At 38.5% G+C, this 286,741-nt stretch overlaps 4 protein-coding genes, 2 long non-coding RNA genes and 3 pseudogenes across 10 annotated transcripts; 5 read left to right on the forward strand and 4 right to left on the reverse strand.

The window, feature by feature from the left end:
- Positions 1–253: 253 nt before the first annotated feature.
- On the reverse strand, positions 254–24,844 carry GCSAM (germinal center associated signaling and motility). The gene is made up of 6 exons (XM_045185934.3): positions 24,758–24,844; positions 10,526–10,662; positions 6,731–6,784; positions 5,681–5,727; positions 4,021–4,049; positions 254–3,126 (listed from the first exon to the last, which is right to left on the reverse strand). The coding sequence occupies exons 1-6, from the start codon at positions 24,842–24,844 to the stop codon at positions 2,887–2,889; spliced, it is 594 nt and encodes a 197-aa protein (XP_045041869.2). The 3' UTR covers positions 254–2,886.
- Positions 24,845–27,386: 2,542 nt separating this feature from the next.
- On the reverse strand, positions 27,387–32,216 carry LOC123478441 (uncharacterized). Its single transcript, XR_006653642.2, has 3 exons — positions 32,160–32,216; positions 29,680–29,756; positions 27,387–27,611 (listed from the first exon to the last, which is right to left on the reverse strand). It is a non-coding gene; the product is annotated as an uncharacterized lncRNA (long non-coding RNA).
- A 451-nt stretch (positions 32,217–32,667) lies between these two features.
- Positions 32,668–133,569, reverse strand: SLC9C1 (solute carrier family 9 member C1). Its single transcript, XM_045185789.2, has 28 exons — positions 133,499–133,569; positions 133,062–133,186; positions 128,873–129,081; positions 127,636–127,736; positions 119,183–119,311; positions 116,035–116,200; positions 113,126–113,251; positions 108,828–108,992; positions 105,247–105,346; positions 103,056–103,199; positions 101,683–101,857; positions 86,718–86,799; positions 84,322–84,488; positions 83,540–83,665; positions 80,606–80,700; positions 75,310–75,429; positions 70,235–70,430; positions 66,876–67,061; positions 57,613–57,762; positions 56,205–56,256; positions 54,889–55,037; positions 47,486–47,611; positions 46,266–46,364; positions 45,563–45,736; positions 41,234–41,365; positions 40,916–41,101; positions 34,278–34,404; positions 32,668–32,738 (listed from the first exon to the last, which is right to left on the reverse strand). Exons 3-28 carry the CDS (start codon positions 129,021–129,023, stop codon positions 32,668–32,670), a joined length of 3,495 nt encoding a protein of 1,164 aa, XP_045041724.2. The 5' UTR covers positions 129,024–129,081; positions 133,062–133,186; positions 133,499–133,569.
- On the forward strand, positions 94,652–96,229 carry LOC112320550 (elongation factor 1-alpha 1 pseudogene; annotated as a pseudogene).
- Positions 124,276–125,862, forward strand: LOC139440669 (Y-box-binding protein 1 pseudogene; annotated as a pseudogene).
- Positions 133,570–153,214: 19,645 nt separating the features above from the next.
- Positions 153,215–153,677, reverse strand: LOC112320651 (sorting nexin-3-like). Its single transcript, XM_024578160.3, has 2 exons — positions 153,434–153,677; positions 153,215–153,308 (listed from the first exon to the last, which is right to left on the reverse strand). The coding sequence occupies exons 1-2, from the start codon at positions 153,675–153,677 to the stop codon at positions 153,277–153,279; spliced, it is 276 nt and encodes a 91-aa protein (XP_024433928.2). The 3' UTR covers positions 153,215–153,276.
- A 12,567-nt stretch (positions 153,678–166,244) lies between these two features.
- Positions 166,245–190,347, forward strand: CD200 (CD200 molecule). 4 transcript variants are annotated; one of them, XM_024578189.3, is made up of 6 exons: positions 166,245–166,394; positions 176,105–176,186; positions 179,060–179,380; positions 181,725–181,997; positions 183,133–183,240; positions 189,057–190,347. In XM_024578189.3, exons 1-6 carry the CDS (start codon positions 166,383–166,385, stop codon positions 189,062–189,064), a joined length of 804 nt encoding a protein of 267 aa, XP_024433957.1. In that variant the 5' UTR covers positions 166,245–166,382; the 3' UTR covers positions 189,065–190,347. The 4 variants fall into 4 exon arrangements, with proteins under 4 accessions (XP_024433957.1, XP_024433958.1, XP_024433959.1 ...); XM_024578190.3 differs by lacking the exon at positions 183,133–183,240; XM_024578191.4 differs by lacking the exon at positions 176,105–176,186.
- Positions 190,348–190,496: 149 nt separating this feature from the next.
- LOC128780228 (immunoglobulin lambda constant 6-like) lies at positions 190,497–192,940 on the forward strand (annotated as a pseudogene).
- Positions 192,941–200,298: 7,358 nt separating this feature from the next.
- Positions 200,299–211,633, forward strand: LOC123478448 (uncharacterized). 2 transcript variants are annotated; one of them, XR_006653648.2, is made up of 4 exons: positions 200,299–200,573; positions 201,726–201,841; positions 208,518–208,682; positions 209,773–211,633. It is a non-coding gene; the product is annotated as an uncharacterized lncRNA (long non-coding RNA). The 2 variants fall into 2 exon arrangements; XR_006653647.2 differs by having other exon boundaries at positions 208,518–211,633.
- Positions 211,634–286,741: the final 75,108 nt, after the last annotated feature.

Below are 286,741 nucleotides of genomic sequence, written 5' to 3' on the forward strand. Positions count from 1 at the left end.
GCAAATAACACTAATTAGGTTTCTGTTATCTAGCTCCCTGATTTACCTTCTGGCTGGGGAGGAGAAGGTCAAACCATTTACTCAAGTGTCCTTGGTTTAGGGAAGATAGAATTTACTAAATGGCTGCAAATTGCCTGTTTAACTACCTGTCTCAGTTTCGCTATTCCACTTGTCCTGGCTTACTGGCTTGTCTGGTGTGCCTTTTCTGTGAAGATGGTGCACCATTTTCATCAGAAACCCTGATATCTATAAAAAAGGATCCGTATTATAGACAGACATTGTAGATATTTGAGAGCACTCCCAAAGGACTTTTCTGCTCAAAAGTAATTCTCTTTCATAAATCTCTCAAATTTCACTTTAAGATCAACTATTTTTGGTTAAGCATTTATACTTAATATGTTCCTGATAAAAGGCAAATACTATTTCAGACGATAAGGCTTTCACAGGATAAGACTCAACCAAATATAACATATTGTACTAAGAATATTTGAACTCATCAGCTTCCACAAGAGCTCAATATCCAAGTGAAAAATTTCAGCACAAAACCCAGAATTCTGTGTTTCTGCCTTGCTGGAAGACTGCTGGGTGACCTGGATCACCAGGCACAAAAGCACTGGGGTTTTCTATACATCATAAAGTTTTTTGTTTCATTTTGCTCTTTGATATCATTTATTCAGGGTCTGTGATGAATGATTTACATACATTAGATGGAATTCTCCTGTTTGTGGGTGAAAAGGCCGAGCCTCCAAATTACATGCTCAAGGCTCGCAGAGGGAGGAAAAGAGAGAAGGATTTGAATTATTGATTGTCTAACTCTAGAGTTCACGCTCTGCCCCCTAAGCCATACTAACGTCTCATACAGTATTCGCTACCTCCCCCCATGCCTCAGTTTGAACTTGAGTGAATCTTGGCCAAAGGTCAAAGTTAGAGTTCAATGTAAAAGAATTCTGCTAAAAAGAGAAAGTTAGTAGAGTATAAGATATCAAGATTTGTTTGGCTTTTTGGCTGAAGACTATAAACTGGCTAAAGTCTCAGAGAACCTGTGTTGAAACATGAAACCTCAAGCCACTGGATTTATCTACAATGGGCACTTAGAACATTTTATTTTATTTTTATTTTTTTGCATTTTTATTTATTTACTTATTTTAATTTTTTTATTGCTGTTCAATGACAGTTGTCCCTGTTTTCTCCCCATCACTCTCCCCTGCCTTGGTCACTCCCCACCCCCATTCAGTCCTCTCTCCCACTGTCCTTGTAGAACATTTTAAATAACAAGATTATTTAACTTTGGTTTGTTTGGGGAACAAAATAGTAATTAAACATACATCTATTGTTTGTCTTAACAAATCTCTTACTATTTTAAAATCCTTAAAATTAAGACAGCAGCCAGGGGTTGAAACAGGAAGTTGAGAAAACAGGTGTGAATATAAAAATAATCTAATTTGTTCATTGTTATTGAACTTACTCATCTGATTTGTGGTTTAATATTTCCATACCATTTTATTGGTACCAGCTGTTACAAGTCAAATTAATACCCCAACACATTTCTGTTTAGTTTATCTTAGTTCTGATTATTTAGGACAAAGATCTCCAAACTGTTTTTTTGAAAATGGCCAAAAATAAATATTTTTGGCTTTCTTTGGAGGTCCTACAGTGTGTATCACAACTACTTAAGTCTGTAGTATCCCCAGACATTACCTAAGCATACGACTACAGCTATATTGTTCCAATTTTATTGACAAAACACATTTTATTGACAAAACAGTCAGTTGGCCAGATTTGTCCCAGGGGCCACAGTTTGAGGACCACTATTTTAGGTGCTATAATTCTAGGAACATTGCAGAACAGATGAGGGAAAATAATCAGAGCGTGTGAAGAAGTGCTCATTAGAGAAGGATTGTGTGTATGTGTTATTTTCTTCATGTGGATATTTTATTCATATTTTATATATGATGTATTATTTAATACACACGTATCCTATAGAGTAGAGGCTCTTTTATGTAGTACGTTGAAAGAGTGCTAAATTGGAAACCAGGAAATCAGGCTCCAGATAAAGTTCTGCCACCAACTTGCAATGTTACATTGGGCCAATGAGCCACACACACAAAAAAAAATAATAATAATAAAAATAGTGGGATTAGAGAATCTCCAAACATCTTTCTACACTATCATTCTTTGATGCTATGATTTCCTTATTAAGATTTAAATACAAAGTTAAAATATATATATGGACTATAATTACATAAAAATTATATAAAATTTTGGCCTGGGACTTACTGATTCAACCCATGTAACCAACCAAGCCACAGGGCCAGAAAGTCAGAGGACGCCACTTGGAGGCATGGAGTGACAGGAACATGCAGGTGCCCCCATAGAAAGCTGTGAGTGAGGAGTTGGGCCTATAAACACATGTGGAATGACTGCTCTCCTCCTTGGGTACAGATTCCTTGTGACTTCAGGGGACAAGCCTGGGGACATTTTATATGAAGACCCTGGACAGAGGAGCTGGACCCTTTGTGATACTCGTAGCTGTAGGAGACGAGAGAGTCCCTCCTGCCTCTGAGTACAGTAGCCCATTTCCAAAGTCACTTAGTACCAAATATGGTCACTCTCTTCTCAAAGACTGTTCAGGATAGTTGATTGATTTTTGGATGTTAAATATTAAGTTGGATCTAAGAGGCCCTGTGGTTTATAAACCGTGTTCTGCAGAGATGCCTGTACAAGGGGCTGTTGTGTATATGTAGGGGTGGGGGTGGGAGAGAGAAGCAGAACTTTTATTTGCTGGGCTGAAACAAATTTTGGTCCAATTGCTTCATTCTAAATGGGAAAGCTGAGCCTCGCATGTGGTATAAGTGGGTGTGGCTATTCAGGGTGTGAGAGGAGTTTCTAGTGGGTGAGAAATTCATATTCATCTCCTGGGGAAGGAGGATGCCTAGTGGTGGAAGGCACATGGAGAAGTGAGTAGTCAGTCTCGGTTCCTCTCCACACCTCTCTGGGCCTCTCGGCTTGGGGAAGGACGTTCTCATAGTACCCCTCAGCAGAGTTCCCCGATGGCCTTCTCCTGAGGACTGTGTGATTGATGAGGGCATAGCACAGCTCCTCTGAAGAGCTCTGGGCAACGTTGTCCTGCTGGGTGAAAGAGAGCTACCATCAAGATGTGGCCTCTTGTCACTTCTTTATACTTCAGTCTCAACATAGGCTCGACCCTGGGCAAAGTCTGTCTTCCACAAAGCACGTCCCCTCCATCTTGTGGATTTTTTTCCCCAAATGGCTGCCCCTACCCCAACACCTACCCCAGGCAGCCAGAGTGCTCATGCTGCCTGGGGTACTCAGCCTGCCCGGGATTCTCTCTGCCCCATGCTCCAGAGTAACCCCTGACCGCCCCGTGTAATTCCCAGTCTCAGGGCCCTGGAGCAGCCATTCTTATAAAAAAGAATGCCCTGATGACACCTAAATATAATTGATTGGCTTATGATATTTAACCACCCATTCTAGAGATGTTTGCATTAATATAAAGGGAAACAATGCAATGAGGAGGTCTCATTCCATGAAACTTTCAGATGATTAAAAGCAAGGCAGCAAAGTACACAGGAAAAAGCACAGATTTGGGAGGGAGGCTTGGTTCTGAATCCGGCGCCTGCCATCTTGAAAGCCATTTGGCTTTGGGGAATTTCACTTAATCTCTGTTTTTTCACCTGTAAAATGGCGGGAATGGTAGTGCCAATCTTAAAGGGCGGTGGTGACAGTTCTGTGGGACGATGCACGTGGAGTGCTGAACACACTGCCTGGCACAGACTAAGTGCTCAATAAATATTTGTTTCATTCAATGAACAGGGCAACAGAGGTGGCCGCTGCTCCTGCCACCAGGCCTGCGTACGCCCCTGGGCTTACAAACACGAGCATCTGAAGTCTTTCTTTCTTGTTAAGGTCAGAAGGGGTCTTGCAGGCCAACTTCTGCCATCTGGGGTGTCTACGTTTTTACTGTCAGCTTAGGAAAAGGCTTAGAGTTGTTCATAATACCTGGTTGGTAGCAGATGATGTTCTTTCACCTGGAGAAAGAAGACACTCAGTGAATTTCAGGTCATGGAGAGACTTGAGGAGGGGCATGGATATGAGAAACCAGAGAGCCTTACCAGACTGGCCGACCTATGGAACATCCCCGGGGAATGACAGGGCCATCTAAACAGGACACAGCCAGAGCTGTGCACAGGCTGAGGGACTGAGTGGAGGGATACCCATTCAGTGGGTGTTCGGTTAAGAAACCACACTTCCTTCTCATTCTCTCCCCTTTCCCCTTCTTTACACAAAACTCATTGCATGTGCCAGGCATTGAGGAGACAAAGACAGAAACACCCTGCATTTAAGGGGCTCACAGGCTAGCACAGGAGGCAGACAAGAGCCTAAGAGAGACCCACGATGCAGGGGAGGGTTGTAGTTTTTACTGTAGGTGTCAGGGGAGGGTGAGAGTGAGGGGGCAGGAGTTCCAGGAAAGCACTGCAGAGAAGGACACTCTGAGCACTCCCACTCCTGAACCTGCTGGCAGCCCAAATTTTCAAAAGCCGGTTTACTTAAAGGCAACTGGCTCTGGTCATTCAACAAAGAGGCAAACAGACACACCTGCTACCCCCTTGCAAACACACCAGATCAACAGCATGTGAAATCCATGCTTTCACATGGAAGCCTCACAATACCACCCTACCAGGAGGTGGGCGTGCCGTGATCCTGTGTGTACGGATTTACATTCCCTCAGCACGACACCTAGATGCTCGGATCTCCACGGAGTCCCACAGCCATCTAGGACTGCCCTGACCTTCGCTACAGGGAAAGGGCCAGTGAGTTCCTGCAGAAGAGGTCTTATTTTTACCAAGTTTTGCTCTGATGCAGATTGGGGTTTCCTAGGAACCACAGTTCCCCTGGGTGAACCGGCCAGGGGTGGCAGGCCTCTATTGTTCATTCACACACCTGACAGAGTTAGTTTCTGAGACTCTTGAGTAAATGAACTAGGCTCTTCTCTTTAAACCCAGGAAGGAAAAGGCAAACTTTGTTTTTCTTCTCTAGAAATGCAGTGACCTCTCCTCAGGCCTAAACTTTCTTAGTCTCTTCTTACATGCAATTTCATTCACTACCCTCTCCTTCTTGAATTCTTCTTTCTCCTTAACTTCAGCCCTGTTGTGTCTCCAGACACCGTTGCATGAGCTCCTACATGGTCTTCCAGCATCTGCTTGGCCAGTCCCTACCACAGTATGTTCTCTGCAGAGCAACCTGGGTGATGTCTTTTAATGCAAAGCCTTTCGGTACTTTCTGCAATTCTCAAGACATACAGCTCCGTCCCTAAACTTTATGACCAGGCCCTGCCCCTCCTTTGTGTTCTCTGTGCCCACGTTGGCCTCCTTGTTGCTCCTTCTGAGGGCCCCAGGACTCCACCTTTTGCATTTACTCTTCCCAGTTCGCTCCTTCAGCCTCCAAACCTCAGGCACTAACTGAAGAATACGGACACCAATAAGCCAGTCCCTCCTTAGTGAGCTCCCAGTCCAGTGGAGGAACAAACACACGCAATTAGACAAATTGCAGCAACATGTGTGAGTTTCATACAAATATGCCCGCGGAGCTTTGGAAACATAGAGAAGGGACAGTTTGGAAATAGGAGTCTATCGAAAGTGATGTGAAAGCCATAACTTACTTTCCTTTGGGAAATCTTGTCTGGCTTTAAAAATATGTAATTTTTTCCTGTAAAAGAAAAGAGGATTGGTTGTTTCATTGTCCAGAAGCTTTCAACAGAAATTATACTCCTTATAAAAGCTTATTTTTAACTCTTTTATTTGTTAAAGTTATAGGCCTTTATAATGTCTTCTTCAGCATAGGTAAATGAGGATAGAAAAAAGGAAAAATGAAAGGAGACCAAGTAGAATCACTTTTTTGTGTTTTTCTCTCTCTTCTCCCTTTTCTAAGGCTGATATGGAATTGATTTATAGATGGAGAATTATGGTGTTGCTGTAGGTAACATTTTTGGAGATATTTTTATGACAAAATATTGATTGCTTTCATATCATGTGAGTTAAGAAGCCATGGTTATTTCCAACCCCAGCCCTTACCCCAATCTATGATCTCCAAATAAACAAGCAAACACACAAACAGATATTTCCAATATGAGCACAGAGGTAACCACACTGTATAGACAACTCACTGAAAAAAACTCCATATAAATGTAATAGAAGCCCGTTGTCATCTCAATACCCCAGGACAACATCTGCTCTCAGGAGAATGACCATATGTCCTGGTTTGCTCTGACAGTCCAGTTAATGTCGGTGCCAATCACTTAGCGATCCTTAACTAGTTTAGCATCCCTTTCACTCTCCAAGGTTTCCCACGGTGGATAATTACCCTGGTTATAACTTCTCTGCGCAAGGGACAGAAATGTGCACTTCTGTGCATGGAGACTCTGGGATTTACAGTGTGACTAAGGGGTCTTTCTCCGAATTGGTAGCCAGTTTCATCCTTGCTTCTGAGGCTTTCCCGTTTGAGGAGCACGTACCACCCATGAGGCTATTGTTCCTGTTTCTCCGCAAGCTTGAAGCCTCGCTTCCCTGACTGACTCTCAGATGATTATCAGGGCTAGTGACAGGCTTCTGCTGTGGCCACAGACAGTGAGTAGTTAACAGGTAACTTACAGCAAATGACACACTGAAACCACACTTAAGGAAGTAACTCCAGAAAACAATACTCCACTCACCATGGAAGGCAGAAACACCCTTCTGTGATGTGGCAGTCCCAGCATCTAAAATACCTGAGAGGTGATACAAATCATATGGTTAGCTTCTGCAGCTTTGTTGGGGTGACTCTTTTCCCTTTGCCATTTCTGTGAAAAGTATTTCTTTTTTCTTTTTCTCCAAGAGAGTCACATCTCTCTTGGACACATCTATCTTGCTGGAATGCCCTTGTCCTTGCAGGACATTAACTAGCCCTTTGGGCCTATGAAGATGACACCGTCAGGGAAGAAACTGTCTGCCGTATTCTCTGAAGAGGAAAAGGGTTTCTCATGCTCAATTCCAGTGATTTACTTGGCTCCTCGTGTTGAAGGACGCACAAGAGTTACCTCCAGGAAAGCAAGGTAGAGTGTGTGGACATTGTAAGGGTTAGGCAATATTTACACAGGATTCCACTGCACTCTGAATTTCTCTTATACACACCATGTTATAATGGCCTCCTCACTTCCGTATATCCCGCACTGTGAGCTTCACAAGGTTGGGGACCATTTGTATCTGTTCATCATGGTGTACGTCACCAACATATGCCACAGTGTCTGGCATGCTGCAAATATACTTTTAATAAATATTCGATAAATGAATAAGTAGCTTAGAAAAGAACAACTCTAACTGGCTCAGAAGACCATCAGATCTGCCTCCCTGACCCCAGGGTATGACCGAACAACAGTCTTGTTATATTCTTTATGGCAGAAAGGCTCAGGCTCTCTCTGCAGTCAGACAGCTAGGCTGAAGTCTAAAGTTTCCTTCTGGGCATCTTTCTGAATATGAGACATAGTCAAATCCTACATGTTTGAATGTGAAATCCCTTTGTAAAGTACTATATGTTCCAGTAACGCTATGTAAAAACGTTTGGAAAACACCACCCCAGAATAACTTCCCCTGTGACCTTTCCCAGGACACTGCGTTAGAAAGGGCAGTGGAGGCAAGGCTGCTGCATGTGACCTTGGCTGTGGGCACCAGGATGCTCTGACAGCCTCTAGGGTCAATGTACCATCAGAGCCTTTGGGGCTGAGAGGCATAGCTGTAGTTCCTCCTGTCCAGTCTATATTCAGGACTCTTTAAGCCACTTGTTTACATCTCCTGTTTCTGTGGCTAAAGGAACACCAGAAGAAAACCATCCACTCACACGAATGCTAAGAAATAAGGTTCACTGAAGAGACATGGGGGTAAGATGAAAGAAGACAGTCGATTTTGAGTTACTGAATCATTATCTCTGGACTCCTTGAGCCACAGCTTCTTAATCTATAAAACGAGGTGACTTATACTGCTTACATCAGGGAGGTCAAATGAAGTTAAATGTGAGCTAAAGCTATTTTTAAACTGGTTATTTCCCCACTCAACTTTTCTGCAATATATTCTTGCATTTCAATTAGGATGTTTTGGTTTGGAGCGTGTTCAGATAACCTCTGTGAAGGAGGCCAGAATCTACAGCAATCCCAGGTTCCTGTCCCTTGCACTACTTACTGTACTCTTTACTCACACACATATATACACACACACACGTGCTACATATATACTCCTTATACCACAGATACTTGTTATATATAATGAAATATATATAATGCATGTAACATATACATTTTATGTTATATTACATTTAATCTTAGAATAAATCCATGATGTAGATGCTGTGGTTATATTTTTTACCAGTGAGGCAACTGTTGAAAAATATGACCATATTTTGTCCATGTTGTGGACAAAAAAATTAGACAATGTGTCTGAGGACCTCCAACCGGTAAGTGGAAAGAGTGGGTTTGCTTCTGGCGGATGTTTTCCTCTAAGGCTCCGAGATCCTCTCATGAAGGAACAGATGCCATTCTGCCCAACTGGAGTGAGGGGGTGGGGAAGTTTTCCTGGCTTTTGTAACAAAGTTGATCGGGAGAGACATGGTGGGGGTGTGCAGATTGCATGATAATCGGTAATAGGAGCAAAGTTGAAAATCAGATCTGAGTATATAAGACTTTTTAATATATTAAGGGAGACATTTTGAATGAACATGGAAATGAAGATGTTGGGCCAACTAATTAACCATTTGGAAAAAAATATTTACGAGGTATGTCTGATACCATATATTCAATGTATGAGGCTAAATGTAAAACAATATGGTCATAAAAATCATAGTGTGGATTTGCCTTATATTGGGGTGGGTAAAGAATTTTAAGCATAAATTGGTAGAAACCAAAACGTAGTCTAGATTTAATTCAAATGTGTTTAAAGTATAATAAGAAAAACATAAAAAAGTCTGGATGGCACAAGAAACACAGACTGGAAAACATTTTCTTGTAATGTTTATGAGCAGTGGTTAATTCCTTCAAAATACAAATACCTTTTCCTCTCAGTAAAACAAAGTAGACCAAAATCCAAAACAAAAATAGGCTAAAGACATTATTGACTCTCTCAGATGAAGGAATACAAATGGCTAGAAAATATAGATATCGACAAAGATAATGCATCTAACGTTATCAGCAGTTGTAACTGCGATTCACCAGTTTATTTTTTGTTTATACCTTACATATTTTCTAATGTTTTACAACAGTGTTCATGTCACAATCCTTTACCCCCACGTCACAGTTCTAAGAAACAAAATTACAGATGTGACATCAAGCATGATTTTCTCAGTCATGTCATATCTGTACTTTGTTTTATTTTTCTTCCCAACAGTATTTCTCTACGTCTCCAGTCATTCATCCAACACTTACTGAGTGGCTACTATACGTCAGAAACAATGCCAGGCGACGGGGATTCCAAGATGAATAGGAAACAAGCTCTATATTTGGGGATCTCATATCTACACATAAAAATGGGAATTTTTAATCCGATAAAAGAGCGCTAGAGTGGCAGACTGACCAAGGACTGTGAGGATTTGGGAGGAGAGGTCTCAGCCAGCGCTCACTGACTCTCCAGAGGAGGGTGGGAGACAATGCACAGGATCCACAAGCCTCCTTTTGACAGGTGGCATTTTGGATTTTGTTGTAGCTCCCGGTGGCATGAACTGATGAACCGAGACCTGGGACACCAAACATAATTCTGTAAAGACACCCTGCCCCTGACCTCGTTAGCTCATTTTCCCTAGGTCACCTGCTCTGTACCCTGGGCCTTCCTTGTTTTGGTGATACAATGGCTGCTTTGATGTCACTGAAGATGATGGCCCCAGAAAAAAAAATCTTCTAATTATTGAACCCGACTATGCGTCAGGCGCTATGTACTAGCATCACAGATACTACAACCCTCCAAAGTATGTATTATATTATTATTTCCAGTTGAAGTGAGGAAACTGAGGTCCAGAAAATTTAAGCCAATTTCTCTACCAATTTCAATGACCTCTGCTTACCTGTTGCAGGAAGTGTGCACCAGACATGACCTCATAATGGCAGGAAGTTTGTGATTTATTTTGAACTTAAACAGTGATTAAAAAGGCGGTGGTGTCTCTGAGCTCCTTGTGGGCATTAAGAGCTCAGGAGAGCATCCCTTCTGGGCCTCAGAAAGTTGTCCTACTTCCCAGGTGGTGGTCCGTGGCCTAGACCTCCATTGACAAGGTCCTCCCCCTTTCAGCTGTTCTCCACCAGCTGCTCACTGTTGTCTTGGGAGAAGGCCACACTTGTAAGGAATTGAACTTGGTGTCTGGCACAGTAGAACGCCCTTCATTCTCGTCAGTTCCTTACTCAATTCTTTTCCCTCCTAGGAGCAGACCTCTTTTTCTCTTTCTGACTACATTGCCCTGACCCATCTCCTCTGGTCCCTCTTAGGGAGCTTGGACTCACCTGTTTTCCCTCAGCAGAGAGTTCCCCATCCTCTCAGTCCTCCAGGTGCCTTCCCCTCTGCCGGCCTTGCGCTCCGTCAGGGCAGCTCCCGACTCAGAGATGGAGCTGCGCTCTTCTGGCCACCGGTGCAGAGAGAGCTAAAAGGAGAAGAGTATCTCTCTGCAGAGGGGAGGAGGAGCCCAGGGAGAAGAGTCAGAGGTACACATGTGCACAACTTCCTAAAATGTCAGCTTCCTGAAAGAACCAGGCTGTCGCTCTTCACCAGAGTCACTGGTCAGTGAAAGATTTGAGCCCCTGGGGAAGCCCCGTCTGCAATTACAGACAGACCATGAAGTTCTCCCCTCAGATACCTACATTTATTAAACCACTTTAAAGCATTTGAAAAGTGAGAGTGGTGAATTTGGTTTTAGAACAAGAGAAGTTTTAAACAAATTAAATGTCAAGCCAAAGAACAGTAGAAAATATTAGCAAAACTTACATCTGATAAAAAGATTTTTATTCAGAACATACAGAGAACTCTCAAAATTCACTAAGAAGAAAACAGACAACCAATACCAAAATAAGCAAAATATTTGACAGACACTTTACCAAAGAAAAATATACAATGACCCCCAGCTGGTGTGGCTCACTTGATTGGAGTGGCATCCTGTAAAGTGAGAAAGGTCATGGGTTTGGTTCCCAGTCAGGACCCACGCCTAGGCTGCAGGTTTGATTCCCAGTCAGGACATATATGAGAAACAACCAATCGATGTCTCTCTCTCTCCTTTCCTTCCCCCATCTCCAAAATCAATAATCATGTCCTTGGGGGAGGATAAAAAATACCCATAAACAGATGGCAAATAAACACTGGAAAAGTCATTAGGAAATGTAAATCAAAACTGTAATGCAATACCTTTACACATCTATCAGAATGGCTACCACTGAAAACAAAAACAAAATCTGATAATACCAAGTGTTGCAAAGGACGCAGAACACCTAGAATTCTCACGCACTGCTGATGGGAAAGCAGTGTGGCAGTTTTTCAGAGCCTTACCATGCAATTTAGCAATCCCACTCCTAGATGTTTATCCAAGTGAAATAAAAAATGAAGACCTTCAGGAAACCTGTAGGCAAACAATATAGAGCCGCTTTACTTATAATTGCCCCACAAAAAGTGATGAGTGGCTAAGGGGTTGCATCTACATAAGTAGAACACTGCCCAGAAATGAAAAGGAATGGACCACTGATGTGTGCAACCACACAGTGGGATCTTAAATTACACTAAGTGATGACAAGTACAAAAAGCCAGACTTCAAGTCTTCTTTTTATGATATTTGGCTGGGACAAGGCGAAACTGTAGGGACAGAAAACATATCAGTAGTGGCCAGGAAGAGGGGTGAGAGGGGTGAACTTTCAAAAGCAGGAAGGAATTTGTTTTGTTGTTCTTTGGTATCTCGTGGTGACAGCTACATTAATGTATGCATTTCTCATAATTCATAGAGCTGCGTACCAAAAAAGCTGCATTTTTACTGTATATGAATCTTATCTCAATAGAAAAATGAGGTTAAAAAATAAATGAACTTGAGGACAAGAATCATGAATTTTTTATATTATCTTTATATTTAATAGTTGGTTCCACTTTGGTCACTCATTTGCTCTCCCATCCCTTCAACAAGTCTGTGTTGAGAACCTACTATGCGAGGGGCAATGTGGGTTCAGTGGTGAGCAAAGCAGACATAAGCCTGCCCTCATGGAGGTCCTTGAAATAAAGTAAGAGAAAGTGCAAAATACTTAATTGCTTGCCCTGAGGTAATACAGAGATCATACCTGTGACAGTCAAGAGCAGCATCAGGAGGGGGCTCAGAAGAAAGAGTTTTAGAGAGACTGTGGTACCACTTGTTCCATACGAGACCTATCACACATCACTCTTGCCCCAGTAGCTGCTCTCTAGCCTGGAATCGGTCACTGGGGGATTTCCTCAATGGCCCCTGTACCTTTTGCACTACCTAGAGGTCAGCAGCAGGGAGCCAGACCATCTCAGCATTGTAGCGGAAAGACAAAATGGACAGGGGAGCTCAGCGATTGAGAAGGGCTGTTGTTGACTCCTAAGTGCCCTGGGTGGTGCAGCTGGAGCAAACAGACCGTATGTTGTCTCATGGGTGGCTTAATTAGTTCCAATGTTGAGCAAAGGCCTTTTTGGGACCAGCCAGTCAAGCCATAGGGGTAAAGGTTAGAAATCAGTCGCTATTTTAATTTAAGGATAGGCTGGGGATTGCTCAACTTTCAGACTTGTTATACTCAGGCCACTAGATGGAGAAGCTGAGCTATGGAAGTGTTAGCTACTAATCAGGAACTTTCATTTTATTTATTTTACTTTTTATTACTTTATTGATGTTCAGTTATAGTTGTTTGCATTTTCTCCCCACCACACCCCCCCAACCCTAGCCAAACCTGCTTCCCTCCCTTGCTTCCACCCTCCCCCTTGGTTTTGTCCATGTGTCCTTTATAGTAGTTCTGAAAACACTTCTCCCCACTGTATCCTCCCCCCTCCCCTCTGGCTATTATTAGATTGTTCTTAATTTCATGTCTCTGGTTATATTTTGTTTGCTTTTTTCTTTTGTTGAGTATGTTCCAGTTAAAGGTGAGATCATATGGTATTTGTCCCTCACTGCCTGGCTTATTTCACTTAGCATAATGCTCTCCAGTTCCATCCATGCTGTCACAAAGGGTAGGAGATCCTTCCTTCTTTCTGCTGCATAGAATTCTATTGTGTAATGTACCAGTTTTTTTTGATCCATTCATTTACTGATGGGCACTTAGGTTGCTTTCAGCACTTGGCTATTGTAAATTGTGCTGCTATAAACATTGGGGTGCATAGGTTCTTTTGGATGGGTGTTTCAGGGTTCTTAGGGTATAATCCCAGCAGTGGAATTGCTGGGTCAAAGGGCAGTTCCATTTTTAGTTTTCTGAGGAAATTCCATACTGTTTTCCACAGTGGCTGCTCCAGTCTGTAGAATCCCACCAACAGTGCACTAGTGTTCCCTTTTCTCCACATCCTCTTCAACATTTGTTTGTTCATTTGTTTATGATGGCCACTCTGACTGGTGTGAAATGGTACCTCATTGTGGTTTTAATTTGCATCTCTCTGATGGCTAGTGATGCTGAGCATCTTTTCATATGTCTCTGGGTCCTCTGTATGTCCTCCTTGGAGAACTGTCTGTTCAAGTCTTTTGCCCATTTTTTAACTGGGTTTTTTGTCTTCCTGGAGTGCAGTTGTGTGAGTTCTTTATATATTTTGGAGATCAAACCCTTGTCTGAGGTATCATTGGCAAATATGTTTTCCCATACTGTTGGTTCTCTTTTCATTTTAATGCTGTTTTCTTTAGCCATGCAGAAGCTTTTAATTTTGATGGGGTCCCATTTGTTTATTCTTTCCTTTATGTCCCTTGCTTTAGAGGACATATCAGTGAAGATGATGCTGTGTGGAATGTCTGAGATCTTCCTGCCAATGGTTTCCTCTAGGACTTTTATGATGCAATGACTTATATTTAAGTCTTTTATCCATCTTCAATTTACTTCTGCGTATGATGTAAGTTGGTGATCGAGTTTCGTTTTTTTGCACATAGCTGTCCAGATCTCCCAACACCATTTGTTGAAGAGGCTATTTTTGCTCCATTTTATTCTTCTTCCCCCTTTGTCAAATATGTTTTAATATTTTTATTGATTATGCCATTACAGTTGTTCCATTTCTCCCCCTTCACTCCACTCCATCCTGCCCACCCCCTCCCTCCCACATTCCCCCACTATAGTTCATGTCCATGGGTCATACATATAAGTTCTTTGGCTTCTACATTTCCTGTACTATTCTTACCCTCCCCCTGTCTATTTTCTACCTACCATTTATGCTACTTATTCTCTGTACCTTCCCCCCCTCCCCCTTATTGATAACCTTCCATGTGATTTCCATTTCTGTGGTTCTGTTCCTGTTCTAGTTGTTTGCTTAGTTTGCTTTTGTTTTTGTTTTGGGTGTGGTTGTTATTAACTGCGAATTTGCTGTCATTTTTACTGTTCATATTTTTTATCTTCTTTTTCTTAGATAAATCCCTTTAACATTTCATATAATAAGGGCTTGGTGATGATGAACTCCTTTAACTTGACCTTATCTGAGAAGCACTTTATCTTCCCTTCCATTCTAAATTATAGCTTTGCTGGATATAGTAATCTTGGATGCAGGTTCTTGCCTTTCATGAGTTGGAATACTTCTTGCCAGCCCCTTCTTTCCTGCAAGGTCTCTTTGGAGAAGTCAGCTGACAGTCTTATGGGAACTCCTTTGTAGGTAACTGTGTCCTTATCTCTTGCTGCTTCTAAGATTCTCTCCTTCTGCTTAATCTTAGGTAATGTGACTATGATGTGCCTTGGTGTGTTCCTCCTTGGGTCCAGCTTCTTTGGGACTCTCTGAGCTTCCTGGACTTCCTGGAAGTCTATTTCCTTTGCCAGATTAGAGAAGTTCTCCTTCATTATTTGTTCAAATAAGTTTTCAATTTTTTGTTCTTCCTCTTCTCCTTCTGGCACCCCTATAATTCGGATGTCGGAACATTTCAAGATGTCCTGGAGGTTCCTAAGCCTCTCCTCATTTTTTTGAATTCTTGTTTCTTCATTCTTTTCTGGTTGGATGTTTCTTTCTTCCTTCTGCTCCACACCATTGATTTGAGTCCCAGTTTCCTTCGCATCACTATTGGTTCCCTGTACATTTTCCTTTGTTTCTCTTAGCATAGCCTTCATTTTTTCATCTAATTTGCAATCAAATTCAACCAATTCTATGAGCATCCTGATTACCAGTGTTTTGAACTCTGCACCTGATAGGTTGGCTATCTCTTGGTTGCTTAGTTGAATTATTTCTGGAGCTTTGATCTGTTCTTTCATTTGGGCCATTTTTTTTTCTTGGCATGCCCTTTGTCAAATATTAATTGACCATAAACACTTGGGTTTATTTTTGGGCTCTCTGTTCTGTTCCATTGGTCTATGTGCCTATTTTGATGCCAGTACCAGGCTGTTTTGATTATAGTGGCCTTGTAATACAATTTGATATCAGGTATTGTGTTCCATCCTGTTTTGTTCTTTCTCAAAATTGCTGCAGCTATTCAGGGTTATTTATGTTTCCATATAAATTTCTGAAATGTTTGTTCTATATCTGTGAAATATGTCATGGGTACTTTACTAGGGATTGCATTGAATCTATAAATCGCTTTGGGTAGTATGGCCATTTTGATGATGTTAATTCTTCCAATCCATGAGCATGGTACATGCTTCCATTTGTTTGTGTCTTCCTTAATTTCTTTCTTCAGTGTTGTGTAGTTTTCTGAGTACAGGTCTTTTACCTCCTTGGTTAGGTTTATTCCTAGGTATTTTATTTTTCTTGTTGCTATATCAAATGGGATTTTTTTCCCGATTTCTGTTTCTGATATTTCATCATTGGTGTACACAAATGCCTTTGATTTCTGGATATTGACTTTGTATTCCTCTGTTTTGCCAAATTCATTTATTAGGTGATGTAGTTTTTTGGTGGAGTCTATAGGATTTTCTATGTACACTCTCATGTCATCTGCAAAGAATGACAATTTTGTTTCCTCTTTTCCAATTTGGAATACTTTTATTGCTTTTTCTTGTCTGATTGCTGTGGCTAGGACTGCAGTACTATGTTGAATAGGAGTGGTGAATGCAGGCATCCTTGTCTCATTCCTGATTTTAGTGGGAAAGCTCTAATTTTTTGTCCATTGAGTATGATGTTGGTTGTAGGTCTCTCATATATGGCCTTTATTATGTTGAGGAATGCTCTCTCTATTCCCACTTTGCTGAGTGTTTTGGGGTGCTGTACCTTATCAAATGCTTTTTCCACATGTATTGCTATAATCATGTGATTTTTTCCTTTCATTTTGTTTATGTGGTGTATTATGTTTATAGATTTGCAAATATTGTACCATCTTTGCATCCCTGGGATGAATCCCACTTGATCGTGGTGGGATTCATTTTAATGTATTGCTGGATGTGATTTGCCAATACTTTGTTAAGAATTTTAACATCTATGTTCATCAGTGATACTGGCCTGAAGTTTTCTTTCTTTGTTATGTCTTTATCTTGTTTTGGGATTAGGATGATGCTAGCTTCATAAAAAGAGTTTAGGAGTCTTCCATCTTCTTGAATTTTTTGGAATACTCTGTGGAGGGTGGGGGTTAGCTCTCCCTTAAATTCTTTGTAAAATTCTCCTGTAAAACTGTCTGGTCCAGGGCTTTTGTGTGTCAGAAGCGTTTTGATTACTATTTCAATTTCATCAGGTGTTATTGGTCTGTTCAGGCTTTCTGCTTCTTCTTCACTGAGTTTTGGAAGATTATATTTTACTAGAAATTTGTCCACTTCACCTAGGTTTTCAAAGTTCTTGGCATATAGTTCTTTGTAGTAATTTCTTACAATCCTTTGTATTTCTGTGGTATCAGTTGTAATCTCTCCTCCTTCATTTCTGATTGTGTTTATTTGGGTCCTTCCTCTTTTTTTCTTGATGAGCCTGCTTAAGAGCTTGTTGATTTTGTTTATCTTTTCAAAAAACCAACTGTTGGATTCATCGATCCTTAGAATTGTGCTTTTAGTCTCTATGTCATTTAGTTCTGCTCTGATCTTGGTTATTTCCTTCTTTCTACTTGCTCTGGGCTGTCTTTGTTGCTGTTCCTTGGGTTCTTGTAGATGTAGGGTTAGGTTGTTTATTTGAAATGTTTCAATTTTTTTTAGGTAGGCCTGTATCACTATGAACTTCCTTCTCAGGACTGCCTTCTCTGTGTTCCATAAGTTTTGGATTGTTGTGAGTTCCTTTTCATTAGTTTCCAGAAACTTTTTGATTTCATCCTTGATCTCATTCTTGACCCATTCATTGTTTAATAGCATGGTATTCAATCTCCATGAGCTTGAGTTTTTTCCTTGAGGTTGGTTTCTAGTTTCAGTCCCTTGTGGTCACAGAAAATGCTTGATATGATTTCAATTTTCTTGAATTTGTTGAGGCTTGTTTTGTGTCCTCTCATGTGGTCTATCTTTGAAAATGTGCATTTGAATGTGCATCTTGCTTCTTTGGGATGAAAGACTATATATATCAATTAAGTCCATTTCATCTAGGGCATTGTTCCATGCCACAATGTCTTTGTTGATATTTTGTTTGGAAGATCTGTCCATTTTTGACAGTGGGGTGTTAAAATCCCCTACTGTAATTGTGTTGCTGTCAATATCTTTGTTGAAGTCCTCCAAGATTTTCTTTATGTATTTGGGTGCTCCTATGTTGGGTGCATATATATTTACAATGTTTATGTCTTCTTGGTGGATTTTCCCTTGGGTATTGTGATGTGACCTTCTATGTCTCTTTTTATGACTCTTTTTTTGAAGTCTATTTTGTCCGATATGAGTATTGCTACCCCGGCTTTTTTTCCTTGTCCATTTGCTTGAAATATTTGTTTCCAGCCCTTGACTTTCAGTCTGTGTAGGTTTTTTGTTCTGAGGTGGGTCTCTTGTAGGCAGCATATGTGCGGGTCATGTTTTCTTATCCACTCAGCTTTTCTGTGTCTTTTGATTGGGGCATGTAATCAATTTACATTTAAGGTTATTATTCATAGGCACTTATTCATTGCCATTTTTTTCATACCTGTGTTCTTCTCTGTCTCGCTCTTTTCTTTCCTTTTCTTAAAGCTGTCCCTTTAGCATCTCTTGCAGAGCTGGTTTGGTGGAGGTGTATTCTTTGAGGCTTCTTTTTTCCAGGAAGCTCCTTATTTGGCATTTGATTTTCATTGAGAACCTTGCTGGATAAAGTAGTCTTGGTTGCAGGCCTCTGGTTGTCATTACTTGGAATATTTTTTGCCATTCCCTTCTGGCTTGGGGTGTTTCCACTGAGAAGTCAGCTGCTAGCCTTATTGGGACTTCCTTGTATGTTGTGTCCTGTTTTTCCCTTGCTGCCTCTACGATTCTCTCTTTGTCTTAGAATTTTAACATTTTAATTATGATGTGTCTTGAAGTGGGCCTCTTTGGGTTCCTCTTGCTTGGGACTCTCTGTGTTTCCTGGATATGTGTGACTTTTTCTCTCATCAAATTAGGGAAGTTTTCCATCATTACTTTTTTAAACAGGTTTTCTATCCCTTGCTCTTCCTCTTCTCCTTCTGGTATCCTTATTACACAGATATTATTTCATTTCATGTTGTCCTGTATTTCCCTTAATCCCTCTTCATTCTTTCTGAGCCTCTTTTCCTTTTCTTGCTCATTCTGGGTGTTTTTTTCTACTTTGTCCTCCAGCTCGCTGATCCGATCCTCTGCTTCATTGAGCCTGCTTTTGATTCCTTCTACTGTGTTCTTCAGTTTAGAAATTGTATTCTTCATTTCCTCTTGGCCCTTCTTGATAGTTTCTATTTCCTTTTTCATGTTGATATAGTTTTCAGTGAGTTCATTGTAGATTCTCTGTAGTTTTTGCTAATTCTCTGTGAGCTCATTGTGCTTCCTTATAACCACTGCTTTGAACTCATTATGTGATAGTTGACTTGCCTCAATCTCATTTAACATTCTTTCTGAGGCTTCCTCCTTTGTTTTCATTTGGGGATTGTTTCCCCTGGGTTTATGGTGTGAACTTCTGTGGTAGAATGCCTGTGAGATTCAGTGGTGCAATCTCCTTGATCTCCAGAGCTCGCTGGTCTTGGACTGTTGACCCTGTGTATGTCTTTGGGTTTTGATTGTTATTGGGTCTTTCTTTGGTGGGTCCTTCCTTCCAGCTAGTTAACTGAGGGTCACTCTGTCCACCACCTCTTGTGCAGGAGTGGGCAGGTTGTGCTGAAGCTGGTTCTCCTGTGTGTACAAGGTTTTGAGGATTCTCTCTTGCTCTTGTTCAGTTGTTTGTTCTGAGTAATTTCTCCACCATTTAGTTGTATTTCCAGATAGGTCCTGGATTGAGGTTAGTGTGGCTTCCACTCCCTCCTTCACCTTCTTCCGTTGTTATCTGTTTGTGGTTCCTTTGTTAGTGGCTTTCCTCTTCCAGCAGGTATCCTGGTGTTCACAGCTTCCACCCACTCTTTTTTGGTGAGTTGGAGGGGAAAGGCAAAATGGTTTAAGACAGCAGGAGTATATTCTATGGTATTTAAAGTACTAATCTCTAGAGAAGAGATAGGAGATCCTTTGGATATGTGTAGTGTTAATCGTGATATTTCAACCAACTAGTCACTTTTTAGAAAGGGTGGAAAGAAGATAAGACTCTTGTTGGGGGTGGGGGTAAGATTGTGAGTTGGATCTAGAAAGCTGTGAGCCTGTGGGAGGTCAGATTATAAGGTAAGTGAGAGTGAAGGATAGAAAATAGGTGTAATGTGTGAGAGAATAGAGTTAACCACACCAGTAGTAAAGTTCAGGAAATAGTGAAGTTAGCTAAGATCTGGATGGGGAGCTGTATAGTATTTACAATTGTATGGAACCACAATTGTTTACAACAATGATGGAGCAGCAATCATATGACAGAATCTATGTGATCTGGATAACCAGAATAGGGAGTATAGGGCCTAGAGTAGTGTGCTAATGGAACACAAGTGAGGTGAAAGACGGTAAGCTAAAAATACACTATGAAAGAGAGAACAAGGGAAACCAGTCAAACAATGCAATTTAACAAGCCAAGCAAAGAAGACTAAACAAAAAGAAGAGAAATACAAAGATACTAATAAAATAAAAGATGTAAGAATAATGAAAAAATAATAATACAAATATACAATAACTTGCAAGTTCTCTGGAGTAGCAAAGTGAAATTTGTCTCACTGTCTCAGCTGTTGGGATGACCCCTCTTTGGGTCCAACTCTGGTCTTTTCACAGCTTCAGGTTTTATTGTCTCATTTCTGGGAATTTAAATAAAAAAAGAAGAAGAAAGGAAGGAAGAAGAGATATAAAAGGAAAGAAAGGACAAAGGGAAGAATGAATAAAAAAAGAAAGAAGGAAAGAAAGGAAGAAGAAGTTAAAAGAAAAAACATTACTTAAAAAAACAAAAGCCTCCTGCTGGCTTCAAACTGGTCAAGCCAGTTCTGTTGGTCTTCCTGGCTGCAGCAGGTTGACAGGGAATTTGATTTTGCTTTTCTCCCTTCTTGAGCTGCACTCACCCAGCCCTCAGCCCAGTCCCTCAGTTCACTGCTGGGCCCCCAGTGCCCTTCAGTGCCTAGCTTAGGCCTTCAGTCCACCAGTTGCGCTGTCCTTGAAGTGCACCAAATTGGGGCAATTCACACACCTCCTTCTCACTCCTTGCTGTCCTCGATGCTAGGGACTCTCAGAGCCCCTTCAGGGTAGTTCAGGCCCCCCCATTGAGTTAAGTCTTTCTGGGAATTTCTGACTCCCTGACTCCCTCAGTTCTCCTCTTTGGGGTCGTCTCCACCTTCCTCTTAGAGAGCCAGTTGGCTCTGCAGGGCAGGGGTGCCAACGTGGTTGCCAGTGTGGATGCAGGTGCTCGCCTCCTCAACTGCTTCCCCCGGGGCACAGGGGTCGGGTGTGCAATGCCTCTGGGTGGTGGGGTCAAGCGAGCTTGTCCCGGGCCTGTGGGTGTGGTGGGATGGGCAGCTGGGCAGGGTTAGGGGAGCAGAGGCGGGGGCAGCTGCTGCAGGAGAATTCCCTGAACAGCTGCCGAGTACCTCTTTTTTCATTTTTTCTTTTTGAAAAATTCCTCCTGCTCAAGCATGACATTCCATACAAGGGCCTGGACTCTCACACAGTCCCACTCTCCAACCAGACCCCAGACTAACCCAGTCAAGGTTCTTCACAGCCCAACTCTCCCCAGGGGGTGCACACAATCCCTGTGTATTTACACTTCATTCTTATTGCCCACCCCTCCCCAGACATCAAGCAACCAGGTCTCCCCCAGTGCTGCTCAGACCTTGTTTGGCAGGGGAGGGAGCCGTTGACTGGCTCTCTTCCAAGAACCCTGCAGCAGACCTGGGGCTGCAGCCATCCTGGTCCCTGTGCTGGACCCAGGGACCTTATTGTCCTGAGGCACTCTCCTTACCACCTGATTTTTCAATGTCCTCTACAAGTTTTGGTCTCCAGTCTTCATATATGGTGGGATACTGTTGGCTTTTTGCTCTGTTCCTCAGAAGATTGGCTAGGTGTTTCACCCGTGTGCAGAGGGAAGTGGACTCCGCTCCCACCTATCTTGCTGACATCTTCCCAGCCTAAATCCACACTCTCCGTGGCTCCTTTCTCCCCAAGAATGTGGCTGCTTCCCTTCTGAGATCCCGTGCACTCACTAATCATGAACATTTCTTGTGATTGTGTAAGGTGGTGGGACAGAGCAGGACATTTATACTATATACATTTATCGCTATGAAACTGGCTCTGGACTAAACAATCTACCTCCATTCCACAGATAAAAGTATAGCAACACATAACCCCCACACAAAGAAGACTAACAAATCTTTGAATCTTACATTCTCTCTTTATTCTCCCCAGTGCCTAATAATTAGGAGAAAATTACATAAATTGAATTGGAAATAAAAACCTGGATGTTTGTAAGCAGATAATGGTGAAATTAGAGAAAATTTGAGCTGGAATTGTAAAATTTAGTTTCCTGTCCTTTGGTATTACTCTAAAGAATTAATGGCCAGTGCAAAGACTGTTTTGCTATACCTCCAAGATCACAGGATAACAAATACAATCAGAATAACCATTTGTTGAGAACTTTCTATAATCCATACAGTGTGTTAAATGCTTTAGATACAATTTCTCATTTGCTCATGCAAGAATTCTTTGGAATAAATTCTATCCAGGCTCATAGAAGTAAAGTGACTTACTCAAGGACACCCCGATAGTAAGCCAGAGAGCTAGAGGATAAGTTCAAACAGAGTGTGGACCTTATCTATCTATTCATTGTCCTGTTTAATAAATATCTTGGAAAAATAAGCTTGGCTTTGAACTCTGTTCTATATCACTCCGGTGTGTCTGGAAAGGCTGAAATGTTGTGTGTTTGGAGTGCGTTGTGGTTTCCCAGATTTTGAGTGGTTTTCAAACTTGCAGCTGGGCTCAGCTGCCAAAGCAGGTTAGATGCCTTTCAGTTAAGGGACTCTGAGCTCCTTCAGTCTCAAAGAACTGGATGGCATCAATCTAGCTCTAGCCTACTCCTTTTAAGCTTTTTGTGATTGGAGAAGTAATCTGGGAGAGCTATTCATGCATAAGGATAATGCTTTTGGTACATTTTATGACAGGACAAGGACTGGTTTATTTAAGAGTTTTTTTAGAGTCAGGAATCAAATAGCTAAGCTAAGACTTCCCTATCCTACTTCCCTCCAGAAAGTATACAGAGACAATGGAGACTGTGTGGAGGATAATGTTGAGAAGTCTTCCCAAATATATGAGTACCTTTTAACTGTTTAATCCAGATGCTAAATATGAGCTGATAGGAGTCTTGGTTAATTTCAGAGAGTAATGTATCTGAAAACTGTGACCATTAATTGCTGATATTCTCCATTAAGGAGCTTTTGGTTTTAAAGAGGAGGAAGCAGCAGAGTTCCAGCAGGACCTCTCTAAATGAATTTTGGGGCTGGGATTTTGTATCCTGGTGGAGGGATGTTAGCATATAGCTCCACTGACTTGCCAGAAGCAATAATGACACAGAGGGTTATTCTATGGTAAGGCGACTGTTTGAAAATATAATAGGAATTTGTTTAGCTCACTGAGAGGGCTTCTCAGGATGGAACTGACGGGAGGATGCTCCAGCACCTCCCTGTCATTGTTTGGACCATGAACAACCCTTGGAAAGAATGCCTCTTTTTGTAAAGTTTCCTGTTTTTCCTTAGTAAGATTAAATTAGAATATAGAACATTAACTCTCTGGAGGAAATGAAAACTAGGTTTGATCACTGTAAAAGTTAAAAGCTAAATTTAAAAAAAGAAAACATTCCAAAGATCAAAGGACTAAAGGAAATCTGTTATCTAAAACTTTTCAAAGCAGACAATCTTCTGGGCTCTGCGAATAAGTGGGATTCCTCAAAAGAGTCAAATGGACATGAGCTGAGTGCCCTCCTCAGGCCGAAGTCTGTGGATGACATTCTCTGGGATGAAGGAAGAGACCTGGGCACAACTGTCTCCTGTTTATGAGGGCTGGTATACACCATGCACGCTGCTGATTATTTCACATCTCAGTGCCTTGTTTAGGGTTCTTCCCCTGCAACACAATGTTTACACTCCAGGACACAAACCTAGTCAGACACTGACAATGACGACCATTCGTGGTGAGTATCCTCCTCTTCTCCAATGGCTTAGATATCCAAAACAGAATCGAGAGAACTTAAAAATCATCTTAAATAATATTGAATGTGTTTAGGAGATTTGAGTCCCAGCGTCATCACATTTAAGCTTTGAGTAATTGATCCGAATTCCTTAAACTCCATTACTTTCTCTGTGAAACGGGGCAATGATGGCACTCACCTCCTAAAGGTCACGGGATGATTGCCCAAGCTAATGCAGGCAAAACCCTCAGAAGAGTGTTTGGTGCCCACTGAGCCCCCTGTGAGTACAACTACTGTGGTGCAGAGAACTTCTCCCTCCTGGTGTCTTGTTCCAGATTCAGGGCTTTACACTCCATTGCCCTGTCACACCTAGCTGGACAGAACCTTCTCCTTTCTGTTGAGGTGTGGCTGACCAGGTTGATGAATTGGGAAGCAGAATCTGGATATTTTTTTCCAGCCACTTCTTCCTGATTTATTTTTGAAGAGTAATTGCACTTAGAAATTTGGTATTTTTTGTCTTACCAAGATGGAGGCATACATAGATACACTTTGCCTCCTCGCACACCCAAAGGAAGACAACAACAAATTTACAAACAAAAAAATAACCAGAACTGCCAGAATACCAAACAACGTTGATTGTATGGAACTCCGACAACCAAAGTTAAAGAAGAAACATTCATCCAGACCTGTAGGAGGGGTGGAGACGGGCAGCTGGGGTGGAGAGGATGTGTGGCAAGGCAGTGGCTGGAGGACAGGGGCGGGTCAGGTGGCAGCTGGTGGAGTGGACGGCCCCACATTTGCATGCAGATAAACCCAGAGGAGCAACTGGGGAGCAAGACAAACCACACAACCAAGGGTTCCAGTGCAGGGAAATAAAGCTTAAAAACCTCTGAAAAAATCTGTGTGGATTGCGAAAGTGGGAGAAACTCCCAGACTCACAGGAGAGTTCATTGGAGAGACCAACAGGGTCCTAGAATGTATACAAGCCCACCCACCTGGGAATCAGCACGAGAAGACCCCAGTTTGCTAGTGGGTAGCAGAGGAAGTGACTGAAAGCTGGCCAAGAGCTGATCAACAGACATTGTCTCCTCTCAGGCCCCTCCCCCACATACAGTGCCACAACTCAGTGACTAGGTTGCCCACCCTGGCAAATACCTAAGGTTCCACCCCTTACTAGGTAACAGGTGCTTGAGACAAAAAAAAAAAAAAGGCACAAATGAAAGAACAGATCAAAGCTCTTGAAAAAATACAACTAAATGATGAACAGACAGCCAACCTATCAGATGCAGAGTTCAAAACACTGGTAATCAGGATGCTCACATAAAAAAAATGGTTGAGTATGGCTGAAAAATAGAGGAAGAAGTAAAGTTTATGAAAAGTGAAATAAAGGAAAATGTACAGCGAGTTAACAGTGATGGGAAGGAAACTGGGACTCAAATGAACAGTTTGGAGCAGAAGGAAGAAATAAACATTCAACCAGAACAGAATGAAGACAAAAGAATTCCACAAAAATGAGGAGAGGCTTAGGAACCTCTGGGACAACTCTAAATGTTCCAACATCCAAACCATAAGGGTGCCAGAAGGAGAAGAGGAAGAGCAAGACATTGAAAACTTATTTGAAAAAATAATGAAGATTGTTCCCCAGTCTGGCAAAGGAAATAGACTTCCAGGAAGTCCAGGAAGCTCAGAGAGTCCCAAAGAAGTTGGACCCAAGGAAGCACACACCCAGGCACATCATAACTGCATTACAGAAGATTAAAGATAAGGAGAGAATCTTAAAAGCAGCAAGAGAAAAGGACACAGTTACCCACAAAGGAGTTCCCATAAGACTATCAGCTGGTTTCTCAAAAGAGGCCTTACAAGCAAGAATGGGCTGGAAAGAAGTATTCAAAGTCATGAAAGGCAAGGACCTACATCCAAGATTGCTCTATCCAACAAAGCTATCATTTAGAATGCAAGGCCAGATAAAATGCTTCCCAGATAAGGTCAAGTTCAAGGACTTCATCATCAACAAGACTTATTATGTGAAATGTTAAAGGGACTTATCTAAGAAAAAGATCAAAAATATAAACAGTAAAATGCCAACAAACTCACAACTATCAATACCAAACCTAAAAAACAAAAACAAAAACAAACTAAGCAAGAAACTAGAACAGGAACAGATTCACAGAAATAGAGATCACATGGAGGGTTATCAGTGGGGAGAGGGAGTAGGGAGAATGAAGGAAAAGGTACAGGGAATAAGAAGCATAAATGGTAGATACAAAGTCGGGGGAGGTTAAGAACAGCATGGGAAATGGAGAAGCCAAAGAAGTTATATGTATGACCCACGGGCATGAACTAAGGTGAAGGAATGATGGTGGGTGGAGGGTGCAGGGTGGAGGGGTATAAAGGGGAGAAAAATATGGAACAACTGTAATAGCATAATCAATAAAATATATTAAAATAAAAAAAGGAATTTTGTATTTTCTGCTGTTCTCAGCTGTGCAGTAAGCTTAATGATAAATGCTTACTGTGGTCAATCTGTCCAATTCTGGAGGTCAGAAGGCAACCACATTCTCTATGTCAGCTCAGTCGTTAATAAAGACGTGTGTGTGGTTGGGTGTGTGGGTGCGTGTTTTAGTGTCCAGCTGTCTTAACCCTTTGTTTTAATTTTCAGTTGGTTCAGAACTCTGGAAAGAAATGATACTCATTGACAGGATCCCTCAAACACTAAAAGAGCTACTGTGTAATTATCCCTGGGGGAAAAATGGTTGAGGTTAGTTTTGGAGCAAAGTTGTAGTAGTTTGATTTGGCTTTCCCAGTAAGAACAAACCAACCTGTCTACTCCACAGGGACATTTTGTGAATGGAGTCTCTACACTTGGCTTCTGAAAATGTGCTTACCATCAGTTGCAGCAAGAACAAAGCTGAGAATAGCATTCAGATTTCCTGACCTCTTGTGAAAGAATGATTCTGAAGACATATATTTAAATTTTTATGAATTCTTCAGATACTTATTTAGCACTTACTATGCTAGAAGGATATTTGATATAATAGCTAATTGCAGGCTTGTTATCAAATCTCTGCTCTGCCTCTTAGTAGCTGTGAAGTTTTCAGCAAATTACACTCATATATTTTTTTACTTTATTCTTTTGTTAATTGGGAATAATAGTACCTACCTTATGTGCTTGTTGTGAAGATTATGTAAGCTTGTAACTATAGCATTTAAGTGTATAGTGACTGCATAGAATCTAGCATACAGAAAGCACACAATAATTCTTAACTGTTAAGCCTATTTAAAAAAATATCTGCCAGGCATTGTGCTCATTGTGTAAATACCATGTTGAACACTGGAAGGTTCATTTAGGTCTGAGTCCTATGATTTGGTCTAAATCAGTTTCCATTCTTTATTATTTCAACTCACCAACCATGCCCAAGATAGGTGAAGTACAGTGAATGACAAAACTTAACACATGGTTCAAGAGCAAATATTTCAAGTATATTTTAATAAATAATTTTGTTTTTCATAAAGTGAGACCATTTTTTGCTCTAAGAGCAATAGGCAAACTATCCAGGTGGCAAAAATTTATGTTCTGGCTCTAAAACTAAAACTTACTCTAAAATTTTTGAGTTGTTTATTAATTTAAAGGAATAGATGCTTTAAATTAAGGAAAATTTGCAAAAAAAATATTTTGAAAGAAATGACTTCCGTGGTCCAAACTTTTTTCCATGTGGCACCAAAAACATCCACACAAGATCCATCTTCAAGTTGCTCCCTCTTGATGTAGGAACATACGTTTTAAAACAGGAGGCATCTCTTGACAGCAAATATGTGCTTCAGTCTTCAAAACAGTCTTGCCAACCATTCCTAACAGAAGTGGGAAGAAAAAACAAACAAACAAACGCAAAAGACCTTGGAATCTTTCAACATTGACCTATGTACAACCTCAAACAGGATGTTTTAGGGTGTCAGTTTCATTCCCACATGAACATTACACTGAAGTCAATGAAGGAAGTTGAGCAAGTGAGTGTATGTCAGTCATGACGTTCACGAACCAGAAGTAAGGCAGAGTGAATTAAACAGAGTCAGAGTCCGAGAAGCCAATGGGGCCTGTGGAGCTGACAGGGGAAGTGACGGATGATCAGGAGGAGGGTTTTCCACGTGGGAAAAATCGATTCAAGCCATTCTCACTCATTGAGTTTCTGCCCTGGCTATTCCCACTCCCATTCCTGGCACTGTGATTGTTGAATGTGAAGGAACATTCAACCTTCAGGTAATTAATATTTGAATAATACTTAATAATTTTACAGTCATGTTTTCATTATATGAGTAATATAACCATATAAATAAAAGAGGTGAACAAAACTATCTGTGTTCTTACCTTTCTGACACCCAATTGAGTCATTGAATCATTTGGATTTACCTTTTCTGATCTTTCTTATGTTAAAATTGTTGTGTGTATTGTTTTGCCTTCTTTTATATTTTACATCGGACTACACAACCCATCTTATTAATGGTTGTATGATATTTCCTTGTATGGATGATGTTCTGAATGAAATCATATACTTTCTTATTGTTGGACACTGGTCTCTTTTTACTTTGTTGCCATTAGAAATATCAGTACACTGGACATTTGGCACATACGCCTACTGTAAGACTTTGGAATAGTCTCTTTGGATTGATGACTAGATGCAAAATCACTGAGTCAAATGCGTGAGCATTTTTATGACTTTTGACAAAAATTCCTTCTTCTCATCTCCCAGAAAAGGTGAGAAAATAAGCATCACTCTATTTTCATCAATTTCAAAAGAAATAGATGTTATTATTGAATAAAAATTGTTAATTTAAAAAAGCAAATGTTCACAGAAACACCCCTCTGCCAATCTGCCCCTAAAAGGTATATTTGCATACTTTAAATGTTTAAAAAAAAAAGCAAATGTTAATGTTACTTTTATTTAAGTTTGCATTTCTAATTTTCTCCACATTTTGGGTATATTGTCTCTTCCCTAATTGGTTGTTCATAAGTTTTCCTATCAAAATCAGTATTTTCCTTATCATTTTGTTTACATTTTCCAAAGTAAATAAATAAATCTAATTGCAAATAATTCTTGCAAATATTTTTTCATAGCGTACTGTTAGTCTTTTTACATGTATTTTAAAATATGGTCTTTGTCATAGGAAGTGGCATTCAAAGGTTAACATTTTTTAAATAAAGATAAAACAATTTATCTGAAGGCCATTTTTAAACCCAGTGGTATGCTCTATGCAACATAGAGTCATACAAAGCACTCATATATACAGATATTTCCCCACAGATGCCACATTTGAGCAACCACCAGCCAGGCTGGCCTACTCATTGTTCCCCTCAAGTCTTGCTCTCTTGTGTCCTCTTTCTGAACACCCTTTGCCTTTCTCCACAAAGGCTTTGCTTATGCTCAATAGCCAGATGTTTCTTTTTTGAATTCCTATAACTTGGGTTGGCACTATCCACAGTGTATCTTGTATTGTTATGTAATTGTCTTCCAGTATGTTTTGCCTCCTTAACTAGAACATAAATTTGTCATAATTATTGCCTGTTGACATCTTCCACAGTACATGACGACCTGAAAAATGACCTGCCGAATTGGAAGCAGCCAATGGTGCATGTGAGATTTAGTAGAATATAGAGAGGAAGCCACAAGTCTATAAAGCTTTCAGAAATCTAGATTAAGAATCTTATTTAAGAGTTAATTTTCCAAACTAGAATTTAGAAATAATGTTTTAAAAAGAAGCAACTGGTTAGTGGACATGATCGTACTGGAAGTACTGACTAGTGGAAAGTGGTATATAATTCACACTGTCACACGAAGTGCAAATGAACGCCTGGGTCCAATCGGTATCAATCCCCAGGAACAGGCGTGCTCTTGATCATGCTGAGGAAGCCGTGACAGCTTACCAGGGTTTCATCTAGTCCATTCAGGTGTCCTCACTGGTGTTCATCTCCTCCTTCATGCTATTAAGTACTTCTTCAAGCTGTTCCGTATAGAAATTAAGATAGGAACAATAGTCAAATTTTCAAACTGTTAATAAGAGTCAGATACATAAAGCAGGGCTGGTCTCAAATCTGTTTGGTAGAGCAGAAGACTGAGAACTGGGACTTCTGGTGGTGGCAGCACTGTGTGCTCTATCTTGGGGACCAGAACATTTTGGGAGGAGCTGTTTGACATTGTAACAAGCCTTTTCATTATGGAAAGGCAAAGCCACATTCTGGGTGGTGGTGGTAGGGGAAGGGATTTGGGGGAACGTGGGGAGGAAGTGGTCCGGAAACAAGCTAGGACCCAATCAGGGAGAAAAAGGTCTATTAAGTTACGCAATTTTGAGAATCTTCTCTATATGTCTTATTAGTTGAGGGACTGTCTCTCACTTTCACACTACTTCCTCTCTATTAACAACCATTGTAAAATCAAATTTTTTTTAATTACGAAAAAGCAGCACTTTTGGGGCACATGTACACGGAGAGCATTAGCATCCCTGACTCTTCCTTCCATTCTACAAAATGTGCTATTAAACTAACCCTGCAAGCTTGGCAGCTGGACAGGACCAAGGAGAAAGGCCTAATCAGTGGGATCTAGAAACCATCTAATATTTTCTCTTAACTGTTCTCTACATTATTTTTTTAAATTGCAATTTCCCTCTGTTACTTCCTAGTCTTTAGTAGCAAATGTGTTGGGAGAATTAGAAGAGGTGACTGTATCCATATTTTTAAGAAAATTAATACAGAGAGAGCAAAACAAGTTAGGTGAAGTAGTTTACAAAGTTAAGAAGGGATAAACAAAAAATTATAGAAATTATGGATTGTTTGTTATGTGCCGCATACTTTCCACTTCTTTAATCTCCACAACAGCACTACGAGATAGGCATCATTATTAGCCCTTTTTTATAGACAGGGAAAGTGATACTTAGGTAGGTTAAAATTTTTTTCCAAGGTCACGTGGCTAATAAGTCATGGAACCAGGAGGCAAACACAGATTCCTCATGCTGGCACCCACACTCTTAGTCCCTGTGCTATTGGGTCAAGAGTTCCAGGTAACAAGCTACAACCAGGGAAGTTTCAAGAAAGTTTTCCCAGGCACACTCCAAAATACTTTAGGAGGGAGTGAACTTCCTTCTTTTATGCAGGATGGTAACTTGGGTATTAAAGAAGAGTCTTGGCCTCTTAAAGTCCAGGGAACTTGGATACATTTGAGTTAAAGATGGACTTGAGTAAAATACCTTCAACATCCCCCACAGAACCTATAACCACCTTTCATTCAACACACACTTGTGAGGAGGGGTTGGGGGAGAACAAACATGTGTTTTCAGAGTTTTATGCCTAGTGTAAGTAGAACAAATGGACTTGATGTAAACATATTTTAACAACCAAATATACAATTTTCTGGCTTGAGTATTTGTAGCAGACATTTCTCAGATTCCGGATGTTATAGTCAGCATCTCCTCGAGTAACACAACCGGCTTGGCAAAGGCTAGAATTAAAAATAAATTATCTACCTCATCTGGAACCCTCTCAGATCCAGTACACAGATAGGCTGGTACAGATATTGTGAGGGGCTTCCATTCTGTTTCTCTTTGCCCCAGTTTCATTTCCAAAGCCCTGTACTGCTTCAGAACTTGGGGTCTTCTTACAAAGTTGGTTTGGGATTTTGAAAATCCAATGATCCCCAGAGGACCTATTCAATTTCACTGTGAACCCTGAAATTAATTAACATTTGTGGGACTTTCTGGATAATTTCGGTTAATCTGGGGTAGATTAGATTAGGGCACTTGTTACGGAGCTCCGGCTTTGTGACAGGCATCATGAAAACAGGGGCACACTGCCTCCAGGTTGGAAGACCCCAAGTGCATAACTACGGTGGAGAAAAGTCTTCAGACACAGTTTCAGCACAAGGTGCAGAAGCGGGAGAGGGTCATGTGCACTACAACTGTTGCCTCTCCGGTAGTGCCTGGGTGCTGATGTGATTCAAGAAAAATAATCCCCTGGCATCCCCTGAACTTTGTTTTTAATGTTTCTCTAATACTTAAAATGTACCTACATACTGCTTTCCACAGTGGCTGCACCAGTCTCCAAGGAGTCAGAGAATATTATTACAAGAGTATTTAACTAACTATGAGGTCCCTGAAAACCCCAAACAAATATACAATGGAATAGATGGTTTAATCATGAAAGTAACTAAGGTATATAAATACAATTTTCACTGAAAAAAAATATACACATGATTTCCATTGTGCCTTGTGCTAAGGTAAAGTGTTCATGCCAAAGCTACAGAATGATTAGCAGGTGAAATCATTCAGAATAAAAGAAACATTGATAGTGTTAATAAATTCAAGATCTTTTTATGCTAAAAATAAAACTTTTAAAAAAGAATACTTTAAATTTACCTCAGTATGTGTTTGATATCGAAGGCCTTCTTCATGTGCTGTGTTTGGAGCTGGTTCAGGAAAGACTGTGTTAGTTCAAGTACTGAAACAAAGGACTGCTATAATTAGTCCAACTGCTATAATTAGTCCGACTATCAGATTAAACCAGGTTCAAATCTCTCACAGTCAGGGCCTGTCATCTGAAATTAGTGGTACTCTCACAGTGGGAAGAAGAGTCACTTTTTAAAAAGAGGATTAGAAGTCTTTTATTGTAAAGATTACACAAATGTGCAGGTAATTTGGAGAATAAAGAAACAAAATCATCTACTGTTCCACCATCCCCAAATACTTTTATATTAATATGTATCAAAAGCACCCAGTCCATTGGTAGGCAATGGGGATATAGAAGAAAGCAAATGTTATGATCCATGCTTTTTTTTTGTAGTTTATATTGTAATGAGTAGACAGACCATGAAATATACAAACAAAACAATACAACATGAAGAAATAGGACTGTATGCATAATGGGCTACAGGAGTACACAGGAGAATGCAGTTTTGTGAATTTGGGACCTATCAGTAATGACTATTTCAGAAGAAGCTGAAATTTAAAGGATGAGAAGAGGTTAGCTCCAGCAAATGGGGAGGTGTGAGGAGAGGGATATTTAGAGGGTTCCTGGCAGAAGGAACGGAAGGAATGTGCAAAGGTTCAGAAGTGAGAGACCACCAGCTCTCCCATCTTAGATGAACCATTATCACTTTGTTGTGGCTCAGTTTAGAGTGAAGAGGGGAGATGGCTGACAAATAAGCAGATGGTGAAGGTCACAATACCACGTCCTGTTCATGCTTAATCTGAAGGTCAGTGGGGACTCATGTGATGACGGTACTGTGTGCCCACATGGATTCAGTTATATAATTGTAACATAATAAAGATATAATTTATTTCAAATTAGTAACACAATGTTCTTTTTAATACATCATTGCTATTTTTAATTGACATATGTCATTGATCCTTTCAAAGTTACTATGTGGGAAATTAATTGTTGATTGATATGTTAATTTAATTAACCATTCATTTATCACTGGGCATTTTGAATACTTCTAATTTGTGTTTTTATAAATAATGCTCAATTACCATTTTTACATGCTTTGCTTTATTTTTTAGTATAAATGTCTAGATATTATAGTATTATTATTAATTTACCTTTCCATTGAAGTATAATGACATAAATAGAAATTATGTTACTTAAAAGATATAAACATTTTTATAGTTTTTAGAATCTTGTATTAAATTAAGTTTATTAATTTATACTGATACCAACAAAGTAAGAATTTATGTCAGATTCTCTACATTTTTTTTTGGTTAACAGACATTATAATTCTTTTTAAAAATCTCACTAAATACTTTCTATTTCTTTAAATATTAGCGGTGTTGAACATTTTTTCCACATTTTGTTTTCAATTTAAGCTTTCTTCTCTGATTGTCTCTTTTTGATCTCTTGATTAGTAATATATTATTGAGACTCAGAATTTTAAAATGAATTTCTATATTTCTAAACTTAGAATATTATTTTCCCTTCAGTGAAATGATAAAATTGCATTACTATCACTTTTTTCCACAATTTAATTTTTTATTATTCAATTTCTTAATCTATCTGAAACTTATTTTCCAACTTTTAATCAATGGCTTAATATAATATTAGTTATTAAATAATCATTCCTGTCATGGTTTAATTTTTATTATGAGAAATTTATATGACAGTTATACAAATTATAAGTAGACATCCTTTCACTTCCAATGATTCATATCTCTGTTGTTCAGAGAGTACAACACAATTTGCATTATTATTGCTATATAATGTATTTTAATTATGGGAAAGGGCTACAAATTCCTTCATTAATCATTCTTCCATATTACTTTTGATAATTACATGTTTATTCTTATAGATGAAATATAAAATAATTTCTGACTATACCTTAGATATTCTTAGTCTGATTTCATACACAAAAATGAAATATGGCAGTTAAAAGAATTCCTCAATATTCTAGTAAGGATGCATACAATTTCCAATTATATATATACATATCTGGTATTTTATAAATATGTAGGTTCTCAATTGCTCAAAGAAATCTAACTCACATAATGATGCTGCTGGACCAGACGTTTTACGTGAAGACACATACTTTCTAGTGTTCCATCTGAATATTTTTGCATCAATCGGAGTCTGAACAATCATTACCTTTGTGAAATCTTCAGTGCCTTGTATCTAAAAGTTGACAGAATATGTTAATTTCTGAGTAAATATAATTAAATATTTCTCTGGTAAGCTATTATTCCAGGCCCGTTCTAAATACCTGTGCCTGACCATACACAAAAATAAATTCAAGAAGGGTAAAAGACTTAAATATAAGTCGTAACATCATAAAAGTCCTTGAGGAAACCATTGGCAGGAAGATCTCAGACATTCCATGCAGCAACATCCTCAAAGACATGTCCCCTAAAGCAAGGGACATAAAGGAAAGAATAAACAAATGGGACCTCATCAAAATAAAAAGTTTCTGCAGGGCTAAGGAAAACAGCATTAAAATGAAAGGAGAACCAACAGTATGGGAAAACATATTTGCCAATGATACCTCAGACAAGGGTTTGATCTCCAAAATATATAAAGAACTCACACGACTGCACTCCAGGAAGACAAAAGACCCAGTTAAAAAATGGGCAAAAGACTTGAACAGACAGTTCTCCAAGGAGGACATACAGAGGACCCAGAGACATATGAAAAGATGCTCAGCATCACTAGCCATCAGAGAGATGCAAATTAAAACCACAATGAGGTACCATCTCACACCAGTCAGAGTGGCCATCATAAACAAATGAACAAACAAATGTTGAAGAGGATGTGGAGAAAAGGGAACACTAGTGCACTGTTGGTGGGATTCTACAGACTGGAGCAGCCACTGTGGAAAACAGTATGGAATTTCCTCAGAAAACTAAAAATGGAACTGCCCTTTGACCCAGCAATTCCACTGCTGGGATTATACCCTAAGAACCCTGAAACACCCATCCAAAAGAACCTATGCACCCCAATGTTTATAGCAGCACAATTTACAATAGCCAAGTACTGGAAGCAACCTAGGTGCCCATCAGCAAATGAGTGGATCCCAAAACTGTGGTACATTTACACAATGGAATTCTACGCAGCAGAGAGAAAGAAGGAGCTTATACCCTTTGCAATGGCATGGATGGAACTGGAGAGCATTATGCTAAGTGAAATAAGCCAGGCAGTGAGGGACAAATACCATATGATCTCACCTTTAACTGGAACATAATCAACAGAAGAAAAAAGCAAACAAAATATAACCAGAGACATTGAAATTAAGAACATTGTAACAATAGCCAAAGGGGAGTGGGGAGGGGATAGTGGGGAGAGGGGTCTATAGGAGCTATGATAAAGGACACAAGTACAAAATCAAGGGGGAGGATAGAGGTGGGGGAGGGAGGTGGGACTGGCTGGGGTGGGGTGGAGGGATGGGGAGATAATGCAGACAATTGTAACTGAAAAAAAAATTAATTAAAAAAGACTAATAAAATTGTGGATTTATTAAAATATTTAAAGGCAGTAATTTTTTAATATCAGTAAAATACTAATTTTCCAAATAATAAAAAATGAACCTCTGAAAATAAATAAATAAATAAATATCTGTGCCTGAAAATTGAAAACATCATGAGATACTAGAAGGTATCTTAAAATACCTGGACATGTTGTTTTTGTGAAAGTTAACATTCCCTACACTTTCATTGATTTCTAAATATTTTGTTCATCTCCCTTACAAGTGAGAAAAATGATCAAGAGTTAATTATCAGAGAGACTTTTTTTTAATGTATCAGAAAGTTTAAAAAGCAATGGATTGTTTGCTTTTTTTTTTTCCTTAATGGGCAAAGGACCTGAATAAACACTTCTCCAAAGAGGACCTACAGATGGCCCATGGACATATGAAAAAATGCTCAATGTCAATAATCATCAGAGAAATGCAAATTAAAACCACAATGAGATATCACCTCACACCTGTCAGAATGTCTATCACCAATAAATTAACAAACAACAAGTGCTGGTGAGGATGTGGAGAAAGGGGGACCCTTTTGTGCTGTTGGTGGGAATGCAGATTGGTGCAGCCAATGTGGAAAGTAGTATGGAGATACCTGAAAAAATTAAAAATGGATCTGCCTTATGACCCAGTGATTCCACTTCTGGAAATTTATCCAAAGAAATCTGAAACACTAATTTGAAAGGATATATGCACCCCTTAATTCATTGCAATGTTATTTACAATTGCTAAGATTTGAAAGCAGCCCAAATGTCCATCAGTAGATGAGTGGGTAAAAGAGCTATGGGACATTTACACAATGGAATACTACTCAGCCATAAGAAAGAAGAAAATTTTACCCTTTGCAACAGCATGGATGGACCTGGAGAACATTATGCTAAATGAAATATGCTAGTCAAAGAAAGACAAGTGCCATATGATTTCACTCATATGTGGAACCTAATGAACAAACTGAACTAACAAGCAAAAGAGAGACAGACTCATAGATAGAGAGCAGATAGCTGTGGAGGTGTTGAGGAGGGATTGAGCAAAAAAGAAAAAGAACTCATATACACGGACAACAGTGTAGCAATTGTGGGGGGTAGGGGGATCAGTGGAGGTGGAAGAGGGTGTAAGGGGAATGAATATAAATGGTAATGGAAAAATACAATAAAAAAGAACTATTAAAAAAGAAGAATAAAAAACAATGGTGTTCTGGGGATGTAAAGTTTAGCATAGGAAATATAGTCAGTAATATTGTACTATGTGTGGTGCCAGGTAAGTACTTGAATTATCAAAATGATCACTTGTAAATTATATAATTGTCTAAACTCCATGCTGTACACCTGAAGCTAACGTAAAATAATATTGAATGTCAACTGTAATAGAAAAGTTACAGAAGTTTAATCCTTCAACTTTGTGTTGGGTTTTCAGTGTGCTCCGAACCACATTGGTTTCCAAATCCCCAGTGAACAGAGCTTTGTGTCTAGGGTAGTGGACAGACTCAGGCAGGTTTGGGGCTGCATGGAGATTCTCTTAGTAGGCCACCTAATTCCCAACTAGCACTCACACCAAAGCTCTGTTACGTATTCGAGAATAGAGGACAGAAGCACCATAGTTAAGAATAGTGCTTTGCTTCCTTTCCCTAGGCATCCTATTGGTTCTGGTGGTGTTACACATAGAAAATGTTCTTGTGACTATTTTTCAATTCAGGATTTCTCTTATTCCCACCTCATATTTTCTGTGTGTCCCAAATATACCCAGCAAGTACTTCTATCACATCTGTAAATGTTTTACTGAATATATTTATATATGTATCTTTCCACTTGGTTGAGAGCCTCTTCAAGGCAAGTTGCAAATCTCATTTGTCTCGATCACTTTAACATCTAGCATTATTTTTGTCATATATTAGTTGCTTTAAAATATATGCTTAATTTAATTGGCTTGAGTTCTCTCTTTCCATTTATTTTCTTTTTCTATTATATTTTTATTGATAATGCTATTAGAGTTGTCCCAATTTTCCCCCTTTGTACTCTCCACTGAGTACCCCCCACTCTCAGGTAATCCCTGCACCATTGTTCATGTCCATGGGTCATGCATATATGTTCTTTGGCTGCTCCATTTCCTACACTGTACTTTACATCCCCGTGGCTATTCTGTAACTACCTATTTTTACTTCTTAATCCCCTCACCTCTTCACCCATTCTCTCACACCCCCTCCCATCTGGCAACCATCACGACACTCTCCATATCCATGATTCTGTCTCTATTCTTCTTGTTTGCTTAGTTTGTTTTTTAGATTCATTTGTTGAGAGATATGTATTTATTGCCATTTTATTGTTCATAGTTTTTATCTTTTTCTTAAATAAATCCCTTTAACATTTCACATAATCATGGTTTGGTGATGAACTTCTTTAGTTTTTTCTTGTCTGGGAAGCTCTTTTTCTGTCCTTTGATTCTAAATGATATCTCCGCTGGGTAGAGCAATCTTGGATGTAGGTCCCTGCTTTTCATGACTTTGAATATTTCTTGCAAGTCCCTTTTACCTGCAAAGTTTCTTTTGACACATCAGCTGACAGTCTTATGGGAATTCCTGGTAGCTAACTGCTTTTCCCTTGCTGCTTATAAGGGTCTCTCTTTATCTTTAACCTTTGGCATTTTAATTATGATGTGTATTGGAGTGGGCTTTTTTGCATCCATCGTAATTGGGACTCTCTTTGCTTCCTGGACTTGCACGTCCATCTCCTTTACCAAATTAGGGAAGTTTTCTTTCATTATTTTTTCAAATAGATTTCCAATTCTTGCTCTTTTTCTTCTCCTTCTGGCACCACTATGATGAGAATGTTGGAATGTTTGAAGTTGTCTCAGATGCTACTTCACTATCTTCATTTTTTGGATGCCTTTTTCTTCTTGTTATTCTGCTGGCTGTTTTTAGGTTCCTTTTGTTCTAAATCATTGATTTGATTTTGGGCTTCCTCCACTCTACTGTTGTTTTCCTGTAAATTGTTCTTTACTTCAATTAGTGTATCCCTTGTTTCTGACTGGATCTTTTTTATGCCATTGAGGCCCTCACTAAGTTTTTTTGAGCATCCTTATAATGAGCATTTTAAACTCTGCATCTGGAAGATTGTTTATCTCCATTTTATTTAGTTATTTTTCTAGAGTTTTGATCTGTTCTTTCATTGGGCCATGGTTCTTTGTCTCCTCATTTTGGCAGCCTCCCTGTGTTTGCTTCTATGTATTAAGTAGAACTGTTATGACTCCTTGTCTTAATAGTGTGGCCTAATGTAGTAGGTGTCCTGTAGAGGCCAGTGGCACAGCCTCTCCATCACCCAAACTAGGTACTCAAGGTGTGCCCTTTATGTGGGCTGAGTACCTCCCCTTCTTGTAGTTGAGCTTTGGTTGCTGTTGGCAGGCCATGGGAAGGATTTACTCAGGCCAGTCAGCTGCAAGGACTGTCTGTGACCACCAACCTATGCCCTCCATGGATGATCAGCTGTGCAGGAGCAAGGTGGTGGTACTTTGATGTGGCTGTAGCTGTCCACTGGGTGCAAAGGCTCTGAGACTTCCTGAGTGGTGCAGGCCAAGGTCAGCCACCACCTGTGTTTTGCCTGGGGCCACCCTACATGAGTTACAAAGCAATCTGAAGATGGCTGCTACCTGTGCTGGGCTGGAGATTCCCAGGCAAACCAAGCTGTGAATCTAGTCTGGCTGCTGCTATTACCAGGCCTAGGGTCACTTAGAAAGAGGTACAGGGGCAGGGAGCTCACTGAGGCCAGCTGTGTTTTGTTTGAGAGGATTTAAGAATTGTGGAGCATGAGCCAAGACCAGCCATTCATATAGAAAAGTTACTGCTAATAGCTTGGGTGGGCCCATAATTTTGGTGGGACAGAATTTCTGGGGATCTCCAGGGAGAGGCAAACGGTGTTAGTCAGATTGATGGAGTCTCAGATATGGCACCAGTCTGCCAGGTCTGTGGCTCTGTGGCTCTGTGGGAGAAGAGCTCAGAAAAGGGACAATGGCCTCTGCTCACCTTTCTGTCTGGGAGAAAGCTGTCTCACAGCTCTTGCCCTGATGCCAGACACTTCAGTTCCTCCCTGTATGCCACTGGTGCCTTTCAAGCTGTTACCTCGGTGCTGGCACTCAGAGGGAATGAATCTGAGGTAAGTCCATGTGTGGGTTATTTAAGGGGAACTGCTTGGGGCCCCAGAAGTTTCTTCTACCTACTCAATCCCTGCTAGTTTTTTTGCAGCCAGAAGTTATGGACACCTTATCTTCCTGACACTGGAACCCTGGGCTGGGAGGTCTGGTGTGAGGCTGGGACTCCTTGCTCCCAAGATACCCCTTCCAACTTTTTATTCACTACATGTGGATGTGGGACCAGCTCATTCCACATCTCCCCCCACACCTACCAGTGTGAATGGATGTGGTTTCTTTCAACCTGTGGTTGTCAGACTTCCATTTGATTCGAATTCTGATGGTTCTGAGGATGGTTGCTCTATAGCTCAGTTGTAATTTTGATGTGGTTGTATGAGGAGGCAAGCCATGGCTACCTATACCACCATCTTGATCTGAAGTCTGTCCATTTACTTTCTGTAGCTGCGTTTTATATGACTGCTTATTCCTCATAACATGTGCATCCTTTATTCTACTCCAACACACATTCACACATATGCAGAGTCTTCTTTCTCTCCTTCCCGCATGGTATAGCTTCTCACTTTGATTGGAAGAAGACTTGACAGCTTAAATGTGAGATGTTCTTCACTTTTACATTTATTTTCAGATTAGCTGGGGAAATACTACTGGTACTCTATTCAACATGGGACTGGTAGAACTCTTCTAGAGTACTATTGATACAGTTTAGAGAGTGCGACCCTTTTGCAATGTGTACATGAACTTATTAGGCCTCCTTTTGCTATTTACAACTGCAACAAAATTCAATTGTGGCCAAAATATACAGCTTGACCTGCCTCATTGACATTGAACGGGAATAGCTTGGTATTTGGGCTACCCAGTGCCAAAGCAATCAGTGAACTTGGGGTGCACACGTATGTGCACACATGTGTGTGTGTTTATGGAGTGGTATGGGAAAGGGAGAGCATAAAAAGGTGGAAAAGTGACAATTTTTTAACATTAATACATTGTTGGACATTTGACATGCTGACCTGAAGACATGAATCAGTATTTGTTTACCTGATGACACGTTATAGGAATTAAGAAAGGTGCCTTATAAGTTTTTCGTAAATGACAATCTTCTACAGTCCCATGTATGAGGATGACATAAATTACAGTTTCATCATAGATATCACTCTTGGTGCTCTTTGGTATGTCTCTTATATAAATATTACAGAGCTTTAATTGCATCTTGTAGGTCCAATCCTGTAAGAACAACACAATTTCGTAGTCCTCTGTTTGCTTATAAAGTTTAAAGCCCTAAATAGTTAATTTATAACATTAATTTAATGCAATCTCACTTAGAGAGAAGGACACATTTACATAAACACCTCTTACCTCATAGGATAAATGTTCTCTGATTTTTTTGGCAGTAATAGAAAGTCCAAGTTTTAGCCACATTTTATATTCAATGTGAGGACAGCATTGTTCAAAAGCTTCATACAAGTGATTTTTGGAAATAAAACATATCTGGAAAAAGGATTAAATTTAATATTTTATTCTGTGCACCTGTAGCTTAAGGAAGTAAGATTTACTCATTCATATATAATATTGAAGCTAAGAATTTAAATTATGTAAGATTCATTTAATTGCCTGGAAACCCAATAAAATGTTTATATAAGTAAATATTTGTGTGATTTTGTTAAATACTAAATATTAAAAGACTACATGATCCAATGAGAGGTTCTTTATTATTCTTTTTTTTAAAAAGATTTTATTTATTTATTTTCAAAGAGAGGGGAGGGGATGGAGAAAGAGAGGGATAGAAACATCAGTGTGCGAGAGAAACAGGAGTTAGTTGCCTCTCACCTGCCCCCATCCAGGGACCTGACCTGCAACCCAGGCATGTGCCCTGACTGGGACTGGAACCAATGACTTTTTTGGGTCACAGGTCAGCACTCAATCCACACCACACTAGCCAGGGTGATTCTTTATTATTCTTACAGACTGACAAAAATAGAAGACAAAGTATCAAAAATCATTTAACTTTTTAAACTAAAGATGTAAATATTTCTATAAATATATTAAGGGGAACAAACATTTTAGGAAATATAAAATACTGATGATTACACTAAAAATAGATTATTGACTATTAGGAATAAGATGCTATGAATGGATAAGACATTGTGTATGTTGGTTTTTATTTATCTTGTGTAAGTATCTATGAATGAGATTGCTGGGTAAGACGATGTGTGTTTAGCTTAACAAGAAACTGAAAAATTGTTTTTAGAAGGGGTTGTAACATTCTACACTCTTACCAGCCCTTTATGAGACTTTCAGTGTCTTTACATCCTTGCCAATACTTGGCATTCAGGCTTTTTATTTTTAGTCAGTAGAGTAAGTGTGTAGTGATAACCTCATCATACCTGAATTTGCATTTCTCCGAGAGCTAATGACATTGAGCATCTTCATGTGTTTATCGGCCACTTGTACATTCCTTTCTGAAATGTCTGTTCAAATCCTTTGTCCAATCTTAACTTGGTGACTTTTCTTCTTATTTCTGAATTGTAAAAATTCTTTAAAGGTTCCTTTGTCAAGTCCTTTTTTATGAGACTGACGCGCTGCCCACTGCGCTGAGGGCAGGCTGTCAAGTCCTTTTTTAGATAAAGATAGTGTGAAAAGCTACCCCTCCACCCCCAGTCAATGACCTGTCTTTTTCATATTCTTCATGGTGTCTTTTTAAAGAACGGAAGATTTTAATTTTAGTGATATCCAGTTTAGTGTGTCATTGCTTCCACAGAGGTATTTAGTGTTCTTACTCTCATTTGTTAGAAATATCGTTATTGTCAAAAATCAATGGACTATATGTATGTGGACTTACTTTCAAATTCTCTCCTGTGTTTCATTGATCTCTAATGTCTTTACCTTAAGCCAGTACCACACAGTCTTGATTATCATAGATTTATAATAAGTCTCCAAATCAGGTAGTTAGGTCACCTACTGTTATTCTTTATCAAATTCGTTTGACCTATTCTCCATCCTTTGCACTTCCATATAAATTTTACAAGCAGCTTGTACATTTCTGTAAGATTTCACTGAGATTGTATTAAATCTACAGATCAATTTGGGAAGAATGAACATCTTAATAAAATTATGGGTTGTCCAATCCATGCAGATGTTCTACCTCTTCATTTATTTAGAACTTCTGTAAGTTCTCTAGAAGATATTTTAGAGTCTTCATTTAGAGGGCTTGCACGTCTTTTGTTAACTTTATTACTATCCGCTTACCTAGTACAATAGGGCTAGAAAAATAAACTGACATAAAAATTATAGAGAAAGCACTAAAATTGTCTCTATGTAATATATATATATTCAAAAGTGCTAAAGAATCTACCAAAACTACTTAGAATGTATAGCAAATTTATTAATGTAGCAAGATACAACTACACATTCCAAAAGTTAATTGTCTTTTCTTATATTAGCAGCAAACGAAAACAACTTTCTTAATATTTTTTTCCCTAAGGAACTGAAAGGGATAAAATGGCCCAGCAAGCATTCCTTTCCCAAACATCTGCTTTGCCACCTCCAGAGAAACTGCCTTCCTCCTCTTTGAATTCTCAGACCACTATTCCCCTTCTCCTCAGCTCAGGCTGGCACATCAGCCTCCGTTGCCTCACTTGTTCTAGGAAAGCATATTCTTATGAAACTTTGTACGTACATATGTAATTAAACCTGGCTATCTCCTGTGAATCTGTCTTATGTCATTTTAAGCATTCAACCACCCAGAAGACCTCCAAGGGTAAAGGGACATTTTTCTAACATCCACATTGACAAAATGGAACTTTAAACGTCTCTAATCCCTGGCACTTCTTGACCTCTAATATCTCTGTTCCGCTCTGAACAATCTGGTAAATTTAGTTTGTCTCGTCCTGTGCCTGTGTGGCCCACTCCTCCACCAATGACTTGCAGAAAACCAACACACAGACTCCTCAGGCTCGCTCAGCGCAACGCTTTCTAGGCCTAGCTCTGCAGATTCCTGCCCATTTAGCTGCCACAACTTCTGAGCTTTCCCTTCTCAGCTCAGCAAGATCATTCCCTTCTGTCTGGATTATTGTTGCTTGGGGTTGGAAACTGTACTAGGCAGAGGGTCAAGGAGAATGTGGAACTTGTGAGTTTCCCTTCTCTCAAGGTTTACAGACTTGTAAAGCCTGTTTTCCAACGTCTGGGAACATTCGCCTCATGTGTTTTGTCAAGTTCTATGTTGTTTATAGGTGTGCTAGCAAACTGTATTATAGCCAGAAGTAGCAGGACGGTGTATTTTTATGCAATCCCAGATGTATAATTGCACTTGTAAATATTCTAATATTCACTGCTGGATGATAAAGACATTTTAAAGTTTTTCCTTGCTGTCTTCCTCCTCCCTAGTCCCTTTTCCATTGATGTGTTGGGGAAAAAATAGGTCATTTGACCTGAAGGTTCTCCCACACTTTAGATTTATCTAATTATTTTCTCCTGGTGTCAATTAACTTGTTTCTCTCCTTCCTGCCTTTTCCATAAACTGGTTAGATCTAGAACAGGGGTTTCAAACTCATTTTCACTGGGGCTACATCAGCCTCGTGGTTGCCTTCAAAAGGCCAAATATAATTTTAGGACTGTATAAATGTAACTACTCCCTAACAGTTAAGCGAGAGCTCGGCACTGCTGCTGGTAGAAACAAGGTGCTGGGCCGGATAAAACAAGGCGGAGGGCTGGATTTGGCCTGTGGGCCTTGTGTTTGCCTCCTGTGATCTAGAGGCTTCAGGTTTTCTCTTTTTTTGCATAAGAAGGCTTTGTGGATGATAGTATGAGTACCTCTGCTGCATCATGTCATGAGGTGTGTGATATTAAGTTGTCCCGCTTTTACTGATGCTAAGATTGCCTTTAGGTGGTGTCAGCCTGGTACTTTCATTATAGATGTTTCCATTAATACTCCACATCAATTGATGGTTGTAGCTTTAGATCCATTATTTTATTAGGGATGGCAAAATGAATATATTCTAATTCTCTCATTCTTTGCTTGTTAGCTGGAATTCTTTACAGAAAAAATTTTCCTCATCATATTTTTTCCCTTGGAAGAATTCATAGAGGAAAGGCAGGATAAATGTTTAATTCTCTTAAAACAATCCATTTTCAGGGTAAAAAGTTGATATCCCAGCAACCTTATTGGAAAAAAATTTTTAAATGGTATTATTATGACTTATGGATTTTTATATATTTATGGGATTCAATTGTTCGCTGTCACTGTTCTTTGAGTTCATATTAGGCCAGTGGAAGCCTCTGTTGCTTTGAGGATTTTGTCCTCAATCTCGTCTAGGGAAACTTCTATTCATTTTACTCAACTTTACTATCAACAGATCCTAGTTCTCTGACTTTCCCCTTTCTTTCCCTCCAAATCATTTACAGTTAACACATCCCGCCTAATTTCCCCACGAGAAACCTCATACGACCACTTTTTCTCATTAAAACCTTCTTTCAGTATGGTAGGTTAACTTCTGCAAGGCATTTTGTCAGGACATTATACTGGGTAAGTACAATTCTGTTAGCAAGTTCTGTTCCCTTACCATTCCTGTTTTTTAAAAATAACTTCCACTAGATGGTGAGCATGTACTAAGTACAAAGATAACCTTAAATTTGATCCTGGATGTTTAACAAGATACAATAGCAAGACATAAGGTGATGTTTTCTGACCTCCACTACAGTTTTGCAGGTGGCAGAATATTTCATGGGTTGATTAGTTAAGCAGTTTAGCTCTCCTATTATTTCTCCACTAATCACGTAGTCTGTGGAAGTTATCTGATGATCTTTTTCCTCCAACTCAGAGAGTATTTGATCAGTTACCAGGCCTGGTTTTGATCTTTGAAGCTGTTCAGAAACAAAGGAGAAAAAGAGAGAGAGAGGGAGAGAAGTATGTATGCTGGTTAATTTACCAAAACTATGTGATTTATGGCTCCCTTTTCTTTTGGTTTTAACATATGTACATATTATTTTGAGAACACTCATTATTCATATTTTAAGCATATCTATTAAATTAGTAATGGCTTAGAAACAAAGCACTTTGGTCTTTCTGATTCCTCCAACTCAGCCCACATATACCCGCCTTAAGTGATTAAATTCCTAAGTCAGACAAACACAAGCTGAATAACAATTCATATTATAATTTTCCATCTTAAAGATAATTCTTTTACTTTTTTTGGTATCTATTGGGAAGTAAGGCTTAAAGGCGATGGGTGGTATTATCCATAGTGTTTGAAAAAGGAAATTGCTGTTCAGATGGTAGTTGCTGACCTAAAACAGGAACAGTGCAGTTCTTAATGTAGAAAACTATCAGTTCTCAATTGTATACAGTTTTTAACTGAGCTCACAAGTGCATTTATAAATACCTCTGCCTTACCTTTATCATGCCTGAAATAATTACGTAAATTCCAGAGGGCTCATCACCTTCTTCAAATATATCATTTCCACAATCAAATGTTACAAATTTGGCTCTTTCCTAAAAAATAACCAAACATATGCTATAAACACTACTTTAGTAGTGCTTGGGGATGTTGAAATTTACATTTTAATAAAAATGTTTTCATATTTTTAAAGTAAATATCACTCATGGATAAGATCTGTGACATTGCATTAATAGTAAATTTGTAAGAGAAAATGGTAGAAATTATGGATAGCAAAAGGAAGAGGTGAACATTCATAAATATGTGCAATTCAGATGGGGTATTTGTACATGGGTTAAGAAAGAAATAATCTAGAAATAAGAATGTCATGGAAATATGAACATATTTTGCCTGGATGAGAAATAATAAGAACAGATGTAGGCTAATGGCATATATGTGTCTCAGTCATACTCATGCTCGTAAACATCTGATGAAGTAAATGCAAATGTATTCATTCACAATATTTTAATCAGGTAGACAATTATAATTGGTCTTTTGGCCCCGAATAGATACAGAAAAAGAATCTCATTAGAGCAAGGCCCATTTATTTGTTCACTCCACAAACACTTATTGAGTACCCACTATTCAATATGCAAAGTGCCAGGGTCTGAATATTCAAAAGATATAGTTCAGAAGGGAGATATAAAAATGATTGGAACATAATATACTTAATGTTGTAATAAAGATATGTAATGGATAAAATGGTGACACATAGGTCCTCCAAGCTCAGGATGGACCACAGGGTGATCTACTGATACGGTGTTGGACCCCAAAGCCTACTTTTCTGAGTACCTTCAGTGGGGATGTGTCCAGAGAAGCAATAATCAGGGAAAGTTTGAAAAAAAAAGTGAGAAAGAGGGCATTTCAAGAAAAATAAATAGCACCCACAGAGAAATAGAATTAGAAAATGGCATAAAGTACTTGGGGAACCATGAGTGGTTCAGCATAGAGTATAAGGTATATGATGAATGGGTAACAGAGATGAAGATCAAAAAGTAGGCAGGAGACAGTCTGCAGACTTTGCATGTCATTCAAAGAGATTTTGATTTTATCCTACAGGCAATACGAGACATTTAAAGAATTTTAACCTGGGGAATATCATGTTTAAGATCACTTCTCGGTACACTGAAGATGATATTTCATTAAAGATGATATTAGTAGGAAATAAAATTATTACCTGAATAAATCTTATATGGTCTTCGTTTTTATCTAGCCATGGAATATGGTATAGAGCTTCACCAATAGTAAGTGACTTGACAACAGGTTGAAAATCAAGTAAGTCTCTTTTTTTGGCCATTATTAACTAAAATCACAAAATTTAAGAAAGAAGATGAACAAAACTAGTGCTCATGGAATATTTAAAACAATTATAGCTTTGTCCTTTTTTTTTCTTGCTTTTCTGAGACTTTGGTTTTTCCAACCATTCCCCTTTTATAGCGTTTTTCTGCTATCATATTCCAAAGTCATACATTAAACTTTTAAAAGTAAACATCTTTACTGACATACAGCAGATAGGCAAAAAGTGCACAAATCATAAAACTTCACTGAAAGAAATTTTTAAAACTTTTTTTATTGTTCTTCAATTACAGTTGTCCCCATTTTTCTCCTATTGCTCTCTCCTGCCCTATCCACACAACTCTGCCACATTCAAGCCTCCCTCCACCCTGTTGTCCTTGTCTGTGGGTCCTTTATAAACGTTCCTTGACTTGACCCTTCCCTTTCTTTCCCCCTCTTATCCCTCTCCCCACTCCTCTATGGTCGCTGTCCAGTTGTTCTTTATTTCCATGTCTCTGGTTCTATTCTGATCACTTGTTTGTTTTATTGTTTAGGTTCTACTTATAGGTGAGATCATATGGTATTTGTCTTTTACCTCCTGGCTTATTTCACTTAGCACAGTACTCTGCAGATCCATCCATGCTGTTGCGAAGGGTAGGGGTTCCTCCTTTCTTTCTCCTGAGTAGTATTCCATTGTGTAAATGTACCCCAGTTTTTTTATCCACTCATTTACTGATGGACATTTAGGCTGTTTCTAGCATTGGCTATTGTAAATAACATTGGGATGCATGGGTTCTTTTGAATTGGTTTCAAGATTCTTAGGGTATGATCCCAGCAGTGAGATTGCTGGGTCAAAAAGCAGTTCCATTTTTAGTTTTCTGAGGAAATTCCATACTGTTTTCCACAGTGGCTGCACCAGTCTGCATTCCTACCGACAGTGCACCAGCATTCCCTTCTCTCCACATCCTTGTCAGCACTTGTTTGTTGATTTGTTTATGATGGCCATTCTGACTGGTGTGAAGTGGTATCCCATTGTGGTTTCAATTTGCATCTCTCTGATGGCTCACAATATTGAGCATCTTTTCATGGGCCTTCTGTATGTCCTCCTCGATGAAGTGTCTGTTCAGGTCCTTTGCTCATTTTTTTAATTGGGTTGTTTGTCTTCCTGGTGTGAAGTCGTGTGAATTCTTCATATATTTTGGAGATCAGGCCCTTGTCTGAGGTATCACTGACAAACATGTTTTCCCATATGGTTGGTTCCCTTTGAGTTTTGCTGATGTTTTCCTTAGCTGTGCAGAAGATTTTTAATTTGATGTAGTCCCATTTGTTTATTCTTTCCATTATTCCCCTTGCCCTAGGGTACATATCAGTGAAAATATTGCTGTGTGGCATATCTGAAATTTTACTGCCTATGTTTTCCTCTATGTCTTTTATGGCATCTCGTCTTACATTTAAGTCTTTTATCCATTTTGAGTTTATTCTGGTGTAGGGCGTAAGTTGGTAGTCTAGTTTCATTTTTTTGCATATACCATTCTAGTTCTCCCAACACCATTTGTTGAAGAGGCTATTTTTACTCCATTTTATGCTCCTGTCCCCTTTGTCAAATATTAATTGACCATTGAGGATTGGTTTTATTTATAGATTCTCTATTCTGTTCCATTGGTCTGTGTATCTGTTCTTATGCCACTATCAGATTGTTTTTTTTTACAGTGGCCTTGTAATATAGTTTGATATCAGGTATGGTGATCCCTCCTACTTTGTTCATCTTTCTCAAAATTGCTGAGACTATTTGGTCATTTATGGTTCCATATAAGTTTTTGAAAATTTCTTCTAATCTGTGAAATATGTCATTGGTATCTTGATAGGGATTGCATTTGGCTAGTATGGACATTTTAATGATGTTAATTCTTCCAATCCATGAATATGGTATAATGTTCCATTAATTTGTATCTTCCTTAATTTCTTTCTTCGGTGTTCTGTACTTTTCCCAGTATATGTCTTTTACCTCCTTGGTTAAGTTTATTCCTAGGTACTTTATTTTTCTTGTTGTATAGTAAATGGGATTTTTTTCCTAGTTTCTGTTTCTGATATTTCATTTTGGTATAGAAAAATGCCTTCAATTTCTGATAATTGACTTTGTATCTGTTATTTTGCTAAATTCACTTATTAGGTCAAGTAGCTTTTTAGTGGAGCTTATGTGGTTTTCTATGTACACTATCATGTCCTCTGCAAATAATGACAGCTTTACTTCTTCCTTTCCAATTTGGATGCCTTTATTTTTTTTTCTTGTCTGATCACTGTGGCTAGAACTTCCAATAGTATGTACAATAAAAGTGAAAGCAGACACCCTTGCCTTGTTTCTGATCTTAGGGGGAAAGCTTTTAGTTTTTGCCTGTTGAGTATACTGTTGGCTGTAGATTTCTCATATGTGGCCTTTATTATGTTGACGTATGCTACCTCTACTCCCATTTTGCTGAGTGTTCTTATCATAAATGGGTGCTATACCTTATCAAATGCTTTTTCTGCATCTATTGATATGATCATGTGAATTTTGTCTTTCCTTTTGTTTATGTGGTGTATATGTTTATTGACTTGCAAATATTGTACCATCCTTGCATTCCTGGGATGAATCCCACTTGATCATGGTATATGACCTTTTTAATGTATTTTGGATCTGGTTTGCTAATATTTTGTTGAGGATTTTAGCAACTATGTTCATCAGAGATACTGGCCTATAGGTTTCTTTCTTTGTTGTGTCTTTACCTGGTTTGGAATTATGATAATACTGGCCTCATAAAAAGAGTTTGGGAATCTTCCCTCTTCTTGAATTTTTTTTTTTTTGAATAGTTAGAGAAGGCTAGTAGTTAGCCATTCCCTAAATGTTTGGTAAAATTTGCCTGCAAAGCCACCCAGTCTTGAGCTTTTGTGTGCCAGGAGTTTTTTATTTCTGCTTCAATTTCATTAATTGTCAGTCTAATCTGGCTTTTTGCTTCTTTTTGATTCAGTTTTGGAAGATGATATGTTTCTAGAAATTTGTCCACTTCACCTTAGTTGTCAAATTTCTTGGCATATAACTGTTTGTAGTAATTTCTTATAATCCTTTGTATTTCTGTATATTGATTGTAATTTTGCTTCTTTCACTTCTGATTTTATTTTGTGGGGTCCTTTCTTTTTTTTTCTTGATGAGTCTAGTAATAGTCATGTCAATTTTGTTTATCTTTTCAAAGAAGCAGATTCTGGTTTTATTGATCCCTTGAATTGTTCTTTTAGTCTCTTTGTCATTTAATTCTGCTCTGGTCTTGATTATTGCCTTTCTTCTATTTGCTCTGGGCTTTGTTTGTTGTTCTTCCACTAGTTCTTGTAGATGTAAGGTTAGGTTGTTTATTTGAGATTCTTCTACTTTTTTAGGTAGGCCTGTATTGCTATGAACTTCCCTCTCAGGACTGCCTTCACTGTGGCCCATAGGTTTTGGGCTGCTGTGTATTAATTTTCATTTGTTTTCAGAATTTTTTTATTTCTTCCCTGATCTGGTTTTTAACCCATTCATTATTCAATAGTTATCAGTCCCCACAAATCTGAATGTTTTTGAGTTTTTTCCCTGAGGTTGGTTTCTTTTTTCCAACCATTGTGATCTAAGATGATGCTTGATGTGATTTCAATTTTCTTGAGTTTTCTGAGGCTTGTTTTGAGACCTATCATATGGTTTAGCTCTGAAAATGTTCCATGTGCATTTGAACGGATTATGTATTTTGCTTCTTTGGGGTGAACGGTTCTGTATATATCAATTAAATCCATTTGATCTAGAATGTTGTGCAATGCGACAATATTTTTGTTGATTCTTTGTTTGGAAGATCTATCTATTATTGACAGTGGGGTGTTAAAATCCCCTTCTATGACTGTGTTACTGTCGATATCTTTCTTGAAGCTTTCCAAAATTTTCCTTTTATATTTTGGCGCTCCTATTTTGGGTGCATATATACTTACTAAGTTTATAGCTTCTTCATGGATTATTGCCTTATGTAGTGTATCTTTTTATGGCTTTTGTTTTGAATTTTATTTTGTCTGCTATAAGTATTTCCACCCCAGCTTTTTTTTTTTAAAGTATCTCTTTGTTTGGCATATTTTTTCCTATTCCTTCACTTTCAATCTCTGTAGATCTTTTGCTCTGAGGTGTGTCTCTCATAGATAGTATATATGTGGGTCATGTTTTCTTATCCATTCAGCTACCCTATGTCTTTTGATTGTAGAATTTAATCCATTTACCTTTAAGGATATTATTAATAGGACTTATTTATTGACACTTTCCCCATGTATCTGTGTTCTTCTCTTTCTTTTTCTTCATCTTCTTAAAGTAGTTCTTTTAGCACCCCTTGAATGCTGGTTTGGTGGAGATGTATTCATTTTACCTTTTTTTTTTTCTTTGCCTGGGAATCTCCTTATTTTGCCTACTGTTTTAAATGAGAGCCTTGCTGGGTAGAGTAGTCTTTGTTGCTGGCCTTTGCTTTTCATTACTTGGAGTATTTCTTGCCATTCCCTTCTGGTGTGTAGTGTTTCTGTTGAGTAATCAGCTTATAGCCTTATTGTGGCTCCCATGTATGTTACTAGCCATTTTTCCTTTGATGCCTTTAGGATTCTCTGTTTTTCTTTAAATTTTGCCATTTTAATTATGATGTGTCTTGGAGTGGTCATATTTGGGTTCATCTTGATTGGGACTCTCTGTGCTTCCTGGACTTGTGTGACTTTCTCTCATCAAGTTAGGGAAGTTTTCTGTCATTACTTCTTCAAACAGGTTTCTATCCCTTGCTCCTCTTCTTCTCCTTCTGGTATCCCTATAATACAGATATTTTTATGTTTCATGTTGTTCTGCAGCTACCTTAAACCCACTTCCTTCTTTTTGAATCTTTTTTGTTTTGTTTTGTTGCTCTGTCTGGGAATTTTCTTCTACCTTGTCCTCTGGCTCAATGATTCGATCCTTTGTTTCATCTAACCTGCTTTTAATTCCTTCTACTGTGTTCTTCATTTCAGATATTGTATTCTTCATTTTCTCCTGGCTCTTATTGATAGTTACTCTGTCCGTTTTCATACTGGTGTGGTTCACAGTAAGTTCCTTATATCTTCCCTGGAGTTCTTTGTAGTTCTCACTGAGCTCATTGAGCATCATTATAACCATTATTTTGAAATCAATGTCTGATAGTTTGCTTGCCTCTATTTCATTTAGCACTCTTTCTGGGGATTCCTCCTTTCCTTTCTATTGGGGGTTATTTCTTTGTCTCCCCTTTTTAGGTGACTCTTCTTGTTTGTTTATGCTTCTTAGAATGATCTGTTTTGATGTCCTGTCTTCATGGTGTTACCTTCTGTGTTAGTATGCCCATGGGATTCAGTGATACAGTCTTTGTTCTCCTGAATCTGATGCTCTTATAGTGCCCTTTATGCCATTTATGTGAGCTCTCTGGGTGTAGTTGGGTTTTGGCTGTTTTTAGGTCATTCTTTGGTGTATCCTTTCCTCTTGTTGGCTGGCTGAGAGTCAGTCTACCCACCATGTCTTGTATGCTGTTGTACAGGTGCACTGTCTTCTCTTTCTGGATCTGCCACTGGTGTCAGATCAAGAAAGTAGATGTCAGATGGTGTCCTAGTCTGGTCCTAGGCAGCCTGTTTGAGACTACCAGTGATCCATAGTCTGTGACTGTCTCCTTCAGTTGTTCATCTAGTCAGTTTGTAATCAGTAGTCAAGCTTAAGCACCACAAGGTGGGGCAGAGTAATTTTTGTGGGTGTAGCTATTGCTTCCCCTCAGGCTGATGCCACTTGGAGGGGACTGCTCTGCCTGAGCAAGATGGTTCCTGCAGTATGGGAATGACTCAGCCCAGGGATCCTCATGGCTGCACCCTCAGTTCTCTCCCCAAAACCACCATCACCAGACTCTTCTCAAGCATCTCTAGTACACTCTGTCCTCCCCTTTGCTAGAGCGCAGGGTAAGTGGCTGTAAATGAAATTGTGTGTGTTGGCCCCTTAAGAGCTCTCTGTGTTTCCAACCATCTCTTCCCTGGAAGACAAAAACCCTGCCGCTTTTCACAACTGGACATTATCTGGGTTCTTTTCTGGCTCTGATGCTATAGGCTGGGGAGCCCAGCTTGGAGCTTAGGTCCCTCATTTCTCAAGGGAAACCACTGACCACTATAATTTCCCTCAGGCACTGCTGCTGCTGCCCATAGGAGCCCAGCCGGTCCTCTTGGGTCTCCTCTACACTCTGTACCAGTCACATACTTGTGATTAAAGAGAAATTACAATGTGAAAGCATCTGTATAGCCAGTGCTCAGATTAAGAAATAAAACATTTACTGTCCCTAGAATCCTCCCTTTTGTTTTCTCTTAGTCATTACTCCTATCCAAAGGTAATCATTTGTCTATCACCAGAGTCTAGCTTTGGCTGGGTTTGAGCTTTATCTGCATAAAATCAAAGAGTATATACCTGTTTGTGTTTGGTTTTATTTGCTCAAATTATGTTTCTGAGGTTCATCTACAATGTTGCAGGGAGGAAAATTCATTCATATCATTTTCATCATTTTATAGAATTATGTTGTATTATTACACCAAAACTTTATCTATTGTTGATTAGCATTTTGATTGCTCCAGTTTGGGGCTTTGTAATGCTGCTGTGAGTAGTTGTTTGCTGTACATATTTGTATGTATGAATTTCTGTTGAATATATGATTACATAATCTAATTTTTAAGATATATGGGAAAATTTAGTAGATTTTGCTAAGCAATTTTCTAAAGTGATTGTATCAGGTTACATTTCCACTCTAATGTTCCAGTTGTTCCATCATTTGCTTACACTTGGTATTGTCAGTTTAAAAAAAATAGCGAAGAATTCTGGTAGTTGTGGGTTGGTATTTCATTTTAGTTTTAATTTGTATTAAGCTTATGAAATGATATTTGGCACATTTTTTATGTTTCTTAGCTTTTGAATACCCTCTGTTATGAAAGACCTATTCAAATCTTTTGCCTGTTTAAAAAAATTTTTATGTCTTATTCTTTTCATTTATAAGAAGTTTTTACATATGGTGTTAGGGGAGGCTCCAAGCACAGAAAGGAATGATCCTTCATTATGGGAAGATGGGAAAGAAAAGTTGATCACTGGAGCTGCAGAAGGAAACTCTATGGTGTGTGCTTTGTTTAGGTAATTATTTTGTTAGATATTCATACCTCAGGGATGGCCTATATTGGAAAGAGCCAAAAGGAGTCTTGAAGATCACAAAGGACTATATATCAAATAAGTATAATTGGTTTGAAGATATTTTATCTCACCTTGTTAATTTCAGAAGCTTCAATTTTATGAAGAATTCCTTTTAACCTGAAAACCCTAACAATTTCTCTAGCCAAACTCAGCATGACATTAATCTCTTCCTTTGTTTTCATAGTGACAGCAATTTCTGGGTGATCATACTCTAAGTAGCCTGAAAATTAACAAAATATTTTCAGATATAATGACATTGTCTAAATATATCATTTAGACAATAAGCTAATATTTCTGTGCTAAATCCATGGAATACAACCCTCAATACAGGAAACATCTCTCTCCCTAATGAGGCCTCTGCAATCAGCAGTTGCAGAGTTCTGCCTGTCGCTTTCCTGTCTTCAGGTCATACTTGTGCCATGAAGAAGGACAAACAGCCTCAGTCTTCTGATTAATCATTCTACCAATCTCCTTGCACTGGACACTTGAGAGGCTCTTCTGGGTTCTAGGTCTAAAGTTCAGCACCTGCTTTCCTATTCTGTTTGAATCAGGATTTCTGACTACAGACTGGATTTAGATATGACTTTGATTAAGTCTTTTCAATCAGCCTGGGTCATTTCCCACTCACTCTATCTGTGCATCTGTGTGCCTCATCCATCTATGCTCTCTGTCTGCCTGGTCTGGATTCCTAGACGCAAATGTGAAGTTCATCCTCTTAGATCCTACATTTGGGTTTCCCTTGCTCATGACTTCTTGTATGGCTGACAACTATCTGCCATGCAAGCTCTCTCAAGCATGGCTCATTCCAAGGCTTGCTGTGTCCCTTTGTTGCCTATCAGTATCAAAATTCCTTCTCTTCACACACACTGTGCTATTAGGAGTGTGTCTGTCCTACTTCTGGGATGTGTCCTGCACTGGGAACATGACCTGGCATGATTCAGAGAATAGATTCTTGCCATGTTTGCCTCGCAGAAGCCATAACAATTCTTTCAAAGCCTAAATCTTCAGATGGCAGCTCTGTGGCAAGTGACAGAAAAAAAATAACTCCTTTCCTTTTGTTGCTCAGAAAGGTATGCACACTTCTGCTTAGAAGAAACAGAGTTTATAAGGTAGTAATAATGTGTCATCATGCCATGCAAATGTGTTTTCTTTAAACAGAAATTAAAAGACCTGCATTGTGGCATAAGGCAGAGAGAACAAATTCAGAGAGGTAATATTATACTATTCAGTCCAGCCAAAAGTGATCTATTGATTGTTGAAGTGATCCACTTTATTATTGGTAGTAAGAAGGTTCCCTCAAAGATCAGTTTAGTTCTCAAAACTTTGGCCCTCTGAAGTGGTAGTGATAAGAGATGACTGTGAAACTTTTAGGGTGAGAGGTACCTACCTAACTCTTTCATGGCATGTACCGTATTCCTTGTTATCCTCCTTAATAACATCTACAAAACAAAAGAAACAATATCCTCATTGGAAAACAAACTGTTACACCTTAACAGTGGCAACTGATGGATTTATTAACCCAAATTATCAGCTAAAGAAAAATATGAAGAGCTTTTCAGGGATTAGAATTGAATTTTGTGCAATGAATTTTATTTTGCTTCAGCAAGAGTGGTGGAAAGGATAAGAAGTGGCATCATCTAGGCTGATTTTAAGAAGCCTGAAAGCGAGTTATGTCTTCCCTTAAAGTAACTCGCTTTAGCATACTATTGATTCTCAAAAATGTGGGCATGGAAGATATTTTGCCATTCAACTTTATGACAGCCTTCATATTGGGGACACACAGGTGGCTTTCAACCTTAGGTGAGTTAGACAATCTGGCCAAGCTCTGTGAGAGCAAAAATGAGGGCTAAAAGTGGACAACATCTTTGAGATTTAAGACAGTTTATATTTTCTACTGTGTATCCAAACTGCAGAGCTAAATATGAGTGGTTAACAAAAGTAACAAAATTCAGGAAAATAATTTTAAAGTTATAGCATACTCACAACTGTAACCCAACTTTTGCCCCACCCTGTATTAAATGTTTAATTTTCTGAAGAACAAAGCTTGGACATATATCATATATCATTCAAGTGTTCTAAATTGCCCTGGAAAGTAAATATTTAATTTCTGACACAGCTGAAAAACTTGTGTGCCCAGATCAGTGTTAATCTGCCTCAAATGAGGAAATAAAATATAAAAGCTAGAACTTAGGACCTAGAATTCTCTTTGCCATTTACCAGTTATGTGTTTTGGGGCATAATCATTTAATCTCCCTTGGCTTCATTTTTCTCCTCTGCATATTGAGCAAATTAAAGAAGGTTTCCCTCTAGATGAGTTATTGTTCTTTTTTCCATTTGCCAGATCCCCATATTTTCCCTCTTTCATTATTTACTGTGGGAAATTCAGGGACGGAGAGAAATAGAAGGAATCTTTATGAATTCTAAGGGAGCTCTATTGGCTCAACACTGCCAGCACTTCTCATTCTCCAATACTTATTACTTAACATATCTGTATCCTGATATATCCTGGAACTCGTGCTGGGAGGGAACTAACCACTACACATGGCTCTCATGACTGCTCCTCTAAGGATGGAAAGGTATGTTCCAAGAGCATAACATTTTGTGATCATGTCACAAACATTTCAGTAAGGATCATTTCAGTAATTTAAATGTAGACTAGTTTAAGTTTTTACAGAAATTACCTAGCAAACCTAGGATCAAAGGCTACATCTACATATATAAACAGAACATGATGAGAGTCTGCAACTGAGGGATGGGGAAAATCAACCATTTTCTCAGTATTTAGTTTATCTCACCTGTTTAACCTGTTTAGAACTTGCAATCTGATCGATTATAGTCATTATGTCTGCTTCACCTTGGACATATCCTTTTAGTATAGCATACCTATAGGACAGCTGGTGACTCAACCTTTTGTCTAATAATTGCAGCAACTTTGGTGTTATGAGCTGAAAAAAGAGGACTACTATTTAATATTAATTGTACAAATTTTAGTTGATTATACATTAACTAAAATAGATAATATTTGAAACAACACGCTCTCAGCAGTAACTATAGTAATCTGTAAAGGTTCTTGTTATTGTATTCATGGTATTTTTATAACTTCATGATTAGAGCTATTTTCCTACAACTAATAATACTGGGCACCTATGTGATGTTATGGCTTTGTTATTTTATTTTATTTTATAGTTAATTTAAATTGTATTTTTCTTTTTTCTTTTTTCCATTACCATTTCTCCCCCACCCACACACCCCCATAATGGCTTTACTCTTCACTTACTTTCTTTATAGAGAATTGGATGATATTTTCAACTGGGTTAAGTTATTGAAAAACAAATCAATCTTTTCTGGACTTAGGTATAAAACTACTGTCTATAAAGTACTGCCAATTTTACCTGCTAAATCTCCTACTAAACGTTTTACTATATGGTTCATTTGGGTTAGGACCTAGCACAGCTATAGTCTCTTTTTGACCCTGCAATTAATTTTTCATTGTTTCATTGTTTCAATTTCCAGGTTACCTTGTTACCACAGTGCAGCCCTCTAACTTCAGCAGAGTTGGGTGTTCCTTGCTTTCCTGTCTAGGCGCCACAATTTTCACACTCTGCCTCCCAATCACCTGCTATTAATCCTCAAAGAGCTTATACTCATCCTTCAAGATTCACTTCAAGTATCAACTAGTGAAGGAAGTCTTCTATCTCACTAGTGTTCTGTGAATACTACTGTTTTGCACTTTTTCTACCACATAACATGGGAATGTCTAGACAGATTATTTGTTTCCCTTCAGTAAACAGTGTGGAAGCAGAAAATATATCTAATTTGTTTTCATATTTCAAGAACAATCATTTGAAATAAGGGTTAAGAGGTTCCTGAATATATAAACACATTTTCTTAGTTGGCTTACCAATTCCTTCATTTAAAATATTTGGTTTACTCCATATCCTCCTATCAGAAAGAATTAACTAGTCACTGGAATACACTAAACTTGCCTTCCTCGTGTCAGTGTACACGCTAGCATCACTTACAGTCTTGCAAAATATTAAAAAGGAAAAGGCTACTAGTTGCACACTTTTAGACCTGTTCAGTTTATGCCTCTCAACAGCAAAAATATTTTTAAATATATGTAAGAAGCCTCTAAATGTAAAGATTCTAATCTATTAACTTTAAATCTACATGAACTATATCTTATTTACCTTTCCATCCCCCACAGTGCTTATATGTGTATGTGTCTTGTTTTTGCATGAATAGAGAAAGAAGAGAGGGAGGGAGAGAAGGGAGAATATCTGTATCCATATATAATTAAGCATATATATTTTATATGCTTTGTGATAGAGTTTTATGTCACTGAAATAATCATATAGAAAATAACTACCCATCATATTTGTTGTAGAAAGATATATTAGACAATTAAAGGTAATTTTTGATGCTGTGATTCTATAGTACTATAAATTCATACTCCATAAAATGTGTATTTTTTGTTTCTTGTGTAAATGTACACTATTTGTTTTGTCACAATGAGTAATTTGCATGGTTATTTTTGTTGTTATTATCATTGATTTCTATCTTTTATTCCAGGCATCTATATTAATAAACATTACTTTGGGGTTAATTTGTAATTATATTAATATAGAATTTTTCATGTGCTCTCTATTCAAATAAAAAGCTATGATTAGAGTATTTCTATACTTTCATGTACTAAATGATTTCCTAATATAATTTGAATATCTATAATACAATATATCATAAAACTTAATTTGTCAAAAGAATCTAAAATTTAAAACATAAACATCAGTCCAACAGAGGAGGAAGCCATAAAATTAGTCAACTTATTTTAGTTTACATTTTTTAAAACTGTCAAAATAGACTTCTCTGGGAGGTCGGAAGATGGAAGCAAGGTAGGTGGGAGCGGAGCCCAGTTCTCCCTGTGCCCAGCTGGAACGCCTAGCCAGCCGATCTTCTGAGGAACAGAGTGAACAGCCAATGGAATCCCAGCTTATATGAAGTTTGGAGGCAAAAAATTGCAGAGGACATTGAAAAACAGCCGGTAAGGAGATTGTGCTGGGATGGTAAGGTCCCTGGGATCTGTGTAGGGACCAAGGCTGCTGCGACCCCAGCCTGGCACCTGCTGTAGGGTATGGGGAGCAGAGTTAGAACACCAGGTCCCTCCCCTACCAGAGCAGGGAGGGCAGCCTGGCACCAGGCGGGACCTGGATGCTGGAAGTCGCTGGGGGAATAGAGACAAAGTGGGAGATACACAGAGGCAGTACACATCTGCTGGGACTGTGGACGCTGGCACCAGAGAAAGTGGGGTGCCTGGTGACACCTGGAGAAGGGAGGAGTTGGACCATGTTGAACCCTGACTTGGATAGTCACTGGACTGGTTGGAAAGTTGGGCTGTGTGAAAAGTCCATGAGCTTGTTAAGAACTGTGGGCAGCAGCTTTATAAGGAAACCTCCAGCAACAGCTGGCTTGTCCTAGGGTTGATTTTAGCTGCACGCCCAGAGTGAGTGGCTAAGCAGAACCATGTGTACCACTTGTCTTGCACTGTGCACCCAGAGACAGTACCTGAGCAGAACCGTGTGCCCCACTTGTCTTGGGCTCAGTGCCCGAGATTGACTCACACTGTGAGCAGCTGAGTGGTTGATTTGAGCTTAGCAGCTCATGGAGGACCTGGGCTGGAGGCTGGGAAACTGTGAATATTGGACCTAGACATGGACCCCATCCTCTCAAAACCACAGGAAGGGAGAAAAGTGAAGCCCAGTCCACCTCTTCCTGTGGCATCTAGGAAGACCAGCAGAACTTGCTGAACAGGTTTAAAGTCATCAGGAGGCTTATTATTATCCTTTTTTACCTTCATTTTGGAACTTCTCTCTTTCTTCCCCCTTTTTTTTTCTTCCCCTCAGTTAGACAATAAGACGTGGAGTTACAAAGTGTCCAGAGACAGATTGAAAGGGGGAGCACAAGGCTAACCCCCAAAACCAAGAAACTGAGACAAATGTCACTTTGCTATCCTATTGAGCTGGCATTTTATTGTGTACATGTATTATTATTATCTTGTCATTACTTTTACCATTTTAATTTTATTAGTATTTTTAATTTTTTCTTCCTTATGTTTAGTTTTCCTTGTTTTATTTCCCTGTTTAATTGCATTGCTTGACTAGTTTTCCTTATTCTCTTTGTATTGTATTTTAATTTTCCTTCTTTCACTTCACCCATGTTCTAATAACATACAACTCTTGATTGGCTACTTTCTATTCTGGTTATCCAAATCATATATTTCTTGTCATATTACTGTTGTTGCAGTACTATTGTAAATAATTGTTGTTCCATACAATTGTACATACTACACAGTATCCCTCCCTGTTCTTATCCCACTTCACTTTAATCCTGAGCATTATTATTATTATGATTAACTCTATTCTTGGTCATACTACACATACTTTCTATCCTTTATTCTCACTATATCTCATCATCTAACCTTGCACAAGTGCTCTGTTTTCTGGATTCAGCTCACAATCCTCCTCCCCTCTAACAAGAATCTTACCTCTCTTTCACCTTTTATAAAAAGTGGCTGGTTGGGTGAAATATCACGGTCAATGCTATACTTATCCAAAGAATATCCTATCTCTTCTCTACTTGCTGGTACTTTAAATCCCATAAAATACTCTCCCACTGTCTTAATCCATTTTGCCTTCCCCCTGCCACTGATCATATACAAGAATAGGTGGGAGCTTGGAACATCAGTATACTTGCTGGAGGAGAAAAACCACCAACAAAGGAACCAACAAAAGGTAAAAACCCAAGTACAACAAGAGAGCCCACACAAGCAGAAGAAAGGGCAAACCTAGAGTGTCCAGACAAGGAGATCAAAGAGACCACACCACTGAACATCATAGAATTCCTATCATAGAAGTTCACCCTACAAAGACAGCTACCAATAAGTGCAGAAGGAAACAATCAGGAAGGGCAGAAAGAAACAAAAAGAGTCACTTAAAATGGGGAGACAAAAAAGAACATGCAATCAAAAGAAATGGAAGACTCGCCACTAAAAGAGCTAAACGAAATGGAGGTAACCAAACTATCAGATATAGAATCCAATTAATTGGTATAAAGATGCTCAAGGAATTCACAGACAACTATAAGGAACTGAGTGAGAACTACATCAGCATGAAAAAGGAAATAGAAACTATAAACAAAAACCAGGAAGAAATGAACAAAAAAATCTCAGAAATAAAAAACACATTAGAAGGAATTACAAGCAGGCTGGATGAAGGAGAGGATTGAATCAGCGAGCTGGAGGGCAAAGTAAAAAAAAACATCCAGATAGAGAAATAAAAGGAAAAATGATTCAGAAAGAATGATGATGTGGTAAGGGAGCTGCAAAACAACATGAAATGTAACAATATCCGTATAATAGGGATACTGGAAGTACAAGAAGAGCAAGGGATAGAAAACCTATTTTAAAAAGTAACGATGGAAAACTTCCCTAATTTGATGAGAGAAAAAGTCACACATATCCAGGAAACACAGACAGTCCCAAGCAAGAGGAACCCAAAGAGGCCCACTTCAAGACACATCATAATTAAAATGTTAAAATTCCAAGACAAAGAGAGAATCGTAGAGGCAGCAAGGGAAAAACAGGGCACAACGTACAAGAGAGCCCCAATAAGGCTAGCAGCTGACTTCTCAATGGAAACACCCCAAGCCAGAGGGGAATGGCAAGAAATATTCCAAGTAATGAAAATCAGAGGCCTGCAACCAAGACTACATTATCCATCAAGGTTCTCAATGAAAATGAAATGCCAAATAAGGAGCTTCCTGGATGAAAGAAGCCTCAAAGAATACACCTCCACCAAACCAGCTCTGCAAGAGATGCTAAAGGGACAGCTTTAAGAAAAGGAAAGAAAAGAGTGAGACAGAGAAGAACACAGGTATGAAAAAAATGGCAATGAATAAGTGCCTATGAATAATAACCTTAAATGTAAACAGATTAAATGCTCCAATCAAAAGACATATAATAGCTGAATGGATAAGAAAACATGACCCGCACATATGCTGCCTACAAGAGACCCACCTCAGAACAAAAAACCTACACAGACTGAAAGTCAAGGGCTGGAAACAAATATTTCTAGCAAATGGACAGGGAAAAAAAGCCGGGGTAGCAATACTCATATTGGACAAAATAGAATTCAATAAAGGGGCCATAAAAAGAGACCCAGAAGGTCACTTCATACTACCCAAGGGAAAATCCACCAAGAAGACATAAACATTGTAAATATATATGCACCCAACGTAGGAGCACCCAAATACATAAAGAAAATCTTGGAGGACTTCAACAAAGATATTGACAGCAACACAATTACAGTAGGGGATTTTAACACCCCACTGTCAAAAATGGACAGATCTTCCAAACAAAATATCAACAAAGATATTGTGGCATGGAACAATGCCCTAGATGAAATGGACTTAACTGATATATATAGTCTTTCATCCCAAAGAAGCAAGATACACATTCTTTTCAAATTCACATGGAATATTTTCAAAGATAGACCACATGAGAGGACACAAAACAAGCCTCAACAAATTCAAGAAAATTGAAATCATATCAAGCATTTTCTGTGACCACAAGGGACTGAAACTAGAAACCGACCTCAAGGAAAAAACTCAAAAACATTCAAACTCATGGAGATTGAATAGCATGTTATCAATGAATGGGTCAAGAATGAGATCAAGTATGAAATCAAAAAGTTTCTGGAAACTAATGAAAAGGAACTCACAACAATCCAAAACTTATGGGACACAGAGAAGGCAGTCCTGAGAAGGAAGTTCATAGTGATACAGGCCTACCTAAAAAAAATTGAAACATTTCAAATAAATAACCTAACCCTACATCTACAAGAACTCAAGGAACAACAACAAAGACAGCCCAGAGCAAGTAGAAGGAAGGAAATAACCAAGATCAGAGCAGAGTTAAATGACATAGAGACTAAAAGCACAATTCAAAAGATCAATGAATCCAGGAGCTGGTTCTTTGAAAAGATAAACAAAATCAAGAAGCCTTTAAACAGACTGATCAAGAAAAAAAGAGAGAGGACCCAAATAAGCACAATCAGAAATGAAGGAGGAGAGATTACAACTGATACCATAGAAATACAAAGGATTGTAAGAAATTACTACGAAGAACTACATGCCAAGAACTTTGAAAACCTAGGTGAAATGGACACATTTCTAGAAAAGTATAATCTTCCAAAACTCAATGAAGAAGAAGCAGAAAGCCTGAACAGACCAATAACACCTGATGAAATTGAAGCAGTAATCAAAAAACTCCCAACACACAAAAGCCCTGGACCAGATGGTTTCACAGGAGAATTCTACAAAGCATAAGGAAGAGCTAACCCCTTTCCTTCACAGACTATTCCAAAAAATCCAAGAGGATGGAAGACTCCCAAACTCTTTTTATGAAGCCAGCATCATCCTAATCCCCAAACCAGATAAAGACACAACAAAGAAAGAAAACTTCAGGCCAGTATCACTGATGAACATAGATGCTAAAATCCTTAACAAAATATTGGCAAATCACATCCAACAATACATTAAAAAGATCATACACCATGATCAAGTGGGGTTCATTCCAGGAATGCAAGGATGGTACAATATTTGCAAATCAATAAATGTAAGACATCACATAAACAAAAGCAAAGACATAAATCATGTGATCATATCAATACATGTGGAAAAAGCATTTGATAATATTCAGCACCCATTTATGATAAAAAACATTCATCAAAGTGGGAATAGAGGGAGTATTCCTCAACATAATAAGGGCCATATATGAGAGACATACAGCCAACATCATACTCAATGGGCAAAACCTAAAAACTTTCCCACTAAGATTAGGAATAAGACAAGGTTGTCCATGTTCACCACTCCTATTCAACATAGTATTGGAAGTCCTAGCCACAGCAATCAGAGAAGAAAAAGAAATAAAAAACATCCAAATTGGAAGAGAGGAAACAAAATTGTCATTGTTTGCAGATGACATGAGAGTGTACATAGAAAATCCTATAGACTCCAATAAAAAACTACTTGACCTAATAAATGAATTTGGTAAAACAGCTGGATACAAAGTCAATATCCAGAAACCAAAGGCATTTGTGTACACCAATGATGAAATATCAGAAATAAAAATCAGGAAAAAATCCCATTTGATATAGCAACAAGAAAAATAAAATACCTAGGAATAAACCTAACCAAGGAGGTAAAAGACCTGTATTCAGAAAACTACACAACACTGAAGAAAGAAACTAAGGAAAACACAAACAAATGGAAGCAGGTACCATGTTCATGGATCAGAAGAATTAACATCATCAAAATGTCCATACTACTGAAAACAATTTGTAGATTCAATGCAATACCTATTAAAGTACCAATGGCATATTTCACAGAGAACACTTAAAAATTTTATATGGGACCATAAATGACCCCGAATATCTGCTGCAATTTTGAGAAAGAAGAGCACAGTAGGAGGGATCACAATACCTGATATCAAACTGTATTACAAGGCCACTGTAATTAAAACAGCCTGGTACTGGCATAAGAACAGACACATGGACCAATGGAACAGAATAGAGAGCCCAGAAATAAACCCAAGTCTCTGGTCAATTACTACCAGAGACTGCGCATAAAGTGGAGCAAAAATAGCCTCTTCAAAAAATGGGGTTGGGAGAGATGGATAGCTACATGAAAAAAATGAAACTCAAACACCAATTTACACCATACACAAAAATAAATTCAAGGTGGATAAAAGATTTAAATATAAATGGTGACACCATTAAAGTCCTAGAGGAAAACATGGGCAAGAAAATCTCAAATATTCCATACAGCAATATTTTCACTAATATGTCCCCCAGAGCAAGGGAGATAAAGGAAAGAATATACAAATGGGATCTCATCAAAATAAAAAGCTTCTGCATGGCTAAAGAAAACAGCATTGAAATAAAAAGAGAAACAACCATATAGGAAAAAATATTTGCCAATGATACCTCCACTTTGGATTGGACAAGTGTTAGATCTCTAAAATATATAAAGAACTCACACAATTCTACTCTAAGAAGCTAAGCAACCCAATTAAAAAATGGGCAAAGGACTTGAACAGACATTTCTCCAATGAGGACATACAGAGGGTCCCGAGACATATGAAAAGATGCTCAGTATTGCTAGCCACCAGACAGATGCAAATTAAAACTACAATGAGATACTACTTCACACCTCTCAGAATGGCCATCAAAGACAATGCAACAAACAACAAGTGCTGGCCAGGTTGTGGAAAAAAGGGGACCCTAGTGCACTGTTGGTGGGATTGCAGACTGGTACAACCACTGTGAAAAACAGTATGGAATTTCCTCAGAAAACTAAAAATAGAACTGCCTTTTGATCTGGCAATTCCACTGCTAGGATTAGATCCTAAGAACCCTGAAACACCAATCCAAAAGAACCTATGCACCCCAATGTTCATAGCAGCAAATTTCCAATAGCCAAGTGCTGGAAGCAACCTAAGTGCCCATCAGTAAATGAATGGATCAAAAAACTATGGTACATTTACACAATGGAATTCTACACAGTAGAAAGAAAGAAGGATCTCCTTCCCTTTGTGACAGCATGGATGGAACTGGAGAGCATTATGCTAAGTGAAATAAGCCAGGTAGTGAGGGACAAATACCATATGATCTCACCTTTAACAGGAACCTAATCAACAAAATGAACAAGCAAGCAAAGTATAGCCAAAGACACTGAAATTGAGAACAGGCTAACAGTGACCAGAGGGAAGAGGGGAGGGGATAATGGGGGAAAAAGGTGAAGGGTTTATAAGAACAATTATAAAGGGCACATGGACAATATCAAGGGAGGGGAGTGGAAACAGGGGAGGGAGGAGGGGAGGGCTGGGGTGGGGTGGAGGGGAGTGGGGGGAAAAGGCAGAAAACTGTACTTGAACAATAAAAAAAGTTAAAAAAATAAAACTGTCAAAATAAATTTGAAATTACATAATTTAATAGTTCATTACCTTCAAAAGGCGTAGTATGCGAAGAAGTCGAATAGATTTAAAAAAGGCCACTGTTGGAACCAAATTAAATGTATTATCAATAAGATGTATCTCAAAAAATATAATCTCTATGATTCCAGCTACTGTAATTGCTAATTCAATTAGGTTCCAGGTCTGTGAATAGTATTCCTTCTTCATTGCTGCTATCTGTTGATTCAAAAAAAGAAATTATAGTATATTATTTGTTTGTGCTTTTACTATACCATTTTCCACAATAACTGAAACATCACTAGTTAGGTTTTTCTCTGATTACCTTAAGACTACTTCTCTGAAATAGTAGTAAGTGATCATATTTTAAACTAAATATGTTTTAAAAAATTGAAATGAAATGGTTAAAACACTGAAGTACCTATTCCAAAAATAGGAAAATATTCAAAATACCTACTATTTTATGATAGTTTATGAATCCATCCTTCTTTATTTCAAAATATGTTTATTAAAAACCTATTCTACCTAAGAAAGGGGGAGGCAGCAAAAATAGTGTGGACTTGAGACTGGAAAACTTGGTTTCCTGTGGAATTTTAAAGAAAGAGTAGGTTTAGAGAAAATATATTTATTTTGAATGTGTTGTTCGAGATGTCTGCACAGTATTTGGGTGGAGACATCCAATCAGCTATTGTCTACATGGACCGAGTCTCTAGATAAAATCTGAGCTGGAGACTGAGTATAGCGGTCATTAGACTATGAGTGGTAGTTGATGCCAGGGAGGTGAAGAGAGAGCATGGCCTCCGAGGCCCTTTCCTATTCACTTCATGGCTATGTCTCCTGTCTCATTTTCTTTATCTTCCACACAAATGTAACATATCTCCCAGATCCACCTTGACCGACCCATCCCTAAGCTTGAGGCATTGGGAATTATGTTCCTCGTGTGTGTCACAATGTTGTCTCTGCTGTCCCTTGTTCTTGTTGCCTATTATGCTAAGTACTCATGGTCCCACCTTCACTACTTTAACCCTTAGTCACTATTCAAAATTCAGCTCAAGCATCTACTACCCTTGAAAGCCTTTTTTTTCTGATCCTATTATTCTGTGTAAGAAACTCCTATTTCTTCCCCACAGAACCTGTGTAGTTCCTTATTATACTACTTAATATACTGATTTGTAATTTTGATTACTTTGTCTTCTTTTAACAGCCTGATCCCCCTACTCATCATGATTCAAAGAAAATGTAGGAGGCAGACATATTCATGTCCCGGGGAAAGCATATGCTCTATTATAAATTAAGAAACTGCTATGCATACTTATAAACAGACTCCTATGTGTTTAGTGGTGGATTCATTTTCAATGAGTCTGCTCACATTTAGCCAGGCTGAGGAAATTCATTGTTTGAATCTAGAAAGCACAAGACCAGATCCTGGTCTTGTGAAGTCCTGCCCATATCACCATTTAGCCTCTGTAGATGTCTACTTTCTTTCTTATTGAAACAGTATAGTTTGGGTAATTCTCTTAGGAACTTGGAAGGACTGGTGTAAAGAATAAGACTTTATCCAAACACTAAGTATTCAGAAGTATGAAGGAGTTGTCTTGAGGTTGTCATTAGAACACAGCTGCAAGAGAGGAAGAGCTTGCTTTGAAAGGATAGTGTGGACTTCAAAGAAATAGGGGTTTGCTGAATGTAAGTTTGTCAGAGAATGGAAGTTTAGGTAATGCCACCTCTGGCTCTCAGATGAAGAAAAGTGATTACCCTTCCTCTGAGAAAGTTTCAAAAGACCCATTCATCCAATAGGTTGAAGAGTGTGTGGGGAAATGTTGAAAATACAGGGAGGAAATTTTAAGGCAACATTGTTAGTTAGAAAGAACAATAACTTTGAGAGTTTGGATCCCAATTCTATCATTCATTAGCTATGCGACTTTAGACAAGTTGCATAACTTATCAGAGACTCAGGTCTCTCATCTGTGAAATGCAAGGCATGATATATAGATATCTTCAAGGGTTAATTTAAGGATTTGAAATGTTATATTCAAAATCACTGGCACTTTATAGGTGATTATTTATTATTATTGTTATTAATATAATGGATATTTTAAAAGGCACTGTACAAAGGAACAGAATTGAACTAAATAGAAAAGAGGGTGCATGAATTGGTAAGTAAAGGCAAGGTGGAAAATTGGCATTGAAGATGAATCTTGAGGTAAGTGGGAGGGAGACAAAAACAGGGCTGCCCAGTGGGGGGCACCCTGTCAGCTGCGAAGCACAACCGTGTCTGTCCAGTCGGGTGCTGCCATCGTGAGGGGCCTGACTGAAGGGAGCTGTGGCTTTGCGGGGCAATGACAGTAGCTTGAACATGGCAGAGTACAGAGAATAATAGAGCGAGAGGGGTTTTTATTGGTTAATTTGGCTAACTTTGACTTCTTATAGAAGAAAGAAACTGAAGTTGGGAGAAGTTCAGTGACCTCTTGAACAGTTTGTCAGAGAGAACCAAAGCCAGAGCCAAACTTACTGAATCCCACCTCTGTGCTCTTTCTACCGATCATGGTAAAGTACAAAATATTACATATTTCAGGGAACTCTTCACTTTCATCCTCACCCTGTAACTAACCCTAATTATTAAATTAATTGCTTTATTTTCTCTTAAACATATGAAATATCCTATGGTCATTCTAACTAACTTGGAATTTATTACACACAATATAACCAGTTGTGACTCCATCCCCACCCCAACATCATGCCTCTGCAATAGCATTTAAAGTTTCCACTAAAAATTTGAGACATTTATTTTGTCTAAATATCAGATATAATTCTTCTATTAAAATTTTCTGGCTAAAATACTTTAAAAAGGTGAAAGATTTGTGCATTTTGAAGAGAAACCAGAGTATGGCTAAAATACTTTATATTGACCAATACTGTTGTTAATTTGTGGGTGCATATTTCCACTATCTAATAACTCCCTTTATACTGGATTTAAAAATCAGATTATGGTATCTTTTTAGTATAAATGAGTATCTATCAATCTACTTGCCCATTTATTTATCTATTTGGTATAAAAGTACATAACAAAACCAACATCCAAGTGCTCACTACCCCGCTCAGTTTAAGAGTACTGCCGATACCTGTAAAACTGACCTGGGTCCCTTTGACACACACTGTTTTCAACTTTATTTTTACCAATAAAGAATCAGTTCTTAAATGTGGATATGTTCTATTGAGTTATCCCAAATATCACATTTGCAAACTAAAGTTTATTTGTTTGAGAAGTAGAAGAAAATCTCAGACACTCTTTTAGAAAACTGTCTGTAGCTGGTGTTGAAAAATGAAATTAGGAAATCTCTTTCTTGGATAACACACACACACACACACACACACACACACACTTTAGTCACCTTAGCTAGGGTCTCCAGGATGTACAATGCAAGAAAAAAGTAGTTACAATGTCTTATTTCATTATCATAGATATCTTCTATTGTGGGTATCCAAGAAATTATAATAAGGAACATATTCATTAGTATCACAATGTATCCAACATACTCAAATTCGTCAGTAAATACTATTTTATGGAACACACGAAGAAAATAATGTCTGTGAAGAAAAGAGAGTTTTATTTGATAAAAGAATTACACTGAATTATTTTCACTACATATTCAGTTCCGTTCCAATCATCAACAGCCACAGAGCCCTGCTTAGTTCTGGGAGGCAGCCATCACTACCCAACACTTCCTGGCAGCCTACTTCAGATGTTGTGCTTTTAATTCCCTCCCCTGCTACATGACTTGATGCCGGCTTTCCCTCTTTATTTCTCGTCTCCCTCACCTCTCCCTCATTTTTACTGTACTTTTAATAGAAACATTTTTGCTTATAAGACAGGGATAATTTAAAATGGAAACATTAAAAAATGAAGGAAATCCCTTCCACCTTCCAATAATTGCACTCTTCAGAGATAACTACTATTAATAGTTTGAATATTGTTTCAATCCTTTTGTTTATATAATCACTATCTATAAACACAGAAGGAAATATCATACACATTGTCTGTAACCAGCTTCCCCCTGCCCCTCTTAACAATGTGTTGTGAATACCTTTCCTTGTCAAGGCATAAAATCAAGAACAAATCCCAGGATGTGTGTGAAAGTTTAAAGTAATGTATGCGCTATGGAAAGTAGTTTCCATACCAAGTATGCTAGAAAATGCAATTGTGAATGAGGGTTCACTTTATATATTTTTAATTTTATTTTAAATTATTCTTGTAGTATAATAAGGTATTTTTATTGTTAAAACTCAAATAAAATGATTAATTAATTACTAATTGAAGATTGGTTAAAGTACTAGATTACTTCCCCATTATCAGAGGTCAGTCTGTGTTACACAGGACCTGAAACTTTAACAATTTGGAGTCCTATTTAAGAAGAGAACATAACATTGTGAACACATATATAATTCTGTCATTAAGTTGGTGGGACCCCCTAAGGCCTCAGGCAGTGGGACTGCTTTTCTTGCTTTCTTCCAGAAATAAAATCATATGTGGTACAGCATTGCACTTGAGGTTACCTTTTGCCCAAGTTTATAATCAACTATAATCTGGCTTGTTTATGCCACGTGGATGAATTGAAAAGTATATGATGGGGATAACTCACAATCCCTTTAAATCTTTAATGTTGATGTTAATTTCTTAATCCCCGAATGCGATACTGCATCTTATTCCTATTTTAGCCAGGGTTCCACTTGGCCACTTGGCCCTTCCTGCCACAATGAGTCTTGTTCTGTAGGTCAGTTAGACGATGTGAGTGCAGGGCTAGATACTAAGTATGTTCATCCCAGTTGTGTACCTCAGGACGCAGAGAAATAACCCCATAGTGGACCTGATGGGCTTCTACGAGACAGACAAGTCAGAAACTTTACATAGCACCTAGCCTAAAAGCTCCCGTTTTTACCTTGAGGACCGTGAGAGCACTTCAAGCTTTTGGTATCAATACTATTTTAAGTGCTGTATCCCAAAAGTGCTAAAGTCTGGGTATTCACTGTTTTTCCAAAGCACAGTAACTCTGGTAAAATGACTAATAACTCTATTAGAAAAAAAATTGAGAGAATATTTATCCTGTATACTTGTGGGACTGTTGCTATCCTTTCTCAAGGGCTCTGGACCTGAGACCTGACTTAGATATGAAGAAAAAATGAAGGATCATGATTTTTCTTTGCAGTAGGTGGTACCATCCCTTCGCCTACCAGCTCTCTCTCTCTCTCTCTCTAGTTAGGAAAGTCAAATAACACTGAATCAACTATTTGTCTATATTGCCCTCTGACATCACACAATATTTGCTAGCCATTCCCAGGTTTGCTGATCACAAAATAAAGCATGCCCACCTTTCCTCTGACATTTAAGTACTATTTGTCTTCTGTCATTCCCAAATCCTTTTGCTATGAGAGACTAATTTTGTTGTAGTTTCAGTTATTGTCACCCATGTCCAGCAGAAGACATCTGTCGTCAAGTTTATCACCATTGCCTTGGAGGAGGGAAACGTCCTTCAGGTTTTCCCAAAGAACAAGGTTGTGTGGTTGGTTCTGCATTCTCACATAATTAATCTAGTTAAATACTGTAATTTGTATCATTTGCACCTTATTTACTATAGGCTTTTGGCCTGGTCAAGCTTCACGAAAGGATTACCATCCCAGGAGGGTAATAGGACCAACTCCAAGTGTCCTTGACAGAATGTTGAGCCCTGAATCATCATGGATAAGAACATCATGCCAGTAAATTCTTCACAGTCAGGCCTTATGTTTCCATGTTCTCAAGATCCATTCCCTTCTATGTTCTACTAGTGTTCTCTGGTATTAGGTCCTGTAATTACTTTAGTTGGCAATTTGTAGCATCCTGAAGTAGGCACTATATTTCACCCTCTAGCTGTGTTGAGATCTGACCTGGGTAATACCTTGGAATCAATGAAAGATGGTAGAGACTAACTTTGAAACACTGACAAGCTTCTTTGCATCATCTTAAGGTTCTAGGAGGCAGCACCTTAAGGGTAGAGGCGCCTGCTTCTGCCAGGTCAGAGTGTTCATGCGAATGTGTGGTTCAAGATCATCAGGTGTGTCCACTCAAGTGTTACTACTTCAGATCTCAGGGTCCTGATATTTTTCTGTCAGGGGCATGACATTGATACGGGAGCTCTGCCAATGCTATGCATTTCTCTGACTTGCTCATCTCTAGCTGCATCTCCCAAAATGAGTTATACCACGTTGATTTTTTTATTGTTCTGAATAATTTAAGTTGAATTTTTAATTTTAAGAATTATAGGTATTTTTCCACTTTTCTATTCAGTTTCTTTTGGTGACTGATTTGTTCATATTTGTGAGTCCATCACCTATCAATTTCAACATTTCAGTAATACTTATGTACACATAGAATAATTCTAATAACTGGAATTTAAGGGGTAATAAATCTGCTCTTATTTCTTCTGTTGATTGTCTTTCATGGTTATTCATTTCTTTGTGTGTTTGTTGATCTTTGATAGTGGCAACTTTATCATTGGCTAGAGAACTCAGTTTTGAACAGAATGCTTTTCAGCACTTAGTAATAAGTGTTAACATTTATGAAGCGCTTACCCAGGGCTAGTCCCTAGACTAAGAGCTTCTACACACACTATGTAGACTTTACAACAATCCCATAAAGTACATAAAGGAGAACTAAACTTGCATATTTTAGTGTCCACTATATGTCAGTTACTTTCCCAGATGCTTTACATAAATCAGTTAGCCTTCAGAATATTAGATATTATTATATCCACTTGCAAATGCGCAAACTGAGACCTGAAATACCCATTCATCTAATAAGTGATGGAGATAGGAATTTTAAGACAAGCAAGAAACTCCAGAATCTGTATTATCCACTTTGAGGTGAATGGAATTTTAGAGATAGTTTAAAGGATACATTGACTATCAATTCTAGTTTTTCACATTTTCCTTTCTTTAGGTTATATCAACAGAAATAATTACTCAGAAAGTTGTATCTTAATTTAGTGTTAAAGTCTTTAAAATAACTATAGTATAAAATTGTCCTTTTGGTATTTATTGAATGTGGTAGATTAAAGATAGACAATCTTTGATACTCTTGTTAGAAGAGGGGTCTATATTCTTCCCCTTGAATAGCAGATAAGAAATAAAAGCCATCCAAATTGGAAAGAAAGAAGTAAAATTATCTGTATTCATGGGTGATATGATCTTATATACAGAAAATCCTAGAGAATTCCCCCAAAACTGAGCACTAGTAAATGAATTCAGCAAAGCTTCAGGATACAGGATGAATATATAAAAATCAGTTGTATTTCTATATACTAAGAATGAACAACCCAAAATTTAAATCAAGGAGAAGAAAAAAATAATTTATGATAACATCAAAAAGAAAAAAAATACTTAGATTAAATTTAACTGAGAACTTGTACACTAAAAATGATAAGGAATTCCTGGAAGAAATTAAAGATCTTAATAAATTAAAAGACATTCTATGTTTACAAACTGGAAAGCTTAATATTGTTAAGACGGCAATACTACCCAAAGGTATGCACAGAGTTCATGCAATCCCTATGAAAATATCAATGGAAATTTTTCCAGAAATAGACTAATTCAAAAATTGGTATACAATTGCAAGCAACCCTGAATAGCTGTGCCAATCTTGAAAAGGAAAAGGAAAAGTTAATGGACTTATATTTCCTGATTTCAAAATTGTCTAGAAGTGAAAAACAATTTGGTGGCTGCTCAAGAAATTAAACATAAAATCATCACATGATTCAGCAATTTTACTTCTTGCTGTATACCCCAAAGATGGAAAGCAGTTATTCAAACAAATACTTGTTTGCATAATATTCATAGAAGCACTGTCCACAACAGCCAAAAGGTAGAAATAACCCAAATGTTTATCAATTGATGGATGGGTAAACAAAATGGGTATATTCCTACAGTGGACTGTTATTCAGGGTAAAAAGAAATAAAGTATTTATACATATTATAATATGGATGAAAACACTTTGCTGAGTGGAAAAAATGCCAGAAACAAAAGACTACACATTGTATAATTCCATTTATATGAAACATTCAGAATAGGCAAATTCATAGAGGCAGAAGGAAAACTAATGCTATCTAGGTGCTGGGGAAAAGGGCACCTGAAGTGACAGCTTAGTGGCTACTGGGGTGACGAAAATGTGAAATTTATTAGAGGTAATGGTTATCCAACATCGTGTATTTATTAATAACATTAAATAGTCCACAAAAATGGTTAATAGTTAATCTTGTTATATAAAATTAACTCGAAAATAAAGTTATTATATCATCTCTTTATTTTAAGTAACTTTCTGTATGTACAATATATAAGTAATATTTTGGAATGTATTCAGAATATAAATTTAGCAGATAATAAGAAGAATTTCAAATGAATATAATAGCATTTCTAGTAAGGTTCGGTTGCACTTACCTTGATGGGGCTCCTTTTTCCTTTTTAGTATTGTACACCCAATTGATCAATATTTTTCTAACAAAGGTAATCATTTTTTTGCTTTCAGAATAATTCTTTATTGTTTCAGGACTCATATATCTAAAAAAAGAAAGAACTCTTTAAACATGTTTTTAAAATTTTGGGACAAGTTTAAATGCAGTATTATCAGAAAGCAAGAAGACTATTTTGCCCAGTGATGACTGGAAATGAAACATTTTCATGGGCATATGTGCAAGTCACAAAGTTGTAGATACAATTGTAGATACAGCAGACGTACAATTATGAAGTTATATTGTGAGGTTCTCTCATTAAACAGGGAGTATAAAAAACTGGAGATACATGGTTTAAAATTACAGACAGGTCAAGTTACAGTGATAGCAATATTCCATGATTCAAATATTTGGGTTTCAAATACATATGGATTTTCATGTTGGATCTCCATCGTCTGGTGTGACAATGAACAAATTACCTCACTATCTTGTTTGCTCTGTAAAATTGAGGTAAAAATACCTAAGCCAGCCTGGAATAATTAAATAAGAAAGTATGTATGAAACATCCAGCCCATCTTACATAAGCTCCCATCTCTTTTCTTTTGCCATCTGGGCAAGAAGTCGGGAATTTATGGGGGAAATACAAGTGGTAGATTAAGAGTTAAAATGGTTTCTTGGAGCAGTCAGTGGTAACAAACCCCCAGAGACATTCTGATGGCACTTGTCCCAAGTTGTACGTAGTTTTCTGCTGGCTTTTCTATTGGGACAGCTTACATCCGTGCACTATAATTTCGCCTTGCTTAGGCCATTCCCTTGGATTTTATGAGGAACTCACCTGCTGCTGACCAGATATTTTCATTGTCTTCATCAGAAGGAGGATAGAGTTCTGTCCTTGGATCTAAGGTTCTACCTCAAAAAGTGGCTTAATGGAAGGTCATTGGTGACTTAAGTTCAAAGGTGGACCTTGTCCTTTCTATTGATTATAATGTTCTCTGAAACTTGGGCAATTTGTCTGCTACAGGGAAACTGAGGTAATTGAAAAAAAATCATTCAATTCTCTGGGATTCACTATAATAATGTGGTAAGCACATGGAAAATCACAAATGTGTATGTGACTTGATTCATTCCTAATTTTTGGAATATTTATTGGTCACCTATTATGCTTGCTAAGTGCCTGGGATAAAGCCTATGCTTTAAACACTGGTTCCTGCCATCAAGGACTTAGCACACTAGTGGAGTAAAACATGTGAATAGCAATTGCAGTAAAGTGTAAGATAATAAAGATATCTTATGATATCTGTGGAGATAATAAAGAGGACATACTAGACCCACAGAAGGGGACATATATAATACAGTCTCTTTACAATTTAACATTTATTGTATTTTTTCCATTACCATTTAGTCTTGTTATAACCCCCTGCCCCCAGCAATCACCATACTGTTGTCCATGTCCATGAGGCCTTTTTCCTTTTTGCTCAGTCCCTCCACACCTAACCTCCCTCCCCTACTAGCTGTCATGTTCCTGTCCATCTATGGGTCTGTCCCCATTTTTTTTGTTAGTTCATTTTGTTCATTAGATTCTACATGAGTGAAATCATATGGTATTTGACTTTTTCTGACTGGCTTATTTTGCTTAGTGTAATGTTCTCCAGCTCTATACACAAAGGGTAAAATTTTATTCTTTTTTACAGCCCATTAGCATCCCATCATGTAAATGCCCTAGAGTTGTTTTATCCACTCATCTACTGATGGTCACTTGGGCTGCTTCCATATCTTGGCAATTGTAAATAATGCTGCAATGAACAGAGGGGTGCTTATGTTTTTTCAAATTAGTGTTTTGGATTCCTTCAGATATATTCCCAGAAGTGGGATTGCTAAATCAAAAAGCAAATCCATTTTTAATTCTGTGAAGTATCTTCATACTGCCTTGTACACTGGCTGCACCGATCTGCATTCCCATCAACAGTGCGAAAGTGTTCCCCTTTCTCCACATCCTCACCAGCACTTGTTTGTTGATTTATTGATGATAGCAATTCTGACAGGTGAGAGATGGCATCTCACTGTGGTTTTAATGACGTTGAACATCTTTTCATATGTCTATTGAACATCTGTATGTCCTCTTTAGAGAAGTGACTATTTAGGTCTTTTGCTCATTTTTAATTGGGTTGCTTTTTTGGGGGGTTGATTTTTGCAAGTACTTTATAAATTTTGGATATTAACCTCTTATCATATGTATCAACAAATATGTTCTCCCATTCTGTGGGTTGTCTTTTTATTTTGTTGATCTTCTCCTTTGCTTTGCAAAAGCTTTTTAGTTTGATGCAGTCCCATTTGTTTATTTTTTCTTTTGTTTCCCTTGCCTGGAGAGATATATCTGATAAAAAATTGCTACGAGCAACGTCTGAAATTTTTCATGCTGTTAAATTACTCTAAACTGTCTGAGAAATTGCTTCCCCTCATTTCATTTATTTCTTCTGGAGAATTCTCTAGTTCTTTCATTTGGGGTCTGTTTCTTTGTCTTCCCATTTTGGTTGTTTCTTTGTATTTGCCACTTTATTTGTTACACTAAATGGTTGTTATACTAATCTAGCTGTAATCAGCAGCCTGGTTTAGGGTCCACAGGATGGGGCAGAATAATTCCAGGCTGATGCCACTTGGAAAAGAGTGCTCTGCCTGAGAGAGATGGCTCCTGCAGTGTGGGGGATGACTCAGCACAGGGATCCTGGTGGCTGTTCCCTCAGTTCTCTACCCAGAGCCACCAACCCCAGACTCTTCTCAACCATCTCTAGTCCACTCTGTTCTCCCTCTGCTGGAGCCCAGGTTAATGAAATTTTGTGTCTTGACCCTTTAAGAGGCTCTCTGTGTCTCCAGCCTTCTGTCCCTGACAGACAGGAACCCTGCCACTTTTCACACCTGGATGTTATCTAGATCTAGGTTCTTTTCTGGCTCTGGTGCTGTAGGATGGGGAGCTCAGCTTGGGGTTTAGAACCCACACTTCTCAGGGGGAACCCCTCCGGCTGCTGAAGTACCCCTCCAGAGCTTCAGGTACTGTCTGTGGGAGCCCAGCAAGCCCTATTGTGCCTCCTCTGTACTCCCTACCAGTCTCGTTGTGGTGAAGGGGTTTCTTCAGTCTGCCCTTGGTTATCAAGCTTCTCTCCAGATACCATTCATTTGGTTATTCAGGACGATTTCTCTGCAATTTAGTTGGAATTCTGGATTGGCCCTGGGAGGAGGTTAGTGTAGTTTTCACTTACTCCTCTAACATCTTGGATCTCTGAATACCATCTTGAGCAATCAGGAAATCTCCCTGAAGGAGTTAATTTCTAAGATATGATCATTTCACAAGTTCCTATGAATCCTAAAGTTCTGTGATATCAGTAAGTGTGTGTTACAGCTCAAATTACTAAGTAATGCAGACTCTTGAATTCCTGTTTCGTATCAATATGTTCACTGTTTAGAACTGTATTAGGAAGAGTGTGATCTTTTTAACTGGATAGTAAGGCAGTTTAGCTTCTAACCCAAGCTCTGTAATTTATCAGACAAATGACCTTGGATAAATTATTTAATCTCTCTGTGCCTCACTTTCCTCATCTGCAAAATTAAAATAATAGAAGCACTTATCCAATAGGATTTTTAGACATAAAATTGATAACATATGTAAAATGTTTAAGACTGTATCTGACACAGTACTAAATAAATAAAACCTCTCTATTCAAAGTATGATTTCTTAGGTAAACACACAATCACTTAGCTAAGGTCCTGATACTACTCCTAATACTCCTTTTTAAACCCAACATTTTTTCCTTAGATGGTTTTTCTTACCGTGGGACTCCCCAATGCATGGGGCTACTAATCATTAGTAGCCCCAGCAAATCATTAACAAGTGGCAAAATTAATGCCAAGGTAGCCCAGCAAAGAGGCAAGTACTCAATAGAAGTGTAATTAATAGAAAGCTCCCTGGGGATTGGAACACCATTTCACTAATCTTGACATTCCTCACACTGCCTGGCATGCGCCTTTGTGCATATTAAAATTCAATATTTATCTCTTACATGTATGAATAAAATGTAATATATTCCAAAATTTGCCGTTCCTGTCCTCTATGAGTCCCTTCAACCCTTTAACCCCCTTATCCCACTGTTGACCTCTTCTTTGTGTCCATTATTCATTGGCATATGTTGTTTCTGCCTTCTCGGAGATTTAAAGAGGAAAAATCAAGGCAGCAGGCTTAACTGCTTTGTACTTTTTCTTTTTTGACATTAACTGCTCCTTAATGCAATGGTAATGCTTTTCAGCAAGTCATTTATTCATTCTTTGAAAAGTATACATTATATTGTCACTCAGGTCCCCTGATCATTTGAAGAGCTTGAAGCAAGAGGGCAAATGGAGACCCTTGTACTATATATGAAGTATTTAAACATTATTTGCCAAGAAACCACAATGTCAAGTAAGATATTTTATCTTCCTATCTTGACAAAGGTAATGTCTTCATGATTTGCATGGCTAGGCTTAAAATTAAAACTCATAGACTCTTCAAAAATCTGTACTTGAACTTTAATGAGAACATGCTCCAGTGGCTGGCTGGTTCTTGCCCCACTCATTGCTTTATCTCTCTCTGTAGCACAAGCCAGTGCATGTGAGTGGACACCAGGGTGACACACCTCTCAGGTTTTGGAGTGTGTACATTAAAGGCCCAGTTTACTTGTGAGATTATGCTCCATGGGAAAAGGACCAAGAAGAAACCACAAGTGAAATTGGATTCATTTGAGCAAGGAACTTTGGTATCCTTAGTACCAGGAGTATAGGTCTGAACAGTAAAGAATGTCCAGGCTTTTGTAGTCTCCATCTTTCCACAAGGGATAATCTGAGGGTAATCCCTAAAATTCTGACATTGAGGAATTCACTGCTTACTGTGGAGACCTACATAGAAACAAATCATTACAAGTACATGCCTAATATTCAGACAGGATGTGTTGTGGGAAGATGTGCCTGGAAGGATTAAGGAAGTCTTTGACTTAGTAAGGAATTTGAGTAGTCACCCCCGCCCCCACAGTTTACATTTGAAGGGAAAAGGGAGAAAGGGCAGACTGTTCATATGCACAGAGGTCTGAATGAAGACAGCAAGTTAGGAAAACTGAGTGTAGGTGACTTGGCCTGACTGTGGCTTGGGCACGTGCTACTGGATGATTCCAAATTACCAGCCAAAAGCAAGAAAAGTAACTTGCATGATTTCCTAAATGCAGTGGCTTACGTGGATGGAAATTTTCTCTCGATAATGTACTTACTCTCCCTTCTCACCAAAGCTTCCTGCTGCACCTACCAGCATCTGGACTGCACTCTGGGACAGAGTCTCATTTCTGTATTGTCTCTGGTAGCTTGCCTGAAAGAATGGTATGTCGAATCATTATACAGCATGAATAACAATGGCAATTTATTATTTCTTTTAAAGGAGAAACAATCTATGAGTAAGAAGTCAGAATCCCCAAATAATCAAGTATCTTAATAAAAAGAATCTCTCTGTGGAGTCCAGACCATGAGATCAGTGTAGAAGATAAGTCTGAACTGTGGGTGGAACCCAACTGGTTCTGCAAGAAACTAGGATCCTTCTTGATATTAATTACATTTTCCAAGATATGTGTAGTTCTACGGCCACATAAATATGGGAACTATGGAAAGCTGTATTTCCATCTTAAAAGTTCAGAATGGATATTAGATTATTAAAATCTTTGAGAAATTCTACAGTCAATGGCATTAAATGAACTGCTACTGTTGTGCAGAACACAGTCATCCACTCATGCTGTCCACGTATTGAGAGCCCAGTCCGCTTTAGGTTCACGCAGGGGCAACCACTCTCCGACGCTGCCTCTGGCCTTAGTGTGCTGAACACTCCTGAAAATCATTTTAAAGACCATCTTCCAAAATTGGAATGTATGCTATAAGTACAGATTCCTGGCTTCCATAGAAGACATCCTATCTGTACGATCACTTATGGATGTTAAAATATAGTTTTGATCTGGGTAGATAGATACTAAAAAGAGAAAGAACTGAGTTTAAAGATGAGGGAATTCAATAGTGTAGAATTTTTCTTCTCAAACTTAATTAAAATACTTATAAAATTATGTGAGAATTAAATATGTATCCTATTCTCAAAGATAAGCACTATATCTAATGGAGAAATAAAAAGCTGAAAATAATATGGAACCCATGAAAACAACACAAATGGTAAAGCAAGTAGTTACTAGAAAAATGTTAATTCTTAAGTCATCATTCACACCAAAATGTAAGAAGAATTTAGAGAATAGTTAATTCCCCCAAATAACTGTCATTTACCAAACTCTCTACTATATTATTTTTTAAAAAAAATTTTTAGATTCTCCACCTGAGGATACACATATTGATTTTAGAGAGAGAGGAAGGGGGAGAGAGAGAAAGAAACATCGATGTGAGAGAGAAGCATGGATCAGTTGCCTCCTGTACGTGTCCCAACTGAGTTTCAAACCTGCAACCCACATATGTGCCCTAGCCAGGAATCAAAACTGCAACCTTTTGGCATATGGGACTGTGCTCCAACCAGCTGAGCCACCCAGCCAGAGCTCTACTATATTATAGAATTAACTGATCTACGCGTGCTTTATATACTTATTTCATTCTTGCAACAAGTTTGTGAGGGAGGTATTTTAAACTTTATGTTATAGATGAGAAAGCTGAGGCTCAGAGAGTTAAGCGGTTTTAAGTAGTTTTAACTAAGTTGTTTTAAGTAGCTTTCCCACATTAGCAGCTCAGTTCTTTCTGAATATCAACCTGTCTCCTGTTTCCCCATTTGGTGTACTGCTTCTCCTATATCGTATCTTGCCATGGTGGAGAAGATATTGCCCCAGTTAACAAGGGATGGCTGAGATTCAAACAGACATTGCCAAAGCTTTAAGAACTGAGATAGACCAAAAAATATGGTTAAGATTAGTGAACATTAGGATTGAGACTGCAGGAACCAAATCAACAGACTGAGAAAAACATGAAAATATGTCTAGAAAGAAGAAGGACTAAAAAGATATGAAATAAGGTAAAAATCTAGAGCAGAGAGATTCGATCGACTTTGGAAAAATAGTATTTCCTGATTAAGAACCCCAAATAGCACAAAATCAACAAGACATAGTAACAGAAAACAAATATTTAAGGCAAGGAATCAAAAAGGTACCTGGAGTGTATATTGCAAAAAACATAAGACATCACAAGAGGAAAGAATGTAAGAGGTTATTCAGTTAACACAAGTTTCCTCTTTTACAGACAGGGAGAATAAAGGCTGAAAAAAAGAAGTCCTGAGTCATACATCATAATAACAATGAAAGCAAGACTCAAAATGGAGTCTCCTGCATGGTTTTAAGGGCTCTTGAATACTATATTTCCCTCAAATAAATTAAAAATCTTCAAGTGCCTCAAAGACATGATCTCCTAAAAAATGCTGGGGAAATAACATGCTGTATGGGCACAAGTTCATCCTTCATGCATTACCTCCATTGCTTAAAAAAATTATTTAGGTCCTTGGAAAAGCTGCCTTTGAGACTCAACTTGTCTGCGCCCTATAGATCTTTTATTTCCTCAGTTCCAGTAAGCAAGTAGAAGGGTAGGAGTCCTGTATGGCTGCGATAGCTGAGGAATGCTCGACAGCTCCATACACGCTGAGAAAGGCCCAACACAAACATTTTAAGAGGATGAGTCATGGCAACTAGTCAGTATTCTGGCCTGGACAGAAGATGGTGAATAGGCTCTTAGAAGTTTCCCTCCAAGTCCTGTATGCTGCTGTGTTACGGAATTTCTCTAATTTCTCCCCAAGATATTATATGAAAACATACCATCCTGTACTCACAGTTAATTATGAACTTGGTGAAAAACTGGCCTGGATCCAGAGATAGCAGTGCCGTGAAAGCGACGGCACAACGCATCTGGAGGGTGAGCTCAGCTCTATTTCCTGCTGCTGGGACCTGCGAACCCCCCAGTTCCTCATAATAAAACACCTTTTATTTAAGCTAATTTTAGTGGGTCCTTTATTGTATTTTATTTTTTGCAGTCAAGCAGATCTCTAAAACAATGGCAAACTTCCCTTTGCAACTGTAAACAATCTATTAAGCTAAACATAATCAAGATGCCTTCAAGCAATGAAGAGATTTTTCAGTATAATTTTAGGTCAAAAATCATTTTAAAGTGGACAATAAAGTACTAACTATTTGTGCAGACAAGAGACGCCTGTTGGCCAGCTCCATGGCTTCAATGTTAAGGGCCTCATTTATTTCCTTGTTACAGTTTGGACAGTTCACCTTTTGATGTTCTGTTGTTTCTCCTTGGCTCAGCTAAGTAAAACACAAATTAAAACCAAAAAGTAATACATGGATATTAATATATTGTTTAGCATAAACCTCAAGCAATTTATATACCAGTTTGTTTTGAAAATTATAGAAAATTTGCTAGATACAGCAAATCAGATGAGTTTCCTCACTACTTACTTGCACAGCTATTTAGAATGTAAAATGATTGCCAGTTTGAGGGAAAGGAGTTATAGTGTATCTTTATCTTTATCTTTAGTTGGCACTTTGAACAGTTTATAAAAATTCTTGCACATATAATCACACTTTAAACCAGTGGTTCGCAAAGTGTGTCAGCATCACCATCACCTGGGAATTGTTAGAAAGGCACATTCTCAGGTCCCTCCACAGAACTACTGTGTCAGAAACTCTGGAGAACGAGCAGAACACTGCTCCTCCTTCTGAATTCGCAATATGTATTTTGTGTCTGCTCCAAGATGGTGTCACTTCTACGGTGCCCCTCAGCGATCACAAAATTCCCTTAAATCCCCTCCTTACCGTTGTGGTAATAAGAAGTTACCAATACAATGTCTCTGTCAATTACAAGTATTAAAGATTATGAATGAATACTTATAATGTTTATACTTATTTAAGGGCAATTATACCTACTTTGAAGGGATACATTAAAGACATTACTTGCTTACTGCATATGGGTTTTGAAATAGAATTGCTTTCTCAACCATGCTCCAATCTGCATTTGCAAGATCTTTGTCAAATTTGAGTGCGGAGGCTGTGGATTTAGTTATCTCTTGAAAGTGTTGAAATGTATAATAAAGTGATTTATATTTTGTTGATGTGACATCACGAAGACCTTTGATACAAAGAGCACATTTTATAAGTAGTGGGAACATCACCATTTTGATCTGAATTATAAAGCTCCCTTTTGTTCTTACTATATGCACCAGGTATCTTTTTTAAGTTAAAGACTCAGTCAACATAAATTGTTTCATAGTGGGAACACTCACAATTTCACAATTTTCCACTGTCATACTCCTCACGATAGCTGAGGTACACGGTCATAATAGCTGATATTTACTGAGTGCTTACCAGGTGCTGAGAGGAACAGCTCAGCACTCTGCCTGTATTAAGGTTTTTGATCATCTTGACCACCTTTTGAGGTGAATCTCTTTTCTCAGTTTGATAGATGAGGAGACAGAGGGTTAAATTGGTAGACTGAGTAAAGCAGATTGCCTTTCTCAATGTGGGCGAGCCTCATCCAGTTTGTTGGAGGCCTGAATAGAGCAAAAGGCTGAGCAAAATAAAATTCACTCTCCCTGACTAATGGTCTTCTAAGGTGGGGTATTGATTCTCTCCTGCCTTCAGACTTGGGCTGGACTGTACACCATTGTCTTTCCTGGTTCTCAGGCCTTCAGGCTGCATGCATGCCATAGAGGTACAGGTGTAGATACAGATACACACATACATACATATGTATAATGTATACATATACAAACAGTATATATACACACATATCCTACTTACATGTAAGATCATATATATAAGTATGTGATACATACATCTATGTATATACACACACACATTTATATATACCCAGACTTCATTAAGGTTTGAAAGACTCTTACTATCAGTTACAAATTCCTTTTTTTTTTTGAGCCATAGAAGATTATTTGGAAAACCATAATATTTCATGAGCAAATGTTCACTGCTCTCAGTGCAAGTAAACAGATGCTCCACACTAAGAATTTTAGGTTTGCCCTGACCGGGGGCTCAGTTTGTTGGAGTGTTGTCCCACACACCAAACGGTGGTGGGTTCCATCGCCAGTCGGGGCACCTGCCTGGGCTGCAGGTTCTGTCTCTGGTTGGGGTGTGCACGGGAGGCCACTGGTCAATGTCTCTCTCTCACACTGATGTTTCTCTCTCTCTCTCTCTCTCTCTCTCTCCCCCTACCTCTCTCCCTAAAATCAATAAACATATCCTAGAGTGAGGGTTTAAAAAATTTAGATTTATTTAGCTCCTAAGTAGAACATCTAATACTCTCTGCAAAACTTTCTCTGTTTGTCCCATTTTACTATGCTAAGGCTCACAGAATTTAGAAGAAAAAAAGAAAAGGAAAAAGATTTTGTTGGAAATATGAGGAAGGAACGAAGATTGAGCAGTATAATATTTCCATAAAGATGAAATTTCAGATTCATAAACTATGCCCATTACAGTGAAAATTCTGCATGTAATTAAAAGAGTAATAGAGCAGTTGAGAATATAATGGATTAAAAGCATCAAGGCAGTATGTTTCTACTTCTTAACTACCATTACTTCATTGTGTCACCTTGGGCAATAACTGTTAACTCTCTAAATCTCAATTTATCAATCGCTGTGAAGTGGGGGTTAAACAGGCACATTGCATTACACAAACATCCTCCTAAAACTGCTTTTTTTGCTTCCACTCTCCTTATCCCCTGACTCCTAATCTGTTAGCCACAGAACTAGAGTGGTCTTTTGAGATCTTAATCATATACTAATTACACTATAGCTTCCTCAGTAATCTACCACCTGTTGTGTTTTCTAATTTATTTTTATGTGGTTGGTTATATTGATACACACATGACTCTAATATTCCCTTATTTGACTTCTTTCCTGACTGTTTACCCACCTTCAATGCAAGCTCTATCAACTCAGAAATCCCGTCTGTCTTCATAATACATCACCATCAGTTAAAACAGTGCCTGGCATATAGGCACTTTTAATGAAAGTTTGCCAAATAATTGAATACACTCATTGTACTATGTTTCTGAAGCTGGAAATGTAAGTAATCTTTTAAAATAAATAAGCTTATTGGGGACAGAGGACAAGAGGAAGAGGGTATGGGGGGTAAGTAATAGTGGAAAAATGCAAAAAAAAAAAAAAATGAGCAAAGAAGCTTACTATCCTAAACCTTTCATATAACTTTACATAGACATCCAATTTCCTCTCCACTTAGACATTGTTGATTTGCATTTATATAACTTTTTTCTTCATGTTTACCAATTTCTTATGTATTTACAATACTTCTGTCTTCACTCACAACAGTAATTAGTAGGCTTACCTAGTTTACTGACCACTATTGGCAAGATAATTTTATTGATAATCAGGGTAATCAAGCATACTGACACTCCATGAAATAATACCTAGAATTGAAAAAAAATACGAAGTATTGGTGACAATTTCATGTAATATCTTTTATATTTACCAATGTAAATTTAGCTAGGTTGTACTATGCCAATAGATGCTCATGGAGGGAAGAATCTGGATGCCAGACATGATGAAAGTACTCTGGGGACTCTATACCTTCCTGCACACATTTCGTCCATGCTTTTGGAACCAAACCAAACATCAGGACATGGCTTGCCAAGTAGACATATACAGACTGGGGAAAAAATACTAACACCTGTCTTTCAATCCCATTGCTGGATTTCTTGGGCCCTGGGAATATGCCTGTACTTTATCAATTCTTATCCACCATACACATTGCTGGGTGCATAGCCACACAGTTCTTTGCTCACCATTACCAGTACATTTGTATCAGACAATTCTCCTCACCCATGAAAAGAGAACGACTCAGAGGTGCTCCACCTGATACTGCGTCTCTTGGGCATCCCTTCAATGTCATCAAGGAGGAATGTTTTTGGTGTCCCTCATTTTCTGTCTTTTTTATTCCAAGTTGGTCTCCATGGACAAGTGGTGCAACACTTTTCAGTCTGAAACTGTTCACTTCCGTTGATTTATGCAATCTGACTTCCAGAACTTAAGTTAAACCCCTAGCCAGTTCTCTGTCCTTTGGCCATAGCTGGAGGTTAGGGACAGAGCATGAAACCACACCAGAGGCTCTCAAGGTTGCACATTATAATCACTTGGGAAAATTTAAAATATTGGTGCCCAGGATGCTCTCACTGAATATTCTGATGTAATTCTTGAAGGGTGCAGTGCAAGTGTTGGTAATTAGAAAAACAAAGGTATAACCTACCTACTTTAAAATGTACTTGGGTACCATTTGATAAGTTTTGACAGTGCATACACCCCTATAACCCTCAATCCTGTCACGATGTAGACTGTTCTCATATACCCCCAAATATCTCCAGTGCCCCTTTCCAGTCAATCCCCACCCCATAAGAGGGAACTACTGTTTTATTTTCTACATTTATAGGTTAAGAGCTGTCCACTTAAAAACCTTCACATAAATTGAATATTGGGTTTTTCATTGTAGTTTTAATTTGTATTTCCCTAGAGTAATGCTGTTGAACATTTTTAATGTGCTTAGTAATATACATTTTGGTTTTTGATGTGTCTGTTCAATTCTTTTTCCTAGTTTAAAGATTAAATTGTTTTCTTTTATTATAAAACTGTAGAAATTTTGAAAAATATATTTTAGATAGACATGCATTGTTATATATGTGTATTATAGGTATCTTCTCCCAGTTTGTGACTTGCCTGTCCATTTTTATGAAACTTTCCTTTGATGACCAATGTGTTTAATGTTGATGATGTCCAATTATTATTTTTTATGTTCTAAGTACCCTTTGGCTATTTCAAGGTCACAAAGTCATTTTCTTATGTTTTCTTTTAGAACTTTTAGAGCTTTTGATTCCATATTCAAGCCTATGATCCATCTCAAATCAGTGTAACATATTGGGTGAGGTAAATATAGATATTTCCTTTTCTTTTTTTCTGAATGAACACCCAGTTGTTTAGCGCCATTTGACAAAAAGACTATCCATGATCCCATAGAACTGCTCTGGCATCTTTGTCAAACATCAATTGAATGTATAAATGTGAGCCCTTTTTGCAGTCTTTATTATGTTCCATTTATTTAGTTTTATGTCCATATCTCACCAACTTAATTATTGTATCCTTATAGTAAGTCCTTATGTCAGGTAATATAAATCCTCCAACTTTGTTTTTCTTTTCCAAAATTGTTATGGCTATTCTAGCCCTTTTATATTTTTATATATTTTTAGAATTGGCCATTTGTTTTTAAAATAAAGCTGCTGGGATTGGATTGTGTTGAATATAGAGACATCCTAAAAATCTAAAGTTTTCCAGTCCATGAATATGCTATAGCTCTCTATTTATTTGGGTTTCTAAAATTTCTTTCAACAATGTCTTATAGTTTTCAGTGTAAAACTACAAATTGTGGAAAGAAGCCTCTAAGATATCTACTTCCTGATGTTTAGGTGTTATGTGTAATCACCTCCTCTGGAGTGTAGACTGAACTTATTGACTCATTTCTAATGTTTCTAATGAATATTAAATATGTCAGAAGTAATGGGAATTCCAAATTAGCGTATAAAAGGACTGTGGCTTCTGTCTTGGGTGTTTGTTCTTTCTCACCTGCTTGTTCATTCTTAGAGAAGTCAGCTACCATAGTGTGAGTGTTATATGCGAGAGCGAGATCTCTCGTTCCAGGAACTGACGGACTCAGACTCTTAAGAGATTTATAGATGGTTTATTGGCCAAACAAAGTTTTTACCTGCGCAGGGGCGAACTCTCCGATGAGAGCCGCGCCAAACGCTCACAGGCTAGCTCTTTTATAGGGTGAGAAGCAAGCAAGCAAGTTACAAAAGCGGGAGTTGCTGTTATCTCTGCATAGCTCTTGGCTCTGGAGGAACATTAACCAGATGTTAAAATTTTCTTTTGAAACCCTGTCTCCTGTCGATAAGAACCACGTGTCCCACTTAATTTGTACCCTCAGTTTAAAGATAAGGGTCCAGACCCGAGATGAGTCCGGCACCCAAAGTTTTATGGCCCTCTAACTAATTGGCTGTAACTCAGAATGAGCCCTCTGCAAATCACGTATTGTTTACCTTTACTTTGGCCGACAATGTTGTTTCTCTCCCCTATCTATTCTGGTGACCTTCAAGAGGTTTTCTGCTTAGCAATGCCTATAATTGCCTAGCTCTCTTGCCTAGCTCTCAACATGAGCTGACTAATGGAGATACCCGAGTGACAAGGGGCTGAAAGAGGCTTCTGGCCAAGAGCCAGCAAGAAATTGCCAACTGCCTGCAAGGAAGTGAATCCTGTCAACAATCATGCAACTGAGCTTAGAAGCAGATGCTCAAGCTTCAGTTGAGCTTTTTGATGGCTATACCCCCCGGTTTATGCTTCAATAAAAGTTTATGAGAACCCTGACCGACATGGCTCAATTGATTATTGTCCCGAAAAGCCAAAGGTTGCTGGTTTGATTCCTGGTCAGGGCACATGCCTCGGTTGCAGACCCAGTCCCGGGTTGGGGCATGTGTGAGTGCCAGCTGATTGAAGTGTCTCTCACACATCCATGTTTCTCTCTCTCTCTTCCTTCCTTCCTTCCCCTCTCTCTAAAGATAAATAAAAAATAAAATCTTTAAAAAAGCATATGAGAGAAACTGGATCAGAGGTACCAGGAAGTTACTGGTTCTGTTACTGATATTGGTGGTTTGTTTCCTATCTCTTGTTTCTTGGTCTCTCTCTCTCTCTCTCTCTCACTCTTTTACTCTTTTTTTTAAATTTAACATTTTGAGACAATTGTAGACTCATATTCAGGTTGAAGATATAACACAGAGAGATCCTCTGTAATGCTTACCCAGTTGTCCCTAATGGTAATATTTTCCAAAGCTACGGAAGCATATGAAAACCAGGAAATTGATATTGACATAGTCAAGACACAGAATAGTTCCATTATGTTAATAATAAATCATGTTGACTTTTATAGCTAATTCACTTCCTTCTTGCCCCCACCCCTCTTTATTACTGGCAACCACTAATCTGTTCACCAATTCTATAATTTTGTTGCTTAAAATGTCATATATTTGGAATGATATAATATGTGTGATTTTTTTTTTGAGAGTAGCTTTTTCACTTAGCATAGTCCTCTGGAGATTCATTAAGGTTGTTGCTTTCATCTATAGTTTGTTCCTTTTTATTGTTGAGTAGCATTCCACAGTGTAGTTGCATAACAAAGTATTTAAACATTTCCTGTTAAAGGACATCTGAGTTTTTTCTGGTTTTTAGTTATTATAAATAAAGTTACTATAGTGGCTGGCAAGATGATGGCAGAGTAGGAGAATATATCATGCACCACCTCCCAGAACCAGACTGGAAATAAAATTAAAAAGGAGAACAATCACCTGAGTTAAATCAAAGGATACCTGGAAAAGAAACTTTCAACCAAAAATGGCCAAAAAACCGCACCCTTAGACTAGTAGGAAGGGCAGGGACATCTTAAAGGGATCGGCCCCATACACATGGGCAGCAGGCTGAGGCTGGAGCATGGCTGTGGGAGCTTCCCCTTGAGAGGAGTGAAGCCAGGACCACAGACCAGGCTCCCAAGCAAAGAGAGCCAGTGCCCAGATGGCCCACCACATAGCATCCAGGGATGAAAGGCTGAGGGAGCTTTCTCTGCTGGGAAGAGATGAAAACTGCTGGAGACAAACCCACCACCTTTTTTTTCCCCTTAAAGGGGCAAAGCACAGGTTTTTTGTTTGTGGCTACTTACCTCGGGCCCCAGCAAGGGGAGGGCAGTGAGAACAGGAGTCACATGAGGGCATGCTAGAGTGGGAGGCACTGGGGAGAGTCTTGGGGGAGCAGCTGTGGGGTTTCACGGTCAGGATAGACCTGGGCTCCACAGCAGCCATCCTCCTTGAGAAGAGCTAGTCCCTCCCAGGGGAAAATCAATGACCTTATCCTATGGGATAGGGCTCCTCTCACCCTCTGGAAATCTGCTTGCTACACCATATGAAATCCTGTTCACTCCACCCTACAACTTTTTTGTTCTTTTTTCAGTTTTCTCTGTTTTGGTCTTTTGTTTTGTTTTTTATAACCCCCCCCCCTTTTTTTCCTCCCACCCTACATCTTAACCATTGCTGAGAAGTTAGCACATAGACAGACTGAGGGGTTGCCAGAAACTGGCTCTAGGGGGCAGCCAACCCATACACTTTCCTGGGAAACATACTGGTGCTTCCCCCTCATGGGAGAGCCACAGACACACCCTCCTTGCATCTGGCAGACCTAAAATCTGGGCTCTGGAGGCCTACCAGTGGCCCTGCACCCCTGAGTACAGGGTAATCCCAGATGGACTCAGACTAGTGGCTCTGGGTACAGGGAACACACCCTCCATCTTCCCTGAAGTGTGAAAGGCACTTGCCATGGGAGATCCAGGACTCACAGCCCCGTGTGCCCACCAGAAGCCCCCTCAGAAATAGTTGAATCTGTGATTAGTTTAAGATTGACATCAGGCCAGCAGGCAGAGACAGGCAGAGGCAGAATCTGTGGTGATTTGGGACATTTGCTGACACACCCTTGTACCCAGTGCTGACAAAAGCCAGCTTTGCAGAGCAGCTTGGCTCACCCTTGGAGCAGCCAAGCCTAGAGGAATCAGCCACAAATGGTGGATTGCCTATATCTTCAAAAAGGCTGCTGAGGGCCAGATGTGGACAGCACCTGACATTGGCTTACACAAGACTCAGACATCAGAGTGATATCCAAAGGGAGAAACTGGCAGGCAAGAACTAAACTCTGCTGAGACAAATCCACTTAGTTCTTTTTTTCATTATTTTCTCTATTTTTCTTTTTCATAGTCCTTTTATTACTTTAACCCATTTTTTCTTTTTTTGTGCTCTAATTTTTCTTTCACATCTCCTATTTTACTTTTATCTTTGATTACTCCATTGTTCCCTTCTCCCCTCCTTTTTCATTTGTTACTTTTCCTATGTGCCTTTTCCCCATTTTCTTCTTTCATTCATTACTAGTATTAGTTCCCTTCCAATTTTTTCCTCTCATAATCAGTTTTCCTTCCTTTGGTCTTCTCATATTCTTTTTCCTTTCCCCCTTCTCTATTATTCCATTTCTCTTTCTGCTTTTATTATTTTTTGATCTCTTGTCATTAATATTACTGTTGTGGTTTGGGGGTGGGTTCCTTGTTTTGGTGTTGTTTTTGTGTTGTTTTGCTTGATTCTACCAGCACCTATACAACAGCATACAAGTGTGGTACCTGTTTAGCCTATTAGTCAGTAAGCTGGAGGGGAGTTCCCAACCAATGAATGAGCCAATAACAAGCAGGGCCCAAATACAACAGGAGAATCAACATAACCCACAAAAGGACATTCCTACAGCATCCATATCAGGAGATCAAGGAGTCTGCACCACTCATTCCCACAGGACTCCTAACACATAACTCCACCCCACAAGACAGAGAGTCAAAGCAGATCAATCTAACACATAGAAACAAACACAAAGCAACAACTAAAATAGGGAGACAAAGAAACAACCTCCAAATGAAAGAAAAAAGATGAATCTCCAGAAAGAGATAAATGAAATTGTGGCAAGAAACTGATCAGACATGGAGTTCAAAGTAATGGTTATAAGGATGCTCTTAGTGAGAAATATAAGGACTTAGTCAGAAATACAAGGACTTAGTGGTAACTACCATCAGTATAAAAATGATATAGAAACTTGACTAAGAACCAGTTGGAAATAAAGAATGCAATATCTGAAGTGAAGAATACACTAGAAGGAACTAAAAACAGGCTAGACAAACAGAGTATAGAATCAGTGAGTTGGAAGACAAGATAGAAAATAATGCCCAGTTGGAGAAGCAAAATGAAAAATGACTCTAGGAGAATGAGGATAGTTTAAGGGAGCTTTGGGACAATATGAATGTAACAATATTTGTATCATATGGATACCAGGAAAAGAAGAAAGGGAGCAAGGGATAGAAAACCTATTTGAAAAAAATCATAACAGGAAAATTTCCCAACTTGGTGATGGAGAAATTCAGGCAGGTTCAGGAAGCACAGAGAGTCCCAATCAAGACGAACCTAAAGACGCCCATACCAGGACATATGACCATTAAAATTTAAAAACAAAGAATCGGAAAGGCAGCAAGAGAGAAATAGCTATTTACCTACAAAGGATCCCTGATAAGGCTATAAGCTAATTTCTCAACAGAAACACTATAGGCCAGAAGGGAATGCCATGAAATATTCCAAGTAATGAAAAGCAAAGACCTTTAACTGAGATTACTCTATCCAGCAAGGTTCTTATTTAAAATGGAAGGTGAAATAAAGACTTTCCCAGATTTAAGAAAGGGCTAAAGAAATACATTTCCATCAAACCAGCATTGTAAGAGATGCTAAAGGAACTGCTTTAAGATGAAGAAGAAATAGAGAGGGGGAAGAACATAGGTACAAAGGGGAAAAGTGGCAGTGAATAAGAACTTATCAATAAAAACTTTAAATGTTAATGGATTAAATGCTCCAATCAAAAGATATAGGGTAGCTGATTAGATAAGAAAATATGACCCACACATGTGCTGTCTACAAGAGACCCACACCATAACAAAAAGATTTACACAGGCTGAAAATTAAGGGATAGAAAAAATATCCCATGAAAATGGACATGAAAAGAAAGCTGGAATAGCAATACTTACATCAGACAAAATAGACTTCAAAACTAAGGCCTTAACAAGAAACAAAGAAGGTCTCTGCATAATATTCAAGGAAGTAGTCCAACACGAGGATATAACCCTTGTAAACATATGCACCCAATATAGGAATATATTGGGGACATGAAATATATAAAGAAAATCTTGGAGGACTGTCAGAAAGATAGCAACAGCAATATAGTCATAATAGGGGATTTTAATACTCCACTGTAAACAATGGACAGATCTTCCAGACCAAAAATCAACAAGGATATAGTGGCACCAAAAACTCACTAGATCAAATGTATTTAATTGCTATTTACAGAACATGTCACCCAAAGAAGCAAAATATACATTCTTCTCAAATGCACATGAATCATTTTCAAAGATAGACCAAATGGTAGGACACAAAATAAGCTATAACAAATTCAAGAAAATTAAAATCATATCAAGCATCTTCTCATATCACAATGGCCTTGAAACTAGAAATCAACCTCAAGACAAAAACTCAAAACACGTTTTTTTCCCCAATGGGTTTGCTGCCAGAACAAAGGTGTCAAGAAAACCACCATTAAATCAAAGCTAAAATGGGAGAGGAGAAGACTCACATCAACATTGTGGTTTTTGGACACATAGACTCCAGCAAGTCTACCACTACTGACCATCTGAGCTACAAATGTGGTGGGATGGACAAAAAAACATCAAAAAATTTGAGAAGGAGGCTGCTGAGATGGGGAAGGGCTCCTTCAAGTATGCCTGGGTCTTGGATGAACTGAAAGCTGAACATGAGCGTGGTATCACCATTGATATCTCCCTGTGGAAATTCGAAACCAGCAAGTATTATGTGACCACCATTGATGCCCCAGGACACAGAGACTTTATCAAGGACATGATTACAGGGGCATCTCAGGCTGACTGTGCTGTTCTGATTGTTGCTGCTGGTGTTGGAGAGTTTGAAGCAGGTATCTCCAAGAATGGGCAGACTATGCGCGTGCCCTTCTGGCTTACACACTGGGTGTAGAACAGCCAACTGTTGGTGTTAACAAAATGGATTCCACTGAGCTGCCCTACAGCCAGAAGAGATACGAGGAAACTGTTAAAGAAGTCAGCACCTACATTAAGAAAATTGGCTACAACCCTGACACAGCTTGTGCCAATTTCTGGTTGGAATGGTGACAACATGCTGGAGCCAAGTGCTAAGATGCTTTGATTCAAGAAATGGAAAGTCACCTGTGAAGATGACAGCACCAGTGGAACCACGCTGCTGGAAGCTCTGGATTGCATCCTGCCACCAACTCACGCGAATGACAAGCCCCTGCGTCTGCCTCTCCAGGATGTCTACAAAATTGGTGGCATTGGTACTGTCCCTGTGGGCCTGGTGTTCTCAAACCTGGCATGGTGGTCACCTTTGCTCCAGTCAATGTTACAACTGAAGTAAAGTCTGTTGAAATGCACCATGAAGCTTTGAGTGAAGCTCTTCCTGGGGACAATGTGGGCTTCAATGTCAAGAATGCATCTGTCAAAGAAAGATGTTCGTCATGGCAATGTGGCTGGTGACAGCAAAAATGACCCACCAGTGGAAGCTGCTGGCTTCACAGCTCAGGTGACTTTCCTCAACCATCCAGGCCAAATCAGTGCTGGGTATGCACATATTCTGAATTGTCACACAGCTCACATTGCTTGCAAATTTGCTGAGCTGAAGGAGAAGATTGATCATCGCTCTGGGAAAAAGCTGGAAGACGGCCCAAAGCTTTTGAAATCTGGTGATGCTGCCATTGTTGATATGGTTCCTGGCCAGCCCATGTGTGTTGAGAGCTTCTCTGACTATCCTCCTCTGGGCTGCTTTGCTGTTCATGACATGAGACAGACAGTTGCTGTTGGTGTCATCAAAGCAGTGGACAAGAAGGCAGATGGAGCTGGCAAAGTCACCACGTCTGCCCAGAAAGCTCAGAGGGCTAAATGAATATTATCCCCAACACCTGCCACCCCAGTCTCAATCAGTGGTGGAAGAATGGTCTCAGAACTGTTTGTCTCAATTGGCCACTTAAGTTTAATAGTAAAGGACTGGTTAATGATTGCAATGCATTCTAAAACCTTCAGAAGGAAAGGAGAATGTTTTGTGGACCATCTAGTTTTTTTGTGTGTGTGGCAGTGTGGCAGTTTTTAAGTCATTAGTTTTTAAAATCAGTACTTTTTAATGGAAACAACTTGACCAAAATCTGTCACAGAATTTAGACACCCATTAAAACAAAGTTTAATAAGAAAAAACCCCTCAAAACTCTTAAATACACGGAAGCTGAATAACATGATATTAAATAACAAATGGCTTAGCAATGAGATCAAAGAAAAAATCAAAAAGTACAAGGAAACAAGTGAAAATGAAAACACAACATCCCCAAAACCTATGAGACACAGCGAAAGTAGTCCTGAGAGGGGAGTTTGTAGCATTACAGGCCTACCTAAAGAAGACAGAAAGATCTCAAACAAGCAACTTAATTCTTTACCTAAGAGAAGGAGAAAAATAACAAATAAAGCACAGAAGGAAGGAAATAATCAAGATTAGAACAGAATTAAGTGACATAGAGAATAAAAAGACAATTCAAAGGAGCAATGAATCCAGAAGCTGGTTCTTTGAAAGATAAACAAAATTGACAAACCCTTAACCAGACTCATCAAGAAAAAAAAGAGTACCCAAATAAATAACATAAAAAATAAAGTAGTACTTCTGGCCAAGATGGAGGCCTAGGTAGATACACATTGCCTCCTTACACAACAAAAATAAGAACAACAACAAATTTAAAGACAAAAAACAACCAGAACAGCCAGAGAATTGAACTGTATGGAAGTATGACAACCAAGGAGTTAAAGAAGAAACATTCATCCATACTGCTAGGAGGGGCAAAGACAGGCAGCTGGGGTGGAGAGGACTCGTGGCAAGGCAGCATCTGGAGAACCAGGGCAGGTGAGGCAGTGACTGGCAGACTGAGCAGTGTCACATTTGCGTGCAGGTAAACCAGGAGGAACAGCTGGGGAGCAAGACAGACTGCACGACCCAGGGTTCCAGGGAGGGGAAATAAAGCCTCAAAACCTCTTACTGAAAAAACCTGTGGGGGTTGAGAAAGTGGAAGGAACTCCCAGCCTCACAGGAGTGTTCACTGGAGACACCCACAGGGTCTTAGAAAGTACACAAGACCACACACCTGGGAGTCAGCACCAGAAGGGCCCAATTTGTTTGTGGGTAGCAGAGGAAGTGACTGAAAGATGGCCGAGAGCTGAGCAGATGACATTGTTCCCTTTTGGACCCCTCCCCCACATACAGCACTACAACGCTGTGACATGGGTTGCCCCACCCTGGTGAATACATGTCTCAACCCCTAACTACATAACAGGCACATAGAGACGAAAAAAAATATGGCTCAAATGAAAGAATAGATCAAAGCTCCAGAAAAAATAAAACTAAGTGATGAAGAGATAGACAACATATCAGTTGCACAGTTCAAAACACTGGTAATCAGGATGCTCACAGAATTAGTTGAGTATGGTCATAAAACGAGGAAAAAGTGAAGGCTATGAAAAGTGAAATAAAGGAAAATGTATGGGGAACCAATGGTGATGGGAAGGAAACCAGGACTCAAATCAATGGTTTGGACCAGAAGGAAGAAATAAGCATTCAACCAGAACAGAATGAAGAAATAAGAACTCAAAAAAATGAGGAGAGGTTTAGGAACCTTTAGGAAAACTTTAAACATTCCAACATCTGAATCATAGGGGTGCCAGAAGGAGAAGAGGAAGAGCAAGAAATTGAAAACTTATTTGAAAAAATAATGAAGATTGTTCCCCAGTCTGGCAAAGGAAATAGACTTCCAGGAAGTCAGGAAACTCAGAAAGTCCCAAAGAAGTTGGACCCAAGGAAGCACACACCAGGCACATCATAATTACGTTACCTAAGATTAAAGATAAGGAGAGAATCTTAAAAACAGCAAGAGAAAAGGAGACAGTTACCTACAAAGGAGTTCCCATAAGACTGTCAGCTGATTTCTCAAAAGAGACCTTGCAGGCAAGAAGGGGCTGGAAAGAAGTATTCAAATTCATAAGGCAAGGACCTATATCCAAGATTACTCTATCCAGCAAAGCTCCCATTTAGAATGGGAGGGTAAATAAAGTGCTTCCCAGATAAGTTCAAGTTAAAGGAGTTCATCATCACAAAGCCCTTATTATATGAAATGTTAAAGGGACTTACCTAAGAAAAAGAAGATCAAAAATACAAACAGTTAAATGACAACAAACTCATAACTATCAACAACCAAACCTAAAAAAAACAGAAACAAAAATGAACTAGGCAAACAACTAGAACAGGAACAGATTCACAGAATTGGAGATCACATGGAGGGTTATCAGCAGGGAAGGTGAGTGAGGAGAATGGGGGAAAAGGTACAGGGAATAAGAAGCATAACTGGTAGGTACAATACAGACAGCAGGAGATTAAGAATAGTATGGGAAATGGAGAAGCCAAAGAACCTGTATGTATGACCCATGGATATGAACTAAGGTGTGGGAATGCTGGTGGGAGGGGAGGTACAGGGTGTAGGGGAATAAAGGGGAGAAAAATGGGACAACTGTAATAGCAAAATCAATAAAATATATGAAAAAATAAAATAAAATAAAAATATTCCTTACCCTAAAAATAGAAGAATGAAAGTAGAGAAGTAACAACTGATACCACAGGAATACTCAGGATTGTAAGAAATTACTATGAACTATTATTTGCTAAGTAATTTTACAACCTGGGCAAAATGGATACATTTCTAGAAACATGTAATCTTCCAAAGCTGAATCAGGATGAAGCAGAAAACCTGAATGGACAACTAGCAAAATCAAAGCAGTAACCAAAAAACTCCTAGAGCACAACAGCCCTGGTCCAGATGGCTTCCCAAGCAAATTTTGTCAAACATTCAATAAAAACTAACCCCTATCCTTCTCAAACTATTCCAAAAAATCCAAGAAGAGGGTATACTCCCAAACTCTTTTTCACAAGGGCAGTATTATCTGAATCCCAAAACCAGGTAAAGACTTAGAAAGAAAGAAAATTAGAAGCCAATATCTCTGATGAACACAGATGTTAAAATCCTCAATAAAATATTCACAATCTGGATCCAGAAATACATTAAAAAGGTCATATGTGGTGATCAAGTCAGATTTATTCCAGGGATGCAAAGATGGTACAATATAGGCAGATAAATAAGTGTAATACATTACATAAATAAAAGAAAACAATCACATGATCATATCAATGCAGATGCAGAAACGGCATTGATAAAATCCAGTACCTATTTATGATAATAAAACACTCAGCAGAATGGGAATAGAGGAAGCATATTTCAACATAGTAAAGGCCATATACATAAAACCTACTGCCAACTTCATACTCAATGAGCAAAAAACTAAAAGCATTTCCCTTAAGATCAGGAAGAAGACAACTGCGTCTGCTTTTCCACTCTCATTCAACATAGTACTGGAAGTTAGACACAGCAATAAGACAAGAAGAATAAATAAAACGCATACAAATTGGAAAGGAAGAAATAAAACTGTCATTATTCATAGATACTATGATAGTGAAGATAGAAAATCCTGTAGGCTCCACCAAAACACTACTCAACCTAATAAGTGAATTTGGCAAAGTGGTGTGATAAAATATTCAGAAATTGATGGCATTTTTGTACACCAACAATGAACTATTAGAAAGAGAAGCTCAGAAAAGATCCCATTTACTATAGCAACAAACAAAAAGCCAATAAAGTACCTAGAAATAAATTTAACCAAGGAGGTAAAAAATCTGTACTTGGAAAACTATAGAACACTGAAGAGACAAATTGAGGAAGATACAAATAAATGGAAGCATATACCATGTTCATGGGTTGGAGAAATTAACATCATTAAAATGTCCATGCTACCCAAAGCAGTTTATAGATTCAACACAATTCTGATTAAAATACCAATCACATATTTCACAGATCTAGAATAAATATTCCAAAAATGTATATAGAATCAAAAGACCCCAATTTGCCTCAGTAATCTTGTGAAAGAACAAAAAAGTTGGAGGAATCACACTTCCTTATATCAAAGTATACTAGAAGACCACTGTAGATAAAAGAATCTGTTACTGGCATAGGAACAGACACATAGATGAATAGAACAGAATAGAGAGCCCAGAAACAAACCCATGTCTTTATGGTCAATTAATATTTCACAGAGGGAGACACGAGCATACAATGGAATAAAGACAGTATCTTCAATAAATGGTGTTGAGAGAACTGGGCTGGTACATACAAAAAAAAAAAAAAAACGAAAGAAAGAAACTAGAACACCAACTTACACCATACGCCAGAACAAACTCAAAATGGATAAAAGACAAATGTAAGTTGTGATAACATAAATCTTAGCAGAAAACATAGGCAGTAAAATTTCAGATATCTCACACAGCAATATTTTGTCAATATATCTCCTAGGGCAAGGGAAATAAAGGGGAAAAAATAAACAAATGGGGCTACATCAAATTAAAAAGCTCCTCCATGGCTAAAGAAACCATCATCAAAATGAAAAAAGAAACAACTGTATGGGAGAACATATTTGCCATTGATACATCAGACAAGGGTTTAATCCCCCAAAAATGATAAGAACCCATACTACTTAACACCAGGAAGACAAACAATCCAATTTAAAAAATGGGTGAAGGACCTGAATAGACACCTCCTGAATAGCAGCTACCTGAATAGCAGCTAACTAAAAATTTCAGAATCTAGATTTGTGTGCAGTGCCCACCATTATACTGGTAAATATGGTAATGACACTGATTTTGACTGTTCAGGCCGGTTGAGATAGCTTAAAAAGAAGGGGGAGGCCGTGTAATACTAGATAATTTTGGTTTTAAAAGCAGTGTTTGAATATTTAGTTTTTTAATGTTTAGATTATTATTTAATTAGACACAAAATAATTACCTTGCTGTTATTCCCATTATTCTTGGAACTGATGCCAAAAACCACAGTAGATGAATTAGATGCGTTATGATGTCTGCATTAAAAAAAATTCCTTACACAGATCTTACCTTGAGATCAAGTACAGGGAGAGTCATGCTCACTGTGTTCTGTTAGGGAGAGTTTAGCGGTGCTATCTTGAATATAACTTCACTTGACAATCAAAATGGTTTGGTTCCTAGCATTACTGAATACAGACTCATAAAGTTACAAAAGGCAATAGAGCCAATCATAAGTAGGTTTCTGTTTTTTCTTGAGTGGGTGTTAGGAGTAAATGAAAATAAAAACATTTATGGAGTGCATACCCTATATCAAATACTATTTTAAGTGATTCATGTTTTAGTTCCTTCAACCTTCACAATAAACTATTTTTAGGTGTGTGAGGAAGGGATTTAGGGACTCCAAAGCTAGAACAGGGAAGAGGAAAGTTGCCAGTTTTTCTTCCTCTGCCCAATCTCGCCATCATAGCTAAGTCACTCCCATAGTCCCAGTGGGGCTGAGCTACTTCATTACCAAAGCATGTTTTGATGCAGCAACAGTTTTGATTAAATATCCAAATTAAACAAAGAAAAACTATGTTTCTTTACTTGCGATTTTTCCCTCTCAGTTCCAAGGGAAAGGTCAGAGTAGGCGAGCAGAAGGGCCATGTTTATATTAGGCAGCCCTCTCATTTCACTCCAGACCATTATGAATGCCCAGCGCCAGCTGAATCCATCACCAAGTCGAGACAAGAGAGGGCTCAAGAATAGAAAGACCAGAAGTCTAAAAGACAACACAAATTTTAAAAAGTTGTTCTTTTTATAGAAATTTCTTTCCATTTCATCCTATTCTATTCCTTCTAATCTATTCTTTGTGGTATTGCCAACTCTCAGGGAAGTGAGCCTTCTTTCACCCACTGTTGGCATAGCATCGGAGGAAGGCAGCGGCCATCCCATAGAGAGACACGCCAAGAGAGCCATTAAACCTTCTTTGCTTCTTCCTACTGGGTGAGTACTAGGAAAAGTCCATGTCACCTTTGTGTGATATGTCTTTAGGCAAAAAAGAAAATGTTAGAGATGTTTTATAGATATATATTCTATTCTTGGATCCCAAAAAGAAATTTTTAAAAACCTAATGAATAAGAAGTAAGGAAAAAAGTTCTCCCTTTCTTTTTCTTTGTAGACTTAAGTATTACTAAGTCTGTACAATATTGATCAACTTGTTTCCATTCTTCTTTCAGTTACATATCAGTTCTATATTTTATGCTAACTGTGTCTGATCATTTGGGACTAACTTTCATGTACGTGGCACTAGCTGACTTGATGTTGACTTCCGGCTGATCTTCCTAGAGGGGGGAAGTGTAAAAGGTTGACAGTTTGAGTGATGGGGATGAAAGAAATGTCAGACTCCAGTTTGGTGTTTTTTTCTCTCTATGTCATCTCCTTTTCACGTACATGGATAGGCTCTTTCCTGCTTCTTTACATTGGAAAAGGGATTACAGAAATTATTTGAGCAAAAAAGGCATGTACAAAGAGGACTTCCTTATGATTTTAAAAGCTATTTCCAACCATGACTAGTAGAAAATTATGTGTTACACAATATTAAGCAAACAAAGGAAGATATTTTAAAAGAATTATGATAGGTGTTTAACGTCATGAGCCTTCACAGATAAAGAAAAGCCACTGGATGAAATGCACCAAATGTTAATAGCAGTTCCCTCTAGGTAGTAACATTGTAAGAATTTTTTTCCTTTTTTCTAATTTTCAAAAATTTTATAAAGGTCTTACATTGCTTTGAAATGTTAACTAAAAGGGAATAAAACAAACAAATAAACACCTTAGCACTAATTTGCTGATGATTTCTTGGAAAGTTTAAGAATCAAATTTTCATTGTAAGGAATGAAACATTTTTATTATTTAAAAGAATATCTTCAGGTTTATTCAGCATCTTATAAATAAAAAACTTTAAATGACATTCTTACCTTAAAACAATAAGTGTGAAGTAGATATTTAATGAATAGTATATATCTGAAAATGATATGTATAAATATGTATGTGCAGGAATTAGAAGTCCAATGAAAGTAAACACCATAAGAAAAGCCACAAATGATAGACAATTCCAGAATCTGCATTTTCAGAAAAAATAATAAATATAGTTAATTATGGTTAATTGACATATTTATTGCAAGGCTCATGTATGAGTGAGGCATTGTGTTAGTCACTATCAAGAAAGTAAAGATGAATAACGTGTTTATCAACACTCAAGGGACTTATATAATTTCACTAGGGAGAAAGGAGCCCTAAGGCAAATAAACAAACAATTCCAAAGCAATTTTCGCACTGATTGTAAATCAGTGTCTTTCATTTTGGATTGCCTTTGAAAGACAGATTTAGGTTATAGTTCTGCTATTTTGTCGAGACTCCTTCAGGCATCACAATTCACAAAGCCCAAAAATACTGACTGTGAAATCTTTGTATCAATAGGAAGAACTAAAATCATTGATCTTGAAGAGGGATACTGAACTGCTAGTCTGATTTACATAGTGAGAGAATTAAGCCTTTGCCTAAAATTTAGAAAGCACTTAAAAGATATGAATGACTCTTTTATTCACATGAATGCCCCTTGTAGCTTCTCCGTTTGGGATTTGTGAGCGTGTGTTTATTCAAGTGCTCCAGAGCCCAGGAAAACTCTATATCATTCCCAAAGCTCATGTTCTCATCAGCTGCATGCAAAGCAGTTGAAAAAGCACACTCAAAGAAGGCAGCTGGACCTGCATTCAGTTACGAAGGAAGCCTTCAGAATCCCTTCCCATAGATACAGTTGAATATTAGTGTAACATTTTAAGTTATTTCTACAACAATGGCCCAGTTAGTTCTGCATAACTGCTAGCATAATGGGCTTCCATCGTATTTGATGTGAAACTTAGTGAAGTGCTCCAGAATCCTATAAGATCTATACTTTTAAGCTTCTGACTTCTGAATTTATTCTATCTTCTATAACGTTCTTCCAAACTCCAAAAATTATTGATTGTGTTCAAGGCCTCTGTTAACATATGTGTTGCCATTGTGTTATTTCGGCCAAGTCGGAGCATGACAGAAAACACCCTTATTTTAGGATGACATGGATTCTGTACATCCCTTAGTTTGGTGTCCTTGAGCACACTGATACATTTCTACTAAAGGTAAGTCTTGCTTTTAGTTTAGCAATACTTTCTTTTATAACACTGCTAATCCTCTTCAAACACCCTAGCTTGACCTTTCAATTGCTTTGCATGGTATCTCTTTATGGTCTTAAAATATTGGCCTTCTAATATTTTAGTATCAGTGCCATGCTGAGCCTTACTAGAGCCCGAGGCAAAAAGACTATTAGTAATATTGATCTCATGTTAAATTTTTTTATATTTTGAGCATGGATTTTTTTTGCATTACTTTCCCCCAAAATATTGCATTAAAACATTATTTATCTTGATTACTGAGTTTTTTGGCATCCTCTAAATTGCGTGCCTGAAGTGAGTGCCTCACTTGCGTTAGCTTAATCCTTGCCTTGTGTAGTGGATTTCACTGGAAATTACTGAGTATATGGTGAAGGAATTCGTGGGGGAATAGAGCCAACATGAACTCATGGTGAACTTACAATTTTGCTTAAAGTTAGAGAAATAGAAAACACAGGCAAGAGAGTTTTTAGGAAGTGGTTTTTTTTTTAATTTTAATTTTTTATTGTTATTCAATTACAGTTGTGTGCCTTTTCTCCCCATCCCTCCACCCCACCCCAGCCAAACCCCCCTCCCTCCCCCACCTCCACCCTCCCCCTTGATTTTGTCTGTGTGTCCTTTATAGTAGTTCCTGTAATCCCCTCTCCTCACTGTCCCCTCCCCACTCCCCCCTGTCCATTGTTAGATTCAGTATGGAATTTCCTCAGAAAACTAAAAATGGAACTGCCCTTTGACCCAGCAATTCCACTGCTGGCATTATACCCTAAGAACCCTGAAACACCAATCCAAAAGAACCTGTGCACCCCAATGTTCATAGCAGCACAATTTACAATAGGAAGTGGTTTTAGCTGGGTAGTCCAATCAGTATCTTACTTTGAACATGTAGATGTAGATGTAGTTACTATGACAATATTATGGCTTCTAATGTATGAAATAAAGTGAACATATGCTAGCAACTCACTCGAGAAGTAGTGCTTCAACTCCTGGTTTAAAACTTGTAGAATTTAAAAAAAGTCCCATAATAGCCAGCGTAAAGATTCCAGACATCCCTACTAGTTCACCTATTTTTAAAAAGAAATAAAGTTTTATTTTTACCAGGAATGTAAACATCTTGATAGTACAGAGAGGCCACCCAACTTGGTTTCAACTGGATAATATTGCAAATTACTACCACCACCCGTCATCCTTCTTCCTCCTCAGACACACCCACTCGTGTAGTAAAGTCTATGCAGGACATCCTTATATCGTTTTGGCTTCAGATCATTGACAACAATACTCTTCATGGGCTTCAGTGAGGCTAGAGCATCCTTTATAGGTCTAATTTTTTCAGAGGGGCTCTGGTTGAATGAAAAGGAAGTGAGCTGATAAGTTCTTTATAGACTAGCCTACTTCATACGCTTTCTCCTTGGCAGACAGTAGGAGATACAAATATTTGACTCCGTGACAGGTCTAAGGAAGTTGCGTCAGTAGAAACCCAATATGAATCTACTTCCCCAGGTTAATTTTGTTTTGATGCATGTACGATGGGGGACTGAAAAACCTAAAGTACTGTGGCATATTCCTATGTATCCACAGAGGTAGATAGAAAATCTCATAGAACGGTGACCTACATAATATAATTTGTCCTGTGAGCTCTCCTTGTGCCCATCTTCAGTAGAATTTACTAAGAACCAGAAGTTCTGGTATACTTAAGAGGAGGTTGAGGAGATCACAAAGAAGGGAACTCCAGAAATTTTTAGAAATCATAAGGAGATCTTTGGGGTTTTATAGGCTAAAATGGGGGATTTAATATAATTGGATCAAGACCTTTGAGGTGAATGGAGTGCCCAGTGAACACTCACGGCAGCATACATCCAACATACATATACTTAAATGAAGTAACGTAAAAAGTTACGATGGGATTATACAGTAACACCATTCTGTCATGGGCTTCTTCTTTTAACTTAATGTTTAGCAGCATTGTCCTAGTTAATAAAAATACCAATTTTTGTTTTAATGCTGAAGAATACTGTGGCTCTGTGATATTTATCACACGGCCACATTTATCAAATTGCCATATGTGTGCCTTCTGTTTCTTTGGTTTACTTTGTATTCCTTTGTTATAACAGTTGATTTTAATTACTGTAGCTTATTAATTGTTTAATTCTTATATAGCAGGGAAAGTTCTCCACTTAAAAAAATTGTTTTGCCTATTCTCACATTAATATTTCCAGGTAAACTTTTAAAATTGTTTTGTGAAATTTCAAAACCAAAACTGTTTTTGTTGTTGCTTGATTCAGATTCTGATGCATTTTAGTTTGATTAGAGCAGTATTGTCCTTAATTTTACAGGTGGAAAATTGTAAGTTTTATATTCTTTATTTTAGTCCTGACTAGAAATGGTACCTAACCCAGAAACTAACACAGTCATAAAAGCAGCAGGAATTGTGGACACAGGTTCTTTAAGTTAATTGAGTTAATGACTAATTACCTTAACTAGTCATTGTAACTTGATAGGTAATGGTAAGATTTGGAAAGTATTTATGATACCTACCTTGAAGATACTAGAAATGTAAATATTAAGCCAGGCCAGAGTGAAAGTCCTTTCACATTAGATTTATATTCACTCTGTATCTTGTTTTCATAAATTTTTGTTCCTTAAGTTTTCTTTCTAAAATGTTTTTTTGAGATATTTTGACTCAATGTTTATTGTTTCCTTGGGTATAACTCCTAATATTGAGGTTATGCTTGTTTACTAAATGATGTTAGAGGAAATTATATTTGCTGGAATATATTTTCATAGGAATTATACATACACAATCAGAGTAGTATATGATAAAGTACTTGTACTGACTGATCACTTCCTGTCTTTTCAATTATTAACTTGATCCTGTAACCTCAGTAGATTACAATTGTCTCTAACTCACTGATTAATTAGGAAACTTCAAGATCCTACATTCTGCATTTTTCCCCTCAGACTTGAAAATAATGAATTCTGTTATAATAGCACTTGTAAAAATAAGCTTTTTTTCTGTCACAACTTATGCAAATTTTATACCTCTCAGTAAAATTTTTAAATTTTCTATTTAGGTACAAACTTCTTGACAGGTTTATTCCATGATATTTTATAACTTTGTGCCAATGTAAAGAGAATCAAATTTTTATTATATTTTCTAAATAATTACTGCTGACTTATAAGGGATACCCCTGATTTTTAAAATATTAACTCTATATATCAAGCCATTAAAAAGCATCGCTGGCTGAGTTTATTAATTCTCTTGATATTTCTATGTAATCTAAAATGTGACTAATGTAACCATTTCTCTTTCAAAATATGTATAAATTTTGTTCTTCTTTTTTCTTACTGTATTAGCTAGAACTTCTGAACTACTTTAAATCTTGGATATGGGAATAAGCAACATTGTCTTATCTTAAATGTAATGAAAATACATAACATAAATTGTTAATGAGGTTTTATCACATATGCCAACTTCAAATCATTGGTAGAGCTATCTGAAGAGCTAGGTTGAATGCGATTCTGCGGCTGTATCAGGAAATGGTGATATGGCTAATTATTAATTATCTGCCGTACTTCCATGAAAAGGAAGTTGTGCTAAATGGACTAATAACAGATATTCTAGTATGTAGCCTTACTTGACCTGTTACTTCTATTTTCTTTTCTTTTTGATCTTAGAGTTACCAAGAAAAGTATATTTAATTTCAGGAAGTTAGAATGACTATTTTTTAAGACCTTCCTTCTCCAGTCAGTATTTACTTGCATTGTGGTTGAGCAATATTTAAAATTTTATTGAAATGTTCTTGAAGTATAGTTTATTTCTGTAAAAGGTCTACAGGTATTTGTGAAGGATATGCATTTTATTTTAGAAAGGAGAACTCTTTACATATCTTATAAACTACATGTTTAAGTTTTTGTTTGAATCTTTTCATAGCATAATAATTTTTGGATGATTAGTTTGAAATTATCTTGGAAAGTGATGCCAAAATATCTCATAATTATGATTTTGTCAAATTCTTTTGTCTTTAATAATGGTATTTGGCATATTGTTTTCTGCTATATAGATACAAATACTTTATCTCTTTTGATAGTTTATTCTAACCAAAAGGTTACTTTCATATGGGTTATTTTTTTAAACTACCATAGTTGCCATGTATAATAAGTACTTTTTTGCCCAAATTTTTGAGGGAAAAATAAGGATGTGCATTATACGTGGGTAGTACCTGAAATACCTTGTATCTGTCCTTGTGTTTTGTGATTATTTGTTACCTAAAATTTCTTGTACCATAATATGTTCAAAAATAAATGTTAAAATTCCTTTATAATACAAAAAAACCCCAAGTAGCTAAATATAAATAAATAAAAATTGAATTAAAAAATTAAAGTGAAAGATTTTTTTCCTGAAAGTTTGGGCCAAAAATGAGGGTGCACATTATATGTGGCAAGATACATACCTTTTGCCAGGTGTTTTATTTTCAATTTTTATCTTTGATATCTTTATTTTGAATTTTTCTGTCATTTAATTTTAAGAATAAACCTCTCACTTACAAATAAAAAAGATGAGGTACAGAATTGAAAAGCTGAGACTTATATGATTGATATCATCACCGAAAACAGTCGACATCCACAGCTGAATCAGTTTTGAACTAAGAATTCCAACCAAGAAACTTGCTCCATAATATGACAATATTTGATTTATGATGTCCTCATATGCTGCGAGAAAGGGGAGAAAATAAAAAATAGTTAATAAACTTAATTTTAAGTGATGCTCTGCGTCAACTTTTTGTCATATCTTTTAAAGAAATACCTAATTCATATCCTTTGGGGTAGATGTAGGGTATTTTCGTATTCTTAAAATAAAATGTTCTTTTCAAATTCTGAAAGCCACATTTAAGTTTATAAAATGCAGTCTGTTTAGTGTAAGAGCTTCTTACAGTCCCTATAGGGTAAATGGAGGCAGTCTGGCTCCCTCACCCAGGTGTCTGGGGAACTAAGGGAAGCAGTTTTCCTGCAACCTTGAATGGGCCCGATAAGTAATGTTCTCACAGCCTTGAGACTGGGTCTGATAAACGGTCCCCATGACACAAAATGGGCTCGCTTGCACAGAATCATGCTATTTTATATATTTTTTTGGCTTTTTGCTGGCTGTGTTTGTCTTTAGTACTTAACAGGTAGGGACTTCTCATTAGAGAGACACACAGCTTGCAGCATGGGTGGCTCCCCCAACCCTGAATAAAGGCACGTCAAGCATCCCCACGGCTCCATGCATTTTCTTCCATCTCCCCAAATCTAGAGTGGACTTGCCAGGCCTTGACCAGCTGCAACACAGTCCCCATTAAGGAACGTATATTCATTCAGTGCCAGATAGTATAATAAATTTTGGAGATAAAGTAATGAACAATAAGTAGAAAGTCTCTGAATTCATGTCACTTATATTCTAGATCTCACATAAGACATAGAGGATATACAGAAAAAGGGATACCTCTGGGCCTCAGCTGAGTGAATCTCCTGTATTTTCCTGGCCTGCCCACCAACTGGTTCCTTTTTGTTGAGCATTCCATGCTTTCCAATTTTTCCCCTGATAAATAATGCTGCAGTGCATATTTCTGTACATAGTTTTTATGATTACTTTCTTAGTTTCCAGAAGTACAGTTAATCACTAAGACAGTTGTTTGATATGGTTATATTTTGCCAAATTGCTTTCTATAGTCATTATGATGCCCTTTCCTGGAAAACAGGAAGCCTAAGTCTTTGATAGATTCTCTTGCGGGAATCAGGTGTGCCAGTGGGTGAGAACGTCATTCCTACCTTTATAGTATGAGGAACAGAGGGACAGAGTTTGAATCACAGATGAGAGTGGGTCCTGGGGTCAGGAAAACGTGAAGGGTCAACTCCAACAGAATAGGAGGAGAGCAAAAGCAAAACCAAAACAAAGAATGGCCAGCAGAAAACAGTAACAGCGACCATGACAAAAAAACAAGGCTAAAACTGGAGGTAAATCCTAGAACTGTGCTCGGAGCTGACAAAGTGAAGGAGAAAGAATCCTTTTATGAATCCTTATCTATAAACATCCACTACCGGGGAGGGCACTGTTAAAGAGTACAGAGGCGATGTAGAATCCTTCTTGCCTGTCATTCCACGGCTGGAAAGGAGCCCTGGTCTCTACACTTGCTGAGCAGAAAGATTTAACGTCTGTATGGACAGTGTGACCATGGGAGGAGAGTTTTGTGAATGGCCCTCTAGGTCACATCTATTCTAGGCACAAATTTAGCCATGTTGATAATTTTGGGAATCCGGCACCTCCTGTACCTGAAACACGGAAGGCTGACTCGTTTCCCAAGGATGCAGGGAACTGGAGTCAGAAGACCCAGTGTGAAAATTACTGTCTCCTTTAAGAAAGGAAAATAGCTTTTAATCAGTAAAATGTTTGCTGGACGGATTTATTGTATCAGGCCAGGAAAAGTCTCAAAGCATATTTATTATTTCTTACAATATCCTTGAACTTGTAACACTCAAGTTGCAAAAGGTAAGTATTCTGGGTGCAATAACTTTTCTTAATTTTTCCCTTTTATGAAATGTGCTAACTTTAAAAATAAAGCAACTGTTCAAATGAGTTGTAAAAATGATTATCATGAAAATCATTAATTCACAATTGTGGCAATAAATAACAATGAAATTTGAGTAAAGTTTAGCAAGTTTTTTTCTTTCTTAAGGGAAAATTTTCTTTCAAAATTATTAGAAGTTCAGAGAAAGTCCTAAAGGCTTAAATAAAGGCTAAGAAAATAAGTTCACTGGTCACTATAGCAGAGTTTTTATTATTATAGTTGTTCTATTATATTTTAACAGGGAGATTGCTTACAATTTTTACTTCTCTGAAACTTAAACACAAAATTGTGTTCCATTGATTATTATGAAAATTATGAGGCAAGCTCTATGAAAGCAAAAGCTATTATGTTTATGGCTAAATCATCAAGGTTTAAAATAGGAACCATCACACAGGCCATATCAATAAGTAATTGTTAGATAAAATTCATTTTTATTTTTTCCTTTGCAGTGAATATAATATCAAGAAATTTCTCTTGATTAGACTGTAAATGCCATCTGTGATATGGTTCCCTGAAATTCTATGGTCAATATTTACTATCTTAAATGAGGCCTGGTAGAATACTGAAGCAGGTTTACAGGCCGGGTATATATCCTTCTGACTATTACACAAGACTGTACTTCTTTGCATTTTCCAAGAGTAGTCCTTGAGCTTTTAAGATGCCTCTGAATTTAGATATCTCTTTGTTGCAGTTATATTCAGGAACGCATTATCTGCAGGAAGTTTTATGGTGAAAGCCCCTCCTGATTACTACATTTTTTTCACCTTCCTTTTCACTTTTGGAAGAGGTTGTATGTGTGTGGTGGTTTGGTTTTCTCACACATCACAGATAATATATATGGAACATTTAAAGAGTATGTACCCCCCTGAGCTAAATTGGGGTTCTAGGCTCACCACAGATGTTCCAAGTTGCCATGGCCTGGGTAAACTAATTGGATACAGGGCAAAGCTAAAGATGAATACTTCTTATGCTCTAGTAGGATAATTGTCCACCATCTGGACCACCTCCTTTGAGAGAGCATTGATTATGAATATGTAAGGCATGATGAGTCAAAATAGAGGTAACCAGGGTCCCTTGCTGCCCAACAATAAAGCACTTTTCAAGAACAGAGAAAACAATGATAGCTAAAACTTTTTCTTGAGTGTTTGGAAAAGTAATTCAGCTTATACTTGATTGCGGGGGATGGGGGTAGTAGAAAAATTTTACTTCAACATAATAGATTGGTTGGCACCATACAGGTGTCCTGAGGTACTAGAATGTGGTGTGGAAGCACCAACTAAACACTCTTTTTTCAGGGGTTAAGGAGGTAGAATGAGATGATGCAGAAGGCCATAGAGCACAGAAGTCATCCAGTGAGTGGAATGGCTATACTTCAGCAGTTTTCTCCAGAAGAATGTAATCATTGTTTTTCCAAAATCAGTGCAAATGGCAACACAGTAAACAAGGTAAATAACTTCTCAGTAGTATTATGAAAATATTTGACTTTATGTACACCCTTAAAGGGTCCTATGGATTCCCTCCCCCCAACCCAGACACTACACTCTAAAACCACCATTCAAGAAGAGTAGGGGGGTTTAATCAGGCACATAAGATACCTTTGGAAGTTCTGGTAAGGCTGAATTTCTTACCCTGAGTGACAATTACACATGTATGATATTTTTTTAATACATACACATATACACAGGATAAAGGAAAAAAATACTTATGGCTCAGGGCTATATGAATGTGATAAATGAGTTCATGGGCACTTCGCAATTTCTCTGCTTACAAGTACTGCTTGCAGGCCTTGTAGATGGCCATGTGACTCACACTTTCGCCTTGGGCCGACAGCTTCCCAGGTTGCCTGCGGGGAGATAGTCCCAGAGGCTGCCTCCTCTCATGGTTGGTGAATGCATTCTCTGCCTGGCTTACCTCCTAATTTCATCTTCAACACATCAACAACATCTCTCCTTTTTGTTTTCAAATATAATGATTCAGCCTAGGTCTGTGGAGCAATGCTGCTTTTACAAGCATCCTCATAAAAGTCCTAACTCAGACACACAACAATATCACAACTAATATTAAATGAGAGATGTGTTTTGTAAACACAGGTAGTGCTTTTTAAAAAGTAAATCACTGTATTAATACTCACAATTATGCTTGTACAACTATAACTTGTGGTAAGATATTACAAAATCAATGTTGGTTTTTAGAAAATAGAAGATTCTTTTAAGAAATTAAGAGGAACAAATAATTCCTTACCTAAGGTATGGTTTGCATATTTCAGGTTGGAGTTAATATCCACAATACTATTAAACATAATAAAAGACATTATAGAGGTCATCAGACTTTCTCCATTAATTAAATTAATTAAACCTCTAGAAAAACCTGTAGAAGGGAAAATATTTTAGCTGAAAAAACCTTCATTAATATTAAAGAATAAAATTTTATTAGCAAGTAGAAGAATATTCTTAGCTACAGATGTATATCACATACTTTTCCTACATACTTCAATAAAGTCATGTGTGAAAATTCCCTTCAAGAAAATTTAATTATATATTAAATGTAAGTTAAGTCTAGAAAGCATAATTAGGTACCTAATTAACTGCACTTGATTATGGTTTCCATAATTGAGATAATAAACTCTCATTCTTTGTTTCAAAGCAGATAAAAATATAAAATCTATTATTTTTTAATTCAGTAATTTGGCTTACATAAATACATACATCATGTATTTACAGCAAGATCAAAAACAATGAAAGGATAAAATAAATTTATAAAACAAGACTTTATAACTCTGTATCTAAGTGAAGGATTAAGGCAATTTTCCAGATACTATCTCTATAGTAGAAATTGTCTCATTTTCCCATATATTCCTTTTAATGATTTTAGAAACCAAGCTTCATGAATAAAGAGCACCCTGATATTACCTACTTTGATACTAATTTTCTTTCATTTATGACAATATTCTAAGTTTAGATAGCCATTGTCATTTTTCTCTGCTATTAAATGTGCCATGGAGGCAAAACTATAACTTTAAGCATCTTTGATGGTTTGCTAAATTCCCATAGGAAGGAAATGTTACTGTATGGTAAAAACCTTCTTGTGAACCTTCCATTCTATAGCTGTGATCACAACCCAGTACAGTAAGTATGCTATTGGAAGTGAAGAAAAACAAGGCAGTCTATTCTTGTGGGAGCTCATCCGGCTTGATGGTCCACTTCTTTACCTACCCCTGCACCTATGCCCTTGGCTGTTAAGACTTGACAGTTTCTGTCACTGAAGAGATCAGTGTATTTTATTATGAAACTTAATGCAAGCAGAGACTTCTGCCACCATCATGGCAACATTTCCTGACTACCTTACTAGGGAAATGAAGCAGCATGGATCCTCCTAGTTGAGGACACCCTAAGATCACTCAGTGTCCAGATGACCCTCCAGCCAACTGTGGATTTATTAGTGAGCCTAGCCAAGATCAGCAGAGCCCAGCCTGTACCATTAGAACTTCCAGACTTACGAGAAATAGTACATTATTGTTGTTTTAAGCCACTGTGTATTGGCCCTGACTGGTGTGGCTCAGTGAGTTGGACGTTATCCCGTAAAGCATAAGGTTGCTGCTTCGATTCCTGGTCAGGGTGCATCCCTGGGCTGCAGGCCAGGTCCCAGGTTGGGGACTTTCAAGAGACAATCAATCAATGTTTCTCTCACACGTTGATCTTTCTCTTCCTCTCTTTTTCTCCTTTACCCTCTCTCTAAAATAAAATAAAATCTAAAAAAAAAACCCACTGTGATTTGGAGTTCTTACTCAGAAAAACCTGATACTGTTTATAATTATTTCACTTTAGAAAATAGATCTATAATAAAATGTGAATATTTGGAAATAAATAATAGGGTTGGGGGCATAAGAGGATTCAATAGACCATAAAAAGCTCAAGACAATGTAAACGTACTGTACTCATAGGTCTAGGCAGATTTTCTTTCTTCTTTTTTGAGAACAAAGTTAAAAAATATAAAAATCTTGCTTTGAAAACTCAGGCAAAAATACTTTATTTTTTAAAAAATACAAAGTGAGGAGAAAAACAAAGATCCAAAAGTAATGACAAGAGGGCCAAAATTTACATGAATAACCTTGCAAATTAATCCAAAGAAGTTATTTAAATTCAAGAAGATCAGGCCAGGAGATCAGTGGAATACTAACTAGATTACCAGATGATAAAGTTAAGGGCAGTATGGAATGTTCACGAGTAGTGTAGAACTCCTCTGAATCTGAGTAGAAAAGAGGCTGGCACTAGCAGAGTCCCACAGAGGCAAAGTTAGGTAATAGATGCTGGTACTTCCTTCTTCCAAAGTTACCTCACAATTTTAATCTCCTTGTTCTGAAGGCTTGGTTTTCCTTTATTCATATAGATATACTTGATGCTTTTCCCCCACTCTGTTTCTACCCGTGTACATGCATGTGCATGTGTGACTGCATACACACACATGTGTGTGCCATATGATAATTCTACTTTAAGACGAGTGTTCTAGTTCTCACTATTAAAAAGTGACTGGGGGAAAACAAATTAGGTTATTATTTTTCTTGAATGGGGCTTTCAGATTTTCAACTGGTTGTATTGATTTGGCATTTTATTTTTAAATATGTATACTTTTTCTCCTAAAATAGTACACACTGAAACACTCATGATTAGTGAATTTATTGTTTTGTACTTTTCAGGCTTTTGGTTTTAGTGGTGGCCCAACTCCAAAGGCATTTTTCTTTTTTCTTTTTTTTTTTTTTTGCAAATGGCATTATCTTAATGACAGTGTTTTCAAAGGAAAAGAAGAATGGGGCAATAAAATGTCACCACAATGTATGTGCCCTATTGTAAAGCCCCCCCGAACTGTTCTGTTGGTTCGAAGTAGAAGCATGTCAACAGTCAAGGATTCTAAATAGCCCACTGCTCTATTCCATAACTGAATGTAAGACTTTAAAACATATATACTAAGTAAGCCCATCACTGGCATTTCATTCTGTTCGAAGCATCACCACCCAAATTTCAATGCTCAGTCCCAGTGCACCAGTACCCCACTTCACACTGTGAAAAGCTACAGTGAACAAAAGATCTTAAAAATAGAAAAGTTAAATATAGAATATGACATTTTAAATATAGGAAAAAAGAAAATACACCTACCAAGGTCTCTTATAGCAGCTACAGTCAGCATGGGATCTGAACTCACAAGGATAGCAGAAAATAATAACCATGGGATTCTTTTCAAATTTAATTTATCCACAGATGCCAGATACCAAAGAATTAAGATATAATTGATAAAATATCCAGGAATTGTAATTAAAAGTATCTGAAAAGTATTTTTACAGTAAGAAAAATTAGATTGACTTTGTATTTCATTTTTAAAATCAGTTAATCAGGATTACTGGAGATAAACAATCACACTCAATCCATCAAGGGAAATTGTAAGTTATCTTATTTAACAGCTATGTGTTTGCAACTCTGGAAATAAAGGGCATATATTGCAATGAGATCCCTAGGACCTAATAAGTATCATACCATAATTAAAAACCACATTTTTAATTGTCTTGATAAGGCTATTAAATATAGATATGTATTGTCAGGTATACACATACATACCATTTATATATATGCATTTCACTATGCATAAAAACGGAGACATAGCTCATAACATAAAAAAATACACAAATATAAAAAGAAGTGACAAAAAAGAAAAAGAAAGAAAAAATATGGTAACAGAAACAATGTAGGGAAATAGCAGAGGCCTGTAGAAATGATGGGAAGAAAACTTGGTTATTTTAGGACTGAAACCCTCCCTACCTTCTGCCTTCCCACCATTGCCTTCTACATTCTCTGGTTGTACTTGTGGTGGCTATTTACCAATTTTATTCTCAAATGAACTTAGGAAAATGTGGTCATTGTGCCTAAAATTATGTATAACAATTTACAACTACACTCACATGCTCACTGAAGTATCATTTACAATACCCAAGACATGGAAGTAACCGTAAGTGTCCATCAGTGGATGAATGGATAAAGAAAATGGGATACACACACACACAATGCAGTATTATTTAGTCTTAAAAAATATCTTGCCATTTGCAACAATATGGATAGACCTTTAGGGCATTATGCTAAGTGAAATAAATCAGACAAAGGAAGACAAATACCACGTGAACTAACTAGTATGTGGAATCTAAAAAGGAAAAAAACACCGCTGAACTCATAGATACAGAGAACAGATTGATGATTGTCAGAGGCTGAGGCTGGGGTTTGGGTGAAATGGGTGAAGTGGTCAAAAGGTACAAACTTCCAGTTATAAAATAAATAAATCATGGAGATGGAATATACAGTATGGTGGCTAGAGTTAACACTGCCATATTGTATATTTGAATATCAATTAGATTTATTTTGATGGTCTTTTTAAAATATGTACAAATATCAAATAATTATGTTGTATACCTGAAACTAATATAATGTTACATGTCAATCATCTCAATTAAAAATAATAAAATAAAAAAGAGTAATTATAAGGATTTCATAATAATGTTGGGAAATGCCCTTATTGCCTTCTGACTATTTAGCTGTTTCCCTTGTACAGACACACCCATACAGAATGAATTGGGGAATCAGCACTGGACTCTGACTCAGAAGGCCCGGGTGCAGGTGCTAGTGCAGAGTGATTTTGGTTAAGTCCCTTGATTATACATCACTAACCCAGTCTTACAAGTAGCAAAACAATAATAGAGTACTCGTGTGGTGCTACTGAGAGGTGTTCTCCTGTGGATAAAGCTTGATGACAGCACCAGGATGGTGAAAGAAAATCAAGGCCCTGTACATTAGATACCTCTAGGGTGGATGAGTTCTCATTTTGAAGGTTTTAGTGGTCTGGACTGTTGTATTACTGACTCGTATTTGAAGAACCAAATTAAAATGAGGCTCTGCAACAAGAAGATAGCAAGTCAGGAAGCTCAAATCCTTGTTCTTCCACGACATAGCTGTTGCTGATACCTCAGTAAATCACGGGGTACATTCTTTGCGAAAGTGGCTGCAGTAATTCTGCTTCCTGCAGTCACACCATTGGGTTGTTATCTCCCACTCTGACTTTGGGTCAGTCATGAGATTCACTTTGACTAAAAGCAGTAAGAGCAAGCATGATGCAAGGAGAAACTTAGGTAACACTGTCAAATTTGAGCTTTCCCTCTCCTGCTGTTGTCTGAGACTGCATTGCCAAGTGAAGAACCCTGAAATAACCTTCTATCAGGGGTGTCCAACCTGCAGGCCACATGTAGCCCAGGATGGCTACGAATTCAGCCCAACACAAAAATCGTAAATTTACTTAAAACATTATGAGATTTTTTTTGTGATTCTGTATTGCAGTATATTTAATGTGTGGCCCAAGACAACTCTTCTTCTTCCAGTGTAGCTGAGAGATGCCAAAAGGTTGGACACCCCTGTTAGATGATGAGATATATGTGTCACAGTGACCCTATTGCCTAAAGCTAACACTAACAGTACCAACCAGCAGACGCAGGTGCGGTGCCTTCTAGACATCTAGCTCAGCCTGCTGCTTCAGCTGGCCTCCAGAGCTGAACAGATGCAGGAGACAGCTTGGCAGAGATCGCCAGAACCAGCTCAAACTACTTTTATATCTCTATTCTTTTCAATTACATTATTTGGTCATTTGTCTGACCTCCATTTTTCTGGACTCAGTTCAAGTGTATTGTACATTGTTTTAACAGTTTCGCTTCTAATGTTTTGCTTACTTTGAAAGTAATTCACCTCTGTTTAAGATCTGAAGTATTTTTCCCTCAAGGTCTTTCTTTGATGAGGTCAAAAGCTCACATGATTAGAAAAAAATCATACTAGTTTATAAATGAGAGTTATAGTTGTTTCTGTAAATATTCTCCTCTGTATTTTTCTTCTACATGTGGGTGTCAGGAGTTTTAGAAGGCAACTATTTAAAATGAATTTTATAAATAATTTTTTGTACTGGACCTAATATATTTCATAATAACTCTCTTATAGCATGTAAGAGTTAAAATTATAACTGGAATTAAGTTCTACCACTCATTATTTTCAGAATTACTTTTTTCCTGCATAATTTTTTCCCTGAGTCTTCAGTATACTAGACATATGCCAAGATATGGTTTATTCACTAAAATATAAAGTTGAATTACTTCTCTCATATCTCATACTTATTCCCATCTTCTTTATTTTCTAATTGGAGCAAAATCTTAAAAAATGTGAACATGGATAAAATATAGTAGTTCATGAGTGAATGATATTATTGAAAAAGAATAGTTTTTACCTGCCAAAATAACTTGTGGAGCATGTAAACATCCATGTCAAATGCAACATTAAAGATAATCACTGGTGTAAATAAATCAAAAAAAAGATCTTGATCCATCCATTGTATGGCATCTGAATATTTTTGGACCTAATAATATAAAAATATGTCATATTCTCATTTATCCATACTTCTATTAGCATAGAATACATGCTAGGCACTCTTACCTGTAGCAAAAGAGAAAAATATCATCATAATGTAATAAGTGCTAAAGTTTTAACTGTTTGATTTTTATAATTTTCCATCAGATTATCACCAAATACAGTGGAAAGATAATGTACATACCTATGTTCATTTTATTTTTTAAAGAAAATATAGAATCAATAGGAAGTATATCACATGGACACTAGAGAATATCTAGGAGATTTTCAGGCATAGAAGAGCTGATTCTATGCATATGGGAGCTGATTCTCCACAGTCTCTTGTGCTCCCTGTCTTGTGAGTAGAGGCACTGACTGCTTTTCTTCCAGACTACCTTTCCAAGAATACTTGAATGACTAACAATTTTTTTGTTTGTTTATTTTCTTAGAAAGAATATTTTACCTTTTTGTGTGGTGTAAGTTAGTGATCAAGTTTCATTTTTTTGCACATAGCTGTCCAGCTCTCCCAAAACCATTTGTTGAAGAGGCTATTTTTACTCCATTTTATGCTTCTTGCTCCTTCATCAAATATTAATTGACTGTAGAGACTTGGGTTTATTTCTGGGCTCTCTATTCTGTTCCATTGGTCTATGTGCCTGTTCTTATGCCAGTGCCAGGCTGTTTTGATTATAGGGACCTTGTAACACAGTTTGATATCAGGTATTGTGATCTCTCCTACTTTGGTCTTCTTTCTCAAAATTGCTGCAGCTATTCAGGGTCATTTATGGTTCCATATAAATTTTTGAAATGTTTGTTCTATATCTGTGAAATGTGCCATTGGTACTTTAATAGGGATTGTGTTGAATCTATAAATTGCTTTGGTAGCCATCAGAGAGATGCAAATTAAAATCACAATGAGATACCACTTCACGCCAATGAGAATGGCCATCATAAACAAAGCAACAAATCAACAAACAACAAGTGTTGGAGAGGTTATGGAGAAAAGGGGGCCCTAGTGCACTGTAGGTGGGATTGCAGACTGGTGCAGCCACTGTGGAAAACAGTATAGAATTTCCTCAGAAAACTAAAATTAGAACTGCCTTTTGACCCAGCAATTCCACTGCTGGGATTATATCCTAAGAACCCTGAAACACCAATCCAAAAGAACCTATGCACCCCAATGTTCATAGTAGCATAATTTACAATAGCCAAGTGCTGGAAACAGCCTAATTGCCCATCAGTAAATGAATGGATTGAAAAACTTTGGTACATTTACACAATGGAATTCTATGCAGCAGAAAGAAAGAAGGAGCTCCTAACCTTTGCAACAGCATGGATGGAACTGGAAAGCATTATGCTAAGTGAAATAAGCCAGGTGGTGAGGGACAAATACCATATGATCTCACCTGTAAGTGGAGCTTAATCAACCAACCAAACAAGCAAGCAAAATAGAACCAGAGACACTGAAATTAAGAAAAATCTGACAGTAACCAGAGGGATGTGGGAGGGGATAATGGGGGAGAAGGGGACATGTATGGGTTTTCAGGAACTACTATAAAGGACACATGGACAAAACCAAGGGCAGGGGGTAGAAGCAGGGGAGGGAGGTAGGGATGGTTTAGGTGGAGGGGGAGTGGTGGGGATAAATGCAGACAACTGTACTTGAACAATAAAATAATTTTCTTTAAAAGAAAGAATATTTTACCTAATGTAGATATGTATATTTTGATTACAAAAGCTGTATGTATAGACAGTAGGAAATTTGTAAGATATGGAAAATACAAAGTGGAAGTAAAAATGATCCCATCAGCAAAAATAACTACATGTTTTCCAGTTTCTTGTGTTTATATATATACATTTAGAAATTTGTCTATTATGAATGCAAAATTAGTATGATATTCTTTATTTTTAATTATATTTGTGATTTTTTATTTTTTTAATTATATTTTATTTTTATGCTATTATGGTTGTCTCAATTATTTCCTCTTTTCCCCTCTCCACCCAACTCCTCCCCACACCCTCAGGCAATCCCCACACTGTGGTCTATGTCCATGGGTCATGCATTTATGTTCTATGGCTACTCTATTCCCTATGCTGTCCTTTACATCCCCATGACTATTTTGTAACTACCAATTTGTACTTCTTAATTCCTTTACCTTTTTCTCCCATCCTCCACTATCCCTCTTCCCTTAAACAACCATCAAAATGTTCTCTGTATCTATGATTCTTTTCTAGTTCTGCTTGTTTACTTTGTTTTTTACATTCAATTATTGATAGATATGTATTTATTTCTATTTTATTGTACATAGTTTTGATCTTCTTTTTCTTCTTCTTAAAGAAGATCCTTTAACGTTTCATATAAGATTGGTTTGGTGGTGATAAACTCTTTTTGCTTTTTCTTGTCTGGGAAGCTCTTTATCTGTCCTTGGAATCTAAATGATACCTTTGCTGGGAAGAGTAATCTTGGTTGTTGGGCCTTTCTTTTCATCATTTTGAATATTTCTTGCTAATTCTTTCTAGTTTACAATGATTCTTTTGAGAAATTAGCTTATAATCTTATAGGAGCTCCCTTGTAGGTAACTAACTGCTTTTCTCTTGCTGCTTTTGAGATTCTCTCTTTGTATTGTCCTTTGTCTTTTAATTATGATATATGTCTTGGAGTGGACCTGTTTGGGTTCATCTTGTTTGAAACTCTCTGTACTTCCTGGACATGTATATCTATTTTCTTCACCAAATTAGGGAAGTTTTCTGTCATTCTTTTTCAAATAGATTTCCAATGTCTTACTCTTTCTCTTCTGCTTCTGGCATTCCCATGATGCAAATGCTGGTTTGCTTGAAGTTGTCCCAGAACCTGCTTACACTATGAAGATAGTTTTTTGCTTTCTTATGTTCCAAATCACTGATTTGATTCTCAGCTTCATCCACTCTACTGTTGATTCCCTGTAAATTGTTCATTATTTCAATTAGTGTATCCTTCATTTCTGAATGGATCTTTTTTATGCTGTTGAGGTCTTCACTAAGTTCCTTGAGCATCCTCATAACCAGTGTTTTGAACTCTGCATCTGATAGATTGCTTATCTCCATTTTGTTTAGTTCTTTTTCTGGAGTTTTGATCTGTTTTTTCATTTGGACCATGATTCATTGACTTCTTACTTTGGCAGTTTACCTGTGATTGTTTCTGTATGTTAGGTAGAGCTACTACATCTCCCAGGCTTGATAGAGTGGCCTAATGTAGTAGGTGTCCTGTAGGGTTCAGTGGCACAGCTTCCCCTATTATCCAAGCTGGGTACTCCAGGTACACCAGCTGTGGACTGTGTATACCTCTCGTCATAGATGAGTCTTGATTGCTGTTGGCATGTCAAAGGTCAGCAATCACCTGTGTTCTGTCCTGGGTCACACAACATAAGCTACAAAGTGATCTGCAGATGATTACTACTTGTGCTGGGCTTGGAGGTGCCCAGGTGAGGCCAAACTGTGAACCAAGGCCAGCTGCTGCTAGTGCCAGGCCTGATGCCACTTAGCAAGAGGTACAGGGTTCACTGAAGCCAGATGCTTCTTGTCTGAATTTAGGAAAATCTGAAGCATGCACCAAGAAGAGCCATTTGTGTGTAAAAGCCACTGGAAACAGCTTGAGTAGGCGTGAAAGTTGGTTGGAGCAAGGCCTCAGGAAATCACCAGGGTGGGACAAACAGTGTGAGCCAGGTTGATGCAGTCTCAGATATGGTACCTTCCTGCCAGCTCTGTGGGTGAAGGGCTCAGAAAAGCAACAATGGCCTCTGCTAGCACTTATGTCTGGGAGAAAGCTGCCCCCCAGCTCTTACCCTGATGCCAGACAACTCAGCTCTTCCTCATATGTCTCTGATGCCTTTTAACCTGCTTTCCTGGCAGTGGAGCCTAGAGCAATTCAGTCTGAGTAAGTTTGTTCATGGGCTCTTTAAGAAGAACTGCCTAAAATTCTAGCGGTTTGTCTTCCACAGTCTCAATCCCTGCTGGTTTTTACAGCCAGAAGTTATGAAAACTTCTCCTGCCACTGGAAACCTGGGCTGAGGGGCCTGGTGTGTGGCTGGGACCCCACACTCCTGAAATATCCTTCCCAATTTTTATGTACCTCACATGGGTGTGGGACCAGCACATTCCATGTGTCCACCCCTCCTTCCAGTCTTGATGTTGTTTCTTATTTAATTCTGTAGTTGTAGGACTTCGATTCAGCTCAATTTCTAACAGTTCTGAATGATGGTTGTTCTATAGTTTAGTTGTAATTTTGATGTGGTTGTGTAAGGAGGTGAGCCCTGTTTACCTACGTCGCCATCTTGACTGGAAGTCAAATGACTAACAGCTTTGGAAGATAGAGCAAGTGTTTCTCTCTAGCACAAGGGGCATATTTACTATATAGTCCAGTGTAGTAAGGATAACCTCTCCCCCTGGACAAGAGGGCAGATGAGTTATCTGTGCATCATAAAATATTCAAGTTCTCTAAGCTCATGTTTCTTCTCCTGTAATCCAACCCATTGTGTATGCAGGTTTTGTCTGGCCCTCTTAGCTTCTCTCTGTGGGAACTGGGACTCACTGAGCAGGCACAAGAGACTGCTGAAACTCTGGCTTCTATGTTTGTGATGAATGATAAAGTCCTTTTTAGCAGGCCCAGGAGTTACATGGGTTTTGCCAGGACCATGAAACTGTGGCAGGCTAAAGTATTAGCTTGCAAGTAGAGTAAAATCGTAGACCCTTCACAATTTTTGACACATCATTTCTTCCCTTAAAGAATTATTGACAAATAGTAAATTTTATAGAAGTACTTAAAATTGAGTTCAATTCATAGTGAAAGCAGAGAGCAGACCCCAGAGAGTCCTGATTAGCCCCACTGCCAGCCTAGTCACCATCACACCTCAAGAGGAGACGCAGCTGCCTGCAGCCAGCCCCAGTCACCATCAGAGCAACCATGAGCAGTGAGATTTGAGACCCAGCAGCAGCACAATGCGTCCTCTACCCCCTCCTGCACCCTCTGCATTGCCAACACCAAGCCCAGCACTACAGGCAGCAGCCGCCCAGTCTGGGTGGCCTCACATCACTGGAAACAAGAAGGTCATCACAATGGAGGTTTTGGGAACAGTAAAGTGGTTCAAGGTAAGAAACAGATAGGGTTTCATCAACAGGAATGACACCAAGGAAGATGTATTTGTAGACCAGACTGCCATAAAGAAGAATAACCCTAGGAAGTACCTTCATAGTGTAAAAGATGAAGAGACTGTGCAGTTTGATGTTGTTGAAGGAGAAAAGGGTGTGGAGGTAGCAAATGTCACAAGCTCCAGTGGAGTTCCAGTGCGAGGCAGTAAATATGCAGCTGACTATAACCCTTATAGACACTATCCATATTTCAGGGGTCCTCCATCCGATTACCAGCAGAATTACCAGAATGGTGAGAGTGGGGGAAAGAATGAGGGATTGGAGAGTGCTCCCAAAGTCCAGGCCCAACAGCACCTGCCCCTACTGCAGGTAATGGTTCCCACTTTACCACATGCAGAGACCCTGTGGATGTGGACCACAGCATTCCTGTAATGGGGAATGAACACACTATACTTATATAAAGCTACCCATGTTAACCTAAGTAAATATTAAACCCAGCTTGTTACTCTAACCTGGTTCTTCTCTCAAAGCTAGTTTACATGTTAAAAGTTTCTACAGTAAGTATACTGTACTAAAAGCAACAGGTTCGGCTCCTGAGCAAACCTAAGAAACAGTCCCTCCAACTCAAGGATGCTGACCATGAAGATCCATATCAGGACCAGCAAGGATACTGCTTGCGTGTCCACAGTTCCACCGCCTGCTGCTTTCCCTCTCTTCCCTTCTCTTAAAAACCTCTGTCTGCACTAAGATGTTAAATTGTAAATCTCCCAGCTAGTAATCAAAGTTATATCAACCCAGATTTCAGTTCTGTTTCAAGCTTTGAGATATGCTGGCCAAGAACCACAAGTGCCCCCTGGAGGGAGGAATGCTAGTGCAAATAGAGAGAAAACCAGATGAAGGAGTGGGCTTGGGAAGAAGCTACTTGAATCCCCTTTTGGTAGCCCCTCTCCTCACTCCCAAGAGAAACAGCATGCCTACATCACCCCCCACCCGGAAGTCTCTCCCCTCCTGAATTCTCACCAACTCCCCGTAAGAATCACCGGCTTGACCAGAGAGGAGATATGGGTTTTTGAGTGCAAGAAAAGTCCCCCATCTCCCAAATTGTCAGCAATTGGAAAGACTTCTTTCCTTCTCCTCAGCACCTGTCTCCCAAATTTGGCTTTCAAGGTGGCAGGCAGTCCAGATCTGGGCACAGGTCATTTTCCCAGTGTCATTTGAACCCTCCTGTGCAAGGAGAAGTGACGGAGGGTGCTGACAACCAGAGTGCAGGAGAACAAGGTAGACCAGCGAGACAGAACATGTGTTGAGGCTATAGACCACGATTCCCTGGGGGTCTTCCTCACCAAAGACAACCGAGGACAGCAGTGAAAAAATAAGGAAAATCAAGGAGATGAGACCCAAGGTTAGCAGCCACCTCAACAGTCTGTATTACTGTAACTTCAACTGATTCAGGTGCCCAGAAAACCCCAAACCACAGATGGCAAAGAAACAAACACAGCCCATCCACCAGCTGAGAATTGGTTCCTTTGGAGGCTGAGCGGGGGCGGGTTGAGTAAACAAAGGGCTGGGTTATCATCTCTACCGTCCTCTGCTTTAGTCATCCAACACAAAGAAATGCTATGAAATTCCAGCAGTAAGAAACGAACAGATTAGAGCTGAAATCCTTAGATCTTCCTTTTTTGCCTGTTGACCAGATAACTAGAACTATCTGCATTATCTCTGCAGCATGGCTTTTTTGTTATTTTTACCTAAAACTGTCTTTTTGGGAATGGCAAATACATTTTTATCACCACTTTTCAATGTTATTGTATTTTTCCATTGCCCTTTATGCCCCTCTGCCCTCTTCCACCTCCACCCAATACCCTGCCCCCCCACAATCACCACACTGTTGTCCATGAGTTTTCTTTTTCTCTTTTTTTTGATCCTTCCACTCCATTCCCCCCAACCCCTTGAACTTGATTTTTCTCAATACACTTTTAAAGGTTTTTAAATTGTTTCATATCTGGTCAAGTTGAGATTTTAATAACCTCATTTTTAATTTGTAATAAAAGTTTACAACTTGATTTTTTTCAAAAAAGTCAACAACCTGCAAGCACCTGTTGAAGGTCTTAGATCTTTGTCAAAAAAAATTTTTTTAATTGCTTTTGTACCAAAATCATATAGTTATAAAACCTGTTCATAACAAATAAAGTAGTAATCTGCTTTTGTTCTTACATATGTACGTATGTGTGTGTGTGTATAAACACATTTATATCACTGGTTAAGTTTGGGAAAGTCAACCATTTTCACATTCTCATTCATATTCTGACTAACTGGCATAGGTATTGGCAGAATATGGCCCCCTTAGCTGAATCTGGCTCAGTGCCTGTTTTTGTACATAAAGTCTTACTGTCACACAGTCATGCCAATTCACTTATATTTGCCTATGGCTGCTTTTAAACTACAGTGGCAGGGTTGAGTAGTTGTAACTGAGATTATGTGGCTTACATAATCTAAAATATTTACTATATTTACTTTTACAGAAAAAGTTTGCCACCAACCCTTGGGTTAGAGGACTATTGTATCAATACTGCATTCTATATCCCTTGTAGTAAGTAAATACATTCCCTCTTCTCTGCCTGTCTCCAGCTCTTCCCATCTATTTAGTAATACTAGAACCGCTTTGATTATCTCTATAGTTTGCCTTGTTCCTCACTTCCAAAGCCAGATACAAGATTCAATTTATATTTTTTGATATATTGTAAGTCAGGCACACTTAGAGACTAGCCAATATTCTAATGGGAACCCCACGAAACATTCCTAACTGCAGCAATAGATTGGTTTAATGTGAGAATTCTCTTGCTACCAGAGTCTTGTGCCAGCAGCTCTAAGTCTCTCTGGACTTCTATCTTGTTAACCAATACTTGTCTAGGCTTTTGAATTCTGCTAAAATAACTCATTAGCCACTCACACTCTCAGTAGCTGCATGTGTACTCATTCTGAATTGCCTACCTAGATTCAGACCTAGGCTCTGTTTGACTGTGTTTAGCTGGATTTCAGCTCTTTCACCCATGATTCCTTTTCCTACACATCTGATATTATGCAGATCCTAAACATCTATCAAGTGGCAGAACAGTGAAGAGACAAGTATTTTTACAAATTTTTAAAGCCATCTTTGTATTTATATGAATCTTAGCTATAGTACAAAATATTCATATTTACTATACACACCTTGTCTGATGTAAAACTTAACATTTCAAAACTGGATCCCATTAAAAATAGTATCACAGGGAGTGGAATTGGAAAGTCTTTCAAGTGTAGGTTCAAAAATGCTGCAAAAAAATGTCTTTATTAAAAAGCAGTGAAATATTACATTTTAAGGACTTTAATTTGATATGATTTCTTAATACTGAGGACAATGAAATACTGTTCTACTACTCACTTCCTATAAGTCCTGTATTTGAAATCTTCCTTCACAGTTAAGCACACAGAATTAATTTAATTGTTAATCCACTAGATTCCTGCTTGACCTGTTTGTTCTGTGAAGCATCTCATTTCTTTAGCATTGTTAATAAATATTGCTAGCAATCACTGGTTCTTGGGTTTCTACTAAAATGTTTATAGCAGTTTTTGCACATGCTATAAGTTGAGTAGTTTCTTTAGCAATCCTGCAGTGAGAGGTTAATAAATAAACTTTAATAAAATCTCCTGACTGATTCCCAAGGTAACAATGAGGAACTAGCTACAATAATTTTCCCAATGAGAAAAACCAGCTACCTATTACTAGTTAGCTAATGCACATTAGCAAACCTGAATATTTAACTTTGTTCAGTGCAATAAACAATATCACAACATTTTCTTCAGCTTAATGTTTTCTGCTTCTTTTTAATACAATTACTAGTCAGGTGAAAAAAAAAGATTCTAAAAAGTGCCTTCTTTTTGTTTCTACAGTGTACTTTTCTTCTCATAAGAGCTGGGAATAATTTATCTTTTGTACAAAACCAATGAGACACCGTGTCAAGTGGTTAAAAAATGACTGAACTATTCAGAAGACCTGTCACTTTGAAAATTCTTTGTCCCAGTGGAGAAAGTGTTGGGACAGTTAACTTTGAAATATGAATGAAACAATAGTTTATGGTAATGCTGATAACAAAAAAATCCCCCAACCCTTAATTTCCTGCTTATCTGTTTCAATCCTTCCCTTGATTTAAATTTTTCCATAATCTGGCAAGTTAGAAGGTGTGAATATTTTGAACCCAATAGAGGTAAAGAATATGAATTAGATTTTACATATGTCTTCTCAGGGGTCAGATTATTGTTGGATTCATTTAATTGAAAATCTTGGAATAAAAGTATGAATTTAGGAACAAAATTCTAATTTCCTATTATTGCTACTTAAAAAATTTCTATATGGTGACATTTACAAAATAAATCCATACAATAAGCTAAAATAAAGAGTTACACCTACCTCCAATTGTGCAGATCAAAGGCACGATTAAAATGATTTCAGGGAGGTCCTGAGGATAATGAATGAACTTATTCCGGATAAATTCCACCCACGTGCCAGTAATTCCTTTGTTAAGATAAGTGAAATTGTAAGTATTGGAATTCAAATCCATTGTGTTGTTTCTTACAGACCACCTGAATCCAACTCTTATGACATTCTGCAAAATGCACCTAAGATAAAAGGAAAGTAAGATTTACCTACTTGGTGGTCATCGAATGCTTTTATTTAAAAAAAAAAAAAAAGAAAGAAAAGAAAAGCCCTATTTCTCCTTAATTATTTCTAGTAATATCTTAGGGTCTGTCAAAATTAGGGATGCCTCCCCCACCTATGATGCTTTCAACTTAAATAAGATAGAAAAAATACAACCCCAGGTGATAGAGACTAGCTACAGGTTAGAGGAAAAAGCATTTCAGACAGTTGGATAGAGACCGGGTGCATAATGCTGAGTGAACACAGGGTGACACTGGTGGGTGGGTGTCTCAATAATCTTCTCTATAGGCAGGGCAGAATAGAGCGAGCTGTAATGGGGACAGATGCAGCCATCACTCATTTTAGCAGAGAAGGAATGTTGATATTGTATGGGCTGCACAGTAACTTTGTTTTGTCTCACTTTATTATGGTCTCAGAATTTCATTGGATGTTGATATTCTTTTTTTTAATATATTTATTGACTATGCTATTACAATTGTCCCATTTCCCCCCCTTCACTCCACTCCATCCTGTCCACCCCCTCCCTCCCACATTCCCCCCCTATAGTTCATGTCCATGGGTCATACTTATAAGTTCTTTGGCTTCTACATTCTATACTATTCTTATCTTCCCCCTATTTTCTACCTACCATTTATGCTACTTATTCTCTGTACCTTTCCCCCCTCTCTCCCCCTCCCACTCCCCTGTTGATAACCCTCCATGTGATCTCCATTTCTGTGGTTCTGTTCCTGTTCTAGTTGTTTGCTCAGTTTGCTTTTGTTTTTGTTTTAGGTGTTAATAACTGTGAGTTTGCTGTCATTTTTACTGTTCATATTTTTTATCTTCTTTTTCTTAGATAAATCCCTTTAACATTTCATATAATAAGGGCTTGGTGATGATGAACTCCTTTAACTTGACCTTATCTGAGAAGGACTTTATCTGCCCTTCCATTCTAAATGATAGCTTTGCTGGATACAGTAATCTTGGATGTAGGTCCTTGCCTTTCATGACTTGGAATACTTCTTGCCAGCCCCTTCTTGCCTGTAAGGTCTCTTTTGACAAATCAGCTGACAGTCTTATGGGAACTCATTTGTAGGTAACTGTGTCCTTTTCTCTTGCTGCTTCTAAGATTCTCTCCTTCTCTTTAATCTTAGGTAATGCAATTATGATGTGCCTTGGTGTGTTCCTCCTTGGTTGCAGCTTCTTTGGGACTCTCTGAGCTTCCTGGACTTCCTGGAAGTCTATTTCCTTTGCCATATTAGGGAAGTTCTCCTTCATTATTTGTTCAAATAAGTTTTCAGTTTTTTGTTCTTCCTCTTCTCCTTCTGGCCCCCCTATAATTCGGATGTTGGAACGTTTCAAGATGTCCTGGAGGTTCCTAAGCCTCTCCTCATTCTTCTGAATTCTTGTTTCTTCATTCTTTTCTGGTTGGATGTTTCTTTCTTCCTTCTGGTCCACGCTGTTGATTTGAGTCCCAGTTTCCTTCGCCTCACTATTGGTTCCCTGTACATTTTTCTTTGTTTCTCTTAGCATAGCCTTCATTTTTTCATCTAATTTGCGACCAAATTCAACCAATTCTGTGAGCTTCCTGATTACCAGTGTTTTGAACTCTGCATCTGATAGGTTGGCTATCTCTTCATTGCTTAGTTGTATTTTTTCTGGAGCTTTGATCTGTTCTTTCATTTGGGCCTTTTTTTTTTTTTTTGTCTTGGTACACCTGTTACATAAAGAGGCGGAGCCTTAGGTGTTCACCAGGGTGGGGTAATGCTGGTCACTGCACTGTGACGCTGTACGTGGGGGAGGGGCCAAGAAGGAAAAGCGGCGCTTGCTCTACTCTCTGCCGGATGTTAGTCACTCCCTCCGCTACCCACAATCAAATTGGGCCCCTCTGGTGCTGATTCCCGAGTGGGTGAGCTTGTGTGCACTCTAGGCCCCTGTGGGTCTCTCCAACAAACTCTCCTGTGAGGCTGAGAGTTTCTCCCACTGCTGCTTTTACCCCCATGGGTGTTTTCAATCAGAGGTTTGAGGCTTTATTTTCCCCCGCACTGGAGCCCTGGGTTGCGCAGTCTGCTTTGCTCCCCCGCCATTCCTCCATGCGCTAATGTGGGGCCACAGGGTCTGCCAGCCACCACCTTGTGGGGTCTGCTAGCTGCAGCCTGGCCTGCCCCACTCCACAATCTGCCACCTCGGGGGGTCCACCAGCCGCCGCCTTTCTGTGAGTCCTCTCCGCCTGGGCTGCCTGTCTCCGCCCCTCCTACTGGTCTGGATGAATGTTTCTTGTTTATCTCCTTGGTTGTTGGACTTCCATACAGTTCGATTTTCTGTCAGTTCTGGTTGTTTTTTGTTTTTAAATTGTTGTCCTTCTTTTGGTTGTGCAAGGAGGCACAGTGTGTCTACCTACGCCTCCATCTTGGCCGGAAGTCCCGGATGTTGATATTCTGTGGGATTATTTATGGCCAACAGGAGAGTAACATAGACTAGTTGTAAGCACCGGAGTGACTCCTAGTAACAATGAGTGAGACCTAGCTCTGAGTATCAGACTGGTTCCCTCATGTCAGGAGCTGCTTTTTTTGTTTGTTTGATTTTTGTTTTAACTTAAAGAAATTTTAAGTTCCTAAACCTCACTTTAACATGTCAAGAGCTGGAGGTAGACCAAGGGATCTTGATAATAATATAAGTGATAGAGCAGAACAAGCTCAGTTATCCTTGTGAAAGAGAGATTCTTAACCTTAACTACACACTGGAACCACTTAGAGGGTTTTAAAGATATAGGTGCCTGGGTGGCACCCTTAGAGGTTAATTTAATTGGTCTGAGGCCTGTGTATTAGGAACTTTAAAAGCTTCCCAGTGGTTCTAAAGAGGAGCCACATTTACAAAAACACTGCACTAGCGGAACTCCTTGCCATTGTGATAGACTGGTGATACTTATTCCTGGTTAATAATAAACTACTGAGGACACATTAACTTATTCACTGCTTCTCTAGGACTAAACCTCTTGGGCTTGACCCCCCAAAATTATTTTCTGAATTATAGTTATACATTCCTATGTGCTTTCAGAATTTAATACACTTAATGTAGTGTATTGTGTTTTCAAACTAAAAGTGATGATTCATACTCCCATAAACACTTTTTCCCATTTCTAAAATTGTTTATTTGAAAGTTTTAATGAGTTTACATATTCAACCCTAATAAATCCCTTTCAGAAAAGGATAAAATTACTCCAAGTCTTTTCCTTGAAATTTAAATTTTATATATATATATATATATATATATATATATATATATATATATATATCTCACTATTTTGGCTGTGAATATGTGGCAAATAGTCAGTTTGGCGTCTTCAACCCCTACTTCAAATTCTCCTAACAAACCTTTCACCCAAGAAATGATCTTGCCTTAAATTAACAGGTAAATGCTAATATTATTCTAGTTTAATAATTTAAAAGGTATGGGTGAAGAACAAACAGTGAGAATAAATAGACTTTCATTGTAATTAAAACTCTTCTTTAGCTTAAATTGACTTTTGACGATTTATGAGCCTATGCCTCATTAAGAAAAAAATAATGATTGGTCTTGCAATTACCACACAAGTTTCCTATGTTAATTTACTAATAAATTAGATAATGGCTACATTCTTTTGTGTGTGGATTTCATTAATGACTGCCCTCTCAAAAATGGTATGTTGATTTGTCCTCAACAGTCAGCCTTCCGAAATTCTCTTTCCCATGGAGAAGCCCTATTAATTCACCCTGTTCCTGAAAATGGTAAGTCTTTTTTCCTCTTAATCAGTACATCTTGCAAGATTCGGGTGACAAAAGTTTCCTGAAGAGGGCACTGTGGGATCCCAGTAATTTTCACAAGTTGCCAAACTCTGGCTTAATGTTTTATGACAAATAACTAGGACTGGCTGATGTCAGTACACTCTTCTACCACCCAACACAACAGCGGGCTTACTCACAGATGCTGAAGGTGGGCAGTCGGTCTGTTGCCTTCCTAGTGCATCTTCAGTGAGAATGAGCTTTTTTTCCCTCTGAGCTGCGGCTCAGCTCCAGGCACAGCGTCAGTGTGATTTCCTCTCAGTACCTCATTAAAGCAAAGGGAACAAATACCTTCTTTAAGTTCTAGGAGAATAGTTAGAAAAGTCGACATAGGAAGTTACTGGAGAAGGGGCAGTGGGTAAGGGACAGACATTTCAACTGAGAGGCTGATTGATCTTTGGGTAAGTCCTTGATTAGCTAGCTGCCAGCTACTGTAGGAAAGGTTGAAACTCCAAGAGAAAACGGTTGGCCGAATCTGTGGCTGGAATACATTTCTTCCTCTCGGAGGGGAGGCTGAAGGAGAAAGTACCAGCGTGGAAGGGTAACTTCCAGAAGAGGGAAACTAGGGAGAGCTCACCATCCAAAGCCTCAGGAGGAATATCCTGTGGTATGTAAGTGGGAAGTGAAAGCTGGCTATTCGGTTCACCCCAGAACAGTCAAAACCAACTGCACAACCTCATGACAGTTACTTGCTCCAAGCCCCGCCCCTGGTCCACACTCATTGGCTTTGAGTTTATAACCCATGACTTGATTGGCTGATGAAGTACAGTCCTCCAAGGTGCTACACAGCATCATTTCCCTTGCACATCTAAGGCAGCCTTCAAAGACTTAAGGTGTGTTCCTATTTTTTCAAATAAACAACAGTGAAAAGAAACCTTCAGAAATTTTATTGCTATATTAATTTAGAGGTTGGGTACTGTGAATTTCTGTCAAAGAGCCCATGGACACTGATTTCCCCGAATTCTAGTAGCGGTGAGTTTCCTGAATAATAAGAGAGGATTATAGAGGTTTTTGAAATGTGATGATGCAGATTGCTGGGTTAGGGGGAATAAAATGAATAGCTATTTTGAGCATATGGGAGAATGGAATCAAGACAGATGGGCAAGGTGAAATTTTTAGGAATAATGATATATGCATTTCTTTTTTCTAGGCATAATATGTAAAGGATATTTTAATTAAAATTACTTACTTATATTATCATTTAGTCAGTTTTAATATTCCCACTCTCATCATAAAGTATTTTGGGATAAATTTTGCAGTGATTTTGAAATGTAGATACTTCTTTGGCTTGTGCAATGCCTTTTTATAACTTTATTTACTCAAAGCCTTTGTGAAACTATTCTGATCCCTAAGGAAAAAAATGTGCAGAGGAAAGAGGTCAAAGAAGGGGAAAGGGAAAAGCAAACTCACCAAACACAGAAGTAAATGAAAAAAGAAGCTTTGATTAAATTATCCTCCTGGCTCACAAGGAAGTTCTCACAGCTTTCGCAAGTGGTCTCCCTGTGGCCACAAAACAAGAGACTTTGCTGAAGGAAACTCTTCACAAAGTTAAAAATGTAAATCCATTTTAGGAGTGGTCAGTCAAGAAAACTAGGGGAGGTTTTTAAAACTGATAATACACACATAATATTTTAATTAAATAAAAGTTGAGATTACTGATGAAGAACTCATGTAGATGGTAATATAAGTATCACATATGAGATCTCTTCTATTAGATCTAGATTTAAATTAGCAATGAAACAATCACTATATACATTTGTGAGCACAATATTGACATTTATTTTAAAGTTATTTTATTTCCTCTGTGTTTCATTTATTTCTCTACCCCACTTAATTCTACCTCAATAAATACATTTTTATGTAATTTATCTGGGTGGAATTTAGTGGGAAATAGTCATGGTTTATCTCTATAATACATACTATGATTTCCTCTCATCCATTATTTGCTTTTTTTAAATTTTGATTACGCTTTTTAAAAATTTCACCATTATTAAATTTATTTATTTTTTAAATTATATTTTATTGATTATGATATTATAGTTTTCTCAGTATTTTCCCCTTTGCCCCCCTACACCTAGCACCCCTGTATTCCCTCAACCAATCCCCACAGCTTTGTTCATGTCCATGGGTCATGGGTATAAATCCTTTGGCTACTCCATTTCCTATACTGTACTTTACATCCTCATGGTTGTTCTGAAACTACCTATTTGTACTTCTTCATCCCCTCATCTCTTTACCCATTCTTCCACAAACCCCTTTCAACTGGCAACCATTAAAATGATCTCCATGTCCATGATTCTGTCTGTGTTCTTGCTGTTTGCTGAGTTTGTTTTTTAGATTTATTCATTAATAGATATGTATTTATTGCCATTTTATTGTTCATAGTTTTGATCTTCTTTTTCTTAAATAAGTCCCTTTAACATTTCACATAATAAGGGTTGGGTGATGATGAACCCCTTCATTTTTTTTCTTGTCTGGGAAGCTCTTTATCTTGCCCTTTGATTCTAAATGATATCTTTGCTGGGCAGAGCAATCTTGGCTATAGGTTCCTAATTTTCATGACTTTGAATATTTTTTGCCAATCCTTTCTGGCCTGCAAAGTTTCTTTTGAGAAATCAGCTGACATTCTTATGGGAACACCCTTTTCAGTAAATAACTACTTTTCTCTTGCTGCTTTTAAGATTCTCTTTTTTTATTTAACATCTTGTATTTTAATTATGATGTGTCCTGGAGTGGGCCTCTTTGCATCCATCTTCTCTGGGACTCTCAGTGCTTCCTGGATTTGCACGTCTATCTCCTTCACCAAGTTAGGGAAGTTTTCTGTCATTATTTTTTCAAACAGATTTCCAATTTCTTGCTCTTTCTCTTCTCCTTCTGGCACCCCTATGATGAGTGTTGGAATGCTTGAAGTTGTCCCAGAAGCCTCTTACACTTTCCTCATTTTTTTGAATTCCTTTTTCTTCTTCTTGTTTTGATTGGTTGTTTTTGCTTTCTTATGTTCCAAATCACTGATTTGATTCTCGGCTTCATCCACTCTACTGTTGTTTCCCTGGCAATTGTTATTTATTTCAATTAGTGTATCTTTTACTTCTGACTGGATCTTTTTTATGCTGTTGAGGTCCTCACTATGTTTCTTCAGCATCTTTATAACCAGTGTTTTGAACTCTGCATCTGATAGATTGCTTATCTCCATTTTGTTTAGTTCTTTTTCTGGAGATTTGATCTGCTTTTTCATTTGGGCCATGATTATTTGACTTCTCATTTTGGCAGGCTCCCTGTGTTTGTTTCTATGTATTAGGTAGAGCTGCTATGACTCCCAATCTTGGTAGTGTGGTCTAATGTAGTAGGTGTCCTGCAGGTTCAAGTGGCACAGCCTCCCCTATCACCCAAGCTGGGCACTCAAGATGCACCCTTCATGTGGGCTGAGTACACCTTCCTTTTGTAGTTTAGCATTAATTGCTATTGCCAGATCAATGGGAGATTTACCCAGGCCAGCCAGAAGCAAGGACTGGATGTGACCACCAACCACCAACATTTGCCCTCTGTGGAGTATCAGCTGTGTAGGGGTAGGGTAGTGGTGTTCCAATGTGGTCTGTAGCTGTTTACTGGGTGCACAAGCTCTGGGGTTTCCTGGGTGGTGCAATGGGTGGTTTCCCCAATTGTGTTCTGCCCAGGGCTATACTGCATGAGCTATAAAGTGCTACTTGTACTGGGCTTGGAGATTCCCAGGGAAAGCCAAGCTGTAAATTTTGCCTGGCTGCTGCTAGTGCCAGGCCTAGGGAAACTAAGCAAGAGGTATGGGAGCTAGGTGCTCACTGATGGTTGCTGAGGGCTAGACATGGACAACATGCATCATTGGCTTGCACAATCTTCAGACAACATCAGAGCAGTATCCAAAGGCAGATCCCAGCAGACAGGTACTAAATTTTGCTGAGATGAATCCCACATTTTTCTTTTTCATTATTTTCTTTATTTTTTTATATTTTTCATAGTATTTTTCCTATTTTTGCTATGGTTTTCTATTTTTTCTTTCATATCTCATTTTTCTCTTTCCTTTTATGCTGTATTTTTCCTTCTTTTTTCATTTTTTAATTTTTCTTCTTTTTTCTTCCTTCCCATTTTTCTCTTTCTATTTTTATTCTTATGTTTCTCTTCCTTCTACTCCTCATATTCTTTTTTCTTTCCCTTTTCTCCTCATATTCTTTTACTTTTATTATTTTTTTAGTTTCTCTTTCCTCATTTTTTGTTTTGTTCTTACTGTTGTATTTTTGTTTGTTTTTGCGTTGTTTTGTTTTATTTTGTTGTGTCAGCATGTGTACAACTGCTTAGATGATGTTATTGGAGGTGAGCCTCTCAGTCAGCCATCCTGTGGAGAAATTTCACCCACATATGGGCCAACAGCAATCAAGACCAAATTACTAAAGGAGATCCCACAAAACTTAACACACAAGGGACATTGCTAGAACATCCAGCTCAGGAGATCAAGGACACTGCAACACTGGGTCCCACAGGACACCTACTATAAAAGTCCATCCCATGAACTCTGGAACTCATAGCAGTTCTATCTAATACATAGAAACAAACACAAAGAGATAGCTACAAAGGGGATACAAATAGCCACCAAGTGAAAGAAAAGGAGGAAATATCCAGAAAAAGAGCTAAATAAAATGGAGGCAAACAATTTATCAGATATATAGTTCAAAGTAATGGTTATAAGGATGTTCAAGGACCTTAATGGGAACTACAAGAAACTTAGTGGGAACTACATCAGCATGAAAAAGCACATAGAAACCATGAACAAGAACCAGCCAGAAATGAAGAACACAACATTTGAATGAAAAATACACTAGAAGGTAAGAAAAGTAGGCTGGATGAAGCAAAGGACTGAATTGGTGATTTGGGTGGTAAGGTAAAAAAGAAAGCACCCAATTGGAGGAACAAAAAGAAAAATGACTTAAAAGGAATGAGGTAGTTTAAGGGAACTTTGGGATAACAAGAAACATAACAGTATCCACATAATAGTAGCAGTAGAAGGAGAAAAAAGTGAGCAAGGGTTAGAAAAACTGTTTGAAGAAATAATGGCAGAAATCTTCCCTAATTTGGTGAAGAATAAAGTCACATAAGTTCAGGAAACACAGAGAGTCCCAGTGAAGATGAACTCAAAAGAGATTCACATAAGACACATCATAATTAAAATGGCAAATTTTAAAGACAAAGAGACAATCTTAAAGGCAGCAGGAGAGAAACTGATAGTTACCTACAAGGGAGCTTCCATATAATTGTCAGCTGATTCTCAACAGAATCACTTCAGACTAGAAGGGAATGGCATGAAGTATTCAAAGTAATGAAAAGCAAGAAACTGTAACCAAGACTACTCTATCCAGCAAGCCTATTGCTTAAAATTGAAGGAAAAATAAAGAGCTTCCCAAACAAACAAACAAAAAAGATTAAATAAGTTCATTACCAACAGACCAGAATTGCAAGAAATGTTAAGGGATTGCATTAAGAAGAAACAGAGCGAGAAAGAGAGAGAAAGAAAAAAAAGACATAGGTGTAAATTTATTATTAGGTATTTTATTCTTTTCAAAGCAATTGTGCATGGGATTGTTTTCTTAATTTCTCTTTCTGATAGTTCATTTTTGGTATATAAAAATGCAATGATGTCTGGATATTAATTTTGTATCCTGTTACATTACTGAATTCGTTTGTCATTTCTAGTAGTGTCTTGGTAGAATCTTGAGGGTTTTCTAGGTACAGTATCATGTCATCTGCAAATAAAGGCAGTTTTATTTCCTTCTACCTCATCAGAATAAATTTAACCAAAGATTTGAAAGACCTGTACTCAAAAAATTATAAGACACTGAAAAAAGAAATTGAATAAGATACAAATAAATGGAAGCACATGCTATGTTCATGGATAGGAAGAATTAACATTATTAAAATGTCCATACTACCAAAAACAATCTATAGATTCAATGCAATTCATCTCAAGACACAAAGTATTTCACGTATTGCACAGAACTAGAACAAATATTTCAAAAATGTATATGGACCCACAAAAAGCCCCTCATTGCAACAGCAATACTGAGAAAAAAGAACAAAGTTCGAGGAATCACATTACCTAATATCAAACTATAATATAAGACTATAGTAATCCAAACAGCATGGTACTGGCATAAAAACAGACACATAGATCAATGGAACAGAATGGGAAGCCCAGAAATAAACACATGCAATTATGGTCAATTAATATGTGATAGAGGAAGCAAGCACAGAGAATGGGCTAAAGATAGTTTATTCAATAAATGGTGTTGGGAAAATTGGACAGATATGTGCAGAAAAATGAAACTAGACCACCTTCTTATACCACACACAAGAATGAATTCAAAATGGATCAAAGACTTAAATGTTAGGCCAAAAACCATGAAAATCCTAAAAGAAAACATGAGTAGTAAAATCTTGGACATTGCTCATAGCAATATTTTATTTGATATATCTCTTCAATTAAGGGAAACAAAAGAAAAAATAAATGGGACTACATCGAACTAAAAAGATTCTTTCACAGCAAAGGGAACCATCAACAAATAAAAAGAAAACTCAGGGAATGGGTGAGTGTATTCACCTGATAAGGGGTTAATATTCAAAATTTATAAAGAACTTATAAAATTCAACACCAAAATAACAAACAATCTAATTTAAAAATGGTCAAAGGACCGGAAGAGACACCTCTCCAAAGAAGACATACAGATGGCCAATAGACATGTGAAAAGATGCTCAACATCACTAATCATCAGAAGAAGACAAATTAAAACCACAATAAGATAATACCTCACACTGGTCAAAATGGCTATCATCAATAAATTGACAAACAACAAGTGTTTGCAAGGTTGTGGAAAAGGGGGAAGACTTTTTCACTGTTGGTGGGAATGCAGATTGGTGCAACCACTGTGGAAAGCAGTATGGAGATACCTCAAAAATTAAAAATATATATGTCTTTTGACCTAGCAATCCCACTTCTGGGAATATATCTGAAGAAACCCAAAACACTATTTTGAAAGAACATAAGCACCCCTATGTTCATTGCAACATTATTTACAATTGCCAATATTTGGAAGCAGCCTACATCTCCATCAACAGATGAGTGGATCTAACAACTATGGGACATTTACACAATGAAATACTAGTCACCTGTATAAAAGAAGAAAATTTTAGTCTTTGCAACAGCATGGATAGACATGGAGAACACTATACTAGGTTAGATAAGCCAGTCAGAGAAAGACAAATACCCTATGATCTCAGTCATATGTGGAATCTAGTGAACAAACTGAACTAACAAGCAAAATAGAGACAGACTCATAGAGAGCAGGCTGATAGGTCTGGGATAGGTGTTAGGAGGTGGAAGGATTGAGCAAAAAGGGAAAAGCACTCATGGACATGGACAACAGTTTGGTGATTGCAGTGTGGGAGGGTGTAAGTGTAATAAATGGTAATGGTAGAAATATAACTTTTAAAAAAGAGGAAAATAAGATTATACAACATGACCAAGAGGGATTTACCTAGGGGATGCAACATTGGTACAATATTCACAAATTAATAAATGTGATACATCATGAAACAAAATGAATGATAAAAATCAGAAAAAGCATTTGATGAAATTTTTCACCCATTTATAAGAAAAATATTCAGCAAGGTGGGGATAGCGAGATCATACCTCAACACAATAAAGGCCATATATAAAAAACCTATAATCAACATCATACTCAATGGGAAAAAACTAAAATTGTTTCCCTTAAGATCAGGAACAAGACAGGGATTTCTACTTTCACCACTCTCATTTAACATAGTATTGGAAGTTCTAGCCATAGAGAATAGACAAGAATAAGAAATAAAAGGTGTCCAAATTGGAAAGAAAGAAGTAAAAGTGTCATTTGCAGATGGCATGATATACATGGAAAACACTATAGACTCCACAAAAAAACTACTAGGCCTAATAAATGAATTTGGCAAAAGAGCAGGATACAAAATCAATACTGAGAAATCAATGCCATTTTTATTATAATAATAATAATAATAATATAATAATAATAATAAACTATCAGAAAGCGAACTAAGAAAACAATCCCATTTACTATTGCAACAGAAAAAAAAATAAGGTACTTAGGAATAAATTTAACCAAGGAGGTAAAAGACCTATATTCAGAAAATTATAGGACACTGAAGAAAGAAATTGTGGAAGATAGAAATAAGTGGGAGCACATACCATGTTCATGGATTGGAATTAACATCATTAAAATATCCATACTGTCCAATGCAATTTATAGATTCAATGTATTTCTTATTAAAATGCCAATGGCATATGTCACAGATCTAGAACAGATATTCCAAAAGTATATATGGAACAAAAAAAGACCCAAATTAGCTTCAGCTACCTTGTGAAAGAAAAACAAAGTTGGAGGTATCATAATACCTGATATCAAACTATACAAAAGACCACTGTAATCAAAATGGCCTGGCACTGGCATAAGAACAGGTATATAGATCAATGGTAAAGAACAGAAAGCCCAGAAATAAACCCATATCTTTTTGCTTAATTAATATTTGACAAAGGAGGTATTAGCATGCAATGGAGTAAAGACAGTCTATTGAATAAATGGGTTGGGAGAACTGGACTGGTACATGCAAAAATAAATGAAACTAGACCACCAACTTACACTATGCACAAGAATAAATCAAATGGGTAAATGAGTTACATGCAATTTGCAAACCCATAAAAAATCCTAGAAGTAAAGAAAACAGCACCAAATTACAAAGAGAACCAACAGTATGGGAAAACATATTTGCCAATGATACCTCAGACAAGGGCCTGATCTCCAAAATATATAAAGAACTCACACGACTCCACTCCAGGAAGACAAACAACCCAATTAAAAAATGGGCAAAGGACTTGAACAGACACTTCTCCAAGGAAGACATACAGAGGGCCCAGAGACATATGAAAAGATGCTCAGCATCACTAGCCATCAGAGAGATGCAAATTAAAACCACAATGAGGTATCATCTCACACCAGTCAGAATGGCCAACATAAACAAATCCACAAACAAATGTTGGAGAGGATGTGGAGAAAAGGGAACCCTCGTGCACTGTTGGTGGGAATGCAGACTGGTGAGGCCACTGTGGAAAACAGTATGGAATTTCCTCAGAAAACTAAAAATGGAACTGCCCTTTGACCCAGTAATTCCGCTGCTGGGATTATACCCTAAGAACACTGAAACACCAATCCAAAAGAATCTGTGCACCCCAATGTTCATAGCAGCACAATTTACAATAGCCAAGTACTGGAAGCAACCGAAGTGCCCATCAGCAAACGAGTGGATCCAAAAACTATGGTATATTTACACAATGGAATTCTACGCAGCAGAGAGAAAGAAGGAGCTTATACCCTTTGCAACAGCATGGATGAAACTGGAGAGCATTATGCTAAGTGACATAAGCCAGGAAGTGAGGGACAAATACCATATGATCTCACCTTTAACTGGAACATAAGCAATAGAAGGAAAAAGCAAACAAAATATAACCAGAGTCATTGAAGTTAAGAACAATCTAACAATAGCCAGGGCGGGGATGGGGGGTGGGGGCGGGGACAGTGGGTAGAGGGGATTACAGGAACTACTATAAAGGACACATGGACAAAACCAAGGGGGAGGGTGGAGAGGGGGGAGGGAGGTGGGTTCAGCTGGGGTGGGGTGGAGGGATGGGGAGAAAAGGCATACAACTGTAATTGAATAACAATAAAAAAAAAATCCTAGAAGTAAACATAGGCAGTTAAATTTGCATATCTTACATAGCAATATCTTTGCAGATATTATATCCTAGGGCAAAGGAAACAAAGGAGCAAATAAACAAATGGGACTACATCAAATTAAAAATCTTTTGCCCAGCTAAAAAACCGTCATCGAAATGAAAAGAGAACCAACTGTATGAGAGAACATGTTTGTCAATGAAGTTCCAAAATATGTAAAGAACATATATGACTCAACGCCAGGAAAACAAACAATCCAATTAAAAAATGGGTAAAGGACTGAAATAGACACTTCTCCAAAGAGAATATACAGATAGCCCATGGACACATGCAAAAATGCTCAACATCACTAATCATCAGAGAAATGCAAATTAAAACCAGATATCACCTCACACCTGTCAGATCAATAAATCAACAAACAAGTGCTGGCGAGGTTGTGTAGAACAGGGAACCTTACCACACTGTTGGTGGGAATGCAGACTGGTGCAGCCACTGTGGAAAACAGTATGGAGTTTCCTCAAAATATTAAAAATAGAACTTCCTTTTGACCCAGCAATTCCACTCCTGGGAATATATCCTAAAAACTCTTGTGGGGAACCATTCCAAGCATGGGAAATGTGGCTCAGCCCCCACTTGGAAAACAAGTGGGGAGCGAGGTTGGCGGGCAGGACCCACGTCCATGGATAAGTTCTCCAGTGGGAAATCAGGTCTGCATTGTACCTAGACTGCTATGAGACTTGCTCTTGCTAAAAAACTCCCTCACCCTGAATTGAGGAAGCAAATGTTTACTGAGTATCTTTATCTGCCCAGAATCTGGGCTAGACCCTCCAGGTATGGGACATAGCCCTTTCAACCATTTACATTGCAAATGTCCTCCTTTGATGTATTCAGTGACTTCCTCTCCTCTGTCTGCAAAGATAACCACCCAAAACAAACCTTTGTATAGTAAAGAGGACCTTCTTTGATGTTAAGGGCCTCAAAAACCTATAAAGGCGGGTCACAGCTAGGCTCTTGGCCCTCCCCCCTTGAGGGAGTGGCCGAGTCACTGAGAGGTGCTCTCCTCTTGAGAGAGTGGCCACTCTGTCCCTTTTCCCCCACAGGACATCTGTAGTCCGTGTGTATGTGTGTTTGAATACTGAAACCTCAACAGCAGATCTTGCGGGCTGAGATCTGCGTCAAACTCTGAAACACCAATTCAAAAGAATATATGCATCACTATATTCATAGCAGCATTATTTACAATAGCCAAGATCTGGAAACAGCCTAAGTGCACGTCAGTAGAAGAGTGCATAAAAAACCGTGGTACATTTACATAATGGAACATACTACACAGCAGTACAGAAGAAGGAACTCTTACTATTAGTGACGGCATAGATAGACCTAGAGAATATTATGCTAAGTGAAATAAACCAGTCCATGAAAAACAAATACCCTGTGATCTCACTTCTATGTGGAATCTAATGAATGAGAACTAATGAGAAAAATATTGGGGTAGAAACAAAGACATCCATACATGGAAGAGACTTACAGCTGTCGGAGGGAATGGGTAGGGAGAGACGGGATGAGAGAAAGTGAAGGAATTAGCCAAAGAACATATATGCGTGATCCATGGACATAGACAATGGTGTGGCGATCGGAATGCAGAGCCAGGTGGAGGTTATTAAAGAGGGAAAAAGTGAGGACAACTGTAATAGCCTAAATAATAAAGTATAATTCAAAAAAAGAATCTATAGTTTTGAGGTAAGAAAGAAAATGTTTTATGATAAAAGACTAGCTTTAACTTTATTCTAGGCTTCAATATTTATCATTTATAAATGAATAATAATGCATATCCCTCAGTGATGTGCTGTTATCTAAACCCATTGTCTTCTTATATTCATATATCATAGCATTGTATTCATGGATATGCCAATCATGCAGCTTAGAGAGGTTTGGTATGTTTCAAGCTTGGCAGATATATATTAAATAATTTTAAAGATTTCTGAATCTTTGTTTTAAAAGAATTGCTTATTTTTCAACACAGCAGCCATGCTACTCATTGATTCAGAAGCTAGGCATCTACTCCTAATACCTCTTTATTCACAACGCAGCCTTGCTCTGCCTCAGGGATGGCTTCCATCACTAGAGGTGATAGACTCATAGAACCAGTTTCCTTTCCCTTTGGGAACTGAGTTTTCTCTGCTTCATTACCCAGGGTGATAGCTCTCCTGTGAGTCATGAGCTTAGAGTGAAGGCTTAGAGGCTGAAATTTAAATGGGGGGAGGGTTTGTCTTAAGGGAATACAGGGAGGAAAGGCTGCCAACATCTAGAACCACAGGAATCCTGGTGTGTTTGGGGAATGCAGCAGCAACCACCCGTGTGCCACTGGGGAACTTTGTTTCCTCTGAGGCAGAGGCTGAGGAAAAAGTTATGAGAGGAGAAGGTAAATTTTTATAGGGATTTATTAGTGACAACAGAGAAAAGAGAAGGCTATTGTCCAAAATGTGCCCTGTGTGTGCACACATTTTGTATATTTGTGTGTGGAGCGGATGTTTGTGCAGGTGTATGCGAAATGGAGACTGGTTAATGATCTTAGTCCGGGCAAGGTGAGCCCAGCTGCGCTTCTCTGAGGAAAGTATTTGCCCCAAGTCCATGCCCCACCCTGGTCTGTTAGGCTAACTGTAACTCTCAGATAAATTCTCTGGATAAAGATCACTGTCCTAACTTGTTAAGACAGAACATAAGACACAGTCCAAAGACACTAATCATTGAACTACCAATGACAGAAGTGCAGGAGAAATAAAAATTTCACTTTCAAATGGATCGTTCATGTTAAAATATGCTGTGAACTAGCAGTGAATGAGCCCTGCTTTTCGGGATCTCAGCAGGAGGAAGACATTCCAGGGAAGCTGGTGTGATACCAATAGGTACATGGCTGGGTTGGAATTAAAAGGAGAGAAATAGAAATCAAAGACATCAAGCAAGGAGGGCTTTCTTTCTATTTAAAGTAGTGTGCTGAGAGAGGAGTTTACAAGGTGAAAGTTATCTGCGTCTGGGTTTTTTTTTTTTTTTTAATTTTTCACCTTAATGTGTAAATAGCATTGAATTTGTAATTTTAATGATACTACTAAGTATCATTTAAAATTTCTACTTGAGTTGTTTAGGAGGTGGTTTGTAGGGATTCAGATGCCAAAAGAAAAAAATTTTTAGAAACTTAGCCTAACTCTGTGTAGAGCAGTTTTTTTACTTAATCTTACTCATTGCGGACAAACTAGTTTGATATCTATTATGTACATAAGTAATAGGACATAAAAGATTGGGAGTGGTTAGCAACACTTCCAAAAGATAAGTTAATTAAAATTTCTTTCAAGTGAGGAGGTAAGGGTTCAGAGCCTGTGTAGGAATGATTTGACAGCTACAGAATAGCAAGCAGATATGTTTAGGAAAACTGTATGATGCATGGACCTAAGGTTAGGTAGACAAGGAAGTTCAAAACTAAGGGGCAAGAAATTTTTAACAAACTTTCAGAGCAAGTGGTTAATGAGTAACAGATTTTGGTGGACCTGAAAATTTTCATTTCAGCACTAGAGTTCAGTTAGAAAACAAAATATTCTTAGTGTCAGTGAAGATTTTATCATCAAATTTCATGGACTTTCCACTCCATCCTATTCTCTAGCTCCTCATGCTTCCCATCTGGGTACATGGTAACTATTCATTTTTTTCTCTCAAAAGCATTACACTGGGAATCAATGGTGGATAAATACTAGGTTTTAGTCTTTTTACTTTTGTAAAGTTAGGTGTCCAGAACATTATTTTTGACTCTGCGTGGCAATTACATAGCTATCCAAGTTGTTGACAACTAGTTAGTAAACCATTTAAGTTTAGCATAATTAAAAGAGTGACTTAATAAACAGAGAATGAAAAAGAGGTAATTAGCACTTCCTCTGCAATAAACCAAAGAAGCTCAAACTACAGAGGAGACCACAAGCCTGCCTGAGGCAAATGAGCTCTTTGCAAGTCAGTTAGTAGTTAATTTTCCATAATTTTGGCAGCCTATTTACTTATATTCTCCATGTGTTCTTGCATGTGTCAATTTTTTTTACCAAGGTTTTGATTATGCTAAGCATTTATTTTTAATTCCCTGTTGATAATCAAAATCTATACTACATTTGAGTTTTGGCTTGAATGCTTACTTTGTCTCTTTAGACTGTGTTTTATTCTTGGCTTTTAGCAGGCCTTGTAATTTTTTTGTTGAAATCCAGATACAATACATTAGGTAACAGGAACTAAGGTAAATAAGCTTTAGCATGGGTTTTATGTTAATCTGGCTGGGAGTTGGGTTGCATTTACTGTTTACTGTAGATCTAGGTGTCAAAAGCTTCACATTCTTGTAGTTTCTTTGGGTCTCCCCTGTTATTTCTGAGTTTCCTTAAGACTCGATTAGAGTTTGAGCCTTGCAATGATTTCAGCTGTAATCTACAGTCATTGTGTTGGAGCCCTATCGATGTGGTGGTAAAGAATGGGGGAGGAGAAATATTTTAAATTTTTATGGTTAAATCTCACTCTTTTAGTGAGCCTCTGCCCTTGGCTGAGACCTTCACAAGTTTTTTAGCTTTATTTGTCTCCTTCCTCCACTTAGATCAGGCAGAAAAGCTAAAGAGAACTGGAATTGGGTCCTTGTCCTTTCACACACATGCAATAAGGCTCTGGTAAAGTACAGGGTCCAGCACCAACAATGCCCCTTTAAATTGCAAAATCATAAACATGTAATTCTGTAATATAACAATATCATACTTACGCACACCATATGACATTTTAGATGAAACGTTCAAAGGAAAACTATAAATTATTGCAGCTATATTATTATCTTACTAACCACACTCAAAGCAAGCCTTACTTCTTCCGGACCCTGTATTTTTCCTCGGAGAGGAAATCTCTTTAAGGCAAATGCACTGGACTTATTTTTAAATGGTTATGTTACAGGTGGAAGCAGTCATCTTGCAGTATCTAAAGGAAAAGAATTTCCTGACACCTGCATGGGAGGATGTGGCTCTGTGGTTTGGTTTACTGATGAGGTACAATTAGGTGGGTTCCCTTCCTGATTTCCCAATGTTCTATCTCTGTCCATCTCACCATGGAAAAGGTCCAATTGATAGGGGACTCAAGAATGGGAAAATTTTAGTTTAAATAGTTATAAGCCTAGTAAGTAGTGCATATGTTAAAGCTTTTGTTTTAGAAACTACAGATAAGGCCTGTCCTGCCTGCTGGGAGAAACAGCCTGGCTCCGGGGAGAAACAGCCAACCTCCTGGGGCACTGCTGAAGATTTCCACCTGGGGACAAGTGGATGCATCCGGGCCATTGTGTTCCAGGAAGAGACAGATGGCCACCCACGCCTGGGAGCAGCTAACTGCCCAGAGTGAGAATACTGCAATTTTTTCATCTAATTTTCCCTGAATTTCAAAACACCTCACTGTACTTTGTTCTCTGTTATAAAAGTCTGGCCTGGAAAGAAAATGTAAGATGGTCTATAAGGGTATGAACCCGACATCTTCTCAGGTCGCCGGCCATGTGAATAAAGCGCCCATAGAGATTCAATCTCTGTCTCTGCTGATTGGGGTTGGTAGTGACAGGCAGCCCGAACCGCGGTGTCTTCTCTGGTTTCATATTCTTGTCTTCAGTGGGGCCATGATGAAGGCCACTGCCCAGAGTTTGTGCTCCACGTCCAAGTACAGTCAGTCCAGCACCCAGCTAGTTTCGCATGTGTTTCCAGGGCACCATGGGAGCGCAGATCAGGAGCAAGAGAGACAGCTTCTTTGTTTCCCTGGGGTTATAACCAGGAGTTCGGATTTGGGTCAGAACAAGTGCCTTTTTCAAAATGACCAATGAACTTTCCAAGCTTCTATGGGCTTCAGATGGGCCCACCTCCCAACCAATACCTTCTTTCCCCAGACTAGACTGACAGGCCTTTTGGTCAAGTACCTCCCCCTGTGCCATTTTGACTTCTACTGCACCGTGACTGCCTTTCCCTGCTCCCACCTAGTAATCTGGTACCAGCGGTGGGGGGGGGAGGGGGGAGGGGGGAGGGGTGGGCAGGAGCGTTAATTGTCTTGGCAGAGAAATGCTGCAATCCCTTGGAATGTGAAGATGCAGCTTCCTGGCTAGCAAGCTAACAGGTTTATGCTTCCCAGTTTATTAAACTCAGTATCTAGGTCTCTTTTGCTCTCCTTTCTCAATATCTAGCTGTTACAGGACAGACCTGGGGGGTGGGTGAACAATATATTATTACCGAAAGGACCCCCCCTTTCTCTCTGGGGGACCCCCCAACACCTACTAGGTTCCCCTTGCCTGCTGCCAGAGTAAAGACGTCTCTCAATGCCAGAGACTGGTGAAAAGGAAAGGAATTATTTATTTAAAAGTTATACAGACTTAGAGTACTGACTTAATGTCTTCATTAAAATACTGAAGTCCTTTAGAATACCCACAGATGCACACAGTCCTTCCTTCTCCCTCTGCCCAGTTGGGGGTACCATATCTCAGGAAAAGAAGTAGAAGTCTGTGATTCAGGCTCCCGGCACCATCAGCTGTGTCACCACCACAGGGTCCCCACTCTGCCAAAGCAGCATGGTTCTCTCCCCCTACTCTACCAAAGAGGTGTGGTCCTCTCTCCCTTCTCTTCTCCCCCAAAACCACGTGGTCCTCTCCTGGGTATGGCTGCCACACCTGGGTTTAAATCCCAGTGCCAGTCTTTCTCTGCAGCCCCATTTCCAACTCCTCCTACAGTTGGTTACACCTGCCAGCATTCCTTATTCTTCTAGCTTTACTGGGCTGCCATAGTAAGTCTGGGCAGGTGTGGCCCCATGGCATGGAGCCAATCTTCTCCAAGCTCTCACGCAGGCCCTGTAACTAGGGGGAGTTGCTTCCCAGTCCCATCTTGGGTGGAAGTCACTCCCATCTCCCTGGCTCAAAGCATGGCCACAGCTATTTAACACATCCATGAAAACAGTTAGAGGTTACAGATATGTTAAATGACCCTAGCAAAGGTTAGCTGCACAGCTGTTGCTGTACAAAACAGCTCTGAATGGCCCTGCTCCATGTGTCCCTTCCCCCAGCTCAGGCTTGTGGGGGTGAGGACATCCTATATATATTTTTCTAATATTTCCTGGACACCTTGAGTTCTGGACCCCCATTACAAATCCCTATTTGGGGCCTTCCTCTTGGCTGCACCCTCTTACATAGCTAATCACCAACAGTAAGTTACTTTACCCTATCCTTACCAAAGATATGAGGTGATTTTTTTCTTGGCTCATTGCCATGAGAACCTGGTGGGGTTCCTGTTGATGAAATCTAGGGAATTCTGGCTTCTCCCTAAGACTGGAGCCCTCAGAGTTTGTTACCCTCAAGCTAGTTCACACTTAGCTTTCAGAAATCAATCAAGTTTAGCATTACTCATCTTATGGTTATCAATTTGTTTAAATTAAAAAAAATTATTGTTGTTCAATTAAAGTTTTCCCCATTTTTTCCCTATTACTCTCCCCTGCCCTACTCACCCCCCACCTGTCACTTTCAATCCTCCCCCTACCACCCATTGTCTTTGTGCATGGGTACTTTATACATGTTCATTGACTTAACACTTCCCCTTGTTTTCCCTGTTATCCCTCTCCCCCCTCCCCTCTGGTCAATATCAGTGTGTTCTTTTTTCCATGTGTCTGGTTATTTTTTGCTTGGTTGTTTGTTTTGTTGATTTGGTTCTACTTATAGGTGAGATCATATGGTATTTGTCTTTCATTGCCTGGCTTATTGCACTTAGCATAATGCTCTCTAGTTCCATCCACACTATTGCAAAGGGTAGGAGCTCCTTCTTTCTCTCTGCTGTGTAGTATTCTGTTGTATAAATGTACCAAAGTTTTTTGATCCACTCATTTGCTGATGGGCAATTAGGCTGTTTCCAGTACTTGGCTATTGTAAATAATGCTGCTATGAACTATGGAGTGCATAGGTTCTTCTGAATTGGTGTTTCAGGGTTATTAGGGTATAATCCCAGCAATGGAATTTCCAGGTCAAAAGGCAGTTCCATTTTTAGTTTTTTGAGGAAATGCCATACTATTTTCCACAGTCTGGAAAATGGTCTGCACCAGTCTGTATTCCCACCAACAATGTACTAGGGTTCTTTTTATTCTACAACCTTGTCAGCACTTGTTTGTTGATTTGTTTATGATGACTATTCTGACCAGGTGAAGTGGTACCTCATTGTGATTTTAATTTGCATCTCTCTGATGGCTAGTGACGTTGAGCATCCTTTCATATGTCTCTAGGCCCTCTGTATTTACACTCAATAAATATTTATTGATTAGGTAATATCTGCCAGAAACACTTTTAGAAACTATGTATCAGTAGTGAAGAAGATAGTTCATTTTTAAGTGGTAAAGACAGGGAAATAAAAAGACAATTATAAAACAGTTACGTGCTGTTATAAGTCCAAGGTAGTATAAAAGTACATTTCTCTTAATTCACACTGGGTTTTATTTTCAAATTCTGCACACAGGATAAAACACAAAAACAAGGAGACATCTGTATTAGGAGAAAACGTGACGATTTTCTGCAATTTAACAACTCCAGCAGATGTTGTGCAAATAACCTGACAGAAGATCCAAGATTCTAGCAATATTTTCACTAATATGTCCCCTAGAGTAAGGGACATAAAGGAAAGAATAAACACTTGGGAACTTCGTCAAATTAAAAGGCTTCTGCATGGCTAAAGAAAACATCAGCAAAATGAAAAGGGAACCAACCGTATCAAAAGATATATTTGGAAATGACACCTTGTACAAGGGTTTGATCTCCAAAATATATAAAAAACTCACATGACTCCACTCCAGGAAAACAAACAACCCAATTAAAAAATGGGCAAAGGGCCTAATCAACAAAACAAACGAGCAAGCAAAATGTAACCAGAGACACTGAAATTAAGAACAAATGGACAGTAACCAGAGGAGGGGTGGGAGGGGATAATGGAGGAAAAAGAGAAAAGGGTTGTCAGGAACATGTATAAATGTCACATGGACAAAACCAAAGGGGGGCAGGATCAAGGGTGGGAAGTGGGGGGGGCTGTAGTAGGGGGAGAATGGAGACAACTACTTGAACAACAGTAAATAAAAGAGAGAGAGAGAAAGATCCAAGGTTTTTTGCCACAAAATCTTGGCATGTATAGCAATAAATATGGAGAAAAGATTCTTCCATCATACATAGATCGGCTGCGCTGCAAGGTCATCAAACCAATGTCTCATTCATAACTATTTGTGAAGTGACATTTGAAAATGAAGCCTGCTACAAATGTCTGTTAACATGTTCCCACTTGGCAGTCGTGAAGGACAAGTCTGCCTGAACATTATAAGTATAAATTTTTTTTTTAGATTTTTAATTGAATTTTTTGGGGTGACACTGGTTAACCAAATTATACAGGTTTCAGGTGTACAATTCTACAACATATCTTCTATACACTGTATCGTGTGTTCATCACCCCAAGTCAAGCCTCCTTCCATCCCCATTTAAGTCCCTTACACTGTCCTCCAGCTCCCCCTACCCCCAGCCCCAGCAATCAACACACTGTTGTCTGTGTCCATGACTTTCTTTGTTTTTGCTCAATCCCTCCACCTCAACCTGCCTGCTGAACCAGAGCTGTCCTCCTGCTCTCTACCTATTAGCCTGCCCATACTTCCCGTGTTCAGTTTGTTCATCAGATTCTATATGTGCGTGAAACTTTCTCTGACTGGCTCATTTTACTTGGCATAATGCTCTCTAGGGCTACCCATGCTTTGCAAAGGGTAGGATTTCCTTCTCTTTTTTTGCATATCAGAAATGCATTTTTATTTTTATTTGAAAACAACTTACATTTTTAGACAAATGGTTTTAGTGTATACCTTTGATTTTGTTTTTACACAGAATATAAAGCTTTCCCTCACTGATCTTCCATGTGAAAGGTATTACAAGCCTGCAGGGAGGTACTTTCTGCATACAAGTGTGTCTCTTACGTGTAGGATGCTGCAACTGATGGTGCAGTGCTCCCACACATAAGTTAGGTCAAGTGGCATCACATATTAAAAAGGGGGTAAGAGAAATATTCTTGTTTATCAGGTTCAAGAGGCAAACATGACACAACACTGTGCAGATAAGACCAGGTCAGCAGCTTTAGTGAAGACACGGGATTACGCTGGAATAACAACTTTGGGAGGCTATAATGTACACCGCATTAAACAACAAGGAAGAGTCATTATATAGAAGGCTGGAGTGAAGGATTTTCACTAAAGCAAATTAATTCCTTGGAATTCATCAACTGCCCAAACAGAACAAAGCAAAGCATATGGGTGTTAGTACACTAAAGGCATGATATACTAGTTTCTGTGCAGCATGCTACAAGTTAGAGCCTCTTCACTGGTGCATACGAATCATTAATAGTCACAAAACGGCTCTTTTTTTTTTTTTTTGCCCCCTCTCACTAAATTTCAGGCATGTCTTATTTTAGATGGAGTGTAGCTTTTATCTATTATTTCATCCTGCAAAAACATGTGAAGACAACGTTCATTCTGTGCCAGAGGATGACCAGCGGCCTTGTTTATCAACTGCCCCAGCCCTTGCTTCCTTTCTTCGATAAAATTGTCATCAAATATTCCATCATCTCCTCTAAAAGGAAGCTGACACCAAAATGCTCTCCCAGGGAGTGGGGGAAGTACAACCTTGCTCTCTCTTTCTGATTCACTTCGCAGCCATTCAAAGTCACTGTATCTTCTTCTAACAGTAGATTCCTTCAGCTTGAAAATAGGCAGATCTGTCTTGACTCTGATTTCATAGGTAGAGAAGTGGCCCCAGGTGACCCCCACCCTCTGAGGGTTGCTCACATCGATCTCAAGGAAGTTGCTGGTCAGCCAGTAGGCGTCTTTCCGGTTCTGCGGTTTGGTGATAAGCTGCCCAGTGTCCGCCATTGTCTCTGCCAATTCACAGCTGCAGCTGCCTGCTTATGTCTTCATTTATGATAATACATTATCTATAATAATATAATATAACCTATAATTATGTCACAGATCATGGCATAGGTTGTCAAATGGTATTAGTTATATATCAATAGCCTGATTTTCAGTCTGATATTTATTTATGTTTCACAGATAATGGTATAAGTTGTCCAACGGCATTAGTTATATATCAATAATCTGTTGTTTTGGTCCGTTATTTATTTCACAAGCTTATTGCCTTTTACCCAGTTTAATTAGTCTCAAGGCTCAGTGCTCTTTGTTACATTAGTTTGTCCGTTTTGAAACTAGCAAAAACAGTAGTCACTGAATGTGGCACCATCACCATTTAATTCAGCAGATAATCACCGAAGCCTATCATTAGGAGTTTTTTCTATAGCCGTGCCTATAATAATATTAGGTTAAACCATATGATGTTGATAACATTCAATTATTTTTATCTATAAAGTAAGTAATTTTATAAGGTTTAACCTAACATTAATATACTAGGTTAAACCTAATATAAGTAAGGAAAAGTCATTTGAACATTATCAAAGGCAGACTAACAAAACTTCCAATCATGAATTTTCAATTCACAAGAGGTTTTTTTCTTGCTTGACTTTGTAACAAATTTTTGTGACATAAATCCCTGTTTTTGAGGAAATCTTGAATAGAGCTTTATTTCAATATGTTTTGTTGTGGTTGACTTTAGGACTGTGTTCACATGTTAGTTCCAAAGTCTTCCCATTCAGCCTCCTCCACCCATTTTGAATGAGCTCTGTAGTATCTCGTTGGAAAAAAACACAGTTGAAACTAGAAACTGAGACAAAGTGATGGCTGAACAGTCAGAAATAAATGGCAACAATTCCTCAACTAAAACACATGGACTTTCTAAGAGTATCTCAGGGAAGAAGCAATTGCTAACAAGAATTTGTCTTTTCCTTCCATGGTAATTAAAAATTCAAACCAGCAAATTAAAAGCGGATGAGAGGTTACAAGGAACAGAGAAATGGCCTCAGTCTGACAATCAGAAAGAGGACCAAAAAAACCACCATGGGCAGAACTAAGGATGCAAAATAGTTCATCCCGTTAATGTAAGCACAAATTTCCTTAAGATTAATCCATAGTGAATAGGTTAGTTTTTACATCTAAGAACTATCATTGGTATTCATAATGATGGCCTTTTGCTAAACTTAAATTGCAGCAAAATATGTAAATTGTATTCATAAGGCTATACAGAAAGAAGTAGAGTTTGTATGGTAGTTCCTCTTATACATCCTCAGAACCCCAGTAGATGCCAGAAACCATGAATGGTATTGAACCCTATGTATATAATGTTTTTTCTTACACATACATATCTACAATAAAATTTATTTTATAAATTAGGCATAGCAAGAGACTAACAACAATAACATATTAAAACAGAACAATTAAACATGTACTGTAGTAAAAGTTATGTGAATGTGATTGCTTCTCAAAAAGTCCTTAGCACACGCTATGGCTGTAACCATTGCAGTTTGAGGTGTGACAGCAAAACTGGCACAAATTTCTTTTTTCTTCCTCACAATTTCACAAATAGAAGACTTATTCTTACTGTAGATCTTGGCAACCTCAGCATGTGATTTTTTCTTTCCTTTTTAAGTTGGGAAGCTACCTTTTTACTTAAAGGAAGCACCTTATAGTTTTTCTTTGGCATATTCAAATTGCCAGCACCTCTACTCTTGTGCTTTGGGGCCATTATCAAGTAAAATAAGGGTTACCTGAACACAGGCACTAAGATACCTTGACAGTGGATCTGATGACTGAGATGGCTACTGAGTATGGGGTGGGTATACAGAGCGTGGATCCCTGGCAGGAGCAAAATGGTATGAAGCTTTTCTTAAGTGTGCGGGCTCTGGAGTCAGACAGAACTGAATTTGTGTTCAGATCTGCCACCTAACGCTTTGTACCTTAGGGCAATTTTTTATAACACCTTAGAGCTTTCATTTTCCCATTTGTATCTGATAACTGAACTCTCCTAGTTGATGTAAATAATCCTTGTAAAATGTTTATTACATGGCCTAGAACATTATTCTTAAATAATAATTATTATTATACATTTATTTTCAAAAGATATCAAAGCATCTTTGGAAATTTCATTTTAGTAATTGGGTAGCATTTCACCAAGTGACTATATTATACTTTGCTTAAACATTTTTAGTTATATCTAGGTGACTATTTGGGTGGTTATATCTTTTTTTATTATTGAGGCAATAGGAAAATATTAAATATTATCTGCCTTCAGTTTGAATAGCATTAGTATATTCTTTTATAAAGTGGAATATGGTAAATAATCTCAACACATCCACTTGAATGTCAACAAAGCAAACACGTATCAAAACAGCACTGGAGAGTGACGGTGCCCACACGGCAGGACATTGTACAGGAAAGAAGTGCAGTCGTAATGAACACATTTCTGGTTTGTGCTTTCAGGTGCTTCTGTTTCTTCTTATATTTGGGTGTATACAGTTGTTGTATTTATAAGTATTCTCCTTATTCTTTGTATTGTTCTCAGAGAGAAAAAGTAAGTTGTATCACTACTTGTCTTTGGTAGAGAGGTAGATAAAATATGGCTAGTTTCAAAGCTAAAAAAATAAAACATTCCAAGGGCTCTGGCAAAATTTGTCATGGAAAAATCATCATTGAACACTCTTTTCCATGTGCTTGATAATTCTTGCAGTCAAAGATTTATTCTTGTTTAGATGATATCCTAACTGGGATTGTTGTAAAGGTCAGATGCTAGTAATCATTATGCTTATGGTAAATTGAGTTTAAGATTCTTTCTTGAGGGCCGATTTTTGACAGGAGAGAGCATATGAACTTTAGAGAACTGGTAGGAGGGAGGGTACCAGGTTGTGAAAAAGGCTGAGACTGGAAGCTTGATATAAAGCTGCCCAAAAAAGCCACAGAAAGATGAAAATGGTGTTACTTTACAGGACCAATATAACAAGTCATCAACTCGTGTATTCAACAAATACTTCTAGAGTGCCCATAGATTGTTATGCATTGTTCTCAGTGTGGGAGCCAGTGACAGTTAAACCAGACAGGTTCTTCACCTTCCGAAGTGTACATCACAGTGGGGAGAGACAGTCAATGAAAAGATACAAAAAAAAATACCCCAACAATATATTGAGTAAGTGATAAGGACTGTTTAGAAAATAAGGTAAAATGATATCATTGAAAAACAAAAAAAGAAGTTTTGAGTGAAGTTTCTTGGTAAAAAGTGTTCCAGACAAAAAGGGAAGTATTAGTGCAGAGCCCCGAGGTGGGAATGAGTGCAGTATGTTCCTCTCCCCGCAAAACAAGAGAATGTCAGTGTGGCTAAAACAATGATTTAGAAATAGAGATTGGGGACAGAACAGATAAGGCCTACCGACTTGGAAATACTATCTGCAATATCAACCCACTGAAGAATTGAAAACAAGGGAGTGCAGTGATCAAATTTATACATTAATAAGATCTCTCTAGCAGGAATATGGACAAAGATTCTTGGAAGTCAGGAATGAAAAGAAGCAGGTTTTTAAAGAGATGATTGCTGGGGTCAAGATGGGAATCAGCAGTGGTCTGGACTGGAATGGTAGCAGTGAGAACTGAGGGATTAGGGATATGTTTGTGATGACAAGATTTGCTGAATAATAAGATGCGCAAAAAGAGTGAAAGAGAAAAATTATCCTGATGATTCTAAACTCTTTGCCATGGATAAAGGAACCTTTTACAAATATGAAAAACGTTGGAGGAAGAACAAACTTTGGAGGGAGGATCAAGAGTTCTGTTTTGAACTTGTAAATATTTAAATGACTATTTGACATCCAAGGAAATATATCAATTTTCTATGCATCTGAATCTCACAGTTGCAAAGCAGATAAGGACAAGAGGTATAAATTTGGGAGTTACAGAGGGTATGTTCTCTATAGGAAAAATCGTAAGTTAGGACTTCCACTATTATGGAGTAGAAATAACATGCAAGTTCTGTATTATGTGTTTACATGCTGAATTAAGCAGTGAAAAGATATTTTGAGCAATCTCTCAATAGAATTTGAATCTGAATCTCCCACTTTTTTATTCACAGCAGTAATATTGTGCTGCAATGTACTGCGTCGGTCAAAAGGGGGAGTGTTTGGATTGTATTCATCAATGCCATTACCTCTCTAGGTCGGAGAGTGCACAGCCCGCTGAGACCGCCTGACAGGCAGACCCTTTATGAGCTTCACAGGTAGTTGGCATGTGTGGTGATTGTCGTTGTCATTGTGTATACTTCACATTTAAGACTTAACCTTCCACATTAAATCATCCATTTGGCAGCAGCAATTATCATTTTTAAAATAAATGGAAACAAATATTTGTTTATATAATCCAGTTTCATGAACTTGTCATTTTAAATGAATGATATTAATGTTAATGTATTTGAGTGTTTCTATTAATTCCCTGAATCAGGACCCCTCCCACCATCACCAAATCAATGGCTGCTTTAATTTGTAGGGGTTTTTTTTCCTGATTATTAGTATGAGCATGTCTTCATATATTTGTTAGCCTTTAGGTTTTCCCTTCTGTGAAGTTCTGTATATATCTTCATGTGATATCTGGTTGGTTGTCTATATTTGCAGAAATTCTTTATACCCTAATTTCTTTACATATTATTAATAGATCTTGATTACTTCTCCCTATATGGCATGGCTCTATGAAATTTCTCAATTACATAATTAAAAATAACAGAAGTCTTTAGTGCTTTAGTGTTATTAAATCCATCAATTTTTCACCTAATTAAGTTTGAGGTCTTACTTAAGAAGTCCTCATCTACCTATGTTGCCAAAAGTATAATCATATTTATTAACTTAATATTTTCCTATTTCACATGTAGGTCTTTAGACCTTTGTACATAATGAAGAATTGACATGTAGTGTTAAATTTTATCATATAATGTGCTAGATTTCCTAAGACCAGCTACTATGAAGTCTGTTCTTTGCTTACTGAGGAGCTCTATTTTCAGCTCTCTAAGGTTCAACTTTTGTTTCGTTATGTACTTTTTCATTTCTTCATTGCATATAGCTTTTATCACTATGGTCTTTTGTTATATGTTAAAATGTGCTAGGGAGAGATTCCCCTGGTTTGGGGTTGTTTTGTTTGTTTGTTTGTTTGTTTGTTTTTTGCTAACAACATCAATTCAGAGATGCACACAAATGCACAAATTAAATAAATTTAAGTTCTTAAAAATTACCGCTGAAAATTTTTATTGTACTTTTTCCATTGCAATTTATTCTCTTTATACCCAACACCCTCACACCCTGCAGTCACCATACTGTTGTCTATGTCCATGAGTCCTTTCTCCTTTTTGCTCAATTACTCTACCCACTAAACTCACTCATAGCTATCATCCTACTGTCTATCTATGAGTCTGTCTCTATTTTGCTTGTTATTTCATTTTGTTCATTAGATTCCACATATGAGTGAAATCATATGGTATTTTTCTTTCTCTGACCGGCTTGTTTCACTTAGTGTAATGTTCTTCAGGTCCACCCAGACTGTTGCAGCATGAAATTTTCTACTTCTATATGACTGTGTAATATTCCATTGTGTAAACATCCCATAATTGTTACATCCACTCCTCCAGTCATGGACACTTGGGCTGTATCCATTTCTTAGTGACTGTAAGTAACACTGCCGTGATCACAGAGGTGCTTATATTCTTTGGAATTAGTGTTTGGGTTTCTTTGGATATATGCATATTCCCAGAAGTAGGCTCACTGGGTCAAAAGGCAGATCCGTTTTTAATTTTTTGAGGTATATCCATACTGCTTTCTACAGTGGTTACACAAATCTGCATTCCCAGCAACAGTGCAGAAGAGTTCCCCTTTCTCCACATGCTCGCCAGCACTTACTGTTTGTTGATTTCTTGATGATAGCCATTCTGACTGGTGTGAGGTGATATCTCATTATAATTTTACTTTGCATTTCTCTGATGATTAGTGACATTGAGCATCTTTTCATATGTCTATTGCCCATCTGTATGTCCTCTTTGGAGAATTGTCTATTCAGGTCATTTGCCCATTTTTTAATTGGATTATTTTTTTGATGTTGAGTTTTGTAAGTTCTTTATAAATTTTGGATATTAACCCCTTATCAGATGTATCTGCAAATATGTTCTCCAATTCTGTGAGTTGTCTTTTTATTTTGTTGATGGATCCCTTTGTTGTGCAAAAACTTTTGGTCATATAAATAGATTCAGAGAAGCATTTGATAAGATCCAGCACCTTTTATGATAAAAACTCTCAGCAAAATGGGAATAGAGGGAACATACCTAAACATAATAAAGACCATATATGACAAATCCACTGCCAGCATCATACTCAATGGGCTACAACTATAAGTGTACCCTTAAGATCAGGAATAAGACAGGGATATCCGGGTTTTACCTCTCTTATTCAACATAGGACTAGAAGTCCTAGCCATAGCAATCACACAAGAAGAAGACAAAAAGGCATTCAAATTAAAAAGTAAGAAGTAAAACTATCTTTATTTGCAGATGACATGATACTGTACCTAGAGAACCCTAAAAATTCCACCAAGAAACTGAAAAATAAATTCAGTACAGTATCAGGATACAAAATTAATATCCAGAAATCAGTTACATTTTTATATGCCAATAATGAAATATAAGAAAGAGAAATAAAACACACAAACACACACACACACACAATCCCATTCACGATTGCTTCAAAAAGAATAAAATACCTAGGAATAAACCTGACCAAGCATGTAAAAGATCTGTACTCAGAAAATTATAAGACACTGAAAAAAAAATAGAAGAAGATACAAATAAGTGGAAGCACATACCATGCTCATGGATAGGAAGAATTAACATCATTGAAATGTCCATACTATTCAAAGCAATCTATAGGTTCAATGCAATCCCTATCAAGATTCCAGTGATGTATTTCACAGAACTAGAACAAATATTTCAAAAACTTATATGGAACCACAAGAGGCCCTGTATAGCAACAGCAACCCTGAGAACAAAGAACAAAGTTGGAAGAATCACATTACCTAATATCAAACTATACTATCAGGCCATAGTGATCAAAACAGTATGGTAGTGGCATAAAAACAGACACATAGATTATTGGGACAGAATAGAGAACCCAGAAATGAACCCATGCCTTTATAGTAAATTAATATTTGGCAGAGGAAGCAAGCACATACAATGGGCTAAAGATAATTTATTTAATAAATTGTGTTGGGAAAATAGGACAGATAAGGCCAAAAATTAAAAAAAAAAAACAAAAAGAAACTAGACTACCTTCTTACACCACACACAGGGATAAATTCAGATGGATTAAAAACCTAAATGTCCAACCATAAAAATCCTAGAAGAAAACACTCAGTAAAATCTCTGACATTGCTCTTAGCAATATTTTATCTGATGTGTCTCCTCAAGCAAGGGAAATACAAGAAAAAATAAACAAATGGGACTACATCAAACTGCTGAAGTGTTGAGTAGTCTTACATTAATTTGTAGATTAATTCAATTTGAGGAGTATTGATATCTTTTCAGAGTAATTTGCTCCACCCATATATATGTTCTCTGTTTAGTCAAGTCTCTGAATGTCATTTAGGAAAGTTTTAAAATATTCTTTGTTTAGGTTTTATATAATTTTTACAAAGTTAATTCCTTAATAATTTTAATTTGTTTAATATGAACTTTGCTTTTGTTAATAAAAATTTCTAGCTAGTTACTAGTGGTTTAGAAAGAGTTCTGAATTTTGTAAGTTAACCTGTATTTGGAAGCTTTGCTAAACTCTATTAATTCAGAGTTCTTCTGTTGATCTAGTAGTTTTCCATGTGGATGAACATCTCTCTCTTGCACATAATGACATTTTTTGCTTCTTTCCAATCCTTATATCTTTTTAAAATATAAAATATCAACAACAACAACAACAACAGTTATATTTGTCTTGTTTCTGAACTTAAAGACCATGTCTAAAATTCTTCTCAGTATGATATTTGGCCATTAAGCCCATTATCAAGTTTAGAAAATGTTTTATTATTTCTATTTTCTATGGGTTTATCATATTTAGGTTGTTGAACTTAAGTAATTTTGGGGGTACTTGTTGAGATAGTCATATGAATTTTCTGTAGCAGTCCACTAATAGGATAAATTAGATTGTCAGATTTTCTAATGTTCACCATTCTGGAAAGCTTATTTATAAGTAAAACAGAAATATAATTATTTTTTCTGAATTACTTTTTCCTGGCTTTGAGATAAAAATTTTCAATAAAGTTTTTGAAATTAACACTAACCTCAAAGAAAGAGTTTACTCATTTAATATTTCTCCTTTTAGAAACATGTGTAAGATAGAGATTTCTATTCCTTAACAGTCATCTGGGTCTATGGGTTTTTTGGTAAGGAACTTTTTAAAATGTAAATTAGTTGCCTTCAAACTTACTGACTTTTCAATTTAAAATTTTTATTCTGATTTTTATAATTTTATTTTTAATTAAAACGTTTTTATTTTATTATAATAAACATTTTACATGAGATCTAACCTCTTAATAGATTTCTAGGCATAAAATATAGTGTTATAGATTATAAATACAATGTTGTATAGCAGATCTAGAAGGTACTCATGCTGCTTAACTTGTGCCTATTTATCAGTAACTTCTCACTCCTCCCTCTCCCCAGCCTCTGGTAACAACCATTTAACTGCTTGGTTGTATGAATTTGAATATTTTAGGTACCTTACATAAGTGGAATCATGCATCACTTGACTTTCTGTGACTAGTTTATTTCACTTAGCATGATGCCCTTGAAGTTCATCTAAGCTGTCACATTTTGCAGTTCCCTTCTTTTCAAGGCTGAGTAGTGTTCTAGTGTATGCATATACTGCATTTTTTAATCCATTCATTTTCAGATGGATGGTTAGATGGAAGGTTGTTTCCACACTTTGGCTATTGTGCATAGTTCTGCAATAAACATGGGAGTGCTAATATTTCTTTGAGGTCCTGATTTCAACTCTTTTGATTAAACACCCAAAAGTCAGATTAGATCATATAATTCTAAATTTAATTTTTTGAGAGACTTTTGTACCATTTTCCAAAGTTTCTGTACCATTTTGCATTCCCACAAATAGTGAACAAGGATTCTAATTTCTTCACATCCTCACAATCACTTTTCTTGTGTGTGTGTTTATAATAGACATTCTGTCAGGTGTCAGGTGATATCTTATTGCAGTATTGATTTAAACTCCCCTGATAGTAAAATTGAGTTCCTTTATATACCTGTTCAAATCCTTAGCCTATTTTTTAGTTATTAGCTTTCTTTTTTGTTTTTTTGCCATTTAGTGTAGGAATTCTTTATATATTTTGAAGATTAACCTCTCATCAGATATAGGGTTTGAAAATAAACTTTTTCCAGGGGTCATGTTATCTTTTATTATTAGCACTGATGAATTTAAAAACAACTGAAACATGCCCTAAAAATATGTACCTAAATTTTAGAAACGCATTAGACCAGACAAAGTGACAATAATTGGAAGAAATAAGGTGCAGAGACTTAGGAGAGTACCATCTGCAAACGTTTTGGGGCTGAGGCAAGACCTCCAAAATTCAGATGGAGGACAAACCCAGAGAGCTACCAAATGCCTACTTGGAACTACATGCCAGTGTATCTGAGCAATTGCTTACTATTCCATATTTACAATATATGTAGATAGATTACAGTCTTAAATACAAAAGTGAGAAACCAACATTTGCCTGCTTGTGATGGGTTTTATGGCTCTTGCGGACTCCTGAAAATATTTTCTCCCGTTCTGTAGGTTGCCCTTTCACTCTGTTAGTTGTTTCCTTTGTTGTGCAGAGGCCTTTCAGCTTGATAGGATCTCACTTGTTTATTTTCGTTTTTGTTACCTGTGCTTTTGGTGTCACATCCATGAAATCATTGCCAAGACGAATGTCATGAAGCTATTCCTCTATGTGTTCTTCTAGTACTTTTACAGGTTCTGGTCTTGTATTTAAATCTTTAATCCATTTGAGTTTATTTTTTTATAGTAAGATACAAGCCCAATTTCATTCTTTTGCATATGGACATCCAATTTCCCCAACATCATTTGTTCAAGAGATTATCCTTTCTTTATTGTGTATTCTCCGCACCCTTGTCAAAGATCAATTGACAATACATGTGTGGATTCATTTCTGAGCTCTCTCTTCTATTCCATTGGTCTGTCTGTCTTTATGCCAGTTCCATACTGTGTTGATTATGGTAGCTTTGTACTATGTTTTGAAATCAGGCCATATAATGCCTCCAGCTGCATTCTTTTTAATCAAGATTGATTTGGCTATTCATGGTCTTTTGTGTTTCATAAGAACTATAGAGTTGTATTTTCTATTTCTGTTAAAAAATGTTTTGAGGATTTTGATAGAGATTGCATAAAAACCTAACTTTAACCTTTAAGGAGCTAGGAAAAGAAAAAAAAAACACTGAACCCAAAGTTAGCAGAAGGAAGAAAGCAACAAAGATTAAAGCAGAAATAAAGTAGAAAACAGAAAAATAATAGAAAAAATTAACAAAACTTAGAGTTGTTGTTTTTTAAGATAAATGAAATTGACAAACCATTAGCTAGAGTAAGGAAAAAAGAGAAGACCCAAATAAATGAAAGAAAAAATGAAAGAAGAGACATTATGACTGATAGTACAGAAGTAAAAATAAACATAAGAGAATAAAAATTATATGCCAACAAACTGGATACCCTAGAAGAAATGGAACAATTCCTAGAAAGACAGAACCTACTAAGACTAAATCATGAAAAAGGACAAAGTCTGGGTATCTATCCATAGAAACCCAAAACACTAATTCAAAAGACAGTGTGTATCCCTATGTTCATTGCAACATTATTTACAATAGCCAAAATATGGAAGCAACCCAAGTGACCATCAATAGTCAAGTGGGTAAAAACATGGTATTACATGTATACATATTACTTGACCAGGAAAAGAATGAAATCTTACCATTTGTGGTAGTATGGATGGATCTAGGAGGTATTATGCTAAGTGAAGTAAGTCAGACAACGAAAAACAAATAACATATGATTTCACTTATATGCGGAATTTAAAGAACAAAATAAATGAACAAACAAAATAGAAACAGACTCATAGATCCATAGAACAGTTTGATGGTTGCCAGAATGGAGGGGGTTGAGAGACTGGGTGAAAAAGGTAAAGGGATTAAGAAGTACAAACTGGCAGTTACAAAATAGTCACAGGGATGTAAAATACAGCATAAGGAACATAGTCAATAATATCGTAACAACTATGTACGGTGCCAGGTGGGTACTAGACTTACAGAGGGGAACATTTAATAAGGTTTATAAATGTATAACCACTATGTTGTACACCTGAAACTAATATAACATTCAAAGTCAACTGTCACTGAAAAATTTTTTTTAAAAAGAAAATTACCCTTGTAGCCATATTTGTAAAAGACAAAGTGGAATTCAATGTTCTTTTTTTCCCCCAACACTTTGAAAATTAACTCACGGTCTTCTTGCATACAGAACTGCCTTGTGACCTTTAATGTCATTTTGGTTCTCTTTCTTTTTTGTATCTCTTTTCATTTTTGAAGCTTTTAGATTTTTCTTTTTGATTCTCTTAATTCAAACTTTTAAATTTCATTATGTCTATAAGGTGGCTTTCTGCTAAGTATCCTGTTTGACACTCCATGAGTCTTGTACTCTTTCTAATGTGTATATTTAATGTTTCTGATTTTCTGAAAATATTTAGTCATGATCTTATTATTTACAGCCTTCATATTCACAGCCCAGTGGATTCTTAAGTAAAAGCTCTTTCCCAGCACCTTGTCAGAGGATGATGGTAGGAGAACAGAAAAAACTTAAGGAGATGAACATTTTATTGATCTGGTGTTTTTTTTTTCTTTTCCTTTTCCTTTTCTTTTTTTAAAAGCCAAAAACTCTGGAACTTGTAAAAAATAAGAAGAATTCTCATCATCAATGTAAATGGAAGGAAATTCCTCACAGTAAAGAAAAAAGAAAGTCACATCATGAAAGAAGGGCTTATTACAGGATTTATTGCTTGAATATATAATTTGATCCAGGGTAAAAATAAATGTACATTTGTTTTTTAAAAACGTTGTTTGGTTAAATTCGGCTTCAAAACATTTTTCATTTTTATAGGCAAATTTCGAGAGATCGAGTAACATTTTTCAAAAATTTTGATTTCCTACACGAGTGCTGAACACTGCAGACTGCCATTCCTCCAAATGCTAAGGCAGTTAATTCATGTCTCTCTCTCCCCTTCCTCCATTTTCTTTCTCTTTTAAAGATTAAAATGGACCAAAGTGTTTTTTAAACACTAAAATTGCAAATGTTATGAAGAAAGGGTGATTGATACAGACTTTGATAGCTACACCGAACCCACGTGCCCCTGGACTCGTCCGCGCGCTTCCGCGAGCTGGAGGGCCGAGGGGGTGGGGGGAGGAGTGAGGCGGGGGCGGGGAAGAGGTGGGCGGCCGCGTTGAGCTGGAGCGCTGGCGGTCCAGCCTCACTCGGCGGAGCTCTAGGTGCACTGCCTGGGCCGGTGTGAGATCCTCTGGACTTTCCAGCTGAAGCTGGCTACCCTGCTCGGCCGGGAGCGAGGATGGAGAAGCCGGTGAGAGAGCCTGAGCGAGGGAAGAAGGGCGCAGGGCGGGCGATGTCGTACCGATGGCCTCGGGTGGCGGCTGGCGGAGTGCGCCAGGCTGAAGCTAGCCCTATTCTGGTCTAAAGCTGGGTTTTGAACCAGAGATTTCCTCTCAGCGCTTAACCTTGCTGAAAAGCTAATTTTGTTTTCCCAAGTGGCCTTCCGTCCTCCTGACATTCTGGTTCTGTGTTCCAATGCCTTGGAAAAAAGGATGCCGCCAGCCGGGGACTTCAAAGGTCCTTCTCTCCAACCAGATCATTGTCATCCGGGGAGTGGAACTGGACCAGGCGGCGCGGGTGCTCTGGGCAGGCTGCCGCAAGGAGGCTCACTCGCCCAGGTTGGGAGGCTGACTCGCTCTCGATGAAGGCTAGGAAAGCAGATTCTGTTTTAAACCGTCCCAAGTGGGAGGTAGCCGGTGCCTTTGGCTCCGTGTGGACACAGCTGGGTGGGGCTGCAGATCAGGGCTTGAGGAGACGCGGTTCCATCCTGGATCCTCTGGCCTCTTTCTCCATCCTCTGGGCCTTTGATTGGGAAACCAAAAAGGATCAGATAAATCAGGTTAAAACCCTGATATCTAGGTATCTAGGAGAGACAGACATCTTGTGTATTCAGGATCTGTGTCCATAACATGAAATGAAGGGAAAGATTTTCATTTAGATTGGCCTAATTGGTTAAACATAAAATAACAATTAAGAAAAATAAAATCCCATTGCAAGTAATGCCTCAAGATAATTTTTGTGTGTGTATAGTGTATGGGCAAGACTACACAGCCAGTTATTTCAATGTCTTTCTTAACAAAGGAGAATGGTGGCCATTGAGCTCATGTTGACTGCGTGTGGGACGCTCTTAATCTTAACAACTATCCTTCAAAGGAAGAATTATTACCTGATTTTACAAGTAAAGAAACAGGCAGAGAGGTTGATTTTTCCAAGTCCATGTGACTATATGTGGTGGGATCAGGATTTGGACCTAAGACTTTTCAGGAGAAGAGGTATGAGCAGAGGTGATGTAGCTGGCAAGTGTGCAGCTGTCAGGTAAAACCCAGGCTTCTGTGAAACCTGGCCCTTTTGGCAAGAGGTAGAAGTGGACTTTCTTCATGTCCATTGTTGTATATGTGATTTCAATAATAAATTTAGCTACCTAACACATATTAGCATTCATTGTGTCTTAAGCACCATATTAAGTGACTTAAATGCTTAATTCTTATGGTAACCCAGTGAGATAACATCATTTAGTTATTTTTTACCCTCCTCCATATTAGCTATTGTATTTCAATTGTAGTTGATATTCAATATTGAATATCAACTACAATTGAAATACAATAGCTAATATGGAGGAGGGTAAATTTATATTAGTTTCATGTGTATAGTTAGACATTTATATATCTTATGAAGTGATCCCCTCGATAAGTCCAGTACCCATCTGGCAACGTACATAGTTATTACAATATTATTGGCTGTATTCACTATGCTGTACTTTACATCCCCATTACTCTTTTGTAACTGCTAATTTGTACTTCAAATTCCTTCACCTTTTTCACACAGGCCCTTAACCCTATCCCTTCTGGCAACCATCAGTCTGTTCCATGTGTATATGAGTCTGTTTCTATTTTGTTCGTTCATTTATTTTATTCGATTTATTTATTTATTTTCAGAGAAAGGAGAGAGGGAGAGAAACATCAATGTGTGGTTGCCTCTCGCATGCCCCCTACTGGGGACCTGGCCTGCAACCCAGGCATGGGAATTCCTGATTAGGAATTGAACCGATGACCCTTTGATTTGCAGGCTGGCGCTCAATCCACTAAACCACACAAGCTGGGGCTATTTTGTTCTTTAGATTCTGCATACAAGTGAAATCATATGCAATTTGTCTTTCTTTCTCTGACTTACTTCACTTAGCATAATACCTACTAGATCCACCCATGCTATCACAAATGGTAAGATTTCATTCTTTTCCTGGTCGAGTAATATGTATATATGTAGCACCATGTTTTTACCCACTTGACTATTGATGGTCACTTGGGTTGCTTCCATATTTTGACTATTGTAAATAATGTTATAATGAACATAAGGGTGTGTGTATTCTTTCAAATTAGTATTTTGGGATATATATATATATAATCTGTGTGTGTATATATATATATAGAGAGAGAGAAGTGGATATACAGAAGTGGAATTGCTGGGTCATAAGGCTGTTCCATTTTTAATTTTTTTAACAGAAACTCCATACTGTTTTCCATAGTGTCTTCACCAATCTTCATTTCCACCAACAGTGCCTGAAGTTTCCCTTCCACATCTGTGCCAAATACTTGTTTGTAGATTTATTGATGGTAGCCATTCTGACATGTGTGAGGTGATATAACATTGTGGGTTTAGTTTGCATCTCTCTGACAGTAAGTGACGTTGAGCATCTTTTCATATGTCTATTGGGTATCTGTATGTCCCCTTTGGAGAAGTGTCTTTCAGGTACTCTGCCCACTTTTAAATCGGATTATTTGGGGTTTTTGGTGTTAAGTTGAATGAGTTCTTTATAAATTTTGGATATTGACCTGTTATTCATGTATCATTGGTGAATATGTTCTCCCAATCAGTACATTGTCTTTTGGTTTTGTCGATGGTTTCTTTTGCAGAAAATTGTTAGTTTGATGCAGTGCTATTTATTTATTTTTCCTCTGTTTCTCTTGCCTGAAGAGATACATCAGGAAAAAGGTACTGCTGAGGGCAGTGTCAGAGAGTTTCATGCCTATGTGCCTTAAATGCCCAATTTTCATATGCTTAATTCTCTTAATGCTTAATTCTGTGTTTTCTTCTAGGGGTTTTATGGTTTTAACTCTTACATTTAAGTCTCTAATCCATTTTGAGTTTATTCTTCTGTATGGTGTAAGAAGGTGGTCTAGTTTTACTTTTTTGCATGTAATTATTTAACTTTCCCATCACCATTTGTTGAGCAGACTGTCTTTACCCTATTGTATATTCTTGCCTTCTGTGTCAACATAATTAATTGACCAAAAAGATGAGGGTTTATTTCTGGGCTGTCTGTTCTGATGACAGTGCCATGGTGTTTTGATTATTCTAGCCTTGCAGTATATTGATATCAGGTAGCATGATGTCTCCAACTTTGTTCTTTTTCATAATTGCTGTAGCTATTTGGGGTCATTTGTGGTTCCACATAAATTTTTGGATTGTTTGTTTGGTTCTGTGAAATGCCATTAGTATTTTGATAGGAATTGTGATGAATCTATAGATTCCTTTGGGTAGTATGGACATTTTAACAATGTTGATTCTTCCTATCCATGAACATGGTATATGCTTCCATTTATTTCTTTCTTTTTGAGTTTCTTTCTTCAGTGTCTTAAAATTTTCTGAGTACAGATTTTTAACTTCCTTGGTTAATTTATTGCTAGGTATTTTTTTCAATGCAATTGTAAATGGGATTATTTTCTTAATTTCCCTTTCTAATAGTTCATTACTGAGTCAAAAAAGTGCAACTGATTTATTTGTATTAATTTTGTATTCTGCTTCTGTACTGAATTCATTTATCAGTTCTGGTTGTCTTGGTGGAATCTTTAGAGATCTCTAGTATTATGTCAGCAAATAATGACAGTTTTACTTCTTTCAAATTTGGATGTCTCTTATTTATTTTTCTTGTCTGATTGTTGTGGCTAGGTCTTCCATTGTTATGTTAAATAAAACTGGTGAAAGTGGACTAGCTTGTTTTGATCCTGATCTTAAGAAAACACATTTTTTTTTTCCTCATTGATTATGATGTTACTGTGGGTTGTCATATAGGGCCTTATTATGTTCCTTCTGTTCCCACTTTGCTGAGAGTAATATATGCTAGATTTTGTCAAATGCTCTTCCTGCTTCTATTGAACTAATCATATGATCTTTATCCTTTTCTTTGTTTCATATTAATTGATTTGCAACTATTGAACTTACCTTGCACCCCAGGAATAAATACTACTCAGTCATGGTGTATGATCTTGTTAATGTATTGCTGAAATTGGTTTGCTAATTTTTAATACGTTTTATTCATTTAATTTTAGAGAGAGGGGAAGGGAGAGAGAAAGAGAAGAAGAGAAACATAGATGTGAGAGAGAAATATTGATCAGTTGCCCCTTGCACATGCCCCAACTGGGAACTGGACCCACAACCTAGATATGTGTCCTAACTGGGAATTGAGCCAGTGATTGTGTGGTTGTAGGATGATGCTCAACCAACTCAGCTGTACCAATTAGGGCTATAGGTCTTATTTTCTTATTCATTCAGCTACCCTATGCTTTTTGATTGGGGCATTTAATCCACTTACATTTAATGTAATTATTAATAGGTACATATTGATTGCCATTTTATTCTTCAAAACTGTGTTCCTTTTTTTTTTTCCTTTTCTTTCTTCTTTTTAAAAAAGCTCCTTTAACATTTCTTGTAGTACCGGTTTGTTGGTGATGAACTCCTTTAGCTTTTTCTTCTCTGGAAGCTCTTTATTTCTCCTTCAATTTTAAATGATACCCTTGTTGGGTAGAGTAGTCTTGGTTGTATGTCCTTGCTTTTCATCACTTTGAATATTTTATGGCAGTCTCTTCTGGCCTGAAAAGTTTCTGTTATGAAATCAGCTGACAGTCTTTTAGGATCTCACTTGTAGGTAACTAACTTTTTTTCTCTTGCTGCTTTTAAGATTCTATCTTTGTCTTTAACCTTTGCCATTTTAATTATAATAATCTTGGTGTGGGCTTCTTTGGAGTCATCTTGTTTGGGACTTTGTGTACTTCCTGGACTTGTATATTTATTTCCTTTACCAGTTTAGGAAATTTTCCAGTTATTATTTCTTTAAATAGGTTCTCAATCCCTTGCTCTCTTTTTATTCAGGTATCCATATGGTGCAAATATTGTTGTGCCTTGATGTTGTCCCAGGAGTCCCTTAAACTATCTTTATTTTTTTAAATTATTTTTTCTTTTTGTTGGTCTGGATGAGTATTTTCTGTTATCTTGTCTTCAAAATCACTACCTTAGTCCTTGTTGGAAGAACTCCATCCAGCAGAATCCTCCTGTCTGCTGTGGATGAGAAATAAATTGTCCTGGACACAATCTTGCTGTTCCAGTTGGAAAGGGACTGTCAATTCCCTCTAGTGGAGAATGCCTGGAGCCCTTCTCCCAAATGACTTTTATTGGGAATGGTATGTGTAGGTGTATATATCATACATGGATGTCTCATCGATCAATGTCAAAAGTCTATAGTCATAAAACAGGTATTATCTATAGGTAACAATTGAAGGAACACAGAGATTTGTCATAGGTCAGGGTCTGTTAGTCATGCTGACACCAGGGGGTCTTTAAGACCCTCTGTGTTCATGAGATAAGGAGTTTTACTCCTTATGCCTTGAACTTAAGCATCTGGTTTATATCACCAGGGCTATACAAAACAAAGCAGAGCAAGCTTCAAAGGATACAATGTATTTATCAGGCCTGGTTCCCCAGGCCTGATTAGAGTGGGGTCATGCTTGCCACCTGTGTTTTCATCTGGTTTTCCAGGAGGACTTACTAGCCCCTTTCAGGGCTTGCTCTCCTGGGACTACAGTCTCGGAAACCACACAGAGTGGTCCCCAACAAGTCCTCTGCTTCATCTAATCTGCAATTGATCTTTCCAATGTACTCTTCATTTCAGTTATTGTATTCTTCATTTCAGGGGTTCTTTTCTATGGTTTCTATGTCCTTTTTTCATCCTTACTATATCTATGTTGAAATTCTCAGTAAATTCCTTTAGCACACTTACAACCAAGTGTTTTGAATTCTGTATCTAGTAGTTTATTTGCTTCCATTTCATTTAGTTCTTTTTCTGAGAATTTCTCCCGTTTTTTTATTTGAGACATGTCTTGTGTTTCCCCATTTTGGCTGCTTTTCTGTGTTTGTTGCTATGTGTTAGGTAGATCTGTTACATCTCCCATTCTTGGCAGGGTGACCTTATGTGGTTGGTGTACTGTGGGGCTCAGTTCTAGTTTTCTTAATCACCTGAGACTGGCGCTCCAGAAGTATCCCTTTTGTGGGTTGTATATGCCCTGTTATAGTTGAGCCTTGATTGCTGTTGGTACATCAGTGTGTGTGATTGACCCTCAGGCTGATTGTCTATGAGGATTGGCCACCAGCACAGCACATGAGACAGAGCAGAATTCGTTCGCCCCAGTAGGGTTTGGTGCCTGACCAGACTACCCTTTGGGTGTGCCACTTGTGAAGCTAATTGGGTGGTGCTCTGTTGTGGTCTGAAGCCAGTCACAGGGTGTGTTGGTCTGGGGTGTCTTGAGGGATTGGGCTCTGGTTCAGGTCAATGTCAGACTCTGCTGTGACCAGTCGGGTTACCTGTTTGGAGCTACAAAACAATCTCTACTTGGTAGCCGTCTATGCCAAGTCTGAATGTGTGTGGGAAAGGCCAAGCTGTGAACTTAGGTTGCAACCAGTACTGAGCAAAAGGTCCAAGGCAGTCTAAGACTTGCTACCTCCCATTATTTGCCCTAAGGCTCAGCTACTAAAAGAGCCTTAGGCGGTATGCAAATTACTTGAGACAGGGTCTGAGAGTCACCAGGATGGTGTGAGTGGTGTTCATCAGGTTAAGACAGATTCAGATTTGGTGACGGTGCTGAGCCTGAGGTTACTCAACAAAAGTCAACACCTGCCTGGGGCCTGCAAACCTTTGCAGTGGGGTGGGGTCTCAGAGAGTTGTCAGAATGGAGCTAGTGGAGTTCGGTAGGCCAATACAGAATCAGGTTTGGTCGTGTGGAGGAAGGGCTCAACACCAGGAACCCTCACCGTGAAGCCACACAACTCACTTTCTCCCTGAAGTTCTCTGGCACTTCCCAAGCTTGACCAGACCTGGAGAATTTTTTAAGAAAGAATGAAATTCAGGTCCAGGCTGGTTTCACCAAAAGAGGCTCCAATGATGGGTGATGTGTGAATTGGGTGGGGTGGGTTATGAGGTAGTCATCAGTGTGAAGCTAGTGGGAGTTTACCAAGCCAGTGCAGACTGAGGTTTGGCTGTATGGGGTAGGGGAGGGCTCAGGAAAGATGGAGCCTGTTGGCCCTGTAGGAGGCGTGTTCAACAGAGACAATGGTTGATGTCGCCCCAGCCCTCATTCTGAAGCCACACAACTCAGTTCTCTCTATATGACTCTCACACCATCCAGCCTTCCAACCCCTTAGCTACTGTCCCTTTGCTGGAGCCCAAGGTGAGTGCCTGTGAGTGAGACTTTGTGTGCAGGCCCTATAAGAGGATTGCCTGGGTTTCTAGCAGACTTCCTTCTCACCCAGATGGAGGGAATTTCTGCTGATTTTCATGACCAGATGTTACATGGCCTTCTCTTCTTGACTTTGGTGATTTGGGCTGGGGAGCCCTGTTTGGGGCTAAGATCCCTTGCACTTCAGGGGGACCTCTGTAGCTGAGATATCCCTCTGGAGTCTTAACCACCACACGTGAATGGGATCCAGCCCATTTTTCATCCGTGCCTTTCCTACCAGTCCCAGCATGGCTTCTTCTTTACATCCTCAGTTTTATGATTTCTGTTCAGCTAGTCTTCAGATGGTTCTCCAGGTTGACTGTTCTATAATTCAGTTGTAATTTTGGTGTGACCCTGGAAGGTGGCAAGTATAGCATCCTCCTACACTGCCATCTTCACCAGATCCTCAACATCAACACTTATTTAGTAATTATTTGTGTGCGTTACTATTCTAGGAGTTCTACATACACTACCTCATTTAATCTTTTACTGTTACTTTTTTTTGCATCTTATGCAGGTAAAAGCATTTTTCCTAACTCATACATCTAGTATTTCTGCTAGCCTCAAGTCAAATCAGCAGGAGCGAATATACATGGATTTAATAACAAGGCTTTCCTTCTAATTTCCTTTGCCTCCATTACTGTCTTTGTTTCTTAAACATTACTGGCTCCCAGTTTACACGTCTTGTGTTTGGTGTGTGTCTGCTTTCTCTCTTGTCCTAAAACACAGATTTTCACTATGAAACTCAATCCATTCTGCATTTCTCATTATAGCCTTTGTTAAAATTTGGATTTCCACATGCAAGAGAGTTATGATTTTTTTTTGAAAAAATGGTGAGGAATTAAAATGTCAAAGAACTTTTAGTTTCAGACACCAAAGTTTTAAAATAGCAAGAGCCTAAACATTTGAGTTTTTAAAGGCCCGAGAACATATGTTTATTCCAGAAAGAGTTAATGGGAAGAATGGAGGCTGATAGAGGCACTAGCTTTTCTGACTCTAGAGGAAATAAATATTTTTTAGTCTGGCAGAGCAAAGAGGCACTGACTAATGTCTAGACTCAGACAGCAATGAGTCTAGACAGCAGTTCGTGTCCTGAAAGGAGGCCCTGTGCCCATCCCCCTGGAGTGGGGAATTCAGGAGGATGGTAAATAGAATGTACAGATAGGTGTTGAAATCTAAGAACAGAAAGCACCTGTGCCTTGCTTTCCTGGGGGGGCATGGGTGGGGAACAGTAGGAGAGACTTGCCCACCCATCATGGCGAGGAAACAGTGAAACAGAGGTGGCTAGATACATAGGGGTCTAGGCCGAGAGACTTGTGAAATTTCCCTTTTTCCGGCACAGGAAGAATCCAGGAGCATGGAATCAGGAGAACATGTGACAGAACGAGAGAGAACATCTTGTAAACACAAGATTTAATTGCACAGACCAATGACACTGATAACTTTAGGGGAACACAGCAGCCTTAGGGAATGCCAGCTCGGACAGATACTTGTTACTAAGAATGAGAAGCCCCCGGGAATATAGATGCAATGCCAGAGATTGGAACAATAGTGAAGTGTTGGGTTTGCAGGTGCTAAATTGACAGATAATGTGACATTGACTGAAATTAAGTCTCTACCTCTAATTGGAAAGGCAACATGAAGTTCAGTTAAAGAAAAATATAGAAAAATGCATATTTCTTACTTTTATTCTAGAAAAATCTAGAAATAGCAAAAAATGTGAGGAAAACTTACCTTTCTCGCCCATATCCCTTATAATGAACACATATATGTAGGCCAAGTGAAAAGATCGATGGGGTACTGCACAGAGAAATTAATCTCTCTACAATCTGCCCACATTTTATAGCAAAATGATACCCAGAACAGCATTCCCTTAAATATCAACATGATTTGTAAAGAAGTCAAGGATTTATGCCCAGACACATGAAAATAAAGCAATGAAGAAAAAAAATAAAGCCATTACCGGTTTTTAAAAGGTACAATTTATATAAAATTTGCAGTCACTTGTTACTGACAAGTCATTCCACTGTTACATTAGTAATATTAACAGATGTGGATTAGTTTGGAAGTGGGTAGTCTCTAACATTATAGTCTCCGTGTATGTATGGCTGTTTATTTTTCCCAGAGACCCTATGCCTTTGGGATTCTGCTCTTCACCATGGTGGCTTTAGGAGCAAGGCCTCAAATTGCTAGGGATTGACATAATGAAGAAGCCACAATATTGCCTTTCCCTTTGCATATCCTGAGCGCACTGTTATTTCTTTCATTTATAGTTTCTGGTTCTGCTTCCTTAACACCAAAGTTTTCTGGTAGTTAAAACTTTAGCTGCAACATTCTCTGGGATAGCGATGAGACTAAAGCTTCCTTAGCTTTGTCCACATCCAAATGCCCATATTTGTACTTTGCTCTCTGTCTTCAGGTGTTCGGGAGGCCCTTCTGTCATCTGTCTACCTACAGACTGATTTGGTTCTTGGCAGCAGTGATGCTATGCAGGGCTCAAGGTAAAGATACTCACATCCCCTGTGTGGAGTCCAGGAAACCTGATTTCTAGAGTGGAGACATTTTGGCCACTGTTGTTTCTGCTGTGCTGGTTCATTTGTCTGTATGAATTATTTAAACGTATAATTTGATTGGAGGAGTGGGAGTGGTTCTTTTTGCTTTCCAAAACATTTTTGTTCTCAAAGTGAAAGAAGACTTTGCTACTTAGACACTGTTTCTGTAGATAAAACTAGGCATGAAAAATTCTAAATTACGATATATTTTATGTACAAATAACTTTTGACACCATGATTACCGATGTTTGTAAAGATATAAGAATGCTTGAGGGAGTATGAATGAATACCTTTTGGGAAGGTAATCTGGCAGTAAGCCTTAAAACTGGGTGTGCCCCTCTTTTATAGAAAAATACAGAAAATAATGAAACATCAATGTTACGAAGTTCACATGGTCTATTGTAAGAAACACGCCTGTGCTGTTCACTGATCTGCTGCCTTGCCTAGTTGTGCCAGACTTTCCTCCTCTGTTCCTTCGGAGGTCACCCGCCCCTTGCTTTGCTGCTGCTCCCCTGCAAAACAGGATTTACCGACTGACTGCAGGCAAATTCTGTATAAGCACTAAAGAACTACAAACATTCCACTACATGGTTTCTTTATAGTTAAAGAGAAGAATCACCCAAGAAGTTCAAACTCTAGCTTTGATCCCTTTCTATTCTCCATTCTGAAAGCAGCAATTTCTTCAAATCCCTGATTTGCAGAATCTCAACAAACTTTTAGGCAACCCCAATCCCAACAAATGTTGTCCTCAGAACTTTTCCCATCTACCAAGAGCGCATCGCACAAAAACTGCACTCAGACAACGCTCAGGGGTTCCAGTTTTATCGTTGCTGTGTCTGTCTTTTCATGCCTGGTATGGTTGAGGGGTTGTTGAGAGAATATTGTTTGTTTGTGCTGATTTCTTTTTCTAATTACACTAGCTAATATTTCATCCATATTACTAGTCTTAAAACAAAAGATTATGGTGTTTTTTATCGTCTCCATTTCGTGTGCTATTTCATTAACTGGTGATTTTGCCTTTATTAATGAACTCCTTTTACTTTTTTTTTTTTTTTGGTTGGAGGTGGACGATGTCAGGAATTCTGTGTGTATTCATTTTTCAATCTCTTTCTTTCCTAATAAATGAAATAAGGATTAAATATTGCTCTCTAAGATCTGCTGTATCAATTTCAACAGACTTGAAGGTATTATATTCTCAATGTCATTTATAGTAATTTATAATTTTTGCTATGACTTCTAGTGTAATTAGTTAAAAGAAGCATGTCAATTTTTAATTTTATTGCATTGTGCCCAGTGTTCAAGGTCATAAGGTAGCACATATTTTTGTGTCCTATTTCAAATTCAATTTTTAGGAATATTTTATGTGTCTTGGAAAAGATTGTATATTCTCTTTTGGGTAAAAGGTTATAAATGCTTACATATGTAATTTAAAATATAAATATTTGTTTTTCAAATCTTCTATGTTTTTATATTTGACTTTTTTCCATTACTTTCTTTTTAATATATGAAAGTAAAAATTCTGCGAGAACTATGGAAAGTCTCCCATTATGATTGTGGATTTATAATTTTTTGTAGTTCTATTAGCTTTTTATATTTTTTGAGTTTTTTAGATGTATAGAGATGTGTGATTAATGTATCTTATTTTAGATTGTTCCTTTTATTATTTTGAAATATATAATAGTTCAAATATATATATATATATATATACCTTACAGTGTTTTTGTCTTCCAGCCTCCCTTTTCTCTTCTTTTAAAAGTCTTATTGAACTGATGTTGAAACATTTCAGGTCTTAAAGATTTCTTTAATTCCTTCCATACCTTAATTCCTTTGTGCTGCATTCTGGGAGAATTCCATGACCTGGTCTTTCCACATACTCAGTCACTCTTCAGTGATATGTATCCATTCTGCTTAGTTCAGCCAATCTGTTTAGATTTTACGTATCTTATTCTCTACATCTCTAAGTTTTACTATTTACAGTGCTGGCTTCTTTTTACACTTAAGATATCACATTTATTTTTGTCCAAATATTTATTTACTTATGAAGTCTTTTTTTGTTAGATATGAATTTTTGAACTTGTAAAGTTTATTGCCCCTCTTACATTGTGCTAACTTTCACAAATGTTTGGCTATTCGTTATTATATTGAGATTCCCATTGAAGAGTCTACCTTATCAATAAGAGTAGCCAGCATTGGAAGGGGAAGAAATTACTGCCATGCTTTATACTCTGCACTGCATTCAGTGAAACTGGGGGAATGTACAGGCTGCCGTTTGCTGTCAAAGCTCTCTGCTGCTGTCAGCCTCCTGGAGCATTGTCTTGTGTATGGCTCTAACTTATGTTGCTGTATTCACTCCAGCTTCCTGGAGGCAGACGCCTTCCTTTGCAGGGTGTGTGTGTGGAATGTGTGTGCCTGTTACATCTTTATTCAAACTAGTCACTCTGCCTATTGTCCATCGGCTCCTTCCTGCTCCTGGCTTCTACCTCTCTGAGCATAAACTCACGTGGTACTGCTTCTCTCTTTTCTGACAGTTTCTACCTTCAACCTTATTCCACTACTTTCAGGCATATAGAGATTCTTCACATAATTTTTGTCACTGAGAATTTAACTTCTTGTTTGTCTCCTCTGCTACTTTTAAAGATGGAAAAAATATATTTGAAATTGTATTAACCTAGCAGCATCATAAATGTAGATGAATGTTTTCTTTGCATTTTCTTTATCTTTTCTATATTTGACTTTGGTCATGCATTGTTTTTAGTCACAAAAACATGTTTTTACATATGTATTAAATTTTTAAATATTTTTTTATGTTTCCATGATGAAAGTGCTGACCCAAGACAAAAGAGAGAAGCTGAACACACCTGCTTCCTTACAATGCTTTCTGGAATCTTCCCAGGAAGTCTTGATTGTGACATGGCAGAAAGTCAAGGCTCTAAGTCCAGAAAACATGGTCACCTTCAGCAACGAACATGGGGTTGTGGTCCAGCCTGCTTATAAGAATAAGATGAACATAACTGAATTGGGACTTCGGAACACAACCATTACCTTCTGGAATACCACTCTGGAGGATGAGGGGTGTTACAAGTGCCTCTTCAATACCTTTGGTGCTGGGAAGATTGTGGGAGAACCCTGCCTCATTCTCTTTGGTGAGAATCTCTGAGAATACTTTTTCTCTGACTAGAAATGTTATTTTCAAGAATGTTTGGAACATAGTGTTAGTACCTAGTTTTTCAGGGTCCTAACCCCAGAAACGCTTATTACAAGACGCTTAGCCTTTCATGTCCAGTGTAACTGTGACTATGTTACTGGAGAATTCACAGGGCTACACTGAATTTCTGCCTGGAGTTATCTTTGCTTTGAGGAATCCCATTGTCAGCAGGAATAAATTAAGGGCCATGGTAAAGACAAGTCTCCCTAAGTAGTGCTAGGATGCAGACCTGGCTTTGACGTTAGCAATCATGTGACCATAGAAGAGTCCTGTCCACACTTTGCACCGAAGTTAATTTCTCCACAGGAAGTGTGACATAGATTAACTATAGCGTCTCTAATAGCTTTAACACTTCTGGGTGTAAGATCAGAGCCAGAGGGGGCTAACCTAGGGCCAGTTATGGTGGGCCCTCTCGTTCTGTTTCCATGCAGCTCTCGTAGGGTGGATAAGGGGACCTCGCAGCACAGGTTCTTCGTACCGGATGTCAACTAAGAAAATTAACTGAATAATAAAAATACTTTTTAAAATCTAAGGCTTAGGTAGACAAGATTCCTTTCCTCTTAACTGACTGACACACAGCTGAGAAAAAGAATTGAAAAGTAGGAATGAGGAGTAACTGTGGAGCATGGCACACTCAGTGCCGCCTTTAGGAGGGAAAGCAGCTTAGACAGGGTTATTAGGAATGTTCATGTCAGAGTGTGAGCACACCAAATACATTGCACCCAGGGCAAGAGAAGGCTAAGTAGATAAGAATGCAACAGAGAGATGACACGTATATGAGAACGCAAGGGAGGAAATACAATTGTCTTTCACTTATTTGACTATAATGAATCCTGTCTTCAGGATCTTACGTCAGGCCTTCTTCATATCTACTTCTCTCTTTCTATTAGTCTCTCTCTCACTTCCCTCTCTTTCTAAACCTCCCTCCCTCCATCATTCCTTGCCCTTTTTTCCTCCCTTCATTTCTTCCTCCTTTCCTTCCTCTCCTCTCCCTTTCTCCATCCTTCCCTTCCTCCCTTCCTTCCTCCTACCTCATTTTTCTCCTTTTTCCTTCTTGTGTCATATGTTTCTCATTTCTGTTCCTTTTACATTTTCCTTTCTCATCTTTCTCTTTTTCTGCTATTCCCCCTCCTTTACTCATAATCTTTTTTATTTCTTTTTGCCTGAAAATCAGACTTTTCTCAGTCTTCCAGCTAGTAATATTGTTGTTCTTTTCTACACTGACCTTTTCCAGATGTCCTGAGCTCTTATCTGTCATTCTGTGATATACCAGAGAGCCCCGTCATCCAGTCTGGCCACAGCAGCCATAATCACCTTTATCTCTCTTTCCCGGTACTCGTTGGTGTTAGTCGTCTCAGCCTTCTTTGGACAGAGCCACAGGCCTTATAGTCCTATTTCCTCCAGCCCATTGCCACTCATCCTCCTCTTGAACTTCTAAATACAGACCACTTTTTAATTTAGCACTGCCCTCTAATTATCTCGTGGGCTACAAAGCCAACCACAGAAAGATAGGCCTGTATTTTGTTCAGCAGAAATAAACTATATTCCAATGAAAATGAACCCATTAGTCAAGGGACTTTAAAAAAGGGAACAGGGTAAAGCTGGCCTAAAAATAATGTCCTTTTTCCGTAAGCTAGTTATGTTTTCTTAATTTCATAAGGTGATCTCCAAGGTTCTTCAACTGTCATTCTGTGACTTTCTGGCTATTGGCTATGAATTTACAATTTGCATTTTGTGTAGATATGCAACCAGGGATTTTCCAGGTTCTTCTGTACAACTTATTTCTTGGTTCAGTTCCAAGAAGAAAACTGCTGTCACTAAGCAGCAGTCCCTCCATGGGCTCTGTGCTCTGAAGCTGCCCTGGTGTTTCTGAGGTGTGCGGGCTACTTGCACGGAGGTGCTTGTTGGTGGTCATTGCCAAACTGTTTGCTAGTGACACCCAGAAAAAGGCAGAGATGCTGCATTGCCCATGAAAAAGGAAAACAGAATAATTGGGCTCTGGATTATTTGAGAGGAAAGACAATCCTTTTTCTATTCAGCTAATTCACCTACAAACTATGGAGAGGATTTTGGGGGCACAGGGTTGTACTATGCCAGTCCCCATCTTGCAGCTGAGAGAATTACACACAGGCAGAACTTAGAAGGCTTCAGTTGGGATGGACGTGCTACCTTATCTTTCTAGTCCCCATTCTGTCATTTTTCTTGGGAGGGTACAAAACTCAAGCAAGGTAACTAACTGACGGCAGACAATTTTTTCTTTTTCTTTTTTTTTTTTGTCCCAGTACAGCCCACAGTATTCCTTCACACTAAATTCTCTGAAGGCCACCTAAATGTCACTTGTTCTGCCAATGCCCGCCCAGCCCCTTTGATCTCCTGGAAGGTCTCTGGGTCAGGAATGGACAACAGTACTGAGATTATCTCACACCCCAATGGGACCACCTCTGTCATCAGCGTCCTCCAGGTCAAAGACCCCAAGAATCAAGTGGGGAATGAAGTGATCTGCCAGGTGCAGCACCTGGGAACTCTGACTGACTTCAGGCAGGCTCTGAACAACGGTAAGAGAACGTGGGCAACGATTGCTGTGGTCACACCTATGTACACACATCGGAAGGTGGAGAATGTTCTGCAGAACCTCTCAGGCTCTTAGCAAAGGAGCTAATAGAAGAGAAAATGAATTAAGTAGGGGAAGAAAAACAGAGTTGAAGAAGCCAGTACAGCCAATGTTATTTTAGTAAATGTGGCATGGCTCCCACATACCAAATGCTGAGATCCACCCATTCATTCATTTTTCCCTGCTAATATGATACCGAGTATCTGTTGTGTGCCAGGCGTTGTAATAGTGAGCAAGACTCAGAGAGCATCTAGTCTAATTGAAAAATACTGAAGTGGCTGAGCAATTGAAAAACTGTGTGTTAAATGCTTTCATAAGAAAGCTATAGTGCAGCCCTGGCCAGGCAGCTCAGTTGGGTAGAGCATTGTCCCAATAACCCACGGTTGTGGTTTTGATCCCTGGTCAGAAAACATACAAGAAGTAACCAATGAATGCATATATAAGTTGGAACAACAAATCAACATTTTTCTTTCTTTCCCTCTTCCTCTCTCTCTAAAATCAATAAACAAAATTTTTTAAAAAGCCATAGTGCAGCAATATTCCTGAAAAACAGTAATCTGAAAAGGAATGTGTTTCTTTTTCAAAGAATGCCAAAAGTAACTTATAACATTTATAATGATTTTTCCCTTTATATTTCTCTGTATTTTCTAAAACTTCCTCAATAAACATATTACTTTAATGGACAGATATGGCAAAGAGACCTCTAAACAAGCCTTGGTTCTACCACTTACTATTGCTGATTTTAGGTTTAATTTCTCTGAGCCTCAGGGTTACTTTTTTTAATATTAAATAATAATGATAATACTTAATTCTTGGGCAATTTTGAGGATTAAATGAGATAATACATTCAAAGCTCTTCTTACATAGTAATTACATAAAACCTGTTAGCTATTATTATCTAAATGTTTTAAAAATAATATGTCATGAATATAGACATATATATATGTACATTTAATAATAATTTTCATTGAAAGCTTAACTCCAGTAGAAGCTCACCACAACTATTGCTTTATTCTTTTTTCCTCAAAAGCTTCCTTTTACAAATTTGTTTTTCCTCTTTTTCCCTTCAATATCTGCAGGCTTTTGGTTTTCAGTTCCACTACTGTTAAGTATCGTTTCCCTTGTAATTCTTCTGATCTTAATCTCAATCTTACTATACTGGAAACGTCGCCGGACCCAAGACAGAGGTGAGCTGTTACAGGAAGTACAAAGAAGGAAACATGATGTTTTAATGGTAATTTGGTAGTCATACGAAGATACAAATAAGGGAATGGCAACAGGTGCTTTGTTTATTGTTTTTGAATTACATAAATGTTAATGATATTTTAAAACAACATTTCAGTATCATTTTCTTGCAATTGGACATTAAACTGGATGTTTCTGCTTTTGATTTGCTGAGATTGTTTAAAGGCTAATTGTTTTGTAAATTGAGAGTATGGGCTGATGAGAAGAAATGTGGGAAATGTTTTCTGATGACTATGAACTCATATGATGACAAAACCAGAGAAAGGAGTTTGCCACCCATGCCGTGTTCTTTCTATCCATTAATGAGAGGAGGAAACTCTTCTCTTTTTATAGCATTCCACAGGCCGGCTCTTCTATTTCAGAGACTATGAAATTGTCCAATATGATCATTAATAAAGTAGAACTTTCTGCGTTGTACTCTGACCATGCCCCAAACATTATAAGCAACATACAGGTGGCCACACTTCTGTAACTGGCACGTCATTCTGCCTCCATCGACCATGAACTCCTCTCCGTCCCCTCAGCATCTATCACAGTGTCTTATGTATACCAGCTGCTCGATAAACAGTCATTAAAATAGTAAATGAAAGAGTTAATGAATAGGAGGACAGATTTAAAAACTGACTTCTTAAAATTTCTCTTTTCTTATTATATAAATTCAGTACCTTGTAAATAAATGCCGAGTCTAAAACATGGTGAGACGCTATAAAACTAGAGATGCTATGAAACAGAAGGAGTCAGCTAGGCGCTATAGAGTCAGCTAGAGGGAGAGTTAAGTTTCTTTGGTTTCTGAAGGCAGACATAATTTATTAAAGCCAGTGCAAAACTGCTGTTTATGTTGGGTGTGATGGGAATTTCCTAGGGTGAAAGGGTGATGTGGGAGTTTTCTCCATCTCAGATGACTAAAAGTTAGGGAAGAAAAAAAAATATTGGCTTTGAGTGTTATTTTAGATGTCTGTTAAAAATCTCACTCAAATGCAACTTTTTTTTCTTTTCATTTTATGTCTCATAGACTAATATCTTTCAGGCTCTAGGTTTTTTGAACACTTAATTTTGCATAAGACTTTTACAAATAACAGATTAATTCTTGTGGTTTTATAAGAAAAGCAACAAATCTTGTGTGTCAATTACCCCTTTGCAGAGTAGATAAATGTATTTGTTCTGTCAGGGAGAGGACATTGCAGACCAGCTGATCGTACTGCACATAAATGTAAGCCTATAGACCTCCTGACCAATTTGCAGAATGTCAGAAGCAGAGGGCTGGTTCTGCTTTATCCGAACATGTTACTTTTCCCATTAGGAACTGAAGCCCAGAGAGGAAAGTTGACATTCATCCCTCGGGTCACACAGCTAGTAGTTTACAACAGGCTTAGGCCTCCCCCGCCTCCTGACCTCTGCCAGGATGTTCTTCCAGTCAAGATGCCCTGAAATCCTGACTTGAAAGACGCTGTTGTTTTCAGTTGTACTTCCTTCACTCTGTGCTTGCTGTTGCTGCTGTGTTCTTTTGGAAAGTTTAAGCAAAAAAGTACAAAGTGTTCAAATTCATTTTTAAAAGTCCCTTTTGGACAAGAATCATAATACAATCTATTCAAGCCCGAGGTGAATTCCACTAGAAAGGGGCATTTGGAAAACAGTATCTTCTGTTCATTCAGTCAGTCTTGGATTTCTGGGAAATATAATTAATCGTTCAATGCCTTATCCAGTTCCTGAAACAAAAAGAGTCAGCTTATCTCTCTACCCAGTTTTTTTCTCATTTGTGGAATATAGTAGTTCCCCCCTATCTAAGGGGAATATGTTCCAAGGCTTCCAGCGGATGCTGGAAACCATACATAGTACCAAATTCTATAGATATTATGTTTTCTCCTACACATTCATACCTTCGATAAAGTTTACTTCATAAATTAGTCACAGTAAGAGATTAACAACATCTAATGATACAATAGAACAGTGGTAACAGTATACTGTCATAAAATTATGTGACGAGGCATTATTATGTAAAATAAGGGTTATTTGAATACAGCGCAGCAGATACCTGTGGCTGCAGTTGATCTGATAACCTAGATCGCTACCAAGTGACTAATGGGCCAGGAGTATACGCAGCATGCATATGCCGGGCAAAGGGATGGTTCACATCCTGGTAGGATGGAGTACAACCATGCAAGATTTCATTACGCCATTCAAAACAGTGAAAAATTTAAGTAGTAAAGGTAAAAGGGGTCAAATATACAAGGGGGGCCCCCAAAAGGAATTTATTTATAAAAAATTGTGTATTTATTTTAACGTGCTTAAACTTCAGTCACTGCCAAAGTACTCTCCGTTTGATGCAGTGCACCTATGGAGACATTTTTCCACCACTCAAAACCGTTTTTGAACTCTTCACTTTGGATACCCTGTAGGGCTTCTGCTGTTTTTTGTTTCACCTCTTTCACATCAGTTTTCCTTTGAGGACTTTTTTCAGCCAGGGAAACAAAAAATAAGTCAGTAGGGGCAAGATCAGGTGAATAGGGAGGGTGGGACATGAGGATCATGATGTGTTCGGTCAGAAACTGGTGAACACTCAGCACGGTGTGGGCAGGTGCGCCCATAAATTACCCATCATGAAATGGGCAAATGCATTGAAAGAGTCTTCAAAAACTATTCACTGAGGCCCAGGGCAGCCTCTCACAACAACACCAGCTGGTACACTGATACAGATGGGCTCCTACAACACTCACCTAGTTGGGGAAGCCTGTACTACAAGGGGCCCACCTTCCAGGAGATAATTCCGGTTTTTACGGGGGGGTTTCCCCCTCATATGTGATGGGAGGCACTCTGACTCAGGGTGGCAAACACAATGCAGCACACAGATGATGTATTATAGAATTGTGTACTTGAAACCTATTTTATTAACCAGTTTCAACCCAATACTTTAATTTAAAAACTTGGTAATTGTTTATTTCTGCAATTTTCTACGTTATATTTTAGACTGCAGTTGACTGCAGGTGACTGAAATAGTGGAAAGCAAAACTGAATGAAGGGCAGCTGCCCCAAACAGCCAAACCCGTGTCGAATCTTGTAAGCGCTAGGACTGCCGTTCGCTGACGATGTCTTCGTTACATGTGGTCAACCCAGTTAACTGCGCTGAATGTCCAGCGGCATCTTTTGAGTGACTGGAATTTTTGACTGGTTTCAAAAATTTTAACAGCCAGATCACTTGATCCCATATATTTAAATAGGTAGTAAACCAGTTGTTTCTGGAGACTTAAATGTTAAAGGCTAAGGAAATACTGGTTTAAGACCAAAATTTTAAGTTGCACAAATTTGGAAGGAGGGAAAGAAAATCATTTTTATTTCTTCAAGTGACAAATTCTGATTGTCAATCTATGAAAAAAAATGAACAGTCCTACTGACTTTGCTTTCCATCATTCCTTTTACTTTTGGTTATTTTTTTCTCTTTTTTTTCATTTTTTGAAAACTTAACTTTTGGATGGGCAGGGAAAATATCTCCAAGATTCTTGACTTGCCTTGAAAGATGGTGACGTAACTAGAGACAGAGGGGAACTGAGGGTGTGTGTGCAGGAGCGTGCATGCGCTGGGCTTGTGGGGAGAGGAGAGGTGAATCAGTTCTTGAACTCACTGAATGTGAGTAGACAAAGAGTAAGCTCCACGAGCTGCTCAGTAGGGAGACACACCTTGTAGGTAAGGAAAATTTGTGAAGTAAGTTTCAACTCTTTGTCAGATAAATGACCAAAAAAAAGCTTATTTTAGATCAAAATCACTTATTGGCTGCTTACAAAAGCATAAGCAAATTAATAGTTTTTAAACAGAGGCATAATCTGTAATAACTACATTATTTTTATGAAGATTGACTCTGTTTACTTTTCTTGTGGTTTTGTATGATGCCAGAGAGTGTGATTTTGATTTTCCTCCACAGTTAAGCTGCCTAATGAAGGAAGGTATGATGAGTTAGAGGCAATTTCTTTTTGCACCATTCCTGAAGGGATCGTTATAGTTACTTCTCATGAGACTGCAACAGTAAAATAATCTGTTAATAGGTTTTCAAAGAACCTTTTTTCTTTTATGAATCAATTCCTTTATTACTGAAATAGAAAATGAAAAAAAACTAAAATTTCCCAGGGAAATTTTCCACCATTCTATAATAGTTATTTCTTTTTTTAATTATTGTTCAGTTACAGTTGTCCCACATTTTTCCCCATTGCTCTCCCCTGCCCCGCCCCCCACAGTCAACCCCCACCCCATTGTCCGTGCCCATTAAAACCAAATTGATGTCATAATCTGTCCTTTCCATACCTATAATCAAGTTAATCTGTGTTGGAGAATAATCTTTTATTGCTCACTAGCCAACCCAGAAATGATTACATGCTTCTCAGAAACAAAACTTCACTTCAGGGCAGGTCAGCATAGGCTATCACTTAATTTTTAGAAATTTTTATTTTGAGTAGCAGGGGTTTTTTTTTTGTTTCATTGACCTAAGGCTGAACTAGAAAACAATAGACAAATTAGACAATCATATGAAATATATGTTCCAAACTTCACTTTTTCTTCAAGAATATATCTATGTCGTGTAGAAGTGTTTTGGGTTTTTTTACCCACATTATCTGTATTGTTACCTTGGTTTCTTTCACGTCACCTCACAATAGCCTAACCTATGAGTGGGCTCTTTGCAATGATAACAATGGCAGTGTGAGTAAAACACTACATCCTGGGTAGGATCATGTTGCTTTCTCCTATTTTAAACTTAGTACTATGTCAAATAACAGAGATGATCAATAAACTATTTGTAATGGTAAAATTGGTGATGAGTCGGAAGGACAATAAGAAAATTTGTTTCCAAAAATAATATAAGAATCTTTGCTTTGCTAAATAATTATACTTACACTTTCCAGATGAAAGGTGGTTGAGTGGTAATTCTCATCCTTACCCCAATTTCCTCATAGTTCCAGGAAGAAGAAATGTAATGCTTTACGTGAGAAGAGTGTTAAGCATCCTTTATTGAAATCCTAGGTCAAAATTGCTGCGATAAATCTCACATTCCAAGGCCTAATATTCTACAAAATTTTACCCTTGAATGAATGCAGATGCCACCCATCATACAAAAATTTCATGATATAATCTGGTCACGAAGTTACTGGTTAACAGACCTTTGACCCTGGGCATTCTTGCCAGAGCTGTCGTGTGTCTTTTGCCACAGACAGCTCACACTGGAAATACTGGCAATGTTCAAACATGCAGAACTTTCCAGGGTTTGGTAAGAAATACTTAAGATTACACAGAGTGAGAAATGGCACCAAGACAAAATTCCAGGTCTTTTGTTCCTCTCTACGTGCTGTAGGGAGGCTCGCGTTCTCCCACTTTCTGTGCTAGCAAGCTGATAGCCCTGGAAAGGATCTCTATTTGTCTACTCTGTGACCATTCCCAAGCTTATGTCCAGCAAGTCAGTATCTACAGGAAACAAAGCTCAAGATCTTATAAATAAAATACACATAGGTCATTTGGAATTCTTGAACATGTTCTTTTACTTGTAGTCTTAAGTGATTCTGCAAAGCTTTATTTCCAAGAATACCTATCTTTTAAAGAGAGTCACATTCCCTTCACATCACATTTCGTCAAGCATATCTAGTTCCTTATCTTTGCTGATGAAATTTGCATGAGGATAATTCTATGTTTATTGACCTTCCTGTTATTTATCTTCTTAAAATCTATTAGGATACAAATTATAAATGTGCAAAGTTAATATCTTGATCTTTCTTTTATTCAGAGCCTTAGAAGAGTCACAGAACCCTGAAAATTAGTCACTGGTCTACTTGAATCTGATGAAGGAAGAAAGCAGGAGAAAAAGGGTCATCTCCAGGGACCTATGAGAGCAAAAGAAGTAGAAATAAAAGGCCTAAGAATTTCAAGACTTTACTGCCATCTCAGCTCCCCAGAGGAGTTCCCGGAGGAAGTGAGTTCCCAGAGGAAGTCATTTGACCTCTCAGGTCTGTTGTAGGAACCGATTTTGGAAAGCAGTGCAGTGTTGTGCTACTGAATGGATGCTGGACTCAGAATCAGCAGCCACAGCTTGAGGCTGACTTTGCCTGAGACTGGTGACAACCCTGCTAATCACATTATTCAGTGAATTTCCACAATGGCATCCAGAAAATTAAGGAGGTGGGCCAGACAATTTGCCATTCTGCTCTAAAAAATGAAGAAATCCTGGGAAAAGGGAAAAGATATGAAAAACAGAGAGAAAAAAAAATTGGGAAGGTTAAGGACCAAAGAACTTTTTTCTGAGATTACATTTTGCTTTTCTGTGGCGGTTCCATCTCTTCTTCCCTGTTCTTAGGTTCATGAGTCTGTTCCCTTGTCACTTGCTATCTAGTCCACTGCCTGCTTCCTGCTTTGTTAATAGCTGCTCTCTCTAGAGCCCTTGGTTTCACTGCTGTTCTTCATGTAGTGCTGTGACATTGACCACCATGAAAATGGGACTGAATTTATGTGAAATAACATTGGTGATTTCAATGTTACTTACCTATTTTTATAGCAGAATAAATATTGTTAGTCTTAGATAGCAGCTCACATTTGTTTAAAAAAAAAAAAAGCATGCATTCTTTGTCCATTTGTCTCATAGTATGACCCAGCCCTACTTTAGTCATTCTGCATTCAGACTAGTATAATGAAAATATATTATAAAAACAAGCATTGGGGAATTTTCCTAAATAGCAATTGGCCACTTCGAATGCTTTGTTTCTCCTGTCTTCTCTCCCACGAGTTCACCTTTCCCAGTAGTGGAGGAAGCATGTATGGGCGTGCGATTCCCTTTGTCCTAACTATATTGTTTTAACTAATGGAACAATTTTTGAACTCTTTAGTAATCATAAGACCAAATTAGTGATCTTTTCAGTATGTTTTGCTTTCTTGTCTCTATCCAGTGACCTAGAAATGAAAGCTTAAGTTGTTTTCACTGTTGAATTGGATATTTATATATTTAGTAACTTTTTCAGGTGTTATTTAATTCTGTATTATTTCTTACATTTGTATAAGATATTGAATTAAAAGTGTCAATGCTAGATATTTGTTTCTCTATATTCTCTTGGGAAATGTGGGAAACGTGGATATTAATGATGATCCTTGTAGTTTCCCTGCCTGTGTGAAACCCTCCCCTCCACTCTCTCTCACCCTCTAAAGACTCCCTTGACATTTCTGATCATTCAGTGTCACAAAGCAGATGTCCCTGATGTCCCTGGTTACCTCAGACAGTTTTGGATTCAGTAAGAATTACCACCCTGCCTCTGGTTTTGCGATATTTCTGGTATCTCAGCTACCACATCAGGCAGGATAACTTAAAGCAGCAAATGTCAAATATTGAGGTCTTGAGACCTAAATGACACGCTCAAAGACATCATTAAAGACCCCAGCCCTGGCTGGCGTAGCTCAGCGGATTGAGCGTGGGCTGCAAACCAAAGGGTTGCTGGTTCGATTCCCAGTCAGGGCACATGCCTGGGTTGCAGGCCAAGTCCTGAGTGGGGGCCACATGAGAGGCAACCACACATTGATATTTCTCTCTCTTTCTCCCTCCCTTCCCCTCTCTCTAAAAATAAATAAATAAAATCTCTAAAAAACAAACACCCCAGAGAGTTTTTGTGAAGTGAATTATGTCTGTTAATATTTACCATATCTGAATTTAAAACTGACAAATTTAAAAAATGAAAACGTACAAGCCCACATTCTATGAGCCATCAGAGTGATGTCAACATGACAGATCATGTAGCTTCTAGAAAACCCCACAGCACAGATGTGACAGAATGAGAGTGAAACCTGGTCAGAAGAGAAGCCCAAGGCCCACTCCAAGGAAATCAGTTCCTCATCCACTGGGCACTTGGTTGCCCTTCGTAGACCCTCCAGGCCCCAGGAAGATGCTCCAGAGACTAGAGGCAGCCTTGGGGAACTGGGCTAAAAGGGCAGGAGCAGGTGTGCTCCCCACCCAGCACCCCAGGGGTGAAGCCAGCAGGGGTTACGGTGGGAGATGGTTGAATATGGATCCCAACCACAGCAAGGGAGACAATGTCAGATGCCACCCTAAAGAAGACCCCCAAGAGTAACAGCCTTGGAGAGGACTGGGCACTGGGGGCAGGTACCAGAGGAGGCCCAGGAAGAGGGTGGGGCTATTCAGGTTAGGGCACGCTTGGATGGCCACTGCCAGTGAGGACCAGGGACACCTGCCAATGGCACCCACCCCCTGCAGGGAGTTCATACTGAAGGTCAGGCTGGAGCTACCTTTGACCCTGAAGGAAGATGAGGACCATGACAGGACAAGTGGGCCATGAGGACTCCCAAGGACAGAGTCCTGGCCCCAAGCAGCATTGGCTTCCAATGCTGCTCGGCCCGGCTGTGGCCACCCATGGCCTGCCGCCCTTGACAGCAACATTTCAGAGCAGGGTGCCAGGCCCCCAAGACCTGGCAGGAGCAGCATTTGGAGCCTGAGGGAATATAGCTTCCTATTGGCCTCTTGGGGACAGGCCCCAGGTGCTGGCCTGATGGGTTTTAGTCTGGGCCTTTGTCACCAAGGTATGTCCTCTGGAACAATATCCAGCTCCTCGTCCTAGGTCAGCCCAAGTTTGCACCCTCAGCCACTCTGTTTCTGCCCTCCCCTGAGGAGCTCAGCAACAACAAGGCCACACTCGAATGTCTCATCAGTGACTTCTACCCTGGCAGCGTGATGGTGGCCAGGAAGGCAGATGGCAGTCTCATCACCTAGTCTGTGGACACCACCAAGTCCCAAAACAGAACGAAAACAAGTAATGGGCAGCAGCTACCTGAGCCTGATGTCCAACAAGTGGAGGTCAAGCCTCAGCTACAGCTGCCATGTCACCCATGAAGGGAACACTGTGGAGAAGACAGTGGTCCCCGCACAGTGTTCTTAGGACCCTGAGTCCCCCACCATCGGGGTCCCTCCTCAGCCAGACACTCCATTCTCTAGCTCGCCACTGCACCCATGAGGCCCCTACCCAGGTCAGCTCAGACTGAGCAGGTCCCCCTCTCCCTGTTTCTGCTTCTCCTTAATAAAGACCTAATCATTTATTGAAACATAAGGAAATAAATAAATTACTGAAGACAGCCCACTTACAGTATAGACAAAGAAGGAGACCACTTTATGAGGAGACTTCAGAGTCTTTCAAACAGCTATCCGTATTCACAGTTCCCAAGCCATCTAGTAATAACCTTTCTAGGAGTTCCCCTTAAAGTGCTGAGGGCCATAGGACTAATCCCTCCTTAATCAATAACAATTGGATTTAAATTGGCTTATTAAATAGATTATCAGTTACTTTGCAAGATATTGAAAGCTTTGGACTTGGAATAGGAAGGTTTTGATGGACAAGACTAGGGAGGGTCATAAGAATGAAAAGAGGAAGAGGAAGGGAGGCAGATCTGATGCTTGGGCACTGGTCTTGCCTCGTGACTCCTGCTGTCACACCCGGGACAGGCTCACCCTGCATACTCATCTCATAGTGCTGCTTCTGGATTTGTGAATAAGAAAGAAGCAGCTTGAGTTTTCTATATTTAAACCACATTGAGAAAGTTGTAAACATTTGAGTCACTTAGAGTAACTCAGTCACATAATTATTTTCTTAGTAAAAATTTAGAAAAATCCCAGCGTGGTGGTCAACTTACTGTAAGACAGGGAACGGGGGGGGGGGGGGGGGGGAATCCCTTTGTGCTTAAATAAAACTAAAACTAAAAGTGAGGATTTAGAAGAAGGAGGGGGTACGAATTTATGAATTACCAGCTAGGTAACATGTAAACTCAGGTTTAAAGAGAACAAAATCCATATGGCTTTGGTTAAAATACTTTTCTTGGACAAACTTTCCTCTAATGTCATTCTTAGATCATCGGGAGAGAGAAACAAAGCCCCCCTCAACTAATTCCTGAAAACTGTAATGTTGTTTCCAAAACATTCCAATTTGACTTCAATCTCACCACCACAGTTGCTCAGACCAATGAACATGTACGAGGAAACAGAGCTATGAGCCAATTCTCAGCAAGCTGACTTGTACAGACATTACATTCATTAGATCCCTGTGAGATTTGAAGGTATTTAAGCCCATTTTTGTACGTATGAAAAATGAGGCTTTTCAGACACTTTCCTCAGGTAACACTGTGAATGTGAGATGGGGCTGAAACCCCAGCTGAGAATCCCAGGCTTCCTGCCCAGCACCCTCTCTGTCCCCTTTATTCATCCTGTGATTCATCCCACATCCTCTTTGTCAGTATATCCCGTTTGCTCTATCAATATACTAGGAGTCCTACTCATACTCCTAATCTTACCACCTGGCCTAAACCATCATTATTTTTCCTAGATTGTTGCCACAGCTTGCTTGCTTTCTTCTTTTTTTCTTTTTTTCTTTTTTGAGATTTTATTTATTTATTTTTAGAGAGAGGGGAAAGGAGGAAGAGAGGGAGAGAAACATCAATTGGTTTCCTGTCACATGCCCCCGCCTGGGGCCTGACCAGCAGCCCAGATCTGTGCCCCGATGAGAATGGAACCAGTGACCTTCTGTTTTGTGGGACAACGCCCAACCCACTGAACCACACCAGCCAGGGCAAATTGTTGCTGTAGCTTTCTAATTAATCTCCCTGTTTCTGCTTTCTGCTTCTTTTCATCTATTTTTAAAAACTGTTTTAAAATATACATCAAGAAATATCATGTCATTCTTCTGCACAAAATTTCCAAGTACTTCTCATCTCACGTAGAGTAGAAGCCAAAGTCGTTACAATGACTCTGTCTACACGATTGGGCTCCAAAATCACCTCTTACAATTCTTTCCCCGATCTTGCTTTGCCAGCCACACTAGTCTCCTTGCTATTTCACCAACACCCAAGACATGCTTCCATCATACGGCCTGGGCACTGACTCTTTTCTCTGCCTGGAGTGTTGTTGTTGTTGTTGTTTTCCTAACAAAAATATGTTAATGTAGGTATCCACAAAAGAACATTACATTTAGGTGGTAAAATTCAGGTTATAAATATAAGATAAATATCAAATAATATTGTACTTCCGGTTTAATGGAAAACATAACTGCTGTTACAGTCACGCTTAATACTTTGGCTAAGTCTAAAAAGAGAATGCGCAAAAGTGTCAAAGATGTAGGCAAAGATTTAACAGTTCACGTAATCCTTAGCCCTTCTGAGAAACTATGCTTGGGAAATATGTGACAAGTAAGTATCCTGTAGTAGGCGGCTTCGGTTCGTCAGTGGTCATTCTGTTCTTGTATTTTGAGCACTAAAAACTGGATTCAACGTCTGCTCAACAAGCTAATAATACTATGATTCCTTCATATTCAAAAATATGGTTTAAATTTGGAAAGTTCAAGATAAAGCATACTTGCTTTCATAATTACTTTTAGATGCGGTTGAGACTACGTCACTGTACGTAGTCAGGTGTACTACTGTGCACAGTTCATTCTAGTTACCATACTTTGTATTTTTATTTGTGTCAGCTGCACAAAGTTTATGCCCCCAAAGAAGTCTGTCGATCCAGAAAAATAGTTACATTTAATTTATTTTAAAGGTGAATGAACTAAAGAATAGGCTTTTCTTGATATCTCATTTTCAAATTATTGATACAAACTTGCCAAAAGAAATACCATATTTTGCCATGTATAATTTGTACTTTCTTTGTCCAAAGTTTGGAGGGAAAAATAAGGATGTGCATTATATGTGGGTAGTACCTGAAATAACTTATATCTGTTCTTGTGTTTTGTAATTATTTGTTACATAAAATTTCTTTTACCATATGTTGAAAAATAAATGTTAAAAGTCCTTTATAATATGAAAATAAGTATCTAAATATAAATAAATTAAAATTAAATTAAAAAATTAAAATGAAAGATTTTGTTCCTGAAAATTTGGGCCAAAAACATGGCTGCACAATATACACAGCAAATATAGTAATTATATATTTTTCCCAGCCTTGAATAACCTGCAGAAAGTTTCCAAGATAGCCACATTTTTTGTTCAACTTACAAAAATAAATAAGGGCTTTCTTACTGATAGCATTTACATTCTCAGCTCTCTAAAGTACACATTAAAAAACAAAGTACAAAAAATGACTTTTCAGCTTCTGACTAGATCACTTAGTTACATAAAGTATTTTTTGTGCCAACATTTTCTCAAATTCAAAAGATATCTACTGAGGACTTGGCAAAGTCTTCATTTCAAATTATTCATTCTGTTTCCATGGCAATACTGCAGGATTCCTTGGCTACCATTAGTTTCATCAGTTGACTATGGAATTTCTCAGTCTTCTTTATATCTTGAGCTTTGTCTGTTCTACCTTCCAAAGAAAGTAAATCATCTGTAACTTTAATACACAAACCCCATTCAGGATGCCTATATCTGAGAACCTCACATGCCTTCATAAGGTCAGTGAGATAAAGTTTCTCCACAGTGGGGGACAGAACTCCTCCCAGGTCTTGTATTGTGGCTTTGTGGGCCTGGGGCTGAACACCAAAGGGAGGCAGGGTGGACCACTTTTTTTTCCCCTTAGCACATATGCCCCTTCCCCAGCAAACACTTTCTATTTCTCCTGCTTCGTTTTCCTCCACTGCACTCGTCATTATACCATGAAACATACTTTATATGTTTATTTTATCTGTCATCTTCCGTTAGATTGTAAGCTTCATCAGGGCAGAGGGTTTTTTTAATCTGTTTGCTTGCTTGCTTTTCCTGAGCACATAGTACAGGCGGTCAATCCATATTTCTTGGACAAATTAATTTTATGCTAATACATTATGGGAAGGAGGAGTAGTTCAAACACCTTCGCTTTGGAACATTTTTGCTGCCCACGGGAGAGGAAGATTGTATTGCAGAGGAGGCAAAGGACTTTTACAAATTGTTGGTCATGAGGTCTAGAAAAGTACAATAAATTTAGAGCCAAAAGAGGAGTTTTAAGTTCCATTCCTGACATTCAGTAATGTGTGATCAGTCACTTAATCTCTCCGAATTTGCATTTCCTCGATTACAAATTTTATGTGCACCAAGTCTGTCTTACTGAGTGGCTATAAGGCTCAAGTGCAAGTTTATATAACCAAATCCCCCACTGACACAGCATAGGGCTCAAGTTCTTAGTTACCTTCCAATTCCTTCTCACCCCCAAAGTCAGCCCCACCGTTGTCCAGAAGTGAACATTGGATGTGGGGTTGAAGAGGGGGTAGGAGTGCTGGCAGTGGGAGCTGGTCTTTGGCTTAGCAGAGAGAAAAACATCTGCTGGGATCTGCTTCAACATAAGCAGATACCCCAGCACACCATCCACAGAATGATTTGGCCTTTCCTTGTGCTGAGGATAAGGCAAAAAGAGTAAAACACAAAAGTTAGTGTTCTTGCTATTGAGCATTTGGTTTTCTGAATACAGTTTTGTCATCTTGCTCTGGAGTATTAACAGCCACAACCTGCCATCAGAGATGGGAGACAGCCCTCCAAAATATTTAAGGGGATGCCAAAATTGATATTCCTTAGAATTCTCTCCTTAGAGTTATCTTGTTTTACCGGATATGAATATGTCATGATAGAAAAATCTAGCCAGAACTCAAAAGCTTCCAGAGAACTCAATGGACACTTTGATATGTGTAACTAAAATCACATCAGTTTGGATAATGGAAAATTCAACTCCAAGAGTTGGAACTCAGAAAAAGAGATTTTTTTTCTGGAAGTAGCTTGTACTTTCTAGTCCAACAGCAGAAAGGCACTGAAGCCCAGCCGCCCAGATGATGCACTTCAAATATTATGTGATTCTGTATCTCGTGTTTAGTCTGCATGTAGTAATTTCCTCAGCGTGTACACATGTTGGTTTCCCTTCTTATAAATCCAAGACAATATTCTAAACATCTCATGTAAAAATAAATCAGGTGATGGCTTTACTTGCTCTTAAGTCATGTATTAATTAATAGGCCCAATGGCTCTTCATAAGAAATATCAGGAAACACTAAAATTTTAGTGACAGTGAGCAGCCTGATGAGAGCACATTGATTCTGTTGCATGGACAGGACTGGACTAGACCAGTGTTTGTGAAAACAGCCTAAGAATATCCTAGAATTTTATTCCCCTTTTTCATTTGTCCCAGTGAATTTCTACAAGTCCAAGACAGTCCTGCCGCTGCCCAGACATGATTGGAACCCCTCGGGTAAAGGTAATGCTTCTCTCTACTTTGTCTATAGCTAACTTTAACTTACAAATCCCTTGGAAACACAGGCTGCATTCCTTGTGGGAACTTGCATTTGATTTGACTGGGTTTTGTGCCCAAAGCATCATCAGAAGCCACTATCCCGTATAAACAAAGGTTAGCTACAGTTTGAGACCTAGGTCTTAGGAGTTGACTGACATTAATGCCCCTGGGCAAGCGGAAACTTCCAACAGTGTGGCATCGCGTGAGTTTCCATGGAAGAGACTGTGTAAGAATCATAAAAAGTCAGAGTTAGAAGGGATTTCAGAGATGAGGAAACTGAGGCCTGGAAATATCAAGTGACTTACTGAAATCACACGAGCCTCGCTCCTTCACTAGGATACATGAGAGGACCAGAGAGCAGAAATTCCCAATGTATCCACAAAGAGTCTTGTGGCCTTACGGAACTGGTTAGGGGTACTGACTCAGCACAGAAAAGACATTTTCTACATCTAAATATTGTTTCAGGACCTCAGCACTTACTGGAACCCAAAATTTTCCTGGACGGCTTCCCTGTAGGACACTCAAAGCGGTTTCCATCACTGGTTGTTGACATACCTCCAGCACCTTTGGCAGTGAATCGGTAAACAGCTGGTTCGATAGACAACATGGACAGTTCTGATCTTACGCTTACATTCTTTTCTTTGACTAGAATAATTTTGATTGTTTTCAGCGAAACTATTTTTTGCTTGTATCTTGATGTGGGTATGTGAGAGAGAAACACGTTCTTGAGTAAGGAGGGGAAAGTTTCCAGATATATCCCGTTAACAACAAAAAGAACAAAAACCCCAAGAACTATTCATGAAGCTAACACTTATGAAGCCAGACTTGAATGAATTTCTATTCACTTTCATCAAAAGCTAAACATACTGGAGAAAATATTTCAATAGTGGCAGAAAGTTAAAAAGAAAGAAAACAAGTGATTTCACGAGCCTGGCGCTCATGTTTGGCTTGGCTTATTGGACAGGGAGATGGAATAAAGGTGGTGATGCTGTTAAATGAAGTTTGTGATAATTGGATTTTTTGCCAATTAAGTATGTAATTTTCTGACCATACAGTTGTTAGTAACATTTAATTTCTCTTTACTATTTTTACACGTGTTTCTGCTAATTGTGTTAATGGCTGTCAGACAGCAGTGAGTAGCAATCACCGAGGACTGTTAGCCATCCCACTGTACTGGGTCCTGAGAGAGTTGCAGAGGGAGGCACTGATCAAAGCCTTTTTCTGGAGAAATTTAACACTTAATGATAGACAAAATAAACTTACCTGCATATATTTTTAAAAATTGTGAACATTCATAAAATAATGTCATACATGGGAAATAAAATTTAGAAATGGATCTATTATCATTCATTGTATACTTTGTACATAATTACAATGTAATGATATGATGTCTTGGGTATGGATGATAGGGAAGAAGATTGTTTATATATTGATCACTATTGAAACTGAGGTTCATTATACTCTTCTTTCCACTGTTGCATATGTTTGAAAAATCTCATAATCCCAAATTTAAAAAAAAGAACAAGATTCCAACTTTCTTACTGACTGACTGCCTGAGGGTGGCCTTTCATCTAAGCAAGAACACCATAATCTCCTCTATTTTTCACAATCTGTTTAGTATCATTGCCACCTTTTCACCTGGTCTCCAAACGAAATTTGCCCTCAGTCAACAACCTTGAATTCGATTACTCATGACCTTTATCAATAAAAACATAATGCCAAATGCTCGGCGCTCAATCTTTTATCAAAGCTCGGGTGTTAAAATGATTACACCACCACTCTTGACAAAGGTCATAGTAGGGAAGTAGTCAGACAGGATATACGTTGGGATTCAAAGAAAATCACCACGATCAGGATACAGAGCAGAGAGCTTTGCAGTAGTTTCCTTTACCAAATGGCGTGACTCTCTTTACCTCCAATGCTTTATCAAAGAGTACACTGTTGCAGATGGCAAAGTAGGAGTGATATTTACTTCACACCTTCTGGGAGTGGCACTGCCATTCTCTCTGACTAGAGTGTCCCTGCTCTTAGTTTAAAGTGGATACAGAAGAACAAAAATGAGGGAAGGAGGAAAAATTAACTCACTATCCCAGCATCCAGAAAACATAGTTAACACTTTGTAAGAGCCGAATACAGCACACGGTTGGTGGAATGGAATTTACCATTTCGTTGACATGAGCACTCACTTTTACTTGGTTCTGATTTTCCCAATTTACTACATTTTCAGTATACATATCTTAAAACTGCTTTAAGTCACTATGGGGAAGAGGAAGAGCAAATAAATGTTAATGCTTAACCTAATATTGTGGAAATATTAGGCAACTCTTGGCAAGTCTAGATATCCTGGTGTAATGCCTAGCCAACTGTGAGAGATTAAAGAGGATTAAATCAGGTAAATTACCGGTTATACATTGAAAACTTCAAAGTGCTATAAAATAACGATAGTAAAAAAAGCTAATATTTATCGAGTACTTTGCACTTTTACCAGGCATAATGCTGATTGCCGTTCAGATAGTGTGTCCTTTGATGTTCACCAGAAGCCTATAAACGCATACCATTATTCTATTTTACAACAATAACAGAAAATACTACAATAATAACAAGTACAACAAAAATCCTGGAGACTAGGGAAGGCTAAGTAGTATTTTCAGTTATAAATTGGCAGAACTCTTTGGAGAATTTCTCCAGGAAGAAACACCTAAAACCCAGCCTTTGGTGTTAAACAGATCATTTTACTCTTGTTTTAAGGTAATAAGCTCCACATCCTTATCTCTACAACCTGAGAATGTGATCTTATTTGGAAAATAGGTATGCACAGATGTGGTTTAAGTTAAGGACCGTGAGAAGAGATCATCTTGAAGTATCTCAGCATGCCTTACATCCAATGAAAAGTGTGTTTGAAGACACACATAGGGAAAAGGAGAAGGCAGTGGGACCATGGAAGCAGAGTTTGGAGTGATGCAGCAACAAGCCAAAGAATGCCTATAGCCACCAAAAGCTAGAAGAGGCAGAGAACAGATTGACACAGAGCGTTCAGAGAGACTGTGGCCCTGTGGGCTTCTAGCCTTGAGAATGGTGAGAAAATAAATTTATGTTGCTTTAAGCCGCAAAATTGATGGTAATTTGGCATGGTAGCCCTAGAAAAATAATACAGAGATTTAGAGAACAGAACCAGAGCCAATTAGGAGAAGGTACAAGGGTGAACTTTGTAATCATTGGAAATGCTCAAGAGTGTGAAGGGCTGAGTTATGAAATTACTGGCTTTTGACAGTTGGAGTAAGTAGTTCAGTTGTTGAATGGTTGGGTGGGAAAGTTCATTGCATTGAATTAGGTATCTTTTAAGACCCTTTTATGCTTTTATTTTTCTCAGAGTTACAAATTTCTGACTATAGTTTTCTGGAATTACTTCTCAGGAATCCCTAGATTTTCCCCCCACACTATTGTTAATTGTTTTTGGTTGGGTTGTGAATAACCAAGTTAGGCCCAAACAGGAAGATTAGTCTCCAGGACAGGAAGAAGCCAATGTTGACTCTGCCTGGAAAATAGGTCAGGAATACCTGGCAGAGCTTCATATCTGTGCAGCCATCTCCCTGAAGATGATTAATCTGATGCTTTCAACACTTACAGGGGAATGACTTTCCTACGGACAAATGAAGAAGCTGCCTTCTTAATGTTATTATAGCCTCGTTATTCAAGCCATTAGACTGCCTGGGGACTCAAAACTTGCATAATTGTAGTTGACCTTCAAGTCAGTTAAATATTTTCCCTTGCCTTTGAGAAGGTAAAGAATTAATGCTTTGAATCCAATTAGGTTATCTAGCCAATTAGATGGCTTTTAGGAAGCCACAGGTAGGAATTCTTAATAAGGGCTTCTGTTCCTTGTAACTCTCTCCCATTATCATCTATGACCCTATGTGCTCTTGAGTTTTCTACTATCTTCCCAGCCCATCCTCCTGTATCTAATGTGTAAATTTTGCAATTCTTAAAGCTTGGATATAAAATCTCTCATTTTCTCACTTTGTACTTTTTCTCTGTGTGATTTCATCTCTGTTTAACATCCCCCGCCAACTCGATCTTCCTTTACAGTCTCTACAGTTTCGTCTTTTACAGATTGTCATATAATTGGGATCACATCCCATGTAGTCCTCTCAGATTGTCTTCTTTCACTTAGTGAAATGCATTTAAGTTTCCTCCATGTCTTGATAGTCGTTGTTTTTTTTTTTTTAGTACTGCATGGAATTTTATTATCTGATGGACTACAGTTTAATTATTCATTCACCAAGGACATCATGGTTGCTTCCAAGTTTGGACATTACAAATAAAGCTACTATAAACATTTCTGTGTAAGTTTTTATGTAAACTTTTTAACTCATTTGGGCAAATACCAAGGACTGTGAGTGCTGGATCATATGGTAAGAGCATGTGAATCTGGTCGGAATCCACCACACTGTCTTCCAAAGTGGCTGTACCATTTTGTGTTTCAACCAAAAAAAATGAGCATTCCTGTTGTGATTCAAGTAGGTGTACAGTGGTATCTCTTTGATGTGGAACATCTTTTCATATGCTTATGTGCAATCTGTATATCTTCTTTGGTGAAGTGTCTGTTAAGGTTTTTGGCCTATTTTTCCCATTTTGTAATCAAGTTGTTTGGGTTTTTTTTTGTTGTTCAGTTGTAAGCATTGTTTGTACATTTTGGATAACAGTTCTTCTTCAGTTATATGCCTTAGCTTTTTCCAGTCTTGGGTTACTTGAGAAAAAAAAAAGAATGCAATCAATACCTTCTTGCTCTAGTCTAATAACCTTCTGCCATTAAGTTGAGAAAGAAATGGTGAGGAATGGTGGTGGAGAAGGAAAGAAGTAAGGCAGGCTGGAAAACTATATCTAGAAAAGAGTATTGGATGTTTCCTGGACACACAAATCACTGGAAGGAGATACCACAGAAGGCTTGTAAGTTCCTGAGGAAATTTCATTGCAAAAGAAATCATGAGACATAACTAAAAAGCACTTGATCGCTGGAGATGTTGAAAAGACAGTGTGGCTCCTTTTGAAGAAGCAGATGATGTACACATTCTGCAACGCCCGCGTCCGTGCTCAGCTCTGGGGTGGCATTGGTGCTAAATCGATGTTTCTTCCCTCCCATACCGTATATCCACCCTTAATAATGGTTCCGTTTTCTGCATCTATGTATTAGATCTACATCTAGGAATATTTTCTTATTTCTATGTTTTGGGGCTTCCTTGCTGACAGGGGCTGCAGGTACTTGGTGGCTGGTAAAGCCCAGGATAGTATTGTATTTGGAGAAGAAAATCAAATCTCCTACTTATCATGTCATAACTAGTGAGATACTCATTTTCCATGAGGATATACTGCTTCTCTCTTCCAATGGATTCACTGATTCTCTCAGTGGTCATAGGATGGGCCCGGAACTGATAGCATTTACTTACAAGCAAGTTATTCATAGTAAAGATTCCCTTCCTTTTTAACCTTTGAATACTCATTTTGTGCCCAGGAAACCCTTCAGGTCTTTTATTACAACTAAAAGTCAGAGTTCATGGTCTGAGTGATATTAATGAAGACTACAGGCAGAATGTTTTTAAAGGATGTGTTCACAAAGACAGATAACGCCCACATGTGCTTTGGCTCTGTGAATTTTTCACAAGGCTTTGCTTGGTGCCTTGGTTCTGGTGAAATGCACACATTTTTGCTGGTATGTCAGAAGTTCCTAGAAGACTACTACACAGTGGTAGTAACACTTCATTGCCTCCATTCTCTCCAAATCCTGGTGCACCCAGTTGGTTGTCTCATTTAAAAATTAAAAAAAAAAAAAAACGAACAAAAAACACCCCACTAATCTAAAGGACAGAAAGAAGGCAGATAAGAAAGGGAAGAGGGAGAGAGAAAGGAAGGTACTGTAGTGGACCTTCCCTTGGGTCTCCACTGGGAACTGAGCTGCTTCTAAATGGGAAAGCCTGCCCACAGGCTCCACAGTGCCCTCCTTCCCAGCCTTTCCCTTTCCTCATCCCTTCACCTCACTTCCTGTTGCCATGACATCCTTCCCTCTATAGTCCATGTTCAGAGGGAGACAGAGATCCTGGTGACTCATGACCAGAAACTGTGTTTGTGAGATAACAATAGTTTCTAAATTTAAAAAAAGAAGAAGAAGGAAAAGAAAATTAATTTATTACTGACCCACGATAATAGTTGGGGCATACCCTTGCTAAAGAGTCACCCTTGCCCCAGCTCTGTCAAGAAGGTAAAAGCACAAAAAAAGGAGAGTACCTGTCCTGGAGCCTTCTGACTCTGCTTCTTCTTCCCCCTTCGAGTGTTTCATTCTACTTTTACTTAAAGACTCCAGAGACTTTATCCCATTAAAAAAACATTGTTTTTTTTCCTAAGACGCTGAAAGGTTTTGTCCTGGTACTTAGACCATAAGAGAGACTTAGAAAACACTAGTTCCTTTACTTTGGTTAAGGAGAAAGTGACCTAGTGCACTAATGTACGAAAAGGTGTTACAGTTACTGCCAATAAGGAGATTTCCCTTTTAAAAATATAGAATTCTGGAAAAGGTGTATTAGCTGAGCAGAGATCAAATATTGGTCACATATCACCTCATCTTTTAGTAGATGTGTTTTCTTTGGCCAAAGTATTTTAGCAAAATCAGAAAATATTCTGTAAAAGTAAATAGTCTTAGTTAAAAAAAAATTAGATATTCTTATGTAGAAGGTCTCCCCATGCATAAATACACTGCTTTTTTTTAGATTGGCCACGATCCTTGTTTTGCCACAGACCCCACCACATCTTGTCTTATACTCAGAGGGCTTCACTCATGTTGGCTACCTGCTTGACCCCTCATGGAGCTTGTATTTCCCATTTCTGATCAGAATTAACATACATCTAAAGCTCATGTACCTGACTCCCCCAGGAAGCTTCCCCTGAATCCTGCCCCACTCTTCCCCAGGCTCAACGTCCTCATCTTCTGGTTCCACTCACTACTGCCCATCTTCCTCTATAATTTCTCTGTCCCTCTCCCTGGCAAACTGCAGGAATCTTGGGTGTGGAGAGGTTTAATGTTCTCTGTGGCCCCAGTACTGTCGCCTAGCAGGGAGATAAGGTCTCACCAGCTCAGAATGTACTTCTCTTGACATATCCTATAGAGTACAGTAGTCTCCCTTTATCCGTGGTTTCCCTTCTCTGGTTTCAGTTACTTGCAATCAAACCACGGTCCAAAAATATTAAGTGGAAAATTCCAGAAATAAACAACTCACAAGTTTTAAATTGCACGCTGTTCTGAGTAGCGTCATGAAATCTCTCTCCAGCCAGCTTCATTCTGCCCAGAGCGTGAATCACCCCTTTGTCCAGCGTCTCTGCTGTATATATTGCTGCCCATTAATCTCTTTGTAGCTGTCGCAATTTTTTTTTTTTTAATCAGATGGACTGTTGTGGTATCACAGTGCCTGGGTTCAAGTAACCCTTACTTAACTTACTAATGCAACATAAATTTTATTTATTTATTTTTTATTTTACTGTTTATGCTAGTACAGTTGGCCCTGCTTTTTCTCCCTTTGTTCACCGCTACTTAGCCCCACCCCCACCCCTCCCTCAGTCAATCCCCATGGGTCATGCATATATGTTCTTTGGCTAATCCCTTCACCATTTTCACCCAGTCCCACAGTCTTCCCCTCAGACAGCTGTCGGTCTGTTCCATGTATCTTTGCTTCTGCTTCTATTTTGTTAGTTTATTTAGTTCACTAGATTCTACATATCAGTGAGATCACATGGTATTTGTCTCTCATTGACTGGTTCATTTCACTTAGCATAATGCTCTCCGGGTCCATCCATGCTGCTTTTGTGCTGCTGTGTAGGATTCCATTGTGTAAATGTACCACAGCTTTTTTCATTCACTTATCTATTGATAGGCACTTAGGTGGTTTTCAGATCTTGTCTATTGTAAATAATGCTGCTATGAATATAAAGGTGCATATACTTCTTTGTAGTGGTGTTTCAGGATTCCTGGAATATAACCCCTAAAGCTTTAATTATCTTCTTCAGGGTCAGCCCATTGTGGTACAGGGTTACCCCTCTCAGTGAGTGTTCTGGAAACCTATCTGTATTGTGTACCAGCTGGCAGTATTGTGAGAGGCTGCATTCTGCTTCAGTGAATTTTTTTGAAGACTCAGTGTGTTTGCCCATTTCATGATGGGTGATTTACAAGCGCATCTGCCCACACCACGCTGAGTGTTCAGTAGTTTTTAACCAAAAACTGCATGACCCTCATGCCCCACCCCCCCTATTCACCTGATCTTGCCCCAAGAAACTTTTCTATGTTTGTTTTCCAGGATGAAAAAAGTCCTCAAAGGGAAACAAACACTTTGCTGATGCAGAAGAGGTGAAACAAAAAATGGCAAAAGTACTAACAGGCATCCAAATTGTTGAGTTCAAAAACTTTTGAGCAGTGGGAAAAATGTCTCAATAGGTGTATTGCATCAAATGGAGAGTACTTTGAAGGTGACTGAAGTTTAAACATGTAAGAATAAATACACAATTTTTTATAGATAATTTCCATTTTTGTGGGGGTCCTCCCTCATGTTCCCAGAAGTGGAATCGCAGGGTCAAAAAGGAGTTCTATTTCTAATTTTTTGAGGATACTCCATACTGTTTTCCACAGGGGCTGCACCTGTTTGCATTCCCACTAGCAACACACTAGGGTTCCCTTCACTCCAAATTCTCCCCAATACTTGTTGTTTGTTGACTTACTGATGGTAGCCATTCTGATAGATGTGAGGTGATATCTCATTGTGGTGTTAATGCATCTCCCTGATGATTAATGATATTGAGCATTTTTTTCACATGTCTATGGGCCTTCTGTATGTCCTCCTTGGAGAAGTGTCTATTCAGTCCTTTGCCCATTTTTTAATTGGAATGTTTCTCTTCCTGGTGTTGACTTGTAATTAGTTCTTTGTATATTTTGGAAATTAAATCCTAATCAGATGTATCATTGGCAACTATGTTCTTCCATACATGGGTTCCCTTTTCATTGTGATGATGGTTTCTTTAGCTGTGCAGAAGCTTTTTAACTTGATGTAGTCCAATTTGTTTATTTTCTCATTTGTTTCCCTTGTCCTAGGACAGGGGTCCCCAACCTCTGGGCTGCAGACTGGTATTGGTCCATGGCCTATTAGGAACCAGCCCCAAGCAAAGCTGGCCTGATGCCTGAGCTCTGCCTCCTGTCTCCCTGCAACAAACCATAGCAGAAGAGCTAGTGAAGCTCACCTGAATTTTTCCTACATGCCCTCTCACCCATGTTCCAGGAAACTGGTCCCTGGTGCCAAAATTTTGGAAACCACTGTCTAGGAGATATATCTGAAAAAATATTGCTATGTGCAATCATGTGTGATATCCAAGATTTTACTGCCTATGTTTTCTTCTAGGATTTTTATGGTTTTATGACTTACATTTAAGTCTTTTATCCATTTTGAGTTTATTCTTCTGTATAGTGAGTTGGTGGTCTAATTTTATTTTTTGCATGTACCCATCCAGTTCTCCCAGTATCATTTATTGAGGAGACTATCTTTACTCATTGTATGCTCTTGCCACCTTTGTCAAATATCAATTGACCATAAAAGCACGGGTTTATTTCTGGGTTCTCTGTTCTATAACACTGATTTATATGTCTGTTCTTATGCCAGTACCAGGCTGTTTTGATTACATGGTTTTATAGTATAGTTTGATATCAGGTATTATGATCCCTCAAACTTTCTTCTTCTTTCTCAAGATTGCTGAGGCTATTTGGGGTCTTATTTGGTTCCATATAAATTTTTGTAGTATTTGTTCTAGATCTGTGAAATATGTCATTGGTATTTTAACTGGAATTGTGTTGAATCTATAGATTGCTTTGGGTAGTGTAGACATTTTAATGATGTTAATGATTATTTTTGTAGCAACAGTATATGGGATTTTTTTTTTTAGTTTCTCTTGCAACAAAACTTATATTACACTATATTTTTACATTTGCTCTATATTATTAATTGTTATTGTTTCGATCTCTTACTATGCTTGATTTATAAATTAAACTTTATCATAGACATGTATGTAAAGGAGTATGTATACATTCCTATATATATATAATTCGGTGCTGCCCACCATTTCAGGCATCCACTGGGTGTCTTGGAACGTATCCTCAGCAGATACAGGAGAAATTACTGTACTTCCAGAAGTTTTCTAGTTTGCCATCTCTTTATCCAAGTCTGTTTTCTCCTGTGATTTCCTTTGGAGGATTGCTTCTGAGATTCCTGTTCGGCAGCCAACAGAGAGATAATTCTACATAAACAAACTATTTCTCTAAAATTCAAAGACTTGGAACAGTGGTAAAGGACTAGTTGCATAACCTAAAACTCTGTAAGGCTCCACTAAAGAAGCAATCATTTGGAACAGCATACACATCTTTATGACACATTTTCTCTATCTTAACAAATCCTACTTTCCCTTCAAGGCAGTTTCAGTGTTCTGTCCTTTTTAGAATTGTTTGTACTTTTTCCAGGCTACAATCCTATTGTATTTTTACAGATTTGTAATTTGGTGCTTAATACAGCAATTCATTTGTTTTACTCAAGTGGCCAGTGCAAAAGACTGTATCTTAATCTTTTAGGTATTCCCAGCAGCCATCAAGACCAGGCACACAAAATGTGCTCAATAAATATTTATGGAATAGATTAAAGTTGCTTCAAATTTGGGATCATAAAAGAAACTTAAAAATTGTTTCTCTTTGAAACAGTGGGGGGACATGGACATTACTAGAGTGCATAACATGTGATAAGGGCAACTATTAATTCATTAAATGCTCATGAGTATGTCCTCTGGGTCATAAATAATATAAGATCTATTTCTCCCCATGAGTTTTATGAAAGTGCAAAAATATTAAAATAGCAGCCGACATTTAAGCATGTATTTTGTTAATTTTTTTGGTTAAAAACTTAAATATACATGTAATTTTTTGACCAACACAGGTATCCTTTCCCCTAGGAAAATTTCAGATAATGTGCTGAGATCCGCTTATAGCCAAACGATTATGTAGACACAATCACTTTCCGAGGAGCTACTGTTGACAGAGAAACACAAAGTAGCCTGTGTTGAAAAAGACAGAAGTCATGCCTCTTCCTTAGAAGCAGAGCTGGAGTACAGGCCCAGGTGAGTCAGATGCCAAAGCCCCAGTTCTTTTTTCTCTATCTTACTGACATAAACTATTGCCCTGAGAAGCAGAAGCTTCCATCAAGCAAGAGCTGCCATTCAAGGTCTTGTTAGAAATGACCCTGAGAAATCAGTCATGAGAGACTACGAGGGAGTCCCAAAATTTTGCATGCTCTTAGTAAGACTCCTCTCCCCGTGACTCTCAGATGCACCATCTTTGTCAACATAACCTGACACATCTCCCTTTTTATGTCAGTCATTGCAAGACGTTCAGGGTTGACCCCTAGGAAAGCACTCATTCCTCCAGACACTAGTCTTTATAAGGCACTGTGAATCCCCTTTCTTGACTCTACCTCCCACTGACCCCCAGCTCTTGAAATTCTGAAACTCTGCTCCTTAGAACTCATAACCAATGATCAGCAGATACCCCTCTGTCCTCAACTTTTTTTTTTGAAGATTCCCTTTCATCTCTACACCAACTGAACCTGGCTCCCCTTGAGAGGGAATGGTGTTCCCCAATCACCCGCTGCAGGGGTTTGGCTTTCTTTGGATCACTGGCTCAGGTTATGGCATTGGGAGGTGTCTGTTTTGCTTCTCATTGTCACTTCTAGGCCACTTTACTTTATAACTCCATGAAAAGCCCCTCCTTGGAATCTCAAAACATGAATTTATGAATCCCTACTCTTTCTTTTAGTCATGTACCTCCCTCAGTTCTTTTTCCTCTATTCCTTGAAGATTTTAGTTCCTGGTTGGCTGTCACTGTCTCCTAAACTACTTCAGTCCTAATTATTGGTTTTAACAAAATGTATATCAATGATTCTTTCAATTTCCTGACCTCTTTCCCTCTAGTAACCTAGTCCTCACCTTATCTCAAGCACTCACTTCTATGCTTATATCCTAAGATTTGTTAATATAGAAATTGCTTCTCTTTCATGACTTCATTTTCATGCTTGCCATTGCCCTAAAACAACCTCCTGTTTATTTCCTCAAATGCTCCAACTCCAGTTATCATTTATTTGTGGTTTTACTTATCCTTTTTCTGTTGTTCTCAACTGTGGACAATTTTAACACATATACCGCCCCCCCCCAGGAGATAATTGGAAATGTCTGGAGACATTTGTGGTTGTCACGACCGGGTGCTAAGAGAATGCTGCTGGAATCTAGTAGGTAGAGTACAGGGATGCTGCCTAACATCCTACAATGCACGAGACAGCCCCAGAGCCAAGAGTCATGCAGTCCAAACTGCCAGTAGTGCCAGGTTGGGAAAGTCTACTTAACATGGCCAGGATCTACAGTTCGTTGATTCTACCATGGTGTTACGGATTGAATTGTGTCCTCCCCAAAAAATACTTTGAAGCTCTCACCTTTGATTCTTTGGGATGTGAACTTATTTGGAGATCAAGTCAATGCAGATATAATTAGTTAAGCTATGATGGGGTCATGCTTGAGTAGTCTAGACCTCTAATCCAATAAGACTGGTGTCCTCATTAAAAGAATGCCATGTGAAAGGAGAGACACAGGGAGAACTCCATGTGAAGTATGAAGATTGGAGTGATTTATCTACAAGTCATCAAATGCTAAAGATTACCAGCAAACCAACAGAAGCTAAGAAGAGGCAAGGGAGAAATATTCCCTACTGGTGTCAGAGAGAACATGGCCCTGTGACACCTTAATATCAGACTTCTAGCCTCCAGAACTGTGAGACAATAAGCAACTCATTTTGTGGTACTTGGTTACAGCAGTTCTAGGAAGCTAAGGTACATGGTTTCACTGGACTTACGTGATTTATGTCTTATTTCCTGCCTTCCCTAGCTTAAATGACGGTGGTTTCTAAAGCAATGGAATCTGTAATCTTGCACAACACCTAGTTATTCTAATCAAGAGGCAAAGAGATTAAAGTCTTGGTATGTGTTACAGTTTTACCTATCCAAATCAAGTGATATAATGTTGTTAGTATACATAATAAAGTTTGAGTAAGGTGAAACTGGAGAAAGGGCTAGGACTTATGTATTACACTAAACTGATATACCAACGTGTTCTCCATTGACATGGCAGAACCCCTGAAAAGGGACTTACCCTATAAACCTGCGCTAAATCTTCTTGAGATGTGTTGTGTATTGGTTCACATCTTCCAAGCTTGAATTCCTTGACCAATGACCAGTAGCTCCAAGTCCACAGCACTTGTATCAAATCTCTGAGTGAGGACTCTGTACAATCTCAGCTACTGTGGCAGGCCTGAAGCGATGATTCTGTTCTACATAGTTAAGTCAAAGACTTTGCAAACCTGAGTCTGTACACAAAAATAAACATACAGATGAAGAAAAAATAAATATGATATTAGTTTTTGCATACATTTATCTTATGCAAATATGATTTTACTGCTTTATATATGCTTGTAATAAAGATGTTTAAACATGACTAACATAGTAGAGAAAGGGGGTTTTACCCATTTATGTTTGCAGTCAATTTTCAATAGTTAAGATAATCTGATTTACTAAATTTATGAGTTTAAGTTTGAAGTTTTTTTAAAAGATTTAGTTTATTTATTTTTAGAGAGAAGGGAAGGGAGAGAGAAAGAGAGAAAGATGTGTGAGAGAAACGCTGATCTATTGCCTCTCACACATCCCCAACTGGGGACATGACCTGCAACCCAGGCATGTGCGCTGACCAGGAATCGAACCTGCAGCATTCCTGCTTGCAGGCCAGTGCTCAATCCACTGAGCCACACCATCCAGAGCTAGATTTCACATTGTTAAAATCCTTAAGAGAAGACCCATATGTAAATTTGTAAGTTTTATTATTAGCTTTATTATAGTTGTTTGTGTGTTTAAAATGGTTTGGTTTATGGCATTTGTATGTCTGCTTTCTTAGGGACTTACGGTTCTTGAGGAAATTCATTGTATGAAATGTGAACTGTAGGTGGAAATATTGACAGGAATGTAAATTACCAGGTCTGTAAAATGTATTTATGTGCATAAGACCATTCGAATGATTGGATTTATGCATTCATTTGTTGAATTATATTTATTTAAAATATAAAATAAAGTTTGTATATAGCATCTAAAAAATAATGCACATTTTGTTTGTGAAATGTATAAGCTAACTTAACAATTAACAAGTACAAACTGTACTTAATTTCAATCTAAAAATTCTTAACGTACCATATTTTTGCAACTGTATTTTAAAGTTTAAAGAAAAGCAAGGTCTTACATTTAGAACTATGATAACACTCGCTACTATAATTATTGTTTTCTTACACAAAAACCTCAATGAGAGTTAAACAAAAAAAACCTCAACTGATGTCAGCCTGAGGCGGATCCAAAAAATTTTTCTGATGAAAGTGACTGAGGCTGGAGAGAAGAAATCTGAGTTAACTACAGTAGAAAAGGCTTGAGCAGGAGTGAGGAGTGACAGTGTGCAGGGGACCATGGAACTTCAGTGTTGTTGGATCATAAAAAATGCAACACAATTCCCTCAGAAAGTAGATGCCAAAATCCTTAATTGGAAAACTACTCAAGAGGCAGCTGAAAAAAAACCTCTCCAAAATGCCTCCCACTTCTAAAGCACACATGCATATTGAACATGGTAAAAATGAAGCTAACTGCTTTTCCCAGAACTCTTTTCTAAGAAGAGGCCTTCGTGGGCAGTCCCACTTAGGAAACAAGGCTCTGTTTTGTGCTTTCTTCAGCAGAGCCTGGTGCCAGCTCTGTGGCTCAGGAAACAGAGCTCAATTGTCTTTCTCTTCTTCCCCGCTTTTCTAATCTATTAAGTTTCCCTACAGGCCATAGAACCATAGGAAGCCTCCTCCCCTTCTAGCCAGAAGGTCTCCATCTACCCTGAGGTCAACACATGGGCATGAATGTGAGGAAGCCTTACAGAAGATCATGAGAAAACATGTTTGGATGGTATAAAACACAAACCAGGTTCAGCTCAGCCCTGCTGCTGGCACTCCCAGATACTTCAGATTCCTCTTCCTTCCAAGCACTTCTACACAGCCTTCTCCCAAATTCACCAGGGTTCAACTACAAGGATCTTCCACACTTCACACACACCAGGGCCTTTCTTTGCATTTGCTGTTTCCTTTACCTCAAGACCTTCTCTGTCTTGTCCACTCCTATACTTGGGTCCAACTTGTTCGGGACACTCTGTGCTTCCTGGACTTGTATGTCTACTTCATTTATCAGGTTAGTAAAGTTTTCCATTATTTTTTTTTCATATACATTTTCAATTTCTTGCTCTCTTTATTCCTCTGGCATACACATGATGTGAATGTTGGTACACTTGAACTTGTCCCAGAGGCTCCTTACACTATCCTCATTTTTTTAATTCTTTTTTCTTCTGGTTGTTCTTATTGGGTGTTTTGTTTGTTTGTTTGTTTGTTTGTTTGTTTTTTGCTTCCTTATATTCCAAATCACTGATTTGATTCTTGGCTTCATCTGTTCTACTATTGATTCCCTCCCTGTAAAGTATTTTTTATTTCAGTTAGTGTATCCTTTGTTTCTGACTGGTCCTTTTTTATGCTTTTGAGGTTCTCACTATGTTCATTGAGCATACTTATAACCAGTGTTTTCAACTCTGCTTCTAGTAGATTGCTTGTCTTCATATTGTTTAGTTCCTTTTCAGGAGTTTTGTTCTGTTCTTTTATTTGGGACCTGTTTTTTGTCTCCTCATTTTGGCAGCCTCCCACTGTTTTCTTCTATGTATTATGTAGAGCTGCTACATCTCCCAGGCTTGGTAATGTTGCCTAATATAGTAGGTGTCCTATCAGGTCCATGGCACAGCTTCCCTGATAACCCAACCTGGGCACTCAAGGTGTGCCCACTGTGTGGACTGTGTATACCTTCTCTTGTTGTAGAACCTTGATTGAGGCTGGCACATCAATAGGAGGGATTTAACCCCAGACCAATGAGCTGCAAGGACTGGCTGCGACCACCAACCACTGACCTTCAACCACCTGAAGGGTCAGCTGTGCAGGGGTCCACCCAAATAGAGCAGGACTTACTTCTGCAGGCTCTGGTAGGCCCGCTGAACCTACCCCTTGAGTGTGTCACTTATGGAGGTAGTTGGGTGGTAATGTTTCCATATGGTCTGAGGATGTTTACTGGGTGCATTGACTCTGAGACCCCTCAGGAGGTATAGGCCAAAGTCAGCTGCCACCTGTGTCCTTCCCAGGACCACTTTGCATACAAATTGATCTGCAGATGGCTGCTACTTTTGATTGGCTTGGAGGTGCCCAGGTGAGGCCCAGCTGCAAACTGAGGCTGGTTGTTGTTTGTGCCAGGCCTGAGGCCACTTGGTGAGAGGTACGGAGCATGCTGAGGCCAGATGCTTGTTTGAGAGATTTTAGGAAAATCTGAAGCATGAGCCAAGTAGTGCCATTCATATGGAAAAACCACTTGAAACAGCTTGGGTGGGCTTGAAAGTTGGGTGTGGTGGGGCTTCAGGGAATCATCAGCGTGGGGCAAATGGTGTAAGCCAGGCTCTGTGAAGGGAAGGCTCATCAAAGGAACAATGGTCTCTGCCAACACTACTTTCTGGAAGAAAGCTGTTCCTAGCCCTTGCACTGATGCCAGGCAGTTCGGTATCTCCTCATAGGTTTCTGGTGCCTGTCGAGCTGCTGCTCCAGCACTGAAACTCACAGAGGATGAGTTTGAGTAAGTTCATGGGTGGGCCCTTTAAAAGGAACTGCCTTGGATTCCAGAATCCTCCACCTCCCTCAGCCTCAATCCTTGCTGGTTTTACAGCCAGAATTTATGGGGAATTCTATTCCTGGCACGAGAACACTGGGCTGGGTGGCCTGGTGTGGGGTTGGCACCCTGTTTCTGAAAGAGGACCTATGTAGCTGAGACCTCCTGATTTTCATCTGCTACATGCAAGTGTGGGACCAGCCTGTTCCATGTTTCCAGTTTCGATGTGGCTTCTTATTTAATTTTCTAGTTGTAGGACTTCCATTCAGCCAGATTTTGAGTGGTTCTGAATGTCAGTTGTTCTGTAGTTTAGCTGTAATTTTGATGTGGTTGTGGGACTAGGTAAGTACCAGTTTAATTTTTTAATAGACATTAGTTTTTTTAATAGACTTTAGTTTTAAGTTCACAGAAAAATTGAGGAGAAGGTATGAAGTTTCTCACATACACCTTGTCCATCCCCCCATAGACAACCTTCCACACTATCAACAACTTTCACCAGAGTAACACATTTGTTACAATCAACCAACTTACATTGACATTTCATTATTACCCAAAGTCTATACTGTACATTAGGGTTTACTATTGCTATTGTACATTCTACAGTTTTCTACATATGTACAGGCATACTTCAATGATATTGCAGGTTCAATACCCAATGTGGTCGGTGCAAGACCACAATGAAATCATCTACATTTTTGGTTTCCTAGTACATATAAAAATATGTTTATACTATCCTACAGTTTATTAAGTGTGAAATAGCACTATTTCTATTAAAAATGTACATACCTTAATTAAAAATGCTTTGTTGTTTATGCTAACTACCTTCTGAACCTTCAGCCAGTTGTTATCAAGTCTTGCCTTGATGTTGAGTTGCTGACTGAGGGAGGGTGTTGCCTCGATGTCGATGGCAGCTGACTGAACAGTGTGGTGGTTGCTGAAAGTTGAGGTGGATGTAGAAATTTCTTAAAATAAGACAACTATGAGTTTGCTGCACTTACTGACTCTCTTTTATGAATAATTTCTCTACAGCATATGTGCTATTTAATAGCATTTTACCCACAGTAGAACTTCTTTCAAAATTGGAGTTGTTATTGTAGACAGAGAGCTCTAGGGAGTCTCCTTATTGACCAGATGGTTCATGGGGAGTGCTTGCCCTGAGTGTGCCAATAGACAGAGGGATGAATGGATAGGGCATGAGCAGGCCAAAGCTGGCAGGATGATTGGACGGAGAAAGAAAGCCCTTCTCTCCCTAGCCATAAAAGAATGCTGGCTTTAGCAGGCAGAAGAGATGGTTTTTGAGACGGGAGTCCACCATTCTTCCATGTTGCAGCACCTGAATAAAAGTCTCTTTCCTTTTGCACCAGTACCTGCCTCATGAACTCGGATTTTGCTGCCACAGGCAGCTAAACATACTTGTTCAGTTTCAGAGTCAATATTCTCAAACCTTGTCACTGCTTTATCAAGTAAGTTCATGTAATATTATAAAAGCCTAGTGTCATTTCAACAATCTTCATAGTATTTTCACCAGTAGTAGATGTTCTCTCAAAGGACCACATTCTCTGTTCATCCATAACAAAGCACCTCCTCATACTTTATAGTTTCATCATGAGATTGCACGAAGTTACATCTTCAGGCTCTAATAATAATCATAATACCCCAAACAATTCCAATAGCATCATTAAATATCACTGAGCACAGATCACTACCACAAATATAGTAATAATAATAAAATATGAAACACTGTGAGAAGGCCACGGCTATGGGCAACTGGTGATTGGCAGCTTCATCACAACACGCTTGCTCACACATCATGTCTCGTGCAGAGGGTTTTGGAGAAACATCAAATCACCCAGGTGACTCAGCCTCCCACAGCCCAGATTTGGTGTCCTGCAACTTCTGGCTTTTCCCAAAACTAAAATCGCCTTTGAAAGGGAAGAGATTTCAGACCATCGATGAGATTCAGGAAAATATAATGGGGCAGCTGATGGTGATTGGGAGAACTGTGTGAAGTCCCAAGGTGCCTAATTTGAAGGAGACTGAGGTGTCATTGTCCTATGTACAATGTCTCTTGTATCTTGTATCTTCTTCAGTAAATGTCTCTGTGTTTCATATTACAGGGTTGGATACCTTCTGGACAGACCTCATATGTGCATAGCACATAGAAAAAGACAACAGTGTGGTGATGACCTGAGAGAATGGGGGAAATGACTGGGTAAATTTGGGCAAAAGAGGAAAAATGGGGACAACTGTAATAGAGTATACAATAAAAATAAAGTTAAAAAAGAGTATGTTTAGGTTTATAAGGAACTGCTAAACTGTCTTTCAAAGTGGCTTTAACATCTTAGATTCCCACCAGAAATTAATGAGAGTTCCCGTTATTCTATATCCTTACCAGCATTTGGTGTTGTAAGTCTTTTGAATTTTGGCCATTCTAATAGTTGTACAGTGGTATGTTGTTGTTTATACAGATCCTTATTTGCCACCTGTATGTCTTTTTTGGTGAAATGTCTTTTTGGGTCTTTGGCCTTTTTTAAGTTGGGTTTTTCATATACTTATCATATGTCATATAATAGTCCTATATCACATATGGGTTTTGCAAATATCAATCATTTTCCTCAATTGTCTCATTTTCCTGAATATGTCCTGTAAAAACACAAGTTTTTAATTAAAATAGAATAGCTTATCAATTGTTTATTTATTTTTTAATAGTTGTTCTATTATAGTTGTCCCAGTTTCCCCCCCAGTTCTCCCCTGCCCCTCCTACTCCCCTCTGTCACTCCCCTCACCCACAATCAATCCCCGCTGTTGTCCATGTCCATGGGTCATTAATACTTGTTCTTTAACTAGACCCTTCCCCTTCTTTTCTCCCTTCTCCCCCATCCCCTTCCCCTCTGGTCCTTGTCAGTTTGTTCCTTGTTTCCATGTCTCTGGTTCATTTATTTGTTTTGTTCATTAGGTTCCTGTTATAGGTGACATTATATGATATTTTTCTTTAACTTCCTGGCTTACTTCACTTACCATAATGCTCTCCAGTTCCATCCATGCTGTCGTGAAAGGTAGAAGCTCCTTCTTTCTTTCTGCTGCATAGTATCCCATTGTGTAAATGTACCACAGTTTTTTGATCCACTCATTTACTGATGGGCACTTAAACTGTTTCCAGCACTTGGCTATTGTAAATTGCACTGCTATGAACATTGAGGTGCACAGGTTCTTTTGAATTGGTGTTTCAGGGTTCTTAGGGTATAATCCCAGGGGTGGAATCACTGGATCAAAAGGCAGTCCCATTTTTAGTTTTGAAGAAATTCCATGATGTTTTCCATAGTGGCTGAACCAGTCTGCATTCCCATCAAGAGTGCACTAAGGTTCTCTTTTCTCCACATCCTCATCAGCACTTGTTGTTTGTTGATTTGTTGAGTACCCTTTCATATACTTGTGGACCCTCTGTACGTCCTCCTTGGAGAAGTGTCTGTTCAGGTCCTTTGACCATTTTTTATTGGATTGTTTGTTTTCCTGGTGTTGAGTCATATGAGTTCTTCACATATTTTGAAGATCAAACCCTTGTCTAAGGTATTGTTGGCAAATATGTTTTCCCAAATAGTTGCTTCCCTTTTCATTTTGATAATGTTTTCTTTAGCCGTGCAAAAGCTTTTTAATTTGATATAGTCCAATTTGTTTATTCCTTCATTTCTCTTTCCCTAGAGGATGTATTGGCAAAAATATTGCTGTGTGGCATATCTGAAATTTTACTGCCTATGTTTTCCTCTAGGACTTCCATAGTGTTGTGGCTTATGTTTAAGTCCCTTATCCATTTTGAGACTTTTTCTGATATATGGTATAAGTTGGTGTTCTAGTTTCATTTTTTTTGCATGTACCATTCAGACACCCAGCACCATGCTGAAGAGGTTATTTTTACTCCATTTTATGCTTCTTCCCTTTTTGTCAAATACTGATTGACCATAGAGACATGGATTTATTTCTCGGCTCTCTAGTCTGTCCCACTGATCTATGTGTCTGTTTTTATGCCAATAACAGACTGTTTTGATTACAGTGGTCTTTGTAGATAGTTTGATATCAGGTATTGTGATCCTTCCTTCTTTTTTCTTCTGCCTTAAAATTGTACGGCTATTCAGGGTCGTTTACAGTTCCATATAAATTTTTGAAATATTTGTTCTAAATCTGTGAAATATATCACTGGTATTTTAATAGGGATTGTGTTGAATCTATAGATTGCTTTGGGCAGTGTAGACATTTTAATGATGTTCATTCTTCTAATCCATGAACACAGTACATGCTTCCATTTGTTTGTGTCTTCTTTAATTTCTATCTTCAGTGTTCTGTAGTTTTCTGAGTGTAGGTCTTTTACCTCTTTGGTTAAGTTTATTCCTAGGTACATTATTTTTCTTGTTGCTATAGCAACTGGGATTATTTTTCTAGTTTCTGTTTCTTATATTTCACTATTGATGAACAAAAATGCCTTTGATTTCTGAATATTAACTTTGTATCTTGCTGTTTTGCCAAATTCACTTATTAGGTTGATTAGTTTTTTGGTGGAGTCTATAGGGCTTTCTATGTACACTATCATGTCATCTGCAAACAATGACAGTTTTACTTCCTCTTTTCCAATTTGGATGGCTTTTATTTCTTTTTCTTCTCCGATCACTGTGGGTAAACTTCCAATACTATGTGGAATAAAAGTGGTGAAAGCAGACATCCTTGTCTTGGTCCTGATCTTAGGGGGAAAGCTTTTAGTTATTGCCTGTTGTGTATGATGTTGGCTGTAGGTTTCTCATTTATGGCATTTATTATGTTGAGTTATGCTCTTTCTACTCCCATTTTGCTGAGTGTTTTTATTATACATGGGTGCTATACTTTATCAAAACTTTTCAGTGTTTATTGATATGATCATGTGATTTTTGCCTTTCATTTTGTTTATGTGGTATATTATGTTTATTTTTTTCAATACCATCCTTGCATCCCTGGGATGAATCTCATTTGATCATGGTGTATAATCTTTTTAATGTATTGCTGGATCTGGTTTACCAATATTTTGTGAGGATTTTAACATCTATGTTCATCAGTGATATTGGCCTGTAGTTTTCTTTCTTTGTTGCATCTTTACCTGGTCTTGGAATTAGGATAATACTGGCCTCATGAAAAGAGTTTGGGAGTCTTCCCCTGCCCTGAATTTTATGAAATAGTTTGAGAAGAATAGGAGTTAGTTCTTCCCTAAATGTTTCGTAAAATTTTCCTGTGAAGCCTTTCCATCCAGGGCTTTGTGTGTCTGGAGTTTTTTTTTTTATTATTGCTTCAACTTCACCAGCTGTTATTGGTTTGTTCAGGCTTTCTGCTTCTTATTGATTCAGTTTGGGAAGATTATATGTTTCTAGAAATTTGTCCATTTCACCCAGCTTGTCAAATTTCTTGGCATATGGTTGTTTGTAGTTGTTTCTTACAATCGTTAGTATTTCTGTGGTAACAGTTGTAATTTCTCCTCTTTCTGATTTTATTTATTTCGGTCTTCTCTTTTTATTTATTTATTTATTTATTTATTTATTTATTTATTTATTCATTTATTTATTTTTGATGAGTCTTGTTGAAGACTTGTTGATTTTTTTTATCTTTTCAAAGAACCAGCACCTGGATTTATTGGTCCTTTGGATTGTTCTTTTAGTCTCTATGTCATTTAATTCTGCTCTGATCTTGATTATTTCCTTCCTTCTACTCACTCTGGCTCTTGTTTAATGTTGTTCCTCTAGTTCTTGTAGATTCAGGGTTAGGTTGTTTATTTCAAATTTTTCTATCTGTTTTAGACAAGCCTGTATTGCTGTGCACCTCCGTCTCAGGATTGCCTTCACTGTGTCCCATAGGTTTTGGGCTCTTATGTGTTCATTTTTATTTCCAGAAAATTTTTGATTTCTTCCTTGATCTCATTTTTAACCCATTCATTACTTAATAGCATGTTATTCAGTCTCCATGAATTTGAACGTTTGTGAGTTTTTTCCTTGAGGTTGTTTTCTAATTTCAAGCCACTGTGATCTGAGAAGATGCTTGATATGATTTAAATTTTCTTGAGTTTGTTGAGGCTTGTTTTGTGACCTACCATGTGATATATCTTTGAAAATGTTCCATGTGCATTTGAAAAGAGTGTATATTTTGGTTCTTTTGGGTGAAATGTTCTGTACATATTAATTAAGTGTATTTGATCTAGAGTGTTGTTCAATGCCACAATATCTTTGTTTTTCTTTGCTTGGAAGGTCTGTCTTTTGTTGACAACGTGGTGTTAAAAATCCCCTACTATGAGTGTGCTGCTGTTGATATCTTTCTTGAAGTCCTCCAAGGTCTTCCTTATATATTTAGGTTCTATGTTGGGTGCATGTATGTTTACTAGAGTTATATCTTCTTGAAGATTTTTTCCCCTTCAAAATTATATACTGTCCTCCTCTGTCTCTTTTTATGGCTTTTGTTTTGAAATCTATTTTGTCTGATATAAGTATTGCTAGCCCAGCTTTTTATTTTCATGTTTGTTTGCTTGGATTATTTTTTTCCATCCCTTCACTTTCAGTCTGTGTATCTTTTGTTCTGAGGTGAATCTCTTGTAGGCAGCATATATGCAGGTCATGTTTTCTTATACATTCAGCTATCCTATGTCTTTTGATTGGAGCATATAACCCATTTACATTTAAGGTTATTATTGATAGGTTTTTTTTTTTTTTGCATTTTTCCCTTTGTACTTGTGTTCCTCTCTCTCTCTTTTTCTTCATCTTCTTTAAGCTGTCCCTTTAACATCTCTTGCAATGATGATTTAGTGGAGATTTTTTTTAGCCCTTTTTTTTTTTTTGGTCTGGGAAGTTCCTTATTTCACCTTCCATTTTAAATGTGAGTCTTGCTGGGTAGAGTAGTCTTGGTTGCAGGCCTTCTTTTTTCATTACTTGGAATATTTCTTGCCATTCCCTACTGGATTTTAATGTTTTTATTGCATAATATGCTGATAGGTTTATCAGGTTTCCCTTGTATATTATTAGCTGTTCCTCTCTTGCTGTCTTAATATTCTCTCTTTGTCTTTAAATGTTGCCATTTTTATTAAATCATCTGTTTTGTAGTCAGCCTCTTTGGATTCATCTGGATTGGGACCCTCTGTGCTTCCTGGACTTGTGTGACTTTTTCTCTCATTAAGTTAAGGAAGTTTTCTGTCATTACTTTTTCAAACAGGTTTTCTATGCCTTGCTCCCCTTCTCCTCCTTCCGGTATTCCTATGGTGTGGATATTATTATGTTTCACCTTGTCCTGCTGCTCCCTTAAACTCAATTATTTATTTAGTTAATCATTCTTTTAGTGCTGTGAAAAAACTCATAACCATAATCAAGTCCCTAGATTTTTATCCTATGTTATCTGCTTGGATTTTTATAGTTTTGCATTTTATATTTAGATTTATGTTCAATTTTGCGTTAATTGTTGTAAAGGGTATAATACCTCTGCCTAGATATTATTTTTTGAAGTTCTAATTTTTAAATTTTTAAATTGTATTTTATTAATCATACTATTACGGCTGTGCCAATTTTTCCCCATTTGCCATCTGTCAACCCTGCACCTGCCACTACCACAGGCAATCTCCATAGCTTTATTCATATTCATGGGTCATGCATATAAGTTCTTTGGCTACTCCATTTCCTACGCTGTACTTTACATCCCTATCGCTATTCTCTAGCTACCTATTTGTACTTCTCAATCCCCTCACATCTTTACCCATTCCCCCACACTCCCCTCCCATCTGGCAAATGCTCTCTGTATCCATTATTCTGTCTCTGTTCTTCTTGTTTGCTTAGTTTGGTTTTCAGATTCAATCGTTGATGGATATGTATTTAGTGTCATTTTATTGTTCATAGTTTTAATCTTTTCTTTTTCTTAAATAGTCCCTTCAACATTTCATATAATAATCGTTTGGTGATGATGAACTCCTTTAGTGTTTTCTTGTCTTGAAAACTCTTTATCAGCCCTTTGATCCTAAATGATAGCTTTGCTGGGTAGAACAATCTTGGCTGTAGGTCCTTGTTTTTTATGACTTTGAATATTTTGCCAGTCCCTTCTAGCCTGCAAAGTTTCTTTTGAGAAATCAGCTGACAGTCTCATGGAAACTCCTTTCAGGTGATTATCTGCTTTTCTCTCACTCTTTTAAGATTCTTTCTTTATCTTTAACTTTTGTCATTTTATTTATGATGTGTCTTGGAGTGAGCCTCTTTGCATCCATCTTGTTTGGGACTCTGTGTTTCCTGGACTTGCATGTCTATTTGCTTTGCCAAGTTAAGGAATTGTTCTTTCATTATTTTTTCAAATAGATTTCTAGTTTCTCCTCTTTTTCTTCTCCTTCTGGCAACCCTAGGAAGTGAAATTGTCCCTGAAGCTGCTTACACTATCTTCATTTTTGGGGGTTCTTTTTTCTTCTTGTTGTTCTGGTTGGTTGTTTTTGCTTCCTTATGTTCCAAATCATTGATTTGATTCTCAGCTTCATTCACTCTACTGTTGTTTCCCTGCCAATGTTCTTTATTTCCATTAGTGTATCCTTCATTTCTGACTGGATCTTTTTTATGCCATTCAGGTCCTCCTTAAGTTCCTTGAGCATCCTTATAACCAATGTTTTGAACTCTGCATTTGATAGATTGCTTATTTCCATTTCATTTAGTTCTTTTTCTGTATTTTTGGTCTGTTTTTTTCATTTGGGCCATGATTGTTCGCCTCCTTGTATTGGCAGCCTCCCTGTGTTTTTTTCTATGTATTAGATACAACTGCTATGACTCCCTGTTTTGGTAGCATGGCATAAAGCAGTTGGTGTTCTACAGGGTCCAGTGGCATTGCCTCCCCTATCACCCAAGGCAGGTACTGAAGGTACTCACTTTGTGTGGGCTAAGTATAACCTTCTCTTATAGTTGAGCCCGGACTTCTTTTGGCAGGTCAATGGGAGAGATTTACCCAGGCCAGTCAGTCAGTTATAAGGATTGGCTATGACCACTGACCACCAACCTCCACCTTTTGTGGACCATCAGCTGTTCAGGGCCAGGGTGCTGGTGCTGCAAAGTGGCCTGTAGCTGTCCACTGGGTGTGCAGGCTCTGGGGTTTTCCATGTGGTGCAGGCAAAAGTCTGCCTCCACCTGTGTTCTGCCCAGGGTCACCATGCATGAGCTATAAAGCATTCTGAGCTGGCTGCTATTTGCGCTGGGCTTGGAGAGTCCCAGGTGAGGCCAAGCTGTGAACTAGTCTGGCTGCTGCTAGCACTGGGCCTGGGACCACTTAGCAAGTGATATGGGGGCTGAGGGCTCACTGAGGCCAGCTGTTGATTCTTTGATATGATTTGGGAAGTTTTGCAGCATGAGCCAAGGCCAGCTATTCCATGGAAAAGTCACTGCTTATAGTTTTGGTGGGCCCATAATTTGGGTGGGATGGAGCCTCAGGGGATCTCCAGGGTGAGGGAAACAGTGTTAGCCAGGTTGGTAGAGTCTCAGATATGGCACTGTCCTGCTCTTTGTGGGGGTGAGCTCAGAAAAGGGACAATGGCCTCTTCCCACCTTTATGTTTCGGGCAATACTGTCCTCCAGCTTCCACCTTGATGCCACACACTTCAGTTCCTCCCTGAGTGCAATTGGTGCCTTTCAAGCTGCTACCCCAGTGATGGAGCTCAGAGGAAGTGAGTCTGAGTAAGGCCACATGTGGGTTTTTTATGGGGAACTGTTTGGGACTCCAGCAGTTTTCCATTGACTGAATCACCAGTAATTTTTACAGCAAGAAGTAATGGGCGACTTATTTTCCTGGCACTGGAACTATAGGCTGGGGGGCCTGATGTGGGGCTAGAACTCCTCACTCCCAAGATATCGTTTCTGAAATTTTATCCACCACACATGTATGGGGGACCAGCCCTTTCCACATCTCCACCCATCCTACCAGTCTGGGTGGATGTGATTTCTTTAATTTTGTAGTTGTCAGACTTCCACTCAACTCAATTTCTGATGGTTCTGAGTGCTAGTTGTTCTATATTTTAATTGTAATTTTGATGTGGTTGTGCAAGAAGGCAAGTCATGTTTACCTACGCCACCATCTTGATCAGCTCTACCTCGATACAATATTTTTCTTTGCATGAGAATAACCTATTGTTCCAACATCATTTGTTGAGAAAACTACCTTTGTTTGATTATATTGCCTTTTCTCCTTTGCCAAAAATCAGTTGACTCTGAGTTTTCTATCCTGTTCCATTGATCTCTTGTCTATTCTTTTGCCAATAACACACTGTATTGATTACTGTAGCTTTATAGTTAAGTCTTGAAGTCAATTAGTATTGATCTTCTGTCTTTTTTCTTCAATATTGTGTTGGCTATTCAGGGTCTTTTACCAATGTATATAAACTTTGGAATCAGTTTGTTGATATCCAAAGAATAATTTGCTGACGTTTCGATTGGGTTGTGTTGAACCTATAGACTGAGTTGAGATGAACTCATGTCTTAATAATAATAAGGTTTCTTTTTATGAACATGGGATTTCTTTTCATTTGTTTCATTTCTTTGATTTCTTTCATTAGAGCTTTTTAGTTTTTCTCATATCAATCTTTTATATATTTTCTCATATCAATCTTGTACCTATTTAATTTTGAGGGCTAATAATGTAAATAGTATTCTTTTTTATTTCAAATTTTACTTGTTCATTTCTGGTATATAGGAAAGTGATTGACTTTTGTATATTAATCTTAAATTTTATAACCTTGCTATTATGACTCCTTAGTATGAAAAGTTGTGCTTTTTAAATCAATTCTATTGGCTTTTCTACATAGATAATTATGCCATCTGTGAACAAAGACAGTTTCATTTCTTCCTTTTCAATCTGTATACTGTATACTTCCACTTCTTATCTTATTTCATTTCTTGTCTAGAGCATCGTTGATATGAGTGGTTGGAGGAGATGCTCATTCTTACTTTGTTCCTGATCTTAGCTGGAATGCTTCTGACTATTCAGTTTCTGACTATTCAGTATCATGTTAGCTGAATTCTATTTAAAAAAATACATTTTAAGCTATTATAAATTTAAATTAAAATGACACTCAAGTATGTTTGCATGCCTAATTTTAAATAAGTGTAGACAGTTAAGACACTATATTTTTCTGCCAGTGTGACTTCTGGGCCATCTTAGAATGAAATCCACTTCTGCATCCCTAAAATGTCTATAAATTTGTAATTGATCAGGAACATTTTAGGTTCCTGACCAATTACAAATGGAGTAATTTTTACTTCCTTGGATGACAATGCTATGCTTACTCAACACCCCCATCTCCCAAGAAATTTTCAGCAGCTTAATGAAATTTTGATCAAACTATTAGAAACTTTGACATGGAATTCAGACTCAATTTACTACTAGCTGGTTTATATGTGGAGAAAGGATTATGTCCATCATATAGACCCTGTGTTTTCCAATACTGAATTCAAAGGCAGATGAAAGCCAGATTAAAATGGCTCCATGACTTTTCTATAGAGTTATATTAGTGTTTTGGGTCCTAAGGGACATTTTAAAAAAGTGCTTTATCATACGTTCCAACTTTTTACAAAACTTCATTATAGATAGAAAGGCAGAGAAATGAGCTGGTTTGTAAAGTTGTCCTGAAGGCCAACAGAATGGATTCCATGACTCCCATCTACCTTCCACATAGGAGGGTTTCCAGAGGTTTGTATACTCACTCTTCTTCAGCTTCAAGTTCAGTTTCATTTCTCCTCTGACCCTATAGATTGTCAAGAGATAAAGTAATGAGTTTTTCAACTCATAAAATTTAGTTGTGTTTATTTACACCAGTTTATTAAGAAAGGCTTTATAAGGAATAATATTTCTTTCAATAAGGCAAACATACATTATATTCTAAATATAACAAACCAAAGTGTTTAAATAAGGTAGCCAAGTGTTACATAATACACTTTCATACCCTCAAGCAAAGTGATTTTAGATTTGCCAAAGTTACAAAAGGAAAAGAAAAAAGCTCTGTATTTTTCTTTAAAAAATTGCAATAATTTCTAACCCCGATCTCCTAACTTATAGTTTTTGATGTACATTTGGAAATTAATCATGTACTACTTCATGAGATTATTTATGTTGTATTATTTACTGTCTTTAGAGTTGTTTAATAATTCACTGAACAAAGTAAATTCCTCAGGAATCTTGGAAGAAGGAAAATGATTACTTTGTGGTTGATTGAAATTTTAGGGTACTGGAATTTAGATTCCTTCGTGAAAAGGAAAGGAATGGGAACAAAGTTTATGTCTATAGTGTGGGAGCTGCAATCTCAGATTCCTGAGACAAGGGAGGTAAATTAAAATAAATGATTTAACAAAAATGGGGTAGTATCTGTATCAAACTTGAACTCAAGCATTGAGTAGTACAAAAATAGAATAAGTAAAAGGTAGGGAATTGCCCTGTAACACTGGGATATCAGTTTGTGGCTGATGAAAATGAACATTTTAAAGTATGACTTGTTGGTGTTACTCAAATGTCTCAAAATGTTTTTTGATTGAGCCCAGGGTAATTTTCCCCAAGTTTCTCAATGGACTATTCAGCTTGGCTTGAAGCTCTTGAGAGCTCCATGCCCTCCATCCCACTTGGAATTGAAATTCTCAAGTGAAGAATAACATAATTGGAACAAAGATGGTGCCACTGGACTTTTTTAAAAGGGTCTTTTCTCTACCTAGAGTGCTTCAGTTAAAACTCCTCATGCTCTGTCCATGTAGGTAGTTCTAGGCCAGCTTCAGCCTTCCTCCTCACCTTGGTCTTGGCCTCTTGGCCTTGTAGCTGGTTTTCTCCCTTGACTTAACCCCACACCCTTTGAATAAATTCTTTATTTGGACTGCTTGATTCTAACTTAACTTTTCCTCAAGATTTTACCTTTAGTGTCCCCTTTGCCCTATAATCTATTCTTTCATGAAGCTTCATATTATCAAATTCAGTGTCATTTTTCAGAACCCTAGCCAAGAGCAAAGTCCTGATGTCTGTACTTGCAAAGGCAAAGGATTTGGACATGGATAATTTTGCAAGAAAACTAAGAAAATTGAGAGAAAAAGCAGAACAATAGTTCCTCTCTGAGTAGATGAGTTCACAGAGAGCCTTTTTCCAGTTTGGCAATGATGACAGCCAGTAGGACTGGTTTGTGCAACACAGGCTCTCCAGGTAGCAGTAAAGGTTCTGTATCCACATGGCAAATAGTTTGATTATGCTTGAACTTCTCACTGAATAAGGTCAAAGGAGGGAAGAGGAGCTGCACATCTCCACGACAAGAAAGCTCAAATACTTGCCACAGTGAATGTAAACTACACTGGACCCTCCTAGAGAATAGAAAGGGAATGGGGGAGGAACAACTCATAAAGCAGTTAGTGGAAGAAAAGTACTATCAAAGATCAGTAAGAAAGCATTTGTGCTTTTTTGTTGTCCTTTTCCTCATGTTCTGCCTTCAGGAAGAAAAGCTACAGATGTTTCCTCAATAAGACATTTTGAACACAACAGAATAATGCAGCTATTCTGGACTTGAGCCAGAAGACCCTGGTTCACATTTGGTCTCAACCGTCACCTTGTCATCTCCCAAAAGTCAGTTACCTCTCTTAACTTCGTCCTTCCATTTTTAAAATAGATGATATAAGAATATTTATCTCACACTTTTGTTGAGATATATAAAGAGGTAATGTATGTAAAAAAACCTTTCAAAAAGTAAAGTTTCTTATTAATTTCAAGTTGCATTATAACCTTTTAGTGTTTTAGCACTGATGGTGTTCATAATAAGTGTTTGTGATTTAAATGATACCAGTTAGAAAGAAAATATGAATTTTTAGTCCAAGAACGTATAAGTATTAAAAGAGACCTCCAGCAGGACAGAAAGAAGTAAGATTTTGGAGTCAGACCTCCATGCAAATAGAAGGTCTGCAACATACTAACTACAACTAACTACATTATTATAGATCATCCCTTTATGTACCCACCCACACGTCTTCTTTGCATTGTTTTCAGGATTAAATGAGAAAGCACAACAGGGCAAAATGTTAGTTTTTTTCTTTCCTTTCTTCTGTTTCTTGATGTCCTTCTCAGTCTCCCAAGTTCACTGAAACCCGAGAAAGGAAAATTATTTTACAAGGTCAAGGCTTGGGAATGTCCTGGAGCCTAGTGGAGAATAAATGATTCTTTCATGGCAGACAATGCTAGACAGACTCTTTAGTTAGCCTTTGCACCTGTAGTTTGGTATCATTTGTATTCTCATAAACCTTTAATACCTAGGTTAAAAAAATTCGGGGTGATGCAAGATTGACTTGAATGCAGACACTTGTCATTATGAAGAGAGACAAAGGGCTACCCTGGAAAATTATGTGTCACAGGTGTCACTCTGACCTCATGTGTTTTTTCCTGAGCTGACACTCACAGAGATGTACCTCCTAAACTAATAGCCCATAATTTGAGAAATTTATTATCAAGTCAACTAGTTGTCTTTTTTGCTTATTTATGATTATAGTGTCTTATTTATGAGTCTGTAGTATGAATAATTAAGCTTCCTTCAATGGTATAGTAAGCTGTGAGACTAAAAAGATGACACATTTACCTAACTAATAAAAATGTGTATGAAATTTTTTTTTTACATACAGCACAGTGAGAGGATGACTGGGAAGGCAGAACTTAGCACGTGTTTAGTTCACACAGTTGTTTCAAATAAGACAAGTTCCGTAGTGCCAAGCCTAATTTGTTATGTAAGACTCATTACTGCCTGTAACTCTCCTAGGGAAGCAGAGCGAGTTACTTCATTTTACTTCTACCCTACATCCTGAGAAACCATTACAGCAAGAAACAATGAATGCAACTGTCTGGCTCCATGGGAGCAGTAAGCCAAGGCTCCTCACTTCCCCCTTAGGAAGTTTTTGGCATCAGGGCTGACACTTGGAAATGAATGAATACAAACTGTTTGATGTGTAGCAAAGATAGCAACAGCCCAGTGTTCTTCAGGGTCTGAGAAGCTTTTCTCAAGATTTCCCAGATAAGTATCAGTGTTAGGAGGAAAATGAGACCAAGCCCAAGTATCTCCTGTATATAACCAGGGTCTTTGCATAGCAGTTGGGGTGGTAACAGTGAGGGGAGAATTTGTTGGGAAATGGCTTTCACTTTAGACCATGAAGCATACTCCTGAATAGTGATTTTCTACAGACAGTTTAACATTCTCCAGCTGAAACCAAGAGTTCTTAAGACTTTGATTAACTTTAGTTTTAAATCCTAGCTCTAGAAATCATCTCTCTCTCTTTCTCTCCACAACCCAGCCCCAGCCATGTCAGAGAGCTAGCCTTTCTCCCAGATAATCAGCAGCCCCCTTGGCAGCCAACAGCAGCCTGAACCTGACTAATGGTTACATGGTCCAGACCGCTGCAGGCTAAAGATAACATCTTGATGCAAGTTATGTTTCAGCTCCTGAGCCCTAATGTGGAATCACCCCACACCTAGTTTTCCACGAAACCAGAGGGACCCTGGATGAGACCTCAGAGCTGTTCAAGACCTGAAGAAATGATTCATTATCTTTATCTCACCTCCTGTAGCACAGGAACCCCAAACCCAAACCAGGGAGCTGCTTAAGGGTTTGTGATATTCCAAAAAATCCCCTAGGTGGACTCGCCGATGGGGACATGCTGTTTATTAGCCACATTACCAGGGAGTGCACTGGTGGTGGTGGGTGGGTGTGAGAGAGACCCGCCCCTCCTCCAGGCTGAGGCTCTTTGTGAGGCAGGAGATTGTCAGGAATGAGGAAACTCCAGAGGTGCCCCAGGACTAAGACAAAGGACGTTGACATAGAACAGAGACCCTGTTCTGCTGGGAACCGCCCTGCCTGGTTTCAGAGGCTGTAACCCCTCATGGTTAAGGCTGAGTCAGAGTTGGGACCATAAGCCACTAAGGAGACAAAGCTTATCTCCCTGGCAGGTGTACCACCTCTGCCCACTTCACCCTGCTTGGCCCTGAGATTGACCCGTTAGCCAATGACGGGTAAGAATCCTCAAGGGAGGATCAACCTAAGACAGGCATGATCACCAGGGATAAGCTCACAGGGAAGGACTCGGGGGGCTGTGGCAGAAGGGGGTGATGGACTCTCGCCCCTCGGCTTTGAAATAGCCTGAGTCCTCATTCTGTCTGCAAGAAGTCTCCTAATCTCTTGGCTGCCTTACTTCCCTTGCCTGACTTAAGCCTGAAGCGATAACAGAGGGCGGTGCAGTCCTGTCCTGGGAGTGGCAGATTCCTCATCTTAAAAGATAAGGGTCCAGACCTGAGATGAGTCTGGGCTTAAAGTTTTATGGCCCACACCCTTACTGACTGACAATGATTGAGGAGCTTTATCTGTATTCCTATGCAAATGAACTTAATAAAAGCCCATGGAGGGAAAGGCTCTGGGCCCTTCTCCTTTGAGAGATCAGCTACCTGTCCTCCCCAAGCAGATCATGTCTTGGTAGACTTATTCTTCATCTGTGGCAGACTGGGGGGCTGCGTTAAAGCCCCTCCAACATCTGGCGCCCGCACAGGGACCTGAGGATTTTCGGGACTTGCATGGACCAGAGGCTTCGAGCCACCATCGCCACCGACAGCACACCGAAGAGGACGGAAATTAGCGCTTTCACCCCCCCAGCGACAGGGGCACCGCACGGTAAGGCCCCCAGGCGTGTTACAGATCAGAGGAAAGGTTTCTGTCAGGTCGCCCCTTGAACGGTTTTCTTTTCATTTCTCTCCCCTGCACCCTCTTCCACGAATAGGAGTCTTGCTTTCTCTCTCCCAAGCATTTGTTGCAATCTGTGGGCACGGGTAGAGTATTTAAACGCCATTTAGGGTGCTCGCCACTGAAAAGACTCCCGTGGTAGGATAAGCTGGACGTGGACCGGGACAGGAGGCTAGGTCTCCCGCCAGCCGGAAGCAAATGTCCACGCAATGAGAGGCACACTGTAAAAGCATTCACTGACCCATCCCCTGCAGCACGATCCCCGCCTAGGTTTAGGCTTGGGGAGGAGAAAGCAAAGACTTTCCCTTTTATTAGCTTTCATAGCGAGGTATTTATGAGTGTATTAGCTTCTTGCTGAGCGCCGAAGAAAAGAGGCACTTCCTCCCTCCGGCTCAAGATCTCGGGTGCCCCTACATGAGTGGGGTCCTCGCGGAGGTGTCGGGTGGAATCCCTGAGACGTGCAGGGGCCTCATAGGGAATTCCATCTCACATAATTTAACTTTTGGCTCCGCCGGGGGAGCGCTTTATAAGGGGTGGTCACCCAGTGCTTCTGAGCCCTCCCAGCTGATTTAGATGGCTGGGAAGAGAAACCGAGACCCATAAGCGGGGTTTGGGTACCCAAAATATCGGGTAACCCGCCCTGACTGTGTTCCACCAACAGCACATTTCGACCCACTACACCCTCCTCCCTAGCAAGAAACAGGGTCTGAGGGTGCAGACGGAGAAAAAGCAAAATTGGTTTTGTAACCGCCGCGCTTGCGGCAGGGCGAATTTCAGGAAAACGTTCTTTTAATTATTAAGGAATTTCTTGCAGATGGAGTGAAAGCGAAACTGGAACTGGTTTCGTAATCACCGCACTTGTGGTGGGAGGAATTTCAGAAAAGGTTCTTTTAATTGTTAAGGAATTTCTTTAAAGGTCTCTAAAACTCCTCAGTGATGGGGAATAGCCAACACAATAAAAACTCAGGCTCTCTAAGGAACAAGAGCAATGTTTTAAGCTGATCCAGCAGCTTTTTAAGGCTCCTGAACGTCTCACTAGTAAGGGATCTTTAGACTTAGTTACTTAGGAACAAGTTGGGCAGAAGTTGAAATAACACCAGGTGGTGTAAGATAAGATTCTAAGGCTAGTGTCTCACTCCCTCCTTTAAAGGATTTAATTTGAAAATACTGGTTTGCTTAAATTTTATTTTTGTTTCTGAATAGCTCAATCTCAAAATATTTTTATAAACCTCAAGTAAACAGAATGAGATCTCTAATGTTGTTACATCATAAGGATTCTACTCAGAAAGAATTTATATTAAGAATTCTCCTTGTTTATGCCAGAGCCGTGACCTTTTATTGTAAAAATGAAATATAGGTGTACAGTCTCCCAGGGAGAACTAGCCCTTCTCCGCGGAAGATACGCACTGGTTTTTTACTCAGTACCTGTAAACATGATCATTTCCTTAGGGAAGAACGGGCTATTCTTTTGAGGGAACGGTTAGTTAATCAAGTCACAAAAGGCCCTTGGGGCGTAGCTGCTCTTTTCTAAAACATATTTAAGCAAAGTACCTCCACCCCCATCTTTCCCACAGGGTCTAGAGATTAGGATTCCTGACCTTCACCCAGGTGGCCTGGCTAGCTTAGCCGGTAGAGCACGGGACTCTTAATCCCAGGGTCGTGGGGTCAAGCCCTGCCTTAGACCTTTTCAAAGAAAGGAGAGGCACTTTTAAAACCGGCTATTTTTTTCAGCAGCCACTTAGAGCCTCCTTCCCATTGCGAACCGGGAAGCCAAGGTTTAAGGCCTTAAAGCCAAGAGGAGCCCTCCAAAGAGGGCGAGAATCAGAAAATCAGGTCCCTAGGACTAAATAGGAAAAGTTAAGGGACTGTTTCTTTATCATTCCCCTAGCAGAAAGGGACCGTGAGAGATTTGCCTTCTCAGTAACCAATACCTTTCTTCCAGGTAGCTCACTAGGGTAAACAGATGATTACCTGTCAGACTTTTTTGCTTCCCCACACTGGGGATGCCTACTAGCCTAAAATGTCCAGGTTGTCAAGCGCTTGCAAAAGCTCCCCCTACTCTTGGGATTAACCCTAGAGGGTTGCATCCTCAAATGATTTGGCAGACAGATGTTACTCACTACCAGCCACCTAGGCCATCCACAAGAAATCAAGACTGATAATGGCCCAGGATATATTGCACAAGCCACGCAGGCTTTCTTAGAAAAATGGGGAATTCGGCATAAAACAGGTATCCCCTATAACCCTACAGGCCAAGCAATTGTTGAAAGAGTTCACCAGATTTTTAAGACATTATTAAACAAACAAAAAAGGGGGAGTCAGGAAATATCCCCCAGGAATTTAACCATGCTAGCCATATATACATAAAGTTTTTTAAATTGTGATGATAATTTAAAGTCACCCATAGACAAACACTTTGTGCAAAACAGGCCTGCTGGCCCACACCCTTTGGTTTTGTACAAAGACCCCTTAGGGGAAGGAAAGTGGGAGTGCCCAGTTGAGCTGTTAACATGGGAAAGAGGGTATGCCTGTGTTTTGATTCCCACAGGCACACTGTGCCTCCCAGCAAAAAGAGTGAAGCCATATCATAACAGACCCGCCCCAACAACAGATGTGTCCGTTCATCAGGATTCTACGGCTGGGCCAGATGGAACAGATGTCCCCGAGGACCAAGCTGGAAGAATATCACCACCAGAAGACACAGACTCAGAGGAGCAACTCCCCAGATCAACCTCAGGGAGTAATTTGGGGTGGCCTAAAAACTCAATACAAGGGCAGAACAGTATGCCCAGCAATTAAGAGTCTTAGCTTATTTGTCAGTTGGTTCTTCTAACCTCACCAAGGTGGCCCTAATCTTGGGCCTGCTCACCTGCCTTGGAGGGATAGGCTTAGCCTCTGAAACTAATCATATATATTGGAGCCATGTTCTAGACCCGCCTATGTTTAAGCTCCATACTTGGTGGAATCCTGAGCCTCCTTTCTCTAGTAACGATACTGAGTGGACTGGAAGCACCTGGCTCCTTCCAGATGGACCACTAGAGGAAAAACATCATTGGCTGTTTGCCCCGGAAGGCACTGTATATGTCTCTGACCATTTGCCTGCTTGCTTTTCTATGTTAACCAATACCCTCTGTTTACCTATTATGTCTAAGTGGTATGCTTATGCAATGACTAATTATACTGTTCAACAGTCTTTGCCTGCAGTAAATCTTTCCTTAGTTGGAGCAATAGGATTTAAAGGAGAAAGGCCAGGGAAAAGTACCAAACCACCCAATTTTCCTTTATGTCAAATAGATGGTGGATCAGCCAAACTAGTCACTTGGAAGTTGTGTCGTGATCAAGCACCACCATTAATCAATATCACTAACACCCCTTTAGTAGCAGAAAACTGGGGTACTAAATGGAAGGTATATGCCATAACAGGTTCAATAATAGAGAACCCAACGCCCTTCCAAATATACAATAAACTTAGTTGGCATGGTGGAGGAGCAGGAGCCCCTATTCTCAGAATAAAAAATCTCAATCATACCAGCCCATGGCATACTTCTACTTGGAAGATGGGGCTCCCCTTTATTGACCATCAGACAGGACAATTTCAACTCATCCAAAGGAGAGATGATGCCTTTGGTTACTTTAACATTTGGAATATTAATCATACTTGGGTTACTGTATGTACTTCTCATCCTTATCTGTTTGTAGCTGTCCCTGGTACACCTCAACTTAAGTATAACGAGACTGCTACTGTATATACTTTTATTACTACCCCTGGCACCATATATACTAGCTGCTTAACCCGTGCGAATGTCACTCAATTAAATTTTACCATCATATTTGTCATTCGTCAACAAGCTCAGGCCTGGGTTCCTGTTAATCTTACTCGGAGTGGGCTGATTCAGGAGGAATAAGTGCTCTCAATAAGGCCCTTGCCCGTGTCAGGACCCGCCGGTTTATAGGCATGCTTATTGCCTCCACGGTTTCTGCTATTGTAATAATTGGAGCTGCGACTACTGCGTCTGTAGCCCTTACTGAATCCATTCAAACCGCGCATGCAGTTGATGTTCTCACTAATGTTACTCAGCAAATGATCCAACAGAGCCAGATTGATCAGGAAATTCTTACTCGGCTCTCTGCCACAGAATCTGCTATTGTCTGGCTTGGAGAGCGGCAAGATGCTCTTGCACTAAGGCAATAACTTACTTGTGATCCTGGTTTTTCTAAACTCTGTGTTACTCCATTAAGGTGGAATTCCAGTCAGCACTCCTGGGCAGATACTCGTCATCACCTGCAGGGCAAATTCTCTACCAATCTCAAATTGATCAGCTCCAGCTTGAGCTCCACCAGCAACTCGGTGACACCAAAGCTTAACTGAACAGAAAGTGTTCCAGACCCTCCATGACAATCTACAATGGCTGAACCTTAAGAACTGCTTTGATGGACTGAATTTACAAGTTTGGGTCATAGCAGCCCTTGTATGCCTCCTTGTCTTAATCCTTATTTGTGCCTTACTATGTATTGGAGGTTGTTTTCTTGAGATCGCGTTCGGAAACAGCAAATGGTAGGTTTCACAGGCTTAACAACTACAACCAATTTCACAAACAAAAAGGGGGCGATGTTGGGAACCGCCCTGCCTGGTTTCAGAGGCTGTAACCCCCCATGGTTAAGGCTGAGTCAGAGTTGGGACCATAACCCACTAAGGAGACAAAGCTTATCTCCCTGGCAGAAGTGCCACCTCTGCCCGCTTCACCCTGCTTGGCCCTGAGATTGACCAGTTAGCCAATGACGGGTAAGAATCCTCAAGGGAGGATCAACCTAAGACAGGCTCTGGTCACCAGGGATAAGCCCCCAGGGAAGGACTTGGAGGGCTGTGGCAGAAGGGGGTGATGGACTCTCGCCCCTCGGCTTTGAAATAGCCTGAGTCCTCATTCTGTCTGCAAGAAGTCTCCTAATCTCTTGGCTGCTTTACTTCCCTGCCTGATTTAAGCCTGAAGCGATAACAGAGGGCAGTGCAGTCCTGTGCTGGGAGGGTCGGATTCCCTGGGGAATCAGGCCTAAGAAAAATACATACATTCCTGTGAAACCTACTTAATTTGTACCCTCAGTTTAAAAGATAAGGGTCCAGACCTGAGATGAGTCTGGCGCTTAAAGTTTTATGGCCCGCACCCTTACTGGCTGACAATGATTGATGAGCTTTATCTGCATTCCTATGCGAATGAACCTAATAAAAGCCCATGAAGGGAAAGTCTCTGGGCCCTTCTCTTTTGAGAGATCAGCTACCTGTCCTCCCCAAGCAGATCATGTCTTGGTAGACTTATTCTTCATCTGTGGCAGACTGGGGGGCTGCGTTAAAGCTCCCTGAAACTGTTCTAAGACCAGTTGTCCCCACTTTCTGAAAGAGTACCGAATCATGGTGAATCATGATGGCACCTGCCCAGAAGATGCTACATGACCCCTACTTCACTATAATAGCATAATAAATTAGCATTGTGGGCAAAGAAAATCATGGGAGACCACATGTGCAACAGCTTAAAAGTAATATAATGACTTGTACATGCATGATAAAAGCTCACCGAAACTAGCCAGGAAATATGTGCCCTATCAGAATAGAATCCCTGCAGACATGGAGGGTCAATCTCTGCTCGGAGTTGGCCTGCTCCCATGTTCTGGGGAGTGTACTATCACTAAAAAAATCTGCTCTCTCAACTGCTATAAACTCTGTGTGTGTTCAGTTCAATTCATTGTTCCTGATCACTAAGTATTAGGTGGTTACCTGTGCCCATCTGCCACAATTATAAGAGGTCCCAGACAAAAGGCAGCTTGAGTCCAGGTTGCACAAACCTATGGGTGGCCCAAAACTATACTACCTCAGTGTGTACGTGCAGCCAGAAGCAGTCACAGGACAAGAAACCGTTCCGGTAAGGAGATAAGGAGGGAGTTACAATCCATTCCCAAAACATTACACATTCCTCCTGGCCAGAGACCATCTGACTAGCCCTTAGTTATGCGAAGAGAAAGGGCCATGTATTGGCCCCATACCTCCAACCAATCATGTCCCAGCATGAGCCTGAACACACAAACCACAGTGTCTTAAGATTTCGCCCTATATAATAAATCTGTAACCTACACCATTGGGAGTTTGGGCTTTTGAACATTAGTTTCCCATTCTCTGGAATAGTGCTATTCATAATTAAATAGCCAGTGTTCCTCTACTGCAATTCTCGGTGTTTAGTATTTGGCTCTTCTAGCTCCAGGAGGACAAACTCTTTCCTTTGGTAACACATCTTCAAGATGAGGTGTTTTCTTTTGTCAATATGATGAATATATGTAAAGCATCTGGGTACTTGGGATTCATGCGAAGAAGGTGACTAAATAGGAGGAGTGAAACAGTATCAGGAATGGCTGGTTTTGATTTGAATAATAAAATAATATGACCTTACCTTTTCCCTTATTTGAAGTGTGTTCAATTGTTATTCTTCTAGGCATAATTTAAAATGAAGTAAGAACTATTAGGTCAGATTTGCAAAAGATATAACATTTATTTTATTCAAAAATCAACTTATCCACTTTTCTCCCCTGCTTCCAAATCAAAAATTTATTTCACATAAAGAGAATTCCTCTTTGGGGGTGAAGGTTGAACTCGAATCTTCTTGAACTCTAAAAAAGTAAGATTATAATTCTACTAAAAAATAAAAACACACATATGCTAAGTCACAGATGCTCTTGTCATTCTAAGTATTAGCTTTTAATAACAATATTGAGGGTTGTATACAAGTGATCATAGCAATTAGGCTACTATTTGAGCAATTAGAAATGTTTGATTTCATTAATAGTGACATGATAGGACAATTGCAAAAACTTAACAAGAAAAATAAATACTGTAAAAGGTACAAAAACAAAGAGAAAACCAAAGTAAGAAAATTAATGTTACCAATTCAGCAGTTAGAATAGTTTCAGGTACGTTTTCGTATTTCTTAAAAAACTGGGGCTTGGAATGTTTTGGCAAAGATAAAGAACATGCATTCATGAGAAGCCTTGGGTTCTAACATTTCCTGATGGGAATCTTTAATGACATTGGAATCAATACTCTAGAAAGTAGTTTTTAAAATTAATCCAGAGAACTATTTCTAATTACTATTGTGAGAGAAGAAACAAGCACAAATTTCATAGGGAAAAAGTATGGCAGAAATTTCTATTGTATTTTATACCATGAGTATTTCAGCAAATAATACAGGCTTGTCACTTATCTCTGCAGCTTTCTTTCCATTTTGAACTGCTGGAGCCCAGAAACTTGCATATAGTGGTTTTCAATTAATATTTATCAGATGAAGCAACAAGTTAATAAATGAATAAACAAATGGATCTTTAAAAGGGAAGAAAAAAATTAGAACTTCTCATTTTGAGTTGTCTTATTCTCAACCTTGGATTTAATCATTCCATTTCTTCTTGATGGATACTACACAAGGAATAGTTCTAGTCTTTTGAATTGCTGCACAAATCTACAAGGCTTGAATTCCCTTAAAAATTATAGTACAAAGGCAGATAAAATATAAAGAATTAGAAATAAGTTTTAATCTACATTCTTACAGACTTTCTTGATTAAATTAGCAAATCTCTCAACTCAAAGTTTTTAAATATGAAATTAATAATACAATACTGAACTACATTATTGTTTTTTTATGAAGAACAGGAAAACCCAAAATGTGTAAACAACTTATACACACATACCAGCTGGGTGTGGTGACTAGTCAGAGAAATACATATATTTTGTCAGGTGTGTTAATTAGATATGTATCTGTGGTTGTTACACATCTCGCTATACTTGTCTTAAGTTTGTTACTCTTAAAGGAATAAATAGAATTAAAATAAGAGTTTTCTTAGAGGAAAAGAATTTGAAGGACTAGAGGGGGCAGTCCTTCCATGCATAGATGAAAAGCAATAACTAAGAAGTTCTAACTGGCCAGAGATGAAGAAAAAGGAAGTTGAGGAGATAGAAATTGTTCAGTTTCTCTCTCTCTCTCTCTCTCTCTCTCTCTCCCCACCCTGCACCTTCTTTCAGCGTGTCTCTTTGCTTTCTTTCCCCTAGGCTCCAAGGTTCCTTCTATTGTATCTGTGACTTGTTTCCTGAGCCCACACAACCCAGGGGCTCACTTCATCCACGGCTCACTTCTTCTACCTCTGTGACTTAAAAAAAATGTTTATCCTTTACAGTTGTTCCAATTATTTCACCCTTCACCCCCTCTGCCCATCCCCCCAACTTCTAGAGTCAACCCCCATCCTGTTGTCCATTAACATGGGTCCCTTGTACATGTGTCTTGACTAATTCCTTCACTTTCTTTCAAACAGTACCTTCCTCCCTCCTCCCCTCTCACCACTACCAGTCTATTCCATGTTTCTAAGCCTCTGGTTCCATTTTGCTCACTAGTGTATTTTGTTCATTAGATTCTTCTATCAGTGAGATCATATGGTATTTGTCTTTCACCAACTGGCTTATTTCACTTAGCATAATAATCCCCAGTTTCATCTATGCTGTTGCAAAAGGTAGGAATTCTTTCTTTCTGCTGCATAGCATTCCATTGTATAAAGTATGGCTGTTTTTTAATCCACTCATCTACTGATGGGTACTTATTCTGTTTCCAACTCTTGGCTGTTATAAATAGAGCTGCTGTGAACATAAGCCTGCATAAATTCTTTTAAACTGATGTTTCAGGATTCCTAGGGTATAATCCCAGCTGTGGAATCAGTGGGTCAAAAGGTAGGTCCATTTTTAACTTTTTGAGAAATTCCAGACTGTTTTCCACAGTGGCTGCACCAGTCTGCATTTCCACCAACAGTGCACTAGGGTTCCCTTTTCCCCACATCCTTGCCAATACTTGTTGTTTGTAGATTTATTAATGATAGGCATTTTGACAGGTGTGAGGTGATATCTCTTGTGGTTTTAATTTACATCACTCTGATGGCTAGTGATGTTGAGCATCTTTTCATTAGCTATCTGTATGTCCTCCTTGGAGAAGTATCTGTTCAGGTCACTTGCCCATTTTTTTTAATTGGATTGTCTTCCTGTCTTCCTGGTGTTGAATTGTATGAGTTCTTTATATATTTTGGAGATTAAACTCCTGTCCAATGTGTCATTGGTGAATATGTTCTACCATACAGTTAGTTTCCTTTTCATTTTGATGATGGTTTCTTTAGGCATGCGGAAGCTCTTTAGTTTGATGTAGCCCCATTTGTTTATTTTTTCCTTTATTTCCCTTGCCCTAGAGATATATTGGCAAAAGTATTGCTATGTGAGATATTTGAAATTTTATTGCCTATGTTTTCTGCTAGGATTTTTATTGTGTCATGATGTGTATTTAAGTCTTTTATCCATTTTGAGTTTATTCTGGTGTATGGTGTGAGTTGGTGGTCTAGCTTCTTTTTTAATTTCGCATGTACCAGTCCAGTTCTCCCAACACCATTTATTGAAGAGACTATTTTTACTCAATTGTTTGCTCATGCCTCTTTTGTTGAATACTAATTGACCATAGAGACATGAGTTTATTTCTGGGCTCTCTATTCTGTTCCAATGATCTATTTGTTTGTTCTTATGCCAACACCAGGCTGTTTTGATTACAGTGGCCTTGTAGTATAGTTTGATATCAGGTATTGTGGTCCCTCTAACATTGTTCTTCTTTGTCAAGATTGCTGAGGCTATTTGGGGTCTTTTTAGGTTCCTTATAAATTTTTGTAGTATTTGTTCTAGATCTGTGAAATATGTCATTGGTATTTTAACTGGAATTGTGTTGAATCTATAGATTTCTTTGGGTAGTATGGACATTTTAATGATGTTAATTCTTCTAATCCATGAAGATAGTATATCCTTCCATTTATTTCTATCTTCTTCAATTTCTTTTTTCAATGTTCTATAGTTTTCTGAGTACAGGTCTTTTACCTCTTTGGTTAGGTTTATTCCTAGGTACTTTATTTATTTATTTTTCATTGCTATGGTAAATGAGATTTTATCCTTAGTTTCTCTTTCTGATACTTCATTGTTGGTATACAAAAATGCCATCAGTTTCTGACTATTAACTTTGTATCCTGTAACTTTGCTGAATTCACTTATTAGGTCAAGTATTTTGTGGGGGGAGGGGGGTTGTGGAGTTTATAGGGTTTTCTCTGTATGCTATGATTTTTTATGCAAATAATGACAATTACTTCCTTCTTTCCAATTTGGATGCCTTTTATTTGCTCTTCTTATCTGATCACTGTGACTAGGACTTCCAGCACATGTTGAATAAGAGTGGTGAAAGTAAACATCCTTGTCTTGTTCCTGACCTTTAAAAAAACATTTTTTAGTTTTTGCCCATTTAGTATTATGCTGGCAATAGGTTTTCTATATATGGCCTTTATTATGTTGAGGTATGCTCCCTCTATTCCCACTTTGATGAGTGTTTTTATAATAAATGGGTACTAGAATTTATCAAGTGATTTCTCAGCATCTATTGATATGATCATGTGAATTTTGTCCATTTTGTTTATGTGAAATATTATGGCCATTGATTTGAGAATATTGTACCATCCTTGCATCCCTGGGATAAATCCCACTTGATCATGGTGCATATTTTTAATGTATCTCTAGATTCAGTTTGCTAATATTTTGTTGAGTATTTTAGCATCTATGCTCATTAAAGATATTGGCCTGTAATTTTACTTCTTAGTTGTAACTTTACTTCATTTGGGAGTCTTTCCTCTTCTCGAAAATTTTTGGAAAAGTTTGAAAAGAATAGGTGTTAGTTCTTCTTTGACAGATGATTACTAGAATTAGTAGGGTCATCACATTGTAAAGTATAAAATATCAAATCAATATTGTATACCTGCATACTAATATAAGATTGTATACCAACTATACTTAAGTAAAAAATAAGTTAAAAAACAAATGTCATTAATAACTGAACTCATAAAAACATTTCTACTGTCTATAAAAAAAAACAGCAAGGGAAAAACCTACTCCTACAAAACGTTGTTTTTGAGTTACCCTTATGTAGTGCTTCTCAAACTCTGATGTGCATACGAATCACCTGGAGAACTTATGGGGCTTATAGACTATGATTCACTTAGTCTGAGGTGGGGCCTGAGACTCTGTGTTGCCAACAGCTCCCAAATAAAGCCATTGATGTTGACCATAGGTCACTTTTTGATTAGTGTGTGTTTTATTTACCTTTGGGGAGATTTCATATTTTCCTTTATCTCCACTTGAAGCATTATCATTTTCTATTAATACATACTTGATGTCAAATATAAAGGACTTCAGTGTCCCCTCAGTAAATCTTTGTATTGATCTTTGACTCTTCCTGTATCAACAGGTTATAGTCACCTCATAATGTAAAGTTGTTGATATGACATATTCTGATTAGTCTATCATAATATTATAATATCTTTCATCATTGAGAAATTCAAATTAACCACTGTAGGAAATCACTGATGTCATACTTGACATCACGCTGATCACGCTGTAATAAGCATAAGTTTGTTAGCAAGATGTTCAGCATTTTTTTTCAGCTTAATGCTTTACATAAGGCTGTGAGTTAAGTTACTCCTGTCTGAAAAATTTATTTAAAATTATAATTCATTCAAGGTTATCTCTCTACCAGTAGTTCTCCAACTTGAGAATCACGGCAAATCATCTGGAGGACTTCTTAAATGACAAATTTGGGGCCCCACTCCCCAGTTTCTGCTTCACTTTATCTGGGTGGGGCTTGATAATTTGCATTTCTAACAAGTTTCAAGGTTATGCTCTAGGCCATGGTTCCCAAACTTCAGCATTATTGATATTTTGAGAGGAGTAATTCTGTTGTGGAGGCTTTGCTGTGCATTGCAGGGTATTTAGCAATATCTCTGGCCTCTTCCCATTAAATGCCAGTAGCATCCCCACTTCCTACAGTTGTGTATGGGAACTCAATTTAGAGCTGCAATATGGCTCCAGCAGCAAAGGCATATGGGAGATGTTGAACTCCCTGTGACTGTAAACTCTTTGTGATTGTTGAACTCCTTGCAACCCCATGCTTGACTGACTGATCAGAAATCTGGAATGCCACCCAAAGACAAATGTCATGCCCCCAGGGAATAAATGTATAGAGTGTAGAAACTGCCTGATGTTATCTTTTAACTTTGTTTTTTTTAACTTAGTGATATGTTGTTCTCTCAGGGAGATCCACACAACTAGTTTTACTATTAAACCCTTTAAAAAGGGACTCTGTCGTGAGAGGGGTGTGGATTTTCCTTGGCCACCACCACTCAGAGCAAGTTTCGTATTGAAACTCTTACAAATTTAAATAAAGCTATATGTAAATTCTTCAGAGTGGATACAGAATTTAGACTTTTGGAATTTCCCCCCAACAAGCTGTGACAACTAAAAATGTCTCCAAACTATGACACATGTTCCCTGAAGACAAATCCACCCTCAGCTGAGAACAATTGTCTTATGTTGTCATCCTCACTAACTTGCATTTTCATATACTTTCTTAAGTGGAAGACAAAGGATGTGCCAGCTCTGGTGGAAGAGCGAGTCTGTGTGGCCAGTGTGCACATTTCCCAGGAGTTTCCATCCAGGAACGGTTTGACAACTGTTGGGCTAAGCATGGGTGGCAGACGCAAGGCCCACGGGGCGAATCCGGCCCAGCACCTTGTTTCTACCTGGCGGCAGCGCTGAGCTCCTTGCCCCTAGTTAAGGAGTAGTTAAATTTATGCAGTCCTAAGGTTACATTCGGCCCTTTGAAGGCAACCTGGAGGCAGATGTGACCCCTGGTGAAAATGAGTTTGATACCCCTCACTCAAAGGAACAAAAGAATGTAGATGATTGAAAAAGCGGTCAGAGACTAAAACTGTTCTTGAGGAATTATCCAACAGACCGAAAGCCCCATACCTCCTCGAACATGTCTTTTAGAACCTTTCTTCAGCTGTGCTCTGTTTTTATAGTGTATTCACCTTTCTTCAGTTTCTTTCCCACTCTCACTCCAAAGACCGTCTAGGCCATGCAGTTACCACCGGGAGATTGCTGCCATCACCAGTGAACAGAATGTGGAGAACTTGATCTTTCTCCTGAATGCAGGAACATGTTCCTAGACTCCGACATTAAAACTGTGAGTGTAATTTTTATTCAATGCCATAATCACACTGACTGCTGAGTTACCGCTGTTGCAGAACTTCAGGCATACTGAAAGTTTAATAGGTTATTACCACTGCTTAAGGACATTGGTCTTAACCAACATTGTACAAGGATCTAATAAAAGAACACAAATAGACATCCGGAACATGATCCACTCTGATAAAGAGATATCAAGCGTGTTGTTGAGAAAGCACATGTGGTCTTACATATACCACCCCCCCCCCATTTCTCTCTGTCTCTCCCTCTCTTTCTTGCTCTCTGCCTCTTTCTCTCACTGAACTGTACTTTCCCCATGTTTAGACAGTATTTATAAAATCTTCCTTTGGCTCTTACATTAAAATTTTACCTTTGTATCCAAGAGGTATTATATAATCTCTGTGTCTTCATTTGGATCGTGTATTCCCTTCATTTAATTCATTAAGTTAATTTTTCTGGAGAAAACGTTCAAAAGACTCATGGAAAACCCAATGAATAATAATGTTATTGATATCAATAAAGGGTAATTTTTTCCTGTTAAAGTTGAGCTCTCATACTGACCCAGAATTTTTTTTAAGAAAAATTTCTCAAAGCATATTTTGTTCATTTACTGAAAGAAGTACACTGACATTGGATTTAGATTTCCATTAAAACAGGGAAAAGAAACTCTAATTTAGAAACTGTGATCCAAAGACAAAAAATGAATTCTAGAAGTCTCAAATAATGAAGATTAATAAAAGGCTGCAGAAGAGAAGAAGGTGGATTCTCTTCAGATACATCCTCTCTCCCTTCCTCTTGCCCCATCCCCAAAACCCTTACTACTGAAGCTGGGGGTTCTCGTGACTTTGATTAAATTTAGTTTTAAGTTCTAGCTCTAGAAATCATCTTTCTTTCTTTCTGTCTATACACCTCAGAGACCTAGTCCTTCTCTTCATAATCAGCAGCCCCCAAGGCAGCAGAAGACAGAAGTCTGGACCTGACTAATGGTCACAAGACCGACTGGCAAGCCAAAGATAACATTTTGATGTAAGTCATGTTTCAGCTTCTGAGCCCTAAGGTGGATTGCTCCCGTGCTACTTTCCGGAGAGATGCACACAGGAAGAGACCTCAGAGCTGTCCTCAAGGCCTGAAGAAATGATTCATTACCTTTACCTCACCTTCAACCAATCAGCTCCCAGCATGAGCCTGAAACCATGGTGTCTTATGATTTTGCCCTGCATGATCAATCTGTAACCTACACACCATTGGGAGTTTGTTTTCTTGAGCATTACTTCCTGTTCTCTTATATGGCGCCATTCATAATAAAATAGGTAATATTTCTCCACTGCAATTCTCAGTGTCTAGTGTTTGGCTCTGCAGGCCCTGGGTGGATGAGCCCTTTCTGTTCGGTAACACTATAAACCCTTTGGTCAACATAGTCCCAGCCTCTCCAGGCACCCTCTTCCATCTTACTTTTGCTCTCCCCACCCCAGTCCCATCAAAGGAAAAAGACTGGGTAAGCCTAGGAAGCCATCTGAAGTGGGAGAATTTTTCTCCCGCAGAGGGGAGGTTTTAGACTCCGGGCAGGACAAGACTGAGCGGAGGCAACAATTCTCACAATGCAGGGCAGAAAAGAGCCTGGGAGCTGAGCACAGGATGGTAATACTGTGCTCAGTGGGGCCAGCTCCATCAGAAACAAAGCTCAGAAACCACTCTGGAACTAAAGGATTTGATGGTACCAAAAGCAGCATGATAGCAAGACTAATCATTTAAATTAGAATGCTAAGGTCGAATATGATAGTGTTAGAATGGTAAGGTAAACTTATAGTTAACACTTGTAAGTTTATATTTTATTTGATATTTTGTTATAAATATATAAATTTTTACATTTGAAATGCATATTTAGTTATGTGTGTTTTTTAATTTTTATAAGTTTTGATGAGGTTTTTAAATAAACTGTGAAATGTGGGAATACTAGAACAAATTCCTAACTATTGTGTGAAAAATAATATAAGTGGACCCACCTCAAAACAGAACTGGAGCTGCAATCCCAGAGAAACTACATTACAGGTCTTACTGTTTAAACCTCAGAATGTTAAAACTGGGCAAACAAACAAACAGCAACAGAAACACTGGACAAAACAACCTTCAGACGGAACCTAAAGCAGCACTGTATTCTAACTAATTGTTTGCAAAGGCAACAGGAAAGCAGACGTTATAACTACCTGGACTGAAAATTAAACACATTCCTTACAATTAGCATCACTACGTTATAACTTTTTTGTACCTATAGAAATTCCTTCTTTAGCTTAACACTAATAGAAATTTCTTCTATTTGGAATTATTCCCCTTCATCTCCTAATCAGAATTCTGTTTGTGTTTCTGCCTGAATCACTGCTTCCTGAATAGTTATTCTTTTGAATTGCAAATAAATACTTACTGCTTCTTTTTGGCTTTTTATTTTTAGGTTAACAATGGGCATTGTAATTTTTCTCCAGTATTGTGCTCACTTATCCAACATGTTTAAAGCTGAAGCGATATTTGTCCACCAAATACTTCCTCTGCATCAGAATCTTCAACAGAAGAAATTGCCATTCCTTCCTCGGTGTTCAAACCCTGGACATTATAACCAATGGTCCCTGATCACTCCAGACCCCTTGGGGCCCTGATTTTGTTTTGGGGAGTCCCCTTTTTCCTACCCTTCTGTTCATTTGTATAGATGGAAATTGACTTTGCTCTTGGATCCAGGGGTGCTCTTGTGGCCAAATCTTAGTTCAGACAACACATTTTTTGCATCACAATTTGGTTCAGTCATAATTTGATTCAAGAATGGACACAGGATCTAGGTCTACAAAATGAGAATATAGGGACTTCACTTCTGAGGCTTCTCTTTGAGTATCCCGAGACAAGAAAAAGAGAATTCCCCTTTTCTGATGGGCTGGGAGTTTCAAAGATATGTGTTCTTGAGCTGCTGTAAGGATAGAGACTGAGAATGGACTGCAAACACAGGCAAGCAGAACCAGAAGGCAGACGAAAATAAACAAGATCCTGAATGTTGATATAAGGTTCTCATCAAGCTGTTTCAGAAATGAGATATGCTAGACTTTTCAGTTATATGGGTTCATAAATATACTAAGTAATGAATCAATTTACCACATTGATAAACATACCCTTCAACCTTGGTGAAAATGTGTCCAGCTGTTTTCAGGTATAAAATGAGAGTGATGAGCATAAACAGATGAGAGACAGAAAATAAATTTTGTTCGTATAGATTGGAAGGAATGGTAAGTGGCCAGGTACTGAGATATGTGCTAATTATGGGGGAACTTTAGAGTCAGAAAATTTTAGTTTCAGGTAATAGTTAATAAGCTTAATAATGAATGCATGTAAAAAATTATTGTTTTAGGACCTGAAGATATGACCCACTCTGACTCCAGGAGACCACAGGCAATTTGACCTTTGGGTCCCAAAGGGACTGCACCTAATCAAGATAATATGACGTCAGCAAGCCCAGGACACAGGTAAAGAGTCACCTGAGCAGATGAAAGAATGCTAGGGAATGGCCAGACTTCAGCTTTTATCTGATTAACCTTTTTCCTGAGTTCCAAATCCCTTTCCCACACTTTTTCCCCTGAATTCTGATCTCCTTATCTACACTTTATTCTCCTTATTAAAAAGGCTGGCTTGAAATGAAATGTAAGATGGCACATAACCCACTATCTTCTCAGATCACTGGCCATCTGAATAAAGCACCCGTAAAGGTTCAATCCCTGTCTCTACTTATTGGTTCTGGTGGTGACAGGCAGCATGAATGCCAACTTTTTTGGTTTCACTTATACTAGTTAGGGTGGTCCGTGATGCAGGCTGTGAAAGAATTCACAAAGAGAAGAAAGTGTAGAGAATAAAATTTTTATTCACTCTCCAAGAAAGGAGAGGGACATGATGTGGAGAGATACACCAGCACTGAGGAGTGGGGGCTTTGAGTTTTCATTGGATTATCACTGGATTAAAAAAGGGTGGGGTGGCTGTTGTGTGGCCCCTGGGCTGTTGGGTGCTTATAACTCGAGGCTGCAGTTTGCTCCAGTGTTCAGCCTGTAGCTGTTAGTTCTGTTCTTGCTTCCAGTAATTTCCAGACCTGGGGACAAGCTCAGAGGAGTAAAACAGCAGTCACGTTTAACAAGGCATAAATCTGCTAGACACGTGATGCCACAGCAGCAAATGGGGCTGGCTTCATCCTTTCATTAGTTATTTGTTTTGTACTTAAAGTAGGTTTTGCAACATTTGATATGGAAAGATATCAAAATATAGAGTGTTCATAAAGTCTGCAACAAGGCTAATAGTTTGTTAAGATTACATATCAATAGAGTAAAACATTTTCCCACAGATTATGGACACTTTTATAAAACCCAAACCCCTCTTAAGTTTGGTTGGAGGTCTTAAGACTAATTAACATACACAATATTGAATAAAATGTGTCTTAGTCTTTTCAGGCTGCTATAACAAAAATACAATGGACTGGGCAGCTTAAACAGCAAACATTTATTTCTCACATTTCTGAGGGTAGGGAAGTCTAAAGTTCAAAATGCCTTCAGATTTGGTGTCTGGCTTCCTGGTTCATACATGCCTCTCTCACTGTCTTCACATGCTGAAAAGAATGAGGGGTCTGTCTTTTTTAAGGGTACCAATCCCATTTCAGGAGGGCTCCACACTCTAATTTAATCGCCATTCAAAGGTTCCCACCTCTTTTTTTTTTTTAAACCTCACCAGAGGATGTTTATTGATTTTAGAGAGAGAAGAAAGGAGAGTGAGAGAGAAACATTATTGTGAGAAAGACATATCAATCAATTGCCTCTTGTGTGTTCCAACTGGATATCAAATCTGAAACCTGGGTGTGTTCCCTGGCTTGGAATGGAACCCACAACCTTCTGGTGCATGGAGTGATGCTCCAGTCAACTGAACCACCTGGCCACAGCAAGGTCCCGCCTCTTAATATCATCACACTGGAGATTAGGTTTCAGCATATGAATGGGAGGGGGGCAAAATCATTCAATTTATAGCAACATGGGTATGTGTTTGTCAAGGAGATGCCTAGTACATACAAAGTATTATTTAGGTGATTTAAAAGGTAGAAGACTGAAAGAGATAGAGGGAAACAGGAAGAGAGGAAAGGAGAGGAAAGGAGAGGAGAGGGGAGGAGAGGGGAGGAGAGGGAGGGGAGGGGAGGGGAGGGGAGGGGAGGGGAGGGGAGGGGAGGGGAGGGGAGGGGAGGGGAGGGGAGGGGAGGGGAGGAAAGGAAACCAGTGGAGAAACACACTGATGTTTCTCTCTCTCTCTCTCACTTCCTGTCTCTAAAATCAATGAGCATGCCCTCGGGAGAGGATAAAAAACCAAAAACATCTGTATACATGGTGGGTTCAGTTAGTAAAACTCAAACGTATGTAGCAGCTTGTGCAAGAACTGAGAAGCATAAGAAATGAAACCTGACTAGAAACAACTCCATAGAGCAGGTATTATTCACACTGGGTGTTACCTATCGAGTAGAAGTTTCTGAAGCAGAGAATGTGCCAGCTCAGTCACCAGCACAGATGTATGAGTGGGTCCCCATGTGGGGTAGACGGTTTCCATCAAAGCAGAAACAAGAACTTTCTGGGGGAGAGAAGGCAATAAGAAACTCCAAAAGGTGTCGTCTCCACCAAGTCCCTAAGTCCCATTTCTTTTTCGAAACTTACTAGTCAGATCAGACTTGCCTTTTTCAGGAGTGTCAGAGGTCAAAAAACTTAATATTATCAAAAAAGGTAATGTGGTTTTTTTTGGTTCTCTTTCAACTTTAAACTTAATGATTAAGCCTACGGGCAACCTGGGGTGTGGAATTCCTCCCTGGGAAGATGAGAAATTTATAAGGACAATCTTGTTCCTACCTTCATGAGGAGGCTTCCCTCAAATACTAACCACACTTCAAAATGAGGAAAAATAAATAGGTAGTTAAGTTAAATATTAGCGAGGTCTTTATGGCCATGCTCACTACTAGGCAACATCTGCCCACCCAAGTATTTATTAGTAATAAAACTATCATTTTTACTTACCTGTCCAAATCTTTCTCTCTCTCAATTGAATCCAGAATTGAGAGCTTTAAAAAAAAGAGTATTATTTATTATCTCCCTAAAATTCCAATAGCAATGTTTTAAATAAGAAATTGACTTAAGGTAAGTTATGTTTTATAAAAGATTATTTGGGCTACTGGGTGAAAACTGTGTCGTAGGTGGCAAAGTGCTGCCGTAACAGGAGAAATCACAGTGATGTTGAATAGGCTGCTATTAAAGGGTATTGTGAGGAGTAGGTAGAACAAGGATACATTTTTGAGGAAGCGCCCGCTGGTAGAGAGAAGAAACAGAAAGATGACGAATGACTCCCAGGTTGTTGACATAAGTAGATGGATGGGGTGTTACTTACTTGAATAGAAAGACAGCAGAAGCAGCCTTGGAAGTAAAAATAAATTAAATTAAGAGTTTTGTCATAGACACATCAAGTATGAGATTTATCAGACATCTAAGTGAAAATATCAAGTAATAAGTTACATCTATGAGTCTGGAGTTTAGATAAGGGCCAGAGATATAAGCTGGGGCATCACTGGCATATACAAGGTCTGCCTTTACAGAGACAACTCGTAAACTATGAATGTAATTCTGAAAATGTAGCAATAATGTATACATTCCACATTTAAAGTCATTTGAGGTAAAGCAACAACAATAAAAAGATATTTTAAGAAAAGCTAGAAATTTCTCTCTCTAAATTTGCTATTAAGGGCATTTTTTGACAATATAATGACACCATGAGGCGCACTTGAGCACTGCAGTTCAGATGCCATGAGGGGCACGAGTATGCTGATTATTCGGACAGGAGTGAACACACACACGCCCGTGTATGGTGTGCACATGGCTCCGTCGTACCTTCGGTGGTGCGCATCTCTTCCTCGCCAGAGGGCACGCACGGCCCCCACCCGAGACAGCATCCCTTCGTGAAAACAAAACACCTTCAGATCCTACACACGAAAGTCACCTGAGCTGTGTGCTGTGCTTCGGTTTTTGATTTAGGATTTAAACCTCTATAACTAAATGCTGAAGCTATCAAGAATTATTTTTATCTTAAAAATAAATATGAAAATGACAGGCTGAAATGCATGCTGTCAATAGGTCCTCTAATATCATGACCCTGTGGGTACAAATAAGGTACCATTAGCATTGATAATCCAGTTTGACCACTGTTCACCTCTGTGTGATGTCGGGCTGGCCCCGCCTCTTTGTCTCCCCGGTCCAAATCTCTCTCAGTTATTATTTGAAGTGTTTCAGATGTGCTCAAGAACACAATATTCTGATATCTGATGGCCAAGACTCACTTGTGAGGGGCACTTCCCATGACAACTTTCTTTTTCTTTTCTTTTTTACATTTTTAAAAACTGGATTTATTGAAGTGACATTAGAAACAGGTCCATGACCACTCTCACCAACACTCAGTGTGAGAACACTCCCGCCCCCACTGAGCCAGAATCTCCTGCTGCTCCCAAAGCTAAAAAGTTTTTGGGTATTAAACCAACTCATACACCTTCAGTTTCTCTGCAATGCCTCAGCAGAAACAGGTACATATTCTAATCACCTCTGTCTGGAACTGCCAAGGATGTACTGACTTTATCGCTCTGTCCTGCAGCACCGTGGCATTCCCTTCTGACACTCGTTCTCACGGAGGAGAGCAGAGCAGGGCGTTTATGTCTGTGGTACAGGGGACACCACAATAGAAACATTTCAGCATAGGTCCACATTCCCTTTTTCTCTTGTTTCTCTTCTATTCCTCTCTTCTTTCCCTCTTACATCAAGGGTGTTACTTTTCTTTCTGTGGCTCACATTTACTATCCATTACCCAGAATTTCACACCCCTTATTGTTTCTTCTCCTGAGTTTTACATCAGTTTCCCTGCTGGCTTTTTCTCAACTTCCAGACATGTTTAAGTCTGCTTATAAAACTATAATTCTCAGTGATGTCAGCTTCATGGTGGTGTAAAACATGCATTCTCTTTTCCCCGCCCCCTTTAAAGGACAATTAGGCACCTGTCCACAAACAAAACTGGGAATTGTGAGATCCAGCATCATGTGCTAAAGGTCCTGGGAGGAGTCACTCGCCTGTGCATTTGGCAATAACAAGATACATTTCAGTACAGGCTGCGGAACCAGCAGGAGCCAGCAACCTGTCCCTGTCCCAACCCCTCTCAGCCACAGCCAGGGAAAATATGAAGAGTGCTGATTTGAGCAGATACCATGGATAAGAAAAAGTTTTTAGAAGTTCAGTCTTCCCAAGGGAGGATTATAGCATGCCATCAAAACAAAAGGAAAATATAAACTTGGATGCTCTGGAAGGTGCAAGAGAAACTTTGCCAACATCACCCCTCCCGAAGGTTACATAGCATGGGGCTAAACTGGCCAGTGATGACTACATTTAATAACATATTAAACAGATCACACACCATAACCAAGTGGTATCTGTGGATGCAAGGATGATTCAGTGCACGCAGAGCAGTGAATGTGATACAGCACATTAGTAGAATGAAAGATAAAACTCATATGGTCATCTCAATAGATGTAGAAAAAGCATTTGACAAAATGTAACATCCTTCCACGACAAAAACCCTCAACAAATTGGTTATAGAAGAAATGTACCCCCTCAGAATAAAGGCCATATACCACAAAACTACATCTGCCATCATATTTAAGAGTGAAACACTGAAAACTTTTCCTCCAAGATCAGAAATAAGACAAGGGTGCTCACTCTCATTAACTCTTATTCAACATAACAATAGAAGTTTTAGCTAGAGCAGTTAGGCAAGACAAAGAAATAAAAGGCATACACATTGAAAAGAAAAAAAATAAAATTGTCATTATTTGCAGATGATATGATATCAAATATACAAAATCCTAATGATTAAACCAAAACTCCATTAGAATTAACCAGCAAATTCAGTAATGTTGCAGGATATAAAATCAACATACAGAAATCAGTTTGTATACATTAACAACAAAATATCTAAAAAATAAATAAAACTATTTCATTCCATATAGCCCCCAAAACAATAAAATACTTAGGAATAAATTTAACCAAGGAAGCAAAAGGTCTATGCAATGAAAACTGTAAGACTTTGATGACAGAAGTTGAAAACAAAAATAAATTGAGAGATATTCCATGTTCATGGACCAAAATTAATACTGTTAAAAATGTCCATACTACTCAAATCTACAGATCTAATGCAACCTCTATCAAAACCTCATTGGAATTTTGCACAGAAATAGAAAAAAAATAGTAACATATTTATGGACCTATAAAAAGTCCTCAAATAGCCAAAGCAGTCCTGAGAAAATGAACAAAGCTTGAAATACCACATTTCCTGATTTTAAACTATACTACAAAGTTATAGTAATTAAAACAATATGGTACTGGCATAACAATAGGCATATTATTATTTTTTAATGTATGTATTGATTATGCTATTACAGTTGTCCCATTTCCCCTTCACTCAACTCCATCCTGCCCACCCCTTCCCTCCCACATTACCCCCCTATAGTTCGTGTCCATGGGTCATACTTATAAATTCTTTGGCTTCTACATTTCCTACACTATTCTTACCCTCCCCCTGTCTATTTTCCACCTATCATCTATGCTACTTATTCTCTGTACCTTCCCCCCTCTCTCCCCCTCCCACTCCCCTATTGATAACCCTCCATGTAATCTCCATTTCTGTGGTTCTGTTTCTGTTCTAGTTGTTTGCTTAGTTTTCTTTTGTTTTGGTTTTAGGTGTGGTTGTTAATAACTGTGAGTTTGCTGTCATTTTTACTGTTCATATTTTTTATCTCCTTTTTCTTAGGTAACTCCCTTTAACATTTCATATAATAAGGGCTTGGTGATGATGAACTTCTTGAACTTGACCTTATCTGAGAAGCACTTTATCTTCCCTTCCATTCTAAATGATAGCTTTGCTGGATACAGTAATCTTGGATGTAGATCCTTGCCTTTCATGACTTGGAATACTTCTTGCCAGTCCCTTCTTGCCTGTAAGGTCTCTTTTGAGAAATCAGCTGACAGTCTTATGGGAACCCCTTTGTAGGTAACTGTGTCCTTTTCTCTTGCTGCTTCTAAGATTCTCTCCTTCTGTTTCATCTTGAGGAATGTAATTATGATGTGCCTTGGTGTGTTCCTCCTTGGGTCCAGCTTCTTTGGGACTCTCTGAGCTTCCTGGACTTCCTGGAAGTCTATTTCCTTTGCCAGATTATGGAAGTTCTCCTTCATTATTTGTTCAAATAAGTTTTCAATTTTTTGTTCTTCCTCTTCTCCTTCTGGCACCCCTATAATACGGATGTTGGAACGTTTCAAGATGTCCTGGAGGTTCCTAAGCCTCTCCTCATTTTTCCAAATTCTTGTTTCTTCATTCTTTTTTTGTTGGATGCTTCTCTCTTCCTTCTGGTCCACACCGTTGATTTGAGTCCCAATTTCATTCGCATCACTATTGATTCCCTGTACATTTTCCTTTGTCTCTCTTAGCATAGGCTTCATTTTTTCATCAAGTTTTCAACCAAATTCAACCAATTCTGTGAGCATCCTAATTACCAGTGTTTTGAACTGCGCATCTGATACGTTGGCTATCTGTTCGCTGCTTAGTTGAATTATTTCTGGAGCTTTGAAGTTTTCTGTCATTTGGGCCATTTTTTTTTTGTCTTGGCACGTCTGTTACTTAAAGGGGCGGAACCTTAGGTGTTCCTGGGGCGGGGCGGGGTAATGGCTGGTCGCTGTGCTGTGATGCTGTACATGGGCGAGGAGCCGAGAGGGAGCAATGGCACCTGCTCCACTCTCCACCGGATTTCAGTCTTTCACTCCGCTACCCACAATCAAACTGGGCCCCTCTTGTGCTGGTTCCCGAGTGGGTGGGCTTGTGCATGCTCCAGGCCCCTGTGGGTCTCTCTAACGACCTCTCCTGTGAGGCTGGGAGTCTCTCCTGCTGCCGCCCCAACCCCCACAGGTGTTTTCAATCAGAGGTTTGAGGCATTATTTCCCCCCGCACTGGAGCGCTGGGTTACGCGGTCTGCTTTGCTCCCCCGCCATTCATCCTAGTTTATCTATGCGCAAATGTGGGGCCGGGGGGTGCTACCCACCGCTCTGCCTGCCCCGTTTTCCGCCACTCTGAGTCTGGCCCTCTCAGTTTATCTGTGCACAAATGTGGGGCCGCTGGGTCTGCTAGTGGTCAGACTGCCTGCCCCATTAGTCCCAGATTCCACCAGTCTCAGTCCCGCCACGGCAACGCGAGTCCTCTCCGCCCCCGGCTGCCCGTCTCCGCCCCTCCTACAGGTCTGGATGAATGTTTATTTTTTATCTCCTTGGTGTCGGACTTCCTTGCTGTTGGATTTTCTGTGAGTTCTGGTTGTGCGAGGAGGCACAGTGTGTCTACCTACACCTCCATCTTGGTTCTCCACAATAGACATATTAGACCAATGGAATAGAACAAAAAGCCCAGAAGCAAGCCCCTGTATACATGGTCAACTTATATTTGACAAGGGAGCCAAGAATACTCAAGGGGAATAGATAGTCTCTTCAACAAATGGTGCTGGACAAACTAGATCATCACATGCAGAAAAATGAAGCTGGACCCCTTCTTATACCACTAACAAAAAATAACTTGAATTAGATTAAAAACTTAAAGGCAAAACCTACACATAAAACTCCTTAAAGAAAACATAGGAAAGAATTTCCTTGAAATTGGTGTGGGCAATGATTTTTTTTTTTTTTTTGATATAACACCAAAGCACAAGCAATGAAAGCAAAAATCAACAAGGTAAACTACATCAAACTAAAAAGCTTCTGTACAGTAAAATAAACAACAAAATAAAAAGGCAGCCTACAGAATGGGAGAAAACATTTGCAAACTCTATATTGCATAAAGGGTTAATATCCAAATGTATAAAGAATTCATACATCTTAATAACACAAAACCTATTAAAAATTGGCAGAGAAGCTGAACAGACCTTTTTCTAAGGAAGACATACAAATGGCCAACAGGTATACAAAAAGATCAACATCATTAATCAGCAGGGAAATGCAAACCCAAACCACATGAGATATCACCTCACACCTGTTAAAATGGTTATCATCAAAAAGAGGAGAGATAAAAAGTGTTGACAAAGATGTTGAGAAATGGGAACACTTGTATACTGCTGGTAGGAATGTAAATTGTTGGAGCCACTATAGAAGATACTATAAATGTTACTCAAAAAATTAATATTTCTGTACAAATATTCATCAACCTAAATAGAACTACCATATGATCTAGCAAACCACTTCTGGGTATATATCCAAAAGAAGTAAAAGCTAAGTATTAAAAAGATATCTGCACTCCCATGTTTATTGTGGCATTATTTAATAATAGAATAATATATATATTTCACATCATAATATTCCTATCATATCTATATATAATATTATAATATAGAATATATATTATATCTGCATAATATTCATAATGATATCTATATAATATCATTCAGCCATGAGAAAGAAGGCGATCCTGCCATTTATGACAACACAGACTGTGAGAACGTTATGCCTAGTGAGACGAGCCAGCCAAAGACAAATATTGTATGATATCATTTGTAGGTGGCATTTAAAAGCTGAACTCATAGCAACAGAGTAGAATAGTGGTCACCAGGGGCTTGGAGATGGGGAATCGGGGAGATGCTGTTGAAAGGTACACATGTACAATGAGAAGATACTCTGGTTTCTCTTCAGATCATATAAATCTTTCACCTTCTACAATGAGAAGATGAATCAGTTCCAAAGATCTAATATATAGCATAGTGACTATAGTGAACAATATTGTGTTATATACTTAAAATTGCGAAAAGACTAGACCTTAAAAATTTTCATTACAGCAAATGAAAATTATGTGACCCGATAGAGTTACTATCTAAAGCTAATGTGGTGGTCATATTGCCATATATAAATGTGTCACCTCAACATGCTGTACGCCTTAACCTTACACAATGCTATCTGTAAATTACATGTCAACTAGAACTGTGTGTTAAACATATGTAGTTCTATATAAAATAATTCCAAATAAAATTTAATAAAGCAATTATTTGAAACACTAACTGCTACATAAAATAAATTTATTTATGAAAAGATATTTAAATATTATTTGATCATCATGTCAATGGATTTGATGTCAACCACATAGAGTGTGTTCTTTGTAAAAAATTTTCAAACTCTTTAAAACTTTTTTTTTTTGCTTCTATACTATTTGGGGGAAATTATGAAGAGATAATTGTAAGTTATCCCTAAATATTTTTCTCTGGATTATTCATCTTTTAAAATATTCTACCTCTTGCTAGAGAAGTTTGAGATCTTTTTGAAAGCTTTTATTTATTTATTTATTTTAGTGATTGTATTTGGAGTAAGGTATAGTGTTTTTCATTATTTTCAGAGGAAATGGTTTGGTCTTTTTTAAATTTTCATAGAAACTGATTAATATCTGTATTAATTTTACTATTGTCATGTTCATATTCCTCTTGTTTGGAAAGTGAACTAGAGTAAGAATTGTGTCCATAATAAAGTTTGTATTATCTATTGATTTTTTTTGTTTATGAAAATTTTGGAAGTATAGAAGTATGTTTTTTAATCAATAAAATACATCTGATTAAGCATTTAAGTACGATATATGAATATGAGTATATATAAAGAGTTAATGATGCATGGTCTTCTAACACCTAAATATACCACAGTCTCCAGGATATTGAAGACCAACATTTTGATCCAAATTTGTTCTTCAGAATTACCGATACAAGTCACAATCAGATCATCTGAAACTGTTACTCTAATGCCCTTCTGTCTAGGGGAATGCAGTGGAAATTCCTTCTCTTCTGTGGAAAAACGAAGAGTGTTATGTAGTGTCCTACTCTACACCTTCTTGTTGCTCTTATAAAAAAAACACGAGTGTTTTACTCTGCCCTGCACCCACCTACACGTGCAGGCTCCTGGTTCCCCTTCGACATCACCTGATACCGCTCATCCCAGTCATGACACTTCAGCCACACTGCTCTTCAATCTGGTTCCTGAACTGCTAGGCTCCTTTCGACCTTTGGGCCTTTGCATAGGCTGATCTCTTTTGCCAGAAATGTTCTTCCTCCAGAACTCTGAGAGCTGGCTTATCCTTGCCATTCATAGGACAGCTGAAATTCCTATTCCCCAGAGAAGCTCCCTGGTCACTCTCTGTCCCCTTGCCTAACACACTGATTCATTGTCTCAGTTTTAAGACTTTTTTTTCTTTAATGTATTAATTTATTTTATAATTTATGCCTCTCCTGCCACCTGCCTGCCTGCCTCCACAAATGAACAATGAAAAGAAACGTTGATTGTCTTGTTTCATACTATGTCCTCAGGGCCTAGAACAATGCCTGGAACATAGTTGGCACTCAGTAAATATTTGTTATATAAGTGAGTGAATGAAAGAATGAATAATTCTCTCACATCATTTGTGACAGGTAGGAATCACATTCATTCTTCTCACATCCTTATTTTCCAGGATCATTTAGGTTTCCCATCTCTGAGGGAATGTGTATCTGCACATTCCCTCTCAGTGTATCTGTGTAACATTTGCCTGGAGTCACTCAGTCATTTTATTCTTTACCTATCAAATCCTACTCTCAAAAAAAAAAAAAAACGCATTAACATGTATAGCACTAATGATTAATAACAGATTGAATTGTTAATCTGTCAGTCTTTATATTATTTTTTCACTCTTTTAGTGGTTTCTTTTGAAACTTAATCTTAATATAACCAACTATATTAATGTGTTGTGGTTAGATTTTTATGTGTCTTCACACAGAATATTTGAAACATTTCAAGCCATAGTGTTACAGAGCAAAGGGAGGGGGGTGGTTCATGATAAATTATTACAGAAAGGATTCCCCCTTTCTGTCTCTGGAGGTTCCTCCCCCCACACCCACCTGCTAGGTTCGCAATGCCCACCGCCAGAGGAAAGACCTCTCTCAATGCCAGAGACTGGTGAAAGAGAAAGGAATTGTTTATTTAAAAGTTACACAGACTTAGAGTAATGGCTTAATGTCTTCAATAAGATACTAAAGTCCTTTAGAATACCCACAGATGCACAGTCCTTCCCTCTCCCTGCGCCCAGTCCGGGGTACCATGTCTCAGGAAAGAAGTAGAAGTCCGTGATTCAGGCTCCCGGCACCATCAGCTGTGTGGCTGCTGCATCTCCAGTTAATCCAAAGCCATGCGGCACCTTCTCATGGCCCACCAGCAAGAGTCCTTCCTCCCCTTTTCTTCCCGGCAAAGTCTCTCCTGCTGCCTAAGCCGCGTGGCAAAAAGAAGCACTCCAAAACCACATGGTCCTCTCTACTCTCCTTCAGAACAGTGTGGTCCTTTTCCCCATTTCAGAACCGCGTGGTCCTCTTCCTTTCCCCTCAGAACTGCATGGTCCTTCCTATTTACTCCAGATCCTCATGGCCCTCTCCCTTTCCCCTCAGAACTTCGTGGTTCTCTCTTTCTATGGCTGCCGGGCCTAGGTTTAAATCCCAGTGCCCATCTTCCTTTGCAGCCCCATTTCTGACTCCTCCTACAGTCAGTTACACCTGCCAGCATCCCTGTATTCTTCCAGCTTTACTGGGCTGCCATAGTAAGTCTGGGCAGGTGTGGCCCCATGGCATGGAGCCAATCATCTCCAAGCTCTCCCACAGGCCCTGTAACCAGGGGGAGTTGCTTCCCAGTCCCATCTTGGGTGGAATTTGGTCCCATCCCCCTGGCTCAAAGCATGGCCACAGCTACTTAACACATCCATGAAACCAGTTAAAAGTTATAGATATGTTAAATGACTGTGCCAGGGGTTAGCTGCAAAGCTTTGCTACCCAAAACAGCTCTGAATGGCCCTGTTCCATGTGTCCCATCCCCCCTGGCTCAGGCTTGTGGGGGTGAGGACATCCTACATACATTTTTCTAATATTTCCTGGACACCTTGAGTCCTGGACCCCATCACAAATCCCTTCCTGGGGCCCTCCTCTTGGCTGCACCCTGCTTCAATAGCAAGGTTTTCTTACATTTACCTCTAAAACTCACATTGTTTTATCTCCAGCATGAAAATACTTAATGATTCTAAATGTTTCTTCTGAAGCAGATGCAAGCTGGTAACCACTTTTTTCCATGTGAATATCAAACTGACCCATCGTTTCTCACTGGACTACAATGTTACATTTTTCGAAAGTCAGGGGAATCTGTTTCTGGACTCTGCTCTGTACCAGTGGTCAGATATCTAAGTTTGGGCCAAGAGCACAATGTCTCAGTTACTACAGTTAATTATATGATATAATTGTATCACATGTTAAGTATATAATTAATTATAAAGATTAAGATAAAGTTATTTAATTATAGTGTTTAGCAGATCTTGTTGTCTAGTACTACTTCCATATTTTTTCATCTTTTTCAGGATTCCCTTGGCCATTCCTAAACTTATGCATGTCCATACAAATTTTATATTCAACTTATTAATTTCTGCAAAAATAAAACAAACAGAAAACTGCTGGTATTTGATTGAGATTTATAGGAAATGATATGGTTGGGCAGAGAAACCAACTGGCAGATTCATAATGCTAAACAGCATAGAAAAAAAGAGTTTCTCATATTGATATATCACATATTTAGTGAAATATTTATATCTTGGTGATAAATTAATGCATTAAAAAAATTTTACATTAAGCAGGTGTCTCAAAGCCTAATACTCTACCCATTCCTTGAACGCCACTGATGGATTTCTGCAGTTTTCAAGCATCATTGAATATTAATATAAGTATTTTCCGAATGTGCACTGAGGGAAATTTAATGACAGACTTCTGTATCACGATGGAAGATTTTCCACACACACTTGTCTCTTCTACCCTCTAAAAGTCCCACTGAAATGGTAATAAGATTGCTTAAAACATGCTAACTATGCAACCAAAGAAAAGGAGAAAATGTGGTCACATGTTTTAAATCGGGAGATTTTAATAAAATAATCAAAGATGAAAACTGACTATGGAGCAGATGAAGAAGCAGTATGGAGGAAAAGGGGCCTAGAAGAGGGGCGGCTTCAGAAGAGAGGGATGCAGTGAATCCTGAGGCAGAGCTGTGAAGAGGCTTGCAATTCAGATGCAAAAGTCGTCTCACTGAAACTCAAAATTCAGGTCAATTGACCTTATACTGTGTTCTCTGATCTCCCTAGCCACATGCAGACAAATAGGCAAGCTAGTTATTTACATCCCACCTAAAAAAAAAAAAAAAAGAATCAAAGGGTTCTTCCACAAAGAAATTAAATAAATTGACTGAGATTACCCAAAGCAGAGTATTTGGACCCCAGTTTCTCCCGCTCTACATGCGGGCATCACGGTTCCTAAAACATAACTGGCCTGCTCTCTTCTTCTTCTCGTAAAGCAACACTATCGGTTAATAAACCCCACCTACAGTTCCCACAGCAGCAAGTCATGAATCACTGCCAACTATTTGAGAAAGTCTGGAATATGAATGAAAGGTCAAGTTAAAAACAAAAATAACTCTAAGCGTTTAACTTTAAAAAAGAAATAATTTAGGAAACAAAATTAAAAATAGACAAAATTTTAGTATCTGTGGAGAGATTTGAGAGATTGAGATTTACATAAAATAAGCATAGGAGCTTTAAAAAAAAAGAAAAGAAGTGGTTATCCTGAAAGACCTCTTATAAGGGAAAAATATGATGGACCAACAAGTCAAAACCAAGAATTGATGAAAGGATTGGGAGGTAAAACCTATGAAGTCTCTGGAAAGAAGAAGAAAAAAAAGCAATGTAAAATCGGAAAGAAACATGAGAGAAATAGAGTATGAACACAGGAGGTCCAACAACAGACTAAAAGCAGTTTTAAACATAATGAAATGACAGAAAGAAATTATCACAGAAGAAAATCATTAAAAAAACATAGGAGATCATTTTCCACAGGAGAAGGATGATACTGAAAGGAACCACTGAAACCAAGAAGAATCAATGAATTAAAAACCTATTCATATTCCCTTGGAAATTCAGAATACCAGAGACAGAGGGGGAAAAAAATAAAATCATTGAACAAGACTCAGAGGACATCATATTTCTTACGAATCTGCAGGATTTTTGAAGCACTTCAAAGTTAAGATAATGCTGGAGTTCAGGACACAATGCAGTTATAGCTGAGGGGAAAGAAGATAAATAAATTAATAAATTAAAAAAAATACAATACAGAAATAAGCCATATAAAATGTCAAGGAGTCAATGACCGCAATTCCTAAATTTTTTACATTAAGCTAAAATATACTATAGGTAGCACATTTATTTAAAATTTCTTGTTATATATTTCCAGATGCTTCTAAATTGAACTCCTCTGTGTCCTGACAAACTCTTAGCATAGAAAGGCAGGTAAATTTCCCCTTGTCACTAAACTCTCATAACTTTGAGATTGTAAAAACAAATGAAAAAAAGAGATAGTGTAGGGGAAACTACTACATCATTTTTATCTTTTTAAATGTTCATTAAACAGAATAAATTTATTTTTCTCCTGTTAGTTTTTTCTCCTTTCTATTCTCTGTATTTTGTTTCCTATTCCTTGCAAAAGTCATTAGAGTCCCTTTGTGATTCTTACCCACATTAAGTTTTCTAGTGTAAAAAGGGTATCATACTATATGAAAGAGATATATCTGTTTCTTTAGTGGTCACTGTGCCTCTTAACCATGGCTGCCCTTGATGTTCTTGTCTGTAGCATGCATGAGAGACATGGACTAAATAAGTCCAGTTGGTATTCCAGCTTTAACATTCCTACTCTAGATGCAATCTCTAAAAGGTCAAGATCCAGTCTCTGGGACATCAAGTGTACCAACATTTGCAACATAGGTGTACCACAAGGAGGCAAGATTGAGCAAGGCACTGAGTATCTATTGGAGAAAGAATGATGAAACACTTTCCTAACTCATGAAGGAAAGAAACATACAAGTCCAAGAAGTACAGAGTTCCAATCAAAATGAACCCAAAGAGACCCACAATAAGATACATCAAAATTAAAATGTCAAAGGTTAAAGAAAAAAGAGACTCTTTTTTTGTTTTGTTTTGTGGGTTTATGTTTTATTTTTTCTTATATTATTCATTATGCTATTGCAGTTGTCCCAATTTTTCCCACTTTGCCCTCCTCTACCCAGCACTCTCCACTTCCTCAGGCAATCCCCACACCATTGTTCATGTCCATGGGTCAGATAAAATTCATGGGTCAAGTTCTTTGTCTATTCCATTTCCTATACTGCACTTTACATCCCCGTGGCTATTCTGTAACTATCTGTTTGTATTTCTTAATCCCCTCCCTTCATCACTTCCCTGACACACCCTTTCATCTGGCAAACACCAAATTGTTTTCCATATCCACAATGCTTTCTCTGTTCTTCTTGTTTGCTTAGTTTGTTTTTCAGACTCAATTGTTCATAGATGTGCATTTATTGATATTTTATTGTTCAGAGTTTTTATCTTTTTCTTAAATAAGTCCCTTTAACATTTCATATAATAATGGCTTGGTGATGATGAACTCCTTTAGTGTTTTCTTGTCTGGGAAGCTCTTTATCTGCCCTTTAATTCTAAATGATATCTTTGTTGGGTAGAACAATCTTGGCTGTACGTCCCTGTTTTTCATGACTTTGAATATTTCTTGCCAATCCCTTCTAGCCTGCAAAGTTTCTTTCATGAAATCAGCTGACAGTCTCATGAAAATTCCTTTGTAGGAAATTATCTGCTTTTCTCTCACTGCTTTTAACATTTTTTCTTTATCTTTAACCCTTGGCATTTTAATTATGATGTGTCTTAGAGTGGGCCTCTTTGCATCCATCTTGTTTGGGACTCTGCTTACTGGACTTGCATGTCTATTGCCTTCACCAAATTAGGGAAGTTTTCTTTCATTAATTTTCAAATAGATTTCCAATTCCTTGCTCTTTCTCTTTTCCTTCTGGCACCCCTATGACATGAATGTTGGAAGGCTTGAAGTTGTCCCAGAGGCTGCTTATAACTATCCTCATTATTTTGGATTCTTTTTTCTTCTTCTTGTTCTGATTGGTTGTTTTGCTTCCTTATGTTCTAAATCATTGATTTGATTCTCTGCTTTATTCATTCTTCTGTTGTTTCCCTGTAAATTGTTCATTATTGCAATTAGTGTATCCTTCGTTTTTTATTGGATCTTTTTTGTGCTGTTGAGGTCCTCACTAAGTTCCCTGAGCATCCTTATAACCAGTGTTTTGCACTCTAAATTTGATTGCTTACATCCATTTTGTTTAGTTCTTTTTCTGGAGTTTTGATCTGTTCCTTCATTTGGGTCATGTTTCTTTGTCTCCTCATTGTGGCAGCCTCCCTGTGTTTATTCCTATGTATTAGGTAGAGCTGCAATGACTCCCTGTCTTGGTAGTGTGGCTTAATGCACTAGGTGTCCTGTAAGATTCAGTGGCACGGCCTCCCCTATCACCCAAGCTGGGTCCTTAGTGTGGAACCCTCCTCTTGTAGTTGAACCTTGGTTGCTATTGGCAGATCAATGGGAGGGATTTACCCAGGCCAGTCAGCTGCAGTCACTCTAAGTATGGTTGAAGTATTTATTTACCCTGTACGTTTTTCTTATAAATGCATTATTTTTACCTAAGAATCTGCTCTCCTGCCAGGATATTCATCTACTGACCTGGTCAATATACAGAAAAGGGTGATATTCTCTCCCAGCATACATGGAAGACCTACAAATAAAATCCTTAATAAGCAGGGTGCTACATATTACTATCACTTTCTGGACTTAGCTAAGTTCTAGCACTTACTATTGTATTTAAAAACACTCTTAAAAATGTGTTTGCATGTGCTTATGCACACTTATATTGTATATCATAAATTAACTTTTCCTTGATCTCTTTTCTAGGGTTGCCAGATAAAATATAGGACGGTCAGTTAAATTTGAACTTCAGATCAACAACAGAAGAAAAGTTTTTAACATATTCCCAAGTCTACATGAACATACTTATATTTATTAAAAATATATTTATCTGACATTCAAATTTAACTGAGTACCCTGCATTTTTATTTGCTAAATCTGGCAGCCCTACTCTTCCCACATAGACAACAAAATCCTTAAGGGAAGGACCCGTATCTTATTCACTTCTATGTCTACAGTCCTAGCACAGAATCTTCACATAGTAGTTATCAATTTTTACTGAATTAATTAATGAAAATACAAACTAAATACATATAAGACAGGTAGTGTTTTTTAATCTTGTAGTTCATAAGGTGAAAATGAGACATTCAACCGAGCTAAAGTCAGTCTAGAGTTAGAGCAGACTTGGTCGTAGGATGACCACACACACGTTGAGTGTATGTGAAAGGAATTACTCTGAGGTCTAGTTCAACTTTTTATGAGCCCCTAAACTTCTGACAAAGTGTTAAGGTTAAAAGGGGCTTCAACACACTTCGTATACTATTTCTGAAAGGGTAAAAATACTGGCTGCCGTAAGTAGTAGGACCATCATGGAAACTCAAGTGAACTGAGAATTTTCACTCCTTTTAGTAATATTTTCCCTTGACACCATGGATTGTGCTAGTCAAGGACATACTTGTGTTAATATATTAATAAACAAAACATATTTCCACAGGAAATTTAAAATTACAAAAAGATTTCCATTCAGTAAAAATGGAACATTTTGGAGAGATTTGACCATGAAGTTCATGTAGTCAGTTATATACATAAAACCAAAACAAAATAAATCTAAAATTTCCTTTATGTGTCATACTTGGTTTTGTTCACTTTTATTTTCTTACTTCTATTTTTTTTCAGACTCTCATTTTAAATTGAGGAAATATGGTTTTTAACATTTTAATAAACATCTACTGACTATCTGCTCTAGATGGCTGTTTTGAGGACGAGGAAAGTATGTTTACAGCTTCTGATAGAAGACGGCACACTGTCAATCTGTCACCAAGACTTCTGCTCATCTTCTGCTTTTTCAGAATATGCTCTTGTACTAGTCCCCTCTGAGCCTGTCCACTCAACTGCAAGACAGCAGGATTCCCATCTCCCATGGTTGTAGTAACAATCCAACGAGAACATGTACATAAAGAACACAACTACTAAATGCTACAATATATTGGTTTCCGTGCATGATCAATGTGGCCCTTATGTGGGAAGACCAAAGATAGACATGTGGACAGTAAAGAGAAAATTACTTGTATTTAACTTGGTAACTACCATGAGACCATTTGTCTTATAAATGGCCTAATGTCTCATGACAAAGAGTAACTGACCTATTCAAGAACATTTTATCCAAACCTACAACCATCTTTTGAGTATCTACTATGGTAGAAAGTAGAAGTAATGAGATAAAAGAGATGTGGTTCTTTCCCCCAAAGAATTCCCCATCATTCTCCTTGGAGCTTTGCAGGTACTCACTTGCTTTATTCCTCCAGTAACTGTTGAATGTGTTGAGTAAACAGAGCCTGCGTTAAGTACTGTGACTCCAACAAAGAACAGGACATTCTTCCTTGACAATCTCGTGTATACCAAAACAAAACAAAACGTTTTCAAAGATGCTTTCTCTCTTATGAAAAACAAAACAAAATGAACGAAACAGAAAACACTGATGGCCTAATCTTCACCGGCCATTTGTTTTTCAGTTGCTTTCAATTAGATGTGTACTTGTCTAAAAATACTATTAAAAGTGTGCTTGTGTGTTTTTTTACACTTATATGAATATACTACATTTAGTCTTGTTGAACACCACATTGTTTATAAATACAAAACAGACTGTTAAAAAAATTATTTCAAGACTTTGCCAAAGATTGATGTTAAGCAGCACAACTTTCATGTGTGCTTTGGACTCCGGCCCTTTTCAAGATAATTTACTTCTTCTCCTTCCCTTTCTGCTTGCCAGAAGAATAAGCTACTCTTTTCACTCTTCAGCATGATCTCTTGTGTACTAATTAGCCTAAGCTGCTGCTGGGATTCTTAAGAGTTTGGAACTGCCACAATATGAATTCTTGCTAAAGTAGCTGAAAACAAAATATGATCTGGATTTAATGATTTTATTATACCTTTCAAGTAGTGTTAAAGTTAACATGTTCAATGCCTTATCGTTTAATATAAATAAATTGATTATCTGCATGGAGGAGGCATGTGTGTACAGTGGTAGTCTAAAAATGGCTCCCAAAGATATCAGTTACAAATCCCTAGAATCTATCAATATTACCTTACTTGGAAAAATGATCTTGTACCTGTGATTAAGTTAAGGATTTTGAGATGGGGAGATTATCCTGGACTATCCAGGTGGACTATAAATGCAATGATATGAATTCTTATAAAACAGAGACAAAAATGAGATTTGGCACAGACAGAAGAGGAGGCAGTACAGCAATGGAAGCAGAGACTGGAGTGATGCAGTCACAAGCAAGGATTGCCAGGACCCAGTAGAAGCTGGGAGAGGCAAGAATCAGATCGCCCCTAGGGCCTCCAGAGGGAGCAGAACCTTTCTGAAAACTTGGTGTTGGTTAGTGAAGTTGACTTCAGACTTCTGACCTCCAGAACTGTGAGAAAATAAATTTTTGGTGTTTTAAGTCACCAAGTTTATGGTCATTTGTTACAGCAGCAATGGGAAATAAACACTCATGCACACACACACAGTTATGTGTACGTGTGAGAGCAAAATTGTCTCTTGATAACAAACGGATATAAAGGATATAGAGAGGCTTAGAAAGGGAGCAGAGATTTTTAAATGTACCAATTTTCTTGTTCAATTGAAGGATATAGTTACTAATTAGACTTAGACATTGATTGTTAGAAAAAATATACATTTAATTACATGGGACACAAAATTAACCTTTAGAAAATAGAATGAGAATATAAAGTATTTAAATAAGTTGAGGGGGAATGGGAAAAGAGACAGGAAATGTGACAAATAAGCAAAGCAGGCTAAATGTAAAATATGAAAGAAGAGGTAAAGAATAAGCTCAATTGAATGAACGCATTGAAAGCAAATGTTTTAGTACTCCATTTAAACAGAAACTCATTTTTAAAAATCCAGATATACATTATTTGATAATATCTATGATGAAAAAGTTTTATTAAATGTTATCTGATAATGTCTGTGGTATCTCTGGGAGTTGGGTGTATTGACTGGGGGGGTCACATGAAGGAACTGTCTGAGGAGATAACAATGCTCCCTATTTTGATAGGAGTTTGAGTTACCCAGATGCATGCATTTTTCAAAATTCAGCAAATGTACATATGAGATTTGTATACTTTATTGCATGCAAATTTTACATAAAGAAAAAACTAAACAAATATTGATATCTTGTTAATGATATGCAAATATCAGTATTTAGTTGGAAATGCACTGTTATCTGAAATTTATCTTGAAATATATCAGTAAAATAAATAGGTTATTGGATGAATAGATACGTGATAATAAGTATAGTAAAAAGAGTGCCGGTAACAAATGTTCATAGCAGCTATTTTCACAGTAAGCATCTTTGCTATAATCATCTCTGCCATAAGCATTTTTGCCACAAACATTTTCATCGCACAACTAATTGGCCATAACACAATTTCCCATAAAAGATAAAACAACTGGATGACAATTTGGTTTACACTTAGCAGACTTAATGGATTTAAGCTGGTTCTCAGTTTGGTTTCATTTCTATGACAAAGTTCTCATAGTATTCCCATTTTTATATTACATAAATCTTAGCCTTCATAATCATCAATCTGTTGACAAGTAGGTGTGGTGGTCTGAAAATAGGGGATGACAGCAACCACAGGTAAAGCCTGATTACAAAGCTACATGTAACGCCACATTGCATACTACACTAGAAAATGATATAGTATCAGTTCGCAAATCCTTCAGAGAGCAGTCATTCCTCTCATCCATCAAAACCAAAAGTTTACCAAGCTATGGCAAATACGAAAGAGGAGCCTACTATTCACAACAGTTTTCAAGAGCATTAGTTACTGATTCTTTAGTTGAAAACTGATACCTCTCAATGAAGAAATTGTAGCAAAAAAAGAAAAAGTGTAATGTTGAATCATGGAAATGAATCAAGTAAAAAAAAAGTGTAATACTATGAACAAAAGACTTCAAAGACAATATATCTTGATTATTTGTAATAAAATATTTTAATTTCATTAATTTTTCATGTTTTATTATGTCCTCTTTAATATCTCTTTTTTGTGTGTGCTTTGTCTTTTATAGCAAAATCACCTTATGGCCAATAAGGTGTACTGCAAAAATGTTTGCAGCAAAAATACTTATTGCAAAGACGTTTATGGCAAAGATACTTAGGGCCCAAACACCCGGGGCTGCCTTATTCATATAGCCAAAAAGTGGAAACAAATCGCCAGAGACAATGTCTATGTCTTCCTCCAAATTTGTATGTTGAACTCTTACCTCCCGAGGTAATGGTATTAGGAGGTAGAGCCTATGGGAAATGATTAGGTCATGAAAGTGGAGCCCTTATAAATGGGATTAATGCACATGAAAGAAACCCCAGAGTCCTCTCTCCTTCCTGGATGTGAAGCCCAGGAGGCAGACACCAGTTCTACTGTGCTTTTATCCTGAACTTACCAGACTCCTGAACTGTGAGAAATGAATGTTTATTGTTTAAGTCACCCAGTCTGTGGTATTCTTGTTGTAGCTGCAGTAGCTAAGACACAACCCAAATGTCCATCAACTGATGAATGGATAAACAAAATGTGTTGTGTGTTTGTGTGGGTAAGCTTCCAACATAAACAAGCAATTCCAGCTTGGGACTGGACACCAGCAGGGTATCTGAGAATTCATCTCAATTCTGACACTGTCTACCTGGAGATAGGATCAGATTCCACAGGTGAAGGATTCAGTTCCACAAGACTGCCCTCCATTACAGATACCAGTCAAAAGCCCAGGCTGTTATCCATGCTTCTGACTGGCTATGAATCAGAAGTTCCCAGGTGCCTCTGCTTTGATTTGATTAATTTGCTAGAACAGCTGACAGAACTCCGGAAAATCCATTTACTTACTAGATTATCAATTGATTACAAAGGACATTAAAGAATATGAATCAACAGCCAGATGAAGAGATATAGAGGGTGAGGTCTGGAACAAAGGAGCTTCTATCCTCCTGGAGCTTTGGAGCTGGTATGCAGGCACATGGAGCGTTTGGATTCCCAATGGGGAAGCTTTGCAAAACTGGGGCAGACCAGCTACCCTCCTGGGTTTTTATGGAGGCTTAATCTGGGAGTTCTGTACCAGAAGCAGAGATGAAGATCAAATAAATATTTCTTATTATAAATCACCATACAATTTCTTATTATAAATGTCCCACCATACAATGTAATATTATTCAGCCATAAAAAGGAATAAAGTACTGATACATGCTACAACATGATGATTAAACCTTGAAGACAACATTACGCTAAGTGAAAGAAGCCAATATAAAAGGCCACATATTGTATGGTTTCATTTATACAAAATGTACAAAACAGGCAAATAAACAGACATAGAAAAATAAGTTAGTGGTTGCAAGGAGCTGGAGAATGACTGCCGATGGAGAATGACGGGTGTGGAATTTCCATTCTGGAGCAATAAAAATGTTCTAGGGTTAGATAATGGTGACAGATGCACAGTTCTGTGAATGTATTAAAAGCCAGTTAATGGTGAATTTTAGGCTATGTGAATTATATCTCAGTAAAATAACCAAAAAAGTAAATCTTAAGGCGTTAACAATAGAATGTAGGTAGTGGGTATATGACTGCTAATGTTAAAATCTTCTCCATTCTTTTGTATAATTAAAATGTTAAAATGTCACTAAAAACTAGGGGCCAGAATTTCTTGATATTAATGCCCTCTCTTTCATGGCCTGGATTTTGACGGGCCTTCTTGCCGAGCAGAGGTTTGAATCTGAGAGCACCGCGACTCTCATAACCCTCGTTATGAAGCACTCAGGCAGGCATGCGATGGAGAGACAAATATGGCATAAAAACTGCTCTTAAAAAATACCAAGCACCCTCAACAGCCCCAAATTCAAGACCGCAGGAAATGGAAATCCCACCAGGTACTCTGATCCAGAACGCAAAAAACAAGAAGGGATGAAAGTAGCTCAGGGACCATCAACCCTATGGACTTTGATACTGAGCCAAACCTCGGCCTCACTCTAGGATTTTAACATTGTTCTGACGGAAATAGACCTTATTTGCTGAGTGTGATTGGCCTAGCACCTGGAGAAAAGTGAGACTCTGTAATTGGAAAGTGGGAGCAGAGAGAGAAGGAATGCCTTGTGCCCATCAATTTTCTTCCCTTATGAAACAAAAACTTACTGGGGCAGCAGTATCCTGTGAGTCTCCATCACAGTGTGAGCCTCTCAGTAGACACAGACAACCTGACACAGTTAAGATACATTAATATAAAATTCATGTGTTTTGTTTAAACATAGTATACTTACTGAGACCCCACAAAGACACTGCTAACCTCATGAAGCTAACAACACCCAGAAGTGGAATGTGAACTATTTCCTCAGTCAGTTTTCAGTCCCATCAATGACAACAGCATTCTCTATATTTAGTGTTGAATAAAAACTCTTATTAGAAGTTCCCAGGGAAGAGAAAAGAGAAAAACATTAGAAAGAAGAAACATACTTGTATTTGAAGCAAGTTATTGGGTAAGGTTTTGAGAGTCTTCACTGGAGATGATTTTAATGGACAGGGTTGGAGTCTGATGCTACCTAGAGATAATCCTCTCTTTCCCTATTGATATGGGCAGTTAATTGGACTCATAGCTAGATTGATGAAGATGAACATATCAACGTATTAGAACCAAAAGCTGGAGTGAAGCATGTAGCTTAAATATGTAACAACAATGAGTTTAATACTTCACTGAAGATGTGAGCTGACCCTCCCACACACCAACCTCGCCCGCAGAGGCCAGGCTGCTCCACCACCAGCAGGAGTTAAGTGAGCTGACTAGAGGGAGCCTGTCTGCAGCCAGACTGATCTAATGTGAGAGCAAACCCAGAGTTCGATTTTGTCTCACCAATTCACCACTTGTATGTACCATTCCTCTTGTCATAGGAAATTGTGAGGGAGGGGTAGAGAATTATAAGTGTTTTGTACATAATGTTCCCTGTTTAATGGAGCAAGAATTTATTTTCATTTTCATAAATATAAGATTCAGAGGTTGTGTTTCTCCCCATTAGTTATCAACCTGCCCAAAATGATTTCTTATAATAGTGTGCACCTGGGCGACATTTTGCGGTTTACAAAGGATTTCCTCATAAATGATCTCACTAGGCACTAATAAGGTTCTTCTGGAATGTAGCAAGTTGGAGGCTTGAAACAGGAATTCTCTAAGTACCTATGAATCTTGTAATACTGAGAGGATGAAAAATAAGTGGAATTAGATAGGTACAAAAGACAAATGACTCATCTTCACCTTCTACATTCTACTTGCCTGGTCATAACCTGTGTCGTTTCTCCTTCCTCCAAATCCCTCCTGTCTAGCGACCAAGTTCTGACAAGTATACCTCCATTTTATCACTCATACATGACTCCTCCTCAATGCGTACCACCACAGGTTTACTTTCAGCCTCATCCCCTCCTCTCAGGACAGCCTGCTAACTGACTTCCCTAGCTCCACAATTCGCCTTGTCTTGTCCATCTTTTACTTTATAGACACAATGACCTTTCAAAAATATAAATCTGATCACCACCCCTCCCAACACAAGCCAGTGCTAGTTCTGAGATGGCTAATGTTATTATTCTCTTATTCTGCAGTTATTCTGGGTCTCTGTGGTCCAGGGTTGTGCTTCAGCCTCACCCCTGGGGTTCTGGAATTTTCTCAATGGTGTATTATCTATGGATAGTTGCTATTTGGCTTTCCGGTGAGAGAAACTGCAGTCGGGCATAAACTATGTCACCAACTTCGCAATGTCTGTTCCAGATATCACAGTATTTGGAATGTAAAGGAATATAAGACTATTTCAGCTACTTGGAAATGCAGTCATATTTACAGTAAAACCAAATGTGGTTACATAGGGTAAAGTTATGACTTAGCCAAAAATACTTTTGGAAATACACATTGTCAACATTAACAGCAAGAATATCGTGTCTTGTGTTACATCACCTTTCTTGGGCACTAGTAATTTTAAACCCAAGTCTGGTATCACCAGATCAGCAATACAGAAAAACCGTGTGAGATGGGAAATTTATAAAGCACTGTGATTACCTTCTCCGCACCCATCACTCCCATCTCCAAACCTCAGAAATAGTTTCAGTGTGGCCCTCACTTTACTTCACTTCATAGCTGATCATTTGAATAAGTAAATTCAACCATTATTTTTTCTTTCAGTAGCTTTTGAAAATCAAGAGTTTCAAATTCCATTCCAATGTTTCAATGAAGCCACTGTCATGAGAGTGAAAAAGAATGTGGAATAGTCGTGCGGTACCATTTCTTTATTTAGTTCTGCACAGTGGTAGAAGGACAACATACCTTATTCAGAAGAAATATATCCAACTGAGCCAAATTGATGGATTATCCCCTCTTCCAGACCTTTACTTGTATTCTCCAAGGTTGTTTCTGTTACAAGATGAGCAAACCCATTAGAGTGTAGTCTCAATCCCAATTAAAACCCACTTGTAGCCTCCGGGGACCACTAGTAATGGTAGAATACCATCATTTCCCAGCTATGCACAGGCCTTTGCCCTCGAGCAAGCTCATGCAAGCCATTTCAAGGCATTTCTTTCTTTTATACAATGTAGTTTCTTCTCACATTTGTCAGTAGATACAAAGAGGTTGTGTCATCTGTAAGCCCATCAGTTCATGACTTAAGTTTCTTCATGCTTATTTGATTTTAGGAATCCTGGTAGCTTCTCGATAAAGATACGACTAAGACAAACACCTCAGCCTCCTAATCCCCTTCTGAGCCAGGAACTGAGGTTTTTTTGACGCACATGAGTCACTTTAATTTTCCCTCTAAATTTCTACAGGGAGCTATAAAACTGATTTCCTTATACACAGATATTCTTTAGAGTCAGTCATCTAGGTCTTAATTGCCTGACTATATGGCATGGCCACTGGCTGCAGCCACAGTGTTTGTAAGTATCCAAACGACCACCTGAAGGTGGGGCATGTACATCTCTTCCTAAACTAAATAAACAAGCCCCGGCTCTGCCCATTGCACAAATTTGTGTTGACTTCTTCCTCTAAGGCTTATTCTGCTCTGGGTGCTGTTGACTGCCACACAGCAACATGGCCATCCATCCAGCAGCTTCAATCAGTAAACAAAGCAAGAGAATCAGGCCTTGCCTCAGCTGGGAGAAAAATCACAACGTTCAGACCCTGACAGAACACGGAAGATCCTCAGAGGCCTCTGTCACTGTCGGTTTAGGCAGTAAATCAACTTGTTCCTATACGCGCCCCCAGACACTCCCCTTTGGCATACTCAAGAGCATGGCACATTTAATTTAGGAAACAGTCTGCTGGGCTAGCTCTTCTCTACCGGGCAGCCTCCCAGGCATCACCCAAGACTTGATCTGTATTTCCAGCCTCAGATTAGACGGTGCTTTCCCATGGTGAGGGCAGTGTTTGACCAAGGCCAAGTAACAAGCTAGCAATTGTTTCTCAAACAGGCAGTTTTTTAGTTTAAAACGTGGGGGTTATCTATTGAGCAATGTATTTGATTTCTGTCAAAAGCTGCAATGTGCTTATCTTGCGGTTGTAGATATTCTCTACCATTTGAGCAGTTGGTCATAAGAAAAGAATGCAGCTCCGTGCCACTGCCCTTCGCATGTTTTTAACACTTGCTTCTGCTCAGACACCTATTAAAATGCAGACCTCTTTTGGTGGTTTGTGAATTAATTCCCACAAGATTTGCAGATGAAGAATATGATATTTGCTCAAATCTGACCAGCCAGTGCTGCCTGCTCTGACATTTTTATTTATTGGCAGCATCTCTGAGAGATAATTTACTTATCACAGTTTGATGAAAGTTGTTAGTTGCCCCCACCAAAGAGTTTCCAAATTGGCACTGGGCCAGGTGTCAACTGCAGTGCACTGTCACGCGAGTTACTTGTTACACAGGTGGCCACAGCCCAGAGGGCCTTCTGCGCATCTTCTAAGAAGGCGGTTCTCAGAACACCAGGGGTGTGGTGCTCTAACCCACTCTTACTGGTTATCAAGCCAAATCTATGCCAAAACATACCAGTTTTATTCCATGAGAATGCCACTATGCTCATCTAAACTAAAAAATTGAGATTGACAAGAAATTCTTAATAAGGCCTAAAATGGCATACCAATCTCCTTTAGCCTTTCTGCATAGTCTTTGCCATATCAAATGTTACTAAAGCTACCAGAGAAACCAGTTTTATAAATCCTCCACAGTTTGCTATCAACCTCCAGGACCCCAATCAGCCTTATGGGTTGGAGTCAGACAGGACTGCTAAGGGAGCCAGTAGGCTCTGGATAGGGGCCTGGCCAGCTGTAGTACATGGGTTCTTGACTTCCTGTAGGAAAGATTTCACAACACAAGTCCAGGTGACTATGAGGATACATTCATTAAAGCTGGGGACAGTGAAACAAGGAAGGGCTTACTATAGAAGAAGCAACAGGAGAGCCTAGGCTGGGCTGCCTTAGCTCACTGGGAAGTCAGAGAAAAGAGGCCTTTGGGGACAGGTTCAGGAGATCAGCCTGGGACAAGCTGCCTGCTGCCTTAGAGTTTAGGAGACACGTGCCTGTGGGGACAGAAGTGGAGGAAGAAGAGGGGAAAGGGAATGGCGAGGGCTACTCCCCAGAAGGAGAGCATGTGCTGGGTCCTTCGTCTGGAGGCTTTTGTCTTTCTTGCAGGTGGGAACCTTAGGGGAGGTCTCAGGGGCGGCTTTCAGCAGCATACTCATCAGTTCTTCGGGTGTGTCCTTTCAGGGGCATGGTCTCCACTGATTGGTCAGTTGCAGGACTGAGGGTCTTTATTCATTGCTGTTGTTCCTGGCATTACCCACCTGGTTTTGCTGCTTTTCTGGGCCCTAAGATGAAATACACATGAGACCCAGATGTTATCTCCAGGGAGGAAAGGCCAGGGGAAGAGAGGTTACCCTGGCGGGGAGGTGCTTGTTTTCCCAGTTTTGCCCCCTGCCAGACACGGGGCCTTCCGGCCTGGTGACCATCTGTCTGCAGCTGGCTGCAGATTGCTCGGCCACTGTGCATACTGAGCTGTCTGTCTCAGTTTCCCTACTCCACCTGCCAAGGAAATTTCCTAGCTTTTCACTACTCTGTCTCAGCAGCCATCAACACTTCTACCTCAATTATTTGCCTTATCGGAGCAGTTATCTCTTGATGCTTCCTGGAATTCTGGGTTGCTTAATGTTTACGGAAGAGTAAGATAATTCCAAAGGTTTCCCACGAGGCATGGCCAATTAAAATTAGGCAAAGAATGATTGCACAAAGCCTCATTCATGCATAATACTATCCCAGCTATATACTCAAATTAAGGTGACAACTATCAGATAATCTCTCAAGTCACACTTCTCAATGTGCCAGTTTCCCCCTGCCTTGGTACCCTCCCCATTCAAGGCATCTTCATTCCCCCCCAGTTTTCTCTTCAGGCCTTTTAGTGCCCCTTCTCTGTCTCCCTTGTTTATCAGGGGATTTGTCCTGCTTACCTTCTTTCTTACATGGGAATCCACAAGTAAATGAAGAATTTGGATTATAGGTCCACTGATTAATTATTTCCTACCCATGCAGCAAACAGTCATATGCTACTCTGTGTCCTCAGCCTGCTTCTCTATAAGACAAACAAAAACACAACCTTCAGTTATGAGATTACCTGGGTTAGGTTAGATTTCCTAGGAGTAGAGCCTAAGAAAGGGTTTTGTATGCACAAGATTTGTTTACGGAGTGCTGTTCCAAGGAACCTCTAGAATGTGAAGCAGAAGAGGGAAGTGGAAAGAGGTGGACAGGATGTTGCTTCAGGTGCAGAAAACCCCTGGTTGGACCCTGGGGAAGAGCAGGTTGCACTGGACCACAAATTACAGTACACAGTTTTTCCCCCTTAGGTTCGGGGTTAATCTATCATATCTAGTATCAGTCACTGGCAGTAGGCTGTGGTGGGGGAGTTGATAATATCCCTGAAAAGTGACTAGCATCTTCTCAGGGCAATTCTCCCAGGAAGTGGGCAAGTAGGCAGCTGTGAGCTATTAGCAGTCCACAGCTAAAACAGGTGGAGGATGTGTGTAGCTGCTGGTAAAAGCAATTTGGGAGGGGTAGCAACACCATCTAGTACACATACCCTCTTCTGTCTACTTCTCAAATACACCGTTGGCTTGAGAATTCTAAATACGTATTAAAGAGGAAGTGAAACGTAGTTTAGAACTGTCATTGGTGAAGTAACAGGTGTATAATAGGAAGGAAGTTAATGGTGTGCTTTGTAAAATGAAACAGACTACATCCTGGGTGCCCTCAGACAAAGGGACGCACACCAGGTAAGTAAGGGCAGGTAGGCATACTGATAAATAGGGGAACCACCATTTAGAGCAGAATATTAAAAAAAATTGGTGGCAGAAAAAGTGTCACAAGGAATGTGTAGAATTTGAACTTTTTAGTAGTCATTCCTTTTAAATAATTATTACCAGGGCCCAATGAGAGGTGATCTAGGAATAAAATCTGGAGCCAGCATTTCTTTGTTACTATATAAATATGGGAAAATCGATCTCCAATATATACATATGTATTATTCATACTTCCATCATTACACCTCTAATATTCTTGTACTTATTTGTTGACACATCTCTCCTCTCTTGGACACCAACCTTCTTAAAGGTAGGGACATGTCTTACACGTCTTTCTACGTTATTCCCACTTGAAAGTCTGTATACTTTAATTGCATAAATGAAGAAACAAGTGGACTATTGAGGAAATGTTCTAAGAATTCACAGTTCCATTGACAAAAGAATCATCATTACTGTGGAGATCGTGTGTCGGATCTTAGATTTCTCAGGAAGTGATCACTTCTCTTCCAGTAAATATCCATCATAATTCACAGGAGCAATTTCAGTTTTCAAGTTTGTTTGGCTCACTCCATTTTCATCCCTTAGGATGATTAGGGCAGATGAGTCCTCATAATGGTTTGATTCTCAAACACAAAGGGAAAAGGGTAAAGCCAGGAAATAAACAGTCAATGAGACTTTCTAACTCTGGCAAAAATAAATTCTTTGGAAAAAATAAACAATACTTAATTTCTTCTTTGACTGAAAGAACGAGAAATGAAAATAAACCTATTTATATAATTGACAGAATAGTCTTTAAGGTTATTGACACTGTATTATAGTTGTAACAGGGATTTTAATCTTTCAGCTTCATAAATAGAGTAGCAATATTGAGTGCTTCTTTACAAAATAAATTATGTTAAAATGCCTAAGTGATTTGTTTTTGGACATTTGCCTGTAGTAATCAGGGTTCTTCATAGAAACAAGTGCAATAACAGATATACATGTCTCTACATATGTTGCAGGGGAGAGAGAGATTTTAAGTAAGTGGCTTACTTGACGTGGAGCCTGGCAAGTCTAAAATCTTCAGGGTGGGCTGAAAGCCTGGAGATTCAGGGAAGAGTTGATGCTGCAGTTCTAGTCCAAAGGTCATCTGATAGTGGAATTCCTCTTATTCTGTGGAGGTCAGTCTTTTCCTCTTAAGGCCTTCAATTGATCAGATGAGGCCCATCATCAAATAATGGAGGGCAATCTACTTAAGTCAAAGTCTACTGATGTAAATGTTAAATTCACCTACAAAATACTTTCACAGTATTTTTAGACTAATGTTTGTCCAAACATATGGATGCCATGGTCCAGAAAAATTGGCACATGAGAGATTCAAGATGGTGGAGGAGTGAGTGGAAGTTACACTAACCTCCTCCCAGGACCAATCTGGAATTACAACCTAATTGTGGAGAAATCATCTGGAATAAACAACTGAACAACAGCAAGAGAGAAGCCTTATAACCACAAGAGAAGAAACAGCTTCACCACAACGTGACGGTTACCAAGTGCACAGGAGACATGAGAAGGCTGGCTGGGCTCCCACAGGCAGCAGCTGAAGTGCCAGAGGGATATTTCAGCAGCTGGCAGAATCCCACTGAGTAGTGTGGGGTCTAAACCCCAAGCTGGGCTCACCAGCCTATAGCACCAGAACCCAAAAATGTCACAAACAACACCCAGCTGTGAAAATCAACAGGGTTTTTCTCTGCCAGAGATGGATAGCTGGAGACACAGAGAGGCATTTAAAGGGCCAATACATAAATTTTTCATATGCAGCCATGTACCCTGGGGTCCGGCAAAGGGGAGGGAGGCAGAGTGGAGTGGACCAGAGATGCTTGAGGAGAGACTGGGGACAGTGGCTTTGGGAAGAGAACTGAGAGAGCAGCTACCAGGATCCAGGTGCTGACTCATCCCCCATATTGCTACAGCCATCCTGCTCAGACAAACCCCCCTCTCTGAGAGGCATCAGACTCAGGGGAAGCAACAGCCCCACCCCCAGGTGATACTCTGCCCCACCCTATGGTGCTTAAGCCTGACTGCTGATTACAGAGTGACTAAAGGATTCAGCCACAGACCTAGATCTCTGGTAGTCTCAAACAGGCTGACTAAGGCCTGTTCTGACATCTGACACTATCTGACACCATCTGACATCACCAGAGGTGGATCCAGAAAGAAAAAACAGTGGTAAATACTAAATGCTACTGAGACAAAATCTGCCATGGTCTTCTCCATGATTTGCGATATTTTCTTTCCTGCATAGTTTTTTAACATTCATTTCTTGCCCTTCAAGTTTGTGCACATTAAGTCACTAGATTTTATATTACAGTTTATATCAATGATCATATTTTGTTCCTCCTTTCTCTTACCCCATTTTACCTTCTTCTTTCCTCTTATTATTTTTGCTTTAAATTTTGTTTTCTCTATTGCTGCAATTGTTTCCATTCCTCACTATTTCTCCCCTGTCCAGCCTCTCAAAGCCAATTTTCCTGTCAATGGTCATCTCACATTCTTTTTTCTGCTCTTCTAATACCGCATTCTCTCTCCACCTTTAGCAATCTTTGCTCTTGGTTGTGGATAGGGTAGTTGTTGTTGCATATTTTCAATTTTATCTCTAGATCTTCACTATTCTTTTATTTCCAATCTCAAATGTTACCAACCCCCTCTCTTACTCCATTCTGCCTTCATCTTGTCCATTCTTTTTTTCATCTCAAAATTTAACTTTTCTCTGTCTTAGCCTGGTTTTCGTTTCTCACTCTTAGTGTTCCCCCCACCTCTATCATCTCAACATCATTTCCTTTTCCTCTAGACATCCCTTAAGCTTGTCTTTCTTTTCCCCCCTCTATTTTCCATCCCACTTATATTAATCTTAGCTCATTTGTTGTTCTTAGTGCTGTGGTATATCTTTTTCTCTAATTTTATTCCTATTTGTTTTTATTATTTATTTACTTTTTTTCCCTTTTCATTCTCTGTCTCACTCTATTTTTTAAAAATTTCTGTTTAAACCTAATACTATACACTTCCCTTCTCTTACTCCATTCTGACATCTTCATTCCCTTTTTTATTTATGATGTAAATTTTACTTTCTCTCTTTGTATTACTCTGATTCCCTATTCTTATTAGTGCTCTTCCCTCTAACCTCTAAAAATTATTTTTCTTTCACTTAGTCATCTCATTCTTTCTTATAATAGTCTTAACTTCTCCTTTCTTATAATAGTCTTAACCTCTTTACACCTTTATTAAGACTGGTTCATTTGCTGTTGATAGTGGGGTTGTGGGTGGAAGTTATTTTTGTGGGTGTGGGTTTGTCTCTTGGGCTGTGTGGCTTTGTTCTGCCAGCACCTGCACAACAGCACACAAGACGTGGCAGCTGGAGTGATCCTCAGTCAGCTAGCTGTAGAGAAGGACCCACCAAAAAATGACCCAACAACAATCAAAACCCAATAACATCCAGAGAGCCAACATAAATGACATAAAGGGCATCCCAAGAGCATCAAGTTCAGGAGAACAAGGAGACTACACCACTGAGTCCCACACATCTCCTACCATAGAAGTTCACACCACAAAGACAAGGAGTGAGAGCAGATCAATTTGAGAAGCAGAAACAAACAAGAGGAGTTTCCTCTAAAATGGGGAGACAAAGAAACAACACCCAATCGAAAGGAAAGGAGGATTCCCCAGAAAGAATGCTGAATGAAATAGAAGCAAGTCAAGTATCAGATATTGAGTCCAAAACAATGGTTATAAGGAAGCTCAATGAGCTCACTGAAAATTACAAAGAACCACAGAGAAGCTACAAGGAACTTACTGCGAACTGCATCAGCATGAAAAAAGACATAGAAACTATCAATAAGAGCTGAAAGGAAATGAAGAATACAGTTTCTGAACTGAAGAACACAGTAGAAGGAACCAAAAGCAGGCTAGATGAAGCAGAGGATCAAATCAGCAAGCTGGAGGACAATGTAGAAAAAAATTCCAGAAAGAGCAAGAAAAAAAAAAAGACTCAGAAAGAATGAAGAAGGGTTAAGGGTACGGCAGGACAACATGAAACATAGTAATATCCATATAATAGGGATTCCACAAGAAGAAGAAGAGCAAGGGGTAGAAAACCTGTTTGAAAAAGTAATGATGGAAAACTTCCTTAATTTGATGACAGAAAAAGTCACAGAAGTCCAGGAAGCATGGAGGGTCCCAATCAAAATGAACACAAAGAAGCCTATAGCAAGACATACAATAATTAAAGTGGAAAAATTCAAAGACAAAGAGAATCTTAAAGGCACCAACATTGAAACAGGAAGTAACATACAAGGGAGCCCCAATAAGACTAGCAGCTGACTTCTCAATGGAAACACTCCAAGCCAGAAGGGAATGGCAGAAAATATTCCAAGTAATGAAAACCAAAGGCCTGCAACCAAGACTACTATGAAAGGATAAATAAGGAGTTTCCCAGACAAAAGAATGCTGAAAGAATACACCTCCTCTAAATCAGCACTGCAAGATATGCTAAAGGGACCACTTTAAGAAGATGAAGAGAGTAAGAGAGAGAGGAACATAGGTAAAAAAAAAAAAAAGTGGGGGGTGAAAATGGCAATGAATAAGTACCTATCAATAATAACCTTAATGTAAGTGGATTAAATGCTCCAATCAAAAGAGATAAGGTAGCTGAATGGTTAAGGAAACAGGACTCGCACATATGCTACCTTCAAGAGACCCACCTCAGAATGAAAGACCTCGATAGTCTGAAAGCGAAGGGTTGGAAAAAAATATTCCAAGCAATGGACAGGAAAAGAAAAAGCCAGGGTAGCAATTTATATCAGACAAAATAGATTTCAAAACAAAGGCCATTAAAAGAGACAGAGAAGGACACTTTATAATACTCAGGGGTAGAGTCTATAAAGAAGATATAAACATTGTAAACATATATGCACCCAACATAGGATACCCAAATATATAAGGAAAATCTTGGAGGACTTCAAGTAAGATATACACAGCAACACAGTTATACTAGGAGATTTTAACACCCCATTGTCAACAATGAATAGATCTTTTAAACAAAGAAAAAACAAGGATATTGTGGCACTGAATGATACACTAGATCAAATGAACATAATTGATATATACAGAACCTTTCACCCCAAGGAAGCAAAATACAAACTCTTTTCAAATGCATGTGGAAAATTTTCAAAGTAGACCACTTGATAGGACACAAAACAAACCTCAACAAATTCAAGAAAATTGAAATCATATAGAAACCAACCTCAAGGAAAAAACTCAAAAACAGTCAAATTCATGGAGATTGAATAACATGTTATTAAGTAATGAATGGGTTAACAATGAGATCAGGGAAGAAATCAAAAAAGTTTCTGGAAACAAATGAAAATGAACACACAAGAGCCCCAAACCAATGGGACACAGAGAAGGCAGTTCTGAGAGGGAAATTCATGTCAATATAGCCCTGCCTATAAAAGATAGAAACATCTCAAATAAACAACCTAACCCTACATCTACAAGAACTAGAGGAACAACAACAAACAAAGCCCAGAGCTAGCAGAAGGAAGGAAATAATCAAGATCAGAACAGAATTAAATGACATAGAGACTAAAAGAACAATTCAAAGGACCAATAAATCCAGAAGCTTGTTCTTTGAAAAGATAATAAACAAAATTGACAAGTCTTTAACCAGACTCATCAAGAAAAAAAGTGAGAGGACCCCAGTAAATCAAATCAGGAAGAGGAGAAATTGCTACCGATACTACAGAAATTGAAAGGATTGTAAGATATTACTACAAACAACTATATGGCAAGGAATTTGACAACCTGGGTGAAAAGGAAAAATAACTAGAAACATATAATCTTCCAAAACGGAATCAAGAAGAAGCAGAAAGCCCGAACAGACTGATAATAGGTGAAATCTAAGCAGTAATAAAAAAAATTCCCAGCACACAAAAAGCCCTGTACTGCATGGTTTCACAGGAAAATTTTACAAAACATTTAAGGAAGAGCTACCTCCTATCCTTCTCAAACTATTCCAAAAAAAACAAGAAGAGGGACGACTCCCAAACTATTTTTAAGAGGCTACCATTATCCTAATACTAAAACCGGATATTGTCACAAGAAAGAAAGAAAACTACAGGCCAATATTGCTGATAAACACAGACACTAAAATCCTCAATAAAATATTGTCAAACCACATGCAGCAATATATTAGAAAGATCATACACCATGATCAAGTGAGACTCATCCCATGGATGCAAGCATGGTACAATATTCACAAATCAGGAAACGTAATACATCACATAAACAAAAGGAAACACAAATATCACATGATCAATAGATGCAGAAAAAGCATTTCATAAGGTACAGCACCCATTTATGATAAAACACTCAGCAAAGTGGGAGTAGAGGGAGCATTCCTTAACATAAAAAAGGCCATATATGAGAAACCTATAGTCAACATTATATTCAACGGGCAATAACTAAAAGCTTTTCCCCTAAAATCAGGAACAAGACAAGGGTGTCTCCTTTCACCACTTTTATTCAATATAGTACTGGAACTTCTAGCCACAGTGACCAGACAAGAAAAGAAAATAAAGGCATTCAAACTGGAAAGGAGGAAGTAAAACTGTCATTGCTTGCAGATGACGTGATAGTGTGCATAGAAAATCCTATAGACTCCACTAAAGAACTGCTCCAGCTAATACATGAATTTGGCAAAACAGCAGGATACAAAGTCAATATTTAGAAATCAAAGGCATTTTTGTACACAATGAAATATCAGAAACAGAAATTAGGAAAAAAATCTCATTTAATATAGCAACAAGAAAAATAAAGTACCCAGGAATAAACCTAATCAAGGAGGTAAAAGACCTGTACTCAGAGAATCACACAACACTGAAGAAAGAAATTAAGGAAGATACAAATAAATGGAAGCATTTGATGTTTTGACGGATTGGAAGAATAAACATCATCAAAATGTCCATAATACCCAAAGTAATTTATAGACTCAACATAATCCTTATTAAAATACCAATGACATATTTCACAGATATACATTTCCAAAATTTATATGGAATCATAAATGACCCTGAATGGCCTCAATAATTTTGAGAAAGAAGAAGAACAAAGTGGGAAGAATCATGATACCTGATATCAAGCTATATTACAAGGCCACTGTAATCAAAACAGTCTGATACTGGCATAAGAACAGACACCTAGATCAATGGAATAGAATAGAGCTCAGAAATAAACCCATGTCTCTATGGTCAATTAATATTCGACAATGGGTGCAGCCTCTTCAACAAGTGGTGTTGGGACATCTGGACAGCTACATGCAAAAAAATAAAACTAGACCACCCACTTACATTTTACACAAAAATAATCTCAAGATGGATAAAAGACTTAAATATAAGTCTTGACACCATAAAAGTCCCAGTGGAGAACATAGGCAGGAAAATTTCGGGTATTCCATGCAGCAATATTTTCACTGATATGTCCCCTAGAGTAAGGCATATAAAAGAAAGAATAAACAAATGAGACTAAATGAAATTAAAAAGCTTCTGCACAGCTAAAGAAAACATTAGCAAAATGGAAAGGGAACTAACTATATGGGAAAATATATTTGCCAATGATACCTTGGACAAGGGTTTGATCCCCAGAATATGTAAAGAACTCTCACAACTCTACACTGGGTAGACAAACAATCCAATTAAAAAATGGGCAAAGGACCCAAACAGACACTTTTCCAAGAAGGACATACAGAGGGCCCAGAGACATATGAAAAGATGCTCAGCATCACTAGCCATCAGAGAGATGCAAATTAAAACCACAATGAGATACAACTTCACACTGGTCAGAATAGCCATCATGAACAAAGCAACAAACAACAAGTGCTGGCGAGGTTGTGGAGAAAAGGAACCGTACCTAGTACATTGTTGGTGGGAATGCAGACTAGGGCAGCCATTGTGGCAAACAGTATGGAATTTCTGCAGAAAACTAAAAATGGAACTGCCTTTTGACCCAGCAATTCCACTGCTGGGATTGTACCCTAAGAATCTTGAAACACCAATTCAAAAGAACTTATGCACCCCAATGTTCATAGCAGCACAATTTATAATAGCCAAGTGCTGGAAGCAACCTCAGTGCCCATCATTAAATGAGTGGATCAAAAAAACTGTGGTACATTTACACAATGGAATTCTACGCAACAGAGAGAAAGAAGGAGCTTATACCCTTTGCAATGGCATGGATGGAACTGGAGAGCAATATGCTAAGAGAAATAAGCCAAGTGGTGAAAGACAAATACCATATGATCTCACCTATAAGTGGAACCTAATCAACAAAACAAACAAGTGAGCAAAATAAAACCAGAGACTTGGAAAAAAAGAACAAACTGAGAGTGACCAGAGGGGACCAGAGAGGGAGATAATGGTGGAAATAAGGGGGTCAAGGCAAGGAACATGTGTAAAGAACCCATGGACAAGGACAACCGGGGTATGGGGATTGAATGTGGAGAGGGGTGGTAGGAAAGGCAGGGGAGAGCTATTGGGGAAAAATGAGGACAAACTGTAATTGAACAACATTAAGAAAAAAGTAAAAAGCAATAAATAAATAAACTGAGTAGGAATAGGGCAAAGACTCTGGTTTTATGACTCAATCCCATTTTTCTTTCTACAAATATGAATGTAGAAAAAGCAAACTAAGTTGAGATTTTAAAATTCCTGTTGCCCAGTATGTGCTGGACGCTGACATAGATGATGTGGGATAGATATGTAGATATGTTACCCTGCTTTTCAGACGAGGAAACTGCCCATCAGAAAGTCAGCTGACTGAGCCAGCATGTGTATCTGGTTGTAGCAGAGGCAGTTTGGAAAGCTTGGGGCTACAGACTCCAGGACCTTCCTCTCCCCACAGCAGCTTGTAACGTGACCTGAC

Source organism: Desmodus rotundus, chromosome 2 (assembly GCF_022682495.2).
Source record: "Desmodus rotundus isolate HL8 chromosome 2, HLdesRot8A.1, whole genome shotgun sequence".
Taxonomy (NCBI): domain Eukaryota; kingdom Metazoa; phylum Chordata; class Mammalia; order Chiroptera; family Phyllostomidae; genus Desmodus; species Desmodus rotundus.

Bases quoted from the DNA above. Each gene is read 5' to 3' on its own strand.
- GCSAM (XM_045185934.3), bottom strand. From the start codon at position 24,844: ATGTCTGTTGATCAGCTCTTGGCCAGCTTTCAGTCACTTCCTCTGCTA. The intron at 6,785-10,525 runs GTGAGTCCAAGC...ATCACCTCTCAG, and splicing joins TCTCTGCTGAGGGAAAACAG to GTATTTTAGATGCTGGGACT. The intron at 4,050-5,680 runs GTAAGTTATGGC...TTCTTTCTCCAG, and splicing joins ACAAGATTTCCCAAAGGAAA to GTGAAAGAACATCATCTGCT.
- SLC9C1 (XM_045185789.2), bottom strand. From the start codon at position 129,023: ATGGATTTGAATTCCAATACTTACAATTTCACTTATCTTAACAAAGGA. The intron at 67,062-70,234 runs GTGACTAAAGTG...TTGAATCAACAG, and splicing joins TCCTGGAGACCCTAGCTAAG to ATAGCAGCAATGAAGAAGGA. The intron at 34,405-40,915 runs GTAAACAAATAC...GTCAACTTTTAG, and splicing joins TTCCTATAACGTGTCATCAG to ATACAAGGCACTGAAGATTT.
- LOC112320651 (XM_024578160.3), bottom strand. From the start codon at position 153,677: ATGGCGGACACTGGGCAGCTTATCACCAAACCGCAGAACCGGAAAGAC. The intron at 153,309-153,433 runs AGGTTGTACTTC...CAGTTGATAAAC, and splicing joins TGAATCAGAAAGAGAGAGCA to AAGGCCGCTGGTCATCCTCT.
- CD200 (XM_024578189.3), top strand. The intron at 176,187-179,059 runs GTAAAGATACTC...CCATGATGAAAG, and splicing joins GATGCTATGCAGGGCTCAAG to TGCTGACCCAAGACAAAAGA. The intron at 179,381-181,724 runs GTGAGAATCTCT...TTTTTGTCCCAG, and splicing joins ACCCTGCCTCATTCTCTTTG to TACAGCCCACAGTATTCCTT.